Raw genomic sequence first — 245,109 nt, 5'->3', positions numbered from 1 at the left:
CCAGTTGATCAGTATCAGACAGCCCCAAAAGCAAGTGGTATATTGTAGTCGTGGCAACAGGACTTGCTGGCAGTCAGAGTCCTAGCCTCTTATGCTATCCTTGTAATGGCCTTCATGTAAAACTACTGTGTTGAAAGTAAAAGGCAGCGTTTCTGTGCTGGAGAGGAGAGGGCTAGAAATTCTGGATGGGTGGGTGCATGCATGCGCTTGCGTATACATCTGCATGTTTTGTGCGAGGGTATATGCATGAGTGGGAGAGAGTGCTGTGTGATTATGTCTTGGGTGAATGCATGCCTAGACTGACCATATCCAACGCTGGCATGTGGTCTTCAGGCTACAAAAGCTTGGCCACCCCTGTAATAAATTGAGCAAACATAATTGTGTCTGTTATTTGCTATCGTACTTTCCTAGTGGAAATGATTGACACGGTGCTGTGTATATTTATGGCACAGTAATTTATTCACCTGGGGGGGAGGGAGAGGAAATGCCTGAATGGCCGCTATCATTGACTCTGCTGCCACCCATTATGTCTCTGCTTCAATGTACAATAACTCCCTGCCACCCCAAATCCTCTATTAGCAGTTCACTCCAGATTCTTTTGAGCTATGCAGCCTTGGAATAGTGATTATTATCATCTGCTGCACCCATATAGCACAGTCCACATGCCTAATTAAGATAATTAGACTCCAGCCTGTTCTTCCGTGTGGTTCGTTAAGAAAAGCTCATGGTTCACAAAGTCCTGTTGCCTGTTTTCTCCGGAAATGATTCAAAAATTCAGTGCGTTGGGTGGTCACATGTCCTGTTTCATAGAGAAGATGTCAAGTCCAGTTCATAGATAAAGAACCATAAGAAAGGAGAGCAGATGCTTTGAAGTTGCCCATCAACCATTAGGGCAATTAGGACAGTTCCTCTGGGCAGCAGATGGAGCAGCCACACAGGTCACCTGGTCACAGCCTTTCCCCAATACAACATTTCTGTTCAAATTATAATCATTATTGATATGTTTGCACCAACACCTGTAAATTAGCATATGCAGAAATCTGCATCTTTCTTTTGTCCCCACACCCTTCTTTTTGTAATTTTCTTTATGCATCAGTGGCTATCCTTGGGGCATACCTGTTTTTAAGCATGTCTGCATCTTTGTTTGGGAAATAAAATACTACCACTCTCCCACAAGGTGGAGCCCTAGGTTTTCTAATAGTCCCTCTCCAGAGTCAACATTCAGAGACTAATTTGATGGTTTCTAAAATGGGAGAGAAAATGTCCGTGTTTAATATGCTCATAGAATTATAGAGTTTGAAGGGACCCCAACTCTAGTCCAACCCCCTGAATGCAGGAATCTCAGCTAAATCATACATGACAGATGACTGACTATCCAACCTCTGCTTGAAAACCTCCAAGAATATCTAAATTTAGCCTGTGGGTGCAATCCAGAGAAAGCTAGGCCTTGAGCAAGGGCATTTAAGCATGCTTTCAAAATGCATAATTTATTTCAATGCTCTTGATAAATTTATGATAAATGCTCTTTATCATACCTCGTGGCTTTTTTATGTTCTAATGTATAATGCAGTTCTCATCCAGTGTTGTGGCTTTTTGGCACTGCAGCAGCATATTAATAAAAGTTTATATATGTTAAAGTCATTAAGTAATAAGGGTCAAGACACTGTAAATATAAGATCTTTTGAAAGAGCTTTGAAAATATATATACTTGGCTGTAGATCAGTGATAGAGAACCTCTGGTTTGTGACTTAATTAAGAGCCCACAAGATTCCTAATTTGGTTTATGAGGCCATCTTCCTCAACCATACCCACCAGGCCCACACCTGTGTCATCATATGGCAGGTATGGGGCAAGTAAAGACACAGTAGCAAAGAGCAAACAGGAGCTTAAAGTCTCAACAGTTTCTTGACAAGCAGGGCTCACTGGCCAGTGCTGACTGCAAGTCCCTTGAAGTCCATTGGCAAGTACAAACCGGATTAAAGCTGCCCCTGCAAACCAACATTTCCCCAATGTAGGCCAGCTTTACAGACAGATTTGCTGGTCTGCAGAGGAAAAAGGTCAGCTTGAAGAAACAGTTTGAATCCAAACAATACTGACAAACAGGCAAACCAGGTCTTGTTGTCAGTACCAGTCAGCTGACAAGCAAGTACCACCTGACATCATAATGTCAAGTGATTAACAGGTGTGTGTGGCCCTGGCCACTTTTTTAAAAATGGCCCATGCAGGGGAGGCTAGTTATTGACCTGACCCTTAGGCTGAAGAAGGCTTTCCAGACTGTCATAAACTCCAATCTTCAAAGAGGTCATTTTGCCACTATTGGAGAGCTGCTGCTAAACCTTGGACAGTTGCTTCCAAATAGTGTAAATGGTGTTGCTTGGTATAAGGAACTTCTGTATTCGTAAGGGATTTCTGGGGCCAGAACTCAAGACTAAAGAGCAATCTGGGGCAGAGGGAAAATCAGAAGACAGACTAGAATCACAAGGCGCATCCGTGCTCCAGTAGACCTTATTACACAAACAAAGCTGCACTGAGACAGGAAGCCCTCCTATACTTACTGCCCAGGAGCCTGGGTTGGGTCAGTTGGGTAAGTTTTTAACTAAGGCCTGTAATGACGCAGAGCTCACCTGAGGCAATGATCAGCACTGGAGCAGTGGTGAACAGTTTCTGACCATATTAACAATGATCAAGATCTGGGTGTTTACCCAAAAATAATAGAGCTGGTCATTTAAACTGGTTTTGTTTAAACTCAAAGAGTTTAAACAAAAATATGTTTTTATAAAGTTTGTTAATTGCTTTGGTGACTCATTAATTTCATTTGTATTTTTGTATTTATATTGTATTATATTGGTTTGGTTACACTGGAAACTGCTTTATTTGCTTGGAAAAAGTAGGGTAGAGTGCTTTAAATAAATAAGTCAGAGACCCAGAGAGATGAAATGCTGTTCTTGCTGTTATAGCCATGAGCACATAAGAACTGCAGGAGCTATGAGCTTATTTAGCTGTCAAAAATATGCTTCTGCATACACAGCAAACTCCTCTAGAAGCAACCTGGTTTTCCTCACACAAGGTATCTGCTCAAAGTTCTCCTTGCACAAAATAAATAGCTGTCGTGTATGCAGAGGAGGAACTTTGGACTCTGGCCAAATACAAGTGCATTTCACTAGATAAGCTCATATTGATTCTAGTGAGTAGCACAGAAAACCAATGAAGTGAAGTTGATAGGGTCTATCACCTGGGACTTCAGTATGTGGGTCAAAATCCTCACTGAATGCAGAAGTACTGGAACGGAATATGTACAGGACAGAATACTACATTTCGTTCCAGTATGAGCTCAACCTTGGCACGCTTTTTCAAGTGGAACATGGGAAATGTTAACACCACCGGGGAACCCATTAGTGTATCTGCCTTGAGTTTTTGAAATACAGGAACAAGTTGGTGTGCATGTTCAAGATGGCGGTGTGTGCTTCAAGTTTGAACATCAATACTTCTGTTGAAAGACACACAAGAAACACACACACACAACCACCGGCAGTGTGATATCTGCCATGAAGACTGAGACATTGAATTAAAACAGGTGTACATATTCAGTAAACAGGTCCAGTAAATAGGTTCCACTCTTGAAAATAGGAACACACTAAGTTTATCGAGTGAGGGATGAAACTGGAATTTCCCAGCCTTCCAAGGGAAATACAACTTTGATGGACAAAGCAATAGTTAATTCGAACATGGGAAGCTGCCCTATAGTGAGTCATTACACTGACTGGCTGCGCCTCTCCAGGGCTTGAGACATTCCCAGCCTACCTGGAGATGCTAGGATTGAACCTGGGACCTTCTGCATGCAAGGTGGATAATCTACCCCTTAAATGCTTTATACTGTTCCACATTAAAATCATCTAGTCGAAAAAGTTTTATTACCATTTTCAATTCTATATTTTGTTCCTATGTCTACTTATGAATGCGGCAAGTTTGTTGATACATGTAGTACAGGGAAGCCAATGTATCAAGCAAGTTCTGTATTTCTGTCCTAGCAGGATTGATATCAGCCAGGTAAAAGGATTTATAAAAATTGTGTCTAAATGCTTTTTGGCATTACAAGAATCTGCCCCTCTAGCATCATGCATCAGAGTAATATTCTTGGACTTCTGCTGTTTCAAGCAGAAATCTGGGAGTTTACTGGCCCGTTTGCTTTCCTAGTGCTTAATTTTATTATAAATCTGGTGTTGCAAACCTGGTTCTACATTATATCCAAAGAGTTTCCAAAATAAATAGTTCAGATTCGTTGTCTTTTCATTTATACGAGGTGTGAATAATGATTCTCTCTCCAAAAAAAAGCCTTAAATGCATCCCAAATAATTTGTAGAGATCCCTTACATCTGCTCTCAGATATCTAATCTGCATTAAAGCTGTGTTAAGCACGAGAGAGGCCTCTTTTTCTCGAGACTGCAATAGTAACCTTTAATACGACAGGCCAATAGTTTGTAAAATTAAGAGGACCAATTCCAACAGTTATTGTGAATTGTAAAAATTGATTAGGCACTAAAAAAATAGTGTGGCCTAAAATGTCTGTGGAGTAATAGAGAATAAATATTTGGTCACATTCTGTTGGATGGTGCCTATTCCAAAGGCCCATGAGATCCAAAATTGCTTTAGCTGCACCCCCCAGCACCAAATAAGCGGCATATTTCTATCTAAGATAGTGTTGTATATGGGCAAACTGCTGCTGTGCTATAAACTTGAATATACCTACCCACCTCAGCTAAAAAGAAAGGGCTGTGTGTGTGCGCGTGTGCAAAGCAGTTGTAGGGAACATTTTAAGCCTGAGGGCCACATTGCCTCATGAGCAACCTTGTGGGAGCCACATGCCAGTAGCGGGCAAAGCAATATGATATTGGGGGTCATGCGAGGCATAAGTCAAAACATCTGGAGGGCCCCAGCTGTTAAAAGCCATTGGTCTTCAACTGGTAGGTCAGGACCTGCTATCGGGCCACAGCCTGATCCAAGGTAGGTCACAACAGGAGTGCTTCCACCATATAATATATGGTAAAAGATCAAGAAAGGGGTCCCCAAACACATGTTTGGGTTAAAGATGGGACCCTGGGTCTGAAAAGGTTGAAGACAACTGCTCTAAGGCAATGGTTCTCACATTTATTTTATATCAGACTGGAAAGTGTAGGGGGTCTTAACAGAATACTTAATAAACTATTTCTGGTCTACAAGTCAAAGCACATACCTAACTCTTATTTTAGTAACATAATCTTGCCTTTCTGATGTTGTAAGAGGAGCATTTGACTCAGTACCTCATAACTGGCTATGGACCAGACCGGTCTGCTAGGGTACCAATATTAAGCTTTTGAACTGCATGAGGAATTTGTATACCGACATGACCTTGAAAGCTAAGATAGGAGCCAATCGTCAACTATCAGCTAAGACTCCAGTCCCAAAGGTAGTCCAGCAAAGATGTATTTTGGTCCCTTTACTGCTTAATTTATATTTTGAACAGGGCTGCAGCTTCTTTGAAGATGAGACCACTTCTTTCCACTAAGGTTGGCCAAGGTGTTGTGCCATCTTATGATACACAGAGGATGCTATTCTAATTTCTGATATGCAAATGGTGTGTGTACACTACCAGGTGATTGTTTTTTATTACATTATTCACTTGAGTACATTTTTGTACTCAAGTGCCTCAAAGCAATTTACACCGTAAAAATAAAATAATAAAGACTTGAAAGTCAGATAAAAACGGCAGCGAGGATGAAAATACCCATCCAACAATATATTTTAAAGGAAGAAGTCCTATCCACCTCACATCAAGGCTGAATACAACAAAGGCCACTGAGTTATCCTTGCAACTAAAAAATATAAACCTGGAGGTACAAAAATGTTTTTGCCTTGTGCCAAAAATCAGGCTGTTATGGCACCAGGCATGTTTCCCTGGGGAGAGCATTCCACAAATGTGTAACCACTACTGAAAAGGCCCATTCTCCTGTCGTCAAACTCTGCAACTCTGTCTTATTTCTAGGGCGAATATTTTTAGCAGAAGTGAAGACTCTTGCACATTTTTTTTTTTTTTTTTTTTTTGCTGCAGTGTGAAATGTATATGAAAGTACAATGGAGATGTATTCTACCATTATTGTTAAAGTTCAGAAGGGAATCGTGAGAAATTAATAGATTTACTGTTCAGTCAGAGCAAGTATGTCACACACAGAACTTGTTAAATTCATTGCAGATTTCAAAAAGCGCTTGAAATTTAATAGGCGTAGATGGGGATGTACAAGTGAATTTATGTGTGGTGTCTAACTGTAGCAAGAATAAACTAGTCTAATCCATTATGCTCATTTGTATTTTATTTCTCTCTGTAACTGTTACCTTTTAACGTGCATGAGCTTATTCTTTGAATTAATGCTCAATATGAAACTAAGTAGTAAGAAGACTTTATGGAGAATTTTAGCTGCCTGCTAAAAATACATAAAATGTAAAACCGAACTGAACTTCCAGTGTGATGGGTGTGCAAAACCCTGTGAAGCAAAGCATAAGTCTGTCAGGTTTAGCCTCACTTGATTCAGCAGTCATCCTGCTTTTGAATTTGGATGAGGGTAGCAAGCGATGAAAATTCATTAACCATAGCTAGGAGAAAAAGAAAACATTGATTTCTTTCTACCTTAGCTGGCATTGTCAAAATCAGCACAGGGTTGTGAAAATCACAGGTTCTAGGCAGGGGCCTCTTGACAATTTGGCCCTCAATCTCAAACCAATTTATTTTAGGAACACTCAAATCTCACCCTCTCCATTGCCCTCCCACTCTTGTAGGGGGACTGAGGGGCAAGCTCCATAGCGCGGAGAAGAGAACATCTGAATAGAACAGCTATGGGTTGTGTGGCATAAAGTGCCCAGGGCCAAACATGGGCACTATTGACTATTTCACGATCTTTCCATGGTACCACTTGAATGGAGCTAGTGGGTCATAGCTTGAAAAACCTTTCAGACTTCCTTGACAGGTGAATGATGAATTCTGTTCATCAGAATAGCTAGGATCTTCTATTTCAGACTCACCCACAAAATGAAATACTTGGGGTCAGGGGTGTCCACTTGAAGAAATATAGGGAGGGGAGAGAGAGCAGGTAAGCCCCACCACACATAATTGATCACATGATGCGGCTCTCGAATACTATTTGAATGGCAATGCCCATCAACTGGGGGGGGGGGAGCGGTCCCTTCAAACATTTTATTGGGGGCGGGGGCGAAGGGACCTCATTCCCTACACTTGAGGTGAAGCGTGCGCTGAAGCGCAAATTCAGGACCAGCGAGGCTCGAAATCTCTTTCCCCCCATCTTGTGATCACTAAACCAGGAGATTGTTGGGGGGTGTGGTGTGCACGAATGCCTCTTCCGACGACCCCGAAGAACGGTGGGCTTCCCTGGGCTGCGAGGAGGACTGCAGAGCCGAGGGCGGGAGCGCTTTTTCCGCGGAGCTGCCTCGCCTCGCCCCCCCCCCCCGCCCCGTGACCTTGACCAGAAGCGGAGGCGGCCTTTTTGCGCTAGGGGAGACGACAGCGGCCGAGGAGGGCAGCCGCTCTGAAGTGCAAGGAAGCCTGTTCGGGAGGCGAGCGAGGGAGGCGTCCTCCGTCCGCCTCAGGAGCCCTGCGTCTCCTTCCCTCGCCTCGCCGCGCCGCCCTCTCCCGCTTCCCTGTCAGGATTTTGTTCCGTGAGGGTAGCCAAGGCGCCTCTTCTTCTTCTTCTTCCCGCCCTCCCGAGTCGCAGCGCAGAGGAGGCCGGCCGGCCCTGCCCCCTTAGCAGGCAGGCGGGCAGGCGGGCGGGCGGGGGTGGCTGGCTGGCTGGCAAGGCGGGCCGAGGAGGCTTCGCCGCAGCGGAGAGCCGAGAGGCGGTTCCAGGCGGTGGGAGCAGCAGCAGCGGCGGCGGCGGCGGCGCAGATGGCTCCTGCGGGCGGTGGCGGCGGCGGCTCGACGGCGGGGAAGATGGCGCCGTCGCACGTCCTCAAGTGCTGCCAGAAGGTGCTGGCGTGGGTGCCCGTGGTCTTCATCGCCCTGGTCGTGGCCTGGTCCTACTACGCCTACGTGGTGGAGCTGTGCTTGTGTGAGTAGAAGCGGGCTGGGCGGGCTCAGGAAAGGCGCTTCCTGGGATGCCCCTGAAACCGCCGCTGTCCTGGGGGTTTGGCGGCGGGGTGAGTTTCGGGTGGAGGCCCTCTTCTTCTCCACCACCACCACCACCACCAAATAAACATTAAGTCCATTAAACGTTAATGGTGGCAAGGCAAGTCTTGTGCTTCCTCCTTCCCCAAATCAGCCACCGCCTGCCTTGTTACTTCCTCCCTGCTGAGCAGCAGCCCTGAGGTGCTCAGCCCAGCAGCAGCGGTTATTCCTGGCTAAAGGGTATTGGGGAGACCTGTTGCCTTTTTTTCGCCCTGGTATCTGGCACTGCCATATGCACAGGGTCTGTCCTGGGTGGTCTGCTGCGTTTATGAATCTGGAAAGAGGTAGTAGCAAGCACCTCTCTCTCTCTCTCTCCCTCTCTCTGCACTTCGGGTTGTTAAAGTGGATTAGAGGCTTCCCTTCGAGGCTTGGCGCTGAAGGGAGCCGAAGGAGGAAATCCACCCTTTTGCAGCTCTGATTTGTGAATGCAACAGGGTATTTCTAGGACGGAGCAGTGCTATTCCATGCACGTTTCCTTGAAAGCACCCTTGTGTTCAGATTGTAGCCTAAATAAGCCCCTGTTTGGTGTCAAACATCAGAAGTGTGCATAGGATTGAAGCCGGAACAAGCCCATGTCTCGTGTTAAAATCTTGGACGCTTTAGGTTTTGTGGGACGGTGTTTAACTGATGTGTGTTTGTTAGTAGGCAAATGCTGGTGTTACTGAACATTGCGCTATGCTAAAATCCTTGGGTTTTCACTCTTCCCTGTAAGTTTTTGCTTCAGTTTTAATTCATTTGAGGCTGCCGTTAACCATGACCCTATGGTGCTTTGGTTGATGCTAAAATGTTCTTGTGATTCCCTTTCGTTGGACAAAATTTTAGTGGAGGGCTTGCGGGCAGGAACAGCAGTCCTTTAGCACTCCTGCAGTGCTTCATTGTGCTTCTCTTGTCATTGCTCTTTTGAAAGCATACATTGAACAAGGTTCCTGGTGAGATAGTCTGGGAAGGGTCTGATAATTGATCCTTATGGGTGGTAGGGTAGTTTAGCATAAGACACTCCACCCCAAAGAGAAATAGAATGATGATTTCAGAGATAAATTTCAATTGTATGGTAAGACATTAGCATGAGTCTAAACCTCTGCTGTTCATGAAATGATTATGGGTGCCTCTTCAAGATCACTTAATACAAGTTGCTCATTTTAACAGCACTCGTCCCCGCAATTAGGCTAATTAAAGGAGATGAAAGGATAGATTTTTGAAAACAGGCTTCATGCATATTTATTTGCTGAATGGCAGATATGCTTTAGTGATTGTAAGTAAGGAGTTGTTAACTCATCCAAAGTAAAGGAGCTAAGATTATTCGAGTGTATTCCTTCCAATGAGCAGATGATTGCTTCCACCCTTGACCACTCTTCTTCTTCTTCAACTTTTGAGTTACCGTATTTTTCGGCCTATAGGACGCACTGGCCCATAGGACGCACCTAGTTTTCGGGGGGGAAATAAAGAAAAAAAATTATTCCCCCCCCCAGGCGCAGGGCTGGGGCGGGGGAAGCCGGAGCTTCCCCCGACCCCAGCCCCCAGAACAGGCTGCTATCCGCAAGCCTTCCCCCACCAGCCCGGACAAACTCTGGGGGTATTCCCCACCTCCCGCAGAAGCCGCGCGCTCTTTAAAGGGGCTGCGGGGCTTCTATTGCCTCTTCTAGCTTGGGGATGGCTGCACGCAAAGGAAGGCTGTTCCCAAGCCAGAACAGCGAGACGGAGGGCTCCGTCTCGCTCTTCTAGCTTGGGGACGGCTGTGCGCAAAGCCTCTCCAGGGCAGCGGGGTGTCTTCAAACTTAAAACAAAATAAAAACATAGGGTTCTGCCATCCATGAAGAGAAGGGCTCCTGCCATTCACAAAAGGCTTTTTCATCCTTGGAGGAATTCTGCAGATTAAGGGTGGGGGATGCATTTTACCGATTTCCTCCTCCCTGTTGCTTACAGTACCACATCCTGCACTGTTCTGCAGGACCCCTAAGCACTGTAGATTTTCAGTGAGTGCAAGGGAAAGGGAGAATTAGCATTGTGTTGATCCAGATCTCTAAGCAGAAACTCCACATACACAAGCCTAATGTATATAGACTCAGTGTGTGCAGTTTGTACCCCGTAAATATAGAGTACAGATTGTATAGAGAGCATTTGTGCATACTACAATGGTACCTCGGGTTACAGACGCCTCAGGTTACAAACGTTTCAGGTTACAAATAGTACCTTGGGTTAAGAACTTTGCTTCAGGATGAGAACAGAAATCGCGCAGTGGTGGCATGGCAGCAGCCATTAGCTAAAGTGGTGCTTCAGGTTAATAACAGTTTCAGGTTAAGAACGGAGGTACCACTGTAGATGTATGGCTGGCTGAAGTTATGGCTGGCTGAGGGTGAGGCAAGTGGCATGCATTAAATGTCCCCTATTTGAAACAGGGCTGGTATATATGCTATACTGTATCATAAAGCAAAGATACCACTGATCTGATTATTTTATTGAAACCCTTTCTGATGTTGGACTAGGTTACTTTTGTTATGAATTTATTATGATGGCAGTACAATGCATATAACATTTAACATAACCTCATACAGGAAACTTAAGATGTTAGAGTGAAATGTGTTAATATTCATAATGTTTTCAGCAATCAAGGCTTCATCTATATCCCTGTCCTATGAAGGTTTTATTGGTAGAATGCCTGAAGGATTGACTTAAACATACTTTTTAAAACTCCCTAATTCTAGGTCAAACAATTGACATTCACAAAACCAATGGCTTGGAATATTTTTTCAGGTTCTTTGTTCTTTCTTCCATGGAGTGTCTATTGCCACATGAAGGTCCAAGCTTGGTTCAGACATTATGATCTCAAACCTAGAATGAGCCATGTACCCCCTTTGCCAAGTTTCAGCAAAGATTTCCTTGCTTCTTAAACCACATGCTTTCCATAATGCCTGAAACTATGACTTAAACACTTCCTACAAATTAGAATATCAAACCAGGATCTAATCCTGTTTTGATAACTTGGCTACTAAAACATAGTTTGTGCTAAATTATTATATCTGAACTAGGTCATCTATATCTCACATAAATACATAAATATATGCCTTTATTTATGCACAAAATACATAAATATATTGAAACAAAATTGTAACCTATATGTTTCTTCAGTAAAAAAGAGTTATTTATTCTCAGGAGTTATAGCTAGCAGGCATATGGGAACCTCAAAAAGGTAGCAACTGCTTCGTAAAGCAAATGTGTGTAACTTATGGCTCTTATTTTGGTGGATTAATCTTTGACTGTTAAGTCTGTGATCTTCCTCTAGCACCCCAGATTCTTCTTCTTCTTTGGCGATCACTCATCGCTGAGTAAGATTGTCTTCTATAAACACGGTTTTAACAATGAGTCTGTTAGGGACTGTGGAGGCCAGTTCTGGATCCACACGTCCTTCCACAGTGGGGACATTGGTTTCCGGGCAGGAGTTGATCACAGTGTGGATTTGCCAAGTGTGCCTTCCTCTTAGCACGTTTCTCTCTTGCGTCCTGAGTTTGAGTGTCTTCAAAGCCCATGACACCTTTGGTAAAGGCTGTTCTCCAACTGGAGTGCTCGCAGGCCATTTTTTTAGATTTGCCTTGAGACAGTCTTTAAACCTCTTTTGTTGACCACCAGCATTACACTTTCAATTTTTAAATTCAGAATAGAGTAGTTGCTTTGGATTAAGATAGGGAGGATAAAGGAGAGGTAAAATGTTTAGTTTTGGATAATTTCCATTACAAATTGCAAATGCTTGGTATAGACAGGCATCATCATCATAACTTATTTATATGCTGACCATCTGACTGGGCTCCCCAGCCACTCTGGGTGGCTTCCAACAACAATAACTATTAATGATACAGTCAGCTCGCAATTTACGTGGGAATTACATTCTGGGGATCATCCTTAAAGCCAAAAGCGCATATAAAAACACAGAAGGTTCAGTGGTGGATGAGATTTCCCGCAGATGCCCAACCCTTTATTATTATTTGCCAGCAATTTAGTTGCAAGTGTGCTGAACCACATGGACAAAAAGCTCAGCAACTTTGATCAGCCCCAGGCGCTGGTGGTCCTCCCAATGCCACTTGCTTGTCACTCCCACTGTCCCTTACCATTGGCCATGCTGATGGAAAATGGAGACCAACTACATCCGGACACTCTTAGCTAGAGCAATCTCCTAACTTAGCATTAGGGATACAGAGTTCGCTACCCATGCAGATTTTTCTTTCCCATTACCAGGTGGGAACTTTGCACTATACTCTGGCAACTCTTTTTCTGTCCATAACTTGCTGATTGGGATATTTAGCCCAATGAAAGTGCCCACTTGTTTTAATACACTGTGTGATAATATACGCATGAGATTATAGATGAAGTTATTGAAAAGGAAAATCTGACCTTCAAGAGCAGGAAAACCTTTTTGCTTTTCTTCCTGGCGGCCGTCTGTTCTCCTACCAGTCAAAAATCATTGCATGTGACATGCACTATGATGAGGTTTTTTTACTCTTTATAATAAAGCACTTGACATTTAGATTTTATTGTGATGTGTAAGAGTCCCAGGCAGAAGCTGATTAATGTGGGCACTTTGCAGTAGAGGACAAAAAGAAGGTTGGAGACAGTTTACTCTGAAATTTGTAATGACTCGGAATGATGCAGTTTTTCCCCTCCAAAAATTGAGGGGAAATGTGTGTGCATCCTATGGAACGAATGCAGGATTGTGCCATAGCCGCGCGCAACCCCTCCGGCAGGGAGAGGCTGCACAGGGCTATGGCTTCTTTAGCTCCACGCAGCCTCTCCCGGCAGGGAGAGATTGCGCGGGGCTAAAGAGGAAGCTAAAGCAGCAAGCGGGATCCATCCCGCTCGCTGTCTTGGCTTGTTCCATAGCTGCGCGCAACCCCTCCAGCAAGGAGAGGCTGCACGGGGCTATGGCTTCTTTAGCCCCACACAGCCTCTCCCGGCAGAGAGAGGTTGCGTGGGGCTAAAGAGGAAGCTAAAACAGCGAGCGGGATCCTTCCCGCTTGTTGCCTTGGCTTGTGCCAGCAGGGAGAGGTTGTGCGCAGCCTGTACGCTGCTCTTTGGGGCTGGGGGGGGGAGATTTTTTTTCTTGATTTCACCCCCTAAAAACTGGGTGCGCCCTATGGTGCGAAAACTACGGTATATTCTTTCCTTTGCCTGTCAGGAGAATTACTAAAGTAAAAATATGTGCTTGTTTTTGTGGCTTGTATTTTCCTTTTTATTGGTAGCTTGTACATTGTGTAATGCTACAATAGTTCGCACACAGTTCTTTCATATGCTGTTAGTTAAATGAAATGGACAGTAATGACCGTAGGCCTAATCAAATTTTCTTAGAGGTAACTGAGGCTCTAATTCTGTACATGCTTCACTGTGACTTACTTCTGAGTAAACATATGAGATCAGGCTACATGCCTCTTTGAATTAATTAAAACACTGCCAGAGAAGACTACTTAGGATCTCAGTGTAGCACCCTAATTCTTCTTACTGGACTACCACATTTGTGTTTGGGTGGGAATGTCTCAGCGCACTCCTGCAGAACACAGTGTTGATCGTCAAGACTGACAAGTGAGCAAGACAGTTCCTGGTGATGGTGGACAGAGGCATAGTCAAAGCAGCACGTGAAGGCAAAAAACCAAAGTCAGTGGCCGAGGGAAGGTGCACTGGTGGGCACCTCAGTGAGTACACAGGGAGCTAGGTTAATCTTTGTTAAGAAGGCAAGTTGCTTAGCAAAAGAGCAGCAAGAGAAAGTACTAGAGATTTATAGTCCCTGGTGAAGTATCATTGGCTCACATGGTCACCTGATGCAATGCAGAATCAGCAGCGCTTTGCCTGGGTGTGGCAGACAGCAGGCGTAATATGTCTGGTGTTCTTCCTTCCAGGCAGCTGTCCTGACAATGGTCAAGGGTACAGTTTACATGCCATTTCGTTTCAGGAAAGCTGCCTTTACTGGTGCAGAGAGTACTATGCTTGAGTTGGGTTGCCGGTGTTCTCAGGTTTATAATGGTGTCCCAGCTGTGTTGCAGGAAAAAAACACTGGTACGAAGATCAAACATTGTTCTTTTTGCATGCATTATTTGTGTATGAAATGCGGAGGATGGGAGGGATTCGACATAGCGCTATGGCGATAATTCTGTCTGCTCAAGCATTTAAACTTGCCAGACAGAACGATCTCACCTCTCTTTCCCCAAGCACTCTTTCTGGAGTTTTCCCCCTGACCTCCCACAAGTGCAGGAGGGTGGGGGCAACCCCACTGCTACTGGAAGTCATTGTGCTGGCTCCCATTCATTGTCAATCCAGCCCAGCCTCTAAAGGAAGAAAGCTGTTGAAAGGCTAGGAAGGGAGGTGGGAGATACTTGAAAAGCAGAGGCTGGTCAGTCAAGCAGTTTGAGGAGGTGTGTTATTGGCAGTACAGTTTCTAGCAGAATAGGAAACATCTGGGTTTACGTTAGACAGGATACTAAGTGTGGTATATCCTTTGTGTCTGATTCATTTCCTATACTCTAGACTGGTATTTTCCTGCTGTATCTTCATTATTAAGCAGCATTTAATAAGTTTTTTTATATCCTGGTAGCCTTCAAAACAACTCTGAGGAACTTAAGTGGATCATGTATGGAAATTGGGGAAGTTGTTTTGAAATTGAGAACTTGTTTCTACTACTACTACTACTACTACTACTACTACTACTAATCTTATTATTTATGTCCTGCCCATCTGACTGAGTTGCCCCAGCCACACTGGGCAGCTTCCAACAAAATATTTAAACACAAAGAACCTCAAACATTAAAAACCTCCCTGTACAGAGCTGCCTTCAGATATCTTCTAAAAGTCGGATAGATGTTTGTTCAAGAAGCACAATACCTTTGCAATACAAATAGCATGTGGACTACAAAATGACTCAAAGTTGTATGATCCATCTTGTCTCAAGTCAATAAGTTGGTTTGTAAACCAGCTGAAGTTGGCAGTGTGGTGGTCAGATCATTACACAAACAAGCTGCATTTGAGTATGAAATTTAATAAAAGTGGAAATAAAATAAATAAAAGTGAAATAAAAGTGGAATAGGTCCCTAGTATGTTTGCATACTGGGCAGGGAACAAAAACATTTACAGTACATAATAAAAGAGTGTGATTTAACTTGATATTGCTGAAGGGAAGACATTTAAAATGGTCACTTCTAGATAATTTGGAATGTTCTTAGTTCATTCCTAGAAATAAGCAGCCAGCCAATCTCTTGAATTCCCAAAATAAACCTTTAAGCCTGTCAGAAATTATTCAGTATCAAATATTTGTGTGTGGAGTCCAGATGATTCAGGGTGGGTAAAAAGATGCCAAGACTTTCAGAACAGTGCCATTGGCCTGAATTCAGGTTCAGTTGGAAGAGATCAAAATATGTAGGGCATAATCCACTGGAAAATATATCCTGCACAAAATACAAATCCCACTAAAATTTAATGGGAGCACAAATTTGGGAGTCAGTATCCAAACGTAATAGCCTAAGTCTAGGGAGAGAATGCTTGACCAGTTCCTTGTAAACAGACATTCTCCATGCATACAACTTCTGAATAGATTAAAAACTCACAAAAATGCAGTGTGTGTGCGCGCGCGTATGTTTGTGTATGAGAGATATTGTTGGCAAGAACAATGCACACAGTCTTTGTGAAGGGTAGGCTTGTATTCCTTATGCTATCACTTTGCCAGTTTTGTGCCTCAGACATTGTAGGTTGTACAGGGTGTAATCACTTCTGTTGGAAGTGGCATTAGTTTTTGGAACAGCTCTTGCAGTTCATAGCAAAGATGCATGGTTGGTTGTTGTTTTTTTTCTATAAAAATTCCTACCTATATTTGAATATAACTTCTAATTTGTAGATCTTTTTGATGATGGTTAAAGAATTGCTGCAAGTGTTTTAGGGTACATTATTATTAATCAGCTTTTTGTACCTGTTAGCATATTTCTGCATGAGGAATTTATACCTTGCAATATCTTAATGGCCTTATGATTATTTACTATTATTCATTACATTTATATAGGTGCTTATCTGTAGCCCCTGACTTACAACAACACAGAATTTCAAAAAACAATTTAATAGCTTAAACCAGTGTTTCCCAAACTTGGGTCTCCAGCTGTTTTTGGACTGAAACTCCCATCGTCCCTAGCTAGCAGGACCAGTAGTCAGGGATGATGGAAACTGTAGTCCAAAAATAGTTGGAGACCCATGTTTGGGAAACACTGGTTTAAATCAACAATAAAATACAGCAAAAAAGTCCTTGCCACAGACAGCTTAAACCAGTTTACAGCCCAGATTTAAAGCATGAATAAAAAGCTCTTTACATCATGCCAGAAAGATTGCATAGGAGGCATCAGTCAAGCCTCTCTGGATATTGTGTACCAAAAAGCAACTCTGTGTAGCCGCTTGCCTTGATGAAGCACCTGGAGCAAGGGATGAAGAGGATCCTAAGGTTCTGGTAGGCTATTTCATCAAAATCCACTTCTGTGTAACTTGTAGATCCCAGTTCATGTCCCACCTTTTGGAGCAATGCAAAAGAAATTTGCTCCATCATTCTGGCATACTGCTACGTACAAGGTAACATACAAGATAACTAATAACCCTAGTTTAGTTATTTATTTTATCCCATGATCAGATAAAATTGTTCTTTGTATAATTTGGAAGTTCAATGTTATTGTCTTGCTTTTATACATTTTCACCCACTCCCTTTGTTTATTTATAAACATGGTGTTTGAATGTGCCTTTTATCTAATCCAACTTGTTCTCACTCATTCTTCTTGAGAACCTTTTGATCAAAATTTAGGACCCTTTATTCTACAGCTGACATTTTGAAACATGGTTTGATCCTTTTATACAGAAGGAGAAACTTCTATTACAGACACCCCAGTTTAGTGGTGATTTATTTTTTTTATTTTGAGAAGAAACCCACCCACCCCTCAAATATTTTAGCTAATGTGTAATTCTGTTGCATCTTTCCTTTTCCTCCACAATATAAAGCATGAATTACTCCCAATTTAGTGCATTCAAAATATATATAAAAAATGTCCAGTAGCACCTTAGAGACCAACTAAGTTTGTTGGTATCTGAAGAAGGTATCTGAAGAAGTGTGCATGCACACGAAAGCTTATGCCAAGAACAAACTTGGTCTCTAAGGTGCTACTGGACAATTTTTAATTTATTAAATATATTTCAACTGCGTCAGACCAACATGGCTACCTACCTGAATTTAGTGCGTTCAGTTTGTTGATGATGATAGGATGTTGTGCTTGGTAAATACAGGGTGAGTCCTTTAAAAGAGGCCCTGTGGATACAGAGTACACATGTTCTCTTTTAAAAGACTCACCCTGTATAAGATTACATTTTACAGGAGCAAATTTTTAGCTATTCAGTGGTTTTGAATTAGGCTGTGTTGAAGCCATAGAAGTATATTCACTAGAAATGTTTGTACATATTTACTCTGCATTTATATGTAAGCATTGTCCACCCAATTACCTGTTCATTGTTCCTTGCTGCTCTCAAAACAAATGCTGATAGGTGATGCTAGTCTGTGGGGCTTGGCTTAACAAATTGGTGATTAGGCTTCTTTTGTAAGTAAAGGCTTACTTGCAGGACAAGCATAGGTAACTTACAGTGGTAGAATGTAGATATCAGTTAGGTATTTGAGTTTAATAAAGTGTACTAAATTGATTCCCGAGTGCTGCCAGTGGTCACTATTCCATATGAGATTAAATTTATTTTTAGTATGTTGAATCTGCTACTGGATGTATGTAATCCTGCTAGGCTAAATAAAAATAGACCAAGACCATGCCAGCAATAGTAACTGAAGTCCATTTTAAAACTGCATTGTTGGCTTTATTTTGGTTACTGAACCTCTACCTGGTAACCTGTGAAAGGACCTGAATCTGGGCTTAATTGCATAACCAAGAAAGGGAAAGGGTTGTGATGCAAGCACAAGGCTAATTCATATCTCGGCATATTACTGCCAGATACAGTCATCTGAACTGGGCCATGGAGTATGAAAGAAATGACAATTCCCCAAGAGCACAGTACATGCGTGACTCACCTGGTTTTGACTCTGGGTCTTCAGCAGGTTTAGCCCTCTGGCAACTGAAGCTTATGGCTCCCTTACTGACACACTGACACTCTTTCAGTGGTCGTCTGCATTACTTGAGCTTCATTTTCTTGAAGGAAAAGTGAAATAAATAAAATTGAAGAATTGGTGTATTTTGCATTCATTTGTCAAAGCTACTGCTTTCCCCCACAAGAACTGAAATGAGCATAGCTTTTGTGATCAAACCATTCCCTAACTAAATAGATACAACAATTTATGTGAAAGGAATTCTGCTCATTTGCTGAACACACACACTGGTTTTTCCCCCTCTTAAGTTCTTGTACATACTTTGGAAAATGGCAACATGAATTTTCTCCAGGATTACATTAAAATTAGATGACCTTTGCTCAGGTTTTTTAAATATTGGTTTCTAAAAGACTACAGGTAGACTCACTCTAGTTTTTTCTGTTTTTTCCCCTAGTTACAATAACCTCAACTGGCGAAAAAGGTAAGAATGTTTCTTCACATATATTTCTTTGCATAGAGTGCATATATTCATTAGCCTTGGTAAAAAGATGAGCTTTTGTTTGAGTTTTAGAATTCCATTTATGTATTTTTATTAAGAATGGCACAAATTTCCCCATCTCTTGTGTTCCTGCATGCCATTGGTTATGCATGTATGTGGTTCCTTGCTTATCTCTTCTTTTAGTTTCCCTCTTATAGTTGCTGCCTATAATTATAATCCTTCTCTCTTGTGGTTGCTGCCTATAATTATAATCCTATCATCTTTGGAATTAGCACAGAGAGAAAATAAAGTGATGTAGCTAGGACACATTTAAAAAATGGGTGGTACTGGTAATGGATTTCCCATAGAGAAAAATTGCCAGGTATGTGTAATGGTTCTAGGGGTAGCTCGTGCGTAAACCGGTGCAACACCTGGCTGGGTTGCCTGAGTGAACCTTTTCTGTCTGGACAGCCACTCACCCGTGGCTGTCTCAATCGCTGGCAGAATCCGTCAGTGGGCGTTTCTTGAACTTCTTTCAGCAAAGAAGCTCTTTGACGCCTAGTCTCCTCCTACTCTCCCTGCGCGGAAGCCTTCTGCGCAGGGAGGGTGTAGGCAGCGGAGGACCCTTACTCTCCCCGCTGGTCCCTGGCAAGGAGTCATGGGACCGCCTCGCCAATTCCCCCATCTGCCCCCCTTCTCCACTGGTGCTACGCTGATTCTCTTCCCCAGAAGATGGGCTGCCTCTCCCCATCCCGGGACGCTCTCTGGGACCCCTCCGGAGCCCGCTCTCTCCCTCCGGCCCTGATGGCAGTTCCATGACAGTATGCATCGGTTTAGCATGCTAGACATGCATTTGGAAAGTTGTGAGAAGCTGATCAACAAAAAAGTTCGCAGGGAGAGTTTACCTGGCAGTTTAGGAGCCTCACATTGGGCTATTCATAAGCTGAAGTACGGCATCCTGAGGACTGCTATTGCTACCATCTGTCAGGGTTAGGATTCATTCCTTTTCCCAATAGAGTGTGTTGGAAGCTGCTGGGAATTGCTCTCACATTATTTCTGCATGAGAAATTCAGGCTGCAGTATGAGGAGAGAATGCTTGTAGAGTACAGTGGTACCTTGGTTCTCAAACTTAATCCGTTCCGGAAGTCAATTCCAAAACCAAAGCATTCCAAAACCAAGGCATGCTTTCCCATAAAAAGTGCCAAACTTAATCCATTCTGGAAGTCTGTTTGACTTTCGAAATGTTCAAAAACCAAGGCGCAGCTCCTGATTGGTGCAGGCGCCCCAGAAACAATAGCCGACAACCATATTGGACGTTCCGCTTCTGAAAAAAGGTTTGAAAACCAGAACACTTACTTTTGGGTTTTCAGTGTTTTGAGAACCAAGGCGTTTAAGTACCAAGACATTTGAGAACCAAGGTACCACTGTATAGAATTTAGGAAAGGTTGCTAGTCTCCAGAAAGCTTTTCTTTCCTGAAAAGAATATTTGCCTTGATGGTTGAACAGTGGTATGAAGCAACTGTCATTCTCTTTATTTTACTTTCTAGTATGTTAATCTTTCTGCTGTTACTGCTGTTGGAAGAATTCCATTTGACTTCAAACACATTTCTCGAGATTGTGTAGCTACCGTAGACATAACACATTCTCTACCAGTTTAAATGTGGCTTCATGCAAAGAGAATGATTCATGTTATTATGTAGCTGCTTAGTTTTTTGTGTTCTATATTATAACTCAAGCACTGCTGGGAAGATTCCTTCCCGTGTATTTCTTGTCAATAAGAAATTTGGTGTGGCGCGAATAAATTTTTACTCTGAAAGTGTGGCCCAGAGAAAGAAAAACATTTGAGAACCACTGTAGTATTGCAGTCCCATAGGGAGGGAATAGCTGCTTAATCGATTTAAACCTGTGGGATGCGTATTTCCTGATTTTGCATTTCTGATTTTATCTTGAGATGCTTGTTTGAAGGATTGCCAAAGTGAGTGTCTGTCTGTGGGAAACCTAATTCATGTATATTCTGATCTATATTGCTAGGTTAGCTTTCTTGTTACCCAGTCAGCTGAATTTTTCCATTTGGCATTTGTTTTCCTCCTCCTTGTGAAGCCTGTCCTTGGTCTCACTGTTCAGTGTTCTTTTGTTGGTAACCACACTAGTTTGATTATTTAGTTTCTTTCTCTTTTTTGATACTGTATCTGAATCTGTAGGAAAAACTTGTGGTAGAACTGTCTCTTATTCTGTGGTACACCTATAAAGTAGGATGCTTAATTTAGAAGAAGCGGGGGAAAGCAACAGAATTATGGTTCTGCTTGTGCTAAGTCACAAGAGCCACAACAAAAAGGTCCCAGTAATAGTCTCACAGTTCCTTTCTGAGGAAAATAAAATCACTAAAGCAAGATACTGTATAGAAACTGCTAGTAGATCAGGATTAGTATTGAATGCATGCAGTTCCTCAGTTAAATTAATGCATTATGATTGCAATCAAACAATAATTGCCTGACATTACAGTATTTGGTTTTTTGTGAATTGTTTGGATATAGACCCTTCAGTAATAAAGTCCTACTTATAATTCCTGAATTTAAGAACTATTCAAACTCCAAACTTAGAAAACCTCAAGCTTGATTTACTTTTCTACTTAAAATAATAATAATTTTAAACATTTATATTTCCCCTCTGGATAATATCTGCAAGGATATAGTCCAGAAAGACTACATATAAATATTTTAAACACTTAAGAATTAAATTAATAATATTCTTGGCAGAGTTTTAAGGTTTCATATAACTTTCTAAAAGAAAGACTGTCACAGGAAAATCTAGCATGTGCACAATGTCTTTGGAGCAGATGGAATCCCCTAATGTTTCTGGGATTGGACTGAGGCTTAATTGAATATCTTCTTAAACTTCTGTCCTTTATCAGACTGCGAAAGTAGGTCAATAATTTCTCCTTTGGTGTGAGAATATGACAGAAGTAACATTAAATATTCAACACCATGCAGTAGTTTCCCTCACCCCATCAGTTAGTTATACAAAGTGCTTTCTTTCACCACTCTTAAGATTCTTCTGTAGATGCTTGGTAGAATTGATAGTATAGCAGCAACTGGATTTAAGATGCAATAGCAAGCCTGCTAATTAGTATTTTGTTATCTTCTTAATGTAGCTTAAATATACCTATTTAGAAAATCAGGTTGGATTAGGCCACTGGAGGAAAGTATGGGCCAAAAAGCGAGTGCACTTGGCAGTCTTATAAATTAGTTGGGAACAGCTACGAATTGCTTCTTAATCCATAGTGTGTTAGCCTGGTAGCACTAGCTAAGGAGGAATTGCTTCTGGGTGAATGAAAAGGCTGCTGCAGGAGAGATGGAGCTCCCCAGTCGTTTTCGTAGGCTAGTAGCTTTGAAGACCTATTTACAAGACTGTTAGAAATGTGAGCCACCAATTTACTACATTGACGTGAACCTCTGGTGTGACAGCCCTTTAGATAGCCATCTTCAAATATCTCAAGGGCTTTCACATGGATAATGGAGCAACCTTGTTTTCTCCTGATCCAGAGGCTAGGACCTGAACCAGTGGCTTCAAGTTACAAGAAAGGGGATTCTGACTACACATCAGAAATAACTTTCTGACAGTAAGAGTTGTTTGACAGTGGAGCAGGCTCCCGCAAGAGGGGATGGACTCTTCTTCCTTGGAGGTTCTTAAGCAGAGGTTGGATGGCCATCTGTCAAGTATGATCTAGTTGAGATTCCTGCATTGCTGGGGATTGGACTAGATGACCCTTGGGATCTCTTCCCACTCTACAGTTCTATGATTCTATGATTTGCCTGTTCTGGTGCACAGGTGTGTTTGTGTGTGTGCTACGTCCATACAATGCAATAGGTTTCGTGTCACTGTAATCCCACTTTGAATTGAGATTAGGCGAGGAATACATATTAGGAAGAGTAATTGATACATAAGGCACTAAACAACTCTTCCCCAGATAATGACTTGATAGCACCAATTTTCACAGCATTTTTTGAAGAAAATAATTGTTGTAAAAAAAGTGTATAATAATAACAACAGTATGAAAATGTTGGTATACAATTATATAGTGCTCTAGTGCTACCTAGAAGGGTCTTTTAAAACTGATGTACCATTTCTTAAATATGACATTTTTAATATTTTAGAAAACAGCACACAATTTAGCAGATATCTTCTTTGTTGTCTCTTATGCCAAGCTGCATTGGTATACAAAATAACTATGCACTCAAAATAAAGATTTCTATTTGCCTCTCTTTCTTTTGCCCTTTATACATGTAAGAAAACTCTGGAAGAGACTATCTATAACTGTTTTACTATGCTATATTTGTAATGCTTAACCTCAGTGACAGATATCTTACCTGTTTTCATTATTTGAATATGAAGCAGCCCTTAACTCAGAGGCTCAATTTAGACACCAAGCCAAACTGGTTGGCACTTAATACCAGTAGTACAACCTGTCCCAAGGTTTCAGTTTCCAAACAGTCAGGCAAACCATGGTTTAGAGCTGCTTTTCTGTTTTTGTTTTGTTCTGTGTCTGCTCAGCAGGTGCATATTTAGCTGCTGTAGCCTCTGAATACCTACATCAAACAGTGACTTCTGATTTTGGTTTGTTAACCACTTGCAAACCATGACTTATCAGTGGGGACATCATGCCAAACCATAGTTTAGCTTCAATAAACCATGATTTGGTTTGATGTCTGAATTGTATGTTAGAGAAAGGGCCATGGATTCTGTTATTTTGAGATGATAGATTTTGGTTTTGCTTTAACATGCTTATACTGAATTCTTACAGCATCCTAAAGCAGGTGATTAAAAAAGAAATAGAATCATATTATGATTGAAATTTAAAATGTGTTTAAAATCTGGGTTAAGTTAAACCAAAATGATTGTTTTTATCCACATTAGTAGAATTCCTCCCGACACTGATTCTATAGTTTTTTCTCTCTTCAGAGCTGGCCAGGATAGCACACCATTTGTTCTGCGATCATCTCTTCAAAGTTATTTTGCTGATACAATGAAGAAAAACCATTGCATTTTTGTTTTGTTACTTCAGCTGTATTCACTAAAACCTTATTTGTATTTTTTTATTGCAGTTGTCTACCTTGTGGTTTTCCATCTGTCGTTTGTCATGTTTGTGTGGTCCTATTGGAAGACTATTTTTACATCTCCTGCCTCTCCTTCTAATGAGGTAAAGGTTAACTTTGGCAAAATGTTGCCTTTCTTACAACAGAATTGTTTTTGCTACTGATGTATGATGTGGCTTGCTTTTTTCATTTCCATTCAGTAAGTAACCCTGTTCTGTTGTGAATGAAATTCTTAAGAATATTTTCTATGATTAACACATCATTGATGCCAACTTCGCATTTCATTAATTTGGACATTAATTGTGAACGTTTCCATATGCTGTAATCCAATAATGTGGCATTCAAGTAGGAGATGTTGTTAATCAGTTCCTTAATCTAATATTTTGAAATGGATATGAATTAGTTCACTGTATGTGTATCTCTGTAAGCATCCTTATTTTAACAATATCCCATTGTGCTCAGTGACAAGTCTCATACTTGTTTAGGAATTCTTTTAAGAGTGAGTAGACTCCAAGCAATACACAAGCACAATATGGAAGAGCACTGTCAGCAGGGAGCTACCATTGTTATACTGAGCAATGTGTCATATTTACCAATCCATATGTCTCAACAAAGAAGATAATGTGAAAAGTAATGCAGTTGTAGACTTACGGTCACATTCATAATGCAGATGTAGACTTATGGTCACATTCTTGTAAAACACTATTGAAATCTATTTGGCTAAATTAAATTAATCATGACTCTTCCTAAAATCATGGGTATTGTCTAAACTAAGTAGTGCTTGGAGCAGAACCATTGAAGTCAGTGGACTTAAACTACTTAAGTTATTCTTCTGTATTGTAGACATATGCTGCTTTTCCACGAAAAGTTGGCCTAAACCATATTTTTAAAGCTGAAAACATTTCAGTAGGGGGAAAAAAGTGCTCTAGGTGCCCCAGAATGAAGGATATCTGCTGGCCAGATATACTATATTTTCTGTTTTTGTTTTTTTTTAAAGACTTGTGTGTAAAGGTAAAGTGACCCCTGACCATTAGGTACGGTCGTAACCGACTCTGGGGTTGTGGTGCTCATCTCGCTTTATTGGCTGAGGGAGCCGGCGTACAGCTTCTGGGTCATGTGGCCAGCATGACTAAGCCGCTTCTGGCAAACCAGAGCAGCACACGGAAACGCTGTTTACCTTCCCGCTGGAGCGGTACCTATTTATCTACTTGCACTTTGACGTGCTTTCGAACTGCTAGGTTGGCAGAAACAGGGACCGAGCAACAGGAGCGGGGACCGAGCAACGGGAGCTCACCCCGTCGTGGGGATTCGAACCACTGACCTTCTGATCAGCAAGTCCTAGGCTTTGTGGTTTAACCCACAGCGCCACCCATGCTTTTTTTTAAAAAAAAAAGACTTGTGTGTAGGTAACCTATATATTGTGACCCATGCAAATTACAAAGATGTTACCATTTGTTTGGCTACTCTGCACTGCACTGCATCTGGTAGGCCTAGTGCAGATAAGGTATTTCTGATCTCCTAACCATGGTTTCCCTGTGTTCTTATCCAGTTAAATCCTTCAGATTTATTTATTTATTTATTTATTAAGATATTTTAGACATTGGTCACAGTTCCCACAGTGAAGGAGTTTTGGTCTCTTTTGTGGCCAAGTCTGTTATGCCAGGATTGTTATCGTACATAGTTGAGATTTCGTTATATGGAGGAAGCTGAGGTTGCCAGGGAGCATGTCAATTCCTAACAAGTCTGGGTCAATTGACCAGTTAGCTAAGCTTTCATTAAGAGCAATATGTAGCAAAACATCTTACTTGGGACAAGGCATCTCCAGCCCCATTACTTGCACAATTGCTATGCAAAGGACCAGGGCTGTCCATATAAAACATATTAATTACATCTTGCCACAATTGCTTTGAGTTACCTCCTCCAATCCTGTATGTATTCTCAGGTAGCAATAAAGAGGTGCCGATCTAACTGTTAGAAAAATGCATTCTTGTAGATTGAAATAATAGGAAATCTGTGTTTAAAGAGCATGCTCCTTGCATAGAGCAATTCTTTCTTCATAAATTATGGTGGATTTATCTCCAAGTTGATGGTGTCCAACTTGCTCTTTCAAATACCTAATGCAAATATAAAAGAGTATTATTATAGTTTATTAAAACAACCATTCTTACATAGTGGGGAAGCCTGTACTACAAAAAGCACTGACTGCAGGTTTTGTTGTACTGCAGTGCCACATTTTGTCAATGAAAAGAACAATTGGTTTTGTTTGACACCCTGGAAAGAAACAGGAGAACAAAGGGATGCTGTTTTTTTTTCAGATTAATTGGAAAATATTCTGCACCTTGCTTGAAACCCTCCTAGGGTTTTTTGTTTGCTTTTTGCGAGCTCATGTTATTTCAAATGTATGTAGATGTTGTTGGGGAAGAAGATGCTGTGGCCCTCTTAACACCTAAAGATGATATAAATGGAGCATTGCTTCAAGAATTTCTTGAATCAGTCAGTGTTCTGCCGGTGGTGGTTGGTTTTACAAGTGTTTTAAAGTATCCTGGTTTCTTATCGACATAAACAGCTTGTCTGAGCTTCATCTTTTCACAGCTTCTTTGCAACACCCTTGCTCTTGACAAGCTGCCAGAATATTTACATGATGTTCTTCTTACTTGGGGCAGACATGCCCTGCAAAGTAAATTATTATCAACTGAGCAAGTCCCTTAGACATTCTGGATGTATAATTACTTTACAGCTATTAGTGTCTTCCTGGGTACATTTTATTCTGTTATGTCCTGACAAGGACATTTAAATGGCCCCTTCTCCGGGGCTTTAACAGTAAACCAACTCAACAAAAATAAGCTGGAAGTATGAAATGTCACCTGCTAAATTTATGTGCATCACACTGATGTTAAAGACCATGGGGCAGGGCCAGAAACAAAGCAGCCTTAGTAATATGGGGGGCATACCTTGGGGATGGACCAGAGGCTGAAACTGGTGTAGAATGCAGCAGCTATGTTGCTTGTGGGAGCAAACTTCCTCCAGCCTGCAGCACGTTGCTTGCGGGATTTGCACTAGCTACCAGTCTGTTACTAGGTCAAGTTCAAGGTGTTGGAACCAACATATAAGGCCCCATACGTCTCAGGACAATGTTACTTGAAAGACGGCCTTATCCAGGCATAGGCAAACTCCGGCCCTCCAGATGGTTGGGACTACAATTCCCATCATCCCTAGCTAACAGGACCAGTGGTCATGGATGAATGGAATTGTAGTCCCAGGCATCTGGAGGGCCGGCGTTTGCCTGTGCCTGGTTCCTAATAATAATAATAATTTATTTTTTATACCCCGCCTATTGTGCCGGGTTTTCCAGTAGATCCCTGAAGTCTACAGGAAAGTTTCTCCTGCAAGTACCAAAGATTTCAGAATTCCGCTCCATGGTAACTTGGAGTAGAGGTATTAATACAGCCGTTCCTGTTCTGTTGAATAGCATTCCTGTTAAGATTCTATAGGTGCCCACTGTCCACTTTCTGAAAACAATGGAAGATACTTTTCTTCCAGCAGGCTTTCCCTGCTGGAAATGGGTCTTTGCAATGAATGCCAATTTTGTATTGCTTTAGTTTTGTTTTAAATGTATCTGCTGGGGTCTTTTGTGTTTTTAACAGGTTTTTGTTTTTTGTTTTTTTGTTTGTTTTTGCTATTTTGTGGGGATTTTAATAAGTGAATTAATAATGATGCTGATGAAGACCAGTTTATAATATGGTTCTCAGAGTAGTTAAACACATTATGGAACAGTGCATAATGAGAACTTTGGGTCTTGAGGTTCTGGTGGCCATGATCCTTGGAGTCCCAAGACATGCTCCTCATTGGATTGTGGTGAATAGTTTGATATCAACACCAGTGAAAAAGGGAAATTCTATGTTCTTTTCTGCACCCTTTCTCCACATCTGCTCTGGAGGCTTAGGGGAACTCGTAGAACAGATATGTTGCAGGGAGAGGGGAGTGAAAGGAAGTTCTGTTGCACAAATGGAAGCCCTTGCACTAACTGAACATGTTAACGGAATACAGTCCAGAATCCCAAGTCACAGCTGATGTAAAAAGAAGTGTTTCTTCCCTAATTTGTGAGGATGGGAAAGAAGGAAGGAATCATCTTGGAGGATGCATACCGAAGGTGCATTAGTCTTGGCAGACCCAACATCCTGTTTTCTTTAGCCCCCGCCCCCCTCAAGAAGAAACAAGAAGCAGTCTGTTTGATTCCATTCAGTCTGCTGAACTCACAGACCTGGTCAGCCTGCTGAACTCACAGACCTGGTCAGCAGGCAGCAGCACATATTCACAGAGAGCATCCTACTTTATAACTGGGGGGAGTGATTGTTAGCCACTTAAAGAAGCATCCATATAGTACGTTTGGTTTGGCAGCCATACTTTTATTCAATTCAGTTCTTTTCTCTTAGGTTTTTATTTTGCAGGGGAGGGGTTGCCAGGCAAACATGTACCTTGAACTGCAGGCTTATTTCACACCTGCACCCTGAGAATCATAGAAATTGGAGAGTTGGAAGGGACGAGGCCCTGATGCTTTTTCACAGTGATCTAAAAGTTCCTTGTTACACATGAGTAACACTTTCAAAAATAACATTTTGAAATTGATTTGTAAAGAATGGCTATGGATTTCCTTTCTCCTTCCCATTTCTGCTTTGAATTGCTAACAGAAATCCTTAAAACAAATTGATGTATTCTCTAGCTGCTATTATATGGCATTAAAAAAACCATAGTTCTGTTGTCTTTTTTCAGTTCTGTTTGTCCAAATCAGATAAGGAACAATATGAAAAAGAAGAGAGACCAGAATCCCAACAAGAAATCCTCAGAAGAGCTGCTAAAGACCTCCCAGTCTATACCACAACAACCTCAAGAGGTTAGCCTGCAAAGAATCCTAGCACTGCATAAACTCCTTAATGATGCTATCAAGTTTGATTGGATTGGGGCCATTCAGCAGGCATGATCCTTAGGCTTACATGTTTCCTCCCTTCCTTCCGGATTCTTGGCAAACAATAGTTTGCCATATCATTTTAACCTGGCAAACCAGGATTGGAGAGCTTGGTTTGAATGAAGTTTGCACCCTTGATTCATAGGCAAACCATAGTTCCCTTGATTTGGATAAACAGGTAACCTTTGGTTTTCTGAGAATATGCAAGTAAGGAAAGTAACTGGCATGCATAAGTGAAAGACTGGGGAGAGGGCATGCACAATGGTGAGGTGCATGCCTGTTAGTTCTTCTAATGAAACCATGGTTTAGCATTGTGTTTCAGCTAATTCACCGTGGTGAACCATCTAGTTCTTCAAATTGGTTTTAGCCTGTTTTATCTATTAACCAAAAGGCATACAGGTTTTCTAAAGTAAAACCAGCTCTGGAATTCAACTTTGCAGAGAGACATAGCTGCTTGGGGAGAATTTAAAATACAGATATGTGCATCTGTAGCAGGAGAAGAAAGATAGCAGCTGCACTCATGCAATCAAAACTTGGCTTAATAAGCTAGGATGTGTACAAGTTGCACCTGCATGCAACCTCTGTGCTCCCACTTCACTCCTGCTATCACATGCGTGGGAAAACAAACCTTTTAACCATAGCTTCCCATTACGTGCAAACCAGGAACTATGGTTAATTTCTTCCAAACAGGGTAGGATCCGGAAGCCAACTTTAAACAGTGGGTTAAGCCATATTTTAATTCTGCAAACCAGACCATAAGCACGTAAGAAACACCTCCTGGTTCAGCCATTGGTACATCCAGTCCAGCATCCATTTCCCACAGTCCCCAACCAGGTGCATGTGGGAAACCAGTAAGCAGGACCTGAGTGCAAGAGCACCCTTGTGTCCATATGCTTAGACTAATGTTTAGATTGCATTTATGTTTCGCTCATCACTTGTCCAAATGTGTCTCTTGCATTCTAGTTCTCGTCATGATAGCTTGCTTCAACCTCTGCTATATGTGAGCTACCAATCACCTTTACAGTACACTGTGTATTTTGCTAAAGCAGACTTGGCAGAATCCTGTTTTGAGGTCTAGATTACCTCTGACCTTTGGATTGCTAAACTACAGCTTCACATTTAACACCTTGATTTTAATGTTTAATATAGCCATAAGATACTGCGATAGATGCCAGCTCATCAAGCCTGATCGATGCCACCACTGTTCTGCCTGTGACCTGTAAGTATTTGGGGGTACTTAGCCACAGGGTAGGATAGACTTCTTCAGATTTATGCCTCTTAGTGTTGTCAGTATCAAGCACATGTTCACATCTGAAACTACTGTGTTATTTTTCCAGGTACAGGATGGTTCTCCACAAATTAAGTTTCACCAGGGAGTTCCTGGGTTTATACATCATTGTCTTAAACACTATGCTTCTCTGCCTTCACTTTTGCATTCCTGGGTTCTGTTAGCACTTTTGCTGTTGTCTGTACTGCAGTGACCTGCTGGAAGATATTTGCTTGTAGTCATACGCTTTAGATTTAGAACATGCTATGAAAATTAGATATGTATGTTTCACTTCATGGGTGAAAAATTAGTTTGGGAGAGATTTTTATTGGGGAAATGACTGTAGAAGAGGAAGCATTATTTTCCCCCCTCTTCAGCTATTTTTTCATTCAGGCTTCCTTGGCTGCTTGACAGAAAGAGGGGGAGAGGAAAACAAACTTTTAAAATAAAAAGTTAAAATCTAAAAAAGGAAGGAAGAGGAAGACCTACACAACATCTTGCATGGCTCTGTAGTGGGTGGGAATTTTGGCAACTGTGATGTTTGCCTGGATGTTGAAATGCTTTAACAGGCTTTGAAAGCTAGAGATTAGATACTAGGGGTATGCACAGGCTCCAGGCCTTGCATTGTATCTGATCTGCTTCTGAAACACTCTGTACTTTCTCTGTTTTGATCTGTGTTTCAGGTTCTCTGCTCCTCTGTATACAATTAAGCTTTGCGTTATCCCCATTCACTATAATGGATAATCTAACAACAACTATAACATTCCCCTCTTTTGGCCAAAATAACTTACAGACACAGAAGCCCCTCTGGATAGATTAAACCTGCCAAACTGCAGACAAATACACCCAGAGGCTTGTGGAGGAGAATTAAAAGGGATGGATTTTTCTCCATAATTCCTGTTGGGTTTGTCTCTTCCTTACCTTAAAATATTTAATTAAAATAAATAATTAAGAGGTGGTATATTTTTAGAAACATGGCAGCTTTGCACCAGTCTTTTTCTGATTGTTGTTTGTGTCCTCTGATAGCGTTTACAGATCTCTGATGGGCCTCATGGTGCAAGGTTGTCGAGAAACCTCTTTGCAGGGTTCTGAAGAGCTCTGGGCTTTTGTTAAAGCAGAGGAACATAGGATTTTAAAAACAAAACAAAACTCAACGAAGCTTTTACTTTTCAAAAAATTCCCAGTTTCCCAGTTGTTGTGCTTTAACCAAAAAAAATAATCCATAGCCTCACTTCTTGCAAAGCCTGTGGGCCACCCTAGAGAAACCCTAGAGAAACAGAGGTATAGAAACATTGTTATATGGCATGCGGGGGGGGGGGGGGAGGAGAGGAAAAGAGTGGCAGTGTGACCCAGAGCTTTGTGGGAACCTAATCTGACTCAGAGGATATAATGACATCATACCTTGACTGAGATGGGGAGGAGGCTGAATAACTAATTCAGCTTTTTATTTGACCAGTGCACACCTCAATTAGACATTCTTGTTTGGAAAATCCACATGTCATCATTAACTTTATTGGAAATGTCTTTCTTTTTTCTTTAGGTGTGTACTGAAAATGGACCATCATTGTCCTTGGTATGCTCCCCCACCCCCTTCGGTTCTTAATTTTTGTCTGTACAGAGAGAAATAAGTAAACCACTTCTTGTTGGCTGTGCTGCAGGATGAACCAAGAACAGGGATAACTAGGAGTGACTACCTCCTCTGGGGAAATTTTGATGCTACATTAGTTGGAGTTGGTCTACTGGCAAAGTCTAAATGTATATTGGGTTTGATTGATTTTTATAACAGAATGAAAATGAAAACGAAATGAAAAATGAAAGCCTAAGGCTGCAGTCATATTCTGTTAAAATTAATGGGAAGTTTTATATTGGAAGAGGATTGTACCATAAAAAGCATTAATATTATTACGTAGTGACAGTTTCTACTGAATGGTTTTAATACTTCCATTCAGAAGGATTAGAGTTTTAAAATAAAATCAGGTTTAGAGCAAAAAAGGATCATTAGAATGAAAGAGACAATTTGTGAATAAATGGGAACAACTGGACAAAAATACAAATTGTATTCATGTTTGCATAGTTAATAAGCAACATTTCAGTCATTTTTAATTGATAAAGGGATGGTTTTTTAAAAACAGTTTCAAGTGTTATGCATTATAAAAGAGAGCAAACTCTCCTGACCTAAAGGGAAACTTTTTTTACTTTAGGCATTTAAGTTACTTCCAGAAAACAGTTTGCCTAATTCTGCTTGCAATGGCAAACCTAAAAGATAGACCCTTTTAATGCCTGCCATTCTTCCAGGTTTACTTAGCAGTTTTTCTTTTCTTTTCTAGGGTGAATAACTGCGTGGGATTTTCAAACTACAAGTTTTTCCTCCTGTTTTTATTTTATTCCCTCCTGTATTGTCTTTTTGTTGCCTCTACAGTGCTTCAATATTTCATAAAGTTTTGGACAGTAAGTTGTGCGTTTTTTTAAAAAAATCATATCTTAGATATTTTATCTGTCTATTTAGCTGTCTGTCTCTGTGTGTTTAAACATCATGCTTTTATTATTGACATACCACATATAACTATCATCAGTTTGAAGCGGCTGAAGGAATAAAAACCTACCGATAGTTCATCTAAATTTATTTATTTAATAATGTGTGTTTTTTCAGATTCACTAGAGCTGGAAAACTCTGGGACAGTTTTTGCTCTGCATGTTTTAAGAGACCACATTATGTTCATATGACATTTATTAACTCGAAAAATGTCAACATTGCCCTCATCTAATTCCAAAATAATGATCTTCACTACTCTGATTGAGTAGCATTATTTACTTCATATTAAATCACTACCTGGAAATACAATATTATGAAGGCTGTAGACCACTGAGGTTTGTGCCACAAGAAGCCAGAAATGCCTCATGTTGCCAATGGCTGTGGACTTGCACCGTTGTGCTTCTGAAGAACATGAAATATAAGAGAGCTTCTTATTCAATGAGATAACTTCTTATATTAAAGAAGTCAGTTTATAGAATGATAGAATTGTAGAGTTAGAAGGGACCCTGAGAATTGTTTAGTCCAATGCCCTGCCATGCAGGAATCCTGCCCACAGCCTCAAACCACCAGCCTTCTGGTTAACAGCCAGACGCGCTGATCCACTGTGCCACAAAGGGCTTTATTTGGCCTTGCAAAGGATATTGTTAGCCATTTTGAGACTCCTTAGGGTAGTGATAAAGCAGGATATCAAGTCCTAACTCCTCCTCCTCCTCCTCTTCTTCTTCTGGCTTGTTTCCCATTACATCTGATTTGGGAAACTATGGTTACCAGTTTCGGAACAGGCCAGGATCTTAGATCAACTTTAAATGGTGGTTTACGATCCTAACTTGTTTCTAATTTGAAAACCATCGTTTCTAGGTTTGAAGATAATGGGGGAAACGATGGTTAACTGGAGGCTTATTGCAACCTCCTGAGAAGGAAACAGTGGTGTGCATGCATGCAAGACTCACTCGTATTTCTTTAACCTGAGCTAAATACATCTGAACTGAGACAGACTTGGCAAACGCCATCCAGTGAAACATGGGAAGCTACTTTATATCAAATCAAACTACTGGTATCGTCTACACCAGTAATAGCCAAACTTGGCCCTCCAGCTTTGGGGACTACAATTCTCATCATCCCTGTGTTGGCTATTTCACAATTAGTTGGGCTGCAGTGCTTGGGAGACCACACATTCAAGAAACGCAAAAGTAGCTTTTGCTTGGTTTAATAACAAATAACAAAAAAAACCCCTCATTTTACACTAAATTACATTATATCAATAAGTGTGACCCATCCACCAGGGTACTGAGAGAGCTACATGCTGCTCTTTATATACTATGTTGTTGTTGTTTAGTCGTTTAGTCGTGTCCGACTCTTCGTGACCCCATGGACCAGAGCACGCCAGGCACTTCTGTCTTCCACTGCCTCCTGCAGTCTGCTCAAACTCATGCTGGTAGCCTCGAGAACACTATCCAACCATCTTGTCCTCTGTCATCCCCTTCTCCTTGTGCTCTCCATCTTTCCCAACATCAGGGTCTTTTCCAGGGAGTCTTCTCTTCTCATGAGGTGGCCAAAGTATTGGAGCCTCAGCTTCAGGATCTGTCCTTCCAGTGAGCACTCAGGGCTGATTTCCTTCAGAATGGAGAGGTTTGATCTTCTTGCCGTCCATGGGACTTTCAAGAGTCTCCTCCAGCACCATAATTCAAAAGCATCAACTCTTCGGCGATCAGCCTTCTTTATGGTTTATATACTATACCCAACAGCTTAATTAACATAACATAACAGTACCGGCTATACTGCTTCACAGCTGTAAAACTAGGTCATGTTAAAGACATACACATCTTGTGAAACAATAATGAAACCTAAAATTTAAAGAAACCATTCAACACCCTGACTACTGGTCCTGTTAGCTAGGGATTATGGGAATTGTAGTCCCAAAACAGCTGGAGGGCCAAGTTTGGCCATCACTGATCTACACTGACTAGCAATTGTTCTCCGGGGTTTTAGATAAAAGTCTCTCCCAGCCCTGCCTGACTCTGATAAGGACTGTACTTGGAACCTTCTACACTCACAGCAGATGTCCTGTGCATCCTCACCCAGTGCTTTAAACGTGATGGGATGCATCCAAAATTCTGTGCTTGGCACCACATACACTTTCTGGGTTTACCAATTATCTATTAAAGAATCATAGAATTGTAGAGCTGGTCTAACCCCCTGCCATCTAACCTCTGCTCAAAAACCTTCAAGGAAGGAGAGCCCACATCCTCTCATAGAGACAGTTCCTGCTGTCAGAATGTTTTCCCTGATACTGTATTGAGTCTGAATCTCATTTCTTGTAACTTGAAGCCATTGGTTTGAGTCCTGCCCTCCAGAGCAGGAGAAAACCAGCATGTTCCCTCTTCCATGCGACAGCCCTTGAGATATTTGAAGATGGCTATCATATCACCCCTCAGTCTGCTCTTTTCCAGGTTAAACATTCCCACAACTACTGTTTTCAGTAACTGTAGTGAAAGTTACCAAAAGATATTAGAAGAAGAATTATATATAGCAATACATACAGTACAAATAAGGAGACAAATGTCTCTGGGCAGCTGTTAGTAATAGGCAGATAGAATCATAATATTATTTCATGTGATAATGTAATATCAGTCAGTGGCTCTGAGATACTGGAACTGGTTAATCTAAAGATGTGTTTAATTAATTAATTAATAATATTTATACCCTGCCCATCTGGCTGGGTTTTCCCAGCCACTCTGGGTGGCTCCCAACAGAATATTAAAAACACAATTAATAATCAAACATTAAAAACTTCCCTAAACACATTCCATTCCTGGTCTCTCTCTCTCTCTCTCTCTCTCTCTCTCTCTCTCTCTGTGACTCCCATTATTTTTTCAAGAAACTACTAGATATTCTTGATTTCCTCCGTTTTTCAGATATGTGAGGTTTTTTTTTTGTTTTTTTTTAGAAATAATTTTTATTCAATTTTCAATTTTTAAACAAAACAAACTTACATAAAAGAAATCAAAACAAAAGTAGAACAAACACAAAACAAAACACAATCAAATTTTCATCCCCTTCTTTCAATGACTTCCCCGCACTCCCCTGCCCACCTTCCATTTTCACCACATAACTCAGCAAATTATTTATTAGATCTCTTAAAGATTATTCAATTCTTTCCTTCCAATTTGTCTTTTTCCCATTTTTAACTTGTCATACTTTTACATATTCCCTTTCCCATATTGGATCTATTCTCCAAGGTCGGCCTAATTTCTCTCCCACAAACTCATCCTTCTTTATATTAATTCAAAAATCATAATGTTTCAGTTCCAAATCCCAGGTTTTTACCACCTTGTATTCCCCTCCCCCCTGCCCCCGTTTTGCCCCTACCCAAATAAGTGTCCTCAGAAAATAAACAACAATTTTAGCCCGGATTTCTCACATCTGAGGCCCTCTGGCCCCAGTTAGCCTCTCTCCACCGATTTTGTTTATAGTCCTCTTTGTTGGTCTTCCCTTCTCCATGAAGTTCTGTCACCTGCTCCTCGTATTTTCTTTCTTCCAAATCAGACAAAGGCAGTTTCTGTCCAAAAGCAACAAATCTCCCAAAATCCAACCCAAGAAAGAAGTCCCCATCAAACTTGTTCATTCTTTGTTGACTCAATGTTATAATTATTCCAGGGGCTTCTCTCTTCCTCTGGCCCTGCAGATTTGTAATCCCATGGTTATCTTCCTTGTTTCTTTGATTCCCAAAAGTTGCAGGTTTCTGTTTGCATTCTTGTTGAACTCTTTCTTTTTCTCCTTCCCCCAATAGGGTTATCTCTCCTTCTGCAGCTGCAGATTTTTTTTCCACTTGTTTAGTTCCATCGACAGAGTCGCTAAGTTTGAGACTGAAGGTCACCAACTGTTCAGTCATAATTAAGCTCTGTTCTTGCAAGGTTCCCACCAGACAGAACATTTTTTGTATCTCTGCCAGTAATTTTCCTTCAGCAGCCATTGCAATGTCATCAGTTCCCTCCAGGGGGATTTCCATCATGGATCTCATCTAACAGTCAGTTACTTTGTTGTTAAAGATTATTTTGTTTCCAATCAGTTCAATCAATTCAGTTTCAATGTAGCATTTAATCCAAAAAAACAGTTGTAATACAGTTCCGCGTTTCGGCTAGCCGTTTGACAGCTCTTTTGACAGCTGTCAAACTCCTTGTTCTGTTTCTTGGGCTCCCACACAGAGCGCTACCCGGGTCTGGGGGGGGGTCAACTTAAAAAGCAAAACCTCTGGAATTCCTCTCTCTTCCACTCCTGCACAGATTACTTCTTAATTCAGTTTATGAAAGTTCTCAGTTTAAACACCAAAGTCTTTCCGACCTGGTGCTCTCTCTTTGCTTTAAATCTTTTGGTGGGGAGGGGGGAGTGCGGACTTCCTTTTTAACACGTCCCCCCGATCGTACTCGAATTCATAAAAAAACAAGCTTTTAGTGCCGAAATTTCCTTTTACTCACGGGTTACATTTTCAATCCAAATTTCAAGAAGAAAGACAGCGCTCTCCGGTCATGGCTCGCGGCTTCGCTCCGCCAAGGCAGCGATCGACTCTCAGCACCACGCCACTCTCCGGTCCACTCCGTAGCCTTTAAAAAGGCTCTTCGCGGGTCAGGGAGGGCGCTTAAGGTGCCCACCGAGTCACCATGTCCGCAGGCTTCAGCGCCTGCGGTTTCTGAGGGTCCCCGTGTCGCCGGCACGGCAAGACCCGTCCTTAGCGGAGCCGATTCCCTCCGAAGCTCGGAGGGAATCCGCCATTACCCGTTCGCGCTATCCCGGAAGTCTCTCAGATATGTGAGTTTTAGCTCACTAACATTTTGAAAGGAAACATGCTGCTTTCCTTTTAAAACGTTTTTGAAGATACTTCTCCATCAGTTCTTATAAAGATACATTTTAAAGCAGTGGTTTCCAACTGGCATAACTTCCCAGGGAGTCGATGGCACATGCCTGCCAACTGTTTGGGGAATCCTGTTTTGGGGCCATGCTGTGCCCCAAAACACACAAGATTGCAGCACCCAAAATCACACGATTTTGGGTGCCGTGCTCTTGCACAGGTGCATGGCCCAGAAAACATGCATCCCAGTTTTGCGCTGGGACATGTTGGAGGGTATGGTGGCACCATTGACATAACCGAAACTACCACACAGATGTCAACATTTTCAAAAACATGGGGTCTGCAGTACATGTACTTAGCTAATTGGGAACCACTGCTCTAAAGCATAGGGAGATCTGTGGCTTTTTAAAGATCCGTTGAGAATGGTTTAAGCTATGATTTTAGAATTAAAGTGATATACGTAAGCAAAATGATAGGTATCTTGCCTGTACCCAAACCCACTTTTAGTTACATAAAAAGAACTAAGCATCATACAATAAACTGAAGGGAGTCTCTAAATAACTCATTCTGTAATTCTGTAATAGTGGCAAGGACATTGTGCTTTCAAAATGCTCTGATTTGTAGCTGGGTAACAAATTTCCAAACCTCACATCACTATGAACATTAGCTTCCAAGAGTCTTCTTGGATCTATATAAAACCAATTGGCTTCAAGGCTGAACTTCCAATGTGGAAAATTAGAGAGAGCAATGTGTTAATCTTAATTTTAATGGTGTGCCTTGAGTCCACACCATTAAAATAAATTACCTTTTACTTCAATCTCATTGTGCAAACACAAGCTCACCTTTACATGTTCATCCACTGAATGTAGACCAAGGCCTCTTGCCATTGAATGCTGCACGCATAAGCCATTAACTTTCTAACAACGTTTTTACTGTTTCTGAACACCAGCCTTGAAGGGATAAAGCTATTTAATAAATTGTCTTTATTTGCACAAAGCTTTGCCGCAGGAAATCTGCTGAGAATTGTCCAAAGGTAAAATGCAATTTAAGCTGAAGTCTGTTCTGGTGTGCTCATTCATTTTTAATAATGAAACAAGATTATCATACTATTTTGTAATACTATCTGTATAATTATGTATTTTTAATTAATTGAAGATTATTGTGGAGAGCCGAAGAAGAAATTAGTACACTTAAATGCTGGTGGTAACTTAAATGGAGGCTAATCTATGATGAGAGAATTTTACTTTTACCTTTCTATTTTAAAGGTCATCTTTTAGAAATAATTGGTTTTTCAAGCTATGTAACTGCTGCAATTAAACTATTTTTTGTTTCATGAGATTTTTGTAATCTGAGCATATGTGGAAAAACTTGAAACTGAATTAAAAATACACGAGACCTTTTCTCCTGAAATGACACTTTACTCAATGTAAAAAATCATTTAAAAAAACATGCACATTCCCTATAATTTTCACCTTCTTACAGAGGCTTACATTGTATGTGGTGTGTGTTGGTTCACATGATCATGTGGCTACTTACAAAAAACAGTGTTCAGTTAACTTCATACTGAACATCAGATGGGTGGGAGGAAGGCTCATCCTGCCCCCATTTCCAATTTTATAGTTGAATTTATAGTGTGTAGGCTTACTCTACATCTTCCCTCAGGCAGTTTAAGTTACGTAAAGAAAAATACACGTTGTAAACATCGTATAGGAAGTATAGCAGCACTTAGAAATCATACAGACACACAACAAAGGATGTTGAATGTGCTTTTACAGTGATACTCATGTACACTCTCTCACAAAGTAATGACAAGCCCTCTGACTCACAGTTCTACATTGGTTTCATATAATTTAGGTTTCTAAAATGTTAAATATGCTCATAGTAATGTTCGGATATAGTGATATTGGCTTTAGCTCAGAGATGCAACTTTATAGACCAGCTGTTGAATAGAAATACTAATCCCACTCTCCTTTTTCTTCTTCTTCCCAGAATGAACTGCTGGACACGCGTGCAAAATTCCATGTTCTCTTCCTTTTCTTTGTGGCTGCCATGTTCTTCATCAGTATACTGTCACTTTTCAGCTATCACTGCTGGCTGGTTGGCAAAAACAGGTCAACAATAGGTTAGTAAACAATCTGCGGTATTATCTATTCCAATTCCAAGAAACTCAATGTTATTCTACTTTTTCCTCACCGTTAATCCTGTGAGCTAGGTTAGTCTGAGCATGTGCTATTGGCTCAAGGTTGCTTAGTGTGTTTCATGGCTGTGCTTACTCATAAGCAAGTTCTGTTAAGAATCCCTGGAGTTTAGGATTGTACCCCTCAATCAGCATATCGGTTTAAAGTGACTTATGCCGTTCCCTGCTACTGGCCCTTTTAACTTCTTGAAATGCTTCCTTTCCATCTTAGGTTGGCTGTTGTTAGATACAGGAGCTGGGTTTTTGTTGTTGTTGTTGTTTAGTCGTGTCCGACTCTTCGTGACCCCATGGACCAGAGCATGCCAGGCACTCCTGTCTTCCACTGCCTCCCGCAGTTTAGTCAAACTCATGTAGGTAGCTTCGAGAACACTGTCCAACCATCTCGTCCTCTGTCGTCCCCTTCTCCTTGTGCCCTCCATCTTTCCCAACATCAGGGTCTTTTCCAGGGAGTCTTCTCTTCTCATGAGGTGGCCAAAGTATTGGAGCCTCAGCTTCATGATCTGTCCTTCCAGTGAGCACTCAGGGCTGATTTTCTTCAGAATGGATAGGTTTGATCTTCTTGCAGTCCATGGGACTCTCAAGAGTCTCCTCCAGCACCATAATTCAAAAGCATCAATTCTTCGGCGATCAGCCTTCTTTATGGTCCAGCTCTCACTTCCAGGAGCTGGTTTAAACCATACCAAGTGGAACATCTTTACTGAAAATGTCTGTTTAATTAGTTGCTTCCTACATTTGTTCCAGCCGCTGCTTTTGTTGAATTTGGTCCGTGTTTTTCTAGCTCATTTTTTAAGAATGCATTTTTAATGAAAACAACAACAACATAAACTCTCTTATTTTGTAGACAGTTTGCATTTTGCTACTTAATGGCTTCAAAGGGTTAGACAAATACATGGAGGGTAAGGCTGTCAGTGATTACTAGTCTTAATGGCCATATATTACCTCCAGGCTCAGAGGAATTATGCCTCTGAATACCAGTTGCTAGGGAGCACAAGTGGGAGAGTGTTGTTGTGCTGAGGTCCTGGCTGGGCACTGTGAAAACAAGATGCTGGGTGGGCATTTGGCTTGATCCAGCAGGGCTCTTCATATATTCTTAAGAGATCTGTCCTCTTTCCCACGTTTGTTTACTTTTGTTTTCTGTGTGTGATGTAGAAGCTTTCAGGGCACCTATGTTTCGAAATGGACCTGACAAAAATGGCTTCTCTCTCGGATGCAGTAAAAACTTGAGAGAGGTTTTTGGAGATGAGAAGAAGTACTGGTTGCTACCAATTTTTACAAGGTATTCTTATTTAAATTTTATTCTTCTACTTTTAAAAGTTTTTAGAGTAAAATCTAGAGTTTGGTGATTTAGTGAAGCTAGCAGTCCTAAATACTGCTAAAATTGTAACTTGTCTATTTCCTGAACAATGAACATACCTATGTGCTAGCTAAATGATATATTGTCTGCTAAGACCTAAACTGCATTATTTTTTAAATTATTTTTGTGCATAATGTAGCCTGGAAGTTGCATGTTCAAACCTCTATATTGTGAGGTCCTTGTTCTGTACTGGGTATTTTAGACAAATTATTTAAAATATTCCGTATTTATATATACAGTGGTACCTTGGGATGCGAATGGGATCCGTTCCGGAGCCCTGTTCACATCCTGAATGCAACGTAAGCCATGACGGTGCGTCTGCACGTGCACGGGTTGCGTTTTGCCGCTTCTGCGCGTGACGTCATTTTGAGCGTCTGCGCATGCGCGAGCGGCAAAACCTGGAAGTAACGCAACTTGAACATGCTCAACTCGAAGCACATTCAACCCAAGGTATGACTGTATAAACCTTTTTCTTCAGGACCGTGCCACTGTATTACATACCAGTTTTTACTTTTAATCCCTCTGTATTTTAGACAGTGATTTTTGTTTTCTCCATTGTAACGTCTGTTGTTGACAAACGTTTTCAGAACTTTGCAGTAGACACCTCTTTTATTCTACATAACTGTTTGTAAGTCTTGTGCACGCTTGCCTGGGAGCAAACTTTATTTGTCACGATTTTGTTGTGTTTTTAATATTTTGTTGGTAGCTTCCCAGTGGCTGGGAAAACCCGGTCAGATGGGCGGGGTATAAATAATAAATTATTAGTAGTAGTATTAAGATATACCTCCCAAGTAATATTCAATAGGAATATACATTTATGGTTCAAGTTAAATACAAATGGAACCATATCAAAGTATTTCTATGACTTTACAAAATAAAGCAGAGTCAAAATAGTTGGTCGTCATTAGTTCTTATCTGTGGGTATTTGCAGATCATTTGTACAACTGTCCTTTTTTAAAAAGTAGCATCTTTGCCAAGTCCTACTGTTAGTATTCCCAGCATGAGGACAACACTTTTTTAAAGGGTCTGTTTTAGTTGCCTTCCACATGCTAACAGCTGTGCTGTAACCTTGAACATGCAGAAATAACATACTGTCAAGGAATATAGGTCACTCAGACCTTTGTAAGAACTTTGTATTTAAAAAGACTGCCTTGCTTTGTGAGGTCAGCAGCCAGGTACAGTTTCTACAGTAATAGCTAACGCCCCATGTTTTAGAAATTTAAGAGAAACCACAAGAAAATTGGATTTCAGTTCAAACTGAGACATTCAAAAACACTCCGGTGAACTCTTGAGGTTAAACAGACTGCATGTAATTTACTGATAATACACATTCTTTTAAGTCTTAAATTTCCTACCGTCAAGCTCACATAGGTGTTTTGTGTTGTTCCAGTGGAGCACAAGCCTTTTTTTGATTTTGGAGACAAACTTTGTTGAACAAGTACATATATGCTTCCATGGTGTTTATACTAAATAAATAAATGTGCAAATTACCTGCAGCTCTGAAATAAGTCATTTCCTGCATTATTTGTAGTGGCGGTTGCAGTGCTTAAAAGGTACTTAACCATCTGCTATACCAACCAGAACATTCCATTGTTTGAACAGGGCGATGTACTATCTACATTTACTGAGTCACTCAAATGTGCCACTTCATATAACTGTTTTAAACCCAGTGTATCCATTAGTGTTAGTTTTTAATAGCACGCTAGTTAGATGTCGTGTCTATTTTATTCTTCAGTTTAGGGGATGGCTGTAACTTTCCAACACGCCTGGTGATTATGGATCCAGAGCAGCTTACTGTCTCAAGCCAAAATGATCCTGCTAAAAGGTGTGTGGTTTTTCTTTCACTTGTGTCTTGCTTCCTTTTATCTTACGTGTATCATTTTTACAAAGCAAGGAAAAATGCATATTGAAGACCACAGCTGTGGCCAAATGTGAACAGTCCTCTTTGTAGTCTAATCTTTTCCCTGCCTCTGCTTTTGACCCATTGTTCACCAGGTCTTAGCCTCCTTTTTTACTCCCCCACTCTAAACGTCCTTTGATGCTGTTTGACTTTGAATTGAGTTAGGCTGGAAAGTTTATTTCTTTTTAATGGGAAGTTCTTTATGTTTGACAATATTTGTAGTGCAAGCTTAGTTATGGATACCTTGTCCGTTTAAAATTGAGCTTTCTAAGCTTCATTTTTTCCTGCCTTCGTCCTGACCTGCCATATGGAGCTTTCAGCCTTATATCTCTTACAAGCTCACTGTTCTCACCAATTAATTCCCTGTGCATCCTTTCTGTTGTATGCCAGGCATTCAGAGTAGCCCTTGAGAGAGATTGTGCCAGTTTAGATCATGTAAACACAAACTATTGTTTCTTGTTATAGGCTTGAACAATCCAACCCTCCCCTTTACACTTGAGGGGAGGACATTTAAAGCCTCTTTTCCTGGTTAGCAAAGTTTCTTACTTACTAGGAATGGGTGCCTTAAATTTCCTCCCATCATGCATGAAGGGGAGAGGACAGCAGGCAAGCCTGAAGCTCATGAAGTTATGTCTGAACTGAGCAATATTAATTTATATTGTGTTGGTCTCCAGAATAGTGTTTAAGAATTTCAAGTTCTTTGGTGCATGAACTCCAGCTTCTGACAGCAGTTCTTCTTTTCAGCTCGGGTCCCAGTCAACCATTTCCTGTTAGGCCACTAAGCGAGTCCCAAAATCGATTGCTGGCCAGTGAAAACCAGTGGGTGGAAACCAATTCAGAAGATGAAAATGTTAAATCAGGTACTGAATGTTAACTGATTAATTATAATCACTTGTTATAGAACAGAAATTCAACATTCTGATTAAATGAGAGAATGGAGAGTAACTGATTTTAAAGATGAACAAGTTTGTCTTTTGCAGATTAATACAAATAAAGAGGTCAGATACTGGCTTAATGCCGCTCCTCCCCCAAAAAATTTTCATCATGTAACGTCTCTAAAGCATGTACCTTTATAATTATGTTTTCTTTATTTTTAAAAGGTGTAAAAAAGCATATTATAGTTTCATTGGAGAGCTGATCTTGGCTTCAGTGTCCATCCCTCTCAGTGGAGAGGAAAAGATGGTAAGATAACGTCCACTCAGAAATAGTAATTTATTGTGACCTTGTAAGGCTGTGAAATAAGATTCTTTTCGTTTTGAAAGCCTTCCTTTTTTTTAAAAAAAAAAAAAGGAAAATGGAGCATGGTTGATGCATCAGAAATATAAAGCCTAGTCTTAAAAGTGAAGGCAGAAACACAGCAATTAAGGACAATGTTTCTTCAGTGTGGAGTAGCCACGATCAGTTCCCTTGTGTCTGTGATTAGGGGATGAGTTTTCTATAGGCTAATTTGAGACACCGCAAATCTATTTCCAAAGCAGATTTAAAGCAGCAGGCAGATTTCACAGAGCAGAAGCCAATTCCTGTTTGGATAGAAATGTGTTTACAGTGCAGTTGCCAGCATCCCAAGACCAAGCTGATAGAAGTTGTATGAGTGGAACGCAGGTGGCAGCACAGAGACCCCAGGTGGGCTTCAGTCATTTTGGGGAAAACCCTTCGTAAGCAGTAAGTCATGCAAGGAAGTGACATAGATCGAAATACAGAGTAGGTAGCCATGTCTTTTTTCTATCTCTGTCTTTATGCAGCATTACACTAATGTAATTTGTTTTCCGTATAGGTTTCTACACTACATTTGTGCTTGGATATTACTTAATTTTGTATGGAAGACACTGATATATCAATGGAACAGTGCCAGCATGTTAGCAGGATATGAAAAAACGAAATCCTTGACGGTATCCAGTGGATGCTTATGAGCACTGTTGCATAGCAGAAAGTTTGATGCCTTAAGATTCTTGATGTGCATTTTTGCAACATGGACGTAAGCCACTCCAAGGGCCAAATCCTGAAATACCCTGGAAGGATATGAGAGTATGCAAGACTCTTAGAAGTGCAGAAACTATGCATTTTGGCTGCACCGCGGTGGAGGAAACTAATTCTGCAAAGTTGGTGTGAGAAATGCCATGCCGGTGTCATACGGGAGTTTCTTCCATAGCAAGTCTATGGAAGAAAGATGGGGCAGGGGAGGAAAGTGTGTAACAATCATAGAGTACGGCCATTGAAACTACACAGTATGATTATGTGTCTCAAAGCACTATCTGGTGGACTTGCAGCATGATGCATTTTTGCTTTCTCCACTACCATTATCAGATAACCAGTGGTATTGGTAGGTGTTGCTAAACAGCCAACCCAAGACTCTGGCCTTTTAGTCCTCTCTGATATTGAAGTTCTCTTCCTACAGGCTTGCTTTGTTGCAATACAACATCAGACAAGCAAGGTTTTTCCATTGCATTTTTTTTTTCCAGAAATAAGGGCCCACTGGCAACATGGTACATTAGTTAGGGAGAATAAAGTTTCCTTGACTTTCTGTTTCTTTAAAGTGCCAATAGTTTAATTTCTAGAATTTGTCTTATTAAGCCATATCAACAATATAATTTAGTAAAGTTAATTCCTCTCCTTCCTCTCCCCCCCCCCGAGATGTTTACCTGAATATTACTTTCAAGTCTTTTTGACTGATAATCCCATCATAAAGATCCCAATTGATTTATCCATCTTCTTTCAGCTCAGCTCCAGAGATCATCCATTTCTTTTTTAAGAGAAAAGAAACAAATATGTACTGTACTTTACGGGACTGGATTTCACAGGCATTTTTACTAGCAAAGTTCCTTGAGTAAGATGTGGAAAAATGCACCCAAGGAAGAAAGAGGGTTTGTTCTCTAGTTACCCCTGCTTTGGCATCTCTCCCTCCCAGAGTCTCACTGACCCTGAATCCAAGGCCTATCTGTTTAAGACACAAATCTTTTTCTGAGCAAATAATTCTACAAACTACTGTGGGGGCTTAATCTTTATTATCAGTTCACAAGGGGCACCAAAGTACTCGATGCTTGACTCAGAAGAATCCTCATCTCCAGCCGCCCAGCTCTTTAAGCAGAATTCTGGCTTCCAGTACTCTTTAAAGAGGAGACCATTGTAGCCACGAAGTTCCGTCTTGGCTCACTGTATGGTGTTGGACTGCCCCATCATTCTACCTTGATGTGTACCTTTTAATTCCCTATCATAAATTGTGTCCAAGCTGCTCATATTTCGTTAGCACCATAAAAATATTAAATTCTTCCCAAACCCCTTTTATATAAATTATCCCATGTATGATACGAGTGGAAAAACCGGGATCCACTTTGCAAATCTTAGGAAACATGGCGATAGTTGGGTGGGGGGAATGATATTGAAAATAAATTTTGTAGTTTATAAAATAGTTTAGGATCTTCTTAGATCAGCTTAGTTTACAAAATGAAGGAAAAGCTAAAATGGTTTGTGCTGTCTTTGTGACCAACCCAAACTCAAGAGCTGGATCCGACTCCCTTCCTGTGCAAAATGCATAAATCAAGCTCAGGGCTTTCAGTGCAACTGCTAACCTCACTCTCCATACTCAAGGTAGTGGGATTTCACCCCAACTCCTGCCCTGAAATAGCAGTTGCCATCAGTGCTTCAGAGCACATGGGGGAAATAAGCTTTATGTGGCACAACAGCACCTTGCATATAGCTTCTCCAGGTCAGGTGGGGATGAACGGAGGCAGGCTTGTTTTTTTGTCTTCTTATGTCCCAGCCCGCCCACAGAATGGTCCCTCAACTTCTTGCACTAGCTAGCTAGGCACTGTAGCAAATGGACAGCCCCTTCAGTGTTGACGCAAGTGGGCAGAGGTGCCATGCTCTGCCTTGCTTGTCCCATTCATCATACAGTACCTGCGCTTTGACTCTCAACAGCTTCAGGAAAGGATAGAATGGAATCAAGTATATCTTGGGAGCCAGGCCATAAATTTATGGGTTGCGTTTACCAGTTAGGTCAACTATAGCAGCACATTTCTTATAGTATGTCATATATGTAGAGTACGTAAAATGGGTAACAGGGTTCTCTTTGTAGAGTGTACATAGGAATTAAGGCCCATCTGCACTTAACGTGAATGTTAGAAGTCCACACATTGCTGTTAATGCATTCCCTTTTTTCACTATTGGGGTAATAATTGTCAATATTTAATACTTTATTGATTTGCAGTCCTTAAACCACTTTGAAAAGGTTCCAGAAGACTCTTCTTCATGGTATCCGTTGTTTAATGTGTAAACTATCTTGACCAGTATTGAGAAATAATACCAAAGAATATAGTTTGTAAACTGTTTAGTTTTAATTCCAATGCCTTATGAAAGCATTTTGCTAGTAAATGACCTAGCATCAGCAGGTCACATTTAAGGATCAATGTAATTTTTAATGCTAGTAAATACAGTTTGCATTCCCTAGCAGACACATTCCTGTTTTAAGAAGCTCCCCTGAGTTCTGATTCTAGCACAATCTGGCGTTGCTTGCTGGCCACTTTTATGAGTTCAATTTTATGTTACAGATTTGGGGTGAAGTTGTTTTTTAAAACAGCAGCATTTCTTTCATTTACCAACCACTCTTTTTTCTGGTAGAATAATGCCTTAACAATTGGTATCTACTACTAGAGTCAATCAAGTTCCAAACATCATCTTTATTTTTAATAAGATGCCAACCCTAATACACAATGTGACGTTAGCTCCTGGTTACTTAGCAATACATCTCTTGGATCTGTGTTGGAAACTTATGCTTTAACTCAGTCTTAATATCCAATATGTATTCTCCAGATCTTAACTTGAATCTTGCAAATGGTAGAAAGTGTCTGTCCACATTTACAGAACATTAAGTGAAGTTGAGTTGTAGAAGATCATCCAACAGGGATATGACTGACTCATAACTTGGGTCAAGTTAGGACAGCATCAGAACCTTTTTCTTGGTACCCAGAAATTGTAAACACCAACAGATGTACAAGTTACATTATGTTGCAGTTCCCAAGTAGTCCCAGAATTCTGGGATTCTACCAGGAAAATTTTATATAAAGTGGTTTAAGGAATGCAGATTTTTCCTTCATTCCTAAATGCATTTACCAGGAAGTCCTATGGGTTTCTGCAGAGATGACACATAAATACATGGTTTAGAATTGCTGACCATAATGCAAAACAGAGAACATCTCTCCACTGTGTCTTCATTTCTTCTGCCCTCATGTGTAAATTACAAGGCCATAAGAGTGACATCCTTAGTTTATGTCTAGGGCTGCCACAACCTGTGTGCTTACCAGTGGGTATGTCAAATACATTGTCCTGTATTTATGACAAAGGTGTATGCAAGGATTTTACTTAAATAAAGGTATATCCACTGTAACTAAGTAAGCTTGCAAATACTCAAATTTAAATTGGTATGAGGTTATTTAGAGGATATATAATGTGAATAATGCATCTGTTTTTTATGTTGCAGATAGGAATATTCCTATGCACAAAGAAAGCATTGCCATTAATACTTTAAAGTGACTTTTTAAACAGACTTTTATAAATAAATTAAATATAAAAGAATACAGATCATTTTGCCTGAAATTTTCATGTTTTTATCTGCACCTTGTAATATTTTCATGTGTATTTTTCACCAATAATTTTAAATCATGTTGAGTATTTTATATATCAAAGTGCAGACTTCCATTAATATCTTAAGCATAGCTCCTTTTAAGGGGAAAAAGCATAATCTTTAAACCCTTCTTTGCCAAAGTGATGATACATTAAAATGGATTATGACACGCTGAATGCAAAAGAAACTAAATAAATACGTTGAAAAAATGAGCTAACTTGTGAAATGCATTTCTAATTGGTGCAGCTGATGAAGATACAATTTCAGTTCTCTTTTATGTGTGGGTAGAAATGCGTGGGGACATCACTTGGGAAGAGGAGCTTTAAAAGTTAGTTGGGGCTGGACTTCCGGGTTGGCGCCATCGCCGAATGGCGGACTCCCTCCGAGCTCCGGAGGGAGCCTGCTCGGCAGGGGCTGGGTCCTACCGCACCGGCGACGCGGGGACCCTTAAAAACCATGGGCGCTGAAACCCATGGACATGGTGACTCGGCTGGCACCTTTTGAGCCCCCCCCCCGACCCGCGAAGGAGCCTTTTTAAAGGCTGCGGAACGGGTGACGGGGTGGTGGTGGTGCTTTGAGTCCTCCGCTTCCCCTGCCGAGCGAAGCCGCATGCCATTCGACGGAGAGCGCTGACTTCTTCTATTGGAAATTTGGACTTAAAAGCATAACCCGTGAGTAATCGGAACTTGGATTAAAAAAGGCGAGAAATTTTTAAAGAATTCGGAACGAGCGGGGGAGGCGTAAAAAGGAAGTCAGCCCCCCCCCCCCCCGTTGTAGAGGAGCTAAAGTAAAGGACTTAACATCTAAGATTGAGCGCAACCCTATTTTGATAAAGTTATGAAATTCCGCGATGGAAAACTATAAGATTGAGCTGGAGGAGAAAAGTGGAATTTAATCAAAAAGCAACCCCCCCCCCCCGGGAACCTGGGAGCATTTTAGTTAGAGCGCCGGGAGAAGACGAAGAAGAAGAGAGGTTTTGACAGCTGTCAAAGAGCTGTCAAAGCAGAAGAACAAAAATTAGAACTTTGTTACGAGGACTTTGCCGGTTATATTTGTTACAAATTGGATACAAAATGTTTAAAACAAGGAATAATAAGTTACTTTGACTGGTGGACGTGATCTGGAAGGGAACTGAGTTATTACAATCCACCTAGAGGAGCCGAGGGATATTACAAGTTGTTGGCATCGAATTTGACAGAACTTTTTATCTCCTGGGAAACTGCAGAAATGGAACACTATTTTGGCTACAGAGGTTTACACACTAAAGGAGACAATAGACTTATCTATTGAAGAATGGAAGGGACTTGGCATCATGTTTCGTTCCTGAATAACAGAGCCTCTGCAGTGGAATTTAGAAGCTTTTGGAATTAGAACATTTGTGCAGGGAAACAGGAAAAGAAAGAGGAGAGAGATTAACAAGAACAACAAGAATAATAAGAATTGGACAAAGTTGGAAGTGGGAACATTTGGGACATCCAGATTTGAAAGGTTTAAGAAATAAAATTGGAGTTTTTACTCCCAAGTATATAAAAATCTGGATGGAAAAAATGGGCCTTTTTGAGATAGACTCCTTCCAAGATTGGACATTTAAAATTAAAGAAGACTGGTAAAGGACTATGGTTTAAATAAATGTGGGAGCTCCAGGAAGACATCAGATGTTGATAAATATGGGGAACGCAACCAGGAAAAGGGGGAGGGAAATTTGGAATCCAAAGGGTGTAAAATCATATTTTATTTTATTATATTTTAATCTATTATGTATATTAAAGGGGGGAACGCATGGAAGGGAATAGGTCGATCTTAGGAGATGGGAAAATATTTTTAAACTGGGCTAATGATAATAAGGTTAAAATTTGGGATAATAAATTGCTGAATTTATTTGTAAGATTTGGAATATAAGAGGGGGAGGGGAGGGGAAGTCCTGGAAAGATGTTATGGAAAATAAGATCTTAAATTTGGATGTTTTGTTTTTTTTATATTGTTATAACTGGAAACTTTTAATAAATATTATTAAAAAATAAAATAAAAGTTAGTTGGGGCTATCTCTCATGTGTCAGTCCAATTAAATAAAGATAACAGTGGGCAGATGTTGCCAGAGTCCACCTCCATTTTGGGTTCCCACACTTGGCTCCGTTTTGCCTGGAAATGTTAGATAGTAAAGGCTAACAAATTAGGACAGGATACATTTCACAGGTCCCATTGACACTATACTTGAAATGGAAGTGTCCCAGCCCAAAGCATGGATCACTGTTGCCTACCTCTGTCCCTGACAGGTTGCTCCTAGAAAGCATGCTACCACTGAGGACACACAACATAACAAAGCTAAAATCAAGAAACACTCTCAAGATACACTTCCGGGGAAGGAGCCGTCGCAGGTTAGTCACCTCTCTCGGGAGCTCCCCAAAGATGTAATTTAAGTGGGGACTAACGGTGGAGGATTATGTGTCATTTTTGTCTTTGCTGAACAGAGACAACATTTGGATTAATTCCTGGATGTTCTTGATGGATTGCTTGCTTGGGATCGAGAAATCCTATTGGACGGCTGAGTGACCAGGAGTGGGAAAAACGACAACATTGCCCAGGCACTGCTAAAGATCTCTGGAGGTCAATCTCCTAGGAAAAGACGTAACCATACCTCCTTTCTTTAGTTATATCTAAAACTCCTATAAATCACTAAAGAATTTAGTGATTTAGTGGATGTTCTTGATGGATTGATTGCTTGGGATCGAGAAATCCTATTGGACGGCTGAGTGACCAGGAGTGGGAAAAACGACAACATTGCCCAGGCACTGCTAAAGATCTCTGGAGGTCAATCTCCTAGGAAAAGACGTAACCATACCTCCTTTCTTTAGTTATATCTAAAACTCCTATAAATCACTAAAGAAATTAAAGAAACTACTCCTTTATCAGTAAAAATGTCAATTTGAAATACGACCCTAAAGCTGGCTTAAGAAGAGAAGTCATTGAAAGACTGATGGCAAAATTGGTTTTTCAGGAAGTATCTAGTTTGTTTCAAGGAAAGTATACAGCTGTTCATAACACACACCTGCTTATAACAGAGAAGAGAATCTCTAAGAAGTGTCTATGTTCTTGTGCTGTTATATCTTTGATCCTCCATTTCACAAGTGATTGCATTGACAGTAATGAAAATTAATGGTTACTGCTGCGCTCGCAGTAGGAAGAATGGAATGCTAAGAATGTGGTTAGGACTGTACTTCTAGCAGCACCCAAGATTGCAAGTATGTTAAGAAATAATCTATTAACTGTGGCAGGTTTTCAAAAATTATTTGATCAACAGAGAATGCAATTAAAAATGGGAGATGCAGAAAATGATAATGGGCAAATCACTGAGTAAAGTGGAGGTGGGTGTGGAATTACAGCTCCTGGGGAAAAATACTGGAGATGGTTTGCTACATAAGGAGGAAGGTTTTACACAGATTGCTGAAGAGTCACAGCTCCTGGAAAAAATTATCAAGGATAATTTGTCAGCCCTCAAGGATGGTTTATTGCTGATGCTGGAAGGAGTGTAACAGATGTAATGCTGGAAGGCAATGGAATTCATGGAAGGAGGACTCGTGTGTATAACTTGGAATCATCTCAGAAGACAAAGTGATCATGTTTCCTGCCATACTTTTGAAAAAAAAAAAAGAATGGAAATACAGGAAATTGAAAGAAAAAATGGCAAGGACTGAAGACCATGGCAACAGGAAATGGAACTGGAAGATACAGGAACTTTTGCGGGAGTGCGAGTTAATGTCTACTTAATTTCTGATCAATTGTGGACATTGTCATATAAATACAGTAAAGAAATTCATGACGAATAAAGAATAAGGACTGAACTGTCTTTTAAAATCTGGTGGTAAAGTTGTGAGGGTGGACCGGAAGAAGATTAAGGCTGACTCTTACTTTTAATAATAATTGGAGAACCTCTTTTGGACTTCTAGGATGGGAAGGGAAAGGAATGAAACTGAGATGCCTGGATTTAACACTGGGAAAATAACACCTAGAAGGAACGAATAACTGGACATTACTCTGGAGTGAACATCAGATTATTACGAGAAACTTTTGCAAGCACAACTTGAGGAGAGAGGATGATCCTTTCTAGGCAGAATAGCATTACCAAAGTTTGGAAGAAAAAGAACACCTGTAACTTGGAATGAGCACTGAGACTGAGAGCTGAAGAGTAATACATTTATTTACAGGCCTTCTTACATAACTGGTGGTTGCCACTGTCAGCAATTGCAAGCAGTCCAGCTGAACACCAACTTAATTTTCAAGCTTCTGTCCATTTCTTGGTCACATTAAGGTGACCCAGATGTTCTGTAGCATACTTATGCTCTGGAAACTTAGCTTTTTCTGCAGCCATTGCTCTTTCCCGCCATAAACGTCTGCGTTCTGCATTGTGGCGATACTCCTGGTCTTTTGTCATGTATGGCCGGCTCAGCCAATATTCATTTTCAGCTTCCCTTTCCAGCCTCTTGATGATACCCTGTTTCATTATCTCTGTAACAAACCTCGGCCGTCTGTGTTTACCAATCCACTGACTCCCAGGAATGCGGTTTCGAAGCCGTGCTATGGTCAGAAACATACCTTTAACAGCAAAGGAGGTTAACATTGATTACTTGAATATTCTTCAATCAAATACAAGAGGTCAATATTATTTACAGTTAGCAGCTAGAACCCATGGCTATGATGAATTAGAGAAGCTGACTTCTAGCTTGAGACATCAATGTGTACACCTATCTCATAGGATTTTTGGCAATCATCCTTGTGTCAGAGGCTGCAGGGGTCTTTCTCTTGATTTTTGATAATGTGTAAGTAGAGGACAGACTGGTGCATCTTTTGATTCCTACAAAGGCACTCTTCCCTTCCCTTGATTCTCTTCAGTTAATGGAAAATCCAAGTGAGGCAACACTTACTACTGATAAGCCAGTAAGGGTTGTACCATTTGAGGCTAGGTACATACCATACATTTAAAGCTTATTCCTTGCCTGCAAAAATAATAATAATAAAATAAAATCTTGACACTTGTAGCTCTATGAGGGGTAAACTACGGTCCTCAAGATTCTGTGAGAGGTGGACAGAATATACTGTACTTTTATTCCAACAACAACACAAGAATCTCTGTGGAGCGGAGACTTGAATTGATAATGCATAAACAAATATATTGCTTGTGCTGTGTATTGCATACAAAACTTAATAAGAATGTACCACAGGACAAGTTACTGTAGTTATATATTCTTGTATTTACATGGAAATCAATAAAAATTATTTGGACAGATTCTGTGAGGGGTGTGTAGACTTTAAATGAATGGTGTGTATGCAGCCCCCGTCATCAGCTGGGGACTCAAATTTGAATGACCCACATCAAAAACTAAGTATCAGAGAAGAGCTCAAACAAAGCCTTCACACTGATATGCCAACCCCACCTACTGTGCTATGCCGAACCCACAGTAGTACACTGAGCAGGGATTACATTCTTGGGGTAGCACCTCATATGCAAAAATTCCGATACTTGAACCACCTTCATATGAGCAATCTTGACTGTGAAGCAAGACAGAGCTTAATTTTAAGCTCTCCGCCTTGCTTCCTGGGCTCCAGGAGGCTCTTGCAGGCCGTCCAAGTTCCTGGAGATTTTGTGAGAAAAAAATATCATGAAATCTCCAGGAGATCTCAGATTCATGTGAAGAGACACAGGAGTATAATATAATCCCCACCCCACCCCCAAAAAAGTATTAACACATGAAAATAGTCACTCAGCTGAAACCTGTCTCTCCCAGTACCAAAGATCACACTTTGTTACTGATTGCTCTCGTCCATTAAACTATTCTTAACCCCGTTTTCAGAGCACAAAGTGGCTTACATTACTCTAAATGCATGAAATAAAATAACAAAAACGCAGCAGCATCTAAATAGTTTTTTTTCAAGTACTGTACAACACAATTCAGCAAACCAGGGGGGAAAAACCCCAGAAGAAATATTTATTTTAAAGACCACCAGCAGTGAGGGACTGCACCTTGGGGATGTAGTTCTAAAGTGTAGGACCACCACCGATAAAGCCCTGTCCCTGTTATCTCACAGGGAGGCTAGGGAAGCCCTCTACCACCTGCACGTTGTAGAAAGTAAACTCTGAAATAAATTCACATAGCTGCAAACCTCTCATGCTGCTGAAATTCCTAGTCTTGGGAATTTAGATGTGGTTGATTCAAACAACACTTTTGAGAAGCAAGGCAACCCCCACGCTCCCATTTCTTGCTGTAAGGAAAGTGTGGAGGCTGCCCTACATCGCTTCTCAAACGTGTTGTTTGAAACACCTCTCACACACTACATCATAGCTGTCAACTTTCAGATTTGAAAATAAGGGCTCAGCCGCCTCACCTGTCCTGGGGACAGTCTACCGGATATCTAACAACCTGGGATAGCAGCGGGAAATGGCGCTGGAATAAGGGAATTCCCTGCCAAAAAAAGGAAGGTTGACAGTTATGCACTACATGCTGGAAGAAGCATGTAAGCTGCTTTGGCTCCCCACCTCCACCCACTCATGGGGAATGAAATCCTGCTTTCTGTATTGACCCTGTTCCCTCGCCCATCGCCTGATGCCACCAGTGATATCAGCTGATCAGCAAGGTGTGCATGATGGGGGGGGGGGGAATGGCCCCATGGACAAACCTGGACGTCCTTGAGGACCAGAGGATCCCCACTTCCCTGGAGGCTCACCTGGAGCGTGTGAAAGGACTGTGAACCGAGTTCAGTTCCAGCAGCGGAAAACGACGCCTCTGCTGCTCAAGGTGCGTCCTCTGCTTTAATGCTACACGTTTGCCTTTTGCGCCTGGGCTTCGGCTGGTAAATCTTGGGAGCTCTAGTAACAAGAAGAAGAAAAAGCAGCAGATCTGACACGTCTGAAGTGCTCCCATCCCGGGATGGGATGGCAACTAGCCCCTGACTCCTTCCACTGCAATTCTATCCATGCCTACCGGCCACCTTGGGCAGCTTCTCGGTGTCCCGCCCGCTTCCTCTTGCCGCCGGTTTAGAGGGAAACCCTTTCTCCCCGCCCACCTGCTTCCCCGTCCCTCCGCTCTGCCCGCCCGTCCCCGCAACCCCTTTCCCGCTGCTCCTCTTCCACTCACCGGTCACAGGTCCGCCCGTCCCACCTCGGCAGGGAAAAGAAAATGGCGCCGCCCGAAAGCTTCCTCCGCGCTTCAGCCTCAAAGCTCTCGCGAGAGTGAGGAGATGTCCTCCCACCCCACCTCCCAGGTTCACTGAAGAGGCGTGGAAAGTAAGCAAGGGCGGGGCTGGCTCGCTCGCTTCCCAGCTGACCAATCGCTGAGCTGGCAGATTCAAACGTCGAGGCGGGAGAGGCGGGTGTGGCGTGAGAGAAAAGCGGTAGGGGTTGGAGACAGAGAGAGATTTAAAGGAGCAATTCCACCCCACCCCGTTTGCTGGTCTTCAAAAAGGTCCCTTTTACTGGGCAGGAGTCTGCGCGCGTTTGTTTCTCGCCCTCCCTCACTGTTTTATTGTTCCTGCCCGTAGGGAGAGGGGCTGTAAATACGTGTTAGTGAGCGGTCGTGTGGAAGAAGGCAGAGAAGTTGCAGGCTCCCCAAGCGTGGAAACGGTAAGGCTACTTTTTGTCTTCTGCACCTTTTAGGTTTTTCTTTAAAACGTGGGGAGGGCAAGTTTTGGAAAGCCTTAATAGTGGTTGAACAACATCATCAGTTCTTTTTAAGGTAGCATCTTAAAAAGCAGAGACATCACCTTGCTGACAAAGGTCCGTATAGTTAAAGCTATGGGTTTCCCAGTAGTGATGTATGGAAGTGAGAGCTGGACCATAAAGAAGGCTGATCACCGAAGAACTGATGCTTTTGAATTATGGTGCTGGAGGAGACTCTTGAGAGTCCCACGGACTGCAAGACAATCAAACCTCTCCATTCTGAAGGAAATCAGCCCTGAGTGCTCACTGGAAGGACAGATCCTGAAGCTGAGGCTCCAATACTTTGGCCACCTCATGAGAAGAGAAGACTCCCTGGAAAAGACCTTGATGTTGGGAAAGATGGAGGGCACAAGGAGAAGGGGACGACAGAGGACGAGATGGTTGGACAGTGATCTTGAAGCTACCAGCGTGAGTTTGACCAAACTGCGGGAGGCAGTGGAAGACAGAAGTGCCTGGCGTGCTCTGGTCCATGGGGTCACAGAGTCGGACACGACTAAACAACAATTCTCCCAAGGTGGATGCAATGCAGCAATAAAATATACCATTAAGCATTCTAAGGTGTAAAGTGTGGTAATATAGATATAGAGTTTAGCAACAATAAAAATAGCAGCATGTAAAACGTTTCTTTTTATATAACTGGAAAGCATGTTCTTGGATAGTGAGGTTACTAGGGGAGAGTTATCTTCAAACTCCATAAGGAAGCTTCCAAAGCATCTGGCTGGCCCTAGTATGCTGGACTGAAGAGGCCTTGGCTTGATCCACATTTTTAAGGATTTATAAAATGCTTAACATGAAATATCAAAACAAAATTGCAAAGCATATTAAAAGTCATTCGTGGTAGATTGTATTGGCCATGGGCTAAAGTAATAATTAGCTGGAGGAAGACCTGAGTAAAAAGCAGAGGTTTGAGTAGATGTCCAAAGCACAGGGCAATAGGTGCCTGTCTAATCAAGGAGGGGGCAGAATTTAATAATATTTGTACAACCGTACTGAAGGCCTTGTCAGTAGCTGCACACTGAGCACTTCATCTTTTGAGTGTGGAGATATAGCGGTCAAGGTGATCTACAAAAAAGCCTGGACCTGAGTTGTCTAGGACCTTATAAAAAGTTCAGTCTTGCAGTGCAGTGCCTACTCAGAAGAAAATTGGTTTCAGTGGATCTTACTCTCAGGAAACAGAGGTTCTCAAGGACCACCTCTGCTGGAGGGTAGCAGCATGAGAACGGGTCTTTTCTACTGTGGCTTCCTGCTAGGAAATGCTCTCTCCCTCACCTTCATTAAATATCTTCAGGCACCAGGCAGAAACCTTTCTCCATAACCTGGCCTTTGGCTATTGTCTTTTAATTGTGTTTGTATGTAAAACACATAATATGTATTTTATGTTCTTGTTTTGCATTTTTATGTTGTGAACCGCCCTCTGAAGGGTGGTATACTAATATATTAACTAATAATAAAACATTTGAATCTGTTTGTTTAAATAATCACTGCCATTTATTCTTTATAGAAGGGCTCAAAGTCCTGAGCAAAATTAAAATGCACAGTCCCTGGCCTGAGGCTCACAAATTAGAATGCAGTTGTATAGCTTAGATTAGCTACAATATACTATTCCATGCTTTATTCTGTAATAACATCATTTGTACAGTAGTGCCTCGCAAGACGAAATTAATTCGTTCCGCGAGTCTCTTCGTCTTGCGGTTTTTTCGTCTTGCGAAGCACCCCTATTAGCGGATTAGCGCTATTAGCGGCTAAGCGGCTATTAGCGGCTTAGAAAAAGGTGGGTGGAAGCGAAAAGACTCACAAGACGTTTTCGTCTTGCAAAGCAAGCCCATAGGGAATTTCATCTTGCGAAGCGTCTCAAAAAACGGAAAACCCTTTCGTCTAGCGGGTTTTCGTCTTGTGAGGCATTCGTCTTGCGGGGCACCACTGTATATGGCATAGTAAAAGAGGCAACAAAGCACACTGGCAAGCTGTAGCTACAGCTGGTTGCTTTTTGAGGAAGATATTCTTTGAATTATTAGGGTGATGGCTTCTCATAAAATTGCAGTGTTCTTTGGTACTTTATTTCAAAGGGAATGGAATTTCACTTCAACTTGAATCCAAAAAATATAATTATCAGTGATAATAACACACACAAACACAAAACTGTGGCATTTCCTATGCACTGAAAAGTCTCAGAAATGTCAGATCTTTGTGGGTGTTGTATCAATGGTAGCTAATGACAACACACAATATCCAGCAGTGTATGTGACACAAATTTATTCTGCTGCAGGTGTTCCTTGGATTAAACTGATTGTGAGGAAAGTCTCTTGCAAAACAACCAAATTTCCCAATGCTGAGCTGTTAAAACATTATTGTTGTTATTATTATTATTACTCTTCTATGGGTTGTGTTCTGCCTATTTGTTGTAAAGTTGCTCTGTATTCTTTCTGCAAATTATGCCAATAGCAACAAAAACCTGCTGCTTTGTCTAGGGTTTTCCTTCACTATGGACGTCAGCGGCATGTTCTTCAACAAACTGCGAACCTTAGCAGTCACTGTGGAAAAAGAGGCCGAGCAGCTGAAGCAGATTTTTCAGAGTGATGACACAGGTAAGGAAGACCCATGGAACTAAAATAAAAAAAAAATACATGGTATTTTATTATTTATTGTATTTTACATAGTATTCTATGGAATTCAAATTGTAATACAATAAAATATAATAAATAAAATTGTAATTAAAAATCATACAGCATCTAGCACAGTGCATTGCTACAGTGAGGTGAAAAATGGTCCAGCAAGACCATTAGTGAGTTTTTCAAATGGTCCATAGGAAAAATAGTTTGGGAACTGCTGTCCTGCAGAATACCTTAAAGATACTGAATTGTGTTTTCTTTCTAAATCCATTTTCATTTAAAAACATGGCTTGAAGAGTTTGAAGAAGATTCACCAATGAGGTACTTACACGAACTGTTCTCTGAAGTCAGAACACTAAAGGTACTTTTGATCTACTCTCCCCAACCCCTGCCCCACCTTTTAAAACTCTTGCTGTAATTTCACTGGTTATGTACAGTGGTACCTCAGGTTACATACGCTTCAGGTTAAGTACGCTTCAGGTTACAGACTCCGCTAACCCAGAAATAGTGTTTCAGGTTAAGAACTTTGCTTCAGGATGAGAACAGAAATCGTGCTCCAGCGGCGCGGCAGCAGCAGGAGGCCCCATTAGCTAAGGTGGTGCTTCAAGTTAAGAACAGTTTCAGGTTACAGACCTCCGGAACGAATTAAGTACTTAACCTGAGGTACCACTGTATTAGGTATGCCAAGTTCTAATTCACTGAAATTCTAAAGAAAGAGCTAGCCAGCATTTGTTCCAGTCCCACCTAGGACTTCAAGTCCTTCAAGTTACAAGAAAGGAGATTTCCAGCTAAACATCAGGAAGAAGTTTCTGACAGTAAGAGCTGTTTGACAGTGGAAGGGACTGATCTCTCCTTCCTTGGAGGTTTTTAAGCAGAGGTTGGATGGCCATCTGTCATGGATACTTTAGTTGAGATTCCCGCATTGCGGGAAGTTGGACTTGATGATCCTTGAAATCCCTTCCAACTCTACAATTCTGATTCTATGCACTCTGAAATAAAGGACTAAATGTAAGCATGAAAATAAGTCCTGTTTGGTAGTGAATGTTCACATTTCTGCATTTATGAAGTAAGTCACATTAGTAGTAAGGGGTAACATTTGTTTTCTTCCTGTGTGTCAGCTATGATCCTAAATATGCAGGAAAATTAAAATACTTCTGTTAAGCTTGCACCAAATTATCCATCAGTGATATACAATGTTGGGTCTAATCCTCCAAAAGCATGTGGAGGAATACCGTATTTTTCGCTCTACAAGACGCACTTTTCCCCTCCTAAAAAGTATGGGGAAATGTGTGTGCGTCTTATGGAGCAAATGCAGGCTGCACAGCTATCCCAGAAGCCAGAACAGCACGAGGGATCGCTTCGCAGTGATTCCTCCTGCTGTTCTGGCTTCTGGGATTCAGAATATTTTTTTTCTTGTTTTCCTCCTCCTAAAACTAGGTGCGTCTTATGGTCTGGTGCGTCTTATAGAGCGAAAAATACAGTATATCATTCATATTTTGTAGAATTTTTCCCTTCGTTTAAAAAAAAGAACCCTTTGTTGTTGCTTTTCTGTTGGCAATAATAAAAAACTGATGTCATAATCCTGCCATACTGCTTGCTGACCTATACAAACTGTTCAGCATTGTCTAAAGATAAACTTTTTTTTTAATTGAAGAGTGATGCTGATAATACTCTTTGTAAGAGTTCTTCAGAAAGAGATGCTACATATTATTTCTTGAAAGCCACTAAAGTTTTGATGAAACGAACTTCAACAGATCTTGGGAAAATAAGAGACTTCTTCCAGAAATATGGCTATAAACCCATTGTTGGCGAGGATGCAGGTAACTCTGAATATATTCCACATTTCACTTATCGCTGTATGTGCATTTTTTAAATTAAAGAACATATTGGGTGTTTTTACAGAATGCAATAGAAGCTTTCAGCTTGGAAATTGCTAATACTTTTGTTGCATACTCACTCCAGTCATCCTCCTTTTTTATTCTAGTGTAAAATGTGCTTAGAATCCTTTTAATTAAAAGCTCTGACTTATGTAACTGCTATATGCCTATAAGTACTGAAGCTGTGGAAGCTATATGCTTTAATGTAATTCTTTAATATACTTCCCAGGCTTCTGCCCACGTATCGCTTGCTGTGTTAAGATTTGCGTAATAAACCTGCCATCCAGTTGCAGATACTGCCCACAGTGAATTGCTTTCAGTGGTGTTTGCATTCAAGTGTACATCCATATTCTGGTGTAGCTAGTCAGGTTTAGTTCTTTCTTTTTTTAAGCCACAGTCGAACGGTAGAGTTCCTTGTTTCCTAAATATGCTTAGGAACTCTGGAGTATATTATGTACCTCCTCACTGCTATTTCTTCCTATTATCCATGAAATTCCACTCCTCTTCTATAGTTTGCTATACCATTATTAAATAGTATATATCAATCCTCACAATGGTATATTATTATTAGTTGTAACCAGGCTTTCTTATAATTTCTCTTATAATGAGTTTGAACTAGGATTTTAATTGAGTTTGCAAAGCTTGACTACAAGAGAACAGGGTGGATAAAAACTGATTTTTAAAATTTAAATCAGATTAGTCCAAAGGCTATTCATCAGAAAATAAGGATTTGTTTTAAGTTTTTCATGTGTGCTAAAACTCAGTCTAAGATTTATTTATTTTTAATTGTTTAACCACATCAGTTAACAAACATGGATACATATGCTATAATGTTATTGTTTCAGTTAAATAAATTGTTTAAATTGTTATTAAGGAAATGATTATTTTTCTCCTTCCAATAAAGTACAGCAGAAAAGTTGTCCAAATATAAACAGTTAACTTATTAAACCTCATAATGATTTCATAACTATCTGTCTATGTATTTCTAATAGTATAACCAAATCAGTAATTTTTGATGTAACTGTAAAAACTATTCTGAAAATTTATTATTCCAAAAATGAAACCTTCATCTGGTTGTAAATATTAAGATAATACCAGCAAGAATTTGTCTTTTTGTAAAAAAGAAAAAAAAAAGATGATTTAAATCAAGTCTTGCTGACTAGTGATTTAAATCGATTTGATTTAAAACAAATCCACCCGACAAGAGAATCTGCTAAATATTAAACCATAACCCTGTATTAACAACGGAAATTCAACTAGTTCACTATACTGTGCTAATACTCCTGATCTCCTTCGATTAGATCAGAAATGTGGAAATGACTATGAGCAATTCAGTCTCTTTAAAAAGTTGGTTATTTTTGAAACTAAGCAGATTATCTTTTCAATAAAGCAAAACAGGATGAAGCTGAAATTAACCCTGAGTCTACATCTGCTGAAGAAGAGCCCAAAATCCTTGATTTTCCTGAACAATCATCTGCACATCATGCTCTGCTGCAAATTCCACAGCTTTCAGATTTTGGCCTTTCAAAATATGCTCTCCCAAGTACTTCAGGCATCTTGCATAATCAGCCCACATATGCACAGAAGGAGGAACCGAGAGTGGATTATTCTGAGCGTTTATCACCCAAGGCAGAACAGTTTCGTATCTATGGGTATAAAATGGGTTTGAATGATGATACCACAAGTTTAGTGGCAGATCAAACTATCTTCCTACTCAATCCCAAAAACAGTAGGTAAGTGACATCCTTTGAGAGCTCCAAAAATACATGGGTTCTCATTTCTCAATCTGATGACACTTTCAATCCTTGAGGTGATCGGCCAGCAGATTTGCAGATGTTGTGTGCACACAAATATTTAGTGGGAGGAGGGTGAGACTTGCTGCTAACCTCTAATGGCACCATCATTTTAGAGCAGTGGTCTTCAACTCTGCACCCCCCTCCCTGTTTTAACCCAAGTATGCACTTGGAGACTCATTTTTTTCCTTTTTTAAAAAACCATGTTTATACGGTGCTGGTACTGCTGTTGCAATCTATCTTGAATCAGGCTGCGCCCAAGTAGTGGGTTCTGACCCCCCAGCTGGAAGACCAATTAACCATTTACTCTTTTTTGAGATTTTTTAATTCTGCCTTTTGTACAAAACACTTTCAGCTAATGGTTTCCAGTTTTAAAAAAGAAAATGCACAAAATAACTCCATCCCCTTCCGGATGCCATCAGTAATAACCTAGCGCTGGGGAGAAGAAAAGCAAGCCCCCATCTCTCCATCCAACCTGTGATGGGACTGTGGAAGAGAGTTGAGCTATCAGAAAAGATGGCCGCAAGTGTGGGTGATGGATCTGTGTTGAAGTCATGAAAGAGGGAGAGTAGAGAAGGGCATCTCCTTGAGCCTCCTTAATAAACTGCAGTCCCCCAAATATTTGAGTGCATGTACTTTGTAAAGTTCCCTTCCAAGAGGCTTACGGTCTATAATTCAACACAGGAGGAATGGGATGGAAATGGAGACCGGGGTAAACAGGGAAAATTTTATTTTACTTGTGCTTAAGTTTGTTCCCCTCTGCCCAATTCACAATTACTGAAAAGAGAAGGGAGTTGAAATGATGTGACAATATTTTTGTCTTATCCTTAGGCAAGCTAATAATAAACTGAGTGAATCTGCAGTGGAATTGGAATCAAACAAGAACCTAGCTACACCTAAGCAAAAGAACAAATTTTGTGGTAAGCCCCGTGTATTCAAATTAGGCTAGTGATTTCTTTTCCGTAAGGAACCATTCAAATATCCTAGGCTTGTAACTAAAGAGATTCCAGAGTATAAAGTCTGAAGGCATGTGAGGCTGCTACCTAGCTGGCACTTGGCAGATCTCCTGGTAACACGTGTGCCATGGAGGTCTGTGATCTAGAAGAAACGTAATGAAAGTAAAGAGTTATCCAAAGGGAGCCTGTGGAGGCCTGGTTTCAGGGATATTCCAGGCTCTCTTAATCAGTTTTCTTTAAAAAGAAGTAATAATCTTTCTTGTGTGAGCCTTTGTATATTTACTCAGAAGTCAGTCTCACTTTGTTTAATAGAGCTTATTCCCTAGAAATTGTGTTTAGAATTGCAGCCTAAATCTGTTCTTCCAGTGTTTTGACCAATCGGTACAAAGAAAATAACTGGGAAGCGCATTTATTTAGAAATTGAATAAAAAATATTTTTAATTGATATTTCATACAGTTGAATAACTTACAACATCTTGGGCTATCCAAATATAGGTTGAAGCTGTTCTGCACCCCCTGCCCTTAAAAACCTTTATATACTGCCTTTCTGTCTAGAAAAAGGTTCAAGGCAGCTCACAAGTTTCATAAGAACAGTCTAAGAAAAACAAAGAACAGGCAGAATGAAAGCTGAAATAAAACCTAGTAAGCAGCTCCAATTTAAAGCCAGGAGCAAAACAAAACAATTGCCTATTCAACACACCTAAAGGCTGCTGGAATGAAAAATGTCTTTGACTTCATTCGGGAAGGGGATAGGTTCTGGAGCCTAGAGGCAACCAACCACATGTGATAACACCATCAGTTGAACATCAGATGGTGGGACAAGCAGGAGGGTGGCCCTAGTTGATATTGAAGGAGGCGGCAGCCGTTTGGATAATTTGTTCTCAAGGTGGGCATCATGTTGGCTGCCCCAGCCTAAGGTCATATCCAGTACATTGAATTTGGCCTGGAAATGGACCAGAAACCACTGAAGTGGGTATGAACTGCGAGAGTGATGACAATTTATCCTGATAAGGAGTTTCAGAATTTGGGAAAACTTGTTTCTGGCAATCTGATTTCATTATCTGAATGTAACTGTTCAGAGGCATATATCAAATTCTGCTATGCAGAAAGGCCAAAAGCTTGCATTCACCAGTGATGAAAGTTTCTATTGCATTCAGATATAAATCTCTGGGTCCAGTGAGAACTCTTCATTCATGGAAGTGTGGTCCTCAGTTCTGCATTTTCATCCTTTTACGCCTGAATTTGTAGACTCACTATCTGCGTGAAATTGCCAATCATATACTGTGTTTTCAGATGAGGATTATATGGCTTCACCCGCTGCACCTGAGTTCTGCACACCTGGCTTGAAGATTCCCAGCAGAAAGGATGCCATATCCCCAGAGAGTAATAAATTGCATGCCTCTAATCATATGACAGAAACGTCTCTTCCAGATACAGAGTCTCTGATAACAAAACCTAAAGTAAGCACTGAGTTTTTATTTTGTAAATGAAATGGGTCTCTTAATGGGACTTCTGCACCGTGCTGTACTCATAGGAAAGGCTTTTAACAATGAAGATCTTCAAAGGATGTTTTAACTGCATGATTTTTAAAATTAAAAAAAAATTGTCCTTGTATTTCATTATCTGAACATTGCAATTCTTTGGGGTTTTTTTCCTTACAGCAAACATGTGTCCCAAATAATACTGTTGTTGGATACGGCACTGTTCCACCTGTCCCTCATTCAGACAAGTATATGGAGTGTCTTGAAGCACCTTCAGCAGTACTGGATAGGCTTGAAGAACTGCCTCCTCCAGAAATATCAGATTACAGTAGCCTGTTCAGTTCTCCTCCTCCTCCTCCTGAAATAACCGTGATTCCAAGGCAGATTTCTCAGGTGAACAAGTTAAACCTTCCTGCTGCTAATGCCGATTTTGACATTTTTGCCAGCAAATTGTTTTCCTTGTGCATGGAAAGTATAAAACTTGGAAAGGTCCACGCTTCTCTAACATCATCTACTTTATTATTATTATTTTTTGTTACAGATCTTGTCAAAATACAATCCAAAGGTAGAAGCATACAGATCACTGGAAAAGGGGACTCGTGTAGGAATTGCTACACAGTTTGAAAAACAGCCTGTTTTTGATACTGGGAACAAAGAAAACAGGTGAGATTTGAGCATGAGGTATTCCACACACCCACCCCTGGCTTTTCCAGACACTCAGTGGAAGTAGCGTTGTACTATGTGCAGGCATATGAGGCACTCACTGCCCGTCGCGAAGGCCTGGAATTAGTAGGTAGATTTGTGGCATGGTGTCCAAAGAACAGGACCCCTACTCATCCCTGCCTCTTGCTGTATATGTGGATTTGCGCCCAGCCACAATTCCAACCCACCACATGGCATCAATGAAAGCTAGCTGTCTGGGAACTCTCCTGCAACCAGTCATAGTTCTTGGAAACACTGTGTGGATCTGGAGCTACTGCCAATATCTTGTTGAAGTTTTAAGATTCAGTATATATTAAGAATAGCTCTGGATCAGGCCAGTGGCCTGTCTAGCCCAGCATCCTGTTCCCACAGTGGTCAACCAGATGCCTATGGGGAAGCCCAAAAGCAGGATTTGAGCATAACAGCACTCTTCTGACTTGAGATTCCTTGCTGCTGGCATTCAGAGGCAAACTGCGGCTGACACTGGAAATAGAACATAGCCACTGAGAGCCTTGTCAGTGTCTAATAGAAAGGAGGATAGACTGAAAGGTGGAATTGGGCTAATTGAAAATCCCATTACTCAAATCAGCTCTCATTGCCTGGGCATGACCCACGTTTACTGGAGGAAAAGGTGAACAGGAGTTCAAAGACTGGTAAAGAAAGAATGCAATGTGTTTCCACTTTCAGACTTAGCAGTTCATTAGAAAAGTAAATCTTTAGACATAAAAAAACAACAACAACCCAGGATGGCTGTCCTTTAGTCAAGACCCCTATGAAATGGATACAAATGGGCATGTTTCAATGGAAGTCACTTGAACATGGTGCCAATATTATAATTTAACTGCTTTGTTTGTTTTTTTATTACATTTGCAGAAAATAATCTGAACGAAGGCTATGACTTGGCTTTTTAGAGGCTGCTATAATGAAGATTGTCCAGAAAACTCCATGGGAAAATATCAGAATATTTATTTCTAACCGTTTGGCAACCAGTTTAACTAAAACTATATTCTCTTCTTTCATTTCCCCAGAGACCCCCAAATACATTATGAAAACCTGTTAATGGAAGTTAGGACTGCATTTATTAAATATTTGTTTAAATTCTGCTTGTGAGCCGATACGTAAGGATGGTAGAAGCGAGGGGGAAATAATGTATTAAGAGTGGCCAACTCTGCTGCCCTGCTCTTAAAACTAATTCGATATTTGAATCCACCCTCCCTGCCTGCAAATTTTCTGCATATTTTTAGGACTGCGGGAGTTGCCATTGTGGTTTTTTAAATTTGATTTTTTTTAATTTGAAAAAAGTTAGATGGAACATCCAAGATTGTAAGTGTTCATACTTAACCATGGTCTGTTACTAATGTTTCAACATAGTATTAAGAAGGCATCCACTTAAGTGCTGTAGAGGGGACCCTGGGGCAGATTTGAGAGGCTGCAGAAGTCCCACTGTACAATACCCCATATTTTTGTTATGGGCAAAACCCCCACTAACATTCCAACTAAAGCAATCCTGTTCTATCATGATCGAGAATGTTTTCAATTTTATAGCAAGCAATTCATGAGAGAATCACATCTTCAGTCTACAGCATGTGATGTAATGTCTAGACAAAAGGGCAGGTGGGCAAGCAAGCAACAGGAAAACTTCCAATTTTTGTTTTTGATAGCAACTGCTGTCATTGTCATGAAACACATTTTACAAAGCTATGTCACTGCTTTTATTTTTACAAGTTTTAAAAAAATAAAATTATTTCACAAGGACTTAATTATATCAAGACAGTCATACAGCTGTGGAAACAATGGATAACCTTGCCTGTGGAAGATTTTTCAGAACTTCCCATTTTTAAGGATGTAACTTCCAGTTGAAGCAACAATTGCATTTTAAATTGGGAATACCTTAAGTGGTTCAAATCCTTTCGTAGTCAAATATAGAAGCAAAAATGATAGCCCTCCTGGTCGCATTTACACATCAGCGAATAAAATAGGGTGTAATATTACAGGTGTTAAGCTGCCATGATTTCCTTCTATTATGACCAATTTAGGATGCTTTTCAACAAACCTTGACACTTCTGTCCATCTGATAGTGTAAGTCCTACAACAGCTGTATTAGGGTGAATATTTTTGTACAATGAATATGCAATTATTGAGCACAGATGTTGCGCTCACCACATTGGCAATCCCATCATCTACACCCAATACTTTGTACATGGGAAAATGCAGCTCTTCCAGATTGCGTTGTAGACTGATTTCTGACAAAATAGGTACTTTATGGATGTTCAAAAAGTAACCAGATTTCTTAAAAGGCAATCTTACAGTGCACTTATGAAATACCTCTCATTTAATCTTTCCACACTACAGGCTGGCCTTACAATATATACGGTTTCAAATACCTCAAGACTGCTTGTGGTGTTTTAGCCCAACATTACACGCTTTTAAGAAACACTGCAGTGTCTGGTTTTCAGCTATTCAGAAAAAGAAAACCTAGCAGAGAGCACCCTTCTAAAAATATACAGTAACATAATTTCAGTATTTCTACAGCTTAACAGGTTTTCTAGTATTTTCACTTTGCATTAAAAAAAACAAGCCGTTTGTAATCTGTATGACCATGTAGTGTGGTCATTAGAAGAAAGCAAAATATTAATAGGGTCTCATGCGACCTGATGGAGGCGGTGCTCGATTTGGGGGAGTAATTGCTATGTCCAGGTAATCCCCTATCTGGAACTTCTGAGACTGCAGAGTCATGGAATCATCTGTGCCCTTTCTGCCTGACATTGTACTGCCAATCTCTTTCACCCTGTAAAAAGAAATTAAGACCAAAATAAGAACATGTGCCATATCTTTGTTCCACCTAGTCAAGTACTGTCTCCTGTGATCAGCAGCAGTGGGTTTGGTAGCTTTAAAAGTGCAGAGGTAAGTACAGGTGACTGCCAACTTACATGGGGATAAAACCAAAACCACATATAGTCAACACACTGCGTGCAATTGGGGGGGGGGGTTGAATTTCCAAAGGTCTTCTTTTCCTGAATGTCCACCCTCTTTTTACACACCCCTTTTTAAAAATTCTACGCACATAAAGTTGAATGTGCACAAGTTAAATGTGTTTAAGTTGTGAGTTACCTGTACTTTCATGCCCTTTTGCAACAGCCTAGGAAGGCATTCCTCAGACTGCGGAAAGGGAGGGACCTAATTACATAATAAACTTCCCATTTACAGCCTAGGTGTTCAGATTACAGCATATATGGACACTTACTAGTACATGTTTTAAGATTTTTAGAAGCTAATACACAATTTCTAGTGTATTATAATTCCTATGAAGAATTTCATTAGAACTTTTCAGATTTTGCTACAATTTGCATCTACTGACTCCACTGACAATTACCTGTAACCAGGCCTTTTAAGATCTGTGAAGACTATTGCAAAGTTAAAATGTGTGCCCTTTTTCCTTGCTTCTGGGTAGACTTCTTTCACTAAACTTGTCAGTTCTTTTAGAGTTGCATCCATCCTGGAAGAAAAGCAACATTATAAGTCAGTATAGTATCCCTAGATTTTAACATCATGATATTAAGTCAAAGCTCTTAAGAGGTCAGTGAACTGCATCCAGAACTACATCTCATTTTAGAGATTTCACAAAGGATTAGTCTGAGTTTATTTCATATAGGACAAAGAACTATTAGACTATGGCTACACCATAACCTAAAATCCAGAATGAGTGTCTTGTTGTTCAACTGCTCTTTGTCGATTTGCAGAACACTCATGCAAAAATCAACAGCATTAGGAGCAAGAAACATAACTGTAATTTTGCATCTCGGTCACATTCCAATTTGGACCAGGGCATTCAACAGATGGCCCATAAGAAATGGGAGGACAACCAAGAGACCTTAGTCATTGTTCCACAGGAAAAAAGCAGTACTGGGACGTTTTTATCCCAACTGGCTGGTACAGTGGTACCTTGGGATGCGAACGGGATCCGTTCCGGAGCCCCGTTCGCATCCTGAATGGAACGTAATAAGACGCAACAGCGCGTCTGTGCATGCCGCGTTTTGCCACTTCCGCGCATGCATGTGACGTCATTTTGAGCATTTGCGCATGCGTGAGCGGCGAAACCCAGAAATAATGCACTCCGTTACTTCGAGGTTGCCGCGGAGCACAACTCGAACACGCTCAACCCGAAGCACATTCAACCTGAGGTATGACTGTATTTGTCAGTGTCGAGGACTGCAGAAAACAGAATAAGAGCTGGATGCATTCCACAAGTGCTCTACTCCAGACTGTCTAAAATAAGAGGTGGCAGAGATTCTAGGCCTTCAATATCTGAGGCAAAAATATCAAAGCTTCACCAGTTGATGTTTGGCCTTTCATCTAGCAATGAAAAAACCAGCCTCTGTCCAGTGGAGGGGTGTGTGGCAGCCCACCTTCAGTTACCACACCAAAACTGCTACAAGTGGAGAAGTGCAGCTCAGACTGCTGCCACTCACCAGGTATAGATCTGCAGTTCACTGGAAGGTACGTTTCCACGGGCAAACTCATCCATTCGGTGATGGCGCCCATTGTTGGTGGTGAAAACCCTCAGAAGGAGGGGACAGGTCTGTAAGGCAAAGAAGAGACCATTCACTTGTTGCAAAGCAAGCAATGAATGACAACAAACCCAACTAACCTAGATCGCATACAAGAATTGTTTTGTTTTCAACCTACATTTTTATACAACACTTTTAAATTCTTTCTTATGACCAAGTCCTTAATGTAAGACTAATGTAAAGACTATCCTTTAATCAATTCTTGCAGCTAAAATTATCAAAGGGGGAAATATTTCAAGAACTAAGATTAAATTTGAGATTGTTAAGGACTCTTAAAAATAATTTCTAACATTTAATTGCATTTTTTCTTTTAATTTTGATAACAAAAAGCCAACACCTTATATACATTAAAATGGAACAGGGATCCGTTTAATCTATGATAAACCATTTTGAGGGATTTTTTTTTTCAATGAAGAAGTGTATAAATTTTATGAAATAAATAATAACAAAAGTTGGCCCTTTCTGTAACGTTTGTTATTATTTATTTCATAAACTTTATACACCATTTGACTAAGAAACCTCAAGGCGCTTAAGTGGAACCTTTTTTAAATCTAGAGGTACTTGGAATTTTTTTCACATGTAAGAGAATTGTGCTAGGGCTAGAAGACACTGTAGGATGTAATTACAAAATTTTGCAAAAACTGTAGCTAAATAAAGGCTTTAGCTAATTAAATTAACTGCTCAAAAGATGTTCCAATCAATTCACCTGCATAATATGAGTCATTATTCTATGTCAATTCTCTTATAGTGTAATAGGCAGTGCTGCTGTTTTATGTCTTGATATTTCTTATTTACATTGTCTTCTGCATGCGAATCTCTTCTGTACTCTCATTCCTTATGTACTTTTATTACTGTTTTGTATCTACATTTTTTTTTAAAAAAAGCTATTGCATCTTAGCCCTTTCCCATTAGATATAATATCCCATGGATATAAAACCAAGCCAAAGTGGAAAAACTAAAGTTTGCTATTGGAAGCCTTTCCGCTTGTGTGGACACACCCCTCCCCACTTTTTCCAACACCACTTAGACAACTTATCTAAACGAGCGTTTCTTCAGCCATAAAATAGGACACATACACAAGTAAACGGTATGGTTGAGAGAAAGGCATCTCTTAGTTCACCAATGCTAAACACTGAACGTCCGAGTAGGCCATCACGAAGAGTCTCCCAACAGGTGAACGCGCCCTCCCTGTGAAGCATACACGCTGCTGCAAACGCGGGCGTGGAACGTGTGAACGCGCCCTCCCGCCTCTTCCCCCAGCTCCTGCCCACACCTTCTCACGATCGATAGGCTTCTCGGGCTCCTTCTTAATCTCCTCCTGAGTAACGCGAGACTCCACCGCCATCTTGCTGTCTGGTCGCACCGACCTCTGTGGAAGCGGCCCAGCGAAGCGAAAGGGGAGAAGCGGCAGCCTCTGCGCCAAGGCTCCGGTTCCAACCCACAAGCCGCACCTTCCTCCCCGCCGCAAGTTCTCCCCCACCCCAAGAGCCCGGACGTCCCCTCTAGCCGCCTCTTCAGGCTCCGCTGAAGCAAGATGGCGGCGCCCACGGGCGTCAAGCTTGCTTTTGGAACCGCGGCGGCGGCGGCGGCGGCGCAAGTTCTCGCGAGGTCTAAGAAACAAAACGTTGGGCTTCAGAGGCGAAGCTTCTTCGAAGTGGCCAATAAGGATTCGCTCCGCGATGGAGGCGCGGAGATCCTGGGCGGAGATTGGGGCGGGCGGGGCTGGGGGCGGGGCAAGAGTTGCGGTTGGGGGAACTGGAAAGAGAGGCTGGGGGCTGTTGGTGAGGTGTTCGGCCGCGGGAAATGCGGGCTTGGCGGGGACGCGTGTCTGGAGGTGCAGGTTCCCACGTTCAATCCCCCCTTTGTCATTCGGACGCGCATTATACGCCTAAAACATTTAGTAACTGAAAGCTTTCATTTTATATGCACTGCAAAGAGTACACACGCCCAATATATATCATCGTCATTACAATTACTCTTTGTTACCCAGCCTTCACCCCAACGTCCCAGGGCAAGTTACAACAGTTAAAACGTGGTATGAAAAACAGTTTAAAACGACTTAAAATTACCGAAGTGAAGTGGGTCCTAAAAACACGCATCTGGAGTGTCAAGTACATGATTTGTAAGCCGCAGTGGTTTATAGAGCGTCGGTCTTGGGATAGTGTCGGCCTATGAGCATATAAAGTTCCATGCGTCAAAATACCAGCTTTGATCGCACTTCAGTGCCCTCACAGTATCTCCCTAACCCCTTGCATTTACAAGTAGTAATAATTTTTACTGCTGGTAAAACTGTTCCAATAAATATATATATATATACACATGTAGGAAGAAAGCAACTCCCAAGTATCACAATTCAGCAAGCACAACGATCTCTGGGACTTGTTTTCTTTTTGCATAATAGAATCTCAATAAAATATTTACTAAAAGAAAAAATACAGGAGAATATGCAGACTCTAAGTCTGCCTTGAGTTTCCAGTATGGGGGAAACAAACTTTATATTGAACAGCATGGGTGCGATGACTTTAGTTTTGTGTGACATACTTTTCAACAATAAAACTTATAAAAGACCTGGGTATGCACCTTTTGTTATTGGATAGTGGGCCTGTGTCCTTAAATGGCTAACTGGCAGTCAGAAATTCAGCTGTACATCTTTTATGAGCAATTCAATTTGACATTTACAGATAGGTAGCCGTGTTGGTCTGCCATAGTCAAAACAAAATAAAAAAATTCCCTCCAGTAGCACCCTAAAGACCAACTAAGTTAGTTCTTGGTATGAGCTTTCGTGTGCATGCACACTTCTTTAGGGTGCTAGTGGAGGGAATTTTTCAATTTGACATCGTTAGCTAAGTTTCACAGGAGCTGCAAGGTAACCTTGAGGCATTGTCTATGCAAATCATTTTACAGAGAATTTTCTTTTACTTGATAGTAGCAATTGTTGGTGATCTGGAGTACTTTTGTGGATAAGCTAGAGGGCACTCAAGTATATTTCCATGCTTAGCTGTATAAGGAAGTTGCAGACTCAGAAGGCACTGCATTAAACAACCTATTTTATTGCTGTTTCTTTCCTAATTGAAGAGAGAGAGAGTGTGTGTAACGTGTTTACACCTGAAAAGTGTTCTTCATCTTCTTGGAAGGTAGTAGAAGTCTCCATATTGCCGTGGCAAAAGCTGTTGGGACTTCTATGGCTCTGCCTGCCATTTCCCCCAATCCTTTTCTCTGAAGCTCTGTGGCACCTTAAAAGACTAAATAGGTTTTTTTATGTAGGTCAGTTCTCTTTCTTCTCTTTCTTCTGTCAGGTAACCCTCCCTGAGAAATGTAATCAAGAGACCCCAGTTTGTTCTTTCGCAACATTCTTGTAATATATATCTCATTAATGCTGAGGCCTTTAGTGACAATATTTCTTTCCTCTAATAATAGCTCTTCGGAAGTATTTTAGGAATCTGTTTGTCGTGCAATTAGGGATGTGCTTTGTTCAGAATTAAAAAAAAGAGGGGGTTGATTGTTTATAATAATAAATTTGTGTTTTAAAAGAGGGGGGTGGAGTAGGGACACAGGAAATCAATTCCTCATACGGCATGAATCACTTACATTCTTGGCAACCAAGTTCAAGTTTACAAGAATGCTCAGTTTGATCAACTTCCTTCGAAATATTGTAAGCTGAGAGCACAAAAGTGATTGGGGAGAAGAGAACAGGAGAAAAAAAGATACATGTATGGATCTGTGTAGAAGGCTTAACAAATGACAAGGAAGCAGTTAATGTAGTAAATAAATGTTCTTGCTCAAAATATGTTGCAAATTTACTATTGAACTAGTGGTCAGGTGAGTGAAGAGCAAAAAGGTAAGCTCCTAGAGCTTTTTTGCATTGCAGAAATGGGAGAAGAAGTGAGAGCTGAAAATCAAGTTCACATTTTGAATGTGTTGCCCATTATGATTCTGCTTAAAGGCATTATTTTGCCCATTGTTGTTGTTGTTTAGTCATTTAGTCGTGTCCGACTCTTCGTGACCCCATGGACCAGAGCACGCCAGGCACTCCTGTCTTCCACTGCCTCCGCAGTTTGGTCAATCTCATGCTGCTAGCTTCAATTCTTCGGCGATCAGCCTTCTTTATGGTCCAGCTCTCACTTTCATACATCACTACTGGGAAAACCATAGCTTTAACTATACAGACCTTTGTTGGCAAGGTGATGTCTCTACTTTTTAACATGCTGTCTAGGTTTGTTATTGCTTTTATCCCAAGAAGCAGGTGTCTTTTAATTTCGTGACTGCTGTCACCATCTGCAGTGATCATGGAGCCCAAGAAAGTAAAATCTCTCACTGCCTCCATTTCTTCCCCTTGTATTTGCCAGGAGATGATTGGACCAGTGGCAATGATCTTCGTTTTTTTGATGTTGAGCTTCAACCATATTTTGTGCTCTCCTCTTTCACCCTCATTAAAAGGTTCTTTAATTCCTCCTCACTTTCTGCCATCAAGGTTGTGTCATCTGCATGTCTGAGGTTGTTGATATTTCTTCCGGCAATCTTAATTCCGGCTAGGGATTCATCCAGCCCAGCCTTTCGCATGATGAATTCTGCATATAAGTTAAATAAGCAGGGAGACAATATACAGCCTTGCTGTACTCCTTTCCCAATTTTGAACCAACCAGTTGTTCCATATCCAGTTCTAACTGTAGCTTCTTGTCCCACATAGAGATTTCTCAGGAGACAGATGAGGTGATCAGGCACTCCCATTTCTTTAAGAACTTGCCATAGTTTGCTGTGGTCGACACAGTCAAAGGCTTTTGCATAGTCAATGAAGCAGAAGTAGATGTCTTTCTGAAACTCTCTAGCTTTCTCCATAATCCAGCGGATGTTTGCAGTTTGGTCTCTGGTTCCTCTGCCCCTTCGAAATCCAGCTTGCACTTCTGGGAGTTCTCGGTCCACATACTGCATGAGCCTTCCTTGTAGAATTTTAAGCCTAACCTTGCTAGCGTGTGAAATGAGTGCAATTGTGCGGTCATTACTAAGAGGCAAAACTGGAGTCAATTCCAGCTGAGCCAATTCCAGGTGAGAGTACCTATATATATTATATATATATATATATATATATATATATATATACGCGCATCATTTTTAAGTGTACACTTAGTGTGTTTTATTTATATATATATAAGGGTAAATTATGAAGTGGTTCTAAATTGTTTGGGCAGTCAAGACCAGCAGAGGGACTGTAGTAGCCCCTGTCTTGGTGAACAATCAGTAATGCAACAAGAAACTGAGTAAATGAGCAAGAAATAAAGCACAACGGAGCTAAAATACCTACTTCCTATAAACACTGATGGGATCTGAAAACTGCACATGACTAACTCAGAAAGAGCTCATTGGGTTGCGTTGTACAGCTCATTGAAAATGCCAGCTCAGTGTTTGGTGACGGGGGGGGGGAGGGGGAGCAAATTCTATACCTCAGGTGATTTTAAAAGGTTTTGAAAACAAAACTGCTAGTAAGGCTCTGGTGGTGGGAACATCCCATGCCTGGACTTCTGCTAATGAGACATTCCTGTTGAAAGAAAAAGATATTGCACAGTGGTAGAAGATCTGCCTTGTGGGCAGATTCAATCTGCAGGTAAAGATGGAAGAGACTCAAACCCTGGAGAGATGCTGCCAGTCACTGCAAGCAGTGCTGAGTTTGAGGGACAAATAGGCTGATTCAGTATAAGGCAGCTTCTTATGATCCTGTGTTTTTTGTTCCAGAAAGGAGGGATTGCATGTTCTGCTGGTTTCCCCCCAGCTCCTTTGCTCCTTGAAAATCTGCTCTGGAAGGTTTGGGGACCCTCCAGAGAAGCATGAAAGGTAGTGGGTGGGGAGAAGAGATTGGCCAAAAGAATCTGTTGCCTCTGCTTGATCCAAATTCCATCCTTGAATGGGAGCACACAGAGGACTAGTTGGGATCCGAGGCATATTTTTATAGATTTGGTGTCGCTCCATGTACTGTTTCATTTCCCCCCATTTTGAAAAAGGATATGATAAAAGCTCTGCATCTCCTTTACATCTGCAGGTGTAGCAGTGGACCATTTGTCTTTCCTTGGTAATGGACTGGATGAGAGCCAACAAACTGAAGCTCAGACAGGAGAAGACCGAAGCACTCTTTGTGGGTGGTCAAGGACTAGAATGGATGGGATGTGACCTGCTCTTGATGAGGTTGCACTCCCACAGGAAGGAGCAGGTATGTAGCTTGGGGGTACTTGTGGATTCATTGCTGTCCTTTGACGGTCAAGTGGCCTCGGTGGCTGGAGTGCCTTGCATAAGTGGCCCACTACGCCCCTATCTGGCCAGGGGTAGCCTAACTTCTGTTGTCTATACTCTGGTAATGTGTTGTATCTGGGGCTGCCTTGTGGAATTCAGCAGCATTGGATGTATTTAAATGAGGAATTATAAAATTCTAGAATAGAATAACACAGTAATTCTTTCCTGTATAGGTTGGGAAGGGGTAGAGGAGAAAAGCTTTGCCAGAGCTCTTTGTCCACCATGGAGACCCCCACTGTGCTTGTGTGAAATCCTTTGGGCATAGATCTACTGCTGGCATTAACTAGTGTTAAGCCCTGAAACTGGGCATTCCAGGGGTGGGACAGAATCAGCCCTAAATCTGTTTGATCCATGGAGGCTTGTTCATTAGGGCATATGGGGCAGTGCCCCACCAGTGTCAAGCTTTTTATTTCTTGCTGCCATCACAGTGAGGTCTTCTGGTCATTCTGAGTTAACTGGGTGACCTGCTTTATTTTAGACAGCCAAAATGGACTTGTAATCAACCAGAAGGGCTGCTGCTGTGTGAGGTTAAAGTATTTACTGTTATTTTAATGCTTGTCTTTCTGCCAGCAAATGCCTTAAGTCACTGACAGCAATGCTTTCTTATGTATGTTTACCCATAAACAAGACCCACTGTGTTCAGTGAGGCATACGCCCAGGTAAATGTGCCTAGCAATGCAGCCTGAATGAAGCAACTCTACTCTTAAGCTTCCATATAAATCACTCAGAGCTCAATTTATTGATCCACACAGAAACATTTTAATATTTTTAACTGTTAATTTTAATTGTTCTCAATAGTTTTTACTGATAATTTTAATATTTATTGTAAACCAGTTTGAGGCTTTATTACAATCAACAGTATGTAAATTTTGATAATTAATTAAAAAGAGAACTAAGGTGGCAGTTCTGGCTCCTGTCAGGAGGGCCCCCACAACTAACAAACCAAGCTAAACTCTGGCACCAGCAATAGCTTTGAGCTTAGAAATCTGTCTATTGCAGTAGTTTGCAAACTCCCACATACACCCCAGTCCTATTGAAAAATGCTGAAGGTCTTGGCAGACCACTTAGTGTATTTCTGCCCACTGCAGTGATTGTGATACCCTGTGCTATATGCTGTATGATTTTAAACTCTATTTGTTGATGCTTTTATTTTTATTTTTTTCTATACTGTATTTTGTAAAGAAATAGAATTCAAATTACAATACAGTATAAGAAATAAAAGAAGCCATACAGATACCATTAAAAAAGAAAAAGGAGTACGACTATAGAATGAGGGATGTGTCGTCGCCTGTTTTCAACCACAAATCCACAAGTGTGCCCTGGACCACCTGAATGAACCTTGTGGACCACAATTTGGGAACCCCTGGTCTAATGCTTTCACGTACTTCTGCATGGGAGAATAAGGATGCAGTCATGAAATCCTTCCACTGAAAAATATATATCGTCTTTCCACAGCTGTGGTTTTATTTCATCACAAGAGGCGCACGTGGCATAGAACATAGAAGAATTGTGGGAGTTCCTTGCCTTATGGGGACATTTCCGTGGGGAAAGGAAGAACACAGTAATAAGATTCACTGACTATGTGTGCATATATTAATTCCTGTAAAATAGTCATTGAAAGTCATGCTTCCATTTTTCCTGAAACCCAGGAGGAAAATAATTATTCTGTTGTAAATATTTGGCTGGAGGGTTTTTGTAACAAACCTTAATGTTTTCATAGAAATCAGTGAGTGACTAATGCTTGGGAGCTGACTGAATTCATTCCAAGACCAAGAGTTATGAAACTGTGCTTTGAGCTAGCTTCCTTTCACATTACCACTCTGTCAAGTAGAGCCCTGACCTTTCAGGACCACCCTCTTCAGGAATGGAGGTCATTCTGCCTGCATCCTGTCTCACGAAGGCACACCCCTCCCCCTCCAAGTGCAAGAGAGTTTCTGCTGCAGACGGACTGTGACATTTTGCTTCCCTGTACAGTTTCTGCTATGGATTTTTGCTTGCCAGTGAAAGACAACAGTGGTGAAGCGAACATGAATAAAAACACACACAGCAAAAGAAACACAGTACTGTAACAGCCTTTCACTTGGAAATGCATCATGAGCTACTGAAATAGACGGCAGAGGAGCTGGAAGTGTACCATTAACAGACAAGCTGCATCTTCCTTACTTAGATACTGTGTGGTATGATACTAAACTGAGCACTATTTCTGGGGTTCTCTTTATCTCTAGCAGTGTTTCTCTACTAACTTGTGATGCTTTTCTTAGAGCCAGTTCCCTGTGTTATCCTCTAGGCCAGTGCCGCAAAACCACAAGCCAAGGGGTTGAAATGTGACCTCTCAAAACCAAGTCACACCTCTCACTGGCACTATTTTTCAACCTCCTTGAGTTTTTTTTTGCCCACCTTTGTTATTGAACTCTGAATTATGCTTCTTGCCTGAATGGAGGCTAGACAGAGGCATCTGAGTGTTTGCAAAACCAACCTATTGTATAAAGATGAAATTTACATTAGGTGTCTCTGGCCCCACCCATGTGCCCCCCTCGACCCCCACAGAAGGTTGTCCAGAAGGGAAGGTCGCCCACTGTCTCCAAACAGTTCCCTACCCCTGGTAGGTACATCTGTCAGGTTCCATTTTTAACTCCGTACTCCAGTTTAGGAGGCCTTCTGCCTACCTTGTAAATGCTATAACCAAGGTAAAGGTAAAGGGACCCCTGACAATTAGGTCCAGTCGTGGCCGACTCTGGGGTTGCGGCGCTCATCTCGCTTTATTGGCCAAGGGAGCCGGCGTACAGTTTCCAGATCATGTGGCCAGCATGACTAAGCCGCTTCTGGCGAACCAGAGCAACGCACGGAAACGCCGTTTACCTTCCCACCAGAGCGGTACCTATTTATCTACTTGCACTTTGATGTGCTTTCGAACTGCTAGGTTGGCAGGAGCAGGGACCAAGCAACGGGAGCTCACCCCATGGCGGGGATTCGAACCACCGACCTTCTGATCGGCAAGTCCTAGGCTCTGTGGTTTAACCCACAGTGCCACCCTCGTTCCTTTTATAACCAAGGACCCTTCTCCAATTTGGTTTAAACTACTCAGAATCACTATCTGCTCTGAAAATGACCCTTGCCAGCAGGAAACCATCAAATCATCTCAATTTGCCATGCTACCTTTGGCACTTCCTTGAACACGCTTATTCAATTCACCCCCTGCAATTCAATTCCTTCTCACTTACTTCTACAGAAGTAACAAACACATTTGAACATGTTGCAGGTGGCAGATTTTGGCGGTACCGTTAAAAAACATAAATTGCCATATTTATTATAATTATTAACTTCTTTTTACCTCTAGGAAAGGCAGCCACTTGGATTTTCCCCTTCAGGCACAATAATATCTTGTGCCATCTCATCTTGGAACAACCACACTCACCTGGGTCAATCAGTAACCATGAGTCAGACAAAGGTAAAACAAAGCTTTGTTTTCTGTATGCAGATGTGCCTTGCTTGGAGTGCCTTTCTGTTACACAAGGGCTGCTGCTCTGGCCAGAATGCCCTGCCTTGCCAGAGCATAGATAATAAACTGATGCTGAGCTGAAATCCCTGAGTGGCTCCCGTTTCCCAAAAATACAGCCCCAACTGTGTGATAACTGGGTCTCAAGGGCACACAGCCATTTTAAAGGAAAAAGTGTTACCACTACTATGAGATAACTTTTCCTCCTAGTTTTTCAGGTCTTATGATTTTGCTTAAAACCAGTAAATAAAAAAAATAATAAGTTACTGTGCTGAAAAATATCTACAAATCACCCACCGGCTCACTCACCAACCTGTAATCCCTGTTATTGCCTGATTTATCTTTCCTGGAATAGATTGCAAACCTCTGTAGCAAGGTCTATGCTACTTCTGTACAGGATCTGGGACACAGTGCTAAAGCCAGTGATGTTTTCTAGAGGGTTGCATTTGTGTTGGATCCGAGCATGAATTCCCTTGCTCTGTTTATCTCACTTACCTCACTTACCTGCTACCAGGTCAAACAGCATCGCTCCCATGTAGCCTACCCTTCTTGATGAAAAGCAGGTGAGCAAATGTTTGCGTAGTAAATAGCTTCATGTTGCATGACAAGATCACACCCATACTTTAACTTATTTTAACCTTCATTTTCAAACCTTATTTCTTCTCCGTTTGGTAAAGAATGGGGAGGGAGGGGATTTTTCTTTCTTCAGTTCCCCCTTCCCTCCAAGCACTGGGCAACTGGGAACAGCACAGAAATACTTGGCCTATAACTGAGAGACAGCCATGTGCTTTGACCTTCATTTTTACTAGGTGAGGGGTGTGAAAGCCCAGGCAGGGTGGGGTTTTTTTTGTTTTTTGTTTCCTTAAAAATTGGAGGGGGACCTGCCTCCCCTCATTATCCTAGCTTATTCTGGACTTTCACATCTCTACCTACTCTCTATATTTTTTATAGTCTAGCAACAGATTTTCTATAAAATCTTTATTGAGCTGCTTTTAAGGCAGGGATTCAAGACAGGGATGTTGTGGTGCTTCCCTTCCTCTCCCTTTCACACTCTACAAGATAAAGCCATTCAAGAGTTTTAATTAGAGAGCAAACACAGGCTGTCGCTTTCCACTGTGTGACGCACATAAAAACCTATTTGCTTGTTCCAGTCTTACGCGTGCAGAACAGAACAGCTATATGAGAGCTGTTACTGCCTTTCTTAAGGCACTCAGGATATAAATGGTCACAACAGCATCAATAAGCGTGTATGTTAAAATTGGGCCTTCCACCCAAATGAACAAGAGAGGGAGAAGCAAGCTGAATGCAGTGAAAAAATAGTTTTTGAAGGTTTAAGACAGGGATGGGGAACCTCAGGCCTGGAGGGGGGATGTCTTCCCCCAGACCTCTCTGCCTGGCCCTTGGCATTGTTCCCAGGCCATGCCCACTCGCTGGCTGACCTTGCATCTCACCCACCTTGAGTGTTTTTGCTTGGCTGGAATATCCTTGAACACTGATAATGACTCTTGCTTGAAGGGAGGATAGAGGGGTGTGTAGAAATTTGCCCACCAGTTAAAAGATAAAATTTGCATTCATTGTTCCACACACTTTTGTGTATGGCTCCATCTGCTTTGTTCCCCCATCGCCCCAGGGTTGAGGAATGAGGCGCTCCACCCCTGATTTAAGGGATGAATTTATCAGAGGAGGTAAAAAAAATAGTTGTGCTCGTTTAACGGAAGGTCTCATTCTAAGGATAGGAACAAAACAGTGAAAGAAAAACAGGGTTGCTGTTGGAAAAAGGCAGTTTTCCTCCTCCGTAAAGTGTGGTTCAATTTACTTGATGTTCTGATGTCATTACTAAGTGTGTTTCTACCTGCCCTGCATCACTGAGTGCCACTGGCAGAATGCTCAGTGTGATGAGGACGCAAATTGTATTCCACCTTGCAGTAATACAGGAGGGAATTTGACATGGGCCTTCTGTTTTTTGCACGGTATAGTTCTGCCCAAGGTTGCAGAAATACCACCCACCCCATCAAACATTCTAGGGTCCTCTAAATGCTACACAACTGGCAAGTATGTCTCTGTAGATTTGGGAGGACCTCCCCTGTGTCCCTCTAAATATGTTGACAAAAGAAGAGAGCTAGAATGGGGAGAATCAGGAACTGTTTGACCCACCCCATGAAAAATCACAAGAGGAAGAGCTGCTGCTGCTGTAAACCAATCTATTTGTTTTAGCAAAGTAGAAGGGTATTCACTTTCCATGCAGAAATTCCCAGGTTCAATCCCTGGCATCTTAATTTAAAAGGTGTAATGAAAAGCCTCTGCCAGAGACCCTTTAGACCCTCTGGCAATCAGAATGAACAGTGCTGTGCTGGATGGATAAATTATCTGACTGGGTAGGAGTGGCCAACCTATGACCCTCTAAGTTGTTGGATTCCCATCAGCCCCAGCCAGCCTAACTGATGGTCAGGGATGATGACTTGTAGTCCAAAAACATCTGGAAGGTCACACATTCTCCATCCCTGCTGTAGTAAAACAGCTTCCCCCTGTGTGTGTTTTTAAATGTATTTTTATTAAAGATGTTCTTGATTTACAAAGGTATGGGCAATGTCTCTCTCTTGTATTCTTTTTCTATGTAACTTTTTTTTTTTTTTTTTTACAAATCGGCTTCATTTGTTGAGACATTAGGAAGAATAGGGGGAAAGCGGTGGAGTGGGAGGAAAGATGAGTGGGGGTGGGGTCAGGTGGTGATGTTTCTATTTTACTTAATATATGTGGGGTTTTGTGTCAGCGTTGCTTGTGCAGGTTCTCTGCTGTTCACGTGTTCCTTTGGTGGTGAGGTTGGGGTTGGCCTGGGGTGTGGTTGTTTGTTTGTGATTGGATGTGGTGGTCTTTGTTTTCATGTGTGAGTGGGGTGGGTGGGTGTTTTGGATCAGGTTATCCATATTGATTTGTATGCTGTTGGTAGATTTTTGTCATTGTCTTGTTGGGCTGTGTGTGTGATAAAGGGGAGCCATATAGGGGTGAAGGCGTCTTCTTCTATTTGTCCCCGTGTCAGTTTCAGTTTATTGGTTAATTTTTCTAGTAAGGCTGTTTACAGCTTCCCCCTGTTGATTGATACTTGTCATTTGGGCCACAGCTACTTTTGGTGGTTTTGTTTTTGTAAAACTTTTGCCCACGCTAGCGGGCAGAATAAATGGCAACTGGAAGACTCCAGGTCTGTGTTCTCCAACCTGGATTTTATGAGTCATAAGATCCCACTCAGCATCAAATTATAGCACACACAGCAGAGACTGAAAAGGAAAAGGGCTAAAAATGTAAAATAAAGCCAAGACTGCTGCAGAGCTTTTCAAAGCAAGTAAATATCCTTGAGAGAAGCTAAAAACTGACTGGTGTGGGAAGGAAGTTCAGAATGGGTATACAAATCCTTGAGCTTCAGAAGACTATAAGCAGCAAACAATAGTATGATAATGACACCAAAAATCCATACACATCGGAAGCACTTTAAAATGAAAGCATATGCTGCTAATTGTATAACACTAGAAACCACTTAATTAGTAGGCATTGTACAAGGGACCAGTCACACCTACACATACCATGTGCAGTGAATACCTTTACCAAAGTCCCACATTTACTCTCCGGTGCAGTGTGGATAAGATTACAGCTTACAGTCCTATACACACCTGGGAATCCTATGAATGCTCACCTGAGAGTAGCACACAAAGCCACCATCAGCACGGACAATGATCAGGGATGGAGGAAACTGTAGTCCAGCAACATCAGGAGGACTACAGATTCTCCAGCTCTATCTAAGGGACCTCTCAAGGGAGAACTGAATGTGCAGGGGACATATATTTTTTTTTAAAAAATGATTATTATTGCAATTTAAAATTAACAGGTAAACATCATCTTTTCCTTTTACATTTACATACATAATCTACTTATTCTTCTATACATATTAATCTACTCTATATTATAATTGACTTTCCCCTACCTCTTAACAGCTTCATCTTTTCTCTTTATTTCATTTTCTTTTGTACTGTGTTCTCATATAAAAAAAGGTAAAGGACCATTAGGTCCAGCCGTGACCAACTCTGAGGTTGTGGCGCTCATCTCGCTTTATTGGCCAAGGGAGCCGGAGTACAGCTTCCGGGTCATGTGGCCAGCATGACTAAGCCGCTTCTGGTGAACAAGAGCAGCGCACGGAAACACCGTTTACTTTCCCACCGGACTTGCACTTTGACGTGCTTTCGAACTGCTAGGTTGGCATCTTTTCTTTGTATAAGATATCTCCCCTGATTGTCTTTTATTTTGTGAAATTTATTCTAGGCACACCCGTTTGGATTTGGGAACCATGTTTACACATATAACTTTTAAAACAATCCTGGTTTTTTTTTCACCTTTAAACTTGAGTGATTTCTTATTGCTTCTGTCATTTTGGCTAATTCAATGTTTTCGCACTATTGCTTTTGCCACTCTTCCTTAGTTGGTATCACATCCCCTTTCCAATACTTGGCAATTAATACTCTAGCCGTAGTTGTTGCATAAAGCAACACTCTTTTACTTACTCTAGGAATGTTTATTGGGGGGACAGATTCATTTGTTCCAACAAAGTTTGATCTCCAAGTGAAGCCTTCTTAGCTGAGGTGCTCATACTCCAGCACTGCCTCTTTCCTGGATAATGTTGAACTTCAATGTTGGCCTAGAACCTTACGGTTTCCTCTTCTTCATTACGTCCCTCTTGGCTCATTACCTGTACTGAGATGGGGCCCCAGGCAAGGAGGCAGTTGGCTGCTTGGGACCCCATACTCAAGAGCAGAGGCCTCTCTAGATCCCTGTTTGGGTTACTTGGTAGACAAGTTCTGGCTAGGGGCCTTTGACTTGGGTCTAGCCTTTCTATGGCCTTCCTTGCTGCTCATTTTGAACGGGCCACAGTGGGGGTCATCATCACAACCACTTTGTGCAACTGAGTGGAGATCACCATCCTAACTACTTCCTGCAGGCTCATAGAATTTCAGCGCGCACTCCATGGGGTCTCTGCTGGTAGAGGCCAAGTGGGCAGGATTTGCTCCCATTGTAACACTTTGCTGTCCCCTACCCCCTGGAATAGATGTCAGCCTCCCTGCAATGCAGGGGGTCGGACTAGATTGACCCTTAGGGTGCCTTCCTACTCTTCCAATTCTAAGATCTCAGCTATATGTGCTAAACTTAGAGACGGCACCCGGGTGGGGTGACTAATGCTGACCCGTGTCTCTGGTGGCGCTAGTCTTTGGAGCGAAAAGTCTGCCTTTCCCACTTGCATCCTCCTGCTTACTTTGCCCCACAGAATCCAGTTACAGCCATCAGCTCCTATCTGCATAGCACCACCCTGGGTCCAGAGCAGGAGTGGGGAACCTCAGGTCAAATGCAGTCCTCCGGGCCTCTCTTCCTGCCCCTCTGCACTCTCCCAGGCCACGTCAACTCTGCAAGCCACAACCCTCACTGGTCCTCCTGCCCCACGCCTTGAGCACTTTTGCTTTGCTGAAATGTGCCCTTGTGTTGCGCTAATGCCTTTTGCAAGACTGGATGGAGGGTGAAGATCAGTGTGGGGCTGCAGAAACATCCCGCTTGCATGCCTGGATTGTACAAAGGTAAGGGCCAGAACTGTTTTCTTTGTCCATGGAGTTTTCTTGGCAGGGATACTGGAGTGGCTTGCCAGTTCCTGCTCCAGGTGGATCACGTGAAGCTGAGGCTCCAATACCTTGGCCACCTCATGAGAAGAGAAGACTCCCTGGAAAAGACCCTGATGTTGGGAAAGATTGAGGGCACAAGAAGAAGGGGACGACAGAGGACGAGATGGTTGGACAGTGTTCTTGAAGCTACCAGCATGAGTTTGACCAAACTGCGGGAGGCAGTGGAAGACAGGAGTGCCTGGCGTACTCTGGTCCATGGGGTCACGAAGAGTCGGACACGACTAAACGACTAAACAACAACAAAGGACCACAACCACTGCTCCAGCCATTTTTGCCTCTGGCAAATGGCCCATGGAAGGTTGCCTTTGAGGGAATGCAGGTTGAAAATAGTTTCCCCCACCCTGGTCCGGAGCATGCCAGAACGCCGGGAGCACAGCGAGGTAACATTTTTGCAGCCTTCCTCACGGTACATTTCCGAAGCGGCCTTTGCTAGTAAACAAATGCCAATCCTCGATCTATTCAGAGGTCATTCTGAAAATCTCACATTCTTTCCCCGAACAACAGGATTAGACAACAATGGTGAAATACCTGTGAGCTGATTTATAGTTAGCATTCCCAGAATTCTTGTTGTGCCTGGAGGAGTGCCTGTGCACCTTCTCATTGGTTTATAGTTAGCACTTTTGGTCTCTCTCACACACAGCCCAGTCTCAGGCTTTTGTTTTGTGCAAAGGTTTTCATGATGGGTGAACCTCGGGGCTGAAGTCCAGGACTTTGCAGCCCAAGGGACCTCCCCCCACCCACAAAATGACCACCTGGAGAGCGGCAGGTGTTGGAGGCAGCAGCAAACAAGCTTGATATCAGCACCTAGGCTGAAGTAAACATGCCATTTTAATCCCTCTGGTCATGATGGAGCTATGGTTCCAGTTAGTGTTCAAAACTGCACATATTCAGAGTGTTGTAGTATAGAGGTGCTGTCCTGTGCTGCTGCTGAATCTGATGAGGAGTGAAGCAGCGATAACTCCGAGATGCATATGCAAGTAAAGGCATCACTGGTCTCTGGGGACAGCCTCCACAGGTGGGTATTTTGGCCTCTTTCATTATTTGCATTGCAATCCTATCTATGCCTATCCAGAAGACACAGTAAGTTCAATGGAGCTTATTCTCAGGTTAAGTGTGTATATACAGTAAAGGAAGACAGAAGTGCCTGGCGTGCTCTGGTCCATAGGGTCACGAAGAGTCGGACACGACTAAACAACAAATACAGTAAAGGTAAAGGTAAAGGGACCCCTGACCATTGGGTCCAGTTGTGACCGACTCTGGGGTCGCGGCACTCATCTCGCTTTATTGGCTGAGGGAGCCGGCATACAGCTTCCGGGTCGTGTCCAGCATGACTAAGCCGCTTCTGGTGAACCAGAGCAGCACACGGAAAAACTGTTTACCTTCCCGCTGGAGCGGTACCTATTTATCTAGTTGCACTTTGACGTGCTTTCGAACTGCTAGGTTGGCAGGAGCAGGGACTGAGCAACAGGAACTCACCCCGTCGCGGGGATTCAAACCGCCGACCTTCTGATCGGCAGGTCCTAGGCTCAGTGGTTTAACCCACAGCGCCACCCGCGTCCCTGTGTATATACAGTACTGCAGCCTTAATGAATGCGCTTGTCCCATGGCACAGCCACAGCTAGGAATTACTCTTGCACTATAACATGTCTGCTGTTTTATTTTGGGGGAGGAGTGTCTGGAGTCTGAAAAACACTGGTGTAAATCAACGGGAGTACAAATTTAATCACTGTGTGGTGTTAAAAATAAATTCTACACGATACTACACAGCCCCATGCATGTCTACTCAGAAGTTAAGCTCCACTGTTTGCAATCTGACAGTGTTTACTCAAAAGTAAGCCTCACTGAGTTCTATTTAACTCTTACAAGAATCCTGTGCGGTAGGTTAGGCTAAGAGGAGAAACTCTTCATGGCAGATGAAGATCTGAACTCGAGTCTCCCTGGTCCTAGTCCAGGACAGTATAGCACACAAGCTTACATCAGAAATATATTTTGTTACCAGAGATATTTTCAGTTCATGTATGTACTACTATTTTTAGGTGCCCTTTGTAATCCAAAGAAAACACCACTGAGCAATATTCATATTTAAGCAAGCACACTGCGATGCTTCGTGGGTTAATTGCTGCAATAATTTGAAAAATGAAGATGTGCAGCATTGCTTAAATTGCAGGTATTTGATCATTACAAAATGAACTGCTTCACCCCACCACATTCTTTCAGCCCTGGAATTTTCTGAGAACCTAATGGTTTTCTTGCTCTCTTCCAAGATGGGGTTTCCTTTCAATTCCTTAATAAATTGCCGTATTTTTTGCTCTATAAGACTCACTTTTTCCCTCCTAAAAAGTAAGGGGAAATGTGTGTGCATCTTTTGGGGTGAATGCAGGCTGTGCAGCTATCCCAGAAGCCAGAAAGCAAGAGGGATTGCTGCTTTCACTGCGCAGCGATCCCTCTTGATGTTCTGGCTTCTGAGATTCAGAATATTTTTTTTCTTGTTTTCCTCCTCCAAAAACTAGGTACGTCTTGTGGTCTGGTGTGTCTTATAGAGCGAAAAATACGGTATTTTCATTGACACCACTTGAAGCTTAAAATGAATACTTATGTAACTGGCAGCACAGTTGAAATACCAAACATATTCTGTTTGTGGATTCACTTTTTTATGGAACATGGCAGTTTGGAATATTTAGGCAGTTTGGAATATCTATATTATAAGTATTAGGGCTGTAGGGTTGTATCCAACAATGTCAAACCCAGAATAGGCCCACTGAAATCAACAGACTTAAGCTTTACCCTGGGTATGACTTTGTTGTATTTACACACAGTGAGGGACTGTAATACAATCCGGCAGTCTATAGGTAAGCTCCATGCTATGTATGTCTTAGTTCAGTGATGGGGAACCTGTTTCCCTCCAGCTGTTGGATCCCAGCTCCCATCAGCTCCAGCCAGCAAAGCCAATGATCAAGGATGATGGGGGTTGTAGCCACTGCTAAAAAATGATACTGAGCTGTACTGTGACCATTGATCTGACCCAGAATAAGGCAGCTTCCCCCTTTCCTGGAATTGCAACCTTAATAATTATACAGTGGTACCTCGGGTTACATACGCTTCAGGTTACATACACTTCAGGTTACAGACTCTGCTAACCCAGAAAAAGCACCTCGGGTTAAGAACTTTGCTTCAGGATGAGAACGGAAATTGTGCGGCGGTGGTATGGCAGCAGCGGGAGGCCCCATTAACTAAAGTGGTCCTTCAGGTTAAGAACAGTTTCAGGTTAAGAACAGACCTCCAGAATGAATTAAGTACTTAACCCGAGGTACCACTGTACTGGTAAGCAACATTAATGTTTCTGAATATTTTTGATGATACCAATGTAAATATATAATGTATTGTCAAAAGAATTGGTCTTAAATATGAATAGTCATTGCAACTCAATGGAAAACAGTCCCAAATCTTACACTGGATGCTTGGTACTGCTCACTCTGGAATATAGCTATTATGGAGAAAATAATTTGAGATTTTGGCAAGGACCAGAACCTACAGCCACTTTTTATACGATTTGGCATTCCTTTGGGGATATATACAGTGGAACCATCATTTTCAAGACAACTCTCCTCACAAGCCTGGCAAATCTGGAACAATAGTTGATGATCTGAGAAGGTTGATTGCCTTTACTTGGACTTTGATAGTTTAACTCAGTGCAACTACTGATTCAATGCGCCTATTGTGTTGTTTTTCATCTTTTATTTTTCATGTTGTTTTAACTATCCTCCCTCTTTCTTTCCGCAGGGCAAATGAGTCCTGCATTGCAGCGGGATCGTAGTCCCTTCCAACTCTACAATTCTATAGCCATCATTATAAAATGGAGTTAATTTTTATTTTAAAAAAAACTTTGCAAAACAGCAACAATTATTATTACCACTGTTATCCCGGTAACCAACATGGCTTAATAACGACTCGCGACCCAAGCAGACCCGCAACAGGTCCCAAGCCGCTTCTTTAACGAGCTATTTATCAGCGCAGCCGGGATCGTGCGAACAAGAGCGCGGCAGCCGAGGCGCGGGACGTCCATCGGGGCCCCGCCCATCCCGCGCTTGACGAGCAGGGCCCCGCCGCGCCCCGCCCCTTTTCTTCCCCCGCTGGAATGCTGAAGGGGAGGGAGGCGGAATGACGCCGGAGCCCGGGTCACGTGGCACGAGTGGAATGCTAACAATGTAGCGAATGTCCCAACTGTGCCCGGCCGCCGCCGCATTCGGAGCCCGAAAGGGGGAAAGGGAAGAATGGAGACGGAGCGGAGCGCTGGGGGCGGCGGCAGCAGTCGAGGCAGCGGCAGGAGGCAGCGGAGAGGAGTCACGGCGGCGGCCGCCTGATTCTCCCGCGGGCACCGAGAGAGGGAGGCGGCTGCGTGCGGGGAACCCCCTTCCCCGCTCGACCAAGACGGTAAGGGGGTTGTTGGAGGGGTGGGGCAAGGGGGCTTCCCTCTGGTGGAGCAGGCTGAGCCCTTCCACCTGCCCCTCCCGCCCCGTTCGGCGTTACTTCGCAGCTTTCTGGCTCCTCCTCTCTTTAAAGGGGATTTTTGCAGAAGTTGCGCAGGGATTTTAGAGGGGGCGGCTTTCCCGGGGGAATCCTGAAGTTGTTCTTTAAAAGAAAAAGAAACAGGCATCCATGCGACGCGATTTATTATTCCGGGAAGGGAAAGAGGCCGGGAGGGAGCTGGGCAATCGGCGGAGGAGAGCGGCTCTTCTTGGAAGGAGAGCGGAGGAGTTCCTCCGAGGGAGCGGCGGAGGGCAGCTGCTTTGGCCAAGAAGCGGAAAGTGGCCGCCTACTCGACGGCGTGTGCTAAGGACACGGGCCGTGCGGGGGGGGGGAGGGCTTGGCAAGCCAGCAAAGCCAGGGCTGGGCGAAGATGCGGTTGTAAGGAGGGAGCCCTGTGGGCCCAGACCTCGGGGGCTCGACGGAGGAAGGCGGCCCGCGAAAGCATCTTCCCGTTTTCAAGGCTGCTCGGGACCAAATCCCCGCGCTGGATGGTGGCTGCCGGCAGCCCCAGAGGCGGCTGGGGTGGAGAAAGTGGTATCTGTGGCAACAGGATTTGCTGGCAAGCCGAGGGAGGGTTGGGATTCTGGCCCGCCGCTTCCCCTTTGCTTTGCTAAGTGGAGCGCTAGTTGCTGACCAGGGGGGCCTCGTCGGCTAAATCTTAACGTTTTTAGAGGGTGTTGCGCAGCATGCAGAAGAGGAAGAGCGAGCGAGTTCTGGATTACTTGACGTGCCCTTGTATCTGGATTTAGGGGCTGAACTGGCCGTGGTGTCAACCGCTGGTGGAGCCAGTTGCCCTGTAAGCGTTTCCACACGGTCCCCTATGGGCGCGTTTACACTCCCAGGTAAGCCCATTCGCGTGTGTAGCGTTAGCTCGTCCAGGGAGAGGTGGCTCGGGCAGTTGAGCCGACGGCGGCGTGTTCATTTCTACAGGCGAATGGGGCTTCTTCCGTGGTAAAGGGACGGTCGGGAGAGATGCGGAACAAGATGGGCAATATTTTAACCCGTGGCAAGTCTTAAGGTCCAAGTCAACCTTTACGCAGGGGAGGGGCGTGTGCGCGTCCGCGCCTTAAAATAAAATAAAATCAAATGTGGGATTTTGTTGTGTCCTTTCGGTGTAGAACAGGGCCATTTCTAATTCGCCGCGCGAGTCCGGGTTTCATTCTAATTATTATTTCGGATTAAGCCGTGCGGCGCGCAAGAGCGTGGTTATTTTCTTCTTTTTTTGAGGATGTGGCCTGGAAGGGACAAGAGACGGGGCTTTCCTGCCCGGTCCTGTGCTCGATTCCTCGGAAGTTCCGCGGGGCTTGGCGCTCCAGAACCCCGTGGCGTGCTCGGGATTGCAACCTCCCGGCTGCTGGAGCGGCCGAGCGACCTTCGCCTCTTCCTCTTGCCCAGCGCCACACCTCCCGTGGGCTGTGGAAGCGAGGAGGAAAGGGGGAGGATCGCGCTTCCACTTCAAGCCTTTTTCCAGAGAGGCCTTTGCACGGGCGCGGCGGCGGCGGCGGGGGGAGTCGCCGTGAGCCTGTGTGCGCCCGGCCGCTGTCGCGCTCGCCCTCTGCTACAGCGCGGCGCTCCCTCTGTTTTCGCTCGAGGCCTCTCGCGGCTCCCCGGCCGGAAGAAACCAGCAAACTTTCTTCCCAGCCCTTGGAAGTCGGACGGCGCTGCGCGGAGGGGAGTGGCGCCTCGGCCGCTTGCTCGAGTCCCAGTTCTGGGCCGGGGGAAATCTTGGAGCGGTTGCCTCCGCCGCCCATCCCTTATGCCCGGGCCTCGCCTTCCCGGCTTCTCCTCACCCGCTTTGGAGGAGATATTGGTGGCCGTGTGACAGCTGAGCCCAGCCAGGACCTTCCTTCCTTGCTTTCCCAACCCCGGCCCCTCAGTCTTGGAGAAGCGCCCTGCCACCTCTCCTCAGTATGGGCTTGGGGGGCGCGACTGGGGCTGAAGTTTGAAGCGGGGAAAGGCTGGAGCTCGCTTTCAGCGCCAAAGCAGAACTCCAACGTTTTCATTGCTCCTGGGCCTTCACAGGAGAATCTTGTGCATGGTTTGGGGAAAAGTGGCTAGAGATGTTTTTCTTTGGGGTGCAGCGGCGTAGCGTGGGTTGTCAGCACCCGGGGCAAGGCAAGTAATTTGCGCCCCCTAACCTGTGGATTTGCGCCCCCTAACCCTAACCCCCAGATGTTGCGCCCGGTGCGGCCGGCCCCCCCTGCACCCCCCACGCTACTCCACTGTTGGGGTGGGCTCACCAGGTGAGGCAGTCGCCTCAGGTGGCATGGTCTACAGCGGAAGCACATCGCAATGTCCATCTATCTCCTCCTTTTGCTGATGTAGATCTTCCCTCACGCATTCCTGGATGTGGAGGGGGCCCTTTGTCATTCTGGGGGTCTGCCAGATGCCAAAATATCTTCTTTTTTTCTACCTCATAATATTAGAACTCCCCACCCCGTCATCCAGTGAAGCTGAAGGGTGGGAGGGAAATTCAGGATAGCGCCAAAGGAAGCAGTTCCTCACACAGCATATAACTGAGCCATAGAAAATGCTATAACCAGATGTATGGATGGCCACCAATTCGGATGACTTTAGAAGGGGAAGAGGCATATTCATATTCTATAAGGCTCTTGGTGGCTACTAGTCATAGTGACTGTGGATGCTTCCAAATACCAATTGCTAGCGGTCACAAGCAAGAGTGCTGTTGTGCTTATGTCCTGCTTGTGAGTTCCTATGGGCAACTGGTTGGATATTGGGAGAGCAAAATGCAGGGCTAGATATGCCTTTGGTCTGAGCCAGCGGTGCTCTTCTTACACTCTTAGAACATTTTCACAAATGACATTTTATTGCTGCAGTTTCTACCACAGATGTAAATCCGATATTGCTGTGAGAAATTTGGCTTTAAAATTGACAGTCTTTTACTTTCCATTCCACATTAGTTAGCAGGAGAGAGGACCAGAGAAGAGGTTCCTTTGCGGATTTTTGAGAGCGAGACATCACTGTGTGCTAGAAGTTGAAGGGGGACCTAGCTTCATCAGGTCAGGTGACTAGCCATGGAGACATGGGTGGTAGGAAGCAGTTGATGGCTTGGGTCTATTTCTTTCTGGCAGATGCATTTTCAGACAATCATTTTCTTTCCTTATATCTTTCACCACCACTTTTTCTCCCAAGTTACAAGGATGTTAGTAGTTTCAGAGGACTCTTATCATTCTTATAGAGCACTCTGGGAGTTCTCACTTCAAACAGACAAGCAAAATGCTGCTGATAACATTTTCATCTCTTGTGAAGGCTCTCTAGGAAAGCTCAATCCATGATAACTATCTTAGGTAGAATGCATAAAGAAAGCTAATTCTTCCGCAGTTTCAGTTGTTCTTTATGCAGATTTCTGCGTAACTTGAAAGTTACACAATTAGCAGTTTGTTCAGCAAAAAAAATAAATTGGTTGTTTTGCAGAATTGTAGCAGTTGTTATTATGTGGGATATTAAGCAGTGCTGAATTGTTCTTTAAAAAAGTGAGATTCATTATGCTCTGTGAAGTTCCGTAATAAAGGAACTTTTGACAGCTGCAATTTGTGTAGGCATTTCTATACTGCAGGTTTATTTGTGTTTGCAATGTTGTGTTGCATAGCTTGGGGTGCATATAGCTGATATTTCCAGGGTTTCCATGTTAAGAGCATATGCTGCATCTGTGGGCAGATTATCCTGGGCCAAATGGGATGTCTTTAGGGACATGTGGGAATGGCTCTCAGCCCATGATTCTGCATTTGTTTGTACATATTGAGGTCACGCTGGGACAACTGGGCTCTTGCTTTTCTCTTTTTCATCTGAGCTCTCACGAGAATTGTGTAATCCTCTTCTTATTCCACATGTCTAGCATACTAGTGAGTATAGCGTAGGAGCAATTGGTGTCATGGGTAACTCGTCTGGCAAAACATTTCTGTGTTGCACAATTGAACGGCATATTGATGGAGATGGGGATTGAGGGTGTTGAAAAAGAGCAACTACGTGGAAATGAAGTCACCGGGGTATGTATGTGCCTCACCTTTTTAAACCAGGGAAGTGGATCAGACAGGTAACAAAGACCAGCAGTCTCTTCCTATTCTGCATAACCCGAACAATGGGATCTGTCTGTTCTGTGTCCTAGTCATCATCTGTACATTCACCACAGACAAGCAAATCTCCCTTTACACACAGCGTGTTTCAGTTTTGCGTTGGACCGGAAACTAGAATTCCCCATGCAGACAGTCCTTACTGAATACTTTATCCTTTCTGGGGATGGGCTGCAATTGCTCACCAACCCATGCTTCATTCCCAAGCATGGTAGACTGAATTCCCCACCTATCACTGCCTATCTCCTCTATAGCACTATTTGGTTGGCTTTCTGTTTGCTGTATGCTGATGGTGTAATAATAATAATAATACTGTAGCATCAGGCAGTACTTCTCTTGCCCCTTTTATCACCTCTGCTGTTCTTGAGCAGAAGATGCTAGTACAAAAAAAGTGGTAGGACTTTTCTATGGTTCACCAGAGGACCATCGCTGGTGTGTGTGTGTGTGTGTGATAGAACCATATAGACAGAATTCTTTGATAAATGCAATAACTCCACATCACAGAAATCTAGCGAGAACTTTACAGTACGTCCACTGAGTTGTAAGAAGCAGAAGAGTGCTAGTCTTTTTTATGGCCATTGTAAAACATCCAGTGTTTAATTCCACACCCCAAGCGAGAAGGTCATGTGCCTGGATTTACCTCTTTGTTCCCCAATATTAATCTGCTGCAAATAAGTTATTAAAGCTTGGAGACACCCAAATGATATTGGAGCTCATTTGTGTGTCAAGGACAGTGCATGCAATTTGATGTGTAATTTGAGGGAGAGTCACTGCTCTGAAGAGCTTAACGTCTAGACTAATAAGATTGACAGATAGCTCATCTATGCTCGAGTAAAAGTGCATAGAGCACCAGAATAATCTGTTCATATTCTCCGGTGCTTGAAATCCCTGCAGCTATTGGCAGAGGAAGGGGGACTTTCCCCTTTGTCTCATCTCACTGCTCGGGAATCTGGAATCATAGTTGGACAAAATATGCCTCCTCTCCCAAGCAGAGCCATATTTTACTCCCACTCTCAGAGGTCTTGGATGGAAGAAAAATTACTTAATCCTGTTTTGCACACTCCTTTTAGAAACTTGGGTTATGGTATTTCTGAGGTGCCTGAGAAATTTGGCTGCAGGAAAATCTGACTTTGGAAACTGCTATGGCCTGATTTACACAAGCAGCAAGGTGGCATCTCTTTGAAAATGCACATGTGTTTGCCGTGCTGTTGCAACCCCACTTTCAGGCATTTTGCTATGGGATGGCAAAAGTCTATAGAATTGCATGGTGAGCCTTCTTACACAGAACATGGAGCAGCCTCCACTCAGTGAGAAACAACCATGCTGTCGCTTGTGTCAGTTCTGAGAAGTGTTCCAGTGTTTTGCCAACTCTGAACATCTCCGCACATGCTTTTCAAAAAAGTGAGGGGCAGGTGATCTGTATTCTGGACAAAGGCCTTGTTTTAAGGAATGTGACCCTTTCGTTGTTAGCCATAAAGTGCATGAGTGCAGTTAGCAGTGTTTCACTGATAGCTGTTCGTTGCCTGTTTGCACTGAAAATGTAGGAGGTCATGGCACACGACAGATGCAGATGGAGTGTTGGTGTCTAGGTTTTGCTTTGTTCCCTCGTTCCTAGTTATGTGAGAACTCAAGTTTATGGTTCAGTTTGAATGCTGCAGTCTGAAGCATGAGTGTGGGAAAACAGCCTGTGGAGATATATACATTGAAGCTAGGATGCAAGGAATATGTATGCGTTGTAGAATGCGTTGTGCATTCTCTGCAACTTCAGGTTCTTCTCGCTGTCAAACGCAACCGTTCTGCTCTTTAAACAGAAGCTAAAGCAATGGCTGCAGTGGCAAATGAAAGTTTCATCCACATGCATGGTTCTCCTTTCTGTTTCTTCTTTAGATTATCTGCAAAGTTTACTGTTCCCTCACTTGCTCATCTCAACCTTTTGGGATCCTAGCCCAAGTACGAACCTTTTCAGGAGAATTTGCCTGTTCCTTGAAGGTTACTGCACCCCTATCTGTAATGTTGTGGGCCAGGAAAAGATAACAGGAGTGTGATATGGCATTATTTCAGTAGCTGCATCAGTATTCCTTTGTAAAGCCTGCAGTTCCTGGTTATTCCATTCAGGGAAAGGAGAACAGCCTATATCCCAACAAGGCCCCCAAAAACCTGTGCTGATGAGCCTTAAAAGAAATATTAAAAAACAAATAGGAGAAACAGTTTGAAAAATAAGAAATCAAATATTCGAGGGGCCCCAAGGGGATCAAAATTGCATGTTATTAAAACCCACACTTTAATGTAAGCAGCGATACTTTTCTTGATTTGCTTTTTCAAAGGAAGAATGGATGAAGTTGGCACCTTCTTGTAAATGTAAAAAGCTGATGGGGAGACACTTTGCTCTTTGGTGGTGAGCTTTGCTTTTGGTTTATAGTAAAGCCCCAGTGGAATCTGGTTTGGATTTTGAATCTGGGTTAAGTTTCTAGTTGCTGTGCTATTTTCATTCACCGTAGGTATTTGATTCATTTTATTTCCGTGCTACTTTCCATTCAGATGAATCCCAAAGCGGCTTACAAGTAATAAACAACGGCAACATAGTGAAACGTAACAGAACATCACAAATGCTCTCTTCAGGTTAATTCAATCCCTTTTTTCAATCTTCTTTTTTCTTTCACCTTGATTCTTTTTCCATATACTCTCCAAATATTTTGAGAAATATATTTTTTTTTGGGGGGGACCCTAAGCTAAGAAGTAAAAATAAATAAATAAATTCATTGGAGCTAAAATACTAACAAAATGAAAATACATTGCTGCCGGTAAAAACCCTGACGCAAAATACCAAGCATGGGGGATAGACAATCGCCCTCTGTATAGGGGCACGTCCCTGCCTCTGTTGGCATCGTCTCGAAGACTGTCTGTTTGCATGTGGCTCTGGAGATTGAAGAAACCCACGAACAGTTTTATCACGCCTACCCTGCTGATCATGCCGTTTTGGGCTCTCCTCCAGAGGAATGTGGACTGTTTGCACCAGCTGTGTGTGCTATACCCAGTTTTGCCTCTGTGTTGATGGAAGGCTTGTCCTCGGCACAAGTTTTCATCTACAGTATATACTTCTGTTCCTCCCCCTCTTCCCTGCTCCCCCACCATTTCTGGAGATTGCTTTTTCCTGTTTTATAAAGAAAGTAGTTCGGTAGTAGGGAATGTGATCAAAATCTAAATCCTAAGCACAATTTATTGAAAGCAGTAAAGTTCTATGTACATTTGTTTAGGATTTAGGGGAATGGAACCTCAGGAATCAAATGAGCCCACACTGTCTGGTCCTCAGAACTCTCCCCAGGACCTTGCAGAGCCTGCTGGGCAACATCAAGTTCTATTTTTTCTTATCCTCTTTTTACTTTATCCTCTTTTACTTATCCTTTTTTTACCACTGGCATATGGCCCTTGGAAGGGTATCTAGAAGGGAATGAGACCCTCCAGTGGAAAAAAGGTTCCCCACTGTAAATAATGCAAACAATATTTAGAAAATTCTCATATGTGCGTGCTGTTGAAATGAATGGGAATTGTACGAGAGCTCAGAAACAGCAGAATCATAAAACTGCAGAGTTGGAAGGGACCATGAGGGCCACCTGGTCCAAAGCCTTTGTAATGCAGTGCCAGTGTGGTGTAGTGGTTAAGAGCAGTGGACTCGTAATCTGGTGAACCGGGTTCGCTTCTCCGCTCCTCCACATGCAGCTGCTGCTGGGTGACCTTGGGCTAGTCACACTTCTCTGAAGTCTCTCAGCCCCACTCACCTCACAGAGTGTTTGTTGTGGGAGAGGAAGGGAAAGGGGAATGTTAGCCGCTTTGAGACTCCTTCGGGTAGTGATAAAGCGGGATATCAAATCCAAACTCTTCTACTACTTCTTTCGCCCAGCGTGGAGCTCCAACCCACAACCATGAAATTAAGACCTACCAACTGAGCTAGAAACATATTATTTGTAGCTAATTTGTCCCCAGAAGAGCAAAGAGACTCAGGCTAGGTACAAACCATATATTTAAAGCGCATTCACATACCCAAATAATCCTGGGAACTTTAGTTTATTCCCCCACAGAGCTGCTTTTTAATGAGTGAATATATTTGTGTTGAAATGTGCACCAGTCTGTTATGTGTAAGAAGGGTCAGGGACAAAGCCCATAAGAACACAGGAGCCTGCCGGATCAAGCCAATGTCCCATGTAGCTCAGCATCCTGTCCTCTCAGTGGCCACCCAGATTATTAGAAATTGATTTAGCGTTGCCATTACCCCAGGCACATCTCTTCTGAAGTTTCCCCCTTGTGCCTCCCTTCACCTGCTTTTGACTCAAGCAACAAGAGTTTGGCTGGTACAGTTTAGCTGGCATAGTTGCGCCACCCCGAATTACTGCATCAATGAAAAATCTCATGAATGTTTACTGGAATTCTTGAGCACGTCTAATGGCAAGATTACAATTTAAATAATATAGGCTGCCTTTTCCAGTTAAGACTCTGCCAGAGTGGCTTGCGATACCTTACCAACAAACCAATGTGAACATTAAGCCCAGCACAATAATAAAATGCTCGTTATTAAAACAATCCATGGTATGCTTTAAGATCCACACAAACACACCAGTAATGCATACACATTCCTGCAAAAGTAAATGAAGCCGCCTTTTCAGTTAAATATATCAGTTTCTATTTACCAATAAAAATTCTTGGCCATAATGGACAGAGACTATTCCAGGTCTCCTCATAAATGGCATAAGTCGTCATTCTTAGATTTATTTGTTTGTTATTTAGATATTTATAAACCTCACTTCCCTAAGAAATGTAACAAGGCACTGTACAACAGAAATGGCAGGATCTCTATGGATTGTGGCTAATGTCTTCTGTATCTGGCTTCAGAAATTGGTCGTGGGAGGACACTGAATGTGGAATAACTGGTAATGTCTCCACAGCCTCAGTGGTTGAGGGTGGAGTGTAAGGAATCAGGGGGCCTGTGAGGTAATTGGGGGCCCAAGTTGTTCAGAGCGTCATAAGTTGGATGTTACCAAGTGCACATGTGTTTCTGATAACACACTACGGACAACATGTAAATGTGTGTCATCATGGAGGCACAGTTTTTCCAGTGCAGTTGTGCAGCAGTCCTCTTGCTTTTTTTGTTGCTCTGCACACCTTAGAGATGGGCTCTAAAGTTTCTCAGTAAAACTTGTAAATTGTGTGTGTGTGCGCGCCCGCGCATTTGTAAACACAGTGATTCCATTCTGGAAGTTCTCCTGTCATTGCCAAATGCTGACAATTATTATTTGTTACTCCAAAAAGCTCAGAGCAGCATACATGAGATAAATCCAATTTTTATATTCCCATCCACTCTACTAAGAGTAACTTGCATGGCACAGCCTTGCATGGATATTTTGACTCCTTGATCCAGAACTAGCAGTCTGTTCACTGAGTACAGTTTTTTTTACCTCATTTCCTCTATTATTGTTTTGTTATGCATTAAATTTGTTAGTGGCTTTATCTTGCCCAGGGCAACCCAAAGTGACTTACAGTTGAATCTCTAGAACTCTCTCCTCATTGAATCTCCCAGACGCCCAATGCTCTTCAGGAAAAAGTTTTAAGAGCTTCTGGGGAAAGTGTTTTGTTTATTGTTGGATTGATTTAGTATAAAACTTCCTGGACAGTTTTAATTGTGACATATTTCCATATTCTGCATGCTCTTAATCTTATCTTTGTTCACCATTTTGGATTTCACAAGCAAAGCAGCAATGTGGAATATAATAACATACCAGACTGACTCTTGGGAAGAATTCTTTTGATAAAGAAGAAGAGAACTGCATGACTATATCTGTGTTCTGCTTTCTTCCAGATACTAAATAGCAGCGAGATGGAAGTTTCGGGGTTCCCCTCTGTGTACAGAAATTCTGAAAACTCTGAACTGAAGAAGCTTGAAAGTGGCACCTGCTCCTTGAGACTTATGTAGAGTCATAGACATACCAGGGGACTTCGGAGAATACGGAAGTGTGACACAGTCTCCTCTCCAGTTTTACCATTTATGTTGGAACTACTATCAAGGGATTATGTTTTGCAGCAAACTGATACCTTCAGGAAGAACCGCGTTGAATGTCCCTTTGGTTTTATGCAAAAGAAGTTGGAATTTATGCTGAAACAAACCTGGATTAACCATGAGGCCAAAGACTTTTCCTGCTACCACTTACTCTGGGAACAGCAGACAAAGATTGCAGGAGATCCGGGAAGGTTTGAAGCAACCTACCAAATCTTCTAGCCAGGGATTGCCCGTTGGACCAGGAGGCGAAACTTCTCTGGACCCTAAAATTGCAGTAGGGAAAGATGCAGCCAGGCAGCAGCAAATGAGACCAGTTACCAAGTTTGGGCCTTACCAGAAAGCACTGCGAGAAATCAGATATTCTTTGCTGCCCTTTGCTAATGAGTTGGGCACCACTTCTGCAACGGTTGAAGTTAATAGGCAGATGCTCCAGGAACTGGTGAATGCAGGGTGTGATCAGGTAAGCATTATATTAGAGCAAGCTGGCTCTGCTTCAAGGCTGTATTAATCGGATAGTGATATTGGTGGAAATACAGGCATACAAGAACCAAACGAAACACTCCCCTTCATTATGGTCCATGGGGTTGAGGATTGTGGTTCTGTTTACCACATGCTGATGTGCTTTGCCACAGCATTCACTCTGCCATGTTGAGTTGGGGATTGAAAGAGAATGGTTGACAAAATGAGATGAAATACAGTCATACCTCGGGTTGAAGTAGCTTCGGGATGAGTATTTTTGGGTTGCGCACTGCGGCGACCCAGAAGTAACGGAGCACATTACTTCCGGGTTTCGCTGCTCGCGCATGCGCAGTCAGTCAAAATGACGTCACACGCATGCAGCGTATTGCGACGCGCGAACGCGGGTTGCGTTCGCTTCAGGATGTGAACGGGGCTCTGGAATGGATCCCTTTCGCATCCACAGGTACCACTGTACTTTGCATTTTTGTTCCATAGACTGCTCATAATTTTGCTTAAAAAAATGCAACATGCTTAAGTGACGATGTGATTTATTTGTTTATTTTTAATGTAACAGAAGAATCTCCAGTGGGGTTTGCCACTGTAGATTCAAAACCAGGGTGGAATCTACACACACATTAAAAACACACAGTGAAAATGCTTTTTAAAAAAATCATTTTGAAAAATACATTGAATTTTGCATAGCTCGCTTTCGCCATCTAGTGCCACATTTGTATATTGCACTTCACAACACATTTAAAATGTTTTATTTGTAGCTGCGTAGATGAGTTCTAGGATTCACTGGGGCTTGTCTACACTGGAGTTTGCTGCGTGTTTGCATTCACATTTAATTTGCGTTGTCCACATGACGTTACCTTCAAACAACATCAATCTCCCCCAGTAAATTTGGGTTTACCTGATACAGGAATAATCTGAATGTTGAGGGAAATTAGGCACAAAACTGTTTCACTTGGGGGTCACAGATGATTTGTTGCATTGTTTTGGGAGTGGATCAGTCGTCACTTTCTGCTGTTTCCCTTTGCACGCTCACTGCTTCCTCTGTGCTTTCATTTCCGGTTATGTTCATAACAATTTACAGCATGCTCCTTAAAGGAGGAGTGTAGATTTGCACCCAACCAGAAAACTGCCAAGGTGTGTGCTGAGAGTTTAAAACAATTCCCTGACTGTGCACTCTTGCACACTTCCTGGGCAGGGAAATCTTTTTAAAAACAAGGTGTGCTCGCACATCTCTCTGCCCACATGCCCTGCTAGTACTTAATCGGCATAGCAGAATCAACAAATTAGAAGGCGGGGCAAACACAAAAGGGAACTCCTACTGGTATGAATGGGGAAAGATCGAAGCAGCTCCTCATACACATCCAATTACATGTGGGTGTTGACTGCTACGGTCTAATTTGAATGGGGGGGGGGGGAGTGGATTGACAGCTCGACAATACTCCAATGTGGACAAGCCCCAGGATGCTGCCCCTGGGCATATTTTAATGGCACATTTCCTCACCAGAACATATAAAGTAAAAAGTATAGAGTGCCTTTCTCTTTTTCTCTGCTTAAATAATGGTAACCAACTCATATGCAGCTGGTACTAAGCGTGTTTTCTGTGCCAGGGCTATAACTTCTAGAGCAGGGGTTGGCAAGGCCTACTGGGCATGGGCTGGATCACTCCCGCAGAGATCCTCCGTGGGCTGGGCCAGTGCAGTGCGGCACCGGAAATCGCTTCTGCACATGCCCAGATGCCGAAAATCATGTTTTTTGGCGTCTGGGCATGTGCAGAAGTGATTTCCAGAGCCGCAGAAGAGAGTCCCCGCGCCGGGCCAGGGACTCGTTGAGCGGGTAGCTCGGTTCGTGGGCGGCTTGTGGGCCAGTTAAACGGCCTCCGTGGGCTGCTTCTGGCCCACGGGCCTCAGGTTGCCAACCCCTGTTCTAGAGAGTCCCAAGCCTTGACATCTCTGGTTTCGGAATTTAAGCATCAGTTAAAAGGACTTTCTTACTCTGTTTTACTTCTGTTCTGAGCTGCACTGCCTGTAAGGCAAAAATGGTGCCACAGAGTATCAAGACCGAAGAAAATACAGAGCGGCCTATGACTGGATGCCCCTGGCAGCTCATTCTATTTCTAGACATTCCCCTATTTCCTGCCTCTTGTGTCCAAGAAAGCCAAAGGCTGTAAGACCGTTGCACAGTGGCCGTGTAAATTGAACCCACCATTTTTCTAGAAACCCATGGGGGCTAGAAATGAGCTTTAAAATAGAATAATGTTTGCATCAAATGAAATATCATCAGCTTGGTTTTTAAATGGCGTTTTGTATTCTGACGTTGTGAACCGCCCTGTTATTTTATGATACGCTGGTATGGAAAAAGTTTTACAGATAAAAATAAATAAATGCCAAGTGCTGCGGCGACTGAAAAAGTATTGAGCAGTGAGACATGGCTTTGTCCTTTGGGGCATAAGTACTAGACCATCTATCACCAAGAGAGCCTAGGTTCTGCTTTAAATGCTCCAAAGAATCTGCAGACAGGCACAGGTTTCCCATAAATGTGTTTATAAAGAGAACTAAATGTTCTCTGGCTTAAAAAGATGAAATAAAACCTTCTTAGCTTTGTCCTTTTTGCTGAAGACACATCTCTTTACTGTGACCTTTGACACTTGAGATATATATTTTAAGCTCCACTGTATTCTTTTGACTGTAATTTGCTTTGACTGGCTTTAATAATTGCATTTTTAATGGTTGTGATCAGCCCTTGGGACCTAATAGTGAAGGGCAAGTAAGAAATGTAATAATATTAGTAGTTTTGTAAAGGACCATTAAGTGGCTGTGTGCTGCAATCTATAAGGAGGAAGTTTTCACATAACCTAACCATAGTTCCCTGTGGAGGGAGTTTGAACTGGGCAGGAAACTCTGATTGGTTTAAACTATGGCTAGGGCTTTAACGAACCTTAGTTTATGATTCTGGCTTGTTCACTGGCTATCCTTTAAATCAACAACTAATACGACACACCACTTTTGGTTTAAAAGCACAAGTGGGTGATTTTGATCTACATCTGCTGAGGGCTTCTAGAGGTCTCAAATATTGCAAATCATTGGTGTCTGGAGGTGGCCTTAAGAACAACAGCAACAAAAATATGGGCTTTACCTTTCCCCAACAGCTGAATGTATAACTTCTTATTCATTCAGAGATGACTCACTAAACCAAATAGCATGTGATAGTATGATTTTTTAAAAAAAAGCTCAGACAGTTTCTGGAGTTGTAGACAGCAAAAAGGCACAGGCTTACTCAGTATGAAAACATGAAGCCAGAATCGCTGCTAGTTGCCCATCGGCTGGTAAACAAAACTTGCAGGGCCTGAAAGTGCACCTTTCTGACTTCGAGAAATACTGGTGGCAGGACTGTAGCTGTCCTCCTTGCTGATCATTAATCCACTTGGAAGCACCCCAGGCAATTAGATGTGGAATGAAGTTGTAGATAGTAGCTTTTTAAATATTTTAATTGCCCTGAATAGATGCAATTGAGCATATGATTGGATTTGTTCATCAACTTGGAGAAGTTTTGGGTTCCAGCTTGCTCTCTCTTTTTCATTCTTTCTCAGAGCGGAAATGTTGACAGGGTTGTTGCTTCTGCTACAAAATGATATGCTGATGTGAATTGTGGAACAGCTGCAGTGCGGGAAATTGTTTTTCAGCAATATGGATCTGGTTGTGCCTTAATACATTTAGCAAAGTTTGGCGTGAAGCGGCAAAATGTTTGTGATCTGACGTCTTTCAGCTCAGGGGCTTCCCAAATTTCAGGGGTGGGGAGGAGAAGAACCACGTGCACACACATTGCCATTTATACTAATACCAGGAACTGTGTGAGCTTAAAAACTGAATTTTCATAAGTTATGCAAATTAGGCCAAATATACTTGGCTAGTCATGGGGAGGGTTGTGTCATAGGACTGTCTAAATGCAGAGGAATGGTGGAAGCAACCAGCTGGGGAACTTTTCACTGGAAGAAGGCTCAGACAGTGAATGGTTAGAGGGAGATGACTGGGAAGATGTGTCGGAAGCTGAAGAGGTAACAGGACTTAGTGAGTTGAGTTGAGTTGAGTTGAGCTAAGCTAAGAGATCTCTGGTAGATAGCCCCATGAGGATTGAGTGGTGTGGTGTGTCAGGTTTTATAAACTGAAATATGGTCAGTCTGAGCGTTGTTTTTTGTTTTAAAACCTGTTTTAACTTATACTATTTTGCACCTAGCCCACCTAATGGTAAAGGTAAAGGGACCCCTGACCCTTAGGTCCAGTCGTGACTGACTCTGGGGTTGCGGCGCTCATCTCGCTTTATTGGCTGAGGGAGCCGGCATACAGCTTCCAGGTCATGTGGCCAGCATGACTAAGCCATTTCTGGCGAACCAGAGCAGTGCACGGAAACGCCCTTTACCTTCCCGCCGGAGCGGTACCTATTTATCTACTTGCACTTTGACGTGCTTTCGAACTGCTAGGTTGGCAGGAGCACCCCATCACGGGGATTCGAACCACCAACGTTCTGATCGGCAAGTCCTAGGCTCTGTGGTTTAACCCACAGCGCCATCCGCGTCCCTACCTAGCCCACCTAGGGACCGTTTATTCAAGGGGAGGGGGAGAGTATAATTCATGTATGTCCCATCTGTGCCCATGAAGCTTGAGCACAGATAAGGTCCCAGTGGAAGGCAAGTCAGTTCCCTCCACTTTCAATATTCATTAATTTGCTTTTATCAGCCACACCATAACGAGTTCTTTTGGCAATGTGCAAATTAAATACCCCTTCTCTAGCGTCTAGGACTTTACCAACTGCAGTTGTCAGACTGCTGGATTCTGGATGTGCCGCTAGATTCTGTGCTCAGACCCAACAAAGGGGAGTAGCATCATTGCTAATACCTGAGACTATTTATGATGCCTTTCCATGACCTGGGAAGTTAAGAGTTATTTGTGAATATTGTAATGTGCCGGAGAACATCTACCTGTCCCCTGTGTTGAAGTCAAAGGCTTGGAATCTTGTCTGTTCAGGCAGCAGTCTTGATTGCATTCCAACATCCTTTCATCTTGCTGGGATGGAAAACACATTGAGAAACCAAAGACCGATAGTGAGATGAAAAGAGCAAATGCAACAAAAAGTGTATTGTGGTCTCTTAAAGAATAAACAAATGTATTGTGGCTTCAGCTTTCATGGGCCAAGGGCATCTGACAAATTCGACTCTAGTCCACAAAATATGGTGCCACAATAAATTCCTTAGTCTTTAAGGGGCTGGGGTGTTGTTTAGAGTTATTGGGGGTGGGTTGTGGATGGTTTTTTTGTATCTTTTTTTTTAGATTTAGTTGTCATCCATGTAGAATTGGTTCAGTTTGGGTTTGTATTTTTAAAACTGTTTTGTTTATTGTTCATGACTGCTTTTGCTATGTTGCAGTTATGCTCTCCCCCCCCCCCATTATAAGCCATAGGTGTGGTTTGACCTGTGGAAAGTCAGCATACAAATAAAATAATGGGGGGGGGGGCTGTAAGCCTGCTTTTACATCTGAAGCATCAGGCGAACATACCAGCAAATCACCTTGAGAGCCGGTGTGGTGTAGTGGTTAAGAGCGGTGGACTCGTAATCTGGTGAACCGGGTTTGCTTCCCTGCTCCTCCACATGCAGCTGCTGGGTGACCTTGGGCCAGTCACACTTCTTTGAAGTCTCTCAGCCCCACTCACCTCACAGAGTGTTTGTTGTGGGGGAGGAAGGGAAAGGAGAATGTTAGCCGCTTTGAGACTCCTTAAGGAGAGTGAAAGGTGGGATATCAAGTCCAAACTCTTGTTGTTGTTGTTGTTGTTGTTGTTGTTGTTGTTGTTGTTGTTAAAGCTTGCCAGCCATGCTTCTGTTTGCTTTCTTGCCTGTCATTGCCACCTGTAGCTTGGAGAAAGTTAACAAAGGTCCTCCAGCTGGGAGCCTTAAATGGGAGAAGGTTGCATTGGTTGTACAGCCTTATAGGGCTCTCACCCTAAGGTGGGAGGGAATGGTTAGGAAGGAGAAAACAGATGGGTGTTTAGTTTGCTAATACAGTCATACCTCGGGTTGAATATGCTTCATGTTGAGCGCATTCGAGTTGCGCTCTGCGGCAACCCGGAAGTAACGGAGTTGTTACTTCTGGGTTTCGCTGCTAGTGCATGTGCAGACGCTCAAAATGATGTCATGCGCATGCGCATAAGCAGTGAAAAGTGACATGTGCATGCGCAGACGTGCCGTCGCTAGTTACATTTGCTTCTGGATGCGAACGGGGCTCCGGAACAGATCCCGTTCGTCTCCAGAGCTACCACTGTATACTCATCTGAGCTTTCAGATGTGAAGAGTTTGCTGAAAAGCTGAAAAAATACATCATGTACCCTTCTTTATAGCATGTCTGTCTCTAGGTAGGGTTGGAGGACAAATTTGATTCAGCAAGCATTTAAAGTTGCATCTATCAAATCCGGCCTTTCCAAAACATTATTTGAACTGAAACACAGCTCCCCTTTGAAATTCACACTTATCTTCATTTTGAAATGTAGTTCTACAGCCAGTGTTTATTTAAAAAAAGCATCTAGTAGGGGGAAGTGTACATGAAAAATAAAGGCATTAGCGAAAATAGCATACAAAAATGCACATTACGGGAAATTGCTTAAAATATGCGTACGTTAGTCAAAACTGCACATGGAAATGTGTTTTGCACTAAAATGCTGGTGAGTTTTCAAGAGGGTTAAATGACAAATTGCTGCAAAATGTGGAGAACTGGGGAAGAATGAGAAATGGAAAGAACCAAAATCGACACATCCATCACCCCACTCCACCTCAATCTCCAGCCCAAAAAAAATCTAACATTTCTTCAGCAGCTCCTTGTCCTTAACAAAAGTATATTTCTGCCCATTTTAAAGTTGCTTCCATTATAACCAAATGAACTGGCTGATCACATCCATGAGTTGCTTTTTTTAAAAAAGAGCTCCAGACAGTTATGCTGCAGCATTTCCCCAAACATAGTGAGCCACAATATGGCTTGCTTGTGCCACGAGGGGAGGCATGTTCACAATGAAACCACGACTGATGCCAACTATGGCTTACTGTGACATGCAAACAAGCCCAGTTTTTTTTTTTTATGCTCTAATCAGAATAATTCATATATTATAACGGCTTAGTTCTGAGCACGGAGTTTGTGTTTCCTTGGAATAGAATTGGGATTTTTGTGTCTGTGCAGAACAAACAACAACAAAAACCCTTCACCCACTTGACACCGGATTTTTGTCATCTGATTTTGGCTGCATAAAGGGAGCAGTAAAAAGTCACAAAGGAATGTGCAGTATTGTGAGAACAGAGTCTTGGTAGGAAAAGAGGAAACAATTGCTTCAGCAGGTCATTGAAAACATTGATCGTTTGTTCATTCCTGTGCTCAAAGTCACTTCTGAGTCCGAAAGGGTTGAGGGAACTACTAATGCAGCAGGAAGTGGTATCACAATAGAATCAGGGTGTAATAGTTCCTCTTGGAAGGTTTTTATGCTTAGTCAAAACCACACTTCTTGATAGTTTAGACTTGACAGGCCCCCAAGTGGCTCGGGTTAGGGCAGAAAAGTCCCCCTCGCCCCAGGGGATTGAGACTTCATTAAAAAATATATATTATAGCCAGTTTCTGTATATAATAAATTTCCAGTAATCTCCCATCCAAGGGGCTTGACTAGCTCCATGCCTGCTTCACTTACTAAGAATTCATGTGCACCCAGTTTGACTGCTGGCCATGTGAGCTGAGATTTGTAACCAACATGGGATGATAGTGATCTCATTTTCTTCCCATATCATCTCACTGACATGGAAATTGATTTCACCAGGGATGACAACTCTCGTTTTATAATACAGACTACCCTCTATAAAAGGGACGCGGGTGGCACTGTGGGTTAAACCACAGAGCCTAGGACTTGCCAATCAGAAGGTTGGCGGTTCGAATCCCCGTGATGGGGTGAGCTCCCATTGCTCGGTCCCTGCTCCTGCCAACCTAGCAGTTCGAAAGCACGTCAAAGTGCAAGTTTGCTTCCTCTGGTGGGAAGGTAAACAGCGTTTCCGTGTGCTGCTCTGGTTCGCCAGAAGCGGCTTAGTCATGCTGGCCACATGACCCGGAAGCTGTACGCCGGCTCCCTCGGCCAATAAAGCAAGATGAGCGCTACAACCCTAGAGTTGGTCACGAATGGACCTAATGGTCAGGGGTCCCTTTACCTTTACCTTTTACCCCCTATAAAAGTTTCTCAGGAGGCTTCTCTCCCCCCCCCCCATATTTGGCACTTGTTGCTGTTCATGTATAAAACCAAAGGATGGAAAAGTGCCGTAACAGAATCTTTGAGAGATAGCCTTTGCCTGAATCTCTGTCCAGGGCTAGCATCAACCCCTCCCCAGCAAAGGGTCCATTAACGGGGGGGTCCCCTGGGCTTGCTGCAGTGGGGAGGCAGTTTTACTGGGCAACCACCTCTCTTGCAAGGAGAGCAAACTAGAACCACATTCTTAAAGTTGCTAGTTGTGAAGGTGGTACCCTGTCTGAGCAATGGCTATGAGAGGAGAGGACACATCCCTCTCGCTCAACCAAAAGCTCACTGGCCTGCTTCAAACCCCAGCTCATTCGCCCCTCACTCCTCTTTCTCACCCCTCTCTACACCCCTCTTGTTGACTCTGCCACTGCCAGCCCAGCTCGCCCACCTGCTGCCCTGCTTGCTCGCCCTGCTGCCTGCCGACCTGTCTCTGATGGTGCCCTCACACTGGAGCCTGTGCAAGAGTTTGACGATGAACTAGTACAATATTTTGTGTGTGTGTGAAGTGTAAAGCAGTAGAGTTGCACGGCTCAGGAAACAAATGCAGTCGCTGAAGAGATAAGCCAGTTTTAACCAATCTTAAAAAACTACTTTGTTTTCAGCGTTGCAAAAGACATCCTGCGCCAGAGGACTTCTAATGCCAGTAATTTTCAGCATGTTGTAGGTCAGAGAAGCATGACACGGTGCTCTGGAATGCGCAGGCTACGTGCCAATTTGTAGTGGAGTATCGCTTCAAAGCAGCATATGTAGGATGTTTCTTGCAGAAAGTTGTGCATGTTCCCATAGTTTTCTAGTTCATTGCCTAGCAGGCCGATAGTTATGAACCTAATCTTTGCTCTAGCTGCTTAAGGCGAAGCACGAAGGAATTTGGGCAGAGTCCGGGTGTCATGGGTAAGGTAGAGTAAATCCTCCTTCAAACAGACATTGGGTTTTATTTACATTCTGGAAGGTTCCCTTCAAAGGCCTTCCTTCACATTCTACTGGGAGTGGCCAAGACCACATAACACTGGTCCTGAAAGACCTACATTAGCTCCCAGTATGTTTCCGAGCACAATTCAGAGTGTTGGTGCTGACCTTTAAAGCCCTAAATGGCCTTGGCCCAGTATACCTGAAGGAGCGTCTCTACCCCCATCGTTCTGCCCTGACACTGAGGTCCAGCTTCGAGAGCCTTCTAGCGGTTCCCTCACTGCCAGAAGTGAGGTTACAGGAACCAGGCAGAGGGCCTTCTCGGTAGTGCTAGAACAGTGCTAGAACAGATCTCGGGGGACTGGTGGAAAGGGAGAAGTCCCATTGCACAAGGGCAAGTCATTCCCCTTGCACAGGGAGTGATTTAGTGCTTTGTTGAATGCCACCCTTCATGTTCACTACAAACATCCAGCACAAGAAATATCTGAATTAAGGTGGCTCGATTGGGCAAAAGGCTTGAGTTTAAGGATGTGACAAAGACTTTAATTAAAAAGTACAAAGTGCAATAGCATTCAAAAGCCGGAAAGTGCAGATGGCAGAGGAACATGCATGTTTTCATGGATAACTTCCCTTCCTCCACACCATCTTTTCCTCCTCTTCCAACTTGTGCCAGTGAAATGCTTTCACTGTCCATCTGTAAGGGGCGGGGGGAAAGAGTTTTGAGCTGGCAAAAGAAGCAAAAAAGAAGTATTTTCATTTTTTAGTTTAAGTGCAAGTTTTCTGTTTTGAACTGACCATTTGGAATGGTGATTAAGAACCTCCTGTTCCCGTGTGGAATATGTTTGGTGTGGAACACTGCTAATATATATTTGTGGCATTTTGACAATGAGAAAGCCATTGTTTGTGGTTTAGGTTTCTGCATCTTTTAACGTTTCTGCTGGTAATGTACTGTGCAAGACCCCATTCCTGTCTGTTCTGCACCTTGAAGATGAGGAGGCAGATGTATGAAATCATGAGCAAACAGTGTCCTTGGATGATGAAAGGTGCAAGAAAAACAGGTATCTATACAAAGGTATAGATAGGCACACTGTTTTTTATATTTATGTGGTTGTATTCAACTAACCTTTACTCAGGAGTAGACCCGTTGAGATTAATGGGCCTAAGTTAGTTATGGCCATTAATTTCAGTTGGTCTACTCTGAGCCATGGTTAGCAGAATTTCACCCATGGTCTTTGCAGCCAGGTAGTTTGGGCAGACTGCTGGGAGCATCTAGTTGAGTGATCAAGAAGCCAGTTGTGGCTGGTGTTGTTTCTTTACAGCCACCGCTTTTTTAGTTGCAGATCCCTGCATTGTTAAAACCAATATTTTTTAAAGGAGATTCCTTGATCTTTTCCTGGCAGACAGGATATCAAAGGATTGCTCAGATTGTGTACTTACTTGAAGTCGCTTACGTGTTCAGACAGAAGAGGGGAAATGGAGAAGTTCTGTTCAAAAAGAGACATATCCCTGGCAGAACAAATCTGTGTCACAGTCACTTTTTAGCTGTAATTTATATGCATGTTTCATCAGGTGCATGCCTTAAATCAGCACAGTAATTTTTAAACTTCACCATAAGGCAGACAACTGTTCTATGTAGACCACAATGTTTTCTAGAATCACAACTACTGTACATGAGGCCCTTGAAGGCCTTTAAAATTTAATGCTCTTATACAAGGTGTGTGCTGTCAGGTGAAGCAGATGCTACATGGAAACCTTTGATTCAGCCTCTCTGGCAGCTGCAGCCTCCTAATCACTCATGTTTTGACTGACACACATCTCATTTAAACCTAGCATTTTTTTTTAAAAAAATGCACTTTTTTTAAAAGGAAAAAGTTTATATCCCTCTCCAAGATGACAACGCCCAAAGCAGTTTATATTAAAAACAAATATCCAATTATCTGCAAACAAATTTGAAAATGAAGGAACCGCTTTGGGATCTTCGAATGAAGGGCAGTACACAGATTTAATAAATAAAATAAACCTTCAGGTGCTTTAAACCTGCTTTTCCATTTAAAAGAAAATGCCCAAATCCACAATCTGTTTTTTTTTTTTTTAATATTTATTAAGGTTTTTTTAGATATAAAATGCACACATAAAACAATCTTGCTTCTATCACAACAAATTCTTCGCTTCTTTGGACTCCCTCACGTCCCCCTCTCTCATTTACGTCGTTAAAAATTTTTTTCCAAACAAATTATCAACTTGTTTACAGTCTCATGTCCACACATTCAAATATAATCTAGCACTTTTTCCAATAAAATTTTTATATTTTCTTTAATCTCACTTAGCATCAAATTTAAATCTAGTTTAGTGGTGGCCAATTTTTTATAATCTAGCATCCTTCTTAACATTCAAACAAATTACAATGTTTTTGTAGATACATCTTGAATTTCTCCCAGTCTTCCTCCATCTTTTCTTCTCCCAGATCTCGGATTCTGCCAGTCATCTCGGCCAGTTGCATATAGTCCATCAGCTGCATCTGCCACTCTTCCAGTGTGGGTAAATCTTGAGTTTTCCAATTTTTTGCGATGAGAATCCTTGCTGCCGTTGTTGCATACATGAAAAATGTTCGATCCTTCTTTAACACCCTCTGGCCGACAATACCCAGAAGGAAGGCCTCTGGTTTCTTAGTGAAGGTATACTTAAATACCTTTTTCAACTCATTATATATCATTTCCCAGAAGGCCTTCACCTTAGGGCATGTCCACCAGAGGTGAAAGAATGTTCCTTCATTTTCTTTACATTTCCAACATTTATTGTCAGACGAATGGTATATTTTGGCAAGTTTAACTGGGGTCATGTACCATCTATATATCATTTTCATTACATTTTCCTTCAGAGCATTACATGCAGTGAAGTTCAGCCCAGTGGTCCACAACCTTTCCCAGTCCTCAAACATAATGTTATGCCCAATGTCCTGTGCCCATTTTATCATAGCCGATTTAACCATTTCGTCTTGTGTATTCCATTTTAGCAGCAAGTTATACATTCTAGATAGTACCTTGGTCTTTGGTTCTAACAATTCTGTTTCTAACTTCGATTTCTCCACCTGGAACCCTAACTTTTTGTCATTTTTAAAAACTTCTTTAATCTGAGCATAATGTAACCAGTCTCGCACCTTGTCCTTCATTTTCTCCAAACCCTGCAATTTCCAATTGTCTCCATCTTTTTCTAATATTTCCCAATATTTTGGCCATTTGGCCTCCATATTGGGTCTTTTTCGGGCCTTAGCCTCCAGAGGTGAAAGCCACCTTGGAGTTTTATTTTCCAATAAGTCTTTATATTTTGTCCAGACATTAAACACTGCTTTCCTGACAATATGGTTCTTAAAGGCCTTATTGATCTTAACTTTGTCATACCATAAGTATGCATGCCAACCAAAAGCATTGTCAAAACCTTCCAAGTCCAGCACGTCAGTGTCTTCGAGAAGTAGCCAATCTTTTAGCCAGCAAAAAGCTGCGGCTTCATAGTACAACTTTAAGTCTGGCAGGGCAAAGCCACCTCTTTCTTTCGCATCTGTTAATATCTTAAACTTAATTCTGGGCTTTTTGCCCTGCCAGACAAATTTAGATATATCTTTCTGCCACTTCCGGAAGCACTCCGTTTTGTCCACAACCAAATCCACAATCTGAGGCAAGCGTTGATGCCTCACCTTGCCTTTTATAGCACATCGGACTCCATGCCCAGAATGGTTGGATCACTTAATGGTGGTTTTCTGTTGCAAGGAAAACATACAAACGTCAACATAAAACAATGTGATTTATCTGGTCATGGAAAAAGCTTGTAGCTATCATCAGGTTGTTGGATCTATGAGGCGAGAGAAGTATTCATGGGTTTGTGCTAGTTCTGCCTGTGAAGAAAAAAAAACACCATGAAATATTGAATGGAAACCACCCCCGAGAATGGTTCCTGCTTAGGGAATACAGTGACTTAGAGCTGTGTTTTTGCATCCGCCAACCACACCTGGGCCAGGACTGGATGCTGTTGTGAAGAGCAGTGTTTTCTCAGACTGGGGGCCAAGACCAAACAGTGGTCTTGGGTGCCTCAGTGCCTCCTCACCTGCCTGCCCTGCCATAGCCATTGGGCTGGACCAGTACCATCAACTTACTGAGTAAGGTGAGTAAAGAGTGGCCAGGAGAAAGAGAAGTTCATGAGAGGAGGAGGAGATGCTGAGGGAAATTAGCAAGTTAAAACAGTAATTTTTATCGTCATTGTTATCTATCATCATCATCAACATCATTTTTAATTTGTAATTTCTCAAGGCGGTTTACAAGCTGAAGAAACAAAAAATGTACATCTTATAACAATCTAATGCAATACAAAAATGTGATAATAAAATATAACTTTAAAATAGGCAACCTCCATCAAAAAAGTAACATTCAACAATCGTTAGAATAGTATAAAATAATAATATCAACATATAAAAGTTAAACAGAAATCCACTCAACAGTTACAATAATATCTAAACTATAATCAATAAAATAACGGCAAGCCACAGTACATAAAACAATACAATACACATGGAGAAGCAGAGGCTAGAGCAAAGCAGGTGGAAGGAGGCCTTACCTGATGGAGTCTCTCCCCTCACAGTTCTTCCTCCAGGAACCGCTCCCTTATGAGGACTCCTAGGGCCGGAGGGTGGGGCAAGGCAGGTGGAAGGAGGCCCTTCCTGATAGAGTCTCTCCCCTCACCTCATCTATCAGTACATAAACTAGGAATGGAAAGGAAGGGGATGGGGAGAGGAAAGCTGCCGTGGAAGGAAGAAGAGAAGGTGAAAGGACCAGGGAGAGGAAGGATGAAAGAAACCATTATTTGTAGCATCTAGTTTGGTCGCAGAAGAACAAAGTAGATCAAGCTCAATAGTCATGCAATATGAATGTATTCTCCTCTCCCCGCCCCCCCCCCGCCCCCGCTTTCAGAGATGAAGGACCTGCAGCTGTTCTCTTGAGGTGCTAGCCTTCTCGTGCAACCTTATTCTTGGTCAGCTGTAGACACACAAGAACTTCAGTAATATTGCTGCAGCTGCTTTATGCGAAAACGCCTGACCTCTTGGACATTTTATTCTGCTGATGGTTTTGCCTCCAGCAGTCGCCCAGCTATTCAAAAATTGTACCCTACGGTTTCGGAAAGCAGAGCAAATTGACAGTGTCTTAATTAACAATCCTCCTTTGTAATGGACTTCTATGCTGGTATGAGTCTGAATTCCAAGTGGAGCTTGCAGCTGTTCCGACTCTACGATGAGAACAAATTCAATAAAAGAATTAGCTCTTGTCACCCGTTTCTTTTGTGCTAGAATGTTCCCTCATATTTCTGCCATTTGCCGTGTCCTCCATATTGCATCTTGCTTTCTGCAGTCTAGCCCCCCCCCCCCCCCCCCGCGCAACTCACTGTAGCATCTCATGGTGGTTTCATCAGACAGACTGAACAGGATCAAGTGTGATCTTTTGGAGGGCAGAGTCTGTTTCTGAAGTGGCTGCACAGTGGAGTTACTTGATTCAAACAAGGTTCTCACAGGCACATCGGCAAAATATGTAAGAGTACGTGTTTGTCTTGCACCAGTGTTTCATGTTGTCTGTTGATTCCATTTCCATTTGGCTCTTGTTCAGGTTTCAAATTCCTTATCGCATTTGTAGCTCTCCTTGCTCCAAAGGAGGATTTGAACCCACATCTCCACATCAAGTTCCACTCCTGAAAAAGCTACCTTTTTTCTTTTTGTGTTTCTTATATATTGTAATCACACTGGCTCTTATACTTCATTTCTATTCAGCATTTGCTTTAGGTATGTGCTGCTGCTTTTCAGCATTTTGGACTTGCTCTCTTCTCTTTTTCTGCTCTCTTCTCTTTCTGCGTTATGCAGATTTAATAAATTAAATTAAATAAACCTTCGGGTGCTTTAAACCTGCTTTTCCATTTAAAAGAAAATGCCCAAAGTGGCATACCAAAATTAAAAACACAACACAGCAAATTAATTGCCCAAAATTGTGAGTATCGACTGCAGTAACTGTGTTGAAAAAAATCTTTTTGATTGTGAAGCAAGCCCAGGTGGAGGAAGTACAGATCCCTCCCCCAATTCAAAAAAGATAAACGAAATAAATGTGCAAAGCAGCTATAGTGAATGAGTCACTGCATACAAAATTGGTTCAAAAACTCTTAAGAAACAATGAGAAAGGCAGGATAGAACAATTACCAATATTGGGGAGGGGCACCACTGCGAGAGAAATGTTGGAGGAGATCACCGAACTACACTTGAAGGTTTTAAAAAAGCTGAATCTGTTGTTTTGAAGAAAGAGCAGCCAGCGGGGTCAGGTTTCCTGCTGAAAACATTCACTCTGGCTGCTGTTTGCCACTAAGGTTGCTGAGAGTAGTGTGGATAGGTCCTTGAGCTATTTCCAATGGCTGATTGTGCAAAGTGACCTGGAGCAAACATGAAACGTGTGTATCGGGAAACACACAAAGAATAATAATAATAATAATAATAATAATAATAATAATAATTTATCATTTATACCCCGCCCATCTGGCTGGGCCTCCCCAGCCACTCTGGCGGCTTCCATAGAAAGCAAAAATACAGATGGAGTTGCCACTTGGGAATGTGGTCAGCATTGTTTTTCAAAGTGTTTTTCTTAGAAATGTAGAGTTGGAAGGGACCCAAGGGTCATCTAGTCCAACCCCCTGAATGCAAGAATCTCCGCTAAAGCATCCATTACAGGTAGCCTTCCAACCTCTGATTAAAAACCTCCAATGAAGGAGAGTCCACTACCTCTTGTGGGAGTCTGTTCCACTGTTGAACATCTCTTACTGTCAGAAAGTTTTTCTTAATGTTTAGTTGGAATCTCCTTTCTTGTAACTTGAAGCCATTGGTTCGAGTCCTACCCTCCAGAACAGGAGAAAACAAGCATGCTCCCTCCTTCATGTGACAGCCCTTAAGATATTTGAAGATGGCTATCATATCTCCTCTCAGTCTCCTCTTTTCCAGACTAAACATATCCAGCTCCTTCAACTGTTCCTCATAAGGCTTGGCTTCCAGACCCTTGATCATCGTGGTTGCCCTTCTCTACACACGTTCCAGCTTGTCAACATCCTTCTTAAATTGCAGCTCCAAGAACTGGACGCAGTGTTCCAGCTGTGGTCTGACCAAGGCAGAATTGAGTGGTACTATTACTTCCCTTGGGACGCGGGTGGCGCTGTGGGTTAAACCACAGAGCCTAGGACTTGCCGATCAGAAGGTTGGTGGTTCGAATCCCCGCAACGGGGTGAGCTCCTGTTGCTCGGTCCCTGCTCCTGCCAACCTAGCAGTTCGAAAGCACGTCAAAGTGCAAGTAGATAAATAGGTACCGCTCCGGCGGGAAGGTAAATGGCGTTTCCATGTGCTACTCTGGTTCACCAGAAGCGGCTTAGTCATGCTGGCCACATGACCCGGAAGCTGTACGCCGGCTCCCTCAGCCAATAAAGCGAGATGAGCGCTGCAACCCCAGAGTTGGCCACAACTGGACCTAATGGTCAGGGGTCCCTTTACCTTTACCTATTGCTTCCCTTACTTCTGGACACTATACTTCCGTTGATGCAGCCTAGAATAGTATTAGCTATTTTTGCTGCTGCATCATACTGTTGACTCCCATGAAGCTTGTGGTCCACCAAGACCCCTAGATCCTTTTCACATGTACTGCCAGTAAGCCATCCTATATTTGTGCATCTGGTTCTTCCTGCCTAAGTGCAGAACCTTACATTTGTCCCTATTGAAATTCGTTTTGTTAGCTTGCACCCAGTTCTCCAACCTGTTACGGTCATTTTGAATTCTGATTCTGTCTTCTGCAGCATTTTACATGTAGTAAGTGCAACTAGACTTGAGTAGCATGCAAATATAAATGGAATGTTATGTTTTATAGTAAGCTGATCACGCCTTTCCTGGATGATATTATTTCGCTGGCATATTTCTTTCCTGGTTTACAGATTGCAAGGAGAAATGCATAATACTGGGGGAAATATGAAGGCAGCCAATTTTGTTGTCGCAGGGGTTGTGTTTCAAACAAGAGTACTATATGGTTCATTGCAGGGGATTTGCTTGGGCACAGATAATTTGCTGCTCAAGATCTGTTTTGAGTTCTTCTGTATTGCTTAGCCCAGGGGTCAGCAAACTTTCTCAGCAGCGGGCCAGTCCACTGTCCCTCAGACCTTGTGGGGAAGCCAGACTATAATTTGAATTAAAAAAACGAATTTCTATGCCTCACAAATAACCCAGAGATGCATTTTAAATAAAAGCACACATTGTGCTCATGTAAAAACACCAGGCAGGCCCAACAAATAACCCAGAGATGCATTTTAAATAAAAGGACACATTCTACTTGTGTAAAAACACGCTGATTCCTAGACTGTCCGTAGGTCGGATTTAGAAGGCAATTGGGCCGGATCCGGCCCCGGGCCTTAGTTTGCCTACCGATGGCTTAGCCTAAAGAATTATGGGCAAAGATTTGGTAGCAGTAATGGACTGTCTTACTGATCCTGGCTCATATGAATTGAACTGTGACTCCACGACTCCTAGTTTGTGCAACAGACTCCTAAGGATGTCTCCACAGAGATTTTTCCATGTCTGCAGCCTATTTCCTTGGCTACATGCTCCTGCCTAGATTCCGCTAATCGTCTTAGTCCTGTGTGCACTCTTCTCATTATCTCCCCGCTCCAGTCTCCTGCTCCTGGCTGGATATATCCTTTACATCACCTCCCTCACTTTGCTGTTCCATCCACCATCTGCTGCCTTCGTTTGCCCATGTACAGTTTCCGGAATTCATTTGTTGGCTGCAAACCTTTCATTCCCCTTGTCAATTTTGCTTTCAGGCTTTATCGAGACAAGACTTGTTGACGATAACAGCTATGAAACATCCTTGGTCCCTTGTCCTCTTGCTCCCGCTGAGAGTACATTTAAGAGATGATGTGGTTCAGGCGTGAGTAACCTTTGGCTCTCTAGCTGTTGCTGAACTGCAACTCCTATCAGCCCTAGCAAGCATGGCCAATGACCAAGGATGATGGGACTTGTAGCTCAACAACATCTGGAGGGACAAAAGCTGGCCACACCTGGTGTAGGGTAATGATTAAGAGTGTGAGCTGTGAGCAGCCTAAGCCACAAACTCACTAGGGATCTGAAGGCAAGAAATTGGAAGCACTCGCACGTAATCCTAAACCATGATTTAGGGCTATGTAGGTGACCTTCTGTTAGTCCAAGCAACACATTAGGCTTGTATGGTCTCCCATCCCCTCTCATTTTCTTGCATGGCCAGGCAGAGGACTTCTGCTGAATTTGGTACTGCTTTTGAAGAAGTCTCAGCTTATCCTTGCATGCCAAGTGGGCAATTGTGGTTTACAATAAACAATGGTTAATTGCTAAACAAGCCAACTTCAAACCATGGGTTATGAAACTAGCATTGTAAACTGCAACCCCCAGTTTATAGGTAGGCTGTGAGCCCCTTGGAAGGTGGAAATAAATTCAACACAAGTCCTGGCCGCATGGGGAAAAGGAAGGGGGGATGTGTGAACTCTGTTTTTCCTTGTGGCTTGTGGAGTTTTGTTCTCATACATTGCTGAACCATGGTTTAACATTCAATGGAAATTGGGCCTGTCTTACTTGTTTTTCTCTACAATGTGGCGATAATAATAGGGACCACAATTAGTATAAATATTACTGAGATAATGTATGTAGAACATTCTGATGTGCTTATTATTACTAAGTATACATGTGTAAATATATGTATGTATTAGTAAATTCTACTACAGAATATTATTTGAACAATGAAAGGAACAGTTTCTCCTGGCTTTTTAAAAATATGGGAATAGTTAGGCTGACATTTAGGTGCCTTTTCAGTATTATTTATTTATATCCCCCTCCCCCAAAAATGCTCCCCCCTTTTTACCCTCTCAACAATTATGTGAGGTAGTATAGACTATTATAGAAAATTATAAATGGTTATGACTATGGGGGGGGGGTTGAATTTATTTTTATTATTGTTGTTTGTGTTTTTGTGTTTTCTATATTGTAAAGCACCCTGTGATCTTCGGATGAAGGGCATCATCATCATCATCATCATCATCATCATCATCATCATCATAATAGGACTATGACTGGTCCAAGGTCAACCCAGTGTGCTTCATGGCTGAGCAGTGATTTGAACCCTAATCTCCCATGCCATAGACCAGGGGTCTGCAACGTTTGAGACAAAAAGAGCCACTTGGACCCGTTTCCGAAAAACAAAACAAAACTGGGAGCCGCAAAACCACTGCGACATTTAAAACAAATATATCTCCAGAGCCGTGATCTGACAGCGGGCGGGAAGGTGACGTCGGGACGGGGCGTGACTAACGCACGCACTGCCCCCATGCGACGTCACAGCCAGTACAGCGCCCGCCACAGTGGGGAGTGTCGGGGCGCACAATGCGCCTCCTCGCCTTGCTAGTATCCATCCCGGAGCCACGGCAAAGGTGTAAAAGAGCCACATGCGGCTCCGGAGCCGCGGGTTGCAGACCCCTGCCATAGACTAACCACTACACCACATTGCCACTGCAGTACAAAATTACTATCTAAAATCCAGAACTCCAAATGATTGTACAGTGGTATCTCGGGTTACATACACTTCAGGTTACATACACTTCAGGTTACAGACTCCACTAACCCAGAAATATTACCTCAGATTAAGAACTTTGCTTCAGGATGAGAACAGAAATCGTGCTCCAGCAGCGCAGCAGCAGCGGGAAGCAGTGGTGCTTCAGGTTAAGAACAGTTTCAGGTTAAGAACGGACCTCCGGAACGAATTAAGTACTTAACCCGAGATACCACTGTGTTTGTTACTTGCCCCATTGCAGTTCTGTCTTTAAAGCTAGGGCACATTAATTACAATGTGACCTGGGTAAGCAGCTCACAGTGATAGGAATATCTTAAGCAGAATATGGATCAATTATAATGCATTCAGGTCAGCTATCCTGAAGGGTGTACAGCCCTGTTTAAAATATTCCTAGAGGAAATATTAAAGATATAAATTTCCTATTTAAGGTGCTTATTATTGCTTTGCCCAAAGGTGCTGTTATACACAATGGTGAGATGAACTGGAAGACTTCACTGCTTTGTAAAATGAAATCGTTTGAAGGTACCAGGTGCGTTTCCATTCCTTTTCTGAAGCAAAGCCCAATTTGGGCTTGGCCCAGACACGGATGGGAAACTTGTCTCAGAACCCCTATAAATTTCTCTGGCCTTCTTGGAAAGTTGGTTGGATGCAAGCATATATAAATGAGTAGAACACTGTTCCTTTTTGTGCGTAAAATGAAGCTGCATTATTAATATAAAGTATGTCACAAGTGTGGGGAGTTATTTGCCATACTATATTTGTATAAGGGCTGTAACTGACGCCAGAAGGCAGGCCTGCAATTCTTAAACGTGCTTGTTTTTCTGAGGGCAGTTAGTCCAGTGACTTGTAACTTTTGATCTGTACTCACAGCTGAGGGATTTCTTTACACCAAGCTTGACAGAATTATTCTCCTTGAATCCTGGGAGGATTTGTAAACAGCACAGGGGTTTTTTTTTTGTTTTGTTTTGCTTTTTTCTGCACATACCCTAGATTTTTCTTGGAAGCAACAGGAAGAGAATGACTAGAACCTAGTCACTTCTAAATTAGTGCCTGCGGTACTGAAATAGTTGGCATATTGGGTGGTACTTTTTATAAATGTAATGTCAGCCAAATGAATGTTTGGCTAACACGTGCGTGTGGTAAAATTAGCAAAATGCATCACTGATGCTAATGAAGGGAATAACCTCATTGCCGCAGTTCATTGAAAGTGCCATCCGGACAGATTACTTGCCCTGAACATTGAGGTCAAGGAGTTGCTATTGAAAGCGTGTGAGACTCTCTCTCTGTGTGTGTGTGTGTGTGTGTGTGTGAGAGTGAGAGAGAGAGAGAGACAGACAGACAGACAGACAGACAGATGGATTGGTCTGGCAGGGCCCCTCCATCAGTTCTACTTGAAAAGCCAGCAACATTTCCTTAAAATGTTTTAATTCCAGCTAATCGTTATAAGGATTCTGTAATGTTTCCTTTTTCTTTCTCCTCCCTCCTAATCCCATTTCCTTTTGTGCTGTATCCTTAAACCTTAGTGTATGACTGCCTCGTCACTGACATTTGTAAGCTACTCTGATAATCTTTTTTCGTTGAAGAGAGGAATAAGAATGCTTTTAATTAATAAATGGCTTCTATTTGTGATACAGTACTATTGCAGTCTTAACAGCTGAGCACATGAAGAATGTCTCTAGATGAGAACAAGTAGGACATCGATAAGACCTATAAAAAATGACTGCTTTTAATAGTACAACATTATATCTGAGACTTCAAAAAAAGAAAGTGTATCAGAAATTGCTGTTTTATTTCAAAAGCTCTCTCTCACACAAAATGCCTTATGTGCTCCTTGCTTAAGCTTCATTTTATGCATATCTTACTTAACTGGAAAAACTAAATCCGACATCATTGTCTTACATCCACTTATAGGACTTATCAACAAAACTGGCTTTTCAACTTGCGTGTAGTGAAATAGTCGTATGAAAATGTCTCCCACTTCCCTCCCCCACTCTAAAAAATATGTTTTAACCTGTGGTTACAAGATCATTCACGCTAAAACATTTAAGCATCTCTCAGTAACAAGCAAGATTTTTATCGCCGTGTTTCTCTATTGTGGCAAATATATTCAGTTGTGTGCAAGTGGAAACATTTAGTATTTTCTAAAGGGCTTCTAACTTGAGGCAACTAGATTCCTTTGACTCATAATTCCCTTACAGAATAAGCACTAAAGCTGGACCAGTTCAGAGCAAATAGCATGTTTTGTGCTAGTTCAGCTTTATTGCTGTGTCTGAATTCACCTTGTGTTTACACTAGAGCCATGAAGTTCAGAGTACGAAAGAAGGCTCTCCGTAATGGAGTGGAGGTTATTTTTAGGGTGGGGGAGTCATGTTTTGTGTGTACGGCGGGTTGGTTAGCCAGGAAGCAAACTGCTGACACATATTCCCTCCATCCCAAGCTGCCACAGTCCAAACAGAAGAACCCAACTGGCATCAAAGACGGCTGTTGGATTATGTAATGTTTGCTTTCCCATATGGAATGATCAAACATGTTTTTGAGGTGTACGTACTGCTTAGAACACTATGATAGAAAGGGAGGATAGGAATTAAATGAATAAAAATGTTGAGGGCAGAGGGGCACATTTGCAGTTTCTCATTTGCCTTCGTTTTGCAGCTTGACATAGCGAAGCAGATTCAGCCACAAGGCAGAAGTTGGGAGAGGGGAAAATTGGGGCATATGTAAGCCCAAACCTCCTGACTGCTGAATACACCTTCAACACTGTCCATTCAATGTGCATCTTCAAAACATGAGGGGATTACTAAAGTCTAGGCTTAATTTATACTAGGCTTGCCACAAGGAATACTGGAAGGAATGGTTTCTTTGGCTGCGTTAGGACCAAGTCAGTAATATAATAAAAAATTATACTTTTGTTTAAACAGTTTTACAGGCCCACAAGATCTTTCTAAGTGATTTCTATCCAAGGAACTACTGGACAAAGTTTTGTTTATTTTGATTTATTTATAAGAGTATGAACCACCGACTCATTAAAAAAAATGGCAGTGTACATAAAGGAAACCATAATTTCAGAGTGGTGGAAAACATTTCACACTAGTAGAACATCCAAGAACATAGGAAGAGCCTTGTGGATCAGATCAATGGCCTGTTTTCATGGTGGACAACCAGATGCCTCTGGGAAACCAGAGAGCAGGACATGAGAACAATAGCACTCTTCCCTCTTGTGGTTTTCAGCAACTGGTGTTCAGCAGCATTGCTGGCCTCCAACTGTGGTGGCAGAGCATAGCTATCACGGCTAGCAGCCACTGAAAGTCCTGTCCTCCACAAATTTTTCTAATCCTGTTTCCAAGCTTGTCCAAGTTGGTCACTGCCTCCTGGGGAGAAGTAAGCTCCATAGTTTGATCATGTGCTGCATGAAGCAGTGCTTTCTTTTATCGGTCCCAAATCTCCCGACATTCAGCTTCAATTGGATTTCCACAAACACTAGAGTTCGGAAAGAGGGAAAAGAACTTTTGTCTGTCCACTTGCTCCATGCTGTGCGTGCCATGTGCTGATTGCTTCTAGAGTGCCAAAACATAGTTTTATTATTTCTAAGGTGCCTGATATTGCTAATCTAGAACCGTAGAGTTGGAAGGGGTTCATCTAATCCAACCCCCCGATAGCAAAAACTTCATTGCTTGGGGGCCGAATACTCAGCCCAGTTTTGGTTAACACACTTCAAACCTTTAGGTTAATTGCTGGTTATGCAGCAGGATTTTTAAAAATGTTATTTTTCATGCAAGTACTTATAGAAAGGTGATGCCCTCTTAGAAAAGGTCACCCTGCAGTTTCTGCTGCAACATGTTAATGCTTCTGAAACTGGGGGAAGCCCACAGCTTAGCAGTAGAGCATCACATTAGCCAGCAGAAGGTCTAAGGTTTGGTCCCTGGTGTCTTTAGACCTATGAAAAGCTCCTGCCTGAAACCCTGGAGACAATACTAAATACTAAATGGACCACCATTCTGACTCAGTATAAGGCAGCTTCCTATGTTCCTAAAGTAGGGTGTTTGTTTTTTCTTCAGAGCCAGAGTTCTGTAGTTACATCAATGATTTAATCAGTAAATGGACTGAAATTCATATGGCTGTTTAGCTTCAACGGTGTTATGCCATCAGATCGTTGACTTGGGCCTTTATTTGTGTTTCTGTATATCTGTTTTGTCTAGGAGATGGCTGTGAGAGCCCTAAAACAAACTGGCAGTAGAAGCATTGAAGCAGCTTTGGAATACATTAGCAAGATGGGATACTTGGATCCCAGAAATGAACAAATAGTCCGGGTAATTAAACAGACATCTTCGGGTAAGTGTGGGTGCTCTCTCCATTTCATTCCTAAGCTTTCACCTGGTTTGAGGATGTGTGGAATATGAAAGTAACTTGGTAGCTGTCTTGACCCTGTTAAGTGTGGTTTCTCAAGGGATAAAATAATCATTGACCTGTGGACTGTGTGGCAATATATACTTCAAGTTTCATTCCCAATGTGCTAAAGTTTGATGCAACCAGATAGAAGCCTTGCAACAATTTCATTGCATTTTGCTGTTGAAGGGTTTGAAATGGGAGTTTGCAAGGAAAGATTGAATGTGATAATTTTGCCTTGTTGTCAGTACAGAAAGAAAAGAAATTGTATTTTACCATAAGTGTGGATGCACTCGTATCCTCATCCTGAAGAATCATGTAGCATTTCACTCTTACTCCTCCTTCCACTTCCTTATTTCTGGTTCAATGCAAATACAAAGGTAAACTTAGCCAAGAAACACACTTGAATTTACTAGGAAGAACAGTTCAACCTTTTAGTTTCAAAACTGTTTCATCATTTGCATTGCAGTGTTGTACAGAGCCAAGTTTAAGTGTTGTTTTAACCCATGACAGTGGGGTGTTTTTTTGCCCTTGTTCACAGATCTGAAACCTTTTTGTGAAATGATGAATTAAGTGTTATGTGCATACGCAGTAATAAGTCTATTCACCTGAATGGTTTCCTAACACTACCCAACCCATTATCTTTCTCTCCCCACTACAGGAAAGGGTATCATGCCAAACAACATAAGCCGCAGGCCAAGTTTTGAAGGGCCCAGCGAATCTTTCCCACCCTACCACCAGGTTAGCAACCCGGGCTATGAAGGTGCAGGCTTTGGGGCAGAAGCTGCTAACATGCTGGGTGACGTTCCCAGGCCATACATGGACTACTTGCTCTCTGCTTCTCAGTCTGCAACCATGAACTCTCCAGTACAAAGGCCTGCCAGCTTAGGCTCCCACAACACGCCTGTCAGTCACCAGCAGAAAGCCTATCCTGCAAACATAGATGCCCCAGTGATCAACTACCCGGTGGCTGGCCACAGCAGCCAGGCCTTGCAGCTTGGCTCAAACAGCCCTCATTACGGCAGGCAGCCCGTGATGGTTCAAGGGGAGGCTCAGGCTCTCGGCTATGGGATTCAGAGGAGCCATTCTTTCCAGAACAAGTTGCAGCAGGAAGGAGGGTATCCAAGCCTTCCAAACAAAGGAACGGTTGTTCAGAATAACTCCGGCCACGGGTTCCAGCAAGCGCCAGGCGGTCTGTATATGCCACACTCCCATCACAAGCAACCCATCCCCTCCTCTCATCCGATGCACGTGATCTCCAGAGGAGGCCCAGCGTACACGAACGAATTTTCAGACAGCCCACCGCAGGGCCTGTTGACGCCATCCAGAAACAGTCTGAACATGGACCTGTATGATATGAACAGCCCTCAAGTTCAGCAGTGGCAGACGACCTCTTCGTCGTCGTCGTCCTCGTCGTCCCGCCGTGACTCGTTGCAGAACCCATCCCTGGAAGCATCGGTCCGGCAACACGTGCCCTTCAGGCCTGAGGGCTGCGTCCCAAGCAGAACCAATTCTTTCAACAGCCACCAGCAACAGATGCCGATATCCATGAGGCAGACTTCTCCAGGCAAAGCTGAGGCGTCCATTACTTCTCCAAACACCATCACGGCCGTCACATCTGCTCATATTCTACAGCCAGTGAAGAGCACAAGGGTGATGAGGCCTGAGCCTCAGACTGCAGTAGGCCCCGCTCATCCTGGCTGGCTGGCTGCGCAGTCTTCGGCTGTGGATGGCTTAGGAATGGCCGAACAGCACCCCCTTCCTGTTGGAGGAGCTAATGCCTACCAGCTAGATGTGGACTATAGCAATCAGGAGCTGAGGTGCCCTCCGCCTCCTTATCCGAAGCATTTGCTGCTGCCCAGTAGTTCCGAGCAGTTTGATATGAACTGCTTACGTACAGGGATCGAGCAGACCCTTCGGGGAGTCCCCAGCTCATCAGGAAACAAAGCTGAGGAAAACGGGGAAAGGAATGACAAAATCAAGTCAGCCAAAGCGGAAAAGCCAGGCAAGGATAAGAAACAGATCCAGACGTCCCCAGTGCCGGTGCGGAAGAACGGCAGAGACGAAGAGAAAAGAGAGTCACGTATTAAAAGCTACTCGCCGTTTGCCTTTAAATTCTACATGGAGCAGCATGTGGAGAATGTCATAAAGACCTACCAGCAGAAAATTAATCGCCGGCTGCAGCTGGAGCAAGAAATGGCCAAGGTAATTTGTGTGTTTGTGCTTTTGTTTTTTCTGAAAGGTAATAAGACTGGGATAACGTAGCAGACCTCTGCATTCAATACAGCATAGATATGCAAGTCTCTCACACTTCCTGATACATCACAATTTCATCCAACCCCCTACAGAGATATTTTCTGACACTCAGGACCATTGATTTAGTGCTGGGTGTCATTTGTGCTTCTTCCACACCCAGTTTTTCCCCCCAATACAGAGGAAGGAGCAGAAAGCCAAGCCACACTGCCCCTGATATCAAGGGGAATAGACAAACAACACATGGAAGATAAGGCTGTCAATGACTCATAGAATTGGTAGACTCCTCTTCATGTTGGCTCTATGGAAGCTGTGTTATCAAAGGCAGCAGACCTCTAAATTCCTGTGGTTGGAGTACAGCAGTGGGAGAGGGCTGTTTGTAATATTCTGCTCGGAGGCTTCCCATAGGCATCTGGTTGGCCAGTGTTGAAACTAGGATGCTAGAATTCTTATGCCTTTGGCTTGATTCCTCTTATGGGCAGTGGTGGAGGAAGGGGGGTATGAGGGGTGTGGTCCGCCCTGTGTGTCATCACTGAAGGGGGATGACAAAATAAGTTTTTTTAAAAAATTGGGCTCACGAAACTTTTTAGGAGTGACATGGTGGCTTAGGTGCCTGCAGGTTCTGCGCTGCCTGAAATGGCAGCGTGGGACTTGCATCTGCCTACTGCCTCTCTCTCAGCTGCCCTACAGCTGAGGGGAACGCGGTGAAGAGGCTTCAGGTGTCGAAGAGGCTCACCCCGCCCCCAGTTGCAGGACACGCCCCCACACCAGGCACCTGAGTGGCTAGCTACGCCATTGCTTATGGGTCCTCTTATGGTTTAATGACCAGTGGAATCCCTTTGACTTACAAAATTTTATCAGGGATTTCCCTCAGATTTTCCAAGGTTACCTTCCTTGCCATGTGGGCTAGTGAAATGCAGTGAAGAATTAGATAGTTGCGGTGATTATTTTTGAGCCAGATTTTAACCTTAGAAGCATGAACTGAAAATAACAAAGTAATAGAATGAATGCAACCTGCATGTACTGCTTTTAGATATTTAGAGGGTGAGATGGAACAAAAACAGACTGAGCTTTAGTTCCACATTTTTCGTAACTGATGTGATTGTACAGCTTTTCCGGCAATTTTGTGTTTGTGTGTGATGATCCTGACTCCCTTGATTTTTCTCTCCCTACCTCATAATCTTAACCCAGGCTGGCCTTTGTGAAACAGAACAAGAGCAGATGAGGAAAATTCTCTACCAAAAGGAGTCCAACTACAACAGGCTCAAGAGAGCCAAAATGGACAAATCCATGTTTGTAAAAATCAAGACTCTGGGTATCGGTGCTTTTGGGGAAGTCTGCCTTGCCTGCAAAGTGGACACCCACGCCCTGTACGCCATGAAAACCCTGAGGAAGAAAGACGTGCTGAACCGTAACCAAGTTGCCCATGTCAAGGCCGAAAGGGATATCCTTGCAGAGGCAGACAATGAATGGGTGGTTAAGCTCTACTACTCCTTCCAGGACAAGGAGAACCTGTATTTTGTGATGGACTACATCCCCGGCGGAGACATGATGAGCCTGCTCATCCGGATGGAAGTCTTTCCAGAAAAGCTAGCTCGGTTTTACATTGCTGAACTCACGCTGGCCATAGAGAGCGTGCACAAAATGGGGTTTATCCATAGAGACATCAAGCCTGATAACATTCTGATTGATCTCGATGGACACATCAAACTGACCGACTTTGGCCTCTGCACTGGATTCAGGTGGACACACAACTCGAAATATTACCAGAAAGGTACTGGGCTTGGGGGCAAGGAGATAGCTTTGAAATGTGCCATAGTTGTTGTTACAATGACTTCAGCATATGTATATATCCTCCCCTTCAGAAAAAATCCCCAGAGTGGCTTATAGCACAAACTCAAAAATACAATAAACACATTAAAAAAAGCCCCATGAGAAAGGTGGGGATTGAGGAGGTGTTTGAAGAATGTGAGAGAGGTGATGTCACCCATTTGTTCTAAGAGGCAGCTCCAAAAATAAGGAGCAATAAGGGAGATGGAGCAGAGGCTGGAGGAGGGAAGGTCATGGGCAGGGGATGCATGGGGGATATAAGAGCAGAGATAAGGGCAGGCAAGGCTTAGGAGAGCTTTAAAGGGGAAGACAAGGAATTTGTACTGGACCAGGAGCAGAAAGAGAAAAAAAGTGAATGACTTTGGTGGCAGATTTTTGGATGGAGATGAGAGGGCCAAGCTGTGACCATGTAAAATCAGAGAGATGGTAGCAGTAGCCGACGCCAGCCTATTTACAAACACAGGTGTTTTTAATAAATGCACAATAGACATATGAGCCACATAACATATAGGGCTCCTCCAGACAACCAGGGCCTTCATCTTAGAATGCACGTGGCATTCAGCTAAATATTCCCATCAGTGCAAATATTACTGCTAGCACAATGGGATTTTTCCGCCCACTTCCTCCTTCCCTCGCACTTGTCCTACCCTGCAAAACCTGCTCTGAAATGTTGAGCCAGCAGAACAGAATTGGGGGCACATGGAGGGAGGAGAGGAGAGGAAAGGTGTCATTGCACAAGGAGAAAATCCTGCACTGACAGAACTAGTGACTTAGTGCTACATGGAATACAACATTGTCCAGTCTCTATTGATCATTCATTTCCAGTTTGTTTGTGAGGATGTTAAACGGCAATGAGCATTCATCCTGATTTACTTGCATGGTGGTTTTCCCGTTTTTCAGATGTTCATCCCACACTTTTCACTACATTTCCCTGTTACTTTTTAAATTGCAAAGTGTCTAGTTTGTTATTGTTTTAAGTGGATTTGTTACGTCAGGGCAACAGAGCACTATAGTCTGGTTTAATTGAAGAAAAATACTGACAACTCGGAGGTGAATGTAGTCACCCTTTGCAGCTGCTTCTGAGTCCCCAGAGCCACAAACATTTTTACCTTTGAGTAAGCAGCTACCTTTTGTCTCTTGAACCTTTTTTAAACACTCTATTCATTTCTAAGATGTTACATGTTAGGGGAAGGGGTGAAATGCAAACAAAAATTGCAACCCAAATTAAATTGCAAAACTTGCAGTTCAGAGGAAAACATAGTGAATTGTGCTTGTTTTGTTTCTTGGGAGAGCTTTTGTTGATCTTTCCATGTAATTTCCTGTTTTCTTTTCCCATCTTTTGAAAGGGAACCACATCAGGCAGGACAGCATGGAGCCAAGCGACCTTTGGGATGATGTGTCTAACTGTAGATGTGGAGACAGGTTGAAGACCTTGGAGCAGAGAGCTAAAAAGCAACATCAGAGATGTTTAGCCCATTCATTAGTTGGAACACCCAATTATATTGCACCTGAAGTTCTCCTTCGTAAAGGTAGGTGGTTAATTTGTTTAAAATGTTTCTAGCTCACCCTTCATCACAAGCACTCAGTATTCTATACTGCAGTACAGTCAAACCTCGGATCCCAAACGCCTCCGTTTTGGAACATTTCGGCTCCCAAGCGACGCAAACCCGGAAGTAAATGCTCCGGTTTTCTAAGGTTTTTCGGAAGCTGAATGTCCGACTCGGCTTCTGCTTGAGTGCAGGAACTGCTGCAACCAATCAGAACCATGCCTTGGTTGTCGAACATTTCGGAAGCCGAACGGACTTCCAGAACAGATTACATTCGACGACCAAGGTTAGACTGTATCTACGTTTTATACAAAAAGTTCAGGCATCTCAGTACAGAATTCCATATTCTCTGAGGCTTGCTATAAACTTCATAGTGCAGTGCAGTGCAGTGAATAAAATACTCTGAGCACTTTTGAATATCCACTTTGCTTTCAGAGGCAGGATCAAGGCACATAAAGCAAATTTTTCAGTAGTTTAGGTTTTTGGCCACAGTTCATTCTTCTGAGATGAAGTTACGAACCTATAAGTGGCAAGGTTATTGATAAAATTGAAAATAAAATCTGACTTGCGTCTTTGAAAACACAGCAGATAACACATTGTTTTCCTGATTGCCTTTCAGGATACACTCAGCTATGTGACTGGTGGAGTGTTGGTGTGATTCTCTTTGAGATGTTGGTTGGGCAGCCTCCGTTTCTGGCTGCCTCTCCCACAGAAACCCAGCTGAAGGTAAATTCACTCCCAATTAATATTGTTAAAAATTAATGGTGTAGCTCTGTGGGGGTCCCCACCCCCTTTTCTCAATTTTCTTCAAATAATATCTCAATCCTGGATTTTTTTGTTAGGCAACAATCCAATTTGGGCAAAGCATGGGTGTATTTATTTATTTATTTATTTATTTATTTATTTATTTATTTATTTTCTACACACACACAAACACACACACACACACATATATATATATATGGCAGTTTACAGACATATCCTCAAAATAATCTAAAACTAAAACAATATAACCAAGGATAGGTTTAAAAACAACACAGAATGAACACCTAAGCCAGGCCTCCCCAAACTTGGCCCTCCAGATGTTTTGGGACTACAACTCCCATCATCCCTAGCTAACAGGACCAGGGGTCAGGGATGATGGGAATTGTAGCCCCAAAACATCTGGAGGGCCGAGTTTGGGGATGCCTGACCTAAGCAAAGGCCTTTATATAGAATCGTAGAATCTCAGAGTTGAAAGGGACCACGAGAGTCATCTACTCCTGCCTCCTGCAATGCAGAAATATTTTGCTCCACATGGAGCTCAAACCCATGATCCTGAGATTAAGAGTCTCATGCTTTCCTGACTGAGCTGTCCACAACATGAGATGAGCCTGCTGGATCGGGCCAATGGCCCATCTAATACTAATTATCTTTTGTACAAAATGAGGCCATGGGCTGCTCTAGACAATTAGCATGTTTATTAAGCATTCATCCTGATTTGCTTGCACAAAGCTTTCCAGGAGGTTAGAATGTGCCCAGTCTTTATTGTGTATTTGATTTATTTAAATCCTTTCTGTACCAGTTTATACGTCAACAAAAATCTTAAACCTATTTTAAAGACATCAAGTAGAACATTCCAAAGTATCAAAACCAAAACATTACATGTTAACTTTGTGCTGCTTTAAACATGTACTTTGCACTTGATATAAATATTATCTTACGCATAAAGATAGTGCTAATAAAAATCACAGAAATACAACTCTTCATACTCAGCATAGTTGGCAGCTGAATGAAATAACTGAAATATACCCTTAGCAATCTTCCACATACAGGCCTCGTATGTGTGGTGTGGTGTGAGCCAGTGTGGTGTAGTGGTTAAGAGCGGTGGATTCGTAATCTGGGGAACCGGGTTCGCATCCCCGCTCCTCCACATGCAGCTGCTGGGTGACCTTGGGCTAGTCACACTTCTCTGAAGTCTCTCAGCCTCGCTCACCTCACAGAGTGTTTGTTGTGGGGGAGGAAGGGAAAGGAGAATGTTAGCCGCTTTGAGACTCCTTAGGGTAGTGATAAAGAGGGATATCAAATCCAAACTCCTCCTCCTCCTCCTCTTCTTCTTCTTCATCTTCTTCTCAGGCATCCCTACACCAACCCTACAGATAAAACAGCTAATCCCTAAAAAAAATAAAAATAAAAATAAAAATAAAAACAACTAGCAGCATTAAGCACAACTTAAACCAATTCATTCACCCACCTCCACCTAGGGTAATACACTATTATACAAACAGTACAAATCTGGAGTGGCGTCTCTAAGACGGTTGGATGGTTCTTTGTATGCCTCCTTCTGATAACTCCTGCAGCCAAGCTGGTGCCAAAAGTATTGCTCTGCTTTCCTTTGGACCACATCAGTGAGGCTGAGAGAGGGGCACCCCAGGACCTCCATACACACTGCCCAGGCTGGCGCCCTGGAGACGTTGCTTCAGTGCCCCAAACGCAGTGGTTTGCCTTCACTCCATCTATTGAGTTGGATAGATGTCCACAGCATTACTCCCTCCCTATCTGCCACTCAGGTATGGCTTTACTGACTTACTCTATACTAGTTCAGTCTGGTATTAAGCAGTCTTGAAACACACAAAAGCACAGTGCCAGTAGCCACCCAATAATATATCACTCACTTTATCCAAATGGATAAAAAAAATCGCAAAGGGGTAATTCCCTTTAGCATCAACCACTTGTGAATTCCCCATCACCAGTCGCTTGCTGCACTGCAGCCAGTCTCTTACCTAGTCCGTGAGTTGGGAGACAAGTGTATTACCCAAGTATGCTTCCACTCTCCTCTTCCTCTGGAATTAGCAAACGTTCCTGGCTAGCAGGGCAACCAGGAACAGGGTGGGCAGATAGGTGGAGGAAGTTATAGAAAGAGGTTACATGGCAATGAGCATTCAACCTGAATTACTTGCATAGCAGTTATCTTGTCCATACATTTTACCACCATTTTCCAACCTGAAAAGTCTGGGGTGTGTTTTTTAGCGGATTTGTTGTGCCAGGCAACAGAGCAATTTAACCCACTTTAATTGCACAAAACTAAACTTCTAGTATGCTCTAGAATGCCGCCTGCAAAATATTGACAGTCTGAAGCTGACAGATGACACAGTTTGAAGGAATTTGCCATGGGTGGAAAGGCCCTTTATCTGTCATAAAATCAAATCTGTAGGACAACAGTAATACTGTAAAAAAGCCATAGATATCCAAAATTCCTAACAGAGCCAGTACTAAAAATCATTATTAGAAGGAAGTCAGAATTTGTATTTCTAATATAAAGTTCATTTTAGGCTTCTCTGTAGATAACATTGATCACATTTCCTTCTAAATTAAATGAATTTGTTAAATAATTTCCTACTTCGTATTGCCACTCCTTAGCATCTAACCAAGTGATATCCATATGTAGATATCAGTGATTTAAGAGTTCTTGAGAGGGTGGGTGGAACCTTTGGGGAATTTTTTTTTTTTTTAACATCAGAACACGTTTTGTAACTTGAGGATACTTCTGAATTGAGGCTCAGGTGGCCTCAGTGGCATGGAATGCCTTCCATCAGCTTCAACTGGTGGCCCAGTTGTGCCTCTATCTGGACCAGGATAGCCTAACTTCTGTCCTTTTTTATGTCTAGAAGGCTTGCCTTTCAGGAAGAATGCTACTGGATGCTAACCATCTATGTTAACTACTCTTCAGGTGATAAATTGGGAGAACACACTGCACATCCCCTCCCAGATCAAGCTGAGCCCCGAAGCAAGTGACCTTATCACAAAACTGTGCTGTGCTGCCGAAGAGAGGCTCGGGAGAAACGGAGCAGATGATCTCAAGGTTCACCCTTTCTTTGACTCCATGGACTTCTCCACCGATATCCGCAGGCAGGCAGCTCCCTACGTCCCAAAGATCAGCCATCCAATGGACACCTCAAATTTTGATCCCGTTGAGGAAGAAGGCCCTTGGGATGACGCTAGTGAGGACAGCACCAGGGCATGGGACCCGCAGACTTCCTCCAGCGGCAAACACACGGAACATGCCTTCTATGAGTTCACTTTCCGAAGGTTCTTTGACGACAATGGATACCCGTTCAGATACCCAAAGCCTTCTGGAATAGAAGTGAGCCAGTCGGAGAATTCTGATACAGAAAGCAAAGATGGGCTGGACCAGGCAGGAGCCTGTCAACCCGTATACGTGTAAATTATTGTACAGAGTTCTACAAAATTAACCCATTTATCCATAACTTCCATCTGAGCCTGCAGATAGAAGGACTTGCAGACCAGGTCCTAAATGCAAGCTGGTTTTGAGTTTAGGCTGTTTAGGACTGTAAATAGCTATGTTAATGAGTGCACTTGAAATCCAGATTTTCAGCATCGATTTCCAAGGACAGGCGTGTTCTTAAGCCAAGTTTTCCTTCTGGGTCAGCGTTGACCACTCTGAGCATTTACAAGCTTCCACAGTGTTGTGCTGTTTTATTTTATTTTCAAGTGAGCAGAGAGCACTTATTTTTGTTTATAGCAGGGTTCTGTTTATCCTACTAAATTATAGGGATTAATTCAGACAAATCATGCTGCTGTTCTTCTTTTCTACATTCTTTTTTTTTTTTAATGTCCATCGCACTTATGTCACATTTTTAGGAAAATAAGTAAGACTGAAGAACGTGTGATTAAAGGTCTCTGTGCAATAATGTTTTAATAAGAGAAGAAAAAGTCTGCTGTCCTACATTTACCAGTGCCATTTTTATTCACACCATAATAATCTATATGTACTTTCAATATCCTGACATCATTTTTGAAGCTGCTTTATTTCCCTTTTTTTGATTTTTTAAATTTTAATTTAGTGTAATCAAAGTGTGAGCAAGTGGCAATTGAAGAGTGGTTTCAGTGACTGGATTTGAGTAGAATGTTGCATGGAGCTGTGATTATGTTGTTTCTTCTGTTTTGAAATGACCTATTTCTTGCCATTCACAGGCAGGTCCTGTGCGTGTACTTGTACTGAGGATCTCAGCGACCCTCGGGACTTGTGTGCTGATAATGTATTGTGTGGATGCTTTTGACTCTTTATTATGACTGTGTGTTCTGTAAAAACAAATTACAAAGCTCTAATTCAGGTTAGGGGTTGGTGGTGTGTACAGGGGAAGAGACAGAGAGGTTAGTAGCAGTTGATTATCTTGTTTCTTAAAATTTCTCCCAAAGATGGGTAACTAGCAAAACAGTTGCTTTGGAAATAAATTTGTGGCCAAAATCTAACTGTTTGATGGCCCACTCACCTACCACATGGTATGCAGTGTTCAGTTGTTTGAAACTTGCCATATAGTATTCATTTATCTTATCATTTAGTGTCTATATGGGGGAAAATATACAGAGGAGAATTCTTTGTGCCTTAAATTTGATTTGTGGGCCTTACTTCCTTATCCTTAAAACTGATAAGGACTCTTCAGAGCAGTAATGTTAAAGGTAATTCAGTGACAATGCCTTTCTTTCTGGGATATGTTGAATCTATGGAGCTGCCTTTATACCAAGTTGTTTCCTCAACACCCTAGCCAGTATTGTCTCCTCTGGCAGACAGTCTCTCAGGCAGAATTCTTCCAAGCCCAGTTAACCTGAGACCATTTCACTGGGAGGCACTGGGGATTTAACGTGGAACTATATACATGCAAAACATAAATTTTGCCATTGAGATATAGACCCTCTCCAGGTGCATCTTTTCTTTGTTGCGGCTATATCTTACGGTGGAAAACCGATCTACAGTATATTTAGCAATCCCCGAAACCATAGATACACATTGGCCTCTCTAGCTGCTTCTCTGTGATCACTTGGAGGACCAGAAATGGCTTACAATACATGATGAATGTGCGCAGTCCTTTATCAACATCACATTGAGGCAACAATGGCTGGCACTTCCAGAGCTGCCAGGAATTGTGAACTCTTCTTTCCTATTTAAATAGGCCTATTCTAACCATGTATACACAGAAATGAATATATTTGGGGTAGCAGCCTTAGTTGTCTTAAGTGACGTTCCCAAATGCTGGCCCCGATTATACCTGGTCTGTTATATTGTTATATATCTATGATGGGCTATACTCACCCTGCATCTCTATCAAAATGCAAGCGTACGTTAAAATATTTTCTAAAAATTGTTTAAAATAATGCATTTTATTAGTTATGTTAACGTAAGGATTATTCAAAATGATAATGGAATACTAAAAATAAGTAAGCCATAAATATCTTCATTTATATTATATATATACCTAAATCAGATTAGTTTAACAGTCCTATTTTAAAATAATTCATTGCAATAACATTTGAGGGCAATATTCCACTGTGTTCTTGCTTTTTATGTTAAGCTTTTGAATCTGAAGCTGCGTTTTCCCCCACTCCCATGTTATTCCAAATATTCTTCCTTAACATTTTAGCCTATCAAATCCTACCCATTGTCTAGATATCTAAAGCAACAGCACCTGTAAATCCATCAGGCTAAACTAAACAAAATGATTGTGTATTTGTTTACATTTGTATGAAAGGAGTGTTCTGAGGTATGCAGTGCTTGTGTTGTGGCAGTTTATGAAAGATTTCAGTATTACTACTTTTTATATAATAATGCCATGTTTTTTTATATATATTTACAACTATCTGACATTCTTTCATGTGGTAGGTTCTTCCTCAGGAACTCAGTTTAACTGTTATTTATTTATCATTTGCCTTTCGAAAGCTTCCGCTGGCACAATTTATTATTATTAAAAAAAAAAAAACCGAATCAAAATCAAAGGATGTATCTTGTGTGTGTTCTTTTAGCTTATTATAGTGGTTCTTAATTAGCGAAGTACTGCAAACGCCCTTTTTTTGAAAGCCAAGCCATGGACCCGCTACTTTTGCGACACTGTAATTCAGTTTTACTAGCAAACCAGAGGTTAAACTAACTTTTTCCAGCCCCGGGAGGAGCTCAGGGAGTGTTCATGTAACACACCTGCAGCCGTCACACTAACATGTTGCGACACACAGTTTGGAAAGCTCTGCCATACATTCTGATTAGCTCACAACAATTTTGCTTCCCTAAATATCCCTACGTCTGTCCCTTGTAGGCCCTGGCAATTACTCTTCGCACAGAAACTCAAGTAAGCGGGTGTTTGCAAACCTAGCGTGAGAATTGCCAAAAAACCCACAAGTTCAAAGCCGAATTTGGTAGTTTCTCCTCAGGCAAATGGCTTTTAAGGAATTTCATATGAAGTCAAAAGTGTTTTGATCAGATTTATGAATTTTGAATAAGATAGGGGATCAGTATACTTACTCCCTCGTGGTCACCATATGGAATCAGAGAATTGCAGAGTTGGAAGGGGTCTTGGGGGTCATCTAGTCCAACTCCCTGCAGTGCAGGAGTCTTTTATTGCCTGAAATACAAATATGAAACAAATATGGAGGTTCCTCTTCAGGTGAAGCAACTGACAAAAATGTGAAGGAAGTCAGCAGGACTTTCAATAAGACTATTGTAGTTGTTGTGGGAGCGGGGGAAGGGTGTTTTGCCGGATTTTGCAAAAACCCAATCTGGTGTCGAAGTCTATAATGAAATTGAATTTAACAGTAGTAATTGCAGCATCATAGCACTTGCCAAAGTGGAAGGAGTTCTGAAAAGTGATACTGGAGCACTACTAATCATTTCCAAATTACATGTGCAGAAAACAGAACTCGCTGATAGGCAACACATGAAGACTGTTGCAAAGCATCCCAAATTATTACTATTGTATAATTACAGTGGTACCTCAGGTTACATACGCTTCAGGTTACAGACTCGGCTAACCCAGAAATAGTACCTCGGGTTAAGAACTTCGCTTCAGGATGAGAACAGAAATCATGCTCCGGCGGCGTGGCGGCAGCAGGAGGCCCCATTAGCTAAAGTGGTGTTTCAAGTTAAGAACAGTTTCAGGTTAAGAACGGACCTCCGGAACGAATTAAGTACTTAACCTGAGGTACCACTGTATAAGGTTATTGTATAATCTTAGAAGAGGCACAGCTGTCAATGCACTACTACCTGTGAGTCATCTTAGGTCCATCCCCAGATGTTCAGGAAGGCTCCCTAAACCTCTGGAGAGCCTTTTGTGGGTGGTGGAGTTAGGGGCTGGGTGGCTGCAGGAGAGAGGAAGGAACAGAAAGTTTTCTTTCCACAAAGCTCCTTATCCACACAATCCCATACATGTCTCCTCAGAAGCAAGTCCCACTGAGTTCTACAAGTCTGGCTCCCAGCTCGATTGCAGCCTTACGGTGCAATTTTAACCATCTCTACTCAACAGCAAGTCCTATCAAATTTACTTGGGGCTTACTTCGAGGTAAGTGGTGCTAGAGTTGTGGCCTAAGTTAATTCATCTTGCGATCCAAGCCATTGTTTTCGTACAAAGCAAAAACAGACCTGTAAGCTTAAAATAATAACAGAAAAATGCAATGTTATTGGCAGATCATCAAACATGTAATTCCAAACATACTTTTACTGAATTTCTCCTTGCAGGCAATAATAGATTTAGACATGCATATGACATAAATAGCAAATGCTAAATTCTATGGGGGGTTGAACTCGGAATGTTTTTTCTGGCAGAGAAATGTGTTAAAGCAGTGAATGGTGGCATGTGGTGGAAAGGATTCTGGGTTTGTTCACTGGCAAGATTTCCGCCATCTGCCTTATACACCATTTTCCTAATTAAGAGTGAGCAGAAGAAAACGTTACATTTTCAGAATTAGCCTGTTAAAATATATTCAGAGTCTGAGGGTTTGCAAATGAGGCAAACAAAAGTATTATTTTAACAATATGTCTGCTGCTTCTTTAACATATACATAAACTCAAAAAAGAAGCTGCTTTCTACTGAGTCAGACCACTGGTCTGCCTAGCACTGTCAACACTGACCAGCAGCAGCACTCTAGATCACTTGCTGCCTTACCGAGAGATACTGGGGATTGAACCTGACATCACCTGCATGCAGCATCCCTGGCATCTCCAGGTAAGGACTAGGAAAGATGCTTTCTGAAACCACTACCCGTCACTGTTGGCAGTATACAGCCTGGTGAACCAATGGTCTGACCATATAATGCAGCTCAAAGTAGCTTCCATCAGGCATAGGCAAACTTGGTCCTCCAGATGTTTTGGGACTACAACTCCCATCATTCCTAACTAACAGGACCAGTGGTCAGGGATGATGGGAGTTGTAGTCCCAAAAACATCTGGAGGGCCAAGTTTGCCTATGCCTGGCTTACATCATAAAAAAGCAGCAAAATATCATAACAATGAATGAAAAGCACATTGTCTAAAAATACTGGAGAAAGCTTTTCACAAAAGTCAGTGGAAAGTAAGCCTACAAGTGGCTATCAGTCATGACAAAATGTTGCATTATGGTGGAGGGCCACCTATTCACCAGCCATGCACCACTTGCAGATCTCTACATGTAGATGCATTGCAGCAGAACCACTGAATCAGGATGCTTGGCATAAATCCCACTCCCTGCCCTGATTTACCATGCAGGTAGCTCTCTCAGAAATCAGTGAGGCGCACAGCATTGTTGCCTATAGTTTTTTTATCAGTTCAAAACTTAGCTTATAATCTAGGAAACAATAACCAAAGAACGTGCACTATCAAGCCAAACCGTCAAAGCACATTCATGCGCGCTCTCCAGTACCTGCTTGTGAATTCTGTTTTCCAAGACTTGAAATAGCATGGCAATTCCCTTCATGCCACCATTCCCTCCCCCATCCCCCGAACAGACTGGATGCTGCTGGCAATTCTTCTATCTGGTTGGCACAGATCAGACTCTTTAATTAAAAAACTGAGAGGACACTGCAGAATCGACATATCGGATACTCCTGCTGGGGTACAGAGCATTTTCAGTGCATTTTGTGGGTGCCAAATACTGTAATGGATTGATTTCATAGCAGGGAATTCTGTCGTTTCCATGTAATCTGTGCTAATCCTCTATTATCGTTCCATTTTTCTCTTTTACCATACTTAGTCTTAAATATCACGCAGTCTGAACTTACAGTCAAGCTAAAATGCCTGCCACAAGAGCTCCTGCTGGCTCATGCAAAACACACAAAAGTCTCTCAAGAATCATACTAAATAATTCCCGTAGCAATCGCAAAACTAAAGCAACAATCAGGATGCCCAAATATGACTCCCGCATTGTGGGCAACCCTTAATCTAGGCTTGTGACTCATTGAGCCAAATGAAGTTCGCCAGCTAGCTTGTTGAACCTAGTGCACAAATTGTGGGGAATGGGGAGGTAATAAAGCTTATTGTGAAAGCTACAAGTCTCATCCCCTGAAACACAGACTGTCAAAGGAAAGGGGCTGGGTCCCCTTTGACTTCTACTTCCCTGTTCTTTGATCACAGTAATAGGGTTTTCATTTCTCTTCTGTGTGGTTCCTAGTGGCTCTTTGAGTTGGATTCCCAGCTAACTCTCTCTTTGTCATTCACTTGCTGGAGTTCTTGCCTTGAAACCTTGATCCTTTTGGAGGTGCTTTAAGTACATAGTTAGGATGTGGCATAATACTAATATGAAGCACAATGCCTTCTTTTACCAATAGATGGAATGTATGACCAAACCTGGCGTGCTCTGGTCCATGGGCTCACAAAGAGTCGAACAAGACTAAACCACAACGACCAAACCAAGATAAAAGCAGGGAGGCTACAGAAGGCCACAAACAGAGGTAGCAAGCCAAATCATGTTCTTCAGGGGCCATCACAAAAGGAAGTACGACTGCCATTTGATTCAAACAAAGGTCAAGCCTCGGGAATACTTGACAATCCCCCCGTTTTTGTGGAATTGGAAAACAGATCTGACCCACAGAATCAGCTGAGCACCTAGATTTAAAACATGGGGCTTAGCACACTCTCCAGCTGGAGAGAGCCCCCAGCGGAGTAGAAAACACTTTCAGAGTTAACCTGCAGCATAGCCTGGAATATAGGTTGTTCAGCCTTTTTGCATAGCCTGTTTACTCTGTCTTAAAGCACTTGCCCCACCCTCTCCCTCTCTAGCAATGAACAGACCACACACCGTTAAGTAAGTTTAAAATATTTACGCACTAAATTCAAAGGTGTGATTCATGTGTTGCCCCACGCAGCAACAAGGAGAAGCCAGGTAGATTACTCTTGGGTGCAAAATTCACAATATAGTTTCAAACATGCAGTCTGAACTTTGAGAATGTTCAGACCCGTCTGTTCTGGTGGGTTACATGCTGAGAAGAGAGTGAGACAAAGCAAGAGAAAAAACATCACATCCTCCCTCACAGAGGTAAGGGGGCATGATCACCTGAGTCTAGAAACAAACCTCTCTGGTCTTAACCCCTTCGTGCACTTATGCTTAATTATGTTTGACTGCAATTTCCCAGTTCTTACAATCCCAGACAGACCACAAACACAGAACACTGAGTGGACCCAGCTTATATATGGCCGAAGAACTGCATTCTGCTTTATGGCTCATAAGCTTTGTAGGCCTTACATAAGTCATTACTAGCTTCCTCCAACCCCCAGGCTCTGAAGGTTAAAACTCCATGGTGCTATTGGCTGTTGTACAAATCCTGCAGAATGAATAAGGTGTTCTAGGTGGGTAATTGTCAGTATTTGGATTGTGTGAGGTGCGGTACTATGGGTTGAGCACCATGAATGATATGTGTATAATGATGAATATAAATGTATTTCGCTATACAATTTAAAGTTATGGTTGGAAAGAGCCATCTAGTGGTACGGGAAGGGCATGTGCTACATGTAAGTAGCATGAAGCCCTAGGATACCACTTCAGCAAACATGGCTTCCCCCGAATAATCCTGGGAACTACAGCTTGTCAAGTTTGGTCTACGGAGTGTTTTAACAATCAATTCTTCTTCCCAATAACTGTAACTCTGTGAGGGGAACAGGGATCTCCTAACAACTTCACAGGACCTTATATCATTATCACATTTATTTTTTGCCACGGACTACTAAATATTTTTTTTAATGAAAAATTGGATTTGTAAAACTTATATTGTTTCCTGCTTTAAAAATAAAACAAAAGCCCATTAAATTAATGTTACATGTCTTCCCTGAAGGCTGGTTTTATTAGCTATCAGAATGAACAGAATGGTTTACAGTGGTACCTTGGGTTACATATGCTTCAGGTTACATACGCTTCAGGTTACAGACTCCGCTAACCCAGAAATAGTACCTCGGGTTAAGAACTTTGCTTCAGGATGAGAACAGAAATTGTGCTCCGACGGCGTGGCGGTAGCAGGAGGCCCATTAGCTAAAATGGTGCTTCAGGTTAAGAACAGTTTCAGGTTAAGATCGGACCTCCAGAACGAATTAAGTACTTAACCCGAGGTACCACTGTTTTGTGTACTGATAGGATGAAGTGAGACTGTTCGACTGCAAAATAATAATAATATGTAACTAGTTACACCAGACCGTTATCTTTCTATGTTCTAACACTGGGGCTAGTAACTTTCTGTTTCTCTAGGACTGCATTCATACCCTCCAACATCTTGAACCCTCAAACCAGGAAGAGTGTCTTGCTGCCTGTGCTCCCTCACGAGTCACATGACTTGCATGAGACCACGGAGCCCAAAAGATGCCCTTTTTCACAGCCTTGTTCACACAGCAACCAAAAATGCCCTCTTTGGGGTGCCACCCATAAAAAATGTGCTTTTTTTGGGCAGAAGTGTTTTTTTTTTCTGGACGAGATCTTGATGTGAAATCACGTGAGATCTCATGGCACACAAAATGGCTGCCATGCTCTCCCACGAGAAAACGAGATGCCTATTTTTTTCCTGTGACACTTACAGCGTATGTGCATTTCCTTGCCGGGGGGGATACATTGGGAGCCATGTGCAGATGGTAGGCAGGGCTGAAGTCTGTGGTAGGCAGGGTCAGAGCCAAAAAGTGTGTAGAGTCACACACTTTAGGCACTCCCTTCTATCTCATATGTTTTCTTTTTTCTACCCCCTGCAAGCTATATGGAGAGGGACAGATTGCTCTTGCCAAAGATCTGAATGAGGGCCATATAAAATTCCACCACCAAGGTCCACATGAACTTGTAGGGCCACAGGCTGCCCACTCCATTTGTAAGACAACAGATGTTAGCTCTAACCTTTCTGTTTGTTCACCTTGTGCTACTCCTTATAGGCTAAAAATTAATCTTGCTATGCATGCTTTACAGCAATCAGAAGCTTATCTGTGCATCAACATGGATAATCTTCTGGTTGCTCTAGTATGCATGGCCAGATTAATTGTTCATCTATGAGGAATATGAACCTAAATTCAATTTTGGGTTGAAAACACACGGAATAAATCATATGGGCATGCAGCAAATGAATAATACGGATTTTCATTGCAACCATGCCAATTTTGGGAAATGGCTTGGTATGTTGCTCTGCAATCAGCCTGTAAACTATTACATAGATTTCTTTGTTTGTTTGAAATATTTATATTTCACCCTTCATTAAAATTTGTTCCGGAGTGGTTTACATAATGAAAAGAGTATGCTGTAGCTTAGTCAGCAGAGAGATTTTAGTGATAAGCTCCCATAGTAGGCACCATTCAGGTCACAGTATTATGATGGTTCTATATCATAAGCCTGTTATAAAGCTAAATAATACTATGCGGATTGTGCACCCCTTTACTTACTTACTTACTTACTTACTTACTTACTTATTTATTTATAAACTGCACTTTTATCTAGAATATAATGAGGTGGTATACAGACTGAAAACACACTATTACAATGAAAACAATTTTAAAAAATCAAACACACCAATAGGTGTTCCAGATATGAAAGGTTTGTCTGAATTAGTTTTTTAGAAGGCATCTGAAAAGAAGCAGGGATGACTCCTGCTGAACTACTGTTTGCAAGGAGTTCCGCAGGGCAGGGCCAGCAACATTAAGGGCTCAGACCCTGGTAAAGGTCACCTGAAGCTCAGGGGCAAGTGCTAACATTGTCCCATGAGAAGACCTCAGCAACTGAGTCTTGACACACATACAGTACTAGGTATTATTGTTCTTTGGTTGTTTCCAATTCTGTCCTGTGCGGAATGTCAGTTTAGTGGAGAAACATCATATTAATGTGTACCTTTTGCCCATCCCTCTTTGTTGTTGATTATTGCATATATGTATAAGGGATATAATTTATTATTTTATGTGAATGAAGAATTCAAATGCTATATGACTGTGAAGAAAAGTTATTTCTGATTTTAGAAGTGTCTGTCAGTTTGCATTTTTTTTGGTGAAGAAAGTATTGATCTGACGTGTAGAGAGCCGTTTCCTATTCTAATTGATTCAAGAGGGTTCTGGAAGCTTCTCTGTGTGATACAAGCTAGTGCAAGACGGAGGTTTCTAACTGTGGCGTTCGTACAGAGCCCCCAGTTGTTTCACGGACTACTGACCTGTACACCACTACTTTATTCCTCCGCTGCCACCAATTTTGTGGAAAAAACCCACGGTTCCCTGTTGAAGTATTGAGTATCAGTCAGGTAGAGTTAACAATGAAGATTAAAGTTTATTTCAAACACAAACAGGTTTTTAAATATATTCGAAACGCTGTCACTCTATTCCCTCTCAGTCTTGTTCCTGTCTCTAACTCACCCTGACTCCTCTATCTCCCCCGCCCCCAAAAGAACCAACCAAACTGTCAAAACCTCTGGGCTGTGCCTCAAAATCAGGTAGGCTCTGCCTTCGGGCTTTCTTACTGGTCAACCTAGTAACCCCTTGTCTCCCCCAATACAAACGTATCCCCAAAGAATGGGCAAACGCTACACTAACTGACAAGGAATTTTCTATTTTGCCTAAAAAACAGGCAGAAGGTTCCTGATGTTTGGGTTATTCCTTCGGAGAAGCTGAACAGCTGGTTTGGACTGCTTCTGTTATCTCTTTCACTCAAGGTCATGCTGACTATAATACCAGTGTAGTGTTCTGTACATAGTACACTTAGTGTTAAGGTTTTAGTCTTATTGTTAAGTTATTGTAAGTTTAGGTTAATTCTGCTGCAAATTGATTTCTTATGGACAGTGCCAATCCTGAATGTACTGGATTTGTGACCATTATGCTCATTTACCTTCAGTAGCAATAGTAAATTCTGGTATATGAAATAGAGTTGCCTCTGGTCTATTTTGGGGGGAGTCTTGCAACATGTTTCAAGTTTTTACACTGCTAGCTATACATTGGAGTTCTGCCCTGGAATTTTGAGTGGAATTTATAACAACGTCATTCCCATTGAGTCCAGTGGGACTTACTCCCAGGTACGCGTTACAGGATTGGAATCTAAAAGGATCCTCTTTAATTATCTTCCTGCTATTAAAGTACCACTGAGCTGTAATATTTTATCTAGTGCTTAAGATGGAAGAAAAGAATCCTGCCTATGTGCAACTAAAAGGATATTAGTGACTCAATCATATCCATATAATAAATTTAAAGCACTTTAACAGTCCTGATTCTCCTAAAGAATTATGCGGACTGTAGTTTATTAACTGTGCTGGGAACTGTAGCTCTGTGAGTGGGGCGGTCTTTCAGCACCCTTACCAAACCATAGTTCCCATAATTCTTTGGTGAAAGCTATGCTGTTAAGTGACACAGGAGCGCTTTTAATATATGGCGTGGCAGGCTGGTTTTCTCTAAAGTGTTAGGACCTGATCTGTCAGAAAGATTAGATTAATGATGTACATTCAACATGAACACTTTGTCCAATACAATTAAAAAGATCCTTAAAAGGAACTGTCTCAAAAGAACATAAACACACACTGTGTTCCTGAGGAACAAAGTGGAGACAGTATGTGAAATATACAAATGCATCCAATTCATCTTTTAAAGCAGTATCATGCCACTTTAAACAGCATGGGCTTCCTCCAAGGAATTGTGGGAGTTGTAGTTTGTTGGTGCTGAGAGTTGTCAGGAGACCCTACTCCCCTCCCAGAACTATAATAACCACGACAAGACGGTTTGAACATATTACCGATCCTGACCCAACTGCACTGGCTTCCAGGTAGTTTCCGGGCCAAATTCAAAGTGCTGGTTTTGACTTTTAAATGCTTAAACGGCTCAGGACCTCAGTACCTCAAAGGTCCACTTCTTTCCATATGAACCTACCTGAACCTTGAGCTCATCGAGATCCTTCTTCGTGTGCCTCCTCCACGAGAGGCCCGGAAGTCACTCCATCTTAGGTTCACGTTGTATAGATGTGCAAATAAACCATATATCATCAAGACAACACAGTCTCCACTGTCTCCTTCATTCCAAGGAGCATTTGAAATAGCATGATTGTAAACATCCATCCTGGAATGACTGAATGAATAAACAACAGTTATGGTGTGGAGATAAATGGTTATGCAGGAGTTGGGGCACCATGGCTGGGTGTTATTGGACCACAATTCGAATAATTCCTGACCTATGGCCAAGCCTGATGAGGCTGATGAAGTTGGAGTTGAGTAGCATTTGTAGGGTCAAGTATCCCACACCTGGGTTAAAAACCTATTGCCTTGTAGCATGGCCCTGATCCTGGGGGGTTTTTTTGTCGGGGGGCAGGTATACAGAGATAGTTCTACAAAGATAAAATTAATGTTATGTTGCTGCAGCCAGTAAAATAACATATTAACTCGTTTTAATAAGCACATTTCGTAAACAAAGACTTTGTTAGAACCAAAGGAAGCTCAGAAACCATGCATCCATACAAGCAGAGCCATTAATTAACTAAGGGTTTGTCTGCTAGCAAAGACAAGGGTGCCCTTTATATATATTATAACACTGTTTTTCAGGGAGCCTCTCTGCTGCAGCTGGCATTCAGCCAACAGCAAAGCATGAAGGACACTTCTCATTTGAGAATAAAGGATGCAGTATATGTGGGTGACATTCTACATTATTTGGCATATCCGTACAATTAATCATCACACAATTAAAAGATTTCATTCTAGCCGTGGGCCAATGGTTTGTAGAGCAAGTAGTTTATTTAATAATAGCCTCTGCTCCAATACGAGCATGTTTTACATGCAAAAAACCCCAGGTTAAAAGCTCTGCCATCTCCAGGTAGGGCTGGGAAAGATGATGCTCAGAAGCTCAGTTCAACTGGAACTCTACACATGTTTAGATTGGCTTTTCTTTAGCTATGAGTCTTGTGTCCCTACAATGGAACTGGAGAAAACTTGGTAGTTCAAGCTAAGTTTTGTTCCATCAGGGAAGCTCCAGTACTTCCTATCCAATCCCCAGGTGTGGTCTAACCAAGGCAGAATAGAGTGGTACTATTACTTCCACTGATCGGGACAGTATACTTGTTGTTGCAGGCTGAAACAGTATTAACTTATTTGCTGCTGCATCACACTGTTGACTCATGTTAAGTTTGTAGTCAGTAGATCCCTAGATTCTTTTCACATGTGCTACTGGCAAGGCAGGTGTCCCCCGTATTATATTGGCGCAGCTGGTTCTTCTTGCCTAAGTGTAGAACCTTACATTTATCCTTAATGAATTTCATTCTGCTAGTTTCACTTTGGGCCCAGTTCTCCAATTTGATAGATCATTTTGAATCTCAATTCTGTCTTCTGTCGCGTTGGCTACCCCTCCCAGTTTGGTGTCATCTGCAAATTTGATGAGCATCCCTTAAATACCTAAATCCAAGTCATTTGTAAGGATGTTGAACAATGGGCCCAGGACAACTCATTTGTCACTTTTTTCCAGGACGACGGGGAATCATTAACAAGCCCTCTTTGGGTTTGGTCAGTCAACCAGCTACAAATCCAACTTTCAGTTACCTCATCCAGCCCACATCTTACCAGTTTCCTCGAAAAGTGGGACTTTGTCAAAAGCCTTACTGAAATCAAGATACACCAGGTCGGCAGTATTCTGCTGATCCACTTGGCTTGCAGCTCTATCCAAAAGAGAGAGATTCGTCTATCATGACTTGTTTTTGTAAAATTAATACTGAGTCTTAATAATCACTGCATTCTTTTCTAACTGTCCACATACTGACTGTTTAATTATCTGTTCTAGGACCTTTCCTGATATCCACATCTGTCCTATATCATTCCTATAATTTCTTATGAAATACCACATTTTTATGTATTTCCACCCAAACCAGCTTTGATACAAATTGAGAAAAATAACAACCTAGCTGCATGTTAAGCTGGTAATATGTAGTGTCACAGTTCCATTTCTCACTGTATCATATTCACTATGATTGATTTCTGTATGGTTCTATTTTAGTGACTATTAATCTATATGGACAAAGGGGAAGTGTAATGAGATTATAATTAGCTGTAGAAATGTTAACCTTCAGCCTTATCTTCAGGAGTTGCAGGTGGTGGAGTAATTCAGTTTGCTTACAGTTCTCACTTAGAAATTTATCTGTATCGGCTCTCAGTAACTATCTGGAAAATTTGTTCTTGCTCCTCTCCTCTTCCCATTACCCCCTTTTTTACTAAACAAGTGAATTCTGTGTTATTCCAAGCAACTAAGTAATTTTTGATAGTATGCTGCCATAGTATACTATAAGCTTAATGATAGAAATTTGTAACAATTTATTAAAATGTATTTTGCCTAGGAGTCTTAAAATGTATAGGGCAAGATCCAAAGGAGCTAAGGAATGAAACCCCACTTGCAACATAGCACAATTAAAGGACTTTCAAAAACGGTTTCTAATATTTGCTTCTGAAAGAAAAATAAAACCATAGCATTCCCTGAAGTAGCTCTTCAGATCCCACTATAGTTATTAAACCTACGTGTGAAGAGTAGCTATGGTGGAACAACTGATATAATAAAGGTCAAAGTATGACTCCCTATGAGTGAAGATCTAAAGTGCAATGAATCCATAAGATTTAAGTATACAGTATGTTGCAAATTCAGTTTTTGGTATGGACCTATGTGAAATGTGCAGCATCAGTTTCAAAAAGCACATCATGGGTGTACCTTTTTTGGCTAGGTGGGCCAGATCTTTATTCCCCCTCCATGCAGCTTTGGCTCTGCTCAGCACTGGCATATAGTCCCTGACTGATTCCTCTGAGGGAATGTGACTCTCAACAAAAAGCAGACTGCCCACTCGTTTTATTGTTCAGGTTGAAAACAAGTGTAGTGCATACAAGCACACATTTGGGAAGCTGCATGCTTTGTATCAGCAATTTTTTAGGTGCAGCATGGGGTCTCATTTCTGTATGTGAGTGGCCATATATGCATGCGAAGATTAGCCTATTATTGTGTGAAGTACAAGAGAGACAGCTCCATTTGGTAAATACAGACATAAGAGGTCAATTCAAACTATTTGTCCATCTGTATTGTCTTGTATGAAAGGCAGTGAGTCTGCATGGTCTCAAGCATACGTTTCCCCCATTATCAGATTATTTTTAAAACTGTAATTCCAGAGACTGAACCTGGGGCAAAGCAACAGCTCTATCGCTACAGTCCTTCCTTCCCATTTAAAAAAAATGAACTTTGCACAGAAGAACAGGGTATCTCCAATTCTGTCAGGGCCACAGTGCCTTTGACAGTGAATGACAAGTACAAGTTCAGGATGCGCATCTACTGAATTGCTGCCTATTACAAAAGCAAGCAAAAAAAGTTCAAAATCTGGGCTCAGTGAAACCGCTTTACTAATCAATAAATAATAATAATAAGTGATGCTCTCGGGGCTAAATAAGAGCTGCTAGTATACTGGCCCGACTTTAGTCTCCGTGCGCGCTTGCTAACTTTACTTTTTCTGTAAGCCCAGAGGCGCGATATTAAAACACCAAAATAGTCCAGGATCGTTTCCGCCGCTTTTGAGCCTACTTGGAAAGCGCGTGCACCACCCTTTGACGTGGAAACCAAGTACCTCCCGGGCAGCGCTTACTCCGCGCTGAGAGTGACGAACACTCTGCACGTGTTCAAAGGCGCTTTCCCCCGTGTTCACGGTTACACACAAACACACCTTTCGTTCGCATGCATGCAGAGCTCCGGCGGGGCAAACTCTGCCCAGAGCCGGAGCCTCGCTCAGGGGACTTTCGGGGTCTGCGCTACTTTTGCGCTTAAAAAGGCAACGAACCGCGGCACCCGAATGGCTGCGGTGACTCTCAGGGGGCATCTTCGTACCCCACCCCCCACTCCCCCCACCAGGGCAGCGACTGTCCAGCTTTTCCTCATGGCCGTTTTGGCGTGGGAGACCCCCCCCCCTTTCCCCCACGCGGGCACACGCGCGCGCCTCCGCGACCCTCCCGGCCGGGGCGGGCAGCGCCGCCCGACTGAGGCTCCTCTCCGCGAGGCTCTCCCGGCGCTGCCCGCTCGCCCCTCCCTCCCCTCTCTCCTTCCTCGCCCGCGCCGGGGATTGGCTGGGCGGCCGCCTCGTCCCAGAATGCAGTGCATGGCGCGTCATTGAAGAGAGACCATGATGGCGGCGGCCGCGGCGGCGGGGGGAGCCCCCGAGGTGATCGCCCAGCTGGAGAACGCGGCCAAAGTGCTGATGGTGAGGGCGGCGCGGCGGCGGAGCGGGCGGGCTGGGCGGCCGAGGGCGCGGCGGGGAGCGGGGCGGCCCCTCCGCCCCCCAGTTGATCCCTCTGGGCGGGGGAGACGCCGCGAGTGCCCCTTCTTCTTCTTCTTCTTCCCTGGGCTCCCTTGCAGGCTCCTTCCTCGTAGAGGGACTCGGCGGGGCTGCGCCTCCTTCCGCACGGTGCCGCGGAAATCTCGCCGCTGCCCTCTTTTCTCCTCCGAAGCTGCAGCCCCGTGCGCGCTGGCTAGGGGAGCAAGTCCCATGGACCCCCCTCCGCGAGGGGGGACTTGCTTCTCAGCAAACGGGCGTAGGATGGGGCTGCTAGTGCCTCTCGGCTTTGGGGACCCTTCTCCCTCCACAACCCTTTCGCTTCCTTTATCATTGCTTCGGGCTCCTGCTCCTCCTTTCTGCACCATCATAGCCTCTGCTTCCCAAATCCTCTCCATTTCACTCCTGTACCCACGTGCTCAGATCCTTGATATCGGCTGCTCCACCACTCTTTGCTCTGCTCCTTTTTTCATTTTAGGAACATTTTTTCCTGCTGCGCATCTGCTACAATCAGTATAAAACGACATTCTCCTTCCTTTTTTTTTTTTTTTTTTTTGCTAACTAGTGAATGCTCCCCCCCCCCGCCGCCTCTCTCTGCAAGCCAACCTTCATGTGTCTGGGTTACATAAATCTTAAGATGCTTGTTCTATTTGCTTGTTCTCCTCAACAGTCAAGGCACCTGGAAAATCTGGGCTTGAATAGCAAAACCTTTCCACCTATTAGTATTGCCTATGAAAGAGAAAGCTGTTCCTTCAATCAGTGTTTAAAAGCTTTGTGTGAAACAGGGCAGTCAGAGCCACTTTGTCAGTCTGTTGTTAGCATTGAAGCTATCAATGCCCCCACCTCCACCCAAGTACACTTGTTTACCCCTGTAGAATTTTGATGGTTTGGGCTTTGTGGGATTGTGACCATTAATTTTTTAAACATTGTTTGTGTGTGTGGAAAGTGCTTTGTAGTGTAACTTGTTGCATCTTCTGCACACACACCCAAAACACTTGCAACCAGCCTTGTATTTCATAGGTTTCCTGGTAGCCATAGGTGTCCAGGAATGCCATAGATGCATGTGAGTTGACTGAATAGCCCACTTGGTTTCTATGCCTGACTCTGAAGAAGCCAGAGCTGCATAGAAATGCAAAGGGCTAGCAGAAAAGTGCCGGTTCTCCTTCCAGGAGCAAAGCTAGATCCTTAAAATAACTTAACCCATGACACACTTTGGTGTATGCTAATTTATTTGTTTAGATGAAATCTTAGGCAAACTTTGAGAGGGGGGAGAGAAACTACTTGGTAAGAATTTTCTTAAAGTTGATGTTTAAAAACAGGAGAAAGGCACAGAAGGTATGGGGTCTTGTGCAAATGGTCCACACAACCTGTGCTTTAACATCTCCGTCATTTCTGTGCCAGTCTGCTTTATAGAAGTCTTTTTTAAAAAAACAACAACAACCAAGCCTTTCAATAGGTTTCCATGTAGGCTTTTAAGGATGAGTCTTGTCCTCATGAGCAGCCATGAAAATGCAGGCCTTATAGCAGGCTGCTTAAATTTGTTTTGCGGGCTAGTAACTTTTCTGTGGTTATTGACAAAGCAATAAAATACTAGAGAAATAGATAAATCCGTCAGCTAAAAGTATCCTCCAACCAAAAAACTATACCATAATAATATTGCCAAAATGACAAAAAGTTATTCCTTATTCTCCCAAAATACAAGAAGGTGAGTCATTGGTGTTCCACTTTACAAGTGGGAAACTAATGCTCTGAATTGGTAATTAATATTTTCTCATAGTCTTCTACGTGAGCAGTTTTTATGTAAGCATAAGTTTACCACACAAGCATCACACGATCTGCCGTACTACCCTGCAAGCAGTAGATATTGAGCAATTGCTTAACAATTATACATTAATGCATAGCATGGATGAAAACATGTGTGAGTGTTGCATCCTGTTCTTTCTTTAAACAGGCTGGTATGTCTGTGGTTATCTTTCCTGCTCCTCATTACAACTCTTTGAGGTAGATTAGGCTCCCATTGGATCTAGAGTGTAGAATGTGGATGTATGCATTAATCTGATTTTAGTTTATAGTTGACTTTATATTTTGAATGATTTAAAGAGTTTTATGGTTTTTACTGATAGTTTTATTGTTTTATTCCTTTTGTTAAAAAACCTCAAAGCAGTTTGCAAACAAGCAGGATATAAATTTTATGAAATGTTTTAAAGCAAAAAAATAAGATCACCTAGCAAGCTTGATGTACAAGAGGAAATTTCAACCCAGGTATCTCTGGTTTTACCCACTGCACTGGTGAACATGTGGTGATATGTAGAAAATCTGTGCTTGAAGGAAGTATTGGATTGCTTTATTGTTAATATTTCAGCTTCATTTGTCATAGACTTGCTGATGGTAATTTTTTCCCCTGAACTATTTAAATATCTGTCAGTACCCGTTTTTTTAACGGGTGGGTTAGCAATTATTGGACAAGAGCAGGCGGCTTGTGGAGGGGAGGGGAGGGGACTTCTGTATAGTTAGAAACAATGAAGCACTAGAGGCAAACAGGGTTTCACTTCCAATTCAGGCATGTCTCAAATGTAAACACAATTCTCTTGGTGTATATCTTTCACTTAAAAGGTCGGTAGTTTGTGTTTGTGTACTTTCTTGTTGTAGAGAGCAGTCTTTATGGTTAAACTGGTTCTACTCTGCAGATTTAAAATCTGTGGATACCTTTCCTGGGATTTACTATAGATAAGGAAATCTGAGTGAAAAGTCTGGGTTATTATCTTTTGCCAAGAGTTAATAGTACACAGGATAAATTATTTAGCACAGACTTTGGTTTAGGGGTGATTTATGCCTGCTTATATGGGAATGCACTCTATATTTCACTACTAAGCACACATTTATTTCTCTGTGCAAGATAGGTGTTTGAACAATACACTGTATTGGTTCATGTTTTACTGAAAATATGCATAGATATTAAAGCCATTATGATATTGTAAAGACTTCCCAAACTCTAAACTGAAATAGAACATCAGGTTTGAATGTTTCGAAAAAAGCAGGAAAATAGAGGAACTTTTGCACTAAATAAGCTACACTCTGAATCCTTCTGAGGAGCTGTGGAAGAAATCTGCTTAATACTGTAATTGAGACTCAGAGATATTTGCAGAGGACTGTAGATTCTGTGTTGGGTGAATGAGTATAAAGTGAGCTATGAATTCATTTGTACCCCTTTGCCAGTGCCATTAAGAGTGTGACCCAACAAGCCCAGAGTACTTCAAGAGGAGGCAAGACACAAAAGCCCATGAATGGTATTATTGACAGAAATTTTCATTGTGTGCAGCTATTCATATCAGCAGAACACACCAGGTGTGCTCTGTTTATGCACATGCTCCCAATCTCTTACAAATGCAGATCACAACAAAGTTGTACAGATAAAAGCCTTGCCTGATGGAAAAGTACTATTTTTTAAACAAACAGTCTTCATGATTGTGGGATGTGTATGTGGGAGGTTACTTCTATGATAGCTATGCCTAGTTTTCTAATTCAGACTACAACATTACAGACTGGAAGGCTAAAATAATTTACCAAACTTTGGTAGCAAAACATTAGAAAAGGAGTGTTTTTAATATATACCTTGGCATTCTTCCCATGCCTTCTGTGCTTTTATTTGAGTTAATAGCAACTTTCTTTGATGCCAAAGTGCATCCCTTGATTGCAGTTCAGAAGTTCACAAGATTCCCATTGCTTGCTCTTGATGAGCAAATTTCCCTGATTTTGTGGTACCTTCTCCATAGCTGACAAAAGGAGAGTTGTGCATATGGGTCCATTCTTCTTTATGCTTCATTTCTACATATGTTAAGTACAGTTTTGCATTTCAGGGGGGTTGGACCAGGTGACCCTTAAGAGTCCTGTAAACACTACAGTTCTATGATTTTAAAAGTGTTTGTTGCTCTTTCTTTCTTTCTCTCTCTCTCTCTCTCTCTCTCTCTTTCTTTCTTTCTTTCTTTGCTAATATCTTTCCAGAAAGTCTGCATGATTTATTGTATTTTTAATATTTTGTTGGAAGCCGCCCAGAGTGGCTGGGTATAAATAATAATAATAATAATAATAATAATAATAATAATAATTAATTGTTGTTGTTGTTGTTGTTGTTGTTGTTGTTGTTGTTGTTTATATGATTGAAAATGACTATTTTACATGTATCAAAACAATTCCATAATTGCTTCTGTAAAAGTATTTGTTGTTAAGGCTTAGATATGTGTCTTACACCTCAGTTATTAGCAAGTCAGTTTGGAAGCAAAGCTAACCAATAATGGTGGGATTTACTTGCAATTAACCCCTTCTTCCCCACATAGACATTTTATGTGGTCAAATATGGGAAGGAGCTTAATCTCGCAGGACTAGTGAGAGCACATGGGATTTTCCAGTTCAGTTGTTTGCTTTTTCCTGCTGTGATAGAGTTGAAAGAGATGGGAGGGGCACGATAGCCTGAGGCCCATTCCTGATTTATCTGTGAACACAATTCTTAGGGGGCATATTGCCCAACCTGGGGAATAAATGGCTTTAGAATTCCAACCTTTGCCAGTAGTTCCTTGAGGTTGTGAAAATCGCACACCAGAGGTTTTTTTAGAGTTTTGAAAAATCTCCATCTCTTTCAATATGCAGAAACATTCAGAAACAAAGCATTCAGAACACAACAGTAAAAGTGGGCTGCAAAAGTAGCAGAAAGCTTCTTTTAATCCAAGGAAGCTTAACTTGTAGACCCTCTTACCTGCAATTCAGCTCCAACTCTCATCATTCCTGATCATTGGATGCTAATTGGGGCTGGTGGGAGTTGTAATAATAGAGCAACATCTGGAGGGCCACAAGTTAGCCACCCCTGTTTTAAAGGAGCAAATCGTTTTTACTAATAAGATACCTACATAATGCATAAGTATTTTGGGCATCTCAATGGAATAATGGGTGAAGGCTGGCTGAAAAGGAATTTCCATTTCTATTTGTTTCTGCTGGTTTACAAGTCCCGTGCCTAACCTTATATGGCGCCAAGTGATGGAAAGATGTGTGTAGTTTGGGACAAACCATTTTAGAAGGCCAAATGGGATGGCTTGGCAGTCTGGAGGATCCCCAGTGTTGCTGTAGCACTTTCACGAATTAGAGTTTTTTAATGAAGCATGTCTGTCTCCATAGACCTGACAGTTTAACTACAAAAGTTTCCCAGTATTTGCTTGGGCATATTTTTTTGCCAAGTGTTACGGTAAAATCTGGGTGCTCTGCCACCCAGCTCGTCGGACTAAGTCCGCGGGTCCCTGTGGAGGAAAATGAGCTCAGCCGGAGATAGGAGCAAGCAGCAGAAGATCCAAGTTTATTGCGCAACAGGTTCAAGGTGAGATTGAACAGCGAGAAAGGGGTGACATGAGTTTTTGAAACTTCCCTCCATGTCCCAGAATACAGTGCAAAATACATCATAGTTACATCATGAATACATTAAAGAGAGGTTGGGTTAGAGAGATTAACATACCGAGGAGGGAGGGGGAATATGCAGAGCTGGAGATATGCACGGATAAGCGCTTCCTGAGTATCGGTGATGAGAGGACAATAGTCCAAATATGTAAAGTCTGGCACCTGGTATTGCCCGGAGGAAAGGTTGGCAGAGTGATTTGACAGGATTAGGGTCTTGACACCTTGCTTGAGGGATTATGGAGGACAGGGGAGGTGTCATGGAGTCCTAGAGAAATTGAGCAAATTGGCACGTTGATTTTCTATGAATTTTATAGATTTTAGTTCCTTTTGACATTGACAGTTGGAATTAAATGGATATATTGTAGCGAAGAAGAAGGTGAAGAAGGCTTCCCCCCCCTTCCGTATCACCAAGTTATTAGGCCCTCCCTGCTATGGTGAATGAAGGGTTTAAAGTTTTACTGTTGTCTATGACGATCAGCTCAAATTGAAAAGGTGTGAAGACAGAGGAAGCCAGACACTCTGTAGACAGGAGATTTCTTGTTCAGTTATCTATGCTAATTGATTGATGCAAGAGATTTCAGCTTAAAAACAAGGCCGGGAGAGTATAGGGTGGAGCTTGTACCTTTTCTCTTTGATGAGGTTTATATAAGCAGAATGGTAAAAGTTCTGTATAAGGTGATTTGCATTTCTATGAAATCTAAATTTCATCAGGCTGAAGAAGAGCCTTTGTTAAACAAATGCTTATTATGTTTCTCAAAGTTGAACCAACGAATGTTTATGCAGAAGCAGACACCACTGAGTTCTGTGGATCTTATTCCCAGGTAAATTTACAAAGGATCACAGTCTTAGAATCACAGTATAGTGTTAGCAACAGTTGGACAACAGGTAGTATTTTGTACCTGGAATATAGCAGATTTCTCACATCTGTCTACACATGCACACCCCTTTTGAATAGATACCTTAATTCACTATTTGAACTTTCAGTAAGTAAGGTTCATATCATGCCACTAGGTTCCATTGATCAGATCATTTAACATTGATAGAGGCTAATGAAGGAGGAAACACATTGCAGTTTTGAACCAATCTTTATAATTTGTTGGTGTTATCATGGTGGGACTGGGCTTTGCAGCTGGCTGTTAGAAACAAAAAATTCAAAACCTAGCCCAGCCATTCATTATAGGCAGAACCCTGCTTCCGATATGAAATGATACTTGCTGGATATTTGAAGGTGTTGGAAGTACCTGAGAAGAGTAGGGACAGTACACAGTGGTTTAGTATGTAATCATCATGCAAAATAAAAGCAAGCATGATTAAGCCTTTGAGAAAGGTCTGCTGTCCTCAGCTACAACATTCTTTCTTGGATACGTGTCTTTAAAGTGGAGCCTTGGATGCCAATTTACACACTAAAATCAAATTTGCTCACATGCAGAAACACTGGCTATCTGAAATATTCCTTTAACAGGCATTATTGTTATCTGGCTATCATTTGCCTCTGACATGTTTAGACAGAGGATCTTTAACTTACAGTGCTGGCTTCCTGTTTTCTCCCAGATCCAGCACAAGCCTGCCCTTGCCTTCAAAGACCTCCATGGCCTTGTTCTCCTTGAATTTGTGCCAATATCTTACTGGAGAGTCCAGCACTAGCTCATGGGGTCTGGAGGCGAAGGCACCGGAGGGCGGTCTCGCTCCTTTGCGCTGAGGTTCTCCCCTAAATTTCTTCTTTTTAAAGTGTCTTTAAGTCCAATTCTAGTGCGGGAAAACCAATTTTTGCGCCCCTGAGCCTCTGCTCCCGGGAAATCCAGCTGAGTAGGGGCAACTTACATCTCCTGTTGCTCCTGCTTCACCTCTCCAGGTGCCGAGTCCGTCTCTTGAGCAGCTCAGAGCTCAAACTCCGACCCGACGCTGAGCGCACTGTTCTGGAAGCCTTCTCTCTTCTCTTCAAATCTCTTTGGCTCGGCTCAACTTCCTAGTTCTCATGCTAGCTACTGTAGTCTGCAGCTAAACTTAAATGCACCTGAGTGAAGCAACTGCATTCTGCTTCCTTGTTTAGCATGTCTCCATTTGCCTCTCCTTCCCTTTGTGTTTCCCTGTTTCAATTTTTAAAATAACATTTTTTATTTTCATGGTATAGAAGATAAATTTAGAGAAAACAATTCTTACAACAGTAAACAACACATAACTTGTCCTGACAAAATTGCAGGGTTTTTTTTAAAAAAAATCATGCCATATGTTAAAAACTTTCAATGGATGTATTACACTTTCTTGTGGTAAAATAAAACATATGCTTGTACTGTCTTTCCAAAAGTTTAATACATATGTATTTTTATTATGATCCCAGGTGGATCAGTTGAATTCAAAACAAATTTTAAATGTCAGGAATAAAACCTCAACATTGGCTTTATGGTGCTGGCAAAGGGGGAAAGCAAGATTGATTGAAACTAGTTTTTCATTTTATAATTGGCATATTGTATAGTTATTATAGTTGATTAAACACTGGTTTGCCACCAAATGGAGCTTGTATGCAACTTAGGCGCACAATCAGGGCATTTCCTTGTGTATTATACATGCCCCTTGCAGTGCTTAGAGACAAGTGGGAGGGAGGCTGATAGATATGTCTATCTCTCCTGTACATATGCAAGAATACCAAACAAAATAATTTACTTGAAGATTAAGGCCAGGGTCAAATGAACCATGAAATTCTTTCAGCTTATTTTTATTGAACAGCAGCCTCCAAACTGAGGACAGTTTCAAAAGTACTTGGGTATGGTATGCATGTGTTTTGTGTATGTGTGATCTGTTTGATGAAAATATTCATCAAACCTCTTGTCTGAGCCTGTTACTCTTTAGATTCTTGCCTCGGTGCCTAAACTTTCCATAATTTGCCACCAAAGTAGACCTTTTTTGACATTTGTGAATTTGTGATGCTTGACTGAAAGGGTGTATTTTACCCAGTAACATTTTAAATATATATTTTTATCAATTTCTGTAAATATAAAGAAAAACATAAGAACCAAAACAACTTTCGTTCATGGAGAGCATGAGTACAGCATCAAATTACTTAGGTATTACTTAACACAGCTACTTCAAGGAAAAATATCCACCATAAAGTTGCATGTATGATAAGCATCTCTGTACCTGTTTATATAACTAACGGATGGAAACCAAGTTACATCAAAGTGATCACGTTTAGACATGCCTCTTATTTTCACCCAGTAACTTGATATTTTGCATAGAGAGACACTTTAACTCAGCTGGCTTGACTAGAGGGTAATGGACGAAGTTTTAACACAGAATTGACATAGACTATTATCATGTGTTGGATTTAATTGTTGTCTTCTCTGGCTTCTCCTTTCCTTCTGCCTTGCATGTGACTTAGGTCCTTGTTGATATCTTTGTTGTTAAGTGGATATATTTTTTCTTGTGTATTGGCTGTTGCTATAAGTTGTATCCAGCTAAGTCATGGCTCGGGCTCAGTCGGTAGAGCATGAGACACTTAATCTTAGGGTCATGGGTCCAAGCCCCACATTGGACAAAAGATTCCTGCCTTGCAGGTCCTTGTGGTCCCTTCCCACTCTACAATTCTGATTCTTTGACTCATAAGTCATCCTCAGAGTAGACCAGCTGATATCAGTGGACTAATATTAGTCAAACCCATTGATTTTAGCTGGAGTATTAGTTCCTTTACGTTAGGTTCAATGTTAAATTTAAGCTTACGATAAGGAACAGTACTAAAAATCCTCACTTGTCAAATAAGCTCTCGAAGAGTGGGGAACCTGTGACCTTCCAGATGTTGTAGGACTGAGACTCCCATCAGCCCTAGCCAACAAAAACCTGCAGGATCACAGGCTTCTCATTCCTGATGCACGAGAACTGAATAACTTACAGCTTCTTCCGAACCATTTAACATGTGCATAGAGGGGTATGGGGAGGAAGCACACCGGAGTCGAGCAAGTTCACACCTGCATTTGCAGAACGGATGGTATGCCGCTTCAGTCCTTGTAATTTGTGGTCCAGTCTCATTCTCTACTGAGTGAGCTATCCCTCTGCAGTATGTCTGTGAAGAACACGTAAAATTTTAATTCTATAGAATTCAAATTGCACTGCAATAAAATGCAAGAAAGAAAGGGGAAGCGATACAAATACAATTAAAAATGATACATTACAGTTGCAACTGCGGACAGGAAAAAAACCATCAAGTGGCCCTTCAATACCATCAACAATTTTCAAGTGGTCTGTGGGGGAAATGTTTGAGAGCCACTGCACTAGAGGGCAGTATATTACTGCTAAAGACCTTGTTGTTGGCTTCTTGAAAGTTCAGATCTAACGAATCTTCAGTTTGCAACATTGCTGTTCTCCCCCCCCTTTTTTTAAAAAAAAAAAACCAAAAGAAAGGTTCTCTAGGAAATATGATACTACTATATTCAGGTTCTCCCTGTCGAGGACCAAATATGTCTTCAGTGCAGGAGAAGTTAATTATGGCTGATTGTCAACAAGAATCACTTTGTAGGTAGCAAGGATACTAAATGGCAGCTTACAGCTGGAAGTAGCTGACTCCTTTTAACACCGGTATTTTTGATACTAAATTCTTTTACCAGTATTTGAAGTTCTCTCGGCTATTCAGCTGAGTAAGCTATTTGCTGTGCTCTTGGCAAGAATGAAGGAACTGAAGACGTAGTGCATTGGCTTTTACTGGGAGTTGTTCTGCTGTTACTGTATTGCTTGGGATGGATCTCAATCACAGGCTGTCCGTGAATCCGTTTTAGGGAATTTTTGTAATTATATTTGAATGCTGATTAATGTTCTTTGTTTTGTAGCCTTTCCTGGGATCATGAATGTGAAAAAGTGCTATAAATATATATTTTAAAAGTCTGATCATCATCATATTATTATTTTAAAGAAAAACACACCAAAATAGCCTTCAGTTAAGTGTAGTCATCTTTCTGCCCATGAAAAGGGGACTTGTGGTTATTCTTAACATGGGTTTTTACTGGTTCCTCCCCCCCCCCCCCGCCCCAATATATTGAAGCAAACTATCTATTTTCTCTTTAGGCACCACCTTCCATGGTCAGTAATGAGCAACGTCAGCATGCTGAACACATATTCTTATCATTTAGAAAATCAAAATCACCATTTGCTGTTTGCAAGCATATTTTAGGTAAGTCCTTATGTGTGTATTGAGCTGAATATTCAAAGTGTATCACTAAGACAGATTCATTGGCCCATTACATCACTTGCCTCTTTGTGTGTTGGTGTGTTTGAGAAATGGTGCTGTCTGCGTGCCAGATTGGACCTGGGGTTTTCACACTGCAGTCCTTTGCACACTTAACCAAGGACTAAGTTGCCCCAGATATCACTGGGGCTCCTCAGCCCCTGATTTAAAGGTCAATATTCACTGAAACAGGGGAATTGAGTTAGGGACCAGCAAGTCCACTCTTTTGCCAGCTGTAGCAAGCAGGACACCAATTTATGTAATTCTCTGTAAATCATTGTCACTGCCCTGGCACCCTGTGGTGTCATTTTTTTATGAATTAGTTGCTTTTGGTGATGATGGTTTTGAGTTTTTAAATGTTTTTTTTTGCGTTTTTCCACCAATGGTGCTCAAAGTAGCTTACAGTAATTGGCAGATATTAAAACAAAATGAAACAAAAATTACATTTTTTAAAAAAATTCTGTTTAATTAAAAGAGCAGCTTACAAACATAAAAGAGCCAAATTGAACAAAAAATTGAGTTACATGGCACCTAAATTACAGTGATGTTCGCACCAAGCAATTTTCACTGGGGAAGGTATTTCAAAGACATAGTGCCAGTACAGAAAAGGCTCTGGGTAGTGTCCAGCAAAGTCATACACAGAGTAGACCCTGCCTTTTGTCTCTAGTCAGCATCCACCTGGCTTGAAAAAGCAAGGGCACCCAAAAATGATGCTCTAAATCAGGCTTCCTCAACCTCGGCCCTCCAGATGTTTTTGGCCTACAACTCCCATGATCCCTAGCTAGCAGGACCAGTGGTCAGGGATGATGGGAATTGTAGTCTCAAAACATCTGGAGGGCTGAGGTTGAGGAAGCCTGCTCTAAATCACCTTTCTCTAACCTCCATGCAGGCACCCTCCATGCAGTGTTGGCTGTGTCTGATGATGGGAGCATCTAGAGGGCAGCAGGTTGGGGAAGCCTGCTTTAAATGAAAAAACATTATGACCTGCCACTTGCCACTTAATTCTGATTGGGAAACCCTTTTAATGTACTCGGTTTGTGCTAACTGTGTTTAATCGTGGCAGGTTTGTGTAACCAGTGCCTTCTAGGTTAGTTCCTTTGGATTGCAAACTTACCATTTTGGATCTCTCCGGCAGAAACTAGTAAAGTGGACTATGTCCTTTTTCAAGCTGCCACGGCGATCATGGAAGCAGTTGTACGAGAATGGATTCTGTTGGAAAAAAGTAGCATCGAGTCCCTACGAACATTCCTTTTAACATATGTCTTACAAAGACCTAAGTAAGTAGTACTGCTAAAAAAAAAAACTTCTGTACGTGTGCCAGTTCTAAAAAAATATTGTAAGTGTTCCTGTTCAGAAATATGGAACCCAGTCAATGAGAAAATGCCTTCTGTTTTCATGGGGAGGAGCATAGTTTATTGATAAGATCATGTGGTTTGCATGCAAAAAGCTGTGGGTTTCAGGTAGCAGGTGACAGGGAAAACTCCTTGCCAGAGAGCTGTAGAGAGCTGCTCCCAATCAGAGTAGACAAGATTTGACTAGATAGACCAATGACTTGAGTCCCGATCTGCATATACATATAAAACAGTAGCAGTCGCAGCTTCCCCCAAGGAATCCTGGGAACTGTAGTATTTTAAGCCTCCTGAGAGTTATTAGGAGACCCCTATTCCCCTCACAGAGCTACAGTTCCCAGAGCTCCCTGGAAAGAGGAATTGGCTGTTAAACCACTTCTGTTGTCTGCAGGGTTTACTGCTTTGCCAGCACATTCCCCACAGGAAGCACGCTGCCAAAATGGAGCACAGCAGGATTGAACTCCATGCTCCTGCCCATCAGCTGACATTGCTCAGCAGGGGGCCGGTCCACTGTCCCTCAAACCTTGTGGGAGGCCGGAATATATTTTGAAGGAAAAAAATGAACGAATTCCTATGCCCCACAAATAACCCAGAGATGCATTTTAAGTAAAAGGACACATTCTACTCATGTAAAAGCATGCTGATTCCTGGACTGTATGTGGGCCGGATTTAGAAGGCGATTGGGCCGGATCCAGCCCATGGGCCTTAGGTTGCCTACCCCTGGACTAGATGATCCTCAGTTTCCCTTCCAGCTCTACAATTCTATGAGATTGTAAAATAATTGGAATTCTATTCAGTCAGATGGATGCTGTCTGTGCTACTTATATTAACCATGGGGAATTATATACCATAGGAGCTAAAGAAGTTTTCAGTAACTTAAAAGAAACATCTCTCAGAGATTGCAGCTAATGTTCCAGACAATGTGCAACAATTAATGCACAAGAGAACCAGGCTGAAAGCAGCAGCGGACCAAACAATTCAGTTCCAGGGTTGGGGGGGGGAACCTTTGTTCCACTAGATGTTACTGAACTACAACTCCCATCAGCCCCAGCAAGCATTTTCAAAGGCCAAGGGCGATGGGTTGTAGTTCAGCAACATCTAGAGGACCAAAGGTTCCTATCCCTGCTCTACTCCAAGAGCAGTACAGCTAAGGATTTTACTTTATAAGTCTTGGAACAGTTGCCTTGATTCTGAATATTAATTTTTTGAAAATTTTATTTGCAGCCTCCAGAAGTATGTGCGGGAGCAGATATTGTTAGCCGTAGCGGTAATAGTGAAACGAGGGTCCTTAGACAAATCAATTGAATGCAAGAGCATTTTTCATGAAGTCAGCCAGTTGATAAGCAGCGGCAACCCCACAGTGGTAAGTTCCTGCGTTTTAAAATGTATTTCAACCCATCTGCACAAACTTTTCTTCACAAACTTAAGGCACTTAAAAACTGAATCCGGTGAGTTGCACTGAGGCCTGGTATACATGTGCAGCAGAATGTGGCCTGCATCTGAGAATTCATAGAATTCATAGAATCATAGAGTTGGAAGAGATCACAAGGGCCATCGAGTCCAACCCCCTGCCAAGCAGGAAACACCATCAGAGCACTCCTGACATATGGTTGTCAAGCCTCTGCTTAAAGACCTCCAAAGAAGGAGACTCCACCACACTCCTTGGCAGCAAATTCCACTGTCAAACAGCTCTTACTGTCAGGAAGTTCTTCCTAATGTTTAGGTGGAATCTTTTTTCTTGTAGTTATAACCATTGCTCCGTGTCCGCTTCTCTGGAGCAGCAGAAAACAACCTTTGTGATTTTCCTGCAAGTAGAAAGTTAGCACAGCAGAGAGTGGAGTGGGATGGAATACCCTTTTTTTCTGATATTCTGGAGCTTTACTTGGCAAGGATTGTTAAAACCTGTAGTTTGCAGAGTTACAGCCCGCTTGACCACTTCATCCTGCTGCATCTGTAGGTCAGGCCGAAGTTGTTGCTTGAGTAGAAGTTTGCCATTAAGTGGGAAAAATGAACTAGCGATTGTGAAATGAATTTAGTTATGGTATGGTAATAAGTTAAATCCCAGTACTCCGCCACGAAGTGAGATCATTATGCTTTGATTCAAATTTGACACTTAAATACAACACAAGGGATATGTTATTCTCCCAGTGATTGATTGTAGAGCTCTCATTCACATTATTAATGTGACAACTTCATTTGAATGTTAACACTGAAGCACTGAACTTGTTTGAAGAGCCACAACAGTTTGATATCAAAGTGGATTTTCCATTGGCAAGCATTGTTTCCCTTGCACTCAGTTCAATTTGCATCTGTCCCTTGCTGTGTCCTGTCTATGATTCAGCTGTTGGAATTGTCTGAGGGAAGACCTTTTCCATTCCCTGGGGAAGTGGTGTGGTTGGGCCGAAGGGGTGTGTGTGTGCCGGCACAGAACTGAAAATGGCAATACAAAATTTACTCGTGTTACATTCTTAGAATCCAATGAGGAAATATCCTCCAGCCTCTCTGAAGCTCTAAATAGATTTCCAGTACCTTATTTCCACTTGTGTGCCTGTAGAGTTCAATTCCACACACTAAGCCAGAAGATAAGGTTTAAAAAGTTCCGTTGTGGAAATAAGCCATCTAGATTTCAAACTGAAACCTTTCCTAGTTAAAGCCAAATAAGTTGAAATGCTTATCTGCGACTAATGCTTGTCCAAAGATAAGATTTGTATGTTTGTTTTCCCCAGATGAAATCTGTGCTACAGGTTCTGTGAGCCGACTAACAAAAAATACTGAAGGGGGTGTAGTGAGAATAATGCAACTCCTATCGCAGTGCTACAAAAAGCACAAATATGTATAAAACCTAAATCATTGCTAGAAGGTGTGTGTGTGTGTGTGTGTGTGTGTGTGTGTGTGTGTGTGTATACAGTTGTACCTTGGATCCCGAACGCCTTGGTACTCGAACGTTTTGGCTCCTGAACGCCGGAAACTGGAGTGTTCTGGTTTGCAAACATTCTTTTGGAACCTGAATATCCGACAGGGTTTCTGCGGCTTCCGATTGGCTTCCTGCAGCCAATCAGAAGCCACGCTTTGGTTTCCTAACATTTTGGAAATCGAACTGATTTCTGAAACAGATTCCGTTCAACTTCCAAGGTTCAACTGTATAGGAACTGCTGGCTTTTGCATGGTTGGAATGTAGCCCACTATACAAAGGGACTCTGGCTCTCCCCACTTTCCCTCTGGCCCTGACCACTGCTGGCATGTGGCCCCTAGAATGTTGTACACAGTGGACTGAGAAGGGTTCCCCGCCGTGTTTTCGGTAGGGAAGCTATGCGGGAAGCCATTAGAGCAGCATGGGAGCAATTGGGGTAACAACTGAAGAGGCCCCAGATTTGCATCACGCAACAACAGCCAGATCAAAGAGCATTTTGAATTTTTTCCAAAGAACCCAACAAAGTCCTGCATGTGATGTAGAGCAGTGCTGGATCAGCTCTGTTTTTTCAGGAGCAATTCTTAGGGACAGATCTTCTCCGGATCGTTGCTCAGGGGTTGAGAGTGTGTATCTTGCCACACAAATTGAGCCATTTGTGAATTAGTCAGTCTCCACAATAAAGTGTGTTTTATCAAACAGAAAATGTTCTCACTTTTACAGAGCAAGTGTACTTGAGTGTACCATTCTATGCAAACACATGCATTTTTAATTACATGGATCTTGTGTACCGAATTGGGAAGAGATGCAATATTGCATGTGTTGATTATTTCTGCTTTATAACTGGAAAACATTTTTCTATTCCTTACAAGTAAAATTGGGCAATATTTTTTTTGAGCCATTAATTCACAGGCACCACATAGAATTGATTCAGAGGCCTAATCCTGCTCATTGACCATCATTGATGAAGAGGTTTACACATTTCTGGTTATTCATAAAAACCCTTGACGAACTGCAAAATACATCTTATACAGATGTGTCTAAAACACCATTCACTTGTTCTATGAGCTGAGGAGGGTGGACCAAACTGCCTATATAACTAGAAGCACCCATCATGAAAGTTTCTACCTCTTGTAATCTGTTGCACTATAGCCTGCTTCGGTCTCTGATGGACAGAGCTTCTGCTAAAAAGCCAGTGACTAATTTTAGTCAGATTAATTCATGCTTTCCATCACTGATTCCAAGATGCTGAGGAAATGTGTGTGGGAGAGACTCCTCTTAACCACAGATGCCTGCAGTTCCTTGGCCCTGGACCTTGGTACTCTTTCTGCTTTTGCTATTTGAAGGATTCCCCTTTCTGAGACCTAAAGTGCAAATGCATCATACTCTCGTGTGTGTGTGTGTGTGTGTGTGTGTGTGTGTGTGTGTACACTTGCTTGCTTCTAGCTGCCTGGGGAGCTGCCTCATATTAATACATAAAAATAGTCTGTTGAACACTGCTTCTAATGTGTTGAGTGAGCTGTGTACTCTTGGAAAGTTTCAAAGCAGAGGAGGAGGGTAAAGGTGTTCATGATGGCCTGTGGAAAACTTTGGAACTGGTTGAATTCAGCATTTCAGTAAAGGATTGCTATAAAATGGAACTAAAAAATTATTCCCCTCCCACATAAAATGTGTTCTAAGGAAGCAATTTTTAAAAACATTTTGTAATTGAACAAAATCTCATCCTGGTTTTGTTTTTTAAAAATTGAATTTATTTAAGTACAATCATGAAGCAAAAGTTTCAGTGAAAAATTCTGAACCAGCTGTTACATTTTGTGTCCTATGGGGGTGCCTTATTAATAGCATGAGAGATAGAAGCTCTGTTCAGCTATAATACCAACCTGTGGTTTGCTGCTACACAAACCAGCCTCATGTTCCTTCCTCCCCCCCCCCCCTTGCACTTTGCAGATCAAGTTGCTACTTTTATTGTTGCATTTGAACATTAAACTATGGTTTGTGCCTGCCCTCCAAACCAGGATTGGACCCCACTGTTTGAAGCTGGTTTGTGCTCTGCTTTGGAACGGTAGCACAACCATAGTATGTCCATTTGGATTCAATGTTTTGTGGAAATGGGCAAAGGAAGTTACTTGTGGGATCTGAACTTGCACAGAGCAAGTTCTGATTTTGGAAATTTAAAAGCTTAAAAACCCTAACCTAATAGCAAATGTATAGAGGGGTAACTCTTTGAAGTGGAACAAGAGGATCTGAGAACACGCAAGCAAGCTGCTTCTTTATGTATCGAGAACCAGACCAAACAGTTTCAGAGGAAAATTGCAGCAGCATCACCACGCAAAACTAACTCATTTGTTATAGACAGAACAAAGTGGAATGGATGACAGTTAGAAAGCTTGCCAGTGGGAATATATTGTTCCCGTCACTGAAGCAGGCAAGAAGGCAGGCTATCACTCGGGGCAATTTTGTCCATGAAGTGCCTTGTAAATTTGTAAAACAGGCTGCACAGTGAATTCTGGCAAACGCTTCTTGATTCTAGCGCTGCTAACTTTAACAGAGGTTGACATTGAAACGTGGTAGCAGCCATTGATAGAAAGGGCACCACATTGTAGTCTTGAACATACAGTGGTACCTCGGGTTAAGAACTTAATTCGTTCTGAAGGTCTGTTCTTAACCTGAAACTGTTCTTAACCTGAAGCACCACTTTAGCTAATGGGGCCTTGCGCCATTGCTGCATGATTTCTGTTCTCATCCTGAAGCAAAGTTCTTAACCCGAGGTAATATTTCTGGCTTAGCGGAGTATGTAACCTGAAGCGTATGTAACCCGAAGTATCACTGTAGTTCAGTACACATAGGACAATTCGGCCATATTGGAACTGATAAGCCCCCCTCAAACTCTTGATAACAGTTCTACTATGAAGCAATGGGACCCCTAAGGCTTTGCACCGATCCTTTTTCTATATAAAGGAAAAGCAGAAGTGGATTCTTGAAACATTTTATTTATTGCCTTTATACATGACCTTGTTGCCAAGTCACCCAAGATGGTTTGCAATCTTAAAATATCAAAGCAAATGATACAGAACGGCAGAGCAGAGTCCTTCCAGGCTGACTGATGGTCCTTTGGGGACCATTTGGCATGATCCCCCTGGTCTGGGCCTTCCTCACATCTGCCTTCCTTCGGGGCACACAGATCTGAAGTAGCAAGAGGGTGAAGGGGCACAAGCGACCTGATAGTTGCTTCAGGAGCAGTGGTATGCGGCCCATAGGAGCCTGGGTTGCTTCTCTTCTTCCTTCCCTCAGGGCACACAGATCTTAAGTTTTATGATCTAGAAGGGTCCTGTCCCTTCATCCAGTTGTAAAAGACGCCAGGCAAAAATATTCCTCTTCAGTTAGGCCTTTGCTGTCAAAATCTATGTCCTTTTAAACATACGTGAGGTGTGGGTGTGTTATTTTTTAATTATTATTATTCTACACATTTTTGTGGGGGGTCCTTTTGGTGCATGATTTTATGTTGTAAACCACCCTGTGATCTTCAGATTTAGCAAATGAAAACGTAAAATAAAATAACCTGTGTTTTATAAATTGGAGCTGGAAATAGTGCAACTGCAAACGAAAGCCCAAGGGGCTTCTTCATGCTTACCCTTCTTCTCTAGGGCCCAGATTAGTAATGTTGGTGCTTTCCGTCCACAACTTGCAAGGGAAAAGGAAGGGGAAGCAAAATTGCATAGCCCACAGACAGATGGCACAACAAAACCTCATGTGTTAAATCAGGTAATTTAGTACAAAGATAAATAAACAAGGAATGGTTCAGTAAGAAACCTATATAAATATGAATACATGTAAACTGTATAAAAATAGATAACCCAATGCAATTTCAAGAAGTGTTGCCAAATTTAGCCCTCTTCAGGCATCTGTTACTAATAGTGTTTTGAAAAATGAAAATACATCAAGAAAAGATAAATGGAGCAGTCTGTCAATGGACCAGTTTTGTGTAATTAGGTCCTTAAGCGAGAGAAGCTGGGGAGCTGGTGGGTGCTGATTGATAGGCCAGTGTGCTGTAGCAACTAGAGTGCTGGGCTAGGGCCTAGGAGATGACATTCACATCCCCATGAAGCTCAGTGGATGGCCCTGGGCCAGCCAGCACCTCTTAGCATAGCCTCCCTCACAGGGTTGTTGTGAGAAAAAACTCCTCCTTGAAGGAAAAGTGAGATATCAATGTAGTAATAAATACTAGAAAAAGAAAATAAAGGTGAACGCTTTGTTGTTATGTTAAACTAACCTATATAAAGCCACAAATGTTTATAGTGGGGTTTTTTCTTTGCTAGCCTGTTTAACTGTCTGTGGTTACCATTTTATTTATTTATTTCCATTCACGAATAGTTTAACATAGAGGAAAGAAATAAAAAGTGATAGCCTTAAAATAAAAACATCAGCAGTAAAAACAATTTCCTCTGTAAGAATAATTCTAAATTCAGTAAGGCTACGGACTGGAATTATTTGGGCAATGATATCTGAGCACCCTAAGCTGAGAGGTGGTTGTCTAGACATGATACCCATAGCTGAAAGGGGAGAAATGTCTCCGGTTAGCCAGTTACTTCTTGTTTTCATGCAGCTACATACATAACCCTAGTTTATGAACCTGAATTTGTGTGTTGATTCTTTGTTTGGTCTATTGTTAACTACTTGTTGACATGCTAACTCAAACTCTTAACTAATGTTTTTAAAAAATTATCCCTGAATACATAATTCAGCTGTAATGAAATGCAATTCAAGTCACATTTACTCAGTGTGCAGGATTTCTTGGGGAGATCCTTCTTTTCTGAAAAGCACCCATGCAACACCCAGCTAGCGCAGAGAGCGTTGGCTCCAGCTTCGTCAAAGTGTGTGAGGGTTTTCATTGACTTGAGTAGCAGCTGGATTTAACCCCAGAACATCTAAACAGTACATATGATTCAGGATTGACTGAAAAAGAGAAGCTATATTTACCGCTTTTTCATCTGAGGAAGGTTGCATAAGGACAAGGACTTAAAACAAAAAGCTACTTGTTGAAGTTGCTGTTCTAGAAAACGGTTTGCTTCCAGATCGCCCATGTTAGTTCTAGAGCTTCCTTGTTTCACTGTGCCTGCTTCCTCCCATTGTATTAGTTGCAAGTAATTCTTGAGTGGTGTTATCAAATACTTCCTGCGTTCTTAGACATCAGCTAACAATGACAATATGGATTTCACAGAAGCATTTCAGAAGAACAGCCACTCTATAAATCATCTTGGCGGTGTCTGAAAATGATTTAAGACAGCAGGATTAGCTTCAGATGCTGCGATAACACAACTGTGAAGCCTCTTGGCCCTAAGTGCAGCACTCTCTTTGCTTTAGATATAAAGAGGAAAACACACATACACACAGGCGTTTTCCAAAGGGATTTCACTGTTTTCTGTTTTGAGAAGCACTAGCAAAGGCAACTGGTCAAAGCAAAGCGATCCTTCTTCGCCTGCCGCGGACTAGGATGCACATGTCTGATGGAGACACAACAGTTTTAGCTGCCGAAATTAATTCTCTGATCAGATTCTGTGTTTTGGACAGGTGTGCACTGTCCCCTCTATTTTCCTAAACAGTCTTTGAACTCTTATCCCTTTCATCCTCTGTAACCTAACCACTCTCAAATAAAACGGTGCGCGTATGCCATTGACAGTCCCAGACACAAGTGTGAAATCCCTTCAAACATTCATTCTGGCTTTATCATTCAGTTTAAGTGACATTCTTTTCTGAAGGCACGAGTCACACTTTTGGTAAGAGCACGGCAGCGTGCAGAAATAATTCATACTATTTCTCTTATAATAAAAAGTGTGTGTGTGTGTGTGTGTGTATATATATATATATATATATGCAAAGTAGCATTGTTGGGTTCATTAGATCCTAAATTTAAACAACAATCATAATTGTCTGGGACCACTTTTCTTCCACTGGGTGTCTGATTGCCCAGTTAATCTCTCTTAGCACATTCTCATTGATCTTCCGTTAGAGCAGCTGAAAGTCTCTTTTAAGCATGGCAAACTTTTATAAAGTATATTCCTGGTAGTAAAGCCCAACTGGGGTAAGTGCCAGGCTATTCTAAGAGACAATTCACTCTGCAAACAAGAGAACTATTTTATTTTGTCAGATGGGGTTATTGTTTGGGTATGTAGTTTGTTCATGTGGTGGAACTAATGAAATTTCTGGTGGGTGAGACAAACTAGTTTCATGAGGTACAATCTTTACTGGTATGAAGCTAATGTACTGTCTCCAGTTACACACTTTAGATCTTTCTTCTTAACCAGGGTTCGATGTGGATTTGCAAACTTTGGTTAGCAAGCAATTCTAGCCGGTTCTAGCCATTGTTTGGGCCAATGCTGACCAAGCTGCACAGCGTGGTTAAAGCAAATCACAGAAGGAAGAGAGAAATTGGGGAGGGAAAGGAAAGAACATGTGAGATGACAGTAGTAGTAGATCAGGAATATTACCTCTGCATCAGTCTGTTATAGTGATGTAAAATACTACTATGGAGACTTAACAAAAATTAAAGGACTGAAATCATCAGGTATTGTTTGAAGTATATGAGAATATAAGGAAAGGATAGAGACCTGCTGCCCAGCACTTAAATTTGTTGAAATTTGCTTTTGTAGTAGACTGTCAGGAAGCGAGCACCCCAGAATTCAGGACAATTCATGAATGGGCCAAAGCCATAACCTGCATGCAGTGCAGCAGTAGACAATAAGTAGTTCTAGAAAATAAAATAAAGCTTTTTGCTTGTTTGTTTTGGCTGTGGAGTCCAAACTCTGTATTGTAATTTTCCACTGAATTCCACTTAAATGCGTATTTAATCTAAAAGTATCTTTTTCTTTTTCTTTCTTTTTTTCTTGGATTGTCTGGGATTTATATAGCTAAGAAGAATGTTAATTTTGTGTATACTAGCTGAGATAACTAGCTCTCTGTGGGGTCAAGGTACTGACATCAGAGGCATTTCTGAACAAAGATGTCGCAGTTGGTGGGTGGGTGGCACTACTGTCAGCTGTTGCGTGACCTCGCATAAATAGTATCATCACGACTTTAATCTTTCGGGTGTTCAGAGGTAGTGTGCATATTTCCGTTTAACCCCTGGACACTTGCCGGCATGCATGACCCTTTAACAATTCCTGTTCCTCTGTCCATCCTTGGCACCTTGGCTCCAAATAGTCTAGGAATAAAGCCAACAGTTGTAGACATCTATTGTGCACACAACCATTGTGAAGAGCAAAACAATGGAATACGGGACATTTAATGTATGATATAGAGGAGCTATAAATCGCTCTCCCTTGCAGAAATAGGTATTGTGACACTTATCGCCAAAGGTACCATTTGGTATTTGAAAGTTCGCCTTAAACGTAAAGCTTGACCCATTTGGAACAAGAGTATAAACCTTTAATGGAGTCTGGAAGATCTATGAACTTCAGTGCATCTGGAAATTTTGGGGATGAACTGAACAAAGTTCACTACTACAGATTTTAGAGAAATTTATTGACACAGGTAGGGTTTTCCTGTCCAGGTACTGGCCTGGTCAAGACCTTATCTACCAAGATAAAACAGCAACAGACCTTTGTCTGGAAAATACAAATACAGTGGCACCTCGGGTTAAGTACTTAATTCGTTCTGGAGGTCCGTTCTTAACCTGAAACTGTTCTTAACCTGAAGCACCACTTTAGCTAATAGGGTCTCTCACTGTTGCTGTGCCGCCGCTGAGCGATTTCTGTTCTCATCCTGAAGCAAAGTTCTTAACCCGAGGTACTATTTCTGGGTTACCGGAATCTATAACCTGAAGCGTATGTAACCTGAAGCTTTTGTAACCCGAGGTACTACTAATATGAGCATGCAATATTTAAAGCTTCTAGCTTTTAGAGTGGCTTTGGAACCTTGCAATAAGAACATAAGAAGAGCCCTGCTGGGTGATACCAAAGCCTCATCCAGTCAAGCATATGTTTTTTTCACTGTGGCTAACCAGATTCCTGGATGAGGCCCACAAGCAGGGCATGAGTGAAGCAGCCCTCTCTCTTGTTGCTGCCCCTGGTCTTGGAGTACACAGCCATCATGTCTAGTGATAACCTAATCATCTATGAGTTTGTCTAATTCCTTTTTAAAGGTGTCTATATGGGTAGCCACCACTACGCATTGTGGTCGTTCCATCGTGTGCTGTGTGAAAAGGTCTTGTCTTTCCTTAATTTTCCACCATTCTGCTTCATTGAAGTTCTAGCCTTTTGGGAGAGAGAAACTTCTCTCTATCCACACTCTCATGTGAAATTTATATGTGTCCAACCTTAACTCCCCCCCCCCAAAAAAAAACTTTAAAGCCCCATGTGTTGTAGCCTGGCAAGATTATGACTGATCCACGACAATAAGTAGCTCTTTCGAGTATAAAGGTAGCCGAAATGTTCTATAAAGCCATATTTTGACTTTTATTGATTGATTTAGGAATCTCAACCATTAAACTTGTTTTCTTTTTTTCCTTTTTGTGCACCCCCCTCCCCCAATTTTCAGATAGAGGGTGGTATACAACTGTGTTCTGCCTCCATGGTCAGAGGCAATGTGCTTCTGAATACAGTGGTACCTCAGGTTAAGTACTTAATTCGTTCCGGAGGTCCATACTTAACCTGAAACTGTTCTTAAACTGAAGCACCACTTTAGCTAATGGGGCCTCCTGCTGCCGTCGCGCCACCGTAGCACAATTTCTGTTCTCATCCTGAAGCAAAGTTCTTAACCTGAAGCACTATTTCTGGGTTAGCAGAGTCTGTAACTTGAAGCGTATGTAACCTGAAGCGTATGTAACCTGAGGTACCACTGTAGAGGGTGGTATACAACTATGTTCTGCCTCCATGGTCAGAGGCAATGTGCTTCTGAATACCAGTCACTAGAGGCTAGAATACTGCTGTGCTCAGGTCCTTCTTCCAGGGTTCCCACAGGTATCTGGATGGCCCCTGTGTGAGAACAGGAAGCTGGACTAGATGGGCCATTACATCATGTTCCTAAATTGTATGCAGAGTAAAACCATAAGGCTGGATTCAACTAAAGGTTGTATTACTGCAAAGTCCTGTATGTGGATCTACCGTTGAAGTTGGTCGGGAGGCCTTAGCTCGGGGACCCTTCCAGCTCTACAATTCTATGTTTCTATGAAACTACTGCCAGAATATAACACCTTGTTTGGAGGATTTGCGCTGGCTGCCAATCTGCTACCAGGGCAAGTTCAAGGTAATAACATATAAGGCCTTTTATAACTCAGGACCAGGTTACTTGAGAGATCACCTTATCCCTTATATACCCGCCAGGTCGCTGTATTCTGCAAGCCTGCTCTACAGTAACTTGTAGCAGGATTTTCTGCGTAGCTGCCGCAGTTCTGTGGAACTGCACCCCTGTTGAGATATGGCACCCACTACCTGTTCTTTCCAGAACTAAATGAATACATTTTTGTTTCAGCAAGCTTTTCCAGCTGCCTTCGGTGTTCATTTTTTATTGTTTTTAGACCTTTAAAACTGTTTAGACCTTTAAAAACTATTTTAGCTGTTTTATGGTGGGTAGGTAGGTATGGTATGGTCACCTTGAGACACAAGTGAAAGATGATTAATAAATTAATTTTTTAAAAAATACTGATATTTTTTCACTGGTGGCCCCTGTAAGTGACTTGGACCATATAACTATTTATTGCCTGACTTTCCAATGTTTTCAGTAGGGCTGTGTGATACCTAAATACTGTGATATGATTGATATATCACAATGTATGGAATGTATCTCGGCTGCTTCTTCCTCCCCACCTTAGGCAATGAAGAAGCAGCAGAGATACATCACCCAGCCCTGCTGAGCAAGCCGCCATACCACTTTGGCTCACATGAACTGTGAGGGCAATAGGGGCTTCCTTAAACTGCTCAGAGAGTGGGAAGCCTGAGCAGAAGCAGTCGCCATTACAAAAAAAAGAGTAGGAATAGGCAAATATATATGTGGACTGTCCATCAAGTGACTTTTCTTCTTTAAGTTCTCAAAGCTCTTAACTAGCTCAAGGTTGTCATCTGAACTGAGAATCAATCACAATCAGTCCATCATATGAAAAATAAGACTTTAGACATTCCATTTTGGCGACTGTAACCTTGGTTTAAGGAGCCATTTGGCCCCTAGCTTATATATCTTGAGTTTCTAACGCTGGTTTTCTTAAAATAAGTAATATAACAGATGTGTTGTGTTAAGATATTGTTGAGGTTTACTTCATCATACACTTAATTTAGTAGTAGTAATAATAATAATACTTCCCCTGTATCCTTGCAGCAAACACTGGCCTGCTCCATTTTAACGGCACTGTTGAGCGAGTTCTCAAGTTCAAGTAAAACCAGCAACATTGGGCTAAGCATGGAGTTCCATGGCAACTGCAAGCGGATATTTCAGGTAAACAAAGGACGCATGGTTCACATTTCTTCTTAGAAATATAGAATAAAGGAAATCCCCATTTCACTTACAGATACGTACACAAAAGTTAACAGAGTATCTATAAGCACAGTAGTTGAATTTGTAGGTAATAGACAAGACTTATCTCCATGAGCCTCTTCACACACACGCATTGCGTTAGATCACCTGTCATCTGAAAAGAGCTGTCTGTTAACTTGGACCATAGCTGAGTGCTTTGCATGCACGTCAATTCTTGGCATCAGTGGTGGGCTTTGGGAAGGTGGTGGGAGAGATGGATCTAGCCTCGTCCCCCTAGTCCACTGATTGCACGCCACTGCTTAACATTTCCAGGTAAGGCTGGTTAAAGGTCTTCTCACTGCCAGCCGGTCTAGAATCCAGTTAGCACCCCTGCCCTAGATAGACCAGTGATCTGACTTGGTGCAAGGCAATCTTCAGATTGCAAAGAACACACACTAAGGAGCATGTATTTTTATTTTTTAAAAAAATCCTGATAGTTTTATTATTTTAACCAAAGAAATTAAAACGTTTTTGCTTATCCTGCACAGGAGGACGACCTCCGACAGATATTCATGCTCACAGTAGAGGTACTACAGGAATTCAGCCGGCGTGAAAACCTTAATGCTCAGATGTCTTCAGTCTTTCAGCGTTACCTTGCACTAGCCAATCAGGTCTTAAGCTGGAATTTTCTCCCTCCAAATTATATCCTTTGGAAGATCGTTTATTACATGTGGGAAATAATCACCTGATCTTGACAAACAGTCTTGAGGAAATGTAAGCTTCAGAATTCTAATTTTATTCCCAACGGGCTGCTACGTTTGCTATGTCGCTGCGTTCTTTGCTAATCACTCATAGTTCGCCTGTTGCAAATGCATCAAAATATTTGACTAAGCATCTGCAGAAAGACAACAATTAGCAGCACAACAAAACCAGAGCTAGATAGGAGCTGGAATTAGACTCTCGGGTCAAGAGGATACCGAACCGGGGGTTTATTAATATATGTGGTTATATAGTTAGACATATACTTATGCTGAAGCTGCTATTTATATTTTTGTATTTATCTGGGTGTTTTTATTTATTTACATGGGCGTTGCTAGGTTCTTAAAAGACTTTGGGGCACAGGCCTATGGCAGAAATCTGCCTCTGGGCAAATTAAGATGGCAGGAGGCTGGGGTCCTACTGACATTGCACTTTGCAGCACACTCCACCCCGCCCCTAAGCAAAGTTAAAAATAAGAGGTTAAAAAAGGAGGGGGGAGGTGCTGGAGGCCAAAGGGCCCATGCAGAAGACAAGACCCGCCGTTCTGATCATAGCAACTGCTGCGTTTACACTTTGTAATAATAATACATACTTAATATGTTGTGAGAATCTTTCAAATCTTTATCTTTAAAAACAAGTGTGCACCCTCTTGAATTACATTAAGCCCTACCCTTATTGCAAATGGTTTTTATTTAAATTGAATAATTGTCAAAGGCATTGTATTCTGACAGCACTGAAATGGTTCCTTTGTTGTTGTTTTTCAATTTTCAGCACCCCCCCCCCAAAAAAAATAAGGGTGGTGAATGATGTGCAGCGTATTTTACCACTCCAGTTTTGAAATTAGCCAACTATGCATCATTGGGGGGGGGGGCTCCAAAAGCTGTGCAACGCATCTTTAGGAAGAAATATGTGTTTAGCGGTTTAGCCCTTCAGACCAATGGTTTCTTCCTGCTTTATGTGTGGAACTTTAAAATGAATTGAATATTTTTCTGTGCTTGGCAAAATACGATAAATTGAACCACACAATAAATCAGATAACTGGCAGATATCTTAAACGTTCATAGTTTGTTATAACTTTGGTTTAACGTTGAGTGCAAATGTTCACATCTTTATTACATGTATATTTTTATTGCCAAAATAAATCTCATAATATTTTGTAATAGTTTTCTGTGATAGGCTTGTTCAGCCTGTTTATTTTAGAGGACTGTCTCCCATTTTGATGCTCTAGCCCCATAGAACTCATTGGATGTCCCTTGATTCAGAAATCCTTAGCTCATATACTTGGAAATAAGACCCACTGAAATTAGTGGTAGTCCTCCCTTCCTCTTTCTTTCTTTCTTTCTTTCTTTCTTTCTTTCTTTCTTTCTTTCTACCTTGGATTCTCTCCATCCCACCCCAGCAGGATGGCTCTGCCCCAGTCCTGTATATATTAGGATTTTCAATTGTTCTTCTGCATAGCTTGAAGATGAACTCCATTTAATTCTGTGAAGCCTGTTAGATTGTTATAAAGATCAGGATCAACAGATTTCAAAGGGCTCGTTTTAAATTTGTGATAAAGCCAGCCAATAACATTTCAGAATGGTTTAAGAAAAATATTTTGTTCAAGTTTGCATACCTGCCAAGTGTGGTATCATTTTTGTTTCCCTTTCTCCTGTCACAACGGGATGATTATTAAAGTGATTGTGCCACTATGGAATGTCTCGTCATTGTGATCAAACTGTTATCTGGCATTCCTAGGGCATTCTTTTTTCCCAGTCCTTAATACCTTTTATTCCTTGCCCTCATGCATGAATTATGCTGTGTATGTGGAGGGGCTTAAAGCTTGTTTCCATTGCATTCTTTCTGAATGGGACCTGTTGTATCTGGGATTCTTTTTTTTCTTTCCTCTTTCTTTAAAGCCAAGTCGGAATGTTGTTGTTGACCTTGACACCCGATAACTAGGCAGACATTATATAGCTATGTTTGAATCCTCACAAAATGTGATGCTAAAGCCAACAGAGTCCTGGCGTGAGACCCTCCTGGACAGCAGAGTTATGGAGCTTTTCTTTACGGTAAGTCCCATTCTGCTGTTGCTAGCTAAGTAGGAAAGAAGCTGGTACTCCTTTCTCTGAATTCAGGTGAGGGTTGCATAGATGAAATTCTCTTACTTGCCAAACAGTTATATTTCTAAAGGTCACACTGTTTTTGTTGGTTGGTTTGTTAGAGGTTAATGGAAATTCTGCCTATGTGCGCCTTGATGTTGTTGCTTTAAGATCTTGCTTGGTGAAAAGAATTGAAGGCACCATATTTAAGTTTCCAATGAATTTTAATAGGGTTTAATCTGTGTGTCATTTAGACCTGAGAAATTGTGTTGCAGGGTGAAGTTAGTCAATTCCGTAATAATGACACTTAATTAAAAATTCCCAGTCGATTACAAAAAGCAGACAAATCCTTGCCTGCTGTCTCGGAAGGCCCTATTCTCATTCGGTATAGCAGAACTTAATGCAGCTTAAGGGCTGTTTTCCCATGTAGGCAACTTCCTACTTTGATGATGTTTCCGTGCAGGAAAGATGTGCGTCGCTGTCATAAGCAACCAGGGACACATGCGTCAATTTTGTCGTGCATGTTTGCTGCATGTGAACAGTGCACATGTATGTCTTCTACATAGATCTCACTACCATATAAGAAATCACGGCATTGCATGTGAGGCAGCCTTTGGTGCCTTGAGCACTCTGTTCAGGAAATCTGTGGCCATCTAGACATGTTCAGTGGTGCTTTGGTTTGGTTCCAAATCATTGCACATTAATGGAGAAAAAGACAATGCTTTAAGAATATAGATTACCATCCTGAAAAAAATACATGGAAGAAACCAGTTTAGGTTTATCTCCAGGAATAAAATTGTGTATTGCAGGAATGTGCGGGTATTGGTTTCAAAGCTATGAAATATTTAAAAATCTTGTCTAGATGTCAAATAGGGTTTAGTAAATATTTTGTATAGTGTATTAATTTGCTTGACAATTTTAGCTGTTGTGTATACATAGTTACTTGTGAGTTTTTTTATCTTGCTCAAGCATTTTCAAAAAGGTGAAAAACTTGCTGGCAGACCATTTAACAGCTGCACACAATGTGAACAGCTGTCTAGACAACCCAGACAGTTGCTACTGTCAGCTGGGAACCTCCACAAGCAAATAGTTTTTGCATTTACAGGTTAACCCTTTCTAATGTAATTCTCTGTTATGAGGTCTCTGGCTCAAAGGCTCACTTTTATTGGTAAAAGAACTTCTTTTCAAATTATATCACTCTTTTTACCAGACACACTTAGATTTAGTTTAGATATCAAATTCATACAAATGAAAGGGTAACTTAACACATTTATCAGCTTTTTTATGGCTTACTAAGTATCTAAAAAGCAGAATCTCTGCTGTGCTGGCTAATTCCTGATTTGCAGTGTTTATTTGCCATGCTTGTGTTTCAGTAGGAGCTTTGATTAAACTAGAAAACATAGCACTACAGTGAATCTCATTATATTAAAAATTCAATGTGTTCCTTTAATCAAAGAGAACTCTAATTTATCACCACTTCTATTTTTTTTTAGTACTTTGAGATGGGCATTCATTTAATTTATATCCATAGATTTCAATTACTAGTATTGGATGACTATTTCTTGATGTCGGATTCTAGATGCTCTAATTTGCATCCAAGAATTTATGTAAAGTAAGTTCTCTTGATATCCTTATTTTGTCATAAAAATTCAGTCAATAAATGGATGCTCACTTTGTTGAGATGATTTCTTCTCACTGAAGACCTCCTGAGGAAGAGTGGCATGATCCTGCTCGCACAAATGAGTGGATCAAAACGGAATCAAAAGATTTTGCTGCAAGCAAAATATATTTGGTTTCTTGCGGGTTCTGTGTTTACCTCTGCTAAAGAAGCATCTATATAATCTTGATTGAACTTGTCGACTAACTTTAGCAAGACACTGTAGCCCAGGCATAGTTAGCATAATACAGATGGCTGTCATTATTGCTGTTTTTAGAAGTAGCAGCATGTCTGACTGGCTGGCATCTGTTTCTCTCTTAAGTCTCAACATGCATAGACAGTTCAACATGTAGGTAGGTCCCAGCGAAACATTGCCTTCGACTAATTAAATATGGCTTATGAAGTTTGCATATTGAGAGGGCAGCTTGGAAGGTTTAAGTGCCTGGAAATAATAAGACTCTTGATTTCAAATTCAGTGGAGAAAGCTCTGAGCGTGTGTTGAGTGTGCAGGGACGTGCAATGTGCTCTTTAGGATTGCGAGCCATGTGACTATGGTAGAAGAATGTCTAATTTCCTACCCCCGCCTCTCATGTGGTGTTAACCCTCTTGCTTCCAAAAAGGTGCATCGAAAAATTAGAGAAGACACAGATATGGCACAAGACTCGTTGCAGTGCCTAGCTCAGCTAGCCTCTCTCCACGGGCCAGTGTTTCCAGACGAAAGTTCTCAAGTCGATTACTTAGCTCACTTCATTGAGGGATTGCTCAACACTATCAATGGGTATGTAATAGGTTTGCTTCCTAGAATTTGAGGAGGGAGGGACTTGCTTCCTGTAGTTCTTTGCAGCTTGAACAGTGGCGTGGAATACTTAAAAGATTCTTGACAGTGGGTCTTAATTTGACTATGCCGGTAGCGTTATTTACTCTTTCCTCTTAAAAAATAAAAATGTTTTGTCTTAACAGAATTGAGATAGAGGACTCTGAAGCAGTGGGAATATCAAGTATAATCAGCAACTTGATCACTGTATTTCCTCGCAATATATTAACAGCCATTCCAAATGAACTTTTTTCTTCGTTCGTTAACTGCCTCACACACCTCACTTGCTCTTTTGGGAGAAGTGCTGCCTTGGAAGAAGTGGTGAGTACAGATCTTTGAATTCCTAAAGGCTTGCTTCAAAAATTTTATCTGTAGTTTTTAGTTCAGCTTGCCACGCATCCTCCACCCCCACCCCACAAATGCTAAATATATTTGTAATAGTTCTAATGAGTTGTGTTAGTCTACTTTTTGTGTGCAAACGGTGTAATTGGAGAGCAGTTTTTGAGACAGTATTACGCGAGAAGTTAGTACTAGTTCAAAACTTGCCACTTCAGCAGTGAATTCACATTTTAAAATTGTGTGTTAGGTAGCTGCCTCAGTGTAGCAGCTTTTGAATTTTGCTTGAGAGTATAAGAGAGAGAGTTTTTTTTTTTTAATTAAGAAAATATTTTTAACGTGGGGAAACGGGAACCACAGAGTGAACAAATGAGGCTGCTTTGGGGTGTTTTTCTTGCTATGACACCATACCAAATCTAGTTCTTGTTAAATTATCCCTTTAATTCCCATCCATGAAATCATTGCCTTTTATTGGGAACAGCAGGATTGAATTGGACACTTTTGTTACATGAACAGCTTTGTTCACTGCTGTGCCTTTTATAAACTGGTAGTTGAAAAGGAAGCTCAATAAATCCTAAGCAGATAAATGTCTCCCTCCAATACGCTTCATGTTTTTGTGTGTAGTTTGACACACCTACAGCTTGAGCACCAATACTGTGCCTGAAGCATGGAAATGAATAACTGTCATGACTCTTTTTTAACTATTCTTGTGAAGGATACCCAACTGATATGACAGGACTTCTTTTCACATCCCATGAACTTCACACCATTCTTTCCTCCTGGGTTCTTCTTGCAACTGCCCCACCATTTTACTATTTTCACTGCAAAGCTTCACACTTGGCATAACCTAGAAAAGACACACCGCTTCCGCAGCTGATTCCAGTTAGTTTATAATCAAGTAAGATGCACACATTATGCATAGCCCCTGCCATTCATGGAAGGGTTGATTTGTCAGGGCGGAATGTGGTGCTTCATAGCTATGTAAAGACATATTGCCAGGCAAAAATAATGTTTGTATTAGTAAAAAAAAATTAAAAAAGCTTGTGCACAGGAGATATGGTCAGAAACCCAGGGGGTGGTGACCCGGGAGAGGACATGCTCCCTGGCAGCGCCTAACTTGTAGAACTTCCTCCCCACAAAAGTGCATCTTTCATCTTGATTATGCAACTTTTGGTGAATGCTGAAGAAACCTCTCTTTACCATGGCTTTTGACACATGAGATGTATATATTTAGGACACACTTTGATTGTAATTTGCTTTAAACTGTTTTCGAGATTGTGTTTTAATTGTTCTTAGCTGCTCTGGGCCTGTAGGGCGAAGGGCGGCTAATAATAATAATAATAATATCAAAGACTGACAGACCAACTCTTCATAAATTGGCTTAAGACTCTGTTCTGGGTCTTACTCAGTGCAAACTCTCACCCTTTATAACCTTTATTCTGCTTCATATGAAATCCCTTTTCATCTTATAATAAAGTTTTCTTGTAATGTCCAGTGTAGGTAGGCCTTACCACTCCTGATTGCAGTTTAGTGCATTTTGTCCTAGCTTGAAAGAAGTAATGGAAGATCATTTAATCTGCTTACAGTTCATTTGCACTGAATGGATCTTCTGCCTTACACAAACAGTTCACCACCACTTGCATTCTTCCAGTTTTTATAATGCATCCTCCCCGAAGGCTCTGAAGCCATCTTGTCACCAAAATCCTGAATGCAACTAGTGGAATAATTTATTCGCTTTTGCTTAATTTTGGATGCAATGTCATAGAGGCATTTAGCTTTCTTGACTATGGTTTTTCTTTTGGCACAGATGGCTATATTTCAAACACCAGATGGGTATTAGATTTCCTGCAGAGGATTCTGCACTGACAGTTCTTAATACCTTGTAGGTTCGTACTGGTACAGCATGTCCTTGTGCCCAAAGAGTCTTTAAACGTGTGTTCTAATTAAATGACCAGGGTGGGACGCAACATGGTTATCAAACAAGCTAATATCCTTCAGAACTTTTCTAAAGGCAGTTGATTGACTGGAAACAAATTACAAGGGACAGTTTCCCATGAACTGCTCTGTTAGTTGATGTTTGCCTTTTCATGGGTTGGCCAAATTTTCAGGAAGACCAGCCTATGGGCTGCCAGGGCATTAGGCTCAAGTGGCTCAGGTTTCCTCATTCTTTAAAGAATATTTTAAATAGTTGAATTACTAGAACAGCCCAGTTTTTGCATGTGTTCTGGTTTCACTTAACAGAACATGTATTTTTGGCTCACAAAGCTAATTTTTGCTTTGTATTTACAACATTCCAGTAGAATGGGATGATAGATCTCCATATGGGTTGGAAAAAAGCGTGAGTTGTGCTGTCAGGTTTCCTTCGTAATCTTTTACAGGCCTCTTCCAAGCTGTTTGCTTAAGAAGTATCCCTGACCCACTTGGCAGGCTAGATGCTCATGTGTCCCTCCCGAGGTTCTCTGCACACAGTAGGGAGGGAGGTTCTTACACAGAACCAGGAGTGTAAAAGCTCAGTCCGACATGAGAGCTCCCATTCTTAGAGAAGGATTTGGGGAGCAGTTATGCTATGCTGAAGTTTGGTGCAGACAGAAGCAGCCCATGAGTGTTTGCTCCAAAAACCAAGTGCAGTACGGTCATCCCAAATGCCTTGCGACTCAAACATTTTGGCTCCCAAACACCGCAAACCATGAAGTTAATGTTCTGGTTTGCGAAAGTTCTTTGGAACCTGAACGTCTGACACGGCTTCCACAGCTTCCAATTGGCTGCAGGAGCTTCCTACAGCCAATCGGAAGCTGTGCCTTGGTTTCCAAACGTTTTAGAAGTTGAATGGACTTCCGGAACAGATTCCGTTTGACTTCCGAGGTACCACTGTGCATGGCACTCCTGAAGTCCCTCCTGATATGTGCAGAGAAGAGCAAGGATCAGCAACAAGCCAAAAGTTGTGCCAAATGGACTGAAGTCGATAACAGCACCTAGCACAAAGCACATTCGAAATAATTCAGTTCGGAAAAGTGTTACATCTCTCGACAATCACTATGTGCTTTGGTTGGGGGTGGGGTACATAAGTAGGCTTTTCTCATCTGTGTGGTTGTGAGGAAGGGGAAGGAGTAGCTGGGTGTAAAAAAGAATTTTGAGACTGGGAGAAGGAAACAAGGCCTTCCAGTTTCATTTAGGGGAGGGGCTATTCAATTTAACAGGCAGCTTCGGTCATCATGTTTTATTGTAGTACAACAATGATTTAATCATGGGACTCCATGATATGTATGTGAGGCCGGCCCAGTGAGTATACTTGGCATAAGAACTGAACTAGGACAATCTCACTGCATGTTGATTATATCCAGTTTTACCAATATGTGAAAAGGGCTATGAGTCTATTCTAATTCCACTGTCCATGCATTGAAGAAGCTGGTTGAATTTTCTAATCATCTTTCAAGAAATTCAGAAGGAAGAATATTATTATTATTATTATTATTATTATTATTATTATTATTATTATTATTAAAAACAGCTTTTTGGTAAGCTTATCTCTGAGCAGCTGCTGGGTTTTTTTTAGCTTTTTGTTAGGTAGCTAAAACACTTCCTTGAGTTTTGAGACCTCATAACTTGCAAAAAAGAGCCTGCAAGAGGGAGCACTTATTACTATGGAAGACTGACTGACTGGAGGCATTGTGTTCAATGATTCCTTATTCTCAAAATGTTAAAGATGTTTTTCAGAGGCAAAATATATTGGTGGTCTTTTCTTTGTTTGTTTTTTAAAAAAGGTAAAACGAATTAACAAAAAGATGTCATATTCATCAAAACACATCTACCTACTTTGTTACAGTCGAAATGGATTAGACGTTAAGAACTGCAAGTTGAGTTCTGCTCCCCAAACAGGTTTTTGCAGCCTCATTTGTGCTGCAACCCCCCTACATCCCTGAAAAGCCAACTCTGAGACTTGAGGGACCCTCTGTAATGGCATTTGAGGTGGCACAAGTGGCTACATCTGGTGGTGGTGTGTCTTAGTTGATTTTGCAGCCAGCTGTTTGGATCCAGCCTGTCTGCAGTTTTAGATGCTTGGATCCACTAAAAAGTATCTTTCTCCAGAAAGTGCCAACTGTGAACTGTTTTCGGAACGAGTGGTACATGCGTTGATAATCTGCGAATGTATGTTATTGAAAACACTTTGTCCTTGTGTTCTTAATAGGCACAGTAGTGTAACTTGAAGAAAGTTTAGGCAACTTTTTGTGGGGTAACAGGTCTTTTTCTTCTTTTTCCTTAGCTTGACAAAGACGACATGGTATACATGGAGGCATATGACAAGCTCTTGGAATCCTGGCTAACTCTGGTACAAGATGACAAACATTTCCATAAAGGCTTCTTTACCCAACATGCTGTTCAGGTTTTTAATTCTTACATCCAGTGCCACTTAGCTGCTCCTGATGGTACAAGGAATTTGGTAAGTTCTTGAGCTGTCAGTGAAGGTCTGGGGTTGCAGAGTAATTAAAAAGCTTTGGTTTGCCTACAATAAAATAAATATTAAAATTAACAGAGGAGGCTGAAATATTTACAAGAAAGGAAAGACACTTGACTGAGCTTTTTCTTCCTGCTGTTTAGCTCCAGTTGTCTCCTGCCCATGACAAACCACACACTAAATAGCAGAAGTAATTTTACCTATCGACTGTTGGATCCAGAATTGTAACTCCACAAACAAAAGGGATCTTCCCTTGATGCTGGCTGGCACCTATTGGATTATAGTTCAAAATATCAAGAGGGCACCTGATTGGGGAAGGCTGCTGCAGTGTGAGCTGAGCCCTAAATTTATATACCACTGTAACTGTTTCCAAGGCATCTTACAACAAAAATGGATTTTTAAAATTCCCAATTTAAACAAGTCTAAACCTATCGGAAGAAAAAACCCCTAACCAAATAGCAACAATAGGGCAGTCCTTTCCTTGTTGGTATGACTTAAGCCTCCTCCAGCTTTCTTAGTCTGCCATTTAAAGTTCTGAAGAGTTGGAATCTAGTTGTTGTTTTTTCATATCTCAGATATAATCTACTGCAGAATTATTAAGGTTTTACGTTTTGACAATTCAAGGTGTAGGGTATTATCAAGCCAGGAAGAGAGAGCATTCTGTGGTGTTTTAAAGGACAAAATGGATATAATTTTTGCTTGGTTTCCAGTTTTTTATGTAGATTGCTTGAGAGCGAGTACCTATCAGAAGCCGTATTCCTTTTGTTTTAGGGAATGCCCATTGTTGCCCTTTTAAAGTATATTGAAGTGCCTTAGTGTTTCTACACGTGCTGTACAAAGCATGGTTAATGCACATGGTAGCACTATTAGAAGCTTATCAGTGCCAGTACAAGAAATACTTAGTAAATGAAGTCATTGAACTTATAATTTGGCAATTTTAGCGTAATTTGTTTATACAGGTTAATTCATAGATTTCTGCAAGATGAGGCACTCATCCCATGAGTAACCATTTAAAAGCCACAGCTGGCATGGCAGAGGCTGGCTTGTTCAATATCAAAGTAGCAGCTAGGATTTTCAAGTAGAGAGGCACTCTTCAGGAAACAGCTGAGGCTTTGAAGTTTAAGAGTATTATTTGACGGTTTGCATAAATGAAAGAGGGCTGAAAGAGGCCCTCAGAAAGAAGTCACGCCTTGCATCCTTACTGTGATGTCTTCAGCAATTTTAAATGGTGTTTCTAGTTCCTCTACCTGTGGGAAGAGAAAGTGAGGAAACCAGCCAGACTTTTTCGAATTTATGTTTTGTTTTTGAGGTACCGAGGGGAGGGGAGGGGGGGGGGAAATAACAGTTAACAAGCAGCCAGGGAGTTGTATCTTTCTGTGTACCAGTGAAGGAACTTCACTGGAACTCACAGAGAGCCAGTGTGGTGTAGTGGCTAAGAGCGGTAGATTCGTAATCTGGGGAACCGGGTTTGCTTCCCTGCTCCTCCACATGCAGCTGCTGGGTGACCTTGAGCTAGTCACACTTCTCTGAAGTCTCTCAGCCCCACTCACCTCACAGAGTATTTGTTGTGGGGGATGAAGGGAAAGGAGAATGTTAGCCGCTTTGAGACTCCTTCGGGTAATGATAAAGCGGGATATCAAATCCAAACTCCTCCTCCTCCTCCTCCTCCTCCTCCTCCTCCTCCTCCTCCTCCTCCTCCTTCTCTTCTTCCTCTTCTTCCTCTTCTTCTTTTCAACGTCTGCTTAACTCATTTCAATGTCAGACTGCCAATGGTGTTGCCTCCAGAGAAGAGGAAGAAATAAGTGAGCTGCAGGAGGATGACAGAGAGCAGTTCTGTGACCAGCTGGCCAGCGTAGGCATGTTAGGAAGAATTGCTGCCGAACACTGTATACCTCTTCTTACAAGGTATGGCCTTCAATCATTTCTGGACTGTGGCAGTCCTTTGTAAATGTGCTTACAGGGGTTTTCCCCTGGGTGAATGCAATTACGATCAAGTTTTCTCAATACTTTCCCTCAGCTTATTAGAAGACAGAGTGACGAGGCTTCATGGCCAGTTGCAAAGGCATCAACAGTTAATTGGCTCAGCCGGGTCAGCCTCTATTGACAATAAAGCGCTTGATGACCTATATGAGGACATTCATTGGCTCATCCTAGTCACAGGTGAGTTGAAAATCTTTGAACACACAAACCACTGATGTTGCACCGTTGGAGGCGGGTGCTGCTTTGACTGACATTTTGGTAGTTTTTGCTTAACAATGGAAGTTGTGTGTAAACTGTTCACACATGAAGGATGCGCCCTCAAGGGAGCAGGAAGAGGCCATGCTGGGCTTTCTGTAAGTGTGACAGAAGCTCATCATAGCCCGCCCCCCGGCCATAAAATAAAATATAATAAAGAATGATAAAAAATGAATAACTCCATTTGCAAAAGTTTCTTAGTGCCTCTGGTGTGCATCTGTTGAAGAAGAGGTTTGGGTAAAGGATAGTACCATTAAACAACACATCATTTCTGTTGCTGAGGGAGAACAGTTTACATTGGGATGAAGCTGCTCTTACAGTTGTAAGCCAGGAAGCAGGAAGTGGAGAGGCAGTTTTTCTTCTTCTCCCTGCCCAATGGTGCTGCCTAGCCACAATGGCCTGAGCTTTTCCGGTAGAAACTCAGCTCAACAGGCTATCAACCCCCCAACCTTAAGTTTCTCCCCCCACTTTTTTCGATGACCCTAAATATTTAGGGAATTTTAAAAGGAGTCTGTTCCTTCAGAGTTCAGAAAGCCTCACCACTTAGTCCCACTAGCACTGAGACAATGAAACTTAAGCACAGAAAGCTTAGCAAAATAACTCTAGTGGAGGCGATAGCTGCCACTGTCAAGGCCAGTTTGCATCTGTTTTGTATGCAGAAAGTCCCAGGCTTAATCCCTAGCATCTGCAGGTAGGTCTGGGCGAAAGTCCTGCCTGATAGCCTGGGGAGCTGCTGCCAGCCAGCGCAGACATCACTGAGATAGATGGGCCAATTGTCTGACTCTGTAGCATAGCTGCTTCCCATGTTCCTCCATCACCAACTGAGGCAGAGATTCATTCCACCCAGATTTAGCTTTCTTGCTTTACTTAAAGCAAGTGGGTCCAGAGGCCAGAGCCAGCTTGAAAAGAGGAAGGGAATGGAAAGGTGGCAAACAAAAGTGCTGCTACTGAAGGAGCCAGAATTTATGTTGTAGTAGCAGCAGCAGCAGCAGCAGCAGCAGCAGCAGCAGCAGCAGCATCTTCTACACGTTCTCCCTCAGCAAATAAGCCTCATTGCCCAATCCCAGACCCTCACCCATTAACCAAGCTAGGGGCAGCAGAGGAAAGACCTTCCAGAGACGAGAGCTTCATCACAGTGCAAACTACTTTCCCCTTAATAAGCATGAATGGAACATCACATTTACCTCCAGTGTATTGCCACCCCCCACCACGATAAGTTCAGGCTGACGCTTGAAGAATTAATAGTCCTGTTTTAGAGAAAGGGTATTGGCACGTAACATACGAATGGTTGACTACTTCCCATCAGTGTGTTTGTAGAATTGAATGTCTCCTTACAGCGAAATTTCGCTGACGTGCCATTTGTCGAACCTTCCTCCTTGAAAGGCTAAAACTTTTCACCAGATGACAAAGCAAGGTGTGTTGAACAAGGAGTTAATTGTAGGGCCTCCCAAGTTTTGAGATTGGACCACACCAGCCAATCAGGCACTTGTCTACCCCCTCAAATCTGCCAGGCGGCCACCTGCTGGGTATCACATTCAAATGGAGTTTAATGCTTCAGGAGGCGTAGACTTGCAATCATTCATCAGGTTCAAGGGCAGGTGGAATGGCATGATTCACATGCTATATATTCCTCATAATATATAGGTTCTTCCTCCATAGGGCTACAGTTGTTTTAGCGCATCTTCCTAATGAAATACTCCTAGCCTTTTTGTATTCCCTCTGAAATGAAAGTCAGTTTCTTTGGACTACCAATATTGCAGAACTTCTGAAATGTTTCAGGTTTGCTACAGGCACAGTGAACGTGAAAAAAGGGTCGAATTGACATTTGTGAAGGTTATTTGCATTGTGCACTTACTTAAAAAGTTAGTTTACATTTGCTGTGGTAGTTTACAGTGATAAGTATTTTTTTCCCTATTGCCTGCTGCTTTCCACCCCAGTGATTATATTTCATTGTACTCTTCAGAATGTGTCCCCACATGCAGAAAACTGAAATATGGTAACGTAAATGCAAGTTACAGCTTAAGCATCTGATAGAATATAGTCAAATGTTGATGCCAATGCTCTCAACATCTCTTCTGATGGCCCTTAAAGCAGTACTTAATTTAGGTCAGGTAACCTGAGGTCACTACTTTCTTTTTTTGTTTTGTTTGCTTTTAATTTTAAGGCTACCTCTTAGCTAATGATACTCAGGGAGAGACTCCGCTAATACCTCCAGAAATAATGGAGTATTCCATTAAGCATTCAACTGAGGTTGACATCAATACAACGCTTCAAATTCTTGGATCTCCAGGAGAAAAGGCCTCTTCCATTCCAGGGTACAACAGAACCGATTCTGTTATTAGGTAACTTATTTAGTATTTTAATGCCAAATATTGAAAACAAATCAGAGGTAGATAGGGCTAACACTCTAGATTATTTAATCCACGTGAGCATTGTGAATGTCACTCATGGTGAAAAAGTGTTAAATAGGCTTCGTGGCAAGTTGCCGTAGTGACCTAGAGTTGATGGTCGAGGAGGAAGTAAATCTGTAAAGGTTTCTCTGCTTTGAGGAGAGGTTAGTGCTGCATTGCAATTTAAAATCAGTTTTCACTGCAAGAGCAGCTATGACTAGACAAAAGCACCAAGTCTGGAGGGGGCTAAGTGTTTGAACAGACAAGTAAGTAGTTTATAATGGGAAGTGAAGTGAGTTGTGGGCATGTGTAGAAATGCCACCTGCAGGTTATCCACTGAAGTGTATATTTATATATCATAACAAGGCAGAAACAATTAATAAAAATTCTATCTTTAGCAGGGGCCCAAGCGTACACTGTCTTAAGTCAGTATGAGGTTTTCAAAATGCATTCTAGTCATTGAAAGGGGTAGATTTTTTTCAACTGCAAGCTATTGGCTGTTAGGGCTGCAGTTCACAGAACCAGTTGTGTGCTTCCAAAACGGATTTTAGATGTGGAGTTCAATTGACTTTTAAGGGGAATACTTGAAGGGTTTCCTCTCTTTTACAAGAGCAGTGCCAGTTTCCAAAATCTCATCTTGAGGAAGTGATAGTGTATTCTACTGAATTTACAGCATCCCCGGTTTCAGTTCAAATTAATGTTAAACTTGTGGTCTTTTTGACAGCTAATGTTCTTCAAGAAACGATATAAAATGTTTTGATTGCTGCGCATGTGACCCTTAAGTTGACAATATTTATACATGCTGGGGGGAAATATTGTGCCGTGAGATGGAATGTGATTTGCAGTATTGTGATGTTGCAGTGGCTGAGTATTTTCTTAGAAGCACTGCAAGTCTTGGAATCACGGCACTGGTCAATAAATGTAAGGGAAGATGGGTATAGAAGTGGCAACAGAAATAATATTTACCATGTTCCAGTATTTTGGAAGACAAAATTGAGAATAAATGGATAATGGCTTTCCAGAGCCCTACAAGCATCCTTAAGAACCACTTCACATAATACATGGTAAACACATTTGGGTTTGCAGTTACTTCCAAGGTGTTTGTTCATTACATATCCATGAGCACAGTTTCCCCTTTAAATAATACAGTTGCCACTGTAGAGACACCTTGTGGACAAAAATAGAGTTCTAAAGAGTCGTCTTATACTCATCTAGACCAATAGCCCAGCCCTGTCTTCTGCCTGGCAGAAGAAGCTTTCTAAGATCACGAATCTGTCCCAGTTTTGCTACACAAGAACCTGTATTCTGGGTGCTGGGAGCTAAACTTGGGACATTATGCAGTCAAATATATGCTGTACCATTGAGCAATGACTATTATTATTATTAGTCTAATTCACCGGCTTGCATACTTTACCATTGAAGTAATTACAAAATTACTGCCCTTTGTGGCTTTGGACCAATTTGAGACATTAAAATTGGCACGTCTTTCAACAGACGCTTCAAGAACTTTAGAGTGTGTTCCCAGCACTATCTGGGTCTTGGGGAAATAATTCTTCTCTAGTAACCTGAGTCCCAGGCAAATGTAGATGACTCTTCAGCACATACTAGTCTGCAAGGCAGGCAGCATAGCTGTCATTTAGAGCATGAAGGAGCTAAGAGAATCCTTTGAGAACATACTCTTCCAAACAGGAACAATTACACCCAGCCCTTAAGAAATCCCAGTACTGATCATGTCACTCAGTCTACCCCACCCCTTATTTTGAAAATTTCAAGCCTGTGTGTGTGTTTGTGGTGAGGAAATAGATAAACAGGAGAACTCTGAGGGAGAATCATGGTGTCTTTAATTTTCCTCAGGTTACTGTCTTCTATTCTAAGAGTGTCAGAAGTGGAATCTCGAGCAATAAGAGCAGATTTAACGCACCTCCTGAGCCCGCAAATGGGAAAAGACATTGTATGGTTCCTTAAGCGGTGGGCAAAAACCTATCTCCTAGTAGATGAAAAACTGTACGACCAGGTAAAACTATTTTAATCTAAAAGCATTCCCCCCTTCTCCATTTAAATGTACCAGGTGAATCAGGTGATGAATTTGCTAGGGAAGGCCTAAGCTTCTACCTTGCATTATTAGTCTTGCTCACTACTTATTCTAAATAGAGTAAATACAGCAGCATGACTTGGGGATGAGGTGCTAGAACTCTGAGCTGATCCAATTAGACCAGACCACCAGCAGGCAAAGGATTGAATTCTATCTAAAAACAAAAACCTGCCTGCAAGTAGAAAGCTAGTACAGTCGTACCTTGGTTGTTGAACAGAATCCGTTCTGGAAATCCGTTCAACTTCCAAAAACGTTCAACAACCAAGGCATGGCTTACGATTGGCTGCAGGAGCTTCCTGCACTCAGTTAGAAGCCGCGCCAAATGTTTGGCTTCCAAAGAACATTTGTAAACTGGAACACTCACTTCTGGGTTTACAGCGTTCGGGAGCCAAAACGTTTGAGTCGCAAGGCATTTGAGATCCAAAATACGACTGTATAGCAGTGAGTATTATAGAATCTGTCTGGTGTGCTAACATTTTACTCACAGGGAGTCCGTATATGGGGGAAAATTCCTAAAATGGCATACCTCACCTTTGGCCTGAAATGCTTCAGTTTCCTTTACCACCTCATTCTGTTGCATATGCAGGTTAGGGCTCAAATCAGACCATAGACCTTTGTTTCTAATGTGAAAACATATGCATGCAGCACTGCCAGGGATCCTGTGCCTCCAGTTATAATTACAGCATCCTTAAATTGTGGTTAGCCCATACTTACGGAGAAATCCAGTGTTTTGTTTTATATTTTTGAAAACCACCGAGAGGTTTTCTTACAGTCAAGGGATGTATAAAATTTGTTAAATAAATTATTAGACAATACAGAAAATGAAAGTGTTTGGAACATGATCCGTGACATGTGAACATGGCAGCATTAGGGAATGAACTTGAGAATTTTCTTATCAAAGTACTGTATAACTTACACAACTCAAAAGATCTGCCTTCTCCCAGGGAAGGGGATCCCTGGCTCTCGAGATGTTGTTGGACTCTTATCAGGTCCAGCTAGCATGGCCAGTGGTTATGGGAATAATATTTGGGCAAAATATGGAGGAGCAAAGGCTACCCAACCCTTCCTTAGCCTATTCAAAATTGTCAGCATAGTTTCATGGGAGAGTAATTCTGTGCTGCTCATCAAGGTACAGTATGGATTACCTTTCTCCTCCTTTTTTCTAGATAAGTCTGCCATTCAATACAGCATTTGGTGCTGACACAGAGGGCGCTCAATGGATTGTGGGTTACCTCTTAGAAAAAGTAATCAGCAACCTTGCCGTGTGGAGTTCTGAGCAGGACCTTGCAAATGACACCGTGCAGTTGCTAGTAACGTTGGTAGAAAGGAGAGAGAGGTAAGCCTAAATGTTACAAGCTGAAAGAAAAAGATTTGCCTTTCCCCAGCATTCTTGGTTGAGATTCTGTTGTTAGCTAGTTGCATGAATGCAGCTGATGTTTCTCGTTTATATAAATAGCAGCTGCAAGGTGCCTGAGAAAGGTTAGGTTCAATGTACATCAGGAGGGAAAGTTTACAAAACCCAAAAAAATCCCACTCTCTTGCAAATTGCTATTTGTAAAGCCTCTCTTCTGGCTTGGCCCCGTCAAAGCTGATGGTAATAAGGATAACCAGTGTTTGCTAGGAATATTCAGCCACTCATTTAATTACACTGTTCATTCTGAGAACAAAATCCAAGGTGAGTTCAGAGCAAACAGGTTCAGGGCTTTCAGGGTGCACTGTTACCAAGTGATGAGCATGCAAGTATATATAAAGCAGCCCAAAGGAGTTGTAACAGCCAGACAGCAGTTGAAGACATTCTTGTTTCAACAAGCTTTCCCAGCTAGATGAAAAAGTCTGTGCCCTAGATGTTCATTTTTTATGTTCCGCTACATCTTGTAACAATTATTTTAGTTGTTTTTAAGGCCTTGTGGAAGGCAGTTCACAAATTAATAGATAATAAATAGCATCATAAAATGCAACTCGATATCGTTATAAAGCCCAAAGAAACAGGATAGACATCACCTTGTGCTTAAGGCTGCAGTCCTGTACAGAGTGGACGTAAGTAAGATTACACTGTAAGATGTAATTAGAAAGATGCCAGGCAAATAGGCCTAGTGAGAGAGTTCCACGGCTTGTTTCATCAGCATTTTTTTAGACCTCAATTTGGGAGCACAAGAGGAACAAGAATGACCTCAGAAATAGATGTGCCCCCTGCAAAAAAAAATCTCACCGCCGGCTCTGCATTCACTTTTGCACATCTACTGCTGGAAATAGTTGTCATTTTTCGAAAGAATCCCCAGTGCATCGATCAGTCTTCATTTACTTGGTGCCCTCCAGATGTTATGAGCATCAGCTGGCTGGGCCTAATGGGAGCTATAGTCCTAAACATCTGGATGGCACCAGTATGGTGAAGGCTGATTTAGATTTCAGTGGTACCTCGGGTTACAGACGCTTCAGGTTACAGACTCCACTAATCCAGAAATAGTGCCTCGGGTTAAGAACTTTGCTTCAGCATGAGAACAGAAACCATGCGGCGGCGGCGGTGTAGCAGCAGCAGAAGGCCCCATTAGCTAAAGTGGTACCTCAGGTTAAGAACAGTTTCAGGTTAAGAATGGACCTCCAGAACGAATTAAGTTCTTAACAATACCACTGTATTGTTGTTTTTTAATCCTTACCATAATTTTAGGGGTTGTTTTTTAAGGAAATAAAGCTATTGTATGTGTGTATTTTATCTTTCTGTAACAACCTAATCCGTGCGGAAAATACCTCTCTGGTTACTCCCCTAATCTAGGAAGGCTGGGGCATGTGGAGGAGGCCGCCACTGAAACCTGCTTAAAAATTACAAAAGTGGCATGGATGAAAATGGGTCCTCCATATGCCTTGCTCATTTAGGGCTTTTGAATCTTTATTTGTGTCACTGCTGTGCGCTTTTGAGCTACATTGTCTAAATCTCCTTTTGCTCTTAGGGCAAATTTAGTGATTCAGTGTGAGAACTGGTGGAACTTAGCAAAGCAGTTTGCCCGGCGGAACCCACCTCTTCACTTTTTGTCTAGCTCTGTGCAACGAACGTTAATGAAAGCCTTAGTTCTCGGAGGTTTCGCTCACATGGACACAGATACCAAACAGCAGTACTGGACAGAGGTAAGAGTTGGGAGTCCCAACACCACCTGGAAGACCACAGGCTTCCCATCTCCTTTTGCATGTGACAGAATTCAAGCAAGCCATTAAATGCCAGCTTATTTTAACATTAGTCTTAGTGTATCATGTAGTTGACGTTAGAACTGCAGAAATAATTACTGGAGTCTCTTAGCCACATAGAACCAAGTGTTAGTTTTTTGTCCCAGTGACATCATATAATACTATCAGAAGTAAGTTGTGAAGGACAAACGTTTGTGTGATAGTGTAGGTGAAAGTATCAGATTGTAAACTTGTGGGCAGGAAGGAACTGCCTTTTTTTTATTGATCTTCCATAAGCTGCTCGGGAAGCCTTTTCTACTGCAGAGCAGTAATAAGTACAAAACCACCAGCAAAAATAAGTAGGAGCAGCAAGAGCACTAGCTCCTAAAGGTATAATGGTCTTCGCAGATTTGCAGAACGGCACTAAAAAGGGAAATACAGTTGTAGCTTGGTTGTCGAATGGGGACACATTTCTAAAGAGTACAATGAAATGGTTCCCAAACACCGCAAACCCAGAAGTGAGTGTTCTGGTTTGCGAATGTTTTTTGGAAGTCGAATGTCCGATGCGGTGTCTGTGGCTTCCAATTGAGTGCAGGAAGCTCCTTCCACCAATTGGAAGTCGCACCTTGGTTTTTGAACCGTTCCGGGAGTCGAATGCACTCCTGGAACAGATTGCGTTCAACAACCAAAGTAGCACTGTAAGCCTGACAAAGGGCATTCCTTAGCTATAGTCAAAAGACCCCTAATTCTCCTGGAGGCCAGGCCGGCTTCCAAATAAGTTGGAGAGTAAACAGGGTTTCAGCGGCTATTCTTCAGATTGTCTCCTATGGAATAGCATGGCTCTGTAAGGACACAAGAAAAGCCCTGCTGGAACAGGTTAGTGGCCCATCTGTTCCAGCATCCTGTTCTTACAGTGGCCAACCAAAGGCCTATAGGAAACACAGCAGCAGGATCTGAGCACAACAGCCCTCGATTCCCATCCATTGGCATTCAGAGACGTACAGTGGTGCCCTGCAAGACGAACGCCTCGGAAGACGAAAAACTCGCTAGACGAAGGAGTTTTTCGTTTTCTTAGCCGCTTCGCAAGACGCACCTCCCTATGGGCTTGCTTCACAAAACGAAGCTTGCCCCGCAAGCTCCGGGGATAGCGGGGAAGCGCAGTGCGTCTTCCCCGCTGTCCCCGGACCTCTTTTGAAGCAAGGGGCGGCGGGGAGAAGATCGCTTCTCCCCGTTGCCAGCCCCGCAATCTCCGGGGACAGAGACGAAGGAGTTTTTCGTTTTCTTAGCCGCTTCGCAAGACGCATCTCCCTATGGGCTTGCTTCGCAAAATGAAGCTTGCCCCGCAAGCTCCAGGGATAGCGGGGAAGCGCAGCGCGTCTTCCCTGCTGTCCCCGGACCTCTTTTGAAGCAAGGGGCGGAGGGGAGAAGATCGCTTCTCCCCGTTGCCGCCCCTTGCTTTAAACAGGTCCGGGGACAGGGGAAGGCGTGCGGCGCTTCCCCTCTGTCCCCGGACGGTCTCCATAGGAACGCATTGATTGATTTTCAATGCATTCCTATGGGAACCTGTGCTTCGCAAGTCGAAAAACTCGCAAGAAGAAAAAACTTGCGGAACGAATTAATTTCGTCTTGCGAGGCACCACTGTACTGCCTCTCTAATGTTAGAGCTGCTCTCGCTAAGTGTTAAAAGTCAGAAATTTCACACCCCCAGCTGAGGTGGTTGTTACTGCTTTAACATGGAAATGCAACGCATTCTGTTTTGCTTCTTCCTCCGTAGGTCCTTCAACCACTTCAGCAGCGGTTCTTGAATGTGATAAACCAAGAAAACTTCCAACAGATTTGTCAAGAGGAGGAGGTGAAACAGGAAATCACTGCCACCTTAGAGGCACTTTGCGGCATCGCTGAGGCTACGCAGATAGACAATGTAGCAATTCTCTTTAATTTTCTAATGGACTTCCTCACCAATTGCATTGGACTCATGGAGGTGTACAAGAATACACCAGAGACTGTTAACCTCATTATAGAAGTTTTTGTTGAAGTTGCACATAAACAAATATGCTATCTTGGAGAGGTAAATAACGGCACAAATACACAATTTGGGTGTGGGTGCGGGGTGCAAGTTTCTGAAGACTGGAGCACTTGGTCAGCCCTTTTAATTCCCCTTAGTACTTAAGGTTTATGTTTCAGGCTATTCCAGACCCTACCTGCCCACTACCTTTCAAACTTAAGAACTTCCTTGTATTCTTTTTCCAGTAAATCTATTCCTGGACAGCTGTCCATACAGCAGCAGAAAATTTCCATAGGGAAGCACAGACAAGCTGTTGAGATGGAGTTCACAAACAGATTGGATGTTAGCAGATGGGCTGACTAGAGACTGGAAATTTCTGGCTTACTAGCAGAAGTATTTGCCCATTTTTAGGTGTTTTTCTATGCTGTTCCATTGCCCATTTGGAATGGTTTTGGCTTGAACTCATGAGCATTTGTCCTCTACAGAGCAACAGAACAGCCCTATCTCTTACACTGCTGGTCTGTGTGCACATGCACACATAAACATACAACATCTGTCATGCATCTGGGTTTCATGCATCTGATGAAGTAGTCTCTAGCCCATGAAGGAGTGTGGCACAATTAATTTGTTATGCCTTCAAGGTACCTGTGTTAGGTTTGTGGTTTTTGCTGCAACTAACTTAATAGATTTACTGCTCTGGAATTGGTTCAGTCAATCAAAAATCCTGCAGGATGGGCTGTTTTGGACCAGCACTAACATAGTTTAACATTACAAGAAAAAGACGAGCCTTCCTCCCAGGCTCACATGCTTCCCTCTCCTTCGTGGTGTTGTTGTCATCTGTCTGCCTCAAGAAACAATGGAGTGTGCTTCCATGGGTGAAGAGTGGCCACCGCAAATACCATACTTCTGCATCCATTTGTGACTTACTGCAGTTTGCCATATTGTCCAGCCTCAAACAAAATGTGGTTAACCTTTACTATGATTGGTGGATACAAGCTCGCTTTAAGCCATAGTTTATGAAGCTGGCTTTCACCTTTAGGGATTCACACAACACACTATAAACTGCAGATAATCTAAAATGGTTGAAGATTCTGATGTTGCAGCTACACTTGAGAAGAAGAGAGGAGGTTGAAAGAGCATAAACTGCACTCCTCATAATGCTAAATCCTTACATGAGTAGAAAAGGAGGCATTTGGTTCTTGACAACACATACAGTATTTTTGAATACTTTATTAATTAACCCCCCTAGGAACTTGAAAATGGCTCTTGAAGAATGAGAAATTGTTTGTGGAATTCTCTCCCTGGGGAAACACACCTCGTGGCATCACTCAGTTTTTAGGCACCAGGCTTAAGTTGTTTTCTTTTATCTAGGCTTTTGGTGGTCAAGTTTTGGGGTTATATTGGGGTGTGATTTCAAACCTTTCCTGTGGTGCTCATCTTCGAATGGGATTGGCTAGGATTTCACTTCCTTATTGTATTGTTGGTTGCGCACTTGCAGGAAATTTGGTTTTTTTTCTATAAAGTGACAAATGCAATAAATAATAAAAAAGACGGTATCCTAGAGACTGTTAGAACAACGTAAGTAGTAAGGGAAATTGTTTCTTAAGCTTGCGCTGTCCTTACTGAAACAAACATTCATTTCCCACTAAGCCTCCTCTTCTTTTCTTTGTAGTCTAAAGCCATGAATTTATACGAAGCTTGTCTGACCCTACTTCAAGTGTATTCCAAAAATAATTTAGGTAGGCAGCGGATAGATGTTACAGCAGAAGAGGACCAATACCAGGATCTTCTTCTCATCATGGAACTCCTTACCAATTTACTTTCAAAAGAATTTATAGATTTCAGTGATACAGGTAAGAGAGAATTCAGAGTGGGGGTGGGAAGCATTGGGCTTCTTCACACCTAAAAGGCACTTTACCTCTTGGCATTTGAGTAGCTAAAGCAGACATAGGCAAACTCGGCCCTCCAGATGTTTTGAGACTACAATTTCCATTACCCTGACCAACTGGTCCTGTTAGCTAGGAATGATGGGAGTTGTAGTCCCAAAACATCTGGAGGGCCGAGTTTGCCTATGGCCCTTAGATGTTGTTGAACTCTCAACATAAATGGCAGATCCCGGAGGCCAGTGTGTTCCCCATTCCTTCAATATGAAACATGCTTTGATACGAACAAACTGAGATAATCCCCCCTCCCCCCAGATCTCAGTGTCCCTCTAAATGTTGGACATGTGGCAACCAAGTTAACAGGGTATTTTCTCCAGTGATACCTCAGTTATGGAACTTCCTGCTTCCCCCCCTTCATTTTTAAGCTGCCCTCCTGCTTTTTTAAAAAAAACATTGCTTCCTCCTATTGTATTTTTAAAGTTTCATGCTTTAATATTGTGTAATTTTGGAAGTCAGCTGGGAATTCTGATAAACTGGAAGGCAGGGCATGAATCTCTTAAATGGAAGTGTTAAGTGTAAGTAGTGGTGTTAAATTCTCGAGAATAATCTTTTGGAGAAAACTCTCAAGAATATTCCTGAGAATTTTCTCAATTAATGAGAATATTAGAGCATTTTCATTTAAAACAGGAGAATATTCATTTTAATGCATTGGAAATTATATAATTTTAATGCATTGGAAATTATATAATTAGTTAATGCACATGTTTATTCATGGGTAAACTTCTTCAGATAGCAACCAAAAACTGTACAGATACTTTTATTCAATGGGGAAATGCAGTGAATTCACATTCTTTGGTTTTTGCACCAAACTTGAAATTGAAAATTCAACGTGAAAGACTCCCACTAATCACCTTTGGACCATACATGTGTAAATCCTGGTTTATATCTGTGTAAGGTTTGAAAGTCTTTCCGAGATTATAATTAAAGGTTACAGTGGTGCCTCGCAAGACGAAAAGAATCCGTTCCGCCAGTCTCTTCATCTAGCGGTTTTTTCGTCTTGCGAAGCAAGCCCATTGACGACTTAGCGGATTAGCGCTATTAGCGGCTTTTAGCGGCTTTTAGCGGCTTATCGGCTTATCGGCTTATCGGATAAGCAGATAAGCGACTTAGGAAAAGGGGAAAAAAAGGGGAAAACACCCACAGGAACTCGCAAGACATTTTCGTCTTGCGAAGCAAGCCCATAGGAAATTCGTTTTGCGAAGCACCTCCAAAACGGAAAACTCTTTCGTCTAGCGGGTTTTCCGTCTTGCGAGGCATTCGTCTTGTGGGGCACCACTGTATATGAGATTCTACATTGAGCTTTCCTAGAAATAGATTTTAACTTCATGATGCTGAACTTTACAGAAAACTGTTGTGGCTAATTTATGTAATGCCTAGATTTTGTACTTTCTGTACTTTGAACCAAAGAGATTTGTTCTACCACAAGGTAGATTTATAGCCAAATTATTAGGAGGCATTTGCTCTGAAATATATTCAAAGCATCTATTTCTAGACAACTTTAAATTGAAGAGTAAATACAATTTTTTTTTAAACTCACAAACTTAAGTCTGTGATGCAGTTGGATTGCTCAATACCCCCTAGCTGGAATTGATGGCAGTTCTCTATTTTAGAGTTGCCTTCCTTCCTTTCCTAGTTGGGTTTCAGATTCCTTTTGTCCATTGTGGAGTCCAAAGAAGAATCTGACCCACCATCTGTAACTTTACACAATTTATTCTTTGCATCATTGCGTATAGTGAGTCTTTAAAAATACATCTGTACCAAGTCGTGGACACAGAACATGCAGAACTGGTATGTGTGCAACATTCTGCTTCTTAGTGCCTCTGAAAAGAAAATTAAGACCAGCTACAGTGGCCAGAGTCAAGTTCAAGATGGACTTAATAGAATGCCTGTTCTGAACTCCAGTTGCTTCTGCATAATAATTTTTAAGCAGAGTGTGTGCTCATTATATATCAGACTTGTCAGGAAGGGAATGTGTATTTGTCTTAATGGGGCATATTTCAGATGTGCTGTTGTATCCCCCTCTCCTTTTAGATGAAGTATTTAGGGGACATGAGCCTGGGCAGGCAACAAGTAGATCTGTGTCAGCGGCCGACGTTGTCTTATATGGGGTGAATCTAATTCTGCCTTTAATGTCCCAAGACTTGCTAAAAGTAAGTACCATTGAATGCAACATTGCAGAGAGGGTGGTGGCTTACAAGGCAACTGAAACTCTTAGCCCGCAAGTCTAGATACACCAAGCCATTAAATACAACAGTGCATTTTCCACTGCTGCCTGCTCTTGTGTTCCTGGGTGGGAATGCCAACCCATTCCTGGAAACTTTCTCCTTTTTCTGAGCTTTGAACAGCATATGTACATGTGTGTGTTAGCCTGAGGCTTGCAGAACTATCAAATTTTTCTAGGCAGCCTGGAACTGGCACAGCAATCAGGCTTTGATCTGGACCAATGCCAATGGGGCAGGCTCAATTTTCAGCTGCCTCAGCCTCTTACCACCCCGTCAGAACACCCCATTTGGGGCTACTACAGACTGAAGCTGCTGGGAAGCCCACCACTGGTAGTTCTGTCCACCCAGAGTTTCAGTGGACTGGCTTGGTGAAGCCAGTTGTAATTTTTCAGAAATGCCTTTAAATTAAAATGGGGGGGGGGACTGTGTACACCACCTTGAATTCATTGGAGGAAATGTTGGATATACAGTGGTGCCTCGCAAGACGAAATTAATCTGTTCTGTGATGCTCTTCGTATAGCGGTTTTTTCGTCTTGCGAAGCAAGACAATTGACAGCTTAGCGGATTAGCACTATTAGCGGTTTAGCGGCTTTTAGCGATCAACTGTTAAGCGGCTTATCAGCGGATCAGCTCATAAGCGGCTTAGCGGCTTAGGAAAAGGGGGGGGAAAGGGGAAAAAACCTGCAGGAACTCGGAAAACATTTTCGTCTTGCCAAGCAAGCCCATAGGGAAATTCGTTTTGCGAAGCGCCTCCAAAACGGAAAACCCTTTCGTCTAGCGGGTTTTCTGTCTTGCGAGGCGTTCGTCTTGCGGGGCACCACTGTACAGACATACCTTGGTTCTCGAACAAAATGCGTTCCAGGAGTCTGTTCGACTCCCGGAACCGTTTGAAAACCAAAGCACAGTTTCTGATTGGCTGCAGAGTGTCCTGCAGCCAATCGGAATCCGCGCAAGATGTTCGGCTTCTGAAAATCATTTGAAAACTGGAGCACTCATTTCCAGGTGGGTTTTGATAATTCGGGAACCGATTTGTTTGGGAGCCAAGGCACCAAGGCATTTGGCTTCCAAGGTACCACTGTAAATGCAAATGAATATTTTTACATCAAATGGATTTCTACCTGCCATAATTCGGCAATTTTTATTCTTAAACCGTAGCTTTTAAAATTATTTTTCTTCACGTAACCTGTGTGTTTTGAATTAACAATTTGGAACTAGCCTGCAGGATCTGGACTATGTATAAACTGAAGACATCTATGTTGTATTCTGTGGTATTTTGCTTTTGACTAATCTGGTGTTTATAATCTGGTGCTAGAATAGAAGTGTGTATTTTAGGTGCTAGAATAGAAGTTTGTAATTAACCAAGATTTTTCTATTCCTTCCTATAGTTTCCGTCGCTGTGTAATCAGTACTACAAACTAATTACTTTTATTTGTGAAATATTCCCTGAGAAAATTCCACAGCTTCCAGAAGACTTGTTTAAAAGCCTTATGTATTCCCTAGAATTAGGGATGACGTCGTATCCTTTTTGGTGAACTTTGTGTGCCTCCCTTTGCCTTTAGCCAGTGTGTCTCTCTACTGACCCCCTTACATGTACATGTTTGAGCGCTAAACTCTCTCTTCCCTTTCTTTAATTGCATTTGAGTTGAACCATGAGAAAAAATGATTAAGAAACCTTTTCTGGAAACATTTTGTAGGGTTGAACCAATATATAATCCTTCTTAGAGTGGACCTATGGAAATCAAGTTGACTTAAGTTAGTTGTGATAACTTGTCCCATTGATTTCAGTTGGTCCACTGTAAGTCTGGACTTGTGCCTGTAGGAGAATAGTGACAATTTTTAAACAAATTTCTCTATGATGGTCTTGTGTTCTTTAAAGCTAGTTGGCAAGTTACAAGATCTAATTGCTAATATTTTCCTGATGCCACGTTCCTGTTTTCAGTAGCAAATGTTTTTTGATTCCTTGACATTGATTAATCAGAATGAGTTCGGACGTTTGCCAGCTCTGCTTGGAAGCTTTGACCCCATTAGCAGAACAGTGTGCAAAAGCACAGGAGACCGATTCATCCCTCTTTTTAGCAACAAGGCACTTTCTTAAGGTGAGAGGGGTGTTCCGTATCTTAACTGTCTTGTGAGTTGCAGGCGTGGACCTATTCATTTTATTTCCCTAGAAAGCAAAGTCAGTATCCATGTTCTGAATCAGAAGTGAACTGAAACTTGAATCCAAAGAGACATGAGTGGAAGGAGAAAGTGTGTTAGTGCCGTTCCTCAAACTATTGCCCGACTGGCACATGTCTCAAAGGTTGTACTCCAGTAGAAGAAATGGCAAATAAGGAGAATACAAGGTGTGGGGTATAAACTCTAGTGAGCCATGCCAAGTTCTTAAAATGAGCTTCTGCAAAAGTTTTAAGGTGCAAAAACTGGATTGGGAGTTGCCTTGCACAACACTTCTGCTAAAGCATTGTTTCTCAAAGTTGGGTCTCCAGCTGCCATTGGACTGCAGCTCCCATCATCCCTGACCACTGGTCCTGCTAGCTAGGATACACACTATGTAATATTCCTTCTTCTGATATTTAATGTAGAATAATGTTTGCAACCAAACGAAAAAGCGGTCATATCTATTCAAGGAGCCAAATTTATTGTAAAACTCTCTGGGATAGTTATATTAAGGGCAAAATAAAAATAAAGGAGTAGTTACTCTGGCTCAATGAATATGCATTGAATCATTCACAGGAGCTGATTTCAACAACTCCCTCTCTCCACCTCACAGATCTGTGTGCAATTTTAAAGTTTATTTATTGCGGCTGTCTTGAATAGCTATGACGTCTCGTGGCTTCTATAGTACAGGTTCTGATTTTCAGCTGTCAACATGTATACAAAACTGATTTCAAGGTTATTAAGTCACTTCATTTTATTACAATTTAGATGGTTTTTGATATGCTGGTACTGCAAAAGCACAATACAGAAATGACAGCTGCAGCGGGTGAAGCGTTTTACACGTTAGTATGTTTGCATCAGGTATGAGTTTCTGCGTTTTTATTATTCTCTTGACTTCCAATGATCACAGCTGTGATGGTTCTCAAAATGTCAAGCAGCTTACGTCAGAGTCGAGAATAAACTGCCTCTAGGAAGTTAACAACAAGTAACTTTGGATCCTGCATTTATTCTCACCACTAATATTCAGCACCTATTTCCATGCAGAATAATTCTAATAATGGATTGGAATCTTAAGAGGCCTGTGCATGCCTGAAGGAGTAAGAGGTGTCTGGGAGAGTGGAGCTCCCTCTTGCACACCTTACCCTCAGCCTTAATTTCACCTGGTGGACTGAGACAAGACCCTCTTCCTAAGCCTACACACACACACACACACACACACACACCCTGCAATAATTAAATATTGACCTACCTCGAATTGCTGTTATTAATACTACTAGGGTCTATGTGAAATCTTTGCATTTACACGATATAAGTGCTGATACTTCATCAATTACAATGTCCCCCCCCCCCCGTTTTTCAAATATTATTTGTACTTTTCTAGTTTATACATTTCACTAATTTTACAATCATTTTAACATTTCAAAACTTGACTTCCTTCTCCCCTCTTTCTGCGGTTCCTTAAATTATTTTTTAGTATCCTCTGCATATCCAAATTAACTTAATTTGCTCATTTATTCATCTTCTTTAAATTAAATTCTTATAAAACTGCGTGTTATTACAATAATCCTGCCAATGTTCTTATCTGTTTACAATTTATCTCTAACTATTCAAGAAACCATTTCCATTATTTTATTAAAAGTTTGTTATCTTGATTTCTTATTCTTCTGGTAAGTTCTGCCATTTCTGTGCATTCCATAACTTTTTGTATCCATTCTTCCTTTGCTGGGACTTTTGCTTCTTTCCATTTTGGGGCGAGTAACATTCTAGCTGCTGTAGTAGCATACATGAATAAGTTTCTGTACATTGTAGGTAGTTCTGTCCCTATAATTCCCAAAATAAAAGATTATGGAGTTTTTTTTACAAAGGTTATTTTAAACATCCTTTAAAGAAGGTTATTTTTATCATATGTGGTGGTCTCGTAAGGTTAATGCTTACTGGGAAATGATATATAATGAAAAGAAAAGGACATCAATTACAGTGTTCTATCGTATAACAAAGACTCTCTTCTTCACAGGCAGAATATTCTGAATTAGTTGAAACATTATTAACAAGTCAACAAGATCCTATAATTTACCAGCGATTAGCAGATGCCTTCAACAAGCTTACTGCAAGCAGCACTCCACCAACTTTGGACCGTAAGCAGAAGATGGCCTTCCTCAAAAGTTTAGAAGACTTTATGTCAAATGTCGGTGGTCTCCTCTGTGTAAAATAAACACCAGAACTGTATGCCTAACCTTGACCCTTTCTGCAAAATGCACTGAAAAATGCTGAAAGCTGACTTAATTTTAACGCCTGTTTCTGGGTTTTTTGCAGCCATCCAAGATTTTAGAGAGCCTGGAAGTTTTTATATAGTGCAGTGGAATAGGAGGTGTCAACTCTAAAATCAGCTTCTGCTAATGTCTGTTAGCCACAGTCTGTCATACCTTTTTATGTTGTACAGAATAAACAGAAAAACTGAAATCTTCAAGAGAGAGAGAGAGAGAAAGAGGGAGAGAAAAGAATTCCACAAGTGTATACAGATGTGGGCACAGTCAAAATAACCAGTGCCTTGTCCCAAATGGCCTCAAATAGTGACGATTCAGATTCCTAATTTTGTTGCTGTTACTATAAACCCTTTTAGTGTGTGATTTAGACACATACAGAACTGTAAAACAATTTTAAGCTTTATTTTTTCCCCCTCTGAAAACTGTGTGTGTAATTAAGAGAAGAAGAAGAAGAAGAAGAAGAAGAGGAGGAGGAGGAGAAAACACCAAATGATATTTTTTAACGTGGATTTAGGGGTTTTTTGGGGGGGGATTCTTGTTTTTTGGAGGGGTTTTGTTTTTGTTTTTTTACATCAACCTGGCGTTGCATGTTTGTGTAATACAAGTTTCTGCATTATATGCTGCTGCCCTAAAGTTCAGAAAGAAGAAAGGTGTATATTTTTGTTTCCCCTGAAATGAACTTTAGGAACTGTAGCCATCTCATTGCCTTAATTTAAAAGAAATAATAATAATAATAAAAATAAAAATAGCTGATGTAAGTTAGGTGAGAAATCCAAGGCAAGTTTGGGTCTTCAGAACTGTTTTAGAATGTTGGCATTAAGCTGCCATTGTACCTGTTTGCAGCCCTCCTCCTGTGTTTGAGAGTATTATGTCCGTGTGAGTGTAAAGAGAGAAGTTCATGTGTAATTTTACTTTCGATATCTATTGATTCATGCCCAGGTTGTACACAACTGCAGTGTATTTTTAGACTGAACTAGACTGAATTTGTTGAAGCAATAATGTTTCAAATGGTGTAAATTATTAATTTCTACAAACTATTTTTTATGTTGGGGCATTAGATCCAATGGCTAGACTCCGCGAGTGTCAGACTTGTCTAGCCATAAGCCGTGAACGTTTGATCTTCAAGATTCAGAATGCCGAACTGTGGTCTGATGTCTTGCCACCACTGTCAGATTCCGCGGTGCTTGTCTTCTGCTGCTCTGATCCCACTCATTTAATGTGTTGGCACTTTAAAAAAAAATAATATGTAAGATTATCTTTATGGTTTCATCCTGCACCCACCAAATAGGAGGTTGCCATGGGAACGAAGTGGCAGGAACTCAAGAATATGGAAGCAGGGAATTTTTGAATAGTTGCAAGCCAAACTAAACCAATGCTAATGCATATGCTGCTGGTTAAAACGAACTGTTTTGATGAAGGAAGGGGGTAATTTGTCTCCAAGGCCTTGTGCTTCATCCTCTGCAAGATTCCCCCACCCCCATTGGATATTTCCAAGTAGTAATTTTTTTACATTTTATATGGGGATGTATAAAACATTCACCTCTGTATAAGCATCATGTTTTCAATTCTTTGCCACCCTTGAGCTGTTCATCTCAAAATTTAATCACACTACCTGATGCGTGAGTGTATACACGCACACACACGTTGTGGGATTTTGTAAGGGTCCAAAACATAACTTCTTTAATTCCTTCTTGGTAAGCCATGAACCCAGAAATCAAGAGAGGGATTTCTCACTGTTTCTGCAAAACCTTTTCATAGAATGAAGACAGGCAGGAGCAAGTTGTTTCCTTGAATAAGATAAGTTCTGAAATACTTACTGAGTAGGGCTCAATTGAGATACCACCACCAAACCATGGCTTTGCCTTCAAGAACACACCCTGGGCTCATGCATTCCCCCCATGTTCCAATGTGCCGTATTTTGCAGTGATGGCTGAATGGTGCAAATGTTGGTTTCTACTAGCCATAATTTTTATCTAAACTAAAAACCACTTGTTTGAGGACCATGGTTTGGCTGTGACATCTGAACTGAGCCCAAGTCTCTTCCTTCTTGGTTAATATTGTTTCACCTGTTTTTCTAATCTAATGTTAGTGTTGTTTTGTAGAATGAGGAAATTTCTTTGGTGCCTGTTTGTTTGAAAATTTAGTTCCTGTGGCTCCACCAAAGCCATTCTCACTCTAATTATGACAGATTCTGAGTGTGTCCTTTTAAATGATTTGATAATTCGGGGGGTTCTGAAACAACAGCTTTCAAAACATGACCGGTTGTGTTGAAGGCCGTTAACGGTTAGTAATAGGCAAATGTGTAGCCTAGGTTTCACAGATGGCAACTACATAGCAAATTGGGGTGTAACTCAATTGCATTTTTCAGTTATTGTGTATAACTGCTCTAGTTTATATAACTAGTGATTAAAATTGGTGCCATGTGAACCTCTAATTTCTGGAAATAGAGATAAGAGTGTTATCTCTAGAAGCTTTGAGAATAAGCGGGTCTGCAAGATTCCTTTTAAAGTGTAAAAAACTTGCAAGGCAATAGTGAAACTTGCCCAAGAATTCTACCTTTCCGGCTGGCTTGGGGAAACATCTACCAAACACTGCTGCTTTGCACCTCCATTGTTTTCCAGGGCATGTGCTACAGGCTTCTGTACATGCCAGTGCAAAATGAATGGAACTTGTGAACAACAATGCTTGGCAGACTGGTTCTAAAATTAAGAGTTGTCATGGATTATTTGTAATCTTAAACTTTTCTTCCTCATTTTAAATGTATGTTATATTAAAGGGACACTGTCCAGTACATTTTTACCTGAAATTTTTGTAACTGTTAGTAATATCTAAGAAGGCTGTCTATCTTTTCTGTTTTTTGTATTTTTAAAAAGTATAAATGACATTCAATCTTGTCTTTCCCCATCCGACATGTTTCCAGATGTCACAATATGTATCTCCAGCTTCTGAATGTTAGCATTTTACCAATTTCAGAGATTTATAGTAGCTCTGGAAACCTGACTTGGTGCCTATGCACCTTCACCACACTGGAGAGCTCTTTTATTACTTGACTATGTCCATGTCTTTAAAAGAAAGCAATCTTTAATGAGATAATATGTACTTCTATTAGTGGGGGCACAAACAAAGCTCATGGAAGTCAATAAAAAATAATAATGCATTTCAGTTGGCTGTTAATTTAAGCCATGCGACCTTTTTTAAAAGAAATTGGTTCATTAACATAAGAGCACTTTGTTTTGGCACACAGTGAGAAATTACAGAAAATGCTTTAAAAATTTGATTTATGCAAGAATCTGTTATGCAAGTCACAGTTGTATAATTCTAACATATAAAAATATTGAATGTGGTGTTTGGACGCTTCCATGGGATGTCTGTTCTCATGATAAGCACGCCAATCCTGCTTCCCCCAAGGTTAAAGTCAGCCTTTCCAAAACATACATTACTCTTGGCGATAGCTTTTTAAAATTCCAGCCTGCTAATTGCTAGATTGTTCAAAGCATATGAATCTGACTGACAAAGTTCAATACATCAAGAGTAAACTAGAGGATTGAGCATGGGGAAGTTAACTTTGAACTCATCATGGGAGTCAATAGAAGTGTTAGCATATTTATAGCCAAAAGAACCGAACAGGAATTCTAATTTGTTCTTTCGTCTGGTTCTTGAAGAGTTTTTTGTACATAAAACAAACATATTCAAATTGTGGATAGATATTTAATGATCTCAACTTACAACAGAGCTAAAAATCTGAAAACAATTGTAACTAAGTTCATAAGTTTTAAAGGCATACCTCCTAGCAAAATGTATTATCACAAATTATTGTTGAAATTAAATATAGGGGTGGGGGGCGGGGCGGTAAGTGAGTTTACATTTCAGTGGAAAAGAATCCTAAATTCTAATAGCAGTTCTGTCCTCCATGACCTTTAGCGAAGTGAAAGTTATTCTTCCCGTATTCACAAATACTGGGTATAATGCTTGTCAAGCAATTAAACAATTGTATATTATTGTGAAGTGCTTAGAATCTAGCTCCATGTGCTAACTATAACATCTACTATTTGACAGTTAATTGACTACAATGTAAACTGAAAGAAAGCCCTGTGATCACCAAAACATACAAAGAAAGCAGTGTTTCCCACTAATAGTCCACATTTGTATAATAATTCTAAAATTGGGTGTAGTAGGTATGGTAGGTTTTTCCAGTCTTGTAATAGGGCAGAATCAAGGATGATACTTAATTTGGAAATAGGTTGGGTTATGTGAACTACTACTACGCCAGAAATTGGCTGTGTGTGCAAAAGCGCCTCACAAGCAAAATAATAACCATCTGAAATCATTGGTAACTCAGAGAAACTTGCTTTTCCTGACTGAGCTGACTGGAAGGGTATGCATTTTGTTGAGTTGGCCAGCTGATGTTTGTGGAGTCATCTCTGTAACTTGAGATTCTTCACTATTTTGAGAAGTCCTCTAAGTAGAACAAGTTCTTTTTGGACTTCCATGCTATGCAAAAATTGGCAAATATGCAAAATCTTTTCTTTTTCTTTATGATGCAGAACACAATTTAATGCCATAATGCTAAAGTTCCTGTAAGATGTAGGTCATGAAGGTTGCAATCCTACACACCCTAGGAGCGAGCTCCTTTGAATTCAATGGGACTTATTTCTGAGTAGATATGTGGAATGATGCACTGTAAATTTTGTACATTTAAACATAATTCACCATAAGACTGAAGTAGAACATGAAACCTTTTCAGTTCTCAGCCTGGTCTCAATTAAACAAAAAATGGAATGACAGTGCTGAAATTGCATAAGAGTTCCTGAATCCCACTGCATATCAGAGTAAATTGAATATCCCATGATAAAGAGGAAGCTGACGTTAAAAAGCCATAGGTTATAGTCACCTAAGAAGCCAGAATACTGGTGGCAAAGGGTTCCTTATGAAACTTTATTTTTGTGGTGTTCATGTTCTTGCTTTTTCCACTACAATCTCCCTTTGCTCTGAATTCTGAAATACTGTTTTCCAGTTGTTTCTACTCAAGATAAGTTTATAGTAGCACATTTTCAACACAGTTTGGGAGTTATTCAGCTCTGTGTGCCACCAAAATCTGAGTAGAATCTGGGCCATTTGCTCTTGGTAATGCAGTGAAATGAGCATTCAGTATTGGGAAGAGGCAACCAGGGTGCAATTAACATTGCAAAATCACGATTGCCTTCCCAACACCTCAGATGCTGTTTTGTTTTCTCGTCTCTTACGACACCAATTTTAGGAGCTGGAAAAACATGTTAATCTTGGGCAACTAACAGTTTGTCTTCAAATTATTGAGGCTTGCCGTTGACTGAATAATGCTAGCCTGTTTCAGAAATAATTGTTTCTTTTCACAGGTGAGCATCATCAACTTGGAAACCCTTAAATTCACCCATCACTGCCCTTTCTCTTGCTCACACTCTATTTTTCAGCTTCATGCTATGATTGTATATCTCATTAATGAAGAACTATTGCTGTAGGATTTTTACCAACTTGCCTTGTTCAGCAAATGAATTCTCTCTAGAACAGCATTTGAGTGGAAGGGAAAGGAGAAACATTCTTTTAATCCTGGCTGGATACTGAAACATCAGACCTTTCGTTTAATTGACAGTGGGTTGTGTTTTTTTTAAGAAAAACACCCATAAATGTAGCACCACAATCTTGGTGCTTCGATGTGCATCGTTCAGTACAGTATTTGGGTTTGGTATTCTTTGCTGGGTGACTAGTAAAATGTTTTATTGCAGAAGTCTTGGAAGTATAGATTGCAACTTTTTCTTTATTACACCTAATAATGCTTGCTTCTACATGAATGTTTGACTATCTGAGCTTCTGTCTTCAACTCTAAAAATCATTGTATTGCCTTTTACCAAAAAGTGGGATTATATAACAAGCTTACGTGTCTTCTATCTGTTCTGAAGCAGGAGGTGGTTGCTGCAAGCAAGACTACAGTACAAATATTTTTGTCTGGTTTATTCTTTCGGTAAACTTAGTCAATGTCAACACTGCAAAATAGCTGGGGCGGGGGAACCAATATCCAATGTTTGTCACACCTGCTCTTAACTGTTGTGTCTATGATTCATTTTTCTTCATCTGCTCCATCGCTTTTAAAACAGCATTTTGCTACTTTTGAACTATTGCTGTATTGACCAGAGAATCTTAGGAAGATCTCTTCTCACAAGATCAACACTTAACTGCGGTGAATGCTTATACGTACTCTTCTACCCCATCCTAATCAAAGACTGTTCTGCTGAAGTTCTCTCAGACTGCCTTCAGGCTTTTATGCACTTTTGTGACTTTACGGCCGTTGAAATGAATTGTCTTGCAAATATTTTGATAAATGCATATGTATTAAAAACAAACAAAACCAAATTGCCTCAGGAAAGCAAGTTACAATAGGTACCTGTCTCTTATTTTAACTGAAATATATATATCTCCATCTACAGTCTTTAAAATAGGCACATCATGTTTTGAGACGAGAACTGTAACTTGGGGAAAAAACCATCAACACTGATTATTAGTTTAACCTGGTAAAGCAAAACCTTGTTCACATTTAAACATTCCCGTCCCCCCGTAATGTTGATTTCTATATTTGGTTCCTTTCATACTTTTAGAACAGAGCATAAGAATGAGGAATGAACAAACCATACTGTAGGTGTGTATAGGTTATCCATTTCCCTTGGGAAAATCTGTCACTGTACATATTGGTTTGCTATTGAATTCATTTTTGTTCTACTTCTAATTATACTGGTTTTGTTAAAATACATCTTATTTTTCTTCCTGCTTTTTCTGGTAGTAGCCTGACTGTTGCAAAGGTATGGGAAGGGAAGCTGTTCTGCCAGCTTTACAGATATGTCAGAATGGTATTTGTCATAGTCCGTGGAAGCGGGGTTAATTTAGTGGAAGGCAAGCCTCTTGAACTTTTCTTGGAACAGTTATAATGTTCAATATATGGGAATGTTTTTATTGCCTAGTATTTCATATTCAGCAGTCTCTTTAGCCAATCCCAGACACTAGTTTTCTCAGGGAATTCTGCTGCTCATATGGATGACCAGTACATTCAGCAAGCTAGGTGCTTACAAACCAGAAAGCTGTAAAAATTGGCATGAGAGAACAGCAGCTGTTGTTCAGAACTAGTGAAGTTATCTCCCAAACCCTGGATTTTCAAGTGCTGCTTCAACAAATAAATACTCTTTAATTTCTGGATTAGGTGGTATTGTTGCTGGAGAAATGCCTGAAATTATTCATTGGTTACCCACCCACCCACTTTGAAATGTACAGTGGTACCTTGGGTTACATATGCTTCAGGTTACAGACATTTCAGGTTACAGACTCCGCTAACCCAGAAATATTACCTCAGGTTAAGAACTTTGCTTCAGGATAAGAACAGAAATCGGGCTCCGGCAGCAGCAGGAGGCCCCATTAGCTAAAGCGGTGCTTCAGGTTAAGAACAGTTTCAGGTTAAGAACGGACCTCCGGAACGAATTAAGTATTTAACCCGAGGTACCACTGTATGTTCTTATATTGATTACCTATTAGAATAGCTATTGAGGCAAAGCCACATATGCTCTGGGGTGGGGAATTATGCTGATGCTGTTGGATCCTAAATTGAGTGTCCTTGTAATAAAAAGGACGGACATGGGTACTGTAGAGTAGAGAGAAGTTGTATAGTATTAAAACCTACTGATCAGCAGAATGTACTGTAGTTGAGTATAGATTCATAGAATTGTAGAGTTGGAAGGGACCTTGAGGGTCATTCATTCCAACCTCCTGACATGCAGGAATCTCAACTAGCTCATACTTGACAGAAGGCCTTCCAACCTCTGCTTAAAAAACTGCCAAGGAAGGCGATTCCACAATGTCCCAAGGTAGTCTGTTCTATTGTCGAACAGCTCATACTGTCAGAAAGTTCTTCCTGAGAGCCAGTGTGGTGTAGTGGTTAAGAGCGGTAGTCTCGTAATCTGGGGAACCGGGTTCGCGTCTCCGCTCCTCCACATGCAGCTGCTGGGTGACTTTGGGCCAGTCACACTTCTCTGAAGTCTCTCAGCCCCACTCACCTCACAGAGTGTTTGTTGTGGGGGAGGAAGGGAAATGAGATTGTTAGCCGCTTTGAGACTCCTTTGGGTAGTGATAAAGCGGGATATCAAATCCAAACTCTTCCTCTTCTCTTCTTCTGATGTTACGTTGGAATCTTTTCTTATAACTTGAAACCATTGGTCTGAGTCCTAGCTTCTAGAACAGGAGAAAACCCTGCATATATGCTCCACCCTGCATATGATAGCCCTTTAGATATTTGAAGATGACTATAATATCTCCTCAATCTCCTCTTTAACAGGCTAAACATACCCAATTCTATCAAGTGTTCCTCATAAGGCTTGGTTTCCAGACTCTTGATGATCGATGGTTGCCCTCTTCTGCACACATTCCAGCTTGCCAAAAGCCTTACGGAAATCAAGATGCACTATTTCCACAACATTTCCACAACATTCCCTTGATCCACCATCCTTTTCATCACAGCATCCTTTTCTAAGTGCTCATAGACCGACTGTTTGATCCTGAGATTGATGTCAAGCTGGTGGTCTTTCCCTCCCTTTTTGAAGATTAGGACAACATTTGCACGTCTCCAATCTGTAGGGACCTCACCTATTCTTCAAGAATTCTCAAAAATTATAGGCAGAGACTGCGATTACATCCACAAGATCCTTTAGTACTCTCAGGTGCTGTTCATCAGGCCCTGGAGATTTAAATTCATTTAAAGTAGCTAGGGGTTCCCTTACTGCCTTTCCCCCCTATATTGGGCTGCAGTTCCCTCCCTGTATTGTTTATTCTGTTATCACTAGGTTGGACACTGCTTTCCTTTGGAGTGAAGACAAAGTAGACTTCGGGCAGTTCATTAATTCTATTTTATTGCAGTGGTGTACTTTGGAGCAGATATTTAAATATTAGTATTTCCTTTTCTCTTGCTCACTGTGTAAGTTTTTGTTGCCACACTCTTACGGTTTGAAAATGTGAGGGGCATGTTTGGTGAAGAAGTAGTTACTAAAATTTCTATGCAGTCTCTAGACCAAACAAAAATTGTACTTCATCAAAGTATCACCCGAGGAGTTAGGGTTGGGCTGAAATAATTGGCTTGAACACAGGCTGGAATCTGAACAACATAGAGCCATTGGGTTTATGTATCTCCTTTGCTCATAGCAAAGCAGACTAAGAGGATTTGTAATACAGCCAGCCGGTTTGCTGTTTGGAGGTGGTGTGGAGGCTCCTGTACAGTGTGCACCAGCTTGCTATAAAATTCTGGGACTCAAAAGTAAAACTGAAAAACATGTTCATGCATATTATATATGCATTGCGTCATCTATTTGGCATTTTTGTATGATGTTTTCACCCACGTTTGTGGATGTATTCCAGTCTTGGCCCCAAATACAGTGGGTAAGCTATAGCAGCCGCTGGTGGCATGAAAAAGAAAAATAATCTGGAGGGGCACAGAAAGGGAATGGTGCATTTGGGAGGGAGGTGAACTTTGTTCCACAGGTTAGAGTTCTGAAAGAGGAATAAGAGAGTGTTTCATATTAACACACTCACCCCTAGACATAAATTCTTTGATGCATGTCCTGTTGATTTTGATTAACTTTCAAGGAAGGGGCTCTCTTCCTTCCAGAGAAGCATGCTTAGGATTGCATCCATGATCATGATGATGTGCCTTGTTTAGGTGCTATACAAAGACATAAACACACATGATCAGATCGGTTGCTCTTCCCATTTGTTCTACTAGTAGACAAGGGGGATGCAATTCATAGTCTGTCTCTCTGCAAGGAAGAGAACCCCTCTCCATATACCAGGGCATAACAGTACCAAGATGGAAAAAGCAGTGTATTAACACACCTGAGTGATGTCCAGCTTTCAACAGCCATACGCTCTTCACCACAACAAACTAGTTCCAATTAACATTAGAAGAAGAAAAAGGGCCATGGCAGCGGGAACAGTAGGAGAACAACTCTCACCCAAACCAAAAAAACATACTAGTACAATCAGGATTACTGTGTCCCACCTTCCACCCTGCAGTGAGAAAGAAAGGGAGGAACAGGGAAGATTATTTCAATCTCCTGACTCAAATAAGAGCCAATATTTAATTTTTCTGCAGAAAGGATCCTAAGATGGGATATTCAGCAGCTCTCCCCATATGGGTCAGGAACTTGCCTGAGGAACCATCTATAGTCAGATGTAGGGTAAATGTTGTGCCAGAAGTGGTTTAGTCATGCTGGACACATGACCCTGGTCTGGAAAGCTGTCTGGGGGCAAACACTGGCTCCCTCAGCCTGAAAGCAAGATAAGTGCTGCACCCCATAGTCGCCTTTGGCTGGATTTACCGTAACTGTCCAGGTGTTGTCCCTTACACTGAGACTTTCTTCTGGAGCACCCTCCTGCTGAACAAAGCTTTGACCAAGGAAAATGTATCTGATCCATAGTACCTGATAAAGGAAGAAACTGAGGACCAGGTGGCTATCCTTCAGATACCAGCCAGGAGCTTTAATGGGTAGCAGCACGCCTGGTGGAGTGAGCAATAATGCCCCCAGACACAGCAATAGCGAACACCTCATAGCATTGCAATGCTGTACATGCTTTGATCCAGCATGCCAAAGTTGCTGTCAGTACTACCGCTGAGGTGAAAGGAGGCACAAGATAAAACATTACAGTGGTACCTCGGGTTACAGACGCTTCAGGTTACAGACTCCACTAACCCAGAAATAGTACCTTGGGTTAAGAACTTTGCTTCAGGATGAGAACAGAAATCGTGCTCCGGCGGCGCGTCAGCAGCGGGAGGTCCCATTAGCTAAAGTGGTGCTTCAGGTTAAGAACAGTTTGAGGTTAAGAACAGACCTCCAGAACGAATTAAGTTCTTAACCCGAGGTAAGATTTTGATGGCCCATTGAAGATCTAGTTTAATTCTTGTTCCATGGGAGCTGTCAGGAAACAACAAAATGATGGTCATATGTGCCCTGTGCAACATGGAGTTGATATTAGTGGGAGGAATTGTTATGGCAAAAGAGGTAATGTTTCTGGATACAGTCCCTTGCATGACACTGCCCTAGAACAGTTGGCCACTGAATCAACCAGAGGGGCAGGAGCCCTCGATTTAATATTAAGTGGTGCCCAGGACTTGGGGCAGTATGGAAGTTTTGTCGAACCAGGCAATAGCCGTGAACATCAGGCTAACCAATTTTATATATTGAGTGACCATTTGGAACAGCACTACTTAACAGTAGCTGATTTGTTACACCAATGTACAAACTGGAGAGAGAGAAAAAGCTTGCTCAGAACGAAGACTCAATTCCTAAACTTGGGAGCAAGCCCCATTCAGCTCAATGTGTCTTACTTCCCGGGAGACTGCAATCCTAAATAAATCTGGTAGTCCAAGTGACTGAAGCCCCCTCAGGTCTTTTGCAATAACTGGCAGGGTCATGTAGCTGAACTTAATTGTAATACAGAACTAATGAATGTTGTTCTCTCCAATAGCATTTTTTAAAACCCTTCCCTTCGTTTCCCATTTCTCCCCCCCCCCCCCCGAGTTCTGTTTATTCCCTTCAAATAGCTCCCTCCCCCTTTTATTTAAACGCCTCTCTCCCCTCTTTATTTTAATTCTCATGCTTCCAAGTCGGTTTTCCTTAATTGGTTTATAGGCAAGCTTTGCATGTTTATTAACTGGCCCGTTCTACCCACCCACACTCCGTTAATATAAAATTAAATAATAAAGATGAGGTGTGTCATAAACGGTAGGTGGCAAGATTAAAGAAAATAGTAAAAAAAATCAGGCTCGCTCTGAGGGACAAACAGGGCGAGCAAAGGAGCCGCTTTCCCTGCGCTAGAGGGCGCAAGAGAGAAGCTTCCCGGCTGCTGGCGAGGGGAGGCGGGCGGAGCCTGAGGAAGGGAGGCCGCGGGCGGAGAGGCCGCCACGCTGCGGTGAGTGGCGGGGACGGGGAAATGGCTGCCGGCGCAGGAGGGAAGGAGCGGAGTCCCGAAGGGAGAGATGGGGCGGCCCGGCAGTTCTCAGTGTTGTGCCTATGGGGGGGAATAGGTTGGACGAAGAGGACGTGCCGTGGGACGGGGCGGGTGGGGAGAGAAGGTTTGCATTGGGCTGAGCTCGCAGCATCATGGAAAAGGTCAGCGACAGGCGCAAGGGTGGCGTGTGAGGCAGCATGTTCCCGCAAATAGCGCTCTGGGTTTATTTATTTTGTGGTTTTTTCCTTGTGAAGGTCAGGTGTGTCTGCGTCTGTTTGCAGAGTCCCTCCACGCCGCAGTTCCCAACGCACTTCCTTTAAAAACTTGGGGGGGGGGGGCAGTCAGTGTAGCAAACTTGTTCTATTGAGCTGAGGTTTCCTCACGCCGCCTTCCAGGGATGCATGCATAGCAATTTGGGGCGCTCTCGAAGTCGCTAGCCCGGGTGCCCCCTTTTTCTTTTTCGTTTTGAAAGGACAGGAAGAGGGAACGTATAAAAGGTTACACAAGTGGGTGGTATTGAGAAGAGGCAGCGAGCCCAAAATGCTTCAGGAATAGTGTAAAACTCTCCCTGGTCCCTTGGCTGGACCCAAAGTTCCCTGCTGAGTTTGCAGCTGAGCAGAAGTCAAGGAAGGCTTTCCTTCACTCCAGCACCTGCAAATATGAATTGGGCGAATAGGGTCTTAAGTGTGGTGGCTTCCTTGAACTACTCGGGTTGGGGATGGAGAACCTGTGGCAATCTCAGCATAGTCCGTAGTCGGGGATGGTAGGAGTTGTAATCCAACAACGTCTGGCGGGACGCAGGCTTCTCAGCTCTGCTTAGATAAAAATCAAAACCAATAACACAATGTAGGTCAAGTGGCAAAGCGACTTCCGACGCATCATGAGCTTTATGACGAAGTGGGGCTTGAGTCTGACTATTTCCAAACCTCACCCCACACGCCAACCACTATACAAAGATATGAAGAAATTGTGTCCCGATCGGTTATATGTTTCTGATATAAATTGGTCACATAAGCCCCAGAGTGGTGGTGAACTAGGCAATAATTTTTAAAGAAGCATTTCTGTAATGCACTTGAGAGATGTTTTAAACATCTATATGGAGCTGCTGGGAGAAATCATTGGGTTTGGTCTGGGTGTTCATCTGTATGTGGATGATACCCAGCTCTCTCTTTTAAATCGGAACCAGTGAAGGCAGTGAATGACCTGTGTGAGTGTCTGGAGGCAGTTGGAAGATGGATGGGGGCTAACAGATTGAAGTTGAATCCTGACAAGACAGAAGTACTGTTTTGGGGGGACGGGGCGGACAGGTATGGGGGACTCCCTAGTCCTGAATGTGGTAAGTGTGCACCTGAAGGACCAGGTGCGCAGCCTGGGAGTCATTTTGGACTCACAGCTGTCCATGGAGGTGCAGGTCAATTCGGTGTCCAGGGCAGCTGTCTACCAGCTCCATCTGGTACACAGGCTGAGACTCTACCTGCCTGCGGACTGTCTTGCCAGAGTGGTACATGCTCTAGTCATCTCCCGCTTGGACTACTGCAATGCACTCTACATGGAGCTACATTTCAAGGTGACTTGGAAATGACAATTAATCCAGAATGCGGCAGCTAGACTGGTGCTGGGAGTGGCCTCTGAGACCATATAATACCGGTCCTGAAATACCTACATTGGCTCCCAGTATGTTTCCGAGCACAATTCAAATGTTGGTGCTGACCTTTAAAGCCCTAAACAACAGCCCAGTATACCTGAAGGAGCGTCTCCACCCCCATGGTTCAGTCCAGACACTGAGGTCCAGCTCTAAGGGCCATCTGGCAGTTCCCCCACTACGAGAAGTGAGGTTACAGGGAACCAGGCAGAGGGCCTTCTTGGTAGTGGCACCTGCCCTGTGGAACGCCCTCCCATCAGATGTCAAGGAAATAAACAACTGTCAGACTTTTAGAAGATATCTGAAGGTAGCCCTGTATTGGGAAAATTTTAATGTCTTATGTTTTACATGTTTTTATATGTACAGTGGTACCTCTGGATGCGAACAGGATCCGTTCCGGAGCCCCGTTCACATCCTGAAGCTTCCGCGCATGCGTGTGATGTCATTTTGAGCGCATGCGCGAGCGGTGAAACCCAGAAGTAACACGCTCAGTTACTTCCGGGTCGCCACGGAGTGCGACCCAAAAATGCTTAACCCGAAGCTACTTCAACCCAAGGTATGACTCTACTGTAAGCTGTCCAGAGTGGCTGGGGAAACCCAGCCAGATGGGTGGGGTATAAAAATTACTATTACTACTACTACTACTACTACTACTACTACTACTAAATTGCTTTAGGCATACATTTGTCAAATTTGATCTTAATCCATACAAGACTTTTCATTATGAACCATGTTTAACATACTGTAAATATACACAGCTGGAAGTTCGTAGACATGGAAACATGTTTCTTTTGAAGTTGACAGCTGTGCTGATATTGGCTCAGAAGAGAATAATAAAATATACAGTTTAAACATAATTTTGCTTGACACCTTAAAAGTGAAACTAAAGAGTGTTTCTAGTTCTCTTACTCCCCACCTCCCCACCAATTAAAATGTAACTTCAGCATGAAAATAGCATAGGAAGGGAATTAATTTGGAGTAATATCAGCTGCAAACACCCACAGTATTTGAGAACTCCTTTCCTATTAGGATTCCTAGAGATGCTTTCCATGATGTATGGGCAGTAAAATGTATGAAATTTAAAATATTTCTGAAATATTGCCTTGATTCCTGTTTTTGTTGTTGCCAGAAATGAGAAAACGCTCTCATCTCTGCCTCTTATGGCAAAGAGATATAATTTTACAGCTAATCCCTGTATCTTTTGAAGATTTTTGTTAATTAACAAAAGGGTTGTTTTATTTTCCTTTGTGTCTAGAAAATGAGTGACAGTGACGATGATGTCCCTCAGCTTTCATCTGAAGCCTTATCTGCTCTGCAAGAGTTCTATATTGAGCAGCAGCAGAGAGAAGACATTAAGGCAACAGAAAGATTTGATAACAATTCTCTTGGCTCAATAGAAGAGAACTGGGTAAGCAGGTGCATTTTGTGTGCAGTTTGTGGTAGCACTTCTATAGAATTGTACAGGATCACAGATATGCAGGACAAAATAATGAGAAGGGAGGCACCCAACAAGACTATCAATAGTTGAAATGCTAAATGACATCGAGATCCACCATTATTGTTGTAGCTCAGATGAAATTTTTTACTTGGTTTTGGCTTTAAAGTCAGCTTGCTGTATTGAGAAACAGTTCAGAGAATGTAAACTCTGGGCAAGCAAATTGTCTGTAGTGGCGTGTGTTCCTCTGTTTGTTAGACATTGACTGCATTAGTATAATTGCACTATTTCCACTCATTAGCTTGCTTCTCATGGGAAACTTGCAGTTTGGGAAAGTGGAAGAGAGATTATCTTTTCCTTCAGTGAAAAATTAAGCGGAACCGAAGATCCAATTTAATACTAAGAAACAAAGTTATCATTGGCTCAGCTTTTTCTACCTAACCTGTACTTTCCAGTTTTTCTCATGACAAAGAAATGGGTATGAACTGGACATTTGGAGGGTGCAGGGAACCAAGAGTGGAGCCAGGAAAATCTTACTTGTATTCTTGATCCCAGTTTGGGACACAAAACTCTCATCATTATTTCTTCCAAGCATCAAGCATGTGGTCTTCCCCCACCCTGCTTGTTTCCCATTCTAGTTTCCTTGCCCACTTCTCTTGGCAGCTAATTCCTGGTGTGTCGCATAAGCCTGGGCCACACACATGTACATATGTCAGAGTCACCCGTGGTCCCAGCTCACAAGAGACCAAAGTCCACTCCAGCTTATGTACAAAAGCTTTTATTGAAGAACATTAGTAGCTTTACATCCGAGGTCCGTGACCCTACGTCTGTTACGCTTAGACCGCTGAAGTCCCCTCTGAGTCAGTACCGCCTCTACACCAGTTTAAGAGGCTTGTACTGGTCCACCTCTTTCTCTCTTTCCTTTTCCGCAGGGTCTTTCTGCCCCCCTGTGTTCTCTCCCTTCGGGACTCTCCAGAGGCTGAATCCTCTGCCGCCTCCTCCCCCCTCCTTCGGGCTTTGGGACCAGGCTCCTCCCCAGGACTCTCTTCATTTCCGCGCGCCTCCCATTTTGAACTCGGCGCGCGTACGTTGCTCCTGACCTTCCCTTCGACAGTTACACTGCCCTCGATACTACTTTCCTCCCCTTCCGGCAGGACGTTTTGCCCTGATCTCCTTCCCCTCTCTGCTTCCTGTTCTGCTCCTTCTGACACACTGGTCACTCCTCCCCCCTCACTCCGTTCCAGCGGAGCAGCCGGTCTCGCTCTCCAACTCCCACTGGGGGTTCCCCCTTCGTTTCCCTGCTCCTGACTGCTTCCCCCTCTAGCTCCCCTTGGCTTGACCAGAGGGGCTCCCTTTTGGGAGTCCTCCGATTCACTGGACGGACTCATGGACAGTCTTGGGTCATTGTCATCCTCTTCCTCGTCAGTCTGGAATCCTTCCCCCTCACTTTCTGTCTCCTCCCTCATCTGCGTCTCTCTCCCTGAACCCCTGACATCATATTTTAAATACTGTAACAAATTATGAATTGTTAACATGAATGTGATTCAGGAGTGTATGTCCACTGTCTGCACCCAGCAGCCAATCTTTAACCCCTGTTGCTGCTGATGCTTCTCTGGCTCCCCCCCCCCCCCCGCCCCACACACTCAGCATTGTCTACTGAGTCCATTGTATCTTATCATCTTGATCCTTCCACAGTCTGACCTTTCAGATCTCTACCACGATCATTTGACATGTTGTGTCTCCCTTTTTCTTCTGTGTGCCCTTTTTACTTAGGGGACAATGAAATGGAAAGAGAAAAGGACACAACTATTGGATATCTGTAGTGGAGGCTATATACAACCCCGAGCCCCATTTTGCTTAGTCAGATGTGTTTCCCCCCATTCTGTTGACATTTATTGTACAAGAGAAGTGTATTACTGATATTTGTGCTTTATTACCCCCAGCAACTGAGCCAGTTTTGGTATGATGCTGAAACTGCGCTCCATTTAGCTAACAAGGCTGCAAGAGCAGCTGGAAGCGGTGGCAGGTGAGTTCTATAAATCTAGCAACATGTTTTTGTCTTTTTGAAAATACTGTAATACTGTTTTCCGGGGTTTTTCGTAGTATGTTAATCTGTCAACCTTTTTGTAGTACATCACTGTAAGACAGCTTTGATAGTGAGACAATTTTGATCATTAAAGCACGGGACTGTGAAATGTTGTTTATGATTTCTACATGACATATAACATGCAAAGTTTCCCTTATCACCTACCTGTGACGAAGGAGCCAACATTTCCATTTTTCAGATGAATTGAGACTGAGACTTGAGGCCATCTATTAATTTGTGCAAGGATTTGAGGCCATCTATTAATTTGTGCATAGTGCTAATTGTGCACATTACCTTTGTATGATCAACTGTTTTTGCAGTACAGAAGCTCAGCCCTTGGCTCCTACATGCGGTGAGGATTGCATTTCTTGGAGCATGAAAACTGTAATGGTTGAATATACACAATGCAGTCAGTAGAGATATTGGGAATACGCGGGTGATAAAAATGCATTGTTTAACCTTGTCATATCTGAAGGAGCAGACAGTTGTGGGTGTTCTCCTTTCTTAATAAGGAAGATACAGTCCACTTGGTGTGTGAGGGTTTTGTTTGCAGTTGCTTGTGAAGTTTCTTAAATTCAGTGATTCTAAGTTAGCATTTCCACTCGAAAAAAGAAATCCTTCTTTTCTGAGTAATTGCTATGCCAATGCGAACTTCAGGTTGCCATGTACACACTGTTTAGCACAAGTTCTGGATTAAATATCTGAACCTTTTTCTTTATTTCTTTATCTTTTCAGAATAGCATGTGTTAGTGCGCCCAGTGTTTATCAAAAATTGAAAGAACGGGACAACAAAGATTTTTCAACATGTTTATTGGAATATGACCAAAGATTTTCTGTGTATGGAGCTGAATATGTTTTCTACGATTACAACAATCCCCTGAATCTTCCAGCCAACCTCACAGCACACAGTTTTGACATTGTCGTAGCAGACCCACCCTACCTGTCTGAAGAGTGTCTCAGAAAAACTGCAGAAACCATAAAATACTTGACTAAAGGAAAGGTTCTGCTTTGTACAGGTATAAGCATTGCAACATCTAACATCTTATTATCTATAATTATAATGTCTGCATTCATTTAAAAGGATAATGCTCATGATTTTGTACAGCATCTTGATTTGGGAAACAGTCAGCTCTTACAGAAAGCTGCTGTAAGGGGATATAGGATAGTGTGGGGAAACAGGAGTAGTTAAAAAAGATAATTTAAGTATGCCATTGTTTTGCTATGATAGCAAACTGAAATCTCAATGTTGGCTCTGGACATTGGCTGCTCGTGGCAACCAGAGAGAAAGTATTTGCCTTCATACCCTGCTTCTGAGAAGTCTGAGGTTGGCCACTGTTTGAAATGGGATGGGCCAACAAGAAAGTTCTTACTCTTTTTGTTCCATTAAGACATGATCTTTTGTTCATTTTCTGCTGCAGGTGCTGTTATGGAGGAATATGCTGCTAAGTATCTTGGTGTGAAGATGAGCAAATTTATTCCAAAACATACTCGAAACCTAGCCAATGAATTTAGATGTTACGTGAACTATGATTCTGGACTAGATTCTGTTTCTTGACACTGCTCATAAAGAATTAACCAAATATTTCAGTCTGGGACTTTTTTCCTTCTCTGGAGGTATGAACATTTGTAATTTGTTTTTGTTTTTAACATTCAGCAGTATTTGTGCTAATAGGAGGGAGGTGGTGATGAGAGGCGAGGGTTGAGCAAGTGGACATGGAACAGGTGCAATAACATTGGATAACCTTTCTCCCACCAAAACACTTCTTATACACTGCCAACCCAAGTGACAGGTCTTCCTCCCTTTCCTATTGCTCTTTATAATTCTGTGGGCAACTGAAGCTGAGAACAAGTGATGTAACTAAGTTCCTCTTCATGAATCCCTGGCAAGCCTAAATCTGTACTCCAGCACTGGTAACAAGCTCCATATTTTTCATTATGCATTGCCACCTTGTGTATTTGATTTGTGATAAATTATTACTTTCTTAGAGAAATTATTGCCTTCTTAGAGAGGAAGGGAAAACATTTTATTAAAATGTTGCACCGAAATGGGAGACTATTCTATTCTAAAATGCTATGTTTTTTAAAGGGCATTTTGTTATTAGGCTGCCATATTATCTTTCCAGGTGTATTGTGAACCTGACTTTATCATGTGGTTGAGTTGCAAAATACTTATTTCCCAATTATTTCCTAATTCGTAAGACCATGACCCTCACCAAACACTCAAGGTGTATCTCACAGCATCTTCAGATATGAAACATGAACTAATTTCATTTTTCTCTGAATAAGCCATTAAGCACTTTTGCAGCATAACATCCATTGATCCAAAGAGGCAGTTGGATAACCTTTCTGACCTTTATCAAACTGAAGTTGTATGCACAGTACTGAATTCATTTTCTTACGCTTGTGTGCCATAAAATGTCCTTAGATTCTCTTGTATGATGTATTATGGTACAGGGACTTGCCAACCTTTCAAACTGCCTAAATCCTGTTCTGCTTTGGAGATGGGGAATGGCTAGATTTTTATTCTGCCCCAGCCATTGGCTGAGCTGCAGTCATTGTACAGAACCCTAACTGTTAACGAGTATTGGTCTGATTTTATGGATTATGGGACCTCCCTGTACTGAAGATACGATGAAGGGGAAGGTGTGGTGCCCCTTCCTCTCTAGTCCAGCAAATGATTAACGCAATTACTGGGAGGAAAGTTGCAACCATTCATTTTAGTTACACCCTGCTCAGCAGTGCAGGATACTACCGTATTTTTTCATGTATAACATGCCCCGGCGTATAAGATGACCCCTATTTTTGGGGGACTCCAAATTAAGGAAAAGGGGGGAATTGGCAGCAGGCCTGGCCTAAGCCACCAATCACCCGCCAAATCACCGCTGATAATCTCCTGCTCACGGATGCCACCAGTCGACCGTCCCTCCTCTGCACTATCTGTGTATAAGGCGACCCCCAATTTTTAACTTTTTTTTAATAATAAAAAACATCGTATTATATGTGGGAAAATATGGTACTTACTTCCCTTTTAAGTCAGTCTTCCCATTTTTACAAGTCTCCCATTTCTCCAGTTTGCTTTGAAGAGCTTGCTGACATCCATGTCAAGTGTGATGTTAACATTTCCCATGGGGTTTCCAGCTTTCCATGCACTGGTCCTTGTGTTTACACACCTGCTCCTTCTCCCCCCAAATATTTTGGGTAGAGGAAAACTTCCCATAGACATCTGGTTGGCCACAGTGGGAACAGGCTGCCTGGACTAGATGGGCCATTGAGCTGATCCAGCACGGCCTCTTTTATGTTCTTATGAAGTTGAGTGCCCTGGCATCTTCATACAACCCTGCATTTCAGCAGTTCCCACGGCCATAGCACCTCTCACTTGCCCAGCATCCCTGCAGGGTGCATTCTACAGGTGACAGCCACCTGTGCTTTAACTTATCCACCAAAGGTTTTAATTTTTTGTTTGAATATGAACTAAATACTGAAATAAGAGCAAAAGAGAACATTGGATACATATGCCTTGGCACAAAACCTTCAATAGTTCGAGTCTGGTTTGTATTCATTATCTCAGAACTCCAGACTAAGCCTGTATATTGCCTGTACTTTGAAATCTTGCCCTTACTTAAGCCGCCAAGTGCTCTGCTCTTTGATTGGAACAGTTTCCTCTACAATAATAGTTGCATTCCCCACGCAAATTCTTATTCCTTCCCATTATGAATAATCTCCTCCAACCAAAATGTGCAGAGGTCATTAACTAGTTTGCCAGTGTGGAAAAGATTCCCCGGGGGCATTTGAAAGCCACAACTTTAGCGTTAGACACTTGCAGATACACATAATCCACCCAGTTTAGCATATGAACGGTGGTCAAATGGGTGCATTAAAATTAGCTGTTCTCTGATAGTGCATGCCAGTGAGTTGCATAGTATAGTAGTCACAGATGCCTGAACAGTTTGATGCTGGAAATTATGGTGGGATGCTGCTGGTTGTATTGTAAAATACAAGGCAGATGCAAGGAAAATCCTCTGTCGGTTGATTTCGATACTAAAGTGAATGACTACCACCATTTGCACCTCTGAATTTCCAATAAAAGTTGCAGGGAGGGGCTCCTGCCATAAAAGTTATATCAAATTATGTATAGCTGCCAGTGTTTCCTTTGAATTGTACTCACAAATTATGTCTGGACTGCATTCAACAAGCATTTCTTTCCTTTTAAATCTGCCCTCCTTCCCCCTCCCCGCCACCCCAGTATAGAATGCAGAGATTCTGTTAGGGGTCCATGGACTCAGGGCTGTGAAGTAATCTCAAAGGAATGTTTGGCTGGAAGAACCACAGCATAGTGCAGTGTAGCGCAGCGATGGAGAGAGAAATTAAATTCATCATTGGGAAGTTTTCTAGAAGAAGGACATGTTATGGATGCAAAGGTTAGCCAGGCTCCATTAGGCATATTTCAGAAGTTTCTACCTGGATTTTGGGAAATCTGAATTAGACGATCTCTTGTTTCCAATTGGATTAGAATTCCACAGTTGTTCTGTATTTGAGTTCTTCTTTTTCATTTTTATGGTGGAACATAGGAAGCTGCCTTATAGCAGATCAGTTTTTGCCCAGCGCTGCCTGTTCTGATTAGCAGTGGCTTTTCAGGGTGTCTGTCATTCCTCTCCACGTGGTGATAAAACAGTGGGGGGGGGGGAACAAACTTGATCAAGATTGCACTGCAATCCCTTTTCTACCATTTTACCAATGTGTTCGTGAACATTTGTGTGGTAATATTGTAAAACAGCAATATGTGATTCTACACAATTGTGTGATGATTCTTTTTGGATGGTATTTACCAGCGTGTCAAAACAAGTGTGCACATTAGTAAAACCGTCCAAAAATAGGTTCACATTGTTATGGATCTTCCTGCACTGTTTTTTTTCAGTACAAAGGGGTGCATTAAGAAAGCTGTGGGGAGGGAGATGCCTCAGCTTTCAGCTCATTTGCACTCTGTATGTGCTGTAATTTCAGAAACTTAGAAATGAGAGCTAGATGGTGAAAAAAACTAGTTGTAATTTTTTAAAAATAAAAAGTAGTTAAACTAGAGACCAGGAGTTAAACTCTGGGCAGAGCACATCAGAGGAAATAACAGAATGGAATAAATCCTCTCATCCCCAGAGTCCATTATGAAAAAGAAGGGATTTTGGCAGATATGCCTTTGCATGCAGAGATGGGCCTCTGGGTTGGAAGGAATCGTGGAAGTCAACTTGTCTAACACTCTGCTCAATGCAGGATCTACATTGCAAAGGTGTGACTACAAAATCCCAGACATTCGTTCAGCCTCTGCTTAAATATCTCCAATGAAGACGAGAGTTCCGCTGTTGAGTGGCTTGTACTCTTCCCGTAAGGTTTAGCCAAAATTGGCTTTCCCACCATTTCCACCTATTTGTTCTAGACTTATTCTCGGGAGCAACAGAACACAAAATTCTTCCATTTGGTACATGAAAGCACTTCAGATATTTGAAGACGGCTGGAATGTCTCTCCTTAATTTTTTCCAGGCTAGATGCACCCAGGTATTCTTTAACTGTTCCGTATAGGATTTGGTTTACAGATTCTTCCTCCTAGTCACCCTTCTCAGGTCATCATAAAGGTAAAAGTACCCCTGACCATTAGGTCCAGTCGTGGACGACTCTGGGGGTGTGCGCTCATCTCACTTTATAGGCCGAGGGAGCTGGCGTTTGTCTGCAGACAGCTTCCGGGTCATGTGGCCAGCATGACAAAGCCGCTTCTGGGGAACCAGAGCAGGTCATCATACTAGTTGCTACTCTCAGTTTGTGTCTTCCTTGAATTGAGGGGAAATCTTCATCCCAAAAATTTGCCACCCCTTCTACACAACTACTGAAGGTCCAACGGTGTCATTCTGTTCACCCTAAACAAAGGCCAAATGGCAATTGCTGTGTCATGTGCAATTTGGAGATAGATTAGCAACCATCTACCTGAAAGCTAGAAAGATACATGAATAAAGGCAAAGCAATTTGGTAACCTATTGATGTTTGCTAACATTACACATTAGAAAACCATGGCTCACTCTCTCCAAGTGGAATGGGTGACTTGGGAAATGAGGAAAGTCTCAGAATATCCATAAAGGATGGTGTTTGCAATGTAGGAAGTTGCGGAGAAAGGAGTTATAGACAGAATTAACCCTGTAAATTGAGCCAACAGCTTTGTCTATCATTGGGAGTTTAAAGAGGCAGCTGCCTCCAGCTTACACAGTTTTCTGAACCTTTGCTGTTTAGAGCTTTTGGCTCATACATTCATTTAATTTGGCAGATGCTTTCCTCTCTCACCGATGGAAGCCAAGGCACATTCCCCCCCCCCCCCTTGGCCAAGCAGTTTGGTTTCATTTATCTGATCTCTCATCATCCTTGTTATTCCCAAAGGCTCCTGCAGCCTGAAAAATCTAAAACTGATAACTGGCTTGTAAGCTGAAAGCTAAGAACAGCTTAAAAAGGCAACTGGCATGTTTCCACACTTTTGAAAGGGGTCATAAACCAGACTGTTTTTCAAGACTTCTCTTTCCATGATGTTATGTGAGCAAGAGTATATTGTATAGGGTTGGTGTGCATTTGCGGCATATACAATACTGCCCTGATCAACATCTGAGCTGTAAACTGGAAAAACACCAGTACTTTACTCCTCGTTAACGCCAGCAATAAAGTTCTTCACTTCTCTACATTTCGCACTGCTCCTATTCGTAGACTGATACTCCTTTGCAGTGTGAGGATGCTACCTTTTCAGCGAGTCTGCTGACTCTGCTTTTGAAATGATATTTTGTGAAATGTTTTCTTCCTTTGAACACAGAAGTAACAATTAAAGCTGAAACAAAAATAATCAGGAGTCCAGGACATTGCACTGTTAGAATCCTAACATCAGAATCCCAACATCAGGGTCATATCTTAAAGACACAGCCCTTTCAGCGACCTCTACATTAAGGATTTAGAACTTCCCTTTAATGTGACAAAAGGGAGTCCCCTATCATTTGATGTTCAGAGCAGATAAAAAATGAGCTGCTTGCACTACCTTTAAGGTTCAGTGTGACATGACAGACCCCAGGGCATATGTGAGTCTCAGAAGGGGGTCAGTGATGACGACACATAATGGCTCTGCTTCAGAGCAAAGCCAACATTTGTGGACCTCTGCCTTTATCTATAGCAGCTATTAGGTGGTACAAGCCTCGTATTTCCTGGACCACTACTGTATCCCCAGAGCTACTTTCCAGGCGTGATTTCTTAATTTGTGCAACTCATTCCCATTATGATTCTTCAAATCTCATCATGGCTCTGTGTCACTGGACTGTGTCCCACCGCACCTCCAGCTTCTGTCTTCTCAACGTTTGTCATGATATTTTCAAAGCACGCTGCTTCTATGGGTGGGCCCTATATATGCACAAGCACCACCTGGCCTATCAAAAACAAAGGCCTCGCAGCTGGGTACATTGACCTGACTGCACTGAAGGGGACTGTATTTGAGCTGGCACAAATGTCCTGTGCATATGAACTGTTCTCCAATGGCTCATTCATGGATGCAGGCTGCAGCCCACATCATCATGCAGGTGTGTGTGTGTGTGTGTTTATGAATGGACTCTAGAACTCCCAGAACCAGGGAATGGCGAAGCTAAAAGGACATGCAAAGCAACCTTTGCCATCAGGTTTCTTCTGGGGCCTTCATTCTGATGGTGGCTTGCAGTTACGATTCAACGAGCAACTTTACCCCTTGCTTGTCTATGCTGGAATTTACACCCTCGACTTCTTTTTCATGTACCTGTGGTACACAGGTGCAGCCCACTGGGATAGTGACATAATCCTCTGTGTAGACATAGCGTCCTCCGGTGCACGTCGTGGTTCGGCGCAAGATGACTGCTGGCATTAGCACCGGGACACTCCGGAAGTGGAAATTCTCCTCCCCGTAAACACCAGTCAGGCAGCCCTTGCATAGGCAATAGGCTTCGGGGATGTACTTTGGATACCTTGCCGGGTCATAGGAGATTCTGTGCCAGAGGAAAAGAAAAGGGACTCAGTTTGTGCGTCCTCTACCGTCTCCCAACTCCTTGTTTTATCCCAGCTGGAAAAGATTACGGCAAAATGTTGACAGTTGCTTTGCACTGCATTCAATCATGTTTTCGTTATTATGCCAAGGAGAGGGGAGGAGGGGAACAGCTGCAGCTCTTAAAGACGGCCTGCTTATTTGAAAACTTGGAGAGGGAAACCCTTTGGACAGCTCCCTAAACGGATCAGCATCTGAAACAAAGGCATGCTCAATTTCCTCGTTCATGCAATGGTAAGGTGGATTCATTCGGCTCAACTCTCTCATAGCCGATGCACATCAATAGTTTGCCCATTTTCCTTCTGGGGATTCTTAGCTGTAGAGGGTATGTCGTCTCTGTTCTTCCACACATCTTTAGCACTAATGCAGTGCCTTTGTTGTGGACAGAGTTGGACCCCTTTTTTCTGGCCCTGCTCCTGCTCGTTTTTAACAGCAGGCCCAAAGTTCTTCTCTTATCACTCTTTGCCAAAAAATGAAGCAGCTTTGGGAGGTGGGTCTCCAACGAAACAGTCCTGCTAACGCAATAAGTTTTAGATGTACAATGTTTTAGCTGTGATCCCCTAACCTCTGCACCCTTTGTGTGCCCCCTAAAACTCTTCCAGGGTTCCCCCCCCCAAAAAAGACCCCCTCTGGAGCAGATTTACACAGGGAGCACATGGCAGGAGGGGAGGAGAGGGGAGAAGTGCCATGTAACAACCAAAACTCCTTGATCTTCCTTCCTTGACTTAGCAAGACCCAGTTACACTTTTGAAGGACTCACAGAGCTGCAATAAATGTGTAGTTCTGCCCTTCGTCATAACAGGGGATATATGTCTACTCACAGGCAGGCGATAAATACCTATTTGTAAAAGCAAGGAAGGCAAAAGCAGGTTTAAATAAGAGGTAGGGAAATCGGATAACCTTTCCTTTTCAGAAGCTGTTGCTGCTTGGAAGCTCACGAACAAACGCAGAATGGAAGAAATTAGGCGTAATTCAAAGCCATGCTTGGGGACATGTTTGGCACAGAGCTCCAGCATCACATAGATGGATGCTCTGGAAAGAGGATGAACATGACCTCTGGCTTCAAATGGAACACAAAACTAGATCCAAGTTTCTGCAACTCATGTCCATATGTGAAGCAGAAGCAATTTTTCCTGAAAAAGCTCACTTTTTGCACAACCAAGCTTCATTGCCTTGGTGCAGAAATGCCCCCTTTTAAAAAGAAAGGCTTTGTTGCCTTGAAAAAGAAAGGCTTTGTTCACGTAGGGAATCCCTGCCCGTCTACAATAATACATGTGATACATTTATAGTTATATTTATATAGCATTCTAGGAAATAGTAAGCCCTGAGAAAGAGGCTCACATGCTAACACACCAATGAGGAAAAAGGGAAAAAGGTAAAGCAGGGTTTTCTCGGTCCAGTTTTTTCTTCTTCTGGTAAATGGTGCCTAAAGACTGCCTGACAGTCAGTAAATCAACTGGTGCAGCTTTTTACACACAGATAGCTACATGCAAAAAACCCCATGAAGGATAAGCAGGGTCTTCACGGTATGACTGTGCTTTATTGTAAAACAGGCTTTCCCATTTGTGACACGGTGACTTTCATTTAAAGAATGAATAGAAAAAGATTGAGGTGTTTTTTTTAAATGAGTGGGAGCCCCCCCCCACTCAAAACCCTATTAGTGCTTCAAACTCCATGTACCAGACTTACTTAAACACATCCACCCCATATAAATATGACCAAATTAACCTGCTAGAAGAGAATGGTCAAAACAAATTTCTTGAATGATGCTCACTATTTACCATGGTTTACATTTTCTAAAACATCCTTAAGCTGTGCAAACTAGCACTTTGGGAAGGCCAAGTCACTCACTGACCCATTCTTATCCAACTCTGACGCTGATCTAACCAGAACATATATTTGTGCACCTGGAATTTGTATTTGGAGTGCCTGAATGTACAAAAAAAGTCTAGAGAGTAAAAGAGAAATGACTACCTTTTAGATTTTTGAAATGCATGTACAAATCAGTTAAAGGCAAACAGGACTGAGTCCCGAGAGGTTATCCAATTCCATTTGCTATTGCTGTTAACAAAATTATATTTGCTTCCAACCTTAAATGTTTTGTTGCTCAGTGTCAGGAGTGAATTAATAGTGATTCAAGATGACTGTAGTCTGCCTAAGCTTCCTACAAGTTGGACTCTGTTCAGGATGTCTGGAATTAGTCATTAAAAATACAGAAGAAGAACGTGAAAGCAGTAGTGCCAGTTTGGGCCCTATAGAATGGAGGCTGCAAAAATAAGTGTTACCAAGAGTCAGGGAGTTTAACGTTGCAAAATACTTGTGTGGCTCCCTTGAGAGACACTCAATAAAAATATATGTCTTAAGCTGGGTCTCCTAAATCCTTTAACACTTCTAAAACTCTTTGAGTGGCAACTGAAGCCTATTTGGAATTAGGTCTTTGAAATGTATATAGGAAGCAGGCTTACAGCGAGACACACCATTGGCCTATTTAACTCAGTATTGTCCACACGCACTGGCAGCAGCTTTCCAGGGTTTCAGGCAAGGGACATTCACAGATGTACTTTCTGCAAAACATGAGCACTACTACTGAGATATGGCCTTTCTTCTTACAGTTTAATTGATTTGGGATAATGAAGATCTCTTCCTGCAGATTAGAATCCTGATAATTATGTTTTCTTTTGTACTTTGCTCACTTACTCAAGCCATTCAGACTAGTTTAAGTAGACTGTTTCCTTACACGCAGGCACCTCTAACATTTTGACCATTTTCTGTAGTCAAATTAACATCCAGTGAAATAAAGAAAAGAAAAAAGAAGGCAGTGGCTACAGTCTTAAGCATGCTTACCAGAAGCATCTTCCACTGGAGCTATTGGTACATCCTATTGAACAGCAAGGTTTAGGCTCAACATATTAAGTTAGATCCCTGAGTGCGTTATAAAGAGCCCAAATGCTGTTGCCCATCCAATTTGAGAGGTGGAATTTTCAGCACAGAGCATGAGAGTTACAATGGCAGTGCCATTTTTTACATGCAATTTGTTCCAATGTATACCTACAGGTCTTTCCAAATGCTTCCACATCTCTGCATTGCTCCACATGATCGTTTCTGCAAGCGAATGGCACTAAGTGACCTGGTTCGTCTACAGTAACACTGGAGAGCTTCTACTTGTGTTGTGTTAGCTTTCCCTTGCAAGGGCGCAATTTCAACTGAACAATCCCTTAGGTGTGTTCTTTGATGAAACACATTTGCGGTACTCTGCACCTGTGTGGTGGCTCTGCATCTTCTAAGCATGCTGTTGCTGAACTGATGCCAAATCAACCTGCTGACATAGTCCTAAGGACTATGAGCTGAGATGAATTGAATTGAATTACACATATGGAAAGGCAGCGCATGCCACTACAGCTGATAGTGGTGCGCAGGCACTGCTTAACAGACGACCGGCATTGCCTCAAAGTCCTGTGCAAAAAAAAGGGCTACCTGATGTTAGGTGATTGACCGATGAGTAGCCTCACCCACTTGTCATAGTTGGCTTGCATGAGTGGGTGGAAGAAAGATCTGGCCCAGTGGCCAGATCCTGTTCCCCACTTCTGCACTACAAATCCACAAAGGTTTATGGCAGATCTGTCTGGCATGACTATCCTACATGCGGATTTCAGCAGATGCCTTCTATCTCTTTTGTGAAATAACCCAGTTGCCGGGGCTAGGAATGCAGCCACACAGACCGGAAGGAGCAGTGATAAATGGCAGCGTATCAAACTGGGGTTAGGTGTCCAGGGAAGAGCTGCAGGAAAAGACTTTAGGCCTGGATTTATTTACCATCACCATCATTAATAATAATCTGGACTCTAAACCGGTCAGGCCAATGACATCTGGAGATGACATCACAAGGGGGAGCTGGTGAACAAGTCAGCGAGGAGATGAAAAGTAATCAGGAGGGGCCCATGCGGAAGGGAAACAAAGGCAGGCAAATTCAAGAACGGGACATCTCAGCATCTGTGCAACTGGATGAGAAAGAGAGCGTGTGCAGGGGAGCACAGCACAGCTCTCTCAAGGACCAACAAGATCAGTGCAAATTTTTCAGGGGGTACTAAAGTGTATGCACTATCGGCATTTCTTTTTTTTAGTTGTTAAAAAGTGCAGCACTTACTGTAACAACTTTATGGTGAGTACCAGCACCTGTTTTCTATGGGGGAAACCACTGGACAGAATAATAATAATAATAATAATAATAATAATAATAATAATAAATATTTATACCCCGCCCATCTGGCTAGGTTTCCCCAGCCACTTTGGGCAGCTTCCAACAAAACACTAAAATACAATAACCTATTGAACATTAAAAGCTTCCCTAAACAGGGCTGCCTTTAGATGTCTTCTAAAAGTTTGGTAGTTATTTTTCTCTTTGACATCTGGTGGGAGGGTGTTCCACAGGGCAGGTGCCACTACTGAGAAGGCCCTCTGCCTGGTTCCCTGTAACTTGGCTTCTCGCAGTGAGGGAACCGCCAGAAGGCCCTCGGTGATGGACCTCAGTGTCCAGGCAGAACGGTGGGGGTGGAGACGCTCCTTCAGGTATACTGGACCAAGGCCGTTTAGGCATTTGAACTGGCCTCTCAAGTTCCAACTTGTTTATGGGAAAGAAAACGTAAACACTTTTGAACTCGCCTCTCTGGTACTTGGGTACTTGCATCTACTTAGCTGGAGAAAAAGAAAAAGCCGGAGAAAAGAAAAAGGCGGAGAAAAAGAAGAGCCAATAAACAGAAACCAGGGTCAAAACAGCTTAATCCTATTTCTGGTTTTGTTGACTGCCCTGATTAATCAGAACTGGAGGCTGAAAGCTGTTGCTTAGACTAGGCGTAGTTGGGCCCAGGACTGTGGACTCGACTTTTGCTTCCTAATAGAGGCCCGTAAATTCAGGAACAGAACACAACTGAACATGCGCTCAGTATCAGAGCTGAGCTCACAGTACTTTTGCACAAAAATCAACTCTTTGTCTTCTTCCAAGCTTTCTTCACTTAAGCAGCCTGGTTTTGAGGGGTGAGAAAGCTTTTCCATTCCTGCTATTGCTACACAATGGGAAAAATAGAAGCCCTTGTAGATCTAGTGCAAATCACCCAGCTGATCTAGCAGTGGATCCTTCCAAAGTTATTTCCAGCCCAAGATCTATATATTGTAGGTCAACCTTATGTGACCTTCAGTGTTAATAGTATATTAACGTTTTTAAACTATTCAGGCAAAGTATAAGTACTATTTTGATATTTCAGTACAGTATATACAGAGCTTCTGTTTAGAGTGCTTTGCATTCAGCTTGTATTCTTTGTAAACATTGTTTCTAAATACATAAAGTTAGTTTTAAAATACCATATTGAGAAAACAGCTGTTTTTAAAGCTAAAGCAGGCAGAAGACAAACCACATAAGCCAATGTTTATTAGTGGCCATTAAAAAGACAATATTTGCATTTCCCACAAAGGTACATAACCAAATGCAAATGCTGCTATTTATTCAGAGTATTATAATAATAACAACACACGTTTTTAAAATTAGAAACTGCCCCACTTTGGATGCATTTGCTTTGAATTCTGTTCTTCCTGTTGTGACACCTGTATGCACATTTAAAATAGCAGCTTCCCAGATGCTGCGGTTGAGCTAAAAATGTGACAGCCTAATTACTAGAGAGTAGAACAAGACACCCAGACCCTGTTCGGCTCACCTGTCCTGCTGCTATTAAGTCGGGGTGGGGGGGAGTGAATCAGCTGCAAGCACAGCTCTCATAGTTCTGCCCTGGTTTTTAAAGTGCAGCATTAAGCAAGGTCTGTCTTGTGACTACCGGTAATTCCCCCCTTCAAATTCAAGAATCAGTAGTTCTAAGAGACCAGAAGAGAGATGAAGAAACGGCCTCAATAGGCTGGTCCTATTCGACACAGTACACATGTGTGGCGTCTCCCTTCAAGCCACAGAGCAGAGGATGGGGAACCTGTGACTCCTCCAGATGTTATAGGGACTATGACCTCCATCACCCCTAACCATTGGCCATGCTGGCTGGGGCTGATGGGAACTGAAGTTCAGCGACACATAGCCACAGCGCCATAGGTGGAGAGATAAGACAACCACACAACCCTACTTCACATTTTAAGCTAGGGAGTGGCAGATGAATTGCGTTCACATTACCTGTAGGACCAAGGAGAGACGCTGTTGAGGTTGATAGGGAGTCGGTACACTTTGTCCGCAGCTGATCTGCCCCCTGCTGGACAACTGGTATTGTGATCTTTTTCCAGAGGCTCCAGCTGCAAGGTGTGATGGAAGGCGCTGAGCATCCCTGCTGTGAGTCGCCCATACAGCTGCTCCAGAAGCTCTTCAGGCCGGTCAGCGCAAGTTCGAGCACGCAGTGGGCGCTTGCTTACCTTGAAAGTCTCTAATCCAGGGTAAGGGAGTCCACACAAGAGAAGGCAGGCAAGCACCCATACCTATAATGCACAGGAAAATAAAACATATAAAGGATGCTTTTCTAGGTGTTTGCTTCCCTGACACGCCCACATCTGAAGGAGGATAACAGGTACACTAGATTTAGTTGGCAAGAGAGATTTGCAAGGGAATCTTACACATCTATTCAAAAGTAAGCCCTATCAAGTTAAATTGGACATAATCCAAGCATAGGCATAGCCAGAATTTAAGTTAGGGAGGAAGGACACCCACCTGCCATCATCCTCTGTCTGGCTCTGTCTAGCAGATTTGGAATGAAATGTCTCAACAACTGTTGTTTTAAATTGCTTTATTTTGACCCCAAGTGCTTAGAAACATCTGTCAAAATCTTTCTACAATTTCTACTTATTTAAGTATTTTTATTTATTTACTTGACCCCTCCCCCCAAGCAGGTACACATATAAAGATTAATTTTAACGAGCTAACCTATGATTGGTAAATCATTGGTACAGTAAATCATTTTTGATAGGAACTTAGATCTGTGCATATAAACTCATCAAACAGATAAGTCAGCATTCAGAATTCAGTTTTGAGAGTGATGATCACCCATCCTTCAAACAGGTGGTGAGAGGAAAGCGCAGGGGGGCATGGATCCCTAGATGCACAGTCTCAGGGTGATCAGTGTGGGATTCAGAACTTCTGGGCAAATAGGATCTAATCCAGCAAAAGGATTTAATCCTTGGTAGGTCCTTGAGTAAAACTGTTCATTTCACATTAGGAATCCACTTCCCAAGAAAGAAAGGCGTTATTCTGTCAGCTAAGTAGGTGCCATCGGCAGAGGATGCCCAAGTATAGAAATCCACGGCGCCCCACTAAACCTGCACAATATCACACCTCGCCCCGCTCTCCTAATCCTTGCGTCTGTTAAATAATTACAGGTCGGGAGCCTCACTCCTCGCAGTCGCAAAGCTTGGTCATAGAACTTGGAGAGTTGGAAAAGATCCCACAAGGGCCACCTAGTCCAACCCCACCGCCTTGCAATGCAGGTCGTTTTAAGCTTCTACAGCGCCAGCCCAACAGCGTCCTCAGCCCTGGTTTGCGGGGCGGCAGTGCGAACGATTCTCCCGCTGCGCAACCGCGCATCCCAACCGCGCATCTCAGCTTGCAAGAGGTAATTTTCTGCCCAGGTAACGCTTCCCATTCGGACCGAATTTAAAAGCTGCCTCGAATTATTGTTGTTGTTATTAATAATAATAATAATAATAATAATAATAATAATAATAATAATAATAATTTATTTCTCCCTGTCCCAGGGAATCCTCAACCCAGTGACGCCCACCGGCTCCCAAGGACCTCTGAGGAAAAGCACCCCGCGCGCCCCTTGGGAAGAGCTCCGCCGCCAAGCCTTCCAGCCCCGCCGGCAGGAGCAGCTTGCAGCCCCTGCCGCCTTAGCAAGCGAATTGGAGCAACGGCAAGCAGGCGGGAAGTTTGCGCCAAGGGTCCGCGACGTCGCGCGCGTCTCCCCGCGCCCTCCTTACCTTGGCCGTCTGCATGGTGGGGACGCGCGCGCGCCGGGACCCGGAGCCCGGCCAGGCGCGCGAGGAGCCTCGGGGAAGCGTCGGCGCGTGAAGCGCTTGCTGATGGCCTTGGCTCTCGCGGGGGGGGGGGGGGCGGGCGGCGAGAGGAGAAGTTGGAAGAGTGCCCCGCTTCGCACTGCGTCGCCCGGCCTGCCGGTGCCAAAATCATTTTCAGCCCCAGCTGCTTCGCGAAGGTGTGTTTTTTTTTTCTCCTTCGCTGGGGTGTGACTTGAGCTAGCGGGAGGCAGGGGGAGGTTCTCCTGGCTGGCGAGGAGTTTTGCCGCGCTTACTGAGGAGGAGGAAAGCAGGGGCAGCCAGGCGCGCGCAGCAGGCCTCCTCGGGGTCCGCTCACCTGGGCCAGAGGCCTAACAATCCTGCAAAAGTCAATGATCTAATCTCCCCACTGTAGCTCTTCTTTGATCCCCCTCAACAATGCACTTGCAAATCAGCTGTCGCGCGAAACCATTCTATGTCCCAATCAGCAGAGAATGCAATGGGAAAATCGTAAGATGCAGCAACCCCACGATTCCCAAGCAAGGGATCCTCGTAGGCTTTCATGGCATTGTTGTTGTTTAGTCGTGTCCGACTCTTTATGACTCCATGGACCAGAGCACGCCAGGCACTCCTGTCTTCCACTGCCTCCCGCAATTTGGTCAAACTCATGCTGGTAGCTTCGAGAACACTGTCCAACCATCTCGTCCTCTGTCGTCCCCTTCTCCTTGTGCCCTCCATCTTTCCCAACATCAGCATCTTTTCCAGGGAGTCTTCTCTTCTCATGAGGTGGCCAAAGTATTGAAGCCTCAGCTTCACGATCTGTCCTTCCAGTGAGCACTCAGGGCTGATTTCCTTCAGAATGGAGAGGTTTGATCTTCTTGCAGTCCATGGGACTCTCAAGAGTCTCCTCCAGCACCATAATTCAAAAGCATCAATTCTTTGGTGATCAGCCTTCTTTATGGTCCAGCTCTCACTTCCATACATCACTACTGGGAAAACCATAGCTTTAACTATACAGACCTTTGTTGGCAAGGTGATGTCTCTGTTTTTTAAGATGCTGTCTAGGTTTGTCATTGCTTTTCTTCCAAGAAGCAGGCGTCTTTTAATTTCGTGACTTCTGTCACCATCTGCAGTGATCATGGAGCCCAAGAAAGTAAAATCTCTCACTGCCTCCATTTCTTCCCCTTCTATTTGCCAGGAGGTGATGGGCCCAGTGGCCATGATCTTCGGTTTTTTGATGTTGAGCTTCAGACCATATTTTGCACTTTCCTCTTTCACCCTCATTAAAAGGTTCTTTAATTCCTCCTCACTTTCTGCCATCAAGAAACACAGGGTACTAACGTCTTTTTCTATGGGCGGTTCACAAAAAGTAAGCTCCTGAATGTGAATTCTAGGTGTTTTGATTCTACTAGATCCAGCTTGCTAGAGCCATCTGTTTTAATTTTACAAAATTCCACTGATTACTTACCGTTGAGCCTAAGCAACACTTGAATTATGAGGGTGTGGGGGCATAATGAAACCCACTCCAACACCTCCCAATTTTAGCCAAATTGCAGGTCTGATGAAAATGGGGCCCAGGTGGGTCTCCCCTCCTGTAATTTAAATATTATGTATGGGCAGAGCCCTACAGATATCCTCAAGATTGCCAAAGATATTCTCTTGAGATGCATCAATAAGCCTTTCTTACTAGAGCATCATTGCAATAACTTCTCAGAATTGAACACATAAAGCTGATTTCTACCAAGTTGGTCTATCTTGTCTGATAATGTCAATTATATTAGGGCATGGTCTTTCAAGATCTCAGGAGGTGCCTGGCATATTGAACTAGAGCCCTTGAAACATGAATATTCTATCATTTAACTATTGTTCTTCTGATTCACTTAATTAATGGAAATAAAGCCAGTTTTGATGAATAAGCATTAATAAGCATTCCACCTTTCTGTCTCTAAATAATGTGATTATTGTTTTTATATGCAAATTTCCGGTAGTGGCACCCTCCCTGTAGAACACCCTTCAGATGCCAAGGAGATAAAGAACTATACAACTTTTAGAAGACATCTGAAGGCAGCCCTGTTTCAGGAAGTTTTTAATGTTTGATGTTTGATTATGTTTTTATATATGCTGTAAGCCGCCCAGAGTGGCTGGGGAAACGTAGCCAGATGGGCGGGGTATAAATAATAAAATCATTATCATTTTCAAAATGGCAACAGTGCTGTCATTGAAAAAAACTATTATTAGATTTATTTACCTTAAGTTCCCGGGGTAGGTTACAACAATAAGTGTTGCTTTGGGGTGTGCTTCATTCCCTGTCTATAAAATATAATTAATTTATGAATTGAGTGAGACAGACAGTTTGGAGAACAGCAGTTTAATTTATCCTAATTTTGCTCCTTTCTTGTTCAAAACAATATATGTGAGTTATCCCTCGCAACAAAAAACCTCAGATTATTTAAACAAAAGCATTTGGGGGATTTTCCACTATAGTGTATCTTTCTAACTTTCTGCCTTTTACAAATAAATATGACAGAAATGCAGAAAGGAAAACAAGGGGCCTCTGCAAGCTGAAAGGGTTTTTGTTAGCTTACAGGAGAAGCAAACGCATAATTTATGATTCCCTGGAGATTTCTTGAGCTGGATCTGACTCTAGCACATTTTTCTGCTACGGCTAAAGGACTGCTCTACTATGCACAGGAAAAAATGTGTAGGAGTTTTTACATCATGGTATGTCAAAAGTCATGATTCAGTTAACTGGAAAAAAGCAAAGAGCTGAAACACTACCTTTGGAGTCAGTAGCAACATGCTTTTCAAATCTATTCTTATGGAAATTTGTGCAATAATAATTACTTCAATTTCTTTAATTCCTATTATCTCAGTGCTGGTGAGTGGCATAACAACCTTATTACTGGGGACATGCAGTATTCTGTAGTACTCTCACAGGTATGGAGAGAACTATGAAACAAAGACTACTTGATGGATATGGAAAAGTATATGGAAAATTCAGTCCAGCAACTATCAGGAGAAGCCCGCTAGGTCTAAGGGAAATATTTGGTTGTAGCTAGTATGGCACAAATAAATTCACCCAATAACACAGGAGATCTGCAAATGAACAGGTAAGAACTTACTGTGTGTCAGGATTCACCAATCAACCGACCCATCAAATATTGTCAAATAAAGTATTGTTAGGGGAACAAAAATGTTATGTATAAAAGCTGTCTCAAAAACAAATTAGATAGCTATTATTGTGAAATGATTGTTGTCAGAGCTGCCTCTAGGTCCCAGCTCACAGAGGACCAACGCCAGGCTGATGTTATGTACAAAAGTCTTTATTGAAGTTTAATTTCCATTTCAAAGCCAGAGCGTGCAGCCCTACGTCTAGACTCTAGATCGGCGAAGTCCCGTCTGAGTCTCCGCCCCTTCCACACGAGTTTAAGATCCTAGCCCTGCTCCACCTCCTGCGCTGCTCTCTTCTCCTCTGGGTCCTCCTGCCCTCTGGGGCATTGCCCTTTCTGGACTCTTCCGACGCTGAGTCGCTTAGCTCCTCCCCCTGCCTCCGGTGTGCTTTAGGACCCGGTTCCCAATCCTCACTCTCTGCTGTCCTGCGCTCCTGTACATTTGAACTTGCTTCTCGCGCCAACCCAGTGACCTTTCTCCTAACCGTTACACTACTTCTATCACTGCTTCCCTCTTCCGTGACACTGGCCGGATCTGACCTCCCTTCCGTTGTCCGACTCTCCGAGGGAGGTGTGGTAGGCTCTGCCTTGTCTCCTCTCCCTGGTGGGGAAAGTACTGGCCCCGATGCCTGGGACTCTTCCCCCCCACTCTGCTCTGGTGGGGAAGCTGGTCCTGATTTCCAACTACTGCTCTGGGAGTCCCTGCTGCCCCCTTGCTCCTGGGGCGTTCCCCTTGGGACCCCCCTGCCCCTGGCCACTGGCGCTCCCTTCTGTGAATCTTCCGATTCGCTGGAGAGGCTCATGGAATCCCTCGGACCACTGTCCCCTCCTACGCTCCCTTCGGATTCCTCCCCCTCGCTCTCCATCTCCCATCTTCCCTGTGCCTCAGCTCCTGAGCCCCTGACAATTGTGTTTTGAAAAATGGACTGAATTGCTTATGTTTCCCTCCACCCTTTCTCCTAATGAAGTAAGAGTAGTAGACATCGCCCCCCCCTTCCATTTTACCTTTCCAATAAACCTGTGAGGTAGTTGGCTGAGAGTCTTTGACAGGCCCAGCATTGCCTAGTAACTTTCAGAGCCAGGTAAGGATTTGAACCTTGGAATATTTGATAATACTGGACTTTAGTCAATTGACTAATGTCCCAACAGCAGGTGATGCCAGCATGGAAACATCTGGCACATTCATTTTCCTTCTGCTTCAAGAACAGATTGGAATTCCAACAAAGAATTCCAGTCTAAGATCCTAATACACTGTGTGATGAAATCCAGACATGAACAATGCAATTAAGTACCTTTAAGGTAAATTGGATCTTCGGAGGCGATGATAAATCGTTGAAAACTTCTCACAATGAAGTGGAAGAGGGGAAGTCAACACACTGCCCTCCAGAAGTTACTGGACTACAACTTCCGTCATCACTGACAGTCGGCCATGTTGGCTGAGGCTGATGGGAGTTGTAGTCCAACGCTTTCTGGAGGACACCACGTTATCTACCCTTGTAGTGGAACCTCAGAGCTGCAAGCCTGGCAAGTGGTGGCAGCTTCCATCGCATTGACAACAGCGGAAATTAACTTGGTTTCCTGCAGTCACTA

General features: G+C 42.2%; 8 protein-coding genes and 3 long non-coding RNA genes across 25 annotated transcripts; 6 read left to right on the top strand and 5 right to left on the bottom strand.

Moving 5' to 3' along the window:
* The first annotated feature begins 7,851 nt into the window (after positions 1–7,851).
* ZDHHC20 (zDHHC palmitoyltransferase 20) lies at positions 7,852–48,747 on the top strand. Of its 2 annotated transcripts, XM_081860596.1 has the most exons (14): positions 7,852–8,090; positions 18,742–18,768; positions 23,868–23,962; positions 28,629–28,749; positions 29,971–30,040; positions 31,629–31,661; positions 32,416–32,536; positions 38,465–38,500; positions 39,457–39,589; positions 40,814–40,940; positions 42,754–42,843; positions 43,663–43,778; positions 44,019–44,100; positions 44,693–48,747. In XM_081860596.1, the coding sequence occupies exons 1-13, from the start codon at positions 7,928–7,930 to the stop codon at positions 44,054–44,056; spliced, it is 1,170 nt and encodes a 389-aa protein (XP_081716722.1). In that variant the 5' UTR covers positions 7,852–7,927; the 3' UTR covers positions 44,057–44,100; positions 44,693–48,747. The 2 variants fall into 2 exon arrangements, with proteins under 2 accessions (XP_081716722.1, XP_081716723.1); XM_081860597.1 differs by lacking the exon at positions 38,465–38,500 and having other exon boundaries at positions 7,855–8,090.
* A 3,965-nt stretch (positions 48,748–52,712) lies between these two features.
* Positions 52,713–55,771, bottom strand: MRPL57 (mitochondrial ribosomal protein L57). Of its 3 annotated transcripts, none has more exons than XM_081859939.1 (3): positions 55,663–55,771; positions 55,205–55,394; positions 52,713–53,125 (listed from the first exon to the last, which is right to left on the bottom strand). In XM_081859939.1, exon 3 carries the CDS (start codon positions 53,121–53,123, stop codon positions 52,809–52,811), a length of 315 nt encoding a protein of 104 aa, XP_081716065.1. In that variant the 5' UTR covers positions 53,124–53,125; positions 55,205–55,394; positions 55,663–55,771; the 3' UTR covers positions 52,713–52,808. The 3 variants fall into 3 exon arrangements, with proteins under 3 accessions (XP_081716065.1, XP_081716064.1, XP_081716066.1); XM_081859938.1 differs by having other exon boundaries at positions 55,253–55,394; XM_081859940.1 differs by lacking the exon at positions 55,205–55,394 and having other exon boundaries at positions 55,663–55,759.
* A 53-nt stretch (positions 55,772–55,824) lies between these two features.
* On the top strand, positions 55,825–68,088 carry SKA3 (spindle and kinetochore associated complex subunit 3). Of its 5 annotated transcripts, XM_081860541.1 has the most exons (10): positions 55,832–56,147; positions 58,712–58,828; positions 59,149–59,213; positions 60,507–60,672; positions 62,120–62,462; positions 63,354–63,442; positions 64,772–64,938; positions 65,140–65,352; positions 65,501–65,622; positions 66,535–68,088. In XM_081860541.1, exons 2-10 carry the CDS (start codon positions 58,726–58,728, stop codon positions 66,539–66,541), a joined length of 1,275 nt encoding a protein of 424 aa, XP_081716667.1. In that variant the 5' UTR covers positions 55,832–56,147; positions 58,712–58,725; the 3' UTR covers positions 66,542–68,088. The 5 variants fall into 5 exon arrangements, with proteins under 5 accessions (XP_081716666.1, XP_081716664.1, XP_081716663.1 ...); XM_081860538.1 differs by having other exon boundaries at positions 55,831–56,147; positions 65,140–65,622; XM_081860539.1 differs by having other exon boundaries at positions 55,832–55,918; positions 56,066–56,147; positions 65,140–68,088.
* Positions 67,350–71,819, bottom strand: SAP18 (Sin3A associated protein 18). The gene is made up of 4 exons (XM_081860853.1): positions 71,503–71,819; positions 70,131–70,240; positions 69,035–69,157; positions 67,350–68,449 (listed from the first exon to the last, which is right to left on the bottom strand). The coding sequence occupies exons 1-4, from the start codon at positions 71,572–71,574 to the stop codon at positions 68,293–68,295; spliced, it is 462 nt and encodes a 153-aa protein (XP_081716979.1). The 5' UTR covers positions 71,575–71,819; the 3' UTR covers positions 67,350–68,292.
* Positions 71,820–71,978: 159 nt separating this feature from the next.
* LOC309341340 lies at positions 71,979–82,584 on the top strand. 4 transcript variants are annotated; one of them, XR_014156232.1, is made up of 4 exons: positions 71,996–72,264; positions 76,261–76,428; positions 79,846–79,956; positions 80,360–82,584. It is a non-coding gene; the product is annotated as an uncharacterized lncRNA (long non-coding RNA). The 4 variants fall into 4 exon arrangements; XR_014156233.1 differs by lacking the exon at positions 80,360–82,584 and having other exon boundaries at positions 71,979–72,063; positions 79,846–80,090; XR_014156234.1 differs by lacking the exon at positions 80,360–82,584 and having other exon boundaries at positions 79,846–80,090.
* Positions 82,585–89,917: 7,333 nt separating this feature from the next.
* On the top strand, positions 89,918–137,493 carry LATS2 (large tumor suppressor kinase 2). 2 transcript variants are annotated; one of them, XM_081860142.1, is made up of 8 exons: positions 89,918–90,146; positions 100,182–100,839; positions 124,906–125,038; positions 125,754–127,297; positions 128,537–129,119; positions 130,522–130,704; positions 131,342–131,448; positions 134,432–137,493. In XM_081860142.1, the coding sequence occupies exons 2-8, from the start codon at positions 100,498–100,500 to the stop codon at positions 134,924–134,926; spliced, it is 3,387 nt and encodes a 1,128-aa protein (XP_081716268.1). In that variant the 5' UTR covers positions 89,918–90,146; positions 100,182–100,497; the 3' UTR covers positions 134,927–137,493. The 2 variants fall into 2 exon arrangements, with proteins under 2 accessions (XP_081716268.1, XP_081716269.1); XM_081860143.1 differs by lacking the exon at positions 89,918–90,146 and adding an exon at positions 90,626–91,084.
* LOC309341338 lies at positions 129,624–132,828 on the bottom strand. Of its 2 annotated transcripts, none has more exons than XR_014156229.1 (2): positions 132,514–132,828; positions 129,624–130,620 (listed from the first exon to the last, which is right to left on the bottom strand). It is a non-coding gene; the product is annotated as an uncharacterized lncRNA (long non-coding RNA). The 2 variants fall into 2 exon arrangements; XR_014156230.1 differs by having other exon boundaries at positions 132,539–132,828.
* On the bottom strand, positions 134,708–142,323 carry LOC309341327. Of its 2 annotated transcripts, none has more exons than XR_014156215.1 (4): positions 141,785–142,323; positions 139,041–139,407; positions 138,014–138,113; positions 134,708–134,834 (listed from the first exon to the last, which is right to left on the bottom strand). It is a non-coding gene; the product is annotated as an uncharacterized lncRNA (long non-coding RNA). The 2 variants fall into 2 exon arrangements; XR_014156216.1 differs by having other exon boundaries at positions 139,041–139,133.
* An 8,715-nt stretch (positions 142,324–151,038) lies between these two features.
* On the top strand, positions 151,039–207,879 carry XPO4 (exportin 4). Its single transcript, XM_081860141.1, has 23 exons — positions 151,039–151,139; positions 161,700–161,805; positions 162,995–163,136; positions 164,433–164,571; positions 176,422–176,538; positions 177,105–177,258; positions 179,254–179,366; positions 181,674–181,831; positions 182,014–182,188; positions 186,465–186,641; positions 188,419–188,561; positions 188,674–188,816; positions 191,056–191,233; positions 193,136–193,295; positions 194,540–194,709; positions 196,319–196,493; positions 198,304–198,597; positions 200,207–200,387; positions 202,509–202,627; positions 204,085–204,215; positions 204,678–204,795; positions 205,622–205,714; positions 206,868–207,879. The coding sequence occupies exons 1-23, from the start codon at positions 151,062–151,064 to the stop codon at positions 207,063–207,065; spliced, it is 3,462 nt and encodes a 1,153-aa protein (XP_081716267.1). The 5' UTR covers positions 151,039–151,061; the 3' UTR covers positions 207,066–207,879.
* Positions 207,880–218,991: 11,112 nt separating this feature from the next.
* Positions 218,992–225,869, top strand: EEF1AKMT1 (EEF1A lysine methyltransferase 1). 2 transcript variants are annotated; one of them, XM_081860806.1, is made up of 5 exons: positions 218,992–219,087; positions 222,024–222,176; positions 224,147–224,229; positions 225,025–225,305; positions 225,708–225,869. In XM_081860806.1, the coding sequence occupies exons 2-5, from the start codon at positions 222,027–222,029 to the stop codon at positions 225,842–225,844; spliced, it is 651 nt and encodes a 216-aa protein (XP_081716932.1). In that variant the 5' UTR covers positions 218,992–219,087; positions 222,024–222,026; the 3' UTR covers positions 225,845–225,869. The 2 variants fall into 2 exon arrangements, with proteins under 2 accessions (XP_081716932.1, XP_081716931.1); XM_081860805.1 differs by lacking the exon at positions 218,992–219,087 and adding an exon at positions 219,104–219,287.
* Positions 225,870–229,820: 3,951 nt separating this feature from the next.
* IL17D (interleukin 17D) lies at positions 229,821–240,523 on the bottom strand. The gene is made up of 3 exons (XM_081860825.1): positions 240,317–240,523; positions 238,527–238,822; positions 229,821–232,307 (listed from the first exon to the last, which is right to left on the bottom strand). The coding sequence occupies exons 1-3, from the start codon at positions 240,329–240,331 to the stop codon at positions 232,007–232,009; spliced, it is 612 nt and encodes a 203-aa protein (XP_081716951.1). The 5' UTR covers positions 240,332–240,523; the 3' UTR covers positions 229,821–232,006.
* Positions 240,524–245,109: the final 4,586 nt, after the last annotated feature.

Source organism: Podarcis erhardii (genome assembly GCF_964252035.2).
Source record: "Podarcis erhardii genome assembly, chromosome: 4".
In the NCBI taxonomy this organism is placed as follows: domain Eukaryota; kingdom Metazoa; phylum Chordata; class Lepidosauria; order Squamata; family Lacertidae; genus Podarcis; species Podarcis erhardii.
This window is presented reverse-complemented; position numbering and strand designations above follow the sequence as displayed.

Bases quoted from the DNA above. Each gene is read 5' to 3' on its own strand.
- ZDHHC20 (XM_081860596.1), top strand. From the start codon at position 7,928: ATGGCTCCTGCGGGCGGTGGCGGCGGCGGCTCGACGGCGGGGAAGATG. The intron at 8,091-18,741 runs GTGAGTAGAAGC...TTTTTCCCCTAG, and splicing joins CGTGGTGGAGCTGTGCTTGT to TTACAATAACCTCAACTGGC. The intron at 42,844-43,662 runs GTGTGTGGTTTT...TCTTCTTTTCAG, and splicing joins CAAAATGATCCTGCTAAAAG to CTCGGGTCCCAGTCAACCAT.
- MRPL57 (XM_081859939.1), bottom strand. From the start codon at position 53,123: ATGTTTCTGACCATAGCACGGCTTCGAAACCGCATTCCTGGGAGTCAG.
- SKA3 (XM_081860540.1), top strand. From the start codon at position 58,726: ATGGACGTCAGCGGCATGTTCTTCAACAAACTGCGAACCTTAGCAGTC. The intron at 59,214-60,506 runs GTACTTTTGATC...TTTTAATTGAAG, and splicing joins CTGAAGTCAGAACACTAAAG to AGTGATGCTGATAATACTCT. The intron at 64,939-65,139 runs GTAAGCACTGAG...TTTTCCTTACAG, and splicing joins CTCTGATAACAAAACCTAAA to CAAACATGTGTCCCAAATAA.
- SAP18 (XM_081860853.1), bottom strand. From the start codon at position 71,574: ATGGCGGTGGAGTCTCGCGTTACTCAGGAGGAGATTAAGAAGGAGCCC. The intron at 70,241-71,502 runs GTGTGGGCAGGA...TTTGCCTTACAG, and splicing joins AGCCTATCGATCGTGAGAAG to ACCTGTCCCCTCCTTCTGAG. The intron at 69,158-70,130 runs GTGAGTGGCAGC...CTTTTCTTCCAG, and splicing joins GAACTGCAGATCTATACCTG to GATGGATGCAACTCTAAAAG.
- LATS2 (XM_081860142.1), top strand. From the start codon at position 100,498: ATGAGGCCAAAGACTTTTCCTGCTACCACTTACTCTGGGAACAGCAGA. The intron at 127,298-128,536 runs GTAATTTGTGTG...ATCTTAACCCAG, and splicing joins TGGAGCAAGAAATGGCCAAG to GCTGGCCTTTGTGAAACAGA. The intron at 130,705-131,341 runs GTAGGTGGTTAA...ATTGCCTTTCAG, and splicing joins TGAAGTTCTCCTTCGTAAAG to GATACACTCAGCTATGTGAC.
- XPO4 (XM_081860141.1), top strand. From the start codon at position 151,062: ATGATGGCGGCGGCCGCGGCGGCGGGGGGAGCCCCCGAGGTGATCGCC. The intron at 182,189-186,464 runs GTGAGTACAGAT...CTTTTTCCTTAG, and splicing joins GTGCTGCCTTGGAAGAAGTG to CTTGACAAAGACGACATGGT. The intron at 186,642-188,418 runs GTAAGTTCTTGA...TTTCAATGTCAG, and splicing joins CTGATGGTACAAGGAATTTG to ACTGCCAATGGTGTTGCCTC.
- EEF1AKMT1 (XM_081860805.1), top strand. The intron at 222,177-224,146 runs GTAAGCAGGTGC...TATTACCCCCAG, and splicing joins GCTCAATAGAAGAGAACTGG to CAACTGAGCCAGTTTTGGTA. The intron at 224,230-225,024 runs GTGAGTTCTATA...TTATCTTTTCAG, and splicing joins GCAGCTGGAAGCGGTGGCAG to AATAGCATGTGTTAGTGCGC.
- IL17D (XM_081860825.1), bottom strand. The intron at 232,308-238,526 runs GTAATGTGAACG...CCTCTGGCACAG, and splicing joins GTCTCTCCTTGGTCCTACAG to AATCTCCTATGACCCGGCAA.